Below are 258815 nucleotides of genomic sequence, written 5' to 3' on the forward strand. Positions count from 1 at the left end.
CGACCTCCCTGGGCAGCCTCTGCCAGTGACCAATGACCCTTTCTGTGAAAATTTTTTTCCTAATATTCAGCCTAAACCTCCCCTGGCGGAGCTTGAGGCCATTCCCTCTTGTCCTGTCCCCTGTCACTTGGGAGAAGAGGCCAGCTCCCTCCTCTCTACAACCTCCTTTCAGGTAGTTGTAGAGAGCAATGAGGTCTCCCCTCAGCCTCCTCTTCCCCAGGCTAAACACCCCCAGCTCTCTCAGCCGCTCCTCATAAGACCTGTTCTCCAGCCCCTTCACCAGCTTGGTTGCTCTTCTCTGGACTCGCTCCAGAGCCTCAACATCCTTCTTGTGGTGAGGGGCCCAGAACTGAACACAGGATTCGAGGAGCGGTCTCACCAGTGCTGAGTACAGAGGGAGAATAACCTCCCTGGACCTGCTGGTCACACCGTTTCTGATACAAGCCAAGATGCCATTGGCCTTCTTGGCCCCCTGGGCACACTGCTGGCTCATGTTCAGTCAGCTGTCAACCAACACCCTATTATTTAGCTTAAATAAAAAGAATATTCCCCTTCTTGTATAACTCCTTCCGGAATCACGTGTGCTGGGAGAGCCACGGACCGAAGCCGAGCTCGGGGCGGCCAGGGGAGCGAGAAGCGTCGCGCCCGGTGCCGGGGGGGGTTGGGAACCGCGAGGGGCTCGGCGACAAGGGCCACGCTGGCGCTGAGCGCTCGCACAGAGCACGCAGCGCCCTCCCCGGGGGCGGAGGGGCGGCCAGGGGGCGCCCGAGCGCGGGGCTCCCGCCGCCAGGCGGGACCGCGGCTGCCGCCACCCGCCGCCCAGCGTCTCCGGCGAGACGCGCTCTCCGGACCGGATCGCGCTCAGCCCTCGGAGCGGGGTCTCTGCTCTGCGCGCCGCGCAGCACGCGCAGCACGGAGCTGGAGCCGCCCGCAGCAGCGGATCCACTTCCCGGCTTTCCGTCTCGCCCCGGCGCCCGCGGGGCTGAGGGGCGCCTGTCTGGTGCAAAAATCGGAATATTTTGGTTTAAGCTGAAGTAAAGTCTCATCTAAGTCGTTGTGTTCTTTCAAAATCAGACAGAACAGCCCTCTGACAATACGGTTTCCTTCAAAGTCTTATGACAAGTGGCTGAGAGAGCTGGGGTTGTTTAGCCTGGAGAAGAGGAGGCTGAGGGGAGACCTGATTGCTCTCTACAACTACCTGAAAAGAGGTGGTGGAGAGGAGGGAGCTGGCCTCTTCTCCCAAGTGACGGGGGACAGGACAAGGGGGAATGGCCTCAAGCTGCACCAAGGGAGATTCAGGCTTGACATCAGGAAAAAAATTTTCAAGGAAGGGGTCATTGGGCACTGGCAGAGGCTGCCCAGGGAGGTGGTTGAGTCGCCTTCCCTGGAGATGTTTAAAAGACGGGTGGACGAGGTGCTGAGGGGCTGGTTTAGTGATTGATGGGAATGGTTGGACTCAATGATCCTGGGGGTCCTTTCCAAAGTGATGATTCTATGATTCTATGAAAGTGTGACACTGTTCGGTAACACCTCGTGTGCGGCATAATCTGTGCTGGACAAATGTCTCTTCTTCTGTGATCTCCTCAGTTTGCAGCCTTTCCCCATCTCAAAGGCAAGGTCAGGCAGAGCTGGAGCCGGCTCCAAACCAGCAAGAGTTTTGACTGTTGTGAAGGTGCATAATAACATTAAAATAAGATCTCGGAAAGTAACAGAATATGCATAAGATTTCTGGGAATATTTATTCATGTTCCTGTAAATGGGAAATCTGTTCTGTCCCAGCTCTTGTCTGGCTGCACACAATTGATGGAGATCGCTCCCTTGTGTTGCCCAGTCATGCTGTGATAAAGCCAAACACAGTAAGTGCCAATTTGATTATTAAGCAGGTATTCCTTTAATAAACAGCGCTGGGATACACAAGGGGTAACCCACCTAATGCGTCCAGCTGTTGAGAGTGGTTATATGACTTTTATATTGATTAAACATACATATTCACATAGATCCTGGGGAATACTGGTTAGACTTACATATATATACATAGATTCCCAGAAACATATTACATGTCCATTGTTTTTCCAGGAACTTTTATCATAATTTGTCACCCACTGTTGCATGCACATCACAGTTTCTTTGTGTCTTCAGAAGCTTCTGATGGTCTCTATCTCATCTCCTTCATTGTGTCCTCTTGGTGAGCTCAGGTCTGTCCTTTGTTCCTGCTGCAGGACTGTTCTTTCAATACTTGATTTGTTCCTTGTTTCATTCCCTTAACTTAATGATTTATGCCTTTCTTCACCAGGCCTGATAAAGGGTACTTGCTTTCTAAAACTCAAAACTGAGCCTTAGAGAGTTTTATTTGCCAGCATTTTCGGCATATTTGCCCCGCACACGTCTGACAACCCACCTGCTCCCCACCCCACCGGGGCCCCCAGTGCAGGCTCCATCCAGTGGAAAAACCTGCCAGGCAGCCAAGAAAGGGACTGTCGCAGCCTGGGGAATTTGCAGCAGACTGTTTGGAGGCCAGGGGTGTGGGGCTGAGCCTCTGAGGTTGCCTGGGCCAGGAAGCATTTGGATTACTAGTCTTGCATGGAGAAAGGAGCCGGTCTCGATAACCCTTAAGGACAGGTTTTTGGACTTGGCTAGAATCTCCCTTGAAACGCCTGACAAACCACACCTGCTTTCTGTGTTCCTTCTGCACTGTGTTTGCAAATACACTGCTGCGCTTGGTGTGCCTTGGTAGCATTTGAAGTACAAAAAAGGCATCTGAACCCTTTGTTTGGGAAGCAGCCATCTCCCCTGAAATACATTCGCTGTTCTTTTCTCCCTTGGCTGATAGAATCTCGTTGCTAAAGTATCCATCACTGGAGCACAGATCCACAGTCTCCTGACTTTCTTTGGGAAACCATTTCAGCTTTTATACCTTATCTAGTAGAAGCCACTTCTTTATCCTTCCTCAGCTTAAATTATCATTTCATTACATTGTAGTCTCTAGATCAATTTCTTGTGGCCACCTACAGCATAGTAACAAATGGTGTGCTTTTCATCTGTGCCCATTACTTGAGTGGAGATCTGCAGTTGCAAGAGATGCAATTTCTAGTCTTCGTGTTCTTTTGTTCTTTCTGTCATGCTGGGCTGTAACAGCAGTGTAAGCTGGCCTGCGGTGTTTCAGCCTAAGGGCTAACTCAGTCAGCTCGTCATCAGGACTGAACAGCAAAAGAACAGCCTTGTCCTCTCTTCGTATTAGGTCAGATCTCTCCATGTGCCTTTCATCTCCTCATAAGCATTTCATCTGCTTTTAGTTCCAGTCTTTCATCTTAGCCTCTCTCATCGGGTTATATTGTTCTCCAGATGACCCTGATAAATGGAGGATGCTACCTGTCCATCATCGACAGTGGTTTTAGGGTTTTTTTACTTTTTTTTCTGTCCCTCAGGTCATAAGCATATGTCACTTTCACCCTTGACAGCTTCTGGCGAGGTGGGAACAGTGTTGCAGAAAAAATACTCTCTTCCTTAGTTATCTGACCCATTTAGAGTCTCTGTAGATCCATTTAGAGAGACTATCGATAAAAATGCTTGTGGACACACAGGTTTTGACTATAGAAGTATTCTCTCAGGTCTTATCAGGAGTGGAGCTGCTCTGATAACTCCAAGTCAGTCACAGGAGAAAATATAGCTCAGGCAGAACCTTAAGGTCTAGGAGGAGACGGGAACTGTATTTTGTTCTTCAAAAGTCCAAAGGAGTCAGCATATGTCAATATGGACAAATTGTAGTTTTAGAAGTACTAAATATGAACAGCCACTGGACCAGAGGTGTTTGTGTTTCAGCTTGATATGGTTAGGACATGGGGTAAAAGAGATGTGTCAGTTGCACACATCCTTATTTCCTTCCAAGGCGATATGGATATGCCAGTAAATATAGCTAGCAGCAGGTGCTCTTTCTCCCTGACACAAAAGGTAATGAAGCAATTATTTATATTGATTACTACAGTGCAATGAGCTGTGGTGGTTTGGGTAAACTGGTTGTGCTGCACTCTTCTGATACTCTGTATTGTCAAAGGATAAGGATGGGTCTCATATTTTACTGTGGAATTAAGACAATATTGAAATGCAAGGGATAGTTTATTCTCCCAGTACTAGCCCTTCTAAAGGGTTGGGTTTGTGTTATAATGATAAAACACACACCTATGTTGCATCGGAGGAAGAAAAAGACAAAAAGCAATCCAACATTTCTGTTCCTTCACTTCTGTTCCTCCGGTGGATAATGTGGCTTGAGGTATTTCTGCATCTGAGAAAGCCAGACCTGATTACCTATAACACTGCTGCAGGAACTATAAATTCGTGTTGCAGCCAGATTTTTCACCCATGCTTACTTGAGAAGTGCGACTTGATGAGCAAGCAGTTTCCTGCATGTCTCTCTTCAGTATCGATGAATTTGTGTTGCTTCAGTCGGTTTTTACCATGTTGTTATGTTGATTTTGTCACACTTGAAGAGCATTGCGTTTCTATAAGAAAAAAATGCAATTTTCTAAATTATACAACAGCTTTTTTTTCTCTCCTCTTTTATCCCAAGTATCTCCATCAGTGTGTTATTTGTAATACCATACTGGCATAACCAGTGTTTGTGTGAGGTGTTAGAAATGAATCAAACATTAAGCAGATTATTTTAGTCATTTGCATATTTCAGCTGTCTGGGTTAATGCAGCAGGTCTGTGTGCTTGCACTTTTAAGAAACAGCATCGTATCAGCTCTGTCACAGATCCTTTTATAGGGTAGGCATGAAAAAAATCTGTTCACACAAGCATGAGAATGAGGTTAAGGGAGTTGTTGAATGTCACTGCAAGCCGAGGCAAGTCATGCACAGGACATCAGTCATCTGACAGCTACCCACCAGATAGACTACTGTTCTCAAATTACTGGGGTTTACATTTTTAAGTAAACTTGAATTGCCACTCATCTTTCACCTCTCTGCAAAGCTTAGAATTGAGGATTCCTCACCTGTAGGAACAATTACAGCCCTTTAAACTGATACAGGATGTTCAGTGAAATACTTTGCTTTTATTGCTTTTATCCATTGTTTCCTAGGCAGCAATGAACTTTGATAATGGGTCTGGACAGATTATTGAAAGAGAAATACAGTTGTTTTAGCATAACTACTAAGTGTACAAGCATACTGTAAAGAGTTGCTTAGTGTAATTCAACACTATAAATGGGACATGTTTGTTTAGTCCTCCATTTGCCTGAAGTTTTTAATGGAATATAAAACTGGAAGACTAACAAGGTATTCTTCCAGATCTTGGAGCAACTTCTTTCTTATCACTGGAATAGGGGTTTGAACTGAGTGTCTTGACTAACCTCCAGTTTGTGTAATTAGGTTTCATAGAATCATAGAATGGTCTGGGTCAGAAGGGACCTTAAAGATCATTCAGTTTCAACACCTCGGCATGGTCTTACAAGAGCGGAGGAGAGGGGGAGAATCACCTCCTCAACCTGCTGCCCACACTTCTTTTGATGCAGCCCAGGATACAGTTGGCCTTCTGGGCTGCAAGCACACGTTGCCAGCTCATGTCAAGCCTCTCATCAATCAGCAACCCCAAGTCCTTCTCCACAGGGCTGCTCTCAAACACATCATCCCCCATCCTGTGTTGAAACCACAGATTGCTCTGACCCAGGTGCAAGACCTTGCACTTGGCCTTGTTGAACGTCATGAGGTTTACACAGACCCACTTCTCCAGCTTGTTCAGGTCCCTCTGGATGACATCCCGTCCTTCCAGCATGACAACTGCACCAGTCAGCTTGGTGTCATCTACAAACTTGCTGAGGGTTCACTCAATCTCACTGTCTATATCATCAATGCCAATATTAAACAGCACTGGTCCCAGTATGGAGCCCTGAGGGCCACCACTTGTCACAGATCTTCATCTGGACATCGAGCCATAGACCACTACTCTCTGAATGTGACCATCCAACCAATACCTTATCCACTGAGTAGGCCACCCATCAATTCCATAGTGGTAGAAAATAAGCTCAAAACATGCAGCAGCAAGGTAGAAATGAAAGTTTGTAGTTAAGCTTTGTGTAGCAGTGATGGAACAAAGATTTTGAGGAAGTTGTAGATAAAATGGAGTTCAGACAGGGAAGCTTGGTATCTACACTTTATGCCTGGGGATACCTGAACACAAATACCAAAAGGAAGAAAAGAAAAAGTTTCAGCTAATGCAAATTTTGACTTTAAAAGTTAATTCACAGTCATTCTTCTTCACACAGCTGTGCATCTGCATGCATCTTCTCCCTCTGTGCCCTCTGCAAGACAAAACCACCTAGTAGTTGTGAATGTTGGGTGTAATACTGCACTGTGTTGAGAGAGAGGCTTAGTTCAGGAGCACATGTGGAAAATCAGATTTAAGATCATCTTACTCTCAAAAAAATTCTTCAGGATTCATAGCAGGGATGCAAGAATGGAAATTGAAAATATCTTTTTAAGGAATCCCCTAAACTGACACCCAAAGATTAGAACTGCCCACAAACCTAAACCTAAAACACAGGAAGCGACAAAGCAACGAATGAGCAACGAAGCTGGTGAGGGGGCTGGAGAACAAGCCTTATGAGGAGTGGCTGAGAGAGCTGGGGTTGTTTAGCCTGAAGAAGAGGAGGCTGAGGGGAGACCTCATTGCTCTCTACAACTACCTGAAAGGAGGTTGTGGAGAGGAGGGAGCTGGCCTCTTCTCCCAAGTGACAGGGGACAGGACAAGAGGGAATGGCCTGAAGCTCTGCCAGGGGAGGTTCAGGCTTGACATCAGGAAAAAAATTTTCCCGGAAAGGGTCATTGGGCACAGACAGAGGCTGCCTAGGGAGGTGGTTGGGTCTCCATCCCTGGAGGTGTCTAAGGGACGGGTGGACGAGGTGCTGAGGGGCATGGTTTAGTGTTTGATAGGAATGGTTGGACTCGATGATCCAGTGGGTCTTTTCCAACCTGGTGATTCTATGATTCTATGAATACCAAGATCTTATTTTTTTCTTGAAAATAAGAGTTTTATTTGTATTAATGATTCTGTCTTATAGGAATGACATAAGAGCACTACCTGTTATTAAAAGTGACTGCACTTCCTATGGTAAATCCATGTCCAATTGCAAAAACTTTTACAAAATACTAACCATTCAGGCTAAAACTTTCTGGCCATGTGTCTGGTGTTCATATTTCATTTGATTGCATTTTAATTTAATTGGAAGATTGCAGTCAAAAACATTCCTCTATTCCTGAGCATGAGGTCAAGGAAAAAGAAGATACTATTTCCCTCCATTAAGAAATTCTGATGTATTTTACCTTAGGAAGCTTCAGAATACATTTTGGAAAGAAGTGGCCTTTATGCTGGGGGTGTGCTTTTTGCTGTTCCCATGAAGCTCTGCACACATTTGGCTGTTTAGGGTCCTTTTAAAAGACATAGGATGTTCATGCACTCAGCAGGCATCCTAATATTTTTATCATCGTGAACATTATAATCCCATCTAGCTCTCACTCTGAACCAAGACCCCACTGTGCTATGCTCTGTACAGACACAACTCCAAGGCAATCCTTGCCTTAGGAATGTGCTGATCAGGATGCATGGAGCCAGACAGCAGGCTGGTAAGGGGGTTAAGAAGTAAAGAGTGAATGAACTGCTGCTGATCAGTGAGATAAATAGTGGTCTCAGCACACCATTAGGTTAACCACTGTCACATTTCTTGCATCCACATCAGGCATACTAGAATCAAGGACTCAGAACAGTGTTTAGTTGTAGCTCTGACATTTGTGGGCTCGACTACAATGAAACAACAGGACTAAAACCAAAATGCCTGTCTCAGTTGTTATACCCCATCAATACCCAAGCAGTATAAAGAGGTGACCTAACTGAAATGGAGAAACGGCAGGAACTAGATACAGGGGTAGAATGTCGCATGAGGTATGAGTATCCCAGGGATACAGCTAGGACAGCAAAAGGAAGTACAAAAAACAGAAACGGGGACTGTGATTTAATATGGAAGTGCAGTAGACTGGCTGGGTGAGAAAACTGAGTGGAGAATTGAGGAAGAAGTGGAGTCTGGGGATCGTTGAGCTGTTGAGCCTAGGGCTTGAAGAAGGATAATACATGCTATGAAATTAAAAGGGTATTAAGTTATCTGTCTTGGATCTTGGAGGAGACTGGAAGTACTTGGGAGGAAAACGGTAGAAATTTGCATGAGCTGGGGAAGACAGCACGGGCAAGAAATAGAGGTAAGGATTTGGAGAGTCAGCATAGAAAGGCTGAAGCAGAAACACCATTTTCAAAGTGAAACAGGCATAGGAGCTTAAGACTGACCTACTCAATTTCTATTTCAGGTCTGGAATAAAATTCATGACTTCTGAATCTCTGCAGTCCTCAGATATAAGCAAATAGTAGTGAAATCCACTCATAAGGACATCCTACTTAGCATAGTGGATATAAACATGCTATTTCTCTGCTAGCACAAGTCACAAAAGTCTGTAATTTGGTCTTGTCTAGGACCGAAGTGTCAAGCTGACATCATGTGATTGTGTTGCTAGGGAAGAATAAAAAACAAGTCAAATTCTGTTAAAAATTACTGGTTGAAATCCTCATTCCAACCATGTTTAGTGCTGCAAAATCAAGTATTCATTCAAAAGATACCAGATTGAAGGTTGCCTGCACAACTCCAGTTTATTCTGTACTTCCAGTGAGCATTAGGGTCATTCACAGGATCTTTGCCATATGCAGTGTACAGTGTTGTAGGAATGAATCAAGATTATACAATAATGGAAGCATCCGCAGAACCCTTGTGTTTCTTGCTAGAGATAGAAGTTGGTCACCATTGTTGTCCTGAGTATTGCTCTTATTTTTTAAGTTTACATCTCTGAGAAGTCTCTAGATTTGTTATTTGGTTGGGCCTTGGCTAGTTGCTTTTGCTGGTTTTAATTGCAAACAAACCTGATTCATGGTCATGGTGTTTGGTTGGCTTTTAACTTACTGGCAACACAAAGAAATGTGGGCTCTTTGATGGTTCTTTATGGCATCTGAACAGTGTATTGTTTCCTATTCTTTGGGGACATGTTGATCCTGGCTGCTCACAACTTGTTTGATGTTTTCTTTGCTTCACTCATCTTCTTAAGAATGCAACAAGGTTTCTTCATTTTTCTTATGCATACAAAATAAACCAAAGCTTTTGATGCTGTAGCATATAGGAAATGCTTTTTGTCTTGTTTGTTAGTGTTGAGGATTAAAATATAGACAATAGGATATATTTCTACAATGAGTAATTACTTATATGTGTTACTTTGTTTTCTTAATTTTGTGTTGCAATTTATAGATTAAAAACTGTGTTAAAACTTTGCACATAGTCCTTTAATTCTCATTTAGCTTTCCTTAACAGCTAGAGTGCAAACATTTTCCTTTATTAACTCAGTTTAGGGAATTCTATTTACCTGTCTCTGGAAAAGGGAGCGTTTACTGGTACTCTAATATTCTCCAGATCTTTGAGAGTAAGAGAGATTGCTCTCCACTTTGGGTTCTTGACCACAGCAATGAGAACCTCAGGAAATACTATATATTTTGAAAATAAAATGTTTTGTTCTCCTCTTCTGGTAAGTTAAACAGAAAACCAAACAAAACCAGATGAATTAATTTTGCTTAGAACATTTCACAATACTTTCCAGCTGAGATTAAATATGGAAAATACTCAAGGCTTAATGTGGAAAGCTTAAACACACAAATACTTCAAAAATCCCATGTATAAACAGTTGTTTAACTAGAACTATTCAGGACTCTCAGTTATGATGCACTAGCAAGTGTCTGCTATAAGACAAGTAATCATAACTAATGAATAATGGAGTCTTGCAAGAAATACATTTTAAAGGTTAGGGTTTGAATTTTTCTTCCAGAGGTCCCACGCTCTAAAGCTCCCATTAGTGTTTTCTAAGCTGGGTTTATTGACAACAAGATAGAGTTATTGGAGGGCCTTAGGCGACCAGTAGTCTCCTCTTTAATTGTCTAACCTGCATTTGGTATTGCCTGGTGGTCTCTCTTAGTTGCCTGAGAAGGGGGAAGCTGAGCTGCTGCACAGGCACACAATTCATTCACATGATGGCCACATTCAGCCCTGAGCACCTCTGAAAAACAGCTTGAAGAAGGTCAGAGAAGAATCAACAACTCCCTCTCTGTAGATTTCCTTATTAAGAGTTTACATTAGCAAGGTATTGCGCATCACCATAATTTGAAATGGCAGCATGATCATGCATGCAAGTTTTTTAGAGTCTTAAGTATTTTGGTGACTCAGAAGTCAACAAAAAGGAAAGGACAAAGAGAACAAGAAAATGAAACTATCATCAGTCTCTTTTCTTGCAGAGTGTAAACACCAACGAATAGTCAAGGACATGTCTCATGAGATAGCACCAGGAGAGAAGCAAGTATCATGAAGAAAATGGGAAGAGAGAATGAGCTGGAAAAGTTACACAAGGTGTAAGAGGAAAGCAGAAAGCATTGTAGAAGGAAGAAAGGGTAGAGCATTGTAGATTGAAGAAAGATAAAAAGTGATGAAGGGAGGTTGGCAGAGGAAAGGAATAAAACAGGACAGAAATTAAGAGTAAACCAAAGAAACACAAAAAAAGGTAGGAATTAGTTAACAAGTAGATTTGCATCCTTCCTTCCAGAGGTCAAAATATCTCCATGGACCTCAGTGTAAGTTCTGTTTTTTTACTTCCAGATTTGTCTTCTAAATGATACAAAGTTTTGTTTGATATAGTGTAGCTTAAGGTTCATATGCAGCACAAAAAATTATGTGCCTTGGTACAGCAGTGCAAACTATGGTTTATGAATGTCCATGTTCACAGCTCTTTGAGCTATGAAATGACCAAGTAATTGTGATTCATCTGGTCTCTAGAAGTTATAGGGCTTTGCCTCAAAGCAGAGATAAACTTATTAATGTGATATTTTGGGGGGATTATTTAAATGACATTCATTGATTGGACAGTAGCATTCTTCTGATTTATAGTTCTTAGAAACGCAATTTTCTGATTTCTGTAGTTTATCCAGGGGTGGTGGTGGTGGCTGTTTTAATGAATGTGCTCTGTAATCCTTTTCATAAACTCTGGACCAAGGAACTTTCAGAATTAATTTTCCATTAGAGTGGAAGAGCATCTCCCTTCAATTAAGCAACAACTACTTCATTTCCACTAAGATGAGAAAAGTTTCCACTCCCTTATAATGCTAGAGAGTGGTTTCTATCACCACATATTTGTGTGTATTGGCAAACAAAACAAGCAAATATCAAACCTGTATAGGAAAAATATATTTTGCTGACAGTTATCTAAGAAAGTGTCTCTATTACAAAGTTCTTGCTGATTTCAGGCAATATTATCGTGTACAGTTTTTCTGAAGTGGAATTGATCAGAGCCTCCTGCTTCCACTGTCATTTTTAAGCTACTAAAAGTAATTCACAGTTCCCCTAGTTTGAGCAATAGCTTGGGCAACTATATAAAATATCCTACTGGTTCTGGATCACACATGGCCCCGTATATGAATTGCGTGTCTCTTGGCTAAAAATAACAAATACATGTGCTTAAATATCATGGATTTCACATGTGTGTTTTTTAACAGTGCCTCTTATCACAGCAATTCATTTGTTAAAACAAGTTATTTCTTGTTTTTCTCTCATTGTTTGTGAGGGCTTTTTTTCCTTTATTTCTGAGATTACACAAAGTGTTCAGTGTTTGACAGCATAAAAGTCAGCAGAGGTGTGCAAAACCTGTTTCCTAGAATGAGAGGCAAAACGCTGAAAATTGATGAGATGCTGCAGAAGAGTTTGAAATAGCACTAATTTATGTCTTGCTGATGGGCATATATCATAGTTCCAGTATTTTCTTCATGTAATTTGAGCAGGACACATATTTTGAAGCAAACTCTACATGCATATATAAAACAAAAAGGCAGAAGCACTTTGAAGCCTTACCATTAAATGCTTAATGCAGTCAGGGCTATGAAACCAGTGAAATACAACAAAAAGTGTTTATCTTCCTTTACACTTACATTAGGAGTGCTAAAACAAAGAGCGGGGGACAGGAAGGGGAGAGCATTCTTCTTTTCGATATTTCTAATAACTCACGTGTGAACAATAGTGAACCAAAAGCCTCTGTGTGGAATGGAAATCCTCTCCCACACTCTTCCAGGGGACCTTCCCTCCCCCCATCTACCATAGCTCATATTTCAGAGCTGAGCAGTTCTCCAGCAGGCTGTAAGCTGCCAGGAGAAATGAATTATTTGCTCAAAAGAAAAGCAGAGGTGCGACCCTTAACTTCCCCCCATGCCTCACTCCCTGCAGGACTAGACATATTTCTACATAAGCAATAAACTTGCTGTTCCTTGTACATGCAGCAGATCTTATAAAAAAAGCCACCACGTGTGCCCACCTACACGAGGGCTTTGTCATGATCAGGAGGCAGCATCTCCTCCCAGAAAGCTAAGTAGGTCATGGCAGCTGACCTGTCCTTGTGTTCTTACGTGATAGAATCCTAGAGCCAAATCCAGATTGCTGTCCTCATGTGATTTAGGCAATCTGCTCACATCTGGTAGGCAAAGAAACATGGATCAATAAAAGCAAAGTTTATAAAAGGACATCCAGTTTACGCTGTTGCCCTTGGGCACTGGCCATGTAACAGCAGGTCTTGCCTCTGCTAAGAAATATTTGTTAAAAAGATAGTTATGTGTTTGTACCAGCAGAGTGTACATGCATCAGTAGTTGAGTCTCTTTTGCCTGTCCTCTGAACAAAAACAAATTGGCAGCAGTGCCCCTTGCACTGTTGTTGCATCCATTCTTAGAATTTTTGGCCCTGAGTCTCCATTAGTCATGGAGACTGGGAGGCCTGAATTTTCTTTAGCTTTATCAGTCGAACTTTAAGAAATTAGGAAGAATGGGGTAAAAATCTTAAATTAAAAATGTTCTGATTTTATAGAAGTTTTATAAAAGCGAAGAGTATTTTTGCTTTTCTTCTCCTCCATCTTTTTTTTGGCAATAAATGTTCACTCACTGCTAATCATCTACCATAATTACAACATCTGTGTCAATGTGTGCACACTGTGTTTGGAATATATTTTGGTTCCCAGATGGGTTTTACTCTTAACTGTAGGAGGACTTTTCCATAGAATTGGATGTGATGAGGCAAAGGAAATTACATAGGAAAATGGCTGGACATAGTGAGATGATGGCAATCTAATAAACTAAACATTAAACATTCATAAATAGATGAAGCTATTAAGCCAAATGGCATTAGCCCCTGTACAGGAATTTATATTCAAATAACAATTCAAATATGTTTTCCCCTTCAAATATTCGTATCTTCCCAATAAACATTCTGTATATCATGTCATCATGGAAAGCGTGTCAGGGAGAGAATTCTCCCTACCAAAGCCAGGCATTTTAGAGTGACACAGCAGGAAAAAAAACAAAGGTCAAGGGTGGTCTGTATATATCAAATATCATAAAATAAGCTGGGGTGTGAATTTAAGAGCACAAAAGCTATTCTTACCCCTTCTTAACTAACATGAAGAGCATTCATTCTATGTTTTCTATGTTACATTGGCAGGTAGACAAGCTCTCAGAAATATGTTTGTTTTAACAGTACTTCAAAGTTAATGTGAGTTGAGGGAGGCAATGAATTTACAGGTACAATGGCTGCTCTGAAATAGCTGCACATGAATATTCCTTATTCAGACAAAAATATCCACACATGGACTTAATCAGGAAAAGCTTCACATCTAATATTTACTCAGAGTCTAAGTGACAAAATTTGACAAAGGGTCATGATTTATTTCTTCCACTTAGAAACTGTAAAGCTGAATCTAGGCAAGGCCTTTGCTTAAGAAATTGGACCAGGGTGTCCCTTAGTTCAGTTATAGCATTAGGCTCTTAAGAGGTCTGAGAGGAAGTCTAAAACTCATCTAAGGACATCTTTTTTCCACTACCTCTAGACCCAGCTTAAAGCCAAACCCATTCATTTTGTGAATGAAAGAGATCTGAAGGGACAGTTACCCATGGGGGAATGATCTTCTACATATCAAATAGCCAGAGATCCTGGAGCACAGTTCACACGTCCACAAGGCCTGGGTCCTGAAGAACTGAGTCACAAGTGTTACTTGATATACTTTACAATATTGTGTCGGTGCCACCTCCCAGCCTCAGCAGATCAAAACAGTTCTAGAGAGAACAAAACTCTGGCCTTGTAGGTACAGGTTTGCCCTTGCTTTTCTCTCTTTTGCTTTTTATCATTAGGAGGAGCGACTCTCCCCAGCATATGGGGAGGAACAATTCCATGCACAGGTCGTTTTTGGGGAAGGAATACAGAGGAGCCTTCTAAATCTCATGTGCCTCATCTTTTTTTCTGTGTGGGGGAGAAGAAATTGTCGGTTCACAGTTGCCAGGAGGAGATGGCTACTGTGCTGGAACTTCAAAGGGTGTTGTGTCTGTGCCAGCTAAACTTGTTAAACAAGTATAGCAGCTCTCTCACATTACCATGCTCCAGAGCTGCTCTGGAGCCCTCCTACCTTTGTTTAGCAGGAAATCCTCTGTGCAGTGCTGCTTGTGGCCTGCCCCTGCAAATGTGTGTGGCAGCAGTCGTTAAATTTTGTTTCTGGTTTCAGGTTTCAATGGCATGGGATGGGGGGAGTGGTTGCTTATCAATAGAAATGCCTCTAACCACTCCTTGTGGCTTAAGCGTTCGCCTTCTCATATTTTAAATGAAACCACGTTACTATTACACCTGCCAATGAAAGAATGGGCTGAATGCATAGAACTTCATTCCCAGGTACCAGCAGTCAGTTTAGCTGAATGTGGACCTTGTGCTTACAAGCTTTTCAAGGAAGCTCCACCCTCATCAAGGCAGTTCTGCCTAGATGCCTTCTGAGACCGGCTGCTGCCCTCCCCCACAGGAGGTGACTGGTGTTGCAGAGTGAATCTCCCTACACCACCTTTTCCAGCCAGGATGACTAATACTGTCTGCGTGACAGTGCCATGGAAACAGTTGTTAGGAAAACAATAGTGTTGCTGGTGACCAGCACCATAGGCAGAGATGGTGTGTTGGGCCAGGCGGGGAGCTCTTCAGGATCTCAAAACCTCGTCTGAGGCAGCTTCTCCCTATGTTCCCACAAACAGCCAGCCCTTCAGCACATGACCCAAAACATTCCTTCCAAATACAGTTTTCTAAGCGTCACATCCCGACCCTCAAGATGTTTATTCCTCCTGCTGCATCTCCTGAGTGAATCAGTGCAATGGTATGTGGAGCTGCACTGTTAATTAGGTCATTGAAGAGGTGAGAACTCCTCTTCCCCAAACTATTTTCCCCCTTGTAAAGTTACACCTCAAAGTGGTAATTTCTGTGATCCGTTGTCACCATAAAGGGTTTATCAGCACAGTGAAAGGGGCAGCAGAGAGCTAGGAGTAGAATCATGTAGACTACATCACCCCCAAAGCCAGCCTGTGGTGTGAAGGTATGGCTGGTGTTGTCCTCCCCCTCTGGCTAATAAAAATAGAATAAGGTATTTCTTCCTTCAGGTGTTTTTGAAAGAGGACCTTCTGCCTCAAATAGATCTCTGACAGTGAAAGTCTTTGTCCTCAGGAGAGATGAAGTGTGGGTGGAAGCATATGAACTTTTTACATGCACTTCTTCCTTCCCTTTGTGGTTCTTCCTCGAGACCACAAGACCTCTACTAAAGCAAAAGGCAGTTTAGTTACCATGCTTTCGCTATAATAGACCTTCTTGTAGAGATTGTCAACAGAAGGATTGATTAGCTCCCTATGAGACAGAGGGATACAAACGCTACTTCCTCAGAAACCAAGTTGGCTCATTTTATACTGGCTGCTGAGAGCCACCAAGCAAATGATTCCGTTTCAGTCACTCCTAGTTTGAGAACAGTTGGGAAAATCTGGATAATGGATTCTGTTATATTGGTCGTTGTATTTTCTTTATTTAACACCTGTGAAATGCTTATCCTCTTGCACAAGAAAGTCCCTTCACTGCCTCTTTCACCTCTTACTGTTCATCTTCCATGTTCTATTTGTTTTTCTTAGCCAGCTGAGTTGACTTTCTTCCCTGTGCTGTTCTTCACCTTCTTTCCTCCCTTCCTCTACATCTTAATTAGCACATATTGCCCTCTGGGGTTTTGGGTTTTTTTTCTGTCCCTGTCAAAAATGATAGCAAAAAAAAATCTGAACAGAAATCCCTCAAATTTTGATAACATTGAAAGAAGTACATAATTTCATTTGCCAACCCATAGTCCCCAGAGATAAAATTATATTACCTGTAAAATACAAAAACACTTTGAAAGAAACAAAACAGAAAGCATCAGGAAGAGCTGGGGTCTAGCAAGATGCTCCTCTGGGCATTCTACAGCAAGGAAAACATTGCTTTGGTAGATGAGAATGGTTTAATTTAGTGTGTTGTCTCCTACACTAATCACAGTTATTTGCTTCACAGGAAGGTGCAAGATGCAGACTCACTCAGAAAAAGTCTCTTTTAGCACTTCCATCCTCCCAACAGGGCTTGTCTTTTGACATTACTTTAACTATTGGCCGCTTAACTCGAGGAACCTGATGTTTGTAAAGATTAATATGCGCAGTCTTCAAAGAACTGATTCAGGCTCTAGAAGTTTATTCTTTAACCTAGGGACTTCATCTTCTTTGCTAAAAAGAGATTGTGCATGTGTATATTTGTCATGTTTTGCTCCAGCCTGGCCAGTTTTGGCAGCTAAAATTGAGCAGTTGGGCTCACAAATCCCTTTTCCCCACACCCAGGGAAAGGGAAATAAGAGAAAAAGACTTGTGGGTTGAAAGCTAAACTAAAACAGCTTTAATGAAAAAATAATAACAACAATAATAATAAATGATAGTAAGATATATACAAGTATATGAAAACGCCACCCTCCCCCAGTGATTGTACATCACCACAGATACTGCAGAGCAGGCAAGGTGCATGGCAGGAGGAGGCTGGGCACAGAAACTGGATTCAGGAATGCATGGATCCAGGATCACGGGGGAACAGAGAGATGAGGTCCTCACCAGATGTCTGCTATCACCAAAGACAGCCAGACCCTCATGATCCCTCAAGTTTATACTGAATATGATGTATATGGGATGGAATACTCTGTTGGTCAGTTTGGGGTCACCTGTCCTGTCTGTCCCTACTGCTGATATGACTTACAGCATCCACCAGCTCAAGGACGGCCTTGGTTTCCCTAGGAATAAGTATAAGCATTGGCCTTTCTCCATCCCAGTGCCCCGTATTACCACCTCTGGAGATGAACACCGTCTGAAAAACATGCAGTTAGCTTTCAGAAATGAAGTGATTTAGACAAGACTTAGATGAAATTAGAAAACTGATTCTACTTTAGCCCAAACCACAACAGTATTTGCAGAATCACAGGATCACTGGCTTGGAAAAGACCTCCAGGATCATTGAGTCCAACTATTCCTATCAACCACTAAACCATGTCCCTGAGCAAAATTTATAAAATTCTTCTCTGTGAAATTGTAGTGGAGACAGACACATGGACAATACCTACTTCACTACACTTAGACAACATCAACATTATGCTCTAATACAGTCTTTCCACTCAGGCAAGTTGTAGCATAATAAAAACTACAAGGCTCTGACTTTCCTGGAATTTCGTAGCAAGATGATTACTAAAAAATAAAACAATAAAAAACATAATAAAACCCCCACCAACTTGTAATTCTGCCTGTAAAAAACACAGGCTGCTACTTGCTTTTCTCTGGAATCTGTTCAGGGTTTTTTTTCCCTTCCTTTTTCTCCTATTTAAATACCATTCTTGAACGATGACTCATAGCAGGAAACAGAGCGGCCTTGTGTCCTTGCACAAGAGCCAGAAGGCCTATGTAGGTCAACAGAGCACATACAGAATGTCCTGTAAACTTGAATGCAAGGCACTCCACTAAGTGCTCACACTCCTGAGCTTTTATCAGCGCTAAAAGTACTGGTGAAACACTGTGTCCTGAAAAAAAAAAATATGGAAATCTAGTAGCAAAGAATGGCATCTGTTAGGAAAGCTCTCCCACCCTCGTTTTTTAAAAATAAGCTACTTTGTTTCTGATTACTGCTTGCTAGGTTGTCCAGAAACTAGAGAACACCATGAAATTTAGGTGATGTGCAAATTCTGATTAAAAATAAACAAATGTTAAAACTGCATGGTGACCCACATAACTGTTTCCACTGTCCAGCTCCTTCTGTGGCCTTATATGCCTTTGCTGTATGGCAGATATTTATGTCTTATTCATAGAGGGTTACAACCTGTACGTGTTGAGTGGTTTTGTATAGACACTAGCTGGAAGCACCTTCCAACCGTATAAGCCAAGATTCACATGAAAAGACTGTGAAGCCTAACCATGAGAACAAAATAACATTTAAAATTTGCTCAGATCCATGGTGCCCCAACAATATACTCTAGTTTGCCATTTCACTTCCAAAAAGCCCCAACATCCTCTTCATGCTACAAGCCGTGCATGCAAAATTTAAATAGACCTCTGAGGACTTTAGAGATAGACTTAATTGGGCTGATGTAAAGCTGGTTATTAGTTAAAAAAAACACAGGAAAAATGAGATCTATGCAGCCAGTCTCCAAGTAATTTTTTTCCAAGTACTACTCCTACATATGATTCTACTATGTCGATTATTGCAGCATTTCACAATCCAATTTTCCGGTTTCTCTAATTGTCTTTCCATCAGTACAACAGTAGGAAAATACAAATCAGGGAAGCTGTGATTCTGACTGTGCATAAAATGGTAAGTTCACAAGTCCAAAATGTATAAATTTTCCTGGCAGTAATCCCAGTTGAGCTGGGAATAAATATAATACCACTTAATTATGGCAATGTTATGCTTTGCCCTCCCTGCTCTTTAAGCTCTCCTGGGGCCATTTAGGAAAAAAATCTACCCTTTCTACTATGTACTCAGCCCTGCAGTAGCAGCAAACTTAGCTGTCCTGGAAATGTGAACGCTGGTTGTAAGAAATAATTTCTAATCAGAAGGATGTTTTTAAACAATCCTTGTAATTCTAGGAATGAAAATCTCATTTGCTCTTGCCGACAAAACTGCAAAATATCGCTGGATAAATGTTCGACCCTGAATTTTTCCACATTAAGACAAGATGGAAAGCCATCCTGTAACACTGGAGGAGCCGCATCACCATGATGAGGAGTGTGTGTGCGCACACATCGCACATGAAGAACGTGAGGTTGAACAGGAGAGAGATGGAGCTATTTTCCAACAGAAAACAATGGCTTTATAGCTGTTGTGTTTCAGTGTACAGAAGTAAAGGAAGTAAAGTTGGAAACATTGGGGAGAGGTGAAAACTGACTTAACTTCACTCTTTTGTATGTCAGTCACAGACAAAGATCCAGATGAAAATAGTGATGAAGGTTCTTATTTGACATATTCAGTATATTTTCCTCAAAGCAGCATTGAAAATGTGTCTTTGTTAGAAAAGGCCACTTATCAAATGCACACAATGTCCCTGTGAAACATAAGTCACATCCAAAGGTCAGGAGACCTCTATTTAGGCCACAGATTTTACCTCTCTCATCTGAGGGGGTAGGACTGTTTGCTTTGAACTGTCGAGAAGTCACACAGAGAGGGGTTTGAAGAGGGTTAAATGAACTATGCAGAGGCTGAAATGAGCTCCATACTGCAAAGAAAAGGTTTCAGCTGGGGACCTTGGAGAAAATTATCCATCTTAGCTCTTTTGGCTTCACCCAGTTAGGCTTCTTCTTGTTCATCAGCCCTGTCAAGGAGAGGCATCAGATCACTGAATTCCTTTCAGCTGTGTCTTTCTTTTAGCCCAGCCTCATCCTCTGCAGGTTGTGCTTGATGGGAAACAGATTTCATTGCATTTTATGACAGAAAGGGCTTCCATCTGTTTTTTTATACTGTAAATTCTGAATTCTATGTAATTACTTTAGTGCAGGCTTTAAAATGGATCCATAGAGCTTTGCAATATTTAACTGCTAAGTACCATTTCTCCCATGCTGTTATTTAGCTGCTGAATTTGCATTAACATGGTATCTTAGCCAAGGATTATCTTGAAATGGTAGCACAATGTTTACTTGTCATGCTCTAGTGCTATGTGAACACGAGCTGTTTGGATTTGGCATTGCCAGCCGAGGACCTGAGCAGGCTATGGAATTGTGTAGGCTTTGGTTTTGAAAATTTCTTCCTCATCCTAATAGGTAATCTCTGTTGGCGAGTCTGCTGGTGTCATACACCAAGCGAGACAGTGTCAGACGCAGAACTGCTTTTAAACATTTAGTTTATTAACGATAATGTTAAAATTCTAAGTCAAGAATGTAAGCTTCAGTCTAGGCCAATATTAGCATCCTATGAGGGTTTGTGAGGGACTATACGACCTGCTCAGAGTTCAGTGACAAAGTCTTTGTAGATGTGTCCACAACTTTGCTGCAGAGGAAGTTTTTGCAAATGCTCCAGTGCTCAGAGGGATTGGATCCATGATGTTATGTCTACATCGGTCGGGGTCTCAGATCAGCTGAGAGGGAGCTCCGCTCCTCTCATCCTCTTATAGTCCCTTCCGAAGTGATAACATCTGGGGTATCAGTCAGCCCAGCTCTTTATCTTCTTTACCTTTGGCCAATGTGCTGCTGATAAGGGACTCAGCGGGTTGCTTTGGCGCCCGTTCCCGTGCAACCTCCACCAGAGCGTAGGGATGGGAAAACCTCCAGGGTCATACATCAAACCATTTCCAACTCACAAAACTCATGGTTTCCACATCCATAAGTCAGCCAAGTACAACATATATTAGTTTCTATTCACAAATCTTATTAATGCTTCTCTTTTCAGGATCTTCTTCTGAAGATTTTCAGGATCTTCTGATTCTTTGCTCTGTGGCTGTGGTGTAACTCTGCATTCCTGCCTTTATAGGCCCCAAGGGGTGACCAGGGGCCAGTTTGATCATCCTGATAGGCAAACTGAGTGGCAGAGACATAATGGCTCATTCTCCCCGACTCATCCTCCCTGCACATGTGGGCTTTGATGTGTCAGCTGAGGTGGAGTGGCCACCAGACCTCATCTCGTCTCGGTCCTCTCCACCCCATGACTCAGCAAAGCAGCGACTCTTCTTCACCAGCTTCAAGGCAGGGAGGGATTTATCAGCTGGCTGTCTTCAGATACTGGTAACAGTTCAGGAACAAATATGTCTCCTAGCCTTGAGATGCACAAAATTCTCCCTTTCAGGTCTCTGCTGACAGAACAGAAAAAACAGTTTTGGGGAAACAAATGGCAGGAGGTTTAAACCATGGATGTTCAAGAAGGGATATAATTTTATTTTCTTCATAGTTTTCCATAATTATGAGAGGCTCATCGTAACAATGTTTCGAACAGAAAAATGAATAAAATAAATGCTTCAATCTATAAATCTGCCAGCCAGTGTTCCAGATCCTGGGGTTATATTTAATACTTAAGATTGCAAAATAGTCTCATTTTAAACTTATCCATAGTAAGTTTATTAACTTATTAAACTTATCCATAATAAGTTTAAATAGCACTTAGTTGTCAAAGGTAGACTTTCAAAATAACTAATGCTATCCAAAGTACCAAAGTAAATGGGCACATCAGCAAGTTTTCAGGATGCTGAATACCGAGCAACTTCGGAACTGTAGCCAGTTGTGACCAGAAGCAATTATCAGGTATTTCTTACCCTTTGCAAAACAACTTCAGAACTGTAGTTTCTCGTGGTTAGATGATCGCCTCCAACTAACAACTAGTGTAGTTATGAGCATTGCCAGTTTTTAGGTGACTGAATTGAAACCAAGAATAGAAAGGCCTAAAGTCTTCCCTGTTGTCATAAACTGGGAGTTTGCAGCCTGCAGTATTAATAGTTGTTTTTCTTCAGTATACGAATACAGAGACACAACATATATGGGAACTTAGATTTCTGGATACTGTCTGCTTCCCAGGGGTGAAAGTGTTGGGCTTTTGTCTGGAAAGTAAAGTTGTTACTCGACTACAAAAAGATCACCCGCTGGGCAACAGTACATTTACAAACCTACTGGGCAGGTGGAGGGGCTTAGGATCACGTGGAAATTTCTGAGCAGCATCTATTCTGTGTGACAGGTTTTTACTGTGCTTTGCCCAGAGACAGAGATACCAGCCTGTGTGTAGGAGATAAAGGTGGAGAGACATTCTGGATCTGTTGAATAGCCTGTAGGCTGGGTCTGCGTGGCAAGGCCTTGGCGGGGGGAGGGAGTGCATGTGTGGATTCTGTGAGAAGATGCCAGATGCTTCCCCCATGTCTGATAGAGCCAGTGCCAGCTGGCTCCAGGACAGACCCGCCGCTGGCCAAGGCCAATCAGTGACAGTGGTAGCGCTTCTGTGATAATGTATTTAAGAAGGGAAAACAAAACCAAATATAGCCAGAGAGAGGAGTGAGAATATGTGAGAGAAACAACTCTGCAGACATCCAGGTCAGTGAAGAGGGAGGGGGAGAAGGTCCTCCCAGTGCCAGAGCAGATTCTCCTGCCAGCTCATGGTAAAGACCGTGGTGAGGCGGGCTGTCCCTCTGCAGCACATGGATGTTAATGGTGGAGCAGATATCCACCTGCAGCCTGTGGAGGACCCCACGCCGGAGAGGGTGGGTGCACCCAAAGGAGGCTGTCACCCTGTGGACAGCCTGTGCTGGAGTAGTCTTCTGGCAGGCCTTGTGATCCTGTGGAAAGGACACACACTGGAGCAGTTTGGGAAGGACTCAGGTTGAAGAGGTTCATGAAGGACTGTCTCCCATGTGAGGGACACCATGCCAGAGCAGGGGGAGAGTGTGAGGAGTCGTTCCCCCTGAGGAGGAAGGAATGGCAGAAACAAGGTGTGATGAACTAATTTCAACTCCCATTCTCCATCCTCCTGCACCACTCACAGGGATGAGGTGGAGAAGTGGGGAGAGAATTTGGGCTTAGGAAGAAGAGAGGGATTTGGGTGAAGGTGCTTTAAGATTTGTTTTTATTTTTCATTATCCCACGCTTGCTTTTGATGGCAATGAATTAAATTAATCTTCCCCAAGTCAAGTCTTTTCTGCTTGATTACTGAGTGATCTCCCTGTCCTTATCTCAACCCATGAGACATTTGTCATATTTTCATTCTGCTGTCTGGTTGAGGAGTGGGAGTGATAAGGCAGCTTTGGTGGGCACCTGAAATCCAGTCAAAGTTAACTGACCACACCTGTGAGGCTGGATAAGCACAATTTCTGCCTGTTCAGCTATGAGGTTACTGTTCTTAGTCAGACATTTAAGTCTGAGCAATGAGAAAAGACTGTACTTATACCAAGGAAGCTGAAGAAACAATTTTAAATTACTGTATAAATTGATGTTAATGGGGGAAACTGTACATCAGTGAGCTCCTAATAAAATTGCTGAAAAGAATTTTACATAATAAGAATATTATATATTTGACCCAATAATGATCATTTCAAGTGAACAGGGAACAATGTCAAAATTTCCTTTCACTTTACAACAAGTGAAAAGTTTGCTAAACTCTTCGCTGTGCAGTAGCATGTCCAGATATAGGCACTACAACCCAGGTGAATATACCTGTCAGCTAGAGACAATCGAAAAGTGAGTAATAAAAATCATAAGAAATCTAGAAAACCCAGGGCTGGAAAGACTCGACTTGTTCAGTCTAGTGAAGAATGAGGGGAAACGCGCTTATGATTCAAATACTGAAGAAGTTTCTGCAAAATGGAGCAGAATAATTGCTTTATTTCATGTCCACTGGAACAGGATGAGAAGTAACGAAGTGGAAAAAGAAGAAAGTATCTTCATATTAAGAATGTTTAACAGATTTATAAAAATTTCTAAATGTTAGGATAGACCTGTACTGAATGAATTGGAAGGCTGTGAAATATCTTTTGTCTTCATTTGCCAGCTTTCTAGCCATTCTGCTGAGATATAGATAGGAGCTCAGCAAGTTTGTCCTTCATTCCTCTCTCTTCCTTGGAGCCTTATCGGGTACTAGGCAGATGACAGCTTCTATTTCTTAGGAGTGCAGTACGCAGGTGGAAATAAAGAAGAAAAGAAACCCACAAATCTTTATTGTCCAAATACTAAGCCGTGCACCAGCAAGGATGTAATTTGCTTTTCTTTATCCTTTTTTTTTTGATGATTCCTATTCTGAGTTTGAAGCACACTTGAAAAGGACACTTTTTTTTTTCACTTAGGAGCTCATTTCTATGGGACCTTCAAGCCTATACAGAGTTGGTATTCTCTTGGAGAGCATCTGAGGAATCTGCAGCCATGACTGTAATTCCATGCTCAGAAGTGCAGGCTGTCTGAGTGGAAGGTGTTTTTTTAGATGCATTTCAGATGGTAAAATGGTTTCACTCATAAGTCATTGGTCTTTTTGGAAATACACATCGTGCTGTTCACAAGGTCGAAGGCTGAATTAGCAAGAACACATTGTGGGCAACCTAGAAAAGGAAGCATTTGTCTTGTGAAGCATTTGCCAAAGTTTCACATGTGCACACACACAGCAGAGATACATAGACGTAAGCGGAATATAAATAATTTCAGTGAGTGCCTTATAATGCATTCAAGGAGATCTACTTCTTTCCAGAGAAGCCATGGCTGCCCCATCCCTGGAGGTGTTCAAGGCCAGGCTGGATAAAGCTATGAGCAACCTGATCCGGTGGGAGGTGTTGGAACTGGGTGATCTTTAAGGTCTCTTCCAACCCAAACCATTCAATGATTCTAGGATTCTAATCTGAATGTCCACTTTCAGGCGACACATTGACAGGAACCACCTCACTGGGGGGAGAAATTATTTGAATACTTTGTGCAGCCAAGTTTGAACTGTATAGTACCTCTACTGCCCTTTGCTGTAAACATTCCATTTGTTCCATGTAATCATATGATCATGTCAACAGCATTAATAGAAGTCCTGATGCAGCCCTTTCCCTTATTGCAGTCTGGCCAGTGACCTTTTCCTTTGCAGCAGACCTAGTCCACATCCCATAATTACATTTCCTCTAGCGTTAGCACTGCCAATGGCTTGCAGGTCTTGGTAATTCAGAAGCTGGTTAACTAGGATTGGATGTGTTCCTCAACAGAACAGGGATCTACCCAAGGGATCCTGATACGGCTGTCCTGAAGCACAGAAGGACAGAAGGAAACTGTGGCCACCATGAGGAGGTCAGTATGTACCCTTTTCTGCATATACTTGTAAACAAGTCACAACTGCAAACGCTTGTACATGACGCACTTGTGTTCAGAACAGGAAGGTGACATCAGGTCAAGATGATTTGAGGACAGGAAAAAGCCGTGCACAAGTAAAGGGAGAAGCTGATCCAGGCACAGAGGAATGTCGGATGGACAGCAGTAGGCAGCGGAATGGCTTCTCTGAAACATATGGTTGGACTCGGTGATCCGGTGGGTCTCTTCCAACCTGGTTATTCTATAATTCTATATGTGGATTCAGTGTAACTGTTTCCTGCAGGGCTCTCGTGTGCAGCACTGAAACAGGTGAGACAACTCAGTGCCAGCTTTTCATATATATTTGTCTGTGCTGCTGTGGGAACCAAGAAACCACCAGGAAGGTTAAAGAGGACTTATCTACGTTGGTCTGTAGATTTAATGATGTCTTCCCTTCTCCTCGTGATATATTTTGGCAATGTGTATATGTAAACTGTGAGTCACATTGACTCAGTAGTTTTCCTTTGGTTTCATTTATAAAGAATAAGTGGGTTCTAAGCTGAAGAACACACCCCTGAAGCTGCTATACTTTCATTTTGGCTCACTGGCCTGTTTTTAAATTTCTTGCAAGTCTTTCCTTGGTTAGCCTTGTTAATTTAAGAGGAGTCCATTGATGTTAGATCCTGGGCACCTTCACTGACATTGCCTTCCAGAACTGGATTGGTTTGAGGTTTGGGTGGTTTTTTTTCCTTTTCTGTACATTCAGTGTTTTCAATGTTTTTTGGTTTTTTTTTTAATCATCAAAAAATAATTCTTGCAAAGCACTTCTTTGGGAGAAGATAGAGAAATTGCGTTTGCAATATCAAGAGGAAGCTGCTGGATTGTGCCTAAGAAGTATTTCTGGAAAAAGTGACATGGATTCAGGTACACATACAGATAGTGTCACTGTGTTTCTAGGTTCTTAAACAGATCTCACCTCCTAAGCACTTATACTTTTTGTTGTGTCTTTAAGATCAGAAGGCAAATATAATATCCAGGGACCAACTCATGGTATACCCCAGCATTCACATGGTGCAACATGTCTTTGCATCCCAGTTTCCCTCTTCTTTGCCTATTGTTGCTGGGTATCTGTAAAAGTGAGCTGTTCGTATTTAAGGATCTTATGTTGTGTTTCAAGTTTATCAGTTCTCACCAGCTAGTGTGCCTATGCAGGACACCACCAAGGAAGACCAGTTTGCTTCAGTAAAAAGACTGCATTTCTCCCCTGAGTCTTCCATTTTAAGAAGTTTGAAAAAAGGACCTTGAAATACTTTGAAAGAGGGAATGATTATGTGAATGTACTACACCATTCCACCTCAGACATGGTTCCATTTCAGAATGAGAGCTTCCTGCAATGGAAGTTATGCACTGTAGTCATTGGTCTGTGAATAAAATGGGTTGCTGCACATTCGTTGTAACATTCCTCAGTTGTCTACGTTGGTTCATATCAATAGCATTACATATTTCTGCCATCATAAAACACCAGCCATGCAATAGCAGTGACTACATGTAATGTGAGACACTTACTGAAGGTCCGCTTAAGAACAAACAAGTCTGTTCATGGATAAATATATATATATACAATGGTATAATGGTCATAAACGTTGCTAAGCCTTGCTTGGTTCAAGTAATTCAAAGACACATGTTTTAAGAACTGTATTAACAGGACTTTCTTGCATGCAGGTGAGGTGAGCACAATAGTACATAGGCTTAGAATTTAATTGCCTGATGACTAAGCTTGCTAATTTACAAAGTGAATCTTCTTGGGAAGTCACTAATGAAAGCCTCATTCCAAGTGTTTAATACTATGTTGCCACACTGCTGTGCAGACATGCAGCTATGGGAGGGACTTGCATATATAACCTTCCACTCACAGATGCAGTAATAAAATGCAGGAAAGTGTATAGTGTGCAAGGCTGCATTAGCTTTCTTGCCTTTAAACTGAGGAAGTTAGAGAAACGAGCCGTTAAAACTGAACTATCATGACTAGTGGGATTTCATAAAAGATATGATGTTACAAAAGTATCCTGAATGGTAAGTACATATCTTGAACTACTACTGCTTGTCCTTGTGGGAGACTTCGACTTACCAGCTGTGTCCTGGAAGTATAATACAGCAGAGAGGAAACAGTCTAGGAGGTTGCTGGAGTGTGTGGAAGACAACTTCCTAACACAATTGGTGAGCAACCCAGCTAGCGAAGGTGTCTTGCTGGAACTACTATTCGTGAACAGAGAAGAACTTGTGAGAAGTGTGAGAGTTGGAGGACACTTGGGTCATAGTGATCACAAGAGGACAGAATTCTCAGTTCTAGGAGAAGCAAAGTGGGGGGAATCAGTAGAACAGCCACCTGGGACTTCTGGAGGGTAGCCTTTGGTCTGTTCAGAAGGCTGGTCAATAAAGTTCCATGGGAGACGGCCCTTAGGGGCCAAGGAGCTCATGAGGGCTGGATGCTCTTTAAGAAAGAATTCCTGAACACACAAGAGCAGGCCATCCCCATGTGCTCTGAGTGGAAACTGGGAAAAAGAGGAAAATATATGAACTTTGAAAGAAGGGGCAGGCATTTCAGTAGGACTACAAAGATGAAGTGAAATCATGTAGAGATAAAATGAGAAGGGCTAAAGACCAATTAGAACTTAGATTGGCCCATTCTGTGAAAGATATTAAAAAAATCTGTCTACAAGTATATCAACAACAAAAGGAGGGCCAAGGAGAATCTCCATCCTTTATTGGATGCAGGGGGAACAATAGTGACAAAGGAGGTACTTAATGCCTTTTCTGCTTCAGTAAGGTAAGATGTTCTCTGGGTACTCAGCCTCATGAGCCATTAGACAGGGAGGAAGATCAGAACAAAGCTCCCTTGATACAAGAGGAAATGGTTAGATAACTGTTAGGCAAATTAGACATTCTTAAGTCTCTGGGGTGGATTGGATCCACCCAAGGGTCTTAAGGGGGCTGGAAGAGGTGCTTTCCAAACCTCTTTCCATAATCAACCAGCAGTCCTGGCTGACTGGGGAAGTTCCATTGGACTGGAGGCTGGAAGATATTACCCCCATTTACAAGAAGGACCACAAAGAGGATCCAGGAAACCAAAGGCCTATCAGTCTGACTTCGGTGCTGGGGAAGGTCATGGAGCAGGTCATCTTGAGTGCTATCTCACAGCACACACAGGACAACTGGGTGATCAGGCCCACTCAGCATGGGTTTATGAAAGGCAGGTCTTGCCAAACTAACCCAGCCTCCTTCTATGACAACGTGACCCGCTTGATGGATGAGGGAAAGGATGTGCATGTAGTGTACGTGGACTTCAGTAAACCCTTTGACACTGTTTCTCACAGTATTCTGGCCTGGACAGGCGTACCCTCTGCTAGGTGAAAAACTGGCTAGATGTCCGGGCCCAAAGAGTGGAAGCAAATGGAGTTAACTCCAGCTAGAAGCCAGTCACAAGTGGTGTTACCCAGGCCTCAGAGCTGGGTCCAGTTGTGTTCAATATCTTTATCAATGACGTAGATGAAGGGATCGAATGCACCCTGAGCAAGTTTGCAGATGACACTTAACTGGGAGGAAGTGTTGAAGTAGTAGGGAAGCTCTAGAGAGGTATCTGAACAAGCTGGATCTATGGGATGAGGCCAATGGGATGAGGCTTAACAAGGCCAAGTGCCAAGTCTGGCACTTGGGACGCAGAGACCCCTGTGCAGCACTACAGGCTTGGGGACGAGTGGCTGGAAAGCTGCCTCCAGAGAAGGACCTGGGGGTGTTGGTTGACACCTGAGTGAACATGACCCAGCAGTGTGCCCAGGTGGACAAAAAAGCCAGCAGCATCTTGGCTTGTATCAGAAACAGTGCGACCATAAGTACCAGGGAAGTGATTCTGCCCTTGTACTCAGCACTGGTGAGGCCAAACCATGAGTACTGTGTTCAGTTTTGGGCCTCTCACTACAAGAAAGACATTGAGGTCATGGAGCGAGTCCAGAGAAGAGTGATGAAGCTGGTGAAGGGGCTGGAGAACAAATCTTACAAGGAGTGCCTGAGGGAACTGGGGTTGTTTAGCCTAGAGAAGAGGAGGCTGAGGGGAGACCTTATTGCTCTCTACAAGTGTCTGAAAGGAGGTTGTAGTGAGGTGGGTGTTGGTCTCTTCTCCCAAGTGACAGGAGATAGGACAAGAGCAAATGGTGTCAAGCGGCATCAAGGGAAGTTTAGATTAGACAACAGGAAGAATTTCTTCACAGAAAGGGCTATCCAGCACTGCAACAGGCTGCCCAGGGAGATGGTTGAGTCACCACCCCTCAAGGTATTTAAAAGGTGGGTAGATGAGGTGCTGAGGGATATGATTTAGTAGTAAGCAGGTACAGTTGGAGCTGATGATCTCAAGGGTTTTCTCCAACCTGATATGATTCTATGATACCAAGCCACATATTTTTACTTTAATTACCAAATATGCAGAAGTAGAATTGCAGGGACATCGGCAAATAAGTTCTTTTCATCTAGGTTCTATTTTCAGCTGTAGTTTAGCCTTGCTGTAGGACAAAAATAATTATTTCGCATGTCATCATTCAGTGACATAATTTCCATGCACTCATCTGTACCTGGCACTGGTGAGACCGCTCCTTGAATCCTGTGTTCAGTTCTGGGCCCCTCACCACAAGAAGGATGTTGAGGCTCTGGAGCGAGTCCAGAGAAGAGCAACAAAGCTGGTGAGGGGGCTGGAGAACAAGTCTGAGGAGGAGCTGCTGAGAGAGCTGGGGTTGTTTAGCCTGGAGAAGAGGAGGCTCTCTATAACTACCAGAAAGGAGGTTGTAGAGAGGAGGGAGCTGGCCTCTTCTCCCAAGTGACGGGGGACAGGATGAGAGGGAATGGCCTCAAGCTCCGCCACGGGAGATTTAGGCTGGACATTAGGAAAAAATTTTTCACAGAAAGGGTCATTGGGCACTGGCAGAGGCTGCCCAGGGAGGTGGTTGATTCATCTTCCCTGGAGGTGTTTAAGACACGGGTGGACGAGGTGCTAAGGGGCATGGTTTAGTGTTTGATAGGAATGGTTGGACTCGATCTGGTGGGTCTCTTCCAACCTGGTTATTCTATGATTCTATGATTCTATGATCTTCCTCCCCACCATCAGGCAATGCTTGTATAAGCTAAGGATAAGCATTTTCCTGTGAGGAGAGTTTGGTGTTGGCAGACATAATCACAGAAGTCATTTCAGTGGGCTCACTGATGTTGTCATTGCACAGTACTCTTTGTTCTTCCCTCTCCTGACCCCGTATAACAGACTGTTTCCTGCCTGGCTCTCACTTCTGTCTTCCGTCAACATTTCACCTCCTGCATACTTCAGTCACATCCTGGAACAAAAAAAAACAAACAAAAACAACAGAAATCATGTAAGTGAAAAGATCACCACTACTATTTTCCTCTACCTTTGTATTTTTTCCTCCTTCACATCTGTCTCAGTCTTTAAGTTATAAGCATTCCTTACGCTGTATAGTGAAAGTGTTTGTGTAACTGTAAATCTTGAATATTTTCAACAACATCTTGGGATGGCTAATGTGAAATGTGCCAATAATAATGTGGAACATTTAATATCTCAGTCTTTCTAAGAGCTTCAAACTGTCACATCATCTCAGCTTTCCTTATAGAAAACTAGTATTACAAACCTCAACTTGTACATTTTACCTATTTTCAAATTATAAAAGCATAGTACCAAGTCTGACACCATTTCATCAAACTCAAATAATAATAAAATGATTCAAATTTATTTTAATTGGGCATTTCAACACATGCACATTATAAGCAACTGCCAGTAACTTGAGATTAAAATAAAGTCATTATGTCAACTTTTAAAATTATGTGCAATAGAGAGTTAGAATATTTTGTGGTTTAAGCATATGGGTTATCCACATCATCGCACAGTGATTAATTATGGTGTAGTTTCAGTCCAGTTGATACTTGGGTACACTAAGGTCACGCCTTTTAATGAATAACCGATGCCAATACTAGTATGAAGTATTCCCGCTACTCTCACTCTATGCAATGCATGCTTGTATTCTGTGTGTGAATTCTAAATACGCATATAGATAGACACACTACCACATCTATCTATATGTATGTACATATGCATGTAAATTTATCTCAGATGTACATTGTGTTCACATGAACCATTGTGTTCACAGGAAACCATTGTGTTCGTGCTATAATTATTCTCAGCCAAGCTCTTTGTGGTTACTTGAATTAGTGGTAATTGTAGGATAAAAAAAATACTGGTGTAACTATGCTATAATTTCACTGTAATTACAGCCATTGTATTATGAATTTTGACCAAATATCGAGCCTGTACTCTTTGAAAACATTTTATGCAACCATTGCATAAAAAAGCTTGAAACTTATTTCACTTCCTGGAAGTTTCCACTTTCTCTCCCATGCTACGGCCTTTCTTGTTTTTAATAACTAAAAAAGAAGAATCTGCAGGCAACTGGAAACCTCAGAGATATGAAATATGCTTGGCAGAAAAAATATGGAAAATCAGCCTCTTCCTTCAGTTGCAGAGTTGAGAATTATTAAGCCCTAACTGTATTTTTTTCAGGAGAGATTTACAGTATACCCGACATCTTGTTGTAACGCATGTTTATAAGATTTTATAAGATGTTATAATAGGAAGTTTCTCCCCCTAGATATTACTTTTCATCATTATAATTCTAGTATTTATTATTTCCATCTGTTGTTTTACTGAAGATGCAGGAAGTCACGGTCCTATCTTGAAAACGAAACTGAAAGAGAAAATTAGGAACATCTCTTCACTGGAGGTTGGCCCCAAAACTGAGCCAAACACCTTTGCACTTCCAAAAAATACAATGAAATCATTAATTAGAATAAACAGGGAGGACTGGCAACCCCGGATGTCCATACAGACTGGGGGGAGGTGAGAGGCTAGAGAGGAGCCCTGCAGAGAGGGATCTGGGGGATCTGGTCAACAGCAAGTTGAACATGAGCCAGCAGAGTGTCCTGGCAGCCAAGAGGACACAACCATGTCCTGGGGTGCATCAAGCACAGCACTGCCAGATGATTGAGGGAGGTGATTGTTTTGCTCTACTCCACATTTGTGTGGCCCCACCATGAGTACTGTGGGCAGTTCTGGGTGCCACAGTATACAAAGGACATACAGCTATTGATGAGTGCCCAGAGGAAGGAAACAAAGTCAGTGAAGGGTCCCTGCACAGGACAACCTTCACATTCACACCCCGTGTCTGAAGGTGTTGTCCAAATGCTTCTTGAATATTGTCAGGTTTGGCGCCATGACTGCTTCCCTGTGGAGCTGTTCCAGTGCTCCACCACGCTCTGGGTGAAGAAACTTTTCCTAATATCCAACATAAACCTTCCTTGGTGCATCTTCCCTTGGTTCCTCTCATTGGTCTCCAGAGAGAAGAGATCGGCGCCTGTTCCTCCTCCTCCCGCTGTGTGGAATCTGTAGGCTGAGATGAGATCTCCCCTCAGTCTCCTCTTCCTCTGGCTGAAAAATCCAAACTCTCTCAGCCTTTCTTCACAGGACACATGTTCCACCCCTCCAGCCATATCTGTGGACCTCCTCTGGACCCACTCCAACAGGTCTATGTCTTCCTTGTACTGAAGACTCCAGAACTGAACACAGATCTCTAGGTGGGAGTCTCACCAAAGGAGAGTAGAGGGGCAGAATCACCTCCTTTGACCTGCTGGTCATGCTTCTTTTGATGCAGCCCAGGATAAGGCTGGCTGCCCAGGGAGGTGGTTGAGTCACCTTCCCTGGAGGTGTTTAAGGCACAGGTGGACGAGGTGCTAAGGAGAATGGTTTAGTGTTTGATAGGAATGGTTGAACTCGATGATCCGGTGGGTCTCTTCCAACCTGGTTATTCTATGATTCTATGATTCTATGATTCTGCACTGCAAGGGCACATTACCCACATTGCACACGTCTTATGAAGTTACAGACCTGGTTTCTATTACATGATGTAGAAATTGCATATGTTTGATAGTTTGGGTCTGAGTGAAGCTGCAGCAGTTATAAAAAGGTGTCATACTGGAGCAATTTCTTCCATATATCAGACAGAGCATGGGCTACACCAGGCAGTTCTACAACTACCTGAAAGGAGGTTGTGGAGAGGAGGGTGCTGGCCTCTTCTCCCAAGTGACAGGGGACAGGACAGGAGGGAATGGCCTCAAGCTCTGCCAGGGGAGGTTCAGGCTGAACATTAGGAAAAAAATTTTCACAGAAAGGGTCATTGGGCACTGGCAGAGGCTGCCCAGGGAGGTGGTTGATTCACCTTCCCTGGAGGTGTTTAAGGCACGAATGGACGAGGTGCTGAGGGGCATGGTTTAGTGATTGATAGGAATGGTTGGACTCGATGATCCAGTGGGTCTGTTCCAACCTGGTGATTCTATGATTCTATGATTCTAATACAAAGACTATATTCCCAACAGGCTTCCTGACTGCTGTAATTTAGTACATACACAGTGTATGTCCTTCAGTTTTCAAACATTCCCTTGACATGTGTTTTGAAAGGTCAAATGGAAAGTCAGCACAAAATCTCTGAGCCCTGAGTATTTTTCATAGCTTTTAAAGCTGCTGTTACTTACTCCTTACTAAACAAAACATTCTCAATTTTTCATTTTTATGTTCTAACCAATAATTTCAGACATCTGTGAACTCAAATTTCTGTAATGCTATACCTGTTTGAGATGGAAGTATTGCATCTGAAAACTAATTCATATGAGAAACTATAATATAGCGATACAGATAAACAGGCTAATATTCTACCGTTGGTGTAATTTTTCTTCCAGTTTTGTACGTCTCCTCATATTTTTCTATTTTGCTTTCTAATTGTTAATTTATATTAACAATTGGGTGGACTACAGGGAGGAAGTGAGATTGTGCAGAATAAAAATCAGGAGGGCTAAGTCCCAACTAGAAATCAGATTGGACAAGTCAACAGAAGATAACAAAATATCTTTCTATAAAAGGAGCAACAAAAGGAGGAATAGGGAGAATATTCAGTCCCTATTGGATGCAGATGGAACAACTGTGACAGGGGATGAGGACAAGACTGAGGGATTTAATGCCTTCTTTGCCTCAGTCTTTAATAGTAAGGAAAGTTGTTCCCTCTGTGTGCACACCCAGGAGTGAGAAAAGCAGAACAAAGCTCCCGTGATTCAAGAGGAGGTGGTGAGAGACTTGATTGCCCAGCTAGAGACCGACAAGTCTATGGGGCCAGATGGGATTCACCCAAGGGTATTGAAGGAGCTGGCGGATGTGCTGGTCAAACTCCTTTCCATCATCTTCCAACAGTCCTGGAAGACTGGGGAAGTCCCACTGGACTGGAGGCTGGCTGATGTTGTGCCCATCTACAAGAAGGGTCACAGGGAGGATCCAGGGAACTACAGGCCTGTCAGTCTAACCTCAGTGCCAGGGAAAGTCATGGAGCAGGTGATCTTGAGTGCTATCATGAAGCACATGCAAGAGAACCGGGTGATCAGGCCCATTCAACACAAGTTCACGAAAGGCAGGTCTTGCCAAACCAACCTGATCGCCTTCTATGACAAAGTGACTCACCTATTGGACGAGGAAAAGGCTGTGGATGTGGTCTTCCTGGACTTCAGTAAACCCAGAACGCTGTGAGAAACTGTCAGCCTCTGACCTGGACAGGCGCACACTTTCCTGGGTGGAAAACTGGTTGGCCCAGAGAGTGGTGGGAAATGGTGTGAAATCCAGCTGGAGGCCAGTGACAAGTGGGGTTCCCCAGGGCTCAGTGCTGGGTCCAGCCCTGTTCAATGTCTTTATCAATGACCTGGATGAAGGCATCGAGTGCACCCTTAGCACATTTGCAGATGACATTAAGCAGGGTGGAAGAGTGGATCTGCTGGAGGGTAGGGAGGCTCTGCAAAGGGATCTGAACAGGCTGGACTGCAGGAATGAGGTTTAACAAGAACAAATGCCGGGTCCTCCACTTGGGGCACAACAATCGTATGCAGTGCTACAGACTAGAAGTCTGTCTAGAAAGCTGCCTGGAGGAGAGGGACCTGGGGGTGTTGGTTGACAGTGACTGAACATGAGCCAGCAGTGTGCCCAGGTAGCCAAGAAGGCCAATGGCATCTTGGCTTGAATCAGAAACGGCGTGACCAGCAGGTCCAGGGAGGTTCTTCTCCCTCTGTACACAGCACTGGTGAGACCGCTCCTCGAATCCTGTGTTCAGTTCTGGGCCCCTCACCACAAGAAGGATGTTGAGGCTCTGGAGCGAGTCCAGAGAAGAGCAACAAAGCTGGTGAAGGGACTGGAGAACAAGTTTGAGGAGGATCGGCTGAGGGAACTGGGATTGTTTAGCCTTGAGAAGAGGAGGCTGAGGGGAGACCTCATTGCTCTCTACAACTGCCTGAAAGGAGGTTCTAGAGAGGTGGGCATTGGCCTCTTCTCCCAAGTGACAGGAGACAGGACAAGAGGGAATGGCCTGAGGCTCCGCCAGGGGAGGTTCAGAGTGGATATCAGGAAAAAAATTTTTATAGAAAAGATCATTGGGCACTGGAACAGGCTGCCCAGGGAGGTGGTTGAGTCACCTTCCCTGGAGGTGTTTAAAGGACGGGTGGGTAAGGTGCTGAGGGGCATGGTTTAGTGATTAATAGGAATGATTTGACTCGATGATCCTGTGGGTCTTTTCCAGCCTTGTGACTCTGTGATATTCAGTGAAGATTTATAGGTCCATCATAACCACCACTTTTCTTTCCTGAGATATCACTCAGTGTAGAAGACATCATTAGGTATCTGTATTACACCTTCTCATTCTTTTCTGTTATCTACGTTATGAAAATTCCCTTAACTATTATATTAAGCAGTCTTTATAGTATAAAAGCATATTAACTGTGGTAAGACATATTGTACACATTGTACACTGCCATGTAATAAGGTAGTAGAATTTTACCGGAGGCTTTAGTAGTGTTCATGCTTAAGTAAAACAAACTAATGGACACTGGCTCATTGCAAGCACCAGTAGGACAGCTGTGCCCCAGAAATAAGGACTTTGCTTCTTGGAAGCGTAGACCCATCCATAAAGGATAAAACATACCCCTGAGCAGCCAAGATAATGCCAGCATCCTAGCCCCTTTAACATGTCTTTGAAACTCTCCCAGCATTGTCTGGCATCATAGATAATTAACCATAGCAAGACTGAGGTCTGCATAAATAGACAAGCAGCCAGAATGCTGCAGAAGTAAAGTTGCTTTATGAAGTTTTCCTGACTGGTAATTGGAAGTGTTATGCCAGTAGTTAGTTGAATTGTGTTGGAGCTGAACACTTGAAAGGTACAAGAACCTTGTGTAAAACTGCATTTGGGGTGCCCCAATTTGGCTCACGTGTGTGAATAAATATTTACCCTTGTAATTCTATACTTTGCATCATAGACCACCTCTTCAGCCTGCATGAGCAAGTTAGGAATTTTCGTAACATATAGCATAAAACAACAGAAGAAAATTACCGTCATACAGACATCTGATTGTCTCCATTAGCTTCCTCTGGTCCTCTCTCACTTGTGACCTCTCTTCTCCCAAGTGAAAGGTGATAGGACAAGAGCGAGTGGCCTCGAGCTGTGTCAGGGAAGTTTAGATTGGACATCAGGAAGAATTTCTTCACAGAAAGGGTTCTCAAGCACTGGCACGGGCTGCCCAGGGAGGTGGTTGAATCACCACCCTTAGAGGTGTTTAAAAGGTGAGTAGATGAAGTGCTTGGGGACATGATTTAGTAATGGACAGATATGGTTGGAGGTGATGATCTCAAAGGTCTTTTCCAACCTAATGATTCTATAATTCTGATTTGCTCTTGCTGGGATGCAAGATCTGAGCAAGTCTCAATAAATACCTTCTATTTTAAGGAACTGTGAGTTACCAGTTGGCATTACTTATGCTACTGAAAAAGAAAAGTACTGCCCCAGTGGCATGATTTTAGAAAGCAGCTGTGCTGCATATGAGTGATGCAGTCAATGAGCTCTTTCTGATCTTGGTCTCCACCTACAAAACCAAAATTGGGACAGGGACGTTCTGTGCTGTCCTTCCACATCCCCACGCGCTCTTCAGCTTGCCCTGGCGGTTCCATCCCATAGGAATTATGAGGGAAGGACGCAACAGATTTACAGGATGAGCAGTGTATGTGGGCAACTTTCCGTAGCGGCGGCCACGGTAACATTCCGACGCCATCCAGCACGCCCAGCACCTTCCTACAGACACCCGTTCCGCCTCTTTTGCCTCAGCCCATCCTCCCATGCTCCATTTGGCTGGTTGGAGGCCCATTTTCAGTCAGTTTTCATGGCAGCTTCCTGCTTCTCCCCCTCCCCCATGGCGACTGCCTTCCCCTCCCCCCGCAACAGCTGCTCAGAACTCTCCAGAGGCTCCTTGTACCCAGAGAGCTCGGTTGCTACGCAACGCTGCTTACATCATGCATGTTGCCATGGTGATGGCTCTCTGCGTGCCCTATCCCTGTCCCCAGGCCACCATGGCAGTCCCTTAGCCCCTTTCCAGGAGACCCTAGGGCCCAACGTGGGTACTTGGGATGCTCAGCACCTTCTGGCCTGGCCGCCAGCCATGGGTGACCCCAAACAAATCTCCCCTCTGCCTTTGGGCCAGAGGCACTGTTAAAGGAAATGAGAAAATATGATAAATATATCCATGTAGGACTTAGGTATTATTGATAGTTGATTTTGATAAATAGAGTCATGCATTAAGAATATAAGAACAGATGTTAAAAATGAATATTTATGACTACTACAAGAATCCTGCTCAGTTGTCCCATGTACAGCCCTAGTCCAGCTGAATCAACAGTCAGGTGGCCAAGAAGGCTAATGGCAGCTTGCTTATACCAGAAACAGCACGGCCAGCAGGTCCAGGGAGGTTATTCTCCCTCTGTACTCGGCACTGGTGAGACCGCTTCTCGAATCCTGTGTTCAGTTCTGGGCCCCTCACCACAAGAAGGATGTTGAGGCTCTGGAGCGAGTCCAGAGAAGAGCAACAAAGCTGGTGAGGGGGCTGGAGAACAGGCCTTATGAGGAGCGGCTGAGAGAGCTGGGGTTGTTTAGCCTGGAGAAGAGGAGGCTGAGGGGAGACCTCATTGCTCTCTACAACTACCTGAAAGGAGGTTGTGGAGAGGAGGGAGCTGGCCTCTTCTCCCAAGTGACAGGGGACAGGACAAGAGGGAATGGCCTGAAGCTCCACCAGGGGAGGTTCAGTCTTGACATCAGGAAAAAATTTTTCACAGAAAGGGTCATTGGGCACTGGAACAGGCTGCCCAGGGAGGTGGTTGAGCCACCATCCCTGGAGGTGTTTAAAAGATGTGTAGACAAGGTGCTCAGGGACATAGTTTAGGGGCAGATAGAAATGGTTGGACTCAACGATCTAAGAGGTCTTCTCCAATCTAGTGATTCTACGATTCTATGAAATGTCAGACTTAGAACATAGGTATTAGATTTGATGATAACTGATGATTAAAAGGTCAACCTATTTTTGAGTATAGGCATAGACTAGATACTGGTATCAGTTAATGGAACATCTTGAGGTTTTTCTTTGAAGTTTAAAGGTGAATAGATGTGTCTCAAGGAAGAAGATAAGTGACTTTAATCACCAGAGGATGAACATGAAATGTTAAAGCATCACTTCTGAGGGACAACTGAAACGAGACAGTGGAGATGAATTATCAAGGTGGACTTTTGTGGACTTTTGAGTTAATGGAGAATCAAGAACTAGGAGCACATGGAAAACCACAAAGAACTTTTGAAAGAAAATACCTATGGCATAATGCTATATAAGTATCTGATAATTTTGTGTGGGCTTTTGCTCACAAAAGTGATGGCCCAACTCTGAGTTTTAAATAAAGCAAGCCTGGAGTTCCCCACTGTCTGGTGAAAATCCTTTAACAGGCACCAAGCACAAGAGGCACTCCCAGCTCTGCCATACAGACTTTCAGGACCACTGGCTCCTCCACGGCTCTGAAAAAAAATCCAGTAAAAAGATGTTGTTCAATAGAAGCAGAGAACAGGGACAGGCTGCAGAACAACACTTCATGAGCTTCACTGCAGTCACAGTGAAAGGTCCAAAGGGGAAGCCATATGAGGAGTGGCTGAAGTCACTTGGTCTGTTCAGCCTGGAGAAGAGGAGACTGAGGGAAGACCTCATCGTGTCCTACAGCTTCTTCATAAGGGAAGGAGGAGGAGCAGGTGCTGAGTTCCTCTCTCTGGTGACCAATGATAGGACCTGAGGGAATGGCAGGAAGATGCACCATGGGAGGTTTAGGTTGGATATTAGGAAAAGTTTCTTCACCCAGAGGGTGGTGGAGCACTGGAACAGGCTCCTAAGGGAAGTAGCCATGGCGCCAAACCTGATAATATTCAAGAAGCATTTGGACAACGCCCTCGGACACATGGTGTGAATATTGGAGTTGTCCTGAGCAGGGACAGGAGTTGGGCTCAATAATTCTTGTGGGTCCCTTCCAAATTAAGGAATTCTATGATTCTATGAAGGTGCCTGAGGGAGCTGAAGAGACTGCATGGCCAGAGGAAAGTCAACACAAAGGAATAAACCTGAGGGGGGAATAAAAGCATAAACATTCTGATTCCTGTTCTAGAGAGCCACTCTTGCCACTCTGCTGTTGAACAAGCAAGTAACTAATAAATAAAACCATGGTGGTAATTCTTAGCAAGAAGCAAAATTATATAGTGGAAAATGAAAACCCCTCTCTTCAAATGGGACATTACTTTTGAGTAACTGGAAGAAAGCAGTTTTAAAGTCGAAGTAACAAGGCCACTAAAAATAGGAAAAACTGAAAAACGGAAGAAAATTACTCATCCGAACAAAACTTGAAACAAGCAAATCTTTTGCCCCTTTGTAAAAGGTAGATGACTTTCTGGGACAGAGAAAATTAACTCCTTTTGTGGAGTGCTGCATAATTATGCCAGTCTTTACCATTATGATGGATGTATACAAAACTTTTTTTTGTTTTCTGCTGTTCCCCTAGTGCTGTAGTGTACAGGTTTGCCAATTGGTAGCTATGTGGTTCCTCAATGATTTCATTGCTGGGTGACCAAAAATGTGAGTGAACCTGCTCTTTTCTCAACTGATTAGAGAAGCCCTGAACAGTTTCACATCTCAGGGTGAAGTGGGCTCTTCAGTACAAGAAGGACATTGAGGTGCTTGAGCATGTCCAGAGAAGAGCAACAAAGCTGGTGAGTGGTGTGTCTGATGAGGAGCAGCTGAGGGAACTGGGGTTGTTTAGCCTGAAGAAGAGGAGACTGAGGGGAGACTGAGGGGAGACCTTATCACTCTCTACAACTACCTGAAAGGAGTTATGCCAACCAGACCCATCCTACAGGGAATTCTGCTGCCTTCCTGGGGCACGGGTAAGAGTCATTACTAAGAAACTCCCTGGTCTGGTACAGCCCTCTGATTATTACCTACTTTTGGCAGTGATGAGGTGGCAGAGAGAAGTCCAAAAGCCATCAAAATGGACTTCAGGGCACCAGGGTGATTGGTCAAAGATCAGGAGCAGTGGTAGTGTTTTCCTCAATGCCATCACTAGCAGGGAAGAACGCTTAAAGGAACAGGAAAACTCACATGATTCACATGTGGCTCAGAGGCTGGTTTCACTGGTAGGATTTTGGGGTTTTTTGATCATGAGGAGGTTTACGTGGCACTGAGCATGCTGGCAATGGATGGAGTTCAGCTGTCTCAAAGAGGGAAAAGCATTCTTGCTCATGAGTTAGGAGGATCATTGAGACGGCTTTAAACTAGGTTTAAAGGGGGAAGAGGATAGAACAAGACTCACTAGAGACAAGCCTAGAGGTATCATGACAATGTTGGGCTTGAAACCGATAGCCCAGCTCAAGTGCCTCTACACCAATGCACACAGTGTGGGCAACAAACAGGAGGAGCTGGAAGCCATTGTGCAGCAGGATGACTACGACTTAGCTGCCATCACAGAGATATGGTGGGATGACTCTCATGACCGGAGTGCTGCACTGGATGGCTATAAGCCCTTCAGAAGGCATAGGCAGGGAAGGAGGGGTGTTGGTGTGGCTCTGTATGTTAGGGAGGGTTTCAGTTGTACAGAGCTCAATGATTGTGATGATAAGGTTGAGTGCTAATGGATAAGGATGACAGGGAAGGCCAACAAGACAGAAATCCCACTCAGAGTCTGTTTGAGGCCACTTGACCACGGTGAAAAGGTTGACGAAGCATTCTGCAAGAAGCTGGCAAAAATTTCTCAATCGCTACCCTTCTTGTGGGGAACTTCAAATTACCAGACATCTGCTGGAAATGCAACACAGCAGAGAGGAAAAGGTCTAGGAGGCTCCTGGAGTGTGTGGAAGACAACTTTTTGACACAGCTGGTGAGTAAGCCTACCAGTGGTTCCATGATTTCTGTCCTGTTTTTTCATTTCCAGGGTGTGACTTTGTCTCTCTGCTTTATATGGCAGAAAAAATGGAAGAGATTGTTTGCAGGAAACACAAAGAGAGCAAGAGGCCGTGAAGGACCACAGGAGGCAGGAGGTGCAGTGTTGATGGAAGACGGAAGTGAGAGCCAGGCAGGAAACAGTCTGTTATACGGGGTCAGGAGAGGGAAGAATAAAGAGTACTGTGCAATGACAACATCAGTGAGCCCACTTAAAATCACTGACTTCTGTGATTATGTCTGCCAACACCAAACTCTCCTTACAGGAAAATGCTTATCCTTTGCTTACACCAGCATTGCCTGATGTTAGGGAGGAAGATGAATGCATGGAAACTATGTCACTTAATAATATAATTCACACTGAATAGGTGTGAAATAATGATTTTTGTCCTACAGCAAGGCTAAACTACAGCTGAAAATAGAACCCAGATGAAAAGAACTTATTTGCCAATGTCCCTGCAATTCTACTTCTGCATATTTGGTAATTAAAGTGGAAATATGTGGCTTGGTATCATAGAATCATACCAGGTTGGAGAAGACCCTTGAGATCATCAGCTCCAACTGTACCTGCCTACTACTAAATCATATCCCTCAGCACCTCATCTACCGACCTTTTAAATACCTCCAGGGATGATGACTCAACAGCAATCACAGTAAAAGAATATACAAAACAGGTGAAACAACGCAAATCTCTCAGTATATGGAGAACCAATACCTGGCATGCTCCCAATCTGGAATCCCAAGCTGTGCTCCTGAGCTGCACATCTGAGCCACAACCCCAAGCCATGACTACTAAGCCGCAAAGCAAATCCTGAATTGAGCTGCGAACTGAGCCACAAACCAAGCCACAAACAGAGTTGTGAAGAAAACCATGAACCCTGCTCCCCCGCCAACTACCCCCTCTTATTTACTGAGCAAGACCTCATGGTACTGAATATTCCTTTGGCCAGTTTGGGTCAGCTGCCCCGGATGTGTCCCCTCCCAGCTTCTTGTGATGATTAACTCTAACCCAGATAAATACAGGACAGCAGGTTTTAATGGATATGTTCTTTCTAAATCTACCAAGTACGTAAGTAATTTCTGACAATTATTTCTGCAGTTAATCAAATACTGTGCAGAAGGTGTATTATTTAAGTGTCGTAAAATCTTTGCTTATCTGTCGTTCATTATACAAAAAGGATTTTTGTATTTTGGTAGCTTATGGTGATACAGACAGATACAGCAAAAAAGAGATGCATTCCTCTTATTTCAAGAAAATCAATGCTAGCATCATGAGGGCAGAATATTTAACAGTAGTTAGTATGTTAAGTTCTAGAGATCTCTATACTTTTTTTAGAGACACAGACCAGGATAAACCGAAGTCACACAACGAGCAACTATAAACTTGAAACATCTGAATTTTCAGTCAAATATATTTTTAGTATTTTTGACATTTCATTATATTATTAGTATAATACAACTTTATAGAAAACATTTTTTCTCTCTGAGTAAATCCTAGGGTGTTATTGGTATTTGAAACTTGAGTTAATATGAAAATGCAAAATAAAAAATGAATTTGCTCAAAGATGTTATAAACATTTAGAACATGCTGTGGAGTGACAGTGTAACTTCTTCCATGTATCTATAGATTTTCTGCATGATTTATTTTTCTTCCTTCTGCTCCAGGAGGGGTATTTCTGCCACAGAAAGAACTTTCTTAGAAAGCTGCCCCTACCTGTCATCCTACTGAAGAAGCTGAGAATGATGCAATACTGTTTTGTTTTGAAATGTTTTAAGTTGCTTGCTTCCTTTTGAAACAAATGAGGTACATTTGAAAAGATAGTTTAATTAATAATTTATAATTTTACTTATACAGTGAGCTACATCAAGAAAACATTAAAATATCAACTTGTAAGACTATAGCAGAATAACACAAACAAAACAAGAACCAAAAGCAGATTGTGATAAAAGGAAATAACGTTTCAGCATTTTTACCACAGAGCAAACAATAAAGGAAAATATAGGATTTATTACACAATAGGAACTTTGGGCTCATTTTGATTTGAGATAGGAGAGGGAGGAAAGGTGGCATTTTATTTTTTGGTTTTATTTCTCTCTACCCAAATGTATTTTAATAGGCAATAAATTAAAATAACATTCCCTAAGTCAAGCCTGTTTTGCCAGAGGCAGTAACCGTCTTTATCACAAATATCCTAAGCTTGCCCATCCTATTTTTCCCATTTGTCCTGTTGAAGAGGAGAAGTGAGAGAGCATCTGGGTGGACTTCTGACTGATAGATGAGGTTAAGCCACCATAATCCTTTCTGGTGTCCAACATGGGGCTCCAGAAATTTGAGATAATGACAGTAATTGGGAGAAGTAATGGGTAAAACTCAGACTGGACATGACTTCAAACAGGACCAGTGAATATCATGTATTTTGGTTAATTACCTATCGCAGTATTGGAAGAACTGTTTGGTATTTTCTAACCTACATTTATACAAGAGGTATCGATCTTGTTTTACCACATATTAAAAAGAACCTATAGGAGCAAGTCATGAGAAAGTACTCAGAAAGTGGCAAAACCCACCAGATGACAACTTAAATTAGCAAAAAGCTTTAAAGGCAAGACAATGATTTCTAGCAAAAATAACAGGCAATTTAACACTAACAACCCCCCAGACTTCAAAGGGTTCCTTTCTTCTTGTTTGTTTGGGTTTTTAAATAAGAACAATTGGGTTTTTAAAATTTGGCATGAATATAGTGAGTTTTAAGTTGCCGTTGATTTTCATTTAAAGTCACTGTGGAGAAAATTCGACTCAAGCAGTATATACAACAGTAATAAAAAACCCAATAATTAATAAACAGATCCTTAACAAGCACATTTTTCATTGCACCCTTTTCTGACAGCCAGATTTTTATTTACAAAGCCTCCAGCAAATTAGTATAAGGCCAGCCATCCTGTGGTTAAGACAAAAAAAAGAGACCTTTCAAATACAACAGAGAAGATAATGAGATATTCTTGAGTGCCAATTATTTTGTAATTAACAGTTCTTGGAAAAGTTCACTGAGGCTAAGCCGAAGTATTTACCTTTTTAAGTTGTTACTGAACCACTCTATGTCCAACTCTTCACTGGCAATTTCTTGCAGATACACATCATTAAAAAAATTATTACCACTTGGATTTGTTAACCCATGAGTCTTCCACTTTCTAGAATGATCTAAAGCAGATATTACATTGGGAAAAAGCCCAAGTTTAGAGCTGAGAAAAAGAAATTGAGAAAATAAATTGATTCACCCTGAGGGTAATCCTTTTTAAACAGCATAGAGAGTTTTCTTTTGAAAAAACAGTATTTCCATTTCTAAACATTCAAAAAGGTCAAGTATTTTCACTCATTTAAACTAAACCAGTAACACAACTACACAAAAAAAATCAGCCCACACATTTCTTCCTATGACAAGGTCACTTATTCGCGTTGACCAAGGGAAGCCAGTAGATGCAATCTTTCTGGATTTCAGTAAAGCCTTCAATACAGTCTCTCACAGTATTCTTCTGAACAAAATGTCCAGCATACATCTGGATAAACACATAATGCAATGGGTGAGCAATTGGCTGATGGGTCAGGCTCAAAGGGTAAATGGGGTTACATGAGACTGGTGACCAGTTCTGCAGCAATTCATCTTAGGATCCATCTTCAATGTCTTCATAAATGACTGGGATGCAGGACTTGGAGGTTTACTAAGTTTACAGTTGACAGGAAACTGGGGGAGCTTTTGATACTCTTGAGAGCAAAGAGGCCCTACAGAGGGATTTGGAACAATTGTAGAGCTGGGCAACCACCAAACATACGAAGTTTAACAAGGGCAAGTGCTAGATTTTTCACCTGGAACACAGCAACCCTAGATGTCCCTCCAGACTGGGGATTGAGGCTGCAGAGGAGCCATGCAGAAAGGGATCTGGGGGTTCTGGTCAACAGCAAGGTGAACATGAGCCAGCAGAGTGCCCTGGCAGCCAAGAGGGCCAACTGTGTCCTGGGGTGCATCAGGCACTCCATTGCTAGCCAGTCAAGAGAGGAGATTGTCCTACTCTACTCTGGACTGGTGCAGCCCCACCTCAAGTACTGCGGGTGGTTTTGGCGCCACAGTATTAAAAGGATATGAAGTTACTGGAGAGTGTCCAGAGGAGGAACACAAAGTTGGTGAAGGGTCTAGAGGGGAAGCTGTATGAGGAGCAGCTAAAGTCACTTGTTCTGTTCATCCTGGAGAAGAGGAGGCTGAGAGAAAACCTCATCGTGTCCTACAGCTTCTTCATAAGGGAAGGAGGAAGAGCAGGTGCTGAGCTCTTCTTTCTGGCAATCAATGATAGGACCTGAGGGAATGGCAGGAAGATTGCACTGTGGGAGGTTTAGGTTGGATATTAGGAAAAGTTTCTTCACCTGGAGGGGTGGTGAAGCACTGTAACAGGCTCCTAAGGGAAGCAGTCACAGCACCAAACCTGATAATATTCAAGAAGCATTTGGACAATGCCTCGGACACATGGTGTGAATGTGGGAGTTTCATTAAAAACTTGATGAAAACCAGATTGTTCCAGGGTCACCACATGAATACTTCTACTGATTGAAAATAAACTGCTAGAAAACATATAGCTTTAAGGTTCTCCAGTAAACTAGGTGCTGTTTTTACAACTGGGTTTCACAATTCTCGTATCAGGGAATAAGCGGGACTGTGGAAATAATGCTCTTCTTTCCAACAAACAGATTCCTCATCAGTGCTTAGAACTGATGTAGTTTATAGACCCTTTGGAAAAGGATCTTTCTTTAATAGATTCCAGTTTTCCTTCAAGTCACAATTTGGTAAAATCATTTTTTCTTTCAAACTCTGATAGACTCTTTAGCTAGATGTTAAGCACAAGAATCCACAGTGCTTGTATTTGACAATACCAGTAGCTCAGTGTAGAAGAAACAAATGCAACAAACTGTAAAGACATGTTTTTATCCCTAATCCTTCATCATTGAACTCTGCACTTACCACTGAACTGTATCAATCCTTATGGTACAAAATACAGTTTTCTTATTAAAACTAGAAGTTAAGTTAGTTTGTTATGGCAGAGGTGGAAGATAGCAAAGGGAGAGGACAACTCACAGGAAAAACCTACTTGTAGGTGTTTAACCTAAATGTATCTGCTCAGGAAATAAATGAGTTAGTTAATACAGCAAAGTTACCATAGAGTAAGTTTTATCAGAAAACAGCTGAGAAGCAGAATATTTTCTTCATAATTAGTAGATTTGATTTTAAAAAAAACTACTAGTAAGTCAAAGAAGAATAGAGTAGATTTTGGAATTTTCCCCAAATCCTCTATGACCAGTAAAAGTAAGAGATAATATTAGCATATTTTATGAAAGTCACATTACAGGAAGGTACTTAATCTATAGGGAAAAGTAACCTAAGTGAAAATGCCTTCAATAGCTTCGTAATAAAATTTCCTCAAGTATTTTTGTTACATTTAACATGTTTGTATTCTCGCTATGTTGTTAAGTTTATGTTTTTAGAATGCTTAGGAAATGTCTTAACATATTTTCACAGATTTCTTCCTGCTGGCTGTGCCTTTAGTTTCTGTATTTAAAAAAAAATAATAGAAAAATGACCTTTCATGAAAGAGGTATTTAAATAATGTTCTCTGTTTTCCTTCACCAGAAAGGCGTCATGCAATTCCTTTTTCAGGAATTTTAAACCTCCCTAGTGAAATTCCTAAAGTGCCAAATGAGTTATTAAATCACAAATTATGTTATCAGATAGGGATATTTTCTTACCAGAAATATTTCTGTTAGTGAAATTACTTATTCTGTAATAGAAATTGCTTTTGCCTCAGACAGAAACTGTTTGTAATCAGAGAAGTCATAATCATTCCACCCCATTAGGCTATTATTATGCAAAAAATACTTATCGATTTAGCCAATTACGAAGAAAAATTAACATAAATTTTACTGGTTCAGAAGTGTCATCCATTTACTAAGGTGACCTCTTGTAAATACATTTTCCAACAATGTAGCAGTCCTGAAAACAAAACTAACTAATTTTGTTTGCTTCTTAATGTTTTATCTTTCTATAACTGTTTTGGAGCAAAAAAAATCTATTATATTCCACTTTTGTCATTGTTGTAAAGCTTTGCAAAAAAATTCCACACCCGAAGTTAAATTCTATGCAAATTCTATGTAAAACTTCAAATGTATTTGTTTCCTACCACCTTTCAAGTAACCATTTAATTTATTATTATATTTTAAAAGATATAACAAACCAAACAAAAAACCCTACAAAACCTCCTGCCTTTCTAAACAGCACTTGAGATATTTATAAGCAATATTTAAGAATCCATCGGTCTACCGGGCATTGCAGAAACTTTCCCAAATTATATAAGTGTGAGATTTCAGTGGCAACTTTCATGTTTCTGCATTTCTCTACGAAACTGTCTCTCTGAACTTCTTTCAGAGATTTCTCAGTTTCTATCATTGTCAACCACGCGTAAACTCTGGACAGATAGATTCTTCAGTATTCGAAAGAACAGCAGTGTGTTTGTAAATAGACTTAGAAACACTTCAGGGATTGACAGCGATGTAGATCATCTGGTGATGATCACAATCAACACCATCCCGCCTCTTTAAGTAGTAGTGGATGGGTCCTCTCAGCTGCTGATTAGAGTGTTCTATCACCAAGTGGAGGCAGATGTTAGGCCTGACAAACAGGGTTTTTTCAAGGCGCTCAGATTTTCAGTACAATCCTTTCCTCAGAGATCCAAGAAAGATTTTTGTAATCATTCATTTCTTGGTGCATTTCTATATTTTCTATTTGTTTCTGAGGAAAAAAATCTAGCTAATAGCAGTGAAACCATGCCTACATGCAGACTTGACAAACTGTATGGTTTTTAAGGTGACAAAAACCTTCTTCATTCTCCCTCTAGGTGCACAAAATGCACTGCAGTGCACAAAATACAATGTTGTTGTAGCAGCTTCCATAGTAAATTAAGTTTGGAATAAAAAAGTGATGGCTGTACTAACACCTAGTCTACCGAAAACAAGTATCTTTTAGCCACAAAGCTTCCAATCCTGATTAATTCTCAAAGGATATACATACATGGACTCTGCAAAAGTGCTGACCAGCAGTGAAATTTGAAGTTAAACAACAGGCATGGCTAGGAACTGCTCAGTTCTAGACAGTTCTAGCCTTTTCCTTCTGAAATGCCTTGTCCTCTGTATGCAAAAGCACTGAAGACTCAACTGAAATTAAGTTTCCTTTTTTTTCCCAAGACAAAACATGCCAATATTGCACTGCAGCTCAATAAAACTAGCTGTGAAAGTTTAAGAAGTTACTGTTGCAGGTGTTTACCAGACTTTCTCTCCGAATTTGTCATGCCTGTAGCAAAGACAACAAAGCAAGATGTATGTGCACACTCCAGCAGTTCGAGTTCCTGGGCTGGCACGCTTGCTTACGGATCTGTTGCAGATGTGTTTGTATAAATTTTTGGGCAATTTCCCTCTTCCATCTTGGCTGTGCAATGCAAGCACGGAACAGGGAGATCAGGCAAACTGCCGGGAATGGCAGCATCTTAAAACACTGCCCCTTGATCCCCCAAGCTCTCTAACAATGGCTGTAGGTATTGTTTTACAACGCACAGGAACAGAGTGCCCTGTTCCGTGTGTGACAGACAAAAACTTCATTCATATTTAGCTTATGGCTGAAGAAGATAAATCAGGATGCCATTTTTCACATCTTGAATGGGAAGAATGTGAGCTTTATTGACCCTAACAGGAAGGGACTCTCCGTTACAGGGTTAATTAGGTGACTGTAACTTGAATCTCAGCGCTGGATTAGTGCAGGCATTTCTGCCAAAAACTCTACAAGTGCCCTTCTGTGCTTTTGTTCCCAGGAGCAGCTCCATAAAGGGACAGGCTGAGAGAGTTGGGGTTGTTCAGCTTGGAGAAGAGAAGGCTCTGAGGAGACTTTAAAGCGACCTTCCAGTACCTGAAGGAACTAAAAGAAAGCTGGAGAGGGACTGTTTACAAGGGCTTGCAGTGGTAGGACTGGGGGAAATGGGTACAAACTGGAGAGGGGCAGATTTAGACTAGACATAAGCGGGAATTTCTTCACACTGAGAGTGGTGAGGCACTGGCACAGGTTGCCCACGGAAGCTGTGGCTGCCCCATCCCTGGAGGTGTTCAAGGCCAGGCTGGATGGGGCCTTGGGCAGCCTGGGCTGGTGGGAGGTGTCCCTGCCCATGGCAGGGGGGTTGGAACTGGATGATCTTTAAGGTCCCTTCCAACCCAAACCATTCTATGATTCTACGATACGGCCGCCAGTCTCTGCTAGACCTGACCGGTGCCTTGCAGGACAGACCCGTTGTTGGCAAAAGACCAGCTGTTGGCAATGGCCACCCCTGCCTTTGGCTACAGTACAAAGCGCACCAATTTCAGGCTCAGACTGAAGCGGTTCCCGTGTTTTTCTGATCCTGCCACCCATACCCCGCTGGCAGAAATGGAGTGTCGGTGGGAGCACCTGGGACGAGCCCCACACCTCCGATCCTCTTCGAGCACAGCACTCTTTGGTTGCTCTATGCTCTCGAAACCCAAGGGTGCTTATTAACCCACCCCAACCTCTGCGTTTCGGCCCGATGGGCGCCTGTCACGCAGAGAACCCGCAGGCCAGCGCCCGGGCTCCTCTCCACGGTGGCCCAGCGGGCTTCGGGCAGCCGCTCGCGGGCGTCGGCGAGGCCCCCGTGGCGGGCGGCAGAGCGAGGCCGGCCCGGCGGGAGCCGCCGCGCCCCGCCCCCGCCTTGGCGCCCCCTAGCGGCCGCAGCGCCGCCTCCGGGCCGCGAGGGCCCCGCCCACCGGGGGACGGGGGGGCGGAGCCACGCGCTCATGCAAATGGCCCTCGCGGGGGGCGGCCCCGCGATTGGCCGGCTGCGAGGCGGCCCCCGCCGAGGCCCCCGCGCCCGCGGAGGGGGCGTGGCCAGCGGGGCGAGGGGAGGGGACACGGGGCTGATTTGCATAACGGCCCGGCGCGCGCGCGGGGAAGGGGAGGCGCCGCCGCCGCCGCCGCTGCCCGGAGCGGGTTCCGATTTTAGTTTGAATCTACGGCGGCCGCGGAGGCGGGCGGCGAGGGCTCGGGAGCCGGCGGGAGCCGCCGCGGGACGCTCGCGCTCACAGGTACCGCACCGCCCCTTTCGGGGCGCCAACGGCCGGGCGGCGGCGGCGGCAGCAGCAGCAGCAGCAGCAGCAGCAGCTCCGCGCGGGGCACGGCGGGCAGCGCGCATGCTTCGGGGCTGCAGCTGGGGGTTTTTTTTATTATTAGTTTGGGGTTTTTTCCCCTTTTTTTTGCACACGGCGCCGCCGCCGCGCGCGCGCGCGCTTTCCGCGGGGGAGGGGGGAGGGAGGCGAGGGGGCGGCGCCGCCCGGCGCGCGCGCTGCATGGGAGCACGTGACCCGGCTCCAGTGCAGGCGGCGGCCGCGCATGCGCGGTGGCGTTTTGGGTGTTTTTTTTGGGGGGGGGGGGGAGGTTGTCATTTTTTTTTTTCCGGGAGCGCGGGTGGAGCGGGGGGCGCCTTCTTCCACCCCGCCACGTGCAGAAGGAGACCGGGACCGGGGGAGGCCGCTCGCCTGGACTCCGCCTCGAGCACCGGAGAGGTGAGGTGTGGAGGCGAGGCTGGTGTTAGGGTGGGACGGCGCCTCGAAGGAGGCTCTGCGCTCGCTGTCCGCCGCGGTGCCCTCGAAGGCCCAGAGGGCCGTGGAATGGGTTGGGTTGGAAGGGGCCACAAAGAGCGTCCAGTTCCAGCCTTGGGTGTGGAGTGTGGCGGTGTGTGGGCTGTGGGCGCGACAAGGAGCAAGCCATCCTTTGTGGTACCGTGCTTTGTAGCCATGGTGAACTTCAGATTAAGGTTTCTCAAGTATGTGGACACGCTAATTTATTAGGAATCATAGAATGGGTTGCGTTGGAAGGGACTTTTAAGGATCACCCAGTTCCACTCCTCTCCCTGCCATGGATGTTGAGTGTCACAGTGCATGGGCTGTGAGCGCAATGAGGAGAAAGTCATCCTTCGTGGTACCGCTCTACATAGCGCTAGTGAACTTCAGGTTAAAGTTTCTCAAGTGTGTGGGTGCGCTAATGTACTAGAAATCATAGAATGGCTTGGGTTGGAAGGGACCTTAAAGATTATCCAGTTCTAGCCCCCTCCTGCCATGGATGTTGAGTGTTGCGATGTGTGGGCTGCAAGCGCAACGTGGAGAAAGCCGTCCTTTGTGGTCCCGTGCTTTGTAGCGATGGTGAACTTCAGGTTAAGGTTTCTTAAGAGTGTGGGCACGCTAATGTACTAGAAATTCTAGAATGGTTTGGGTTGGAAGGGACCTTAAAGGTCATCCAATTCCAACCCCCCTGCCTTGGGCAGGGACACCTCCCAGTAGACCAGGCTGCCCAAGGCCCCATCCAGCCTGCCCTTCGACACCCACAGCTTTCCTGAGCAACCTGAAATGAAGGTTTTTCAGGCCATTTTGCATTATTTATGTGATGTCATCAGCAAGCGAGGCCAGAGTGGCGACTCCAGGTTGTCATAGAGGCCCACATAAAAAAAAAAAGTCGCAAAAGTTTAACAGTGTAAGTAGTATATGTATGTAAAGGAGGCACACTTGAACTTCTAATTTTCCATGAACTTTAGCATTTATAATACTGAAACTGTATTATGGTTAGGTGTTTCATGTTTTAATTCTGATGTGATGTTGGGGGCTGTTAAAGGCATAGCATTGTCCACAAGCGGTTTTCTTTTATCAGGGGTATATCCTTTGTATTAAAAGGATATATTAGATGTAAAAAAAAACAACAGACGATAAGTTATATTATTTTATTAGATCTGCTAATCTTTCAGATATCCAGTGGAAATGCCTACATTAGATTATTTTTGTTGCATAATAGTAACCTTAAAATAAATCATGGTATTGTAATATCAGTGTGACCGTTAACACAGATAGACTTGTTGGATGGAAAAATTGGATGGAATTGTTGATGGAAAAAATATTCTCTTAAAAGGAAGGGCTGAACAGCTCCATTGTTCTAGGCAACACTTAGTGAGCTTAATACTGCAGCCTTTATGCAGTCACAGAAAAAAAAGTAACGTTTGTGCATCCAGACACTTTAACATGCTTATTGGCGGAAGTAAGAGTACGCTAATAAATAAGTTTGTCAATATCCCAGATTATACCAGCAAATATAGTAGTATTATGAATAAGTTTAATGGAATTTGCACCTGCAAGATTAGGGTATTGTAGGAGCATGTCTGTCTTTTGCATGTTAAAATATGTTTTCAGCCATTATCTATTATATCAGTATGATCTAGTTACAATTACTGCAGTTATTAATATTTGCTTTTTATTTAGTTTTTTAAAAACAAATGTGTGAAGAATGTGCTTATCTTCTTCTTAAATCTGAAATTAATAAATATGAACTCTGTACACAAACAGCAGTTATAAGTGTAAGGAATAAGTAAGTTTTTCTGATTAGGCCTGTGTAGTCCTACAGGAAGGTATGAAGGAGAATGTTATCTTGAATATTAATAATTCATTGGAGTGGAAAAAATGAAACGTAAAACCCACTGCTATTTGATACATAGTCATGGGTAGATTTCTCAGTTTTCAGGTTTTTGAAATGGGGCTAATGGTAGTTGTCGGGCCCATTGTAAAATAAATTCACTAATGATTGGATGAGGACTCGGAATCATGGCAACTACACCCACTGATTCTTCAAGTCTAGCAGTTATCTTTTTACTTTGTATGCTTCAGGAGAACAAATCAAGTTCCTAGGTGCAAGTAATCCAGAAAGAAATTATGCTAATAATTTTGTATAGTAATGCATTTTTTCAATAAATGCCAAAAAAATAAAATACAGAAAAACCTGTTTTGACACTGTTTATAAATAACTGCTCATTGTGTGTTCTTTTTCAAAGAATCCCAAGAGATCTTTGTCTTCTCATTGTTAGTTTAGTAGACTTACTAGGTTGCTTGGAGTAAGAGGCTTTTTATCAGCTGCAACCTTGCTGACAAGCGCAGCAGTGCTGAACTGATACTTCCTGCGATAATGTGGAACAGTGTTGTATTTTGCTGTATGAAGTAATTTGACAAGACTGCCTTGAATGTTGCATAGCCTTGAAGCGATCATAGCAGGACTGATTCACAGAAGCGTGCAGTAGTTGCATACATCAATTGGAACAGTCATTTTGATGCTGTTATTGAGGGACCTCTTAATTCTCATTTCCTAGCCATTACAAAGTCTCATAATATGTTAATCCCAATAGATATGGACACTAGCCATACTCGTGTTGGCTGACACCTCCGGCTTTAGTTTACATTCTACCCATTTCTCATATATAGAAGATTGACATTAACTGTAGCATGTTAGTTTTCTTACAAAGACTTCTTTAGTAATGCTTCCGTTTGGGGCATAAAGACAGGAAACATGGTATAACATAGATGTATGCTTGTCTCCTGGCATTAGAGGTGATCTTGCCAGCCAAGAGACTGAAAAACCCGTGGAAAAAAAGGTTCAGTTTTAAGTACTGACTTCGCAGAATCTGTTGCAAACAGGAACAGTTTACATGTTAACAAAAAAATTAAATCCTGTTTTAGTAACGGACTCCTAATTAGTAACTAAATCAACATTTCATTGTGTTTGTGACTTTTTGGGAGAAGGCATTTTTTCTTTTACAAACACATAATATTTCCACAGTGAAAAGTCATTGACTAAGTAAGATACTATTTTCCTTCTAAAACAAGAGAAAAAAAAAAAGCAGACAAAACTTCTCCCTGTGTAGATGTTTATAATAATCATTGATTTGGCTTATATGGGTTTATTGTAAGAAATAATATTCATGCCTAAAATCAAGGCTATTCATGGAATGTAGATAGTAAGGCCAAAAGATACTTTACCAGTATGTTGCTTTTGCTTAGCGAGATGAATACATTTTTTCCGTTTGCTTTCCACCTGGTGCTCTATATTGTGAGCTACTTTTATATTTATATTATTAATCTAACTTGAAATTACTGCAGTAACACAGTTGTGCATCACATTTCATAAGGGATATTAGATGAGGATAAGTTGCAAGTTATAAAACTTATGATACATCAATGTGGGGGTTGGGGTTTTTTTTCCCCTCATGGAATATTTTTATATCATATTTCTCTTAAATGCAGTGAAATCTAAGATTATTACCCAAAAGGAGGTTGTAGAGAGGAGGGTGCTGGCCTCTTCTCCCAAGTGAGAGGGGACAGGACAAGGGGGAATGGCCTGAAGCTGTGCCGGGGAGGTTCAGACTAGATATCAGAAAGAAATTTTTCACAGAAGGGGTCATTGGGCACTGGCAGAGGCTGCCCAGGGAGGTGGTTGAGTCACCATCCCTGGATGTATTTAAAAGACAAGTAGACGAGGTGCTCAGGGACATGGTTTAGTGGCGGATAGGAATGGTTGGACTCAATGATCCAAGAGGCCTTTTCCAACCTAGTGATTCTACTTAAGTCATTGAGTTTCTACATACTGAGCTTCAAGACTGAATTTTGGAGAATACAGTGTTGTAGAAGTGTTCTGGATTAGAACCTCCCTAGGTTTTTGTTGAACTTCTAGGACTGGAGGTCAGAATTCACCTTTTGATTTAGATCAAAATCTGGAAATCAAAGTGTATCTATATTTGTCATATAAATTAAATACTATGTCTTAATTTTGTGATGTTATAAATTACTATAAATCCCTGTAAATGGAAGGTGTTCAATATATGACATTCAGAGTAAGCATCATAGAGCTATAACTGACTCAGAAGACATTTTTGAATTTGTTGTAAACTTTTGATTTAGTAGTAGGTCTTGGTTAAGAAAAGCTTCAGTGCAGTGGGTGATTTTAAATTAATTGTAACTAAGTTGTTCTCCAGCCTTCATGCATTTGTTTTTGAGATACTTGTCTTTTGGGCATTTGAACTTCAAGCATCTTTTAATTTATTCCTCTGAATCTTTACAGTATTATGGAAGATGATAACAATCAGCTGTTTTCATGTATGTGGCATCTGCTTTTTCTTGTGTTACTAATCTTGCTTTTCCTTTTGCCCTTGTATTAGCTGGTGTTTGGTCTATTTCAACAATTTTCAGTTTAAAATACTAACCGTGGTGCTGATGAGCACATCAGGCAACTACTGCTGGCATGATTAATCAGTCCTGAAACAATCAACTGTATTAACTGCATTTCTGCTGCCAACGGAAGTTTCGACATTTTCTTAGAAGTAGAAGATGGGGAGAACGTGTTCTACTTTTCGAGGTGGTGTACCATGCTGGGTTAATTTTGCATCACAAAGACTATTTTTTGTAGCAGGTTAAGAATAATTCAACATTAATTTCCTTTAAGATTGCCTCATGTGCACTTGCCGTTATTTTGTTTTAAAATAGCCATATTTGGATTTTGTAGAAGAGGTGTACGTGATGAAGTGAGGCAGATACAGAGGAGCTCCCACCTGATCCACTGTTTCTTGGATCTCAGTGGGCAACGGGCACTAGTGAACAGATATTAAAGAGGAACCTGTATGTTAAATTCTGCTTGCCTTAAAATGGTGTATTTGTTTGATAAGCCCTCTGCACACCTTCCCCGTCCCCTCAGGTTCCTAAACCAGTTCTTTAGGAAGAAACTACTTAGTGTTACAACAAAATTTTAGCAGAATTGCTGAAGGGATTCTAGAAATGTCTCTTCTTTGAAAAAAGCTTGTGTAATATACTGCATTATTTAGGAAGAATTGAGATACTGGAGTTCTGTGGGCACTGAAGTTCTGGAGTGTTCATGGGTTTTTTACTAGCTTTTCTTTATTTATAAAGTGGACTTTGTTCCCCCTCCCCCCCCCAAGTAAAACTGTTTTATTACAAAATATTTCAAAACAGGCGCTGCTGTAAACAGGTATAGATCAGTTTCTTGCGCTTTTTCTTTATTTTAAGGACTGAAATGAGGGTGCTTTTAAAAGCATTCCCTAATGTTTGTCAATTCTGTGCGTGATCTGGTTCTGCATCTGTGGCTCTTAATATGTGACCTGGATTCCGAACTGCCTGGAGTTGGGAGGGATTTGGAGCATGTGATACAAATCCCGCATCCCTTGGTTTATTTTAGTGTTCTCTCTACCAGCTGTGCTCTGAGCAGCCGCAGTGTTGCAGCCGTGCATTAACCACCTCCTGCCTGTCAAACATTTACTCTGCCCCCCCCTCTGCCTGTGCAGTTCTGTTGCAGTGCGGCAAAGAGGGAGGCGCTTTCCTGTACAAATGTTTCACCCACTGTTGAGTGGCCGCTCTGGAGTGCGCACTGCAGCCATCTTAATGGCCTTTTCCGTGCAGCTGAGGCAGTGCAGTTTCAAAATGGCTGCCGGAGGGCTCCTGGCTGCAGCAGGGGAGCATGGCTGCATGCAGATCAGCAGGGCTGCTGGCGTCACGTGCACCGGCACGGCTCTGCTCAGGCAAAACTGACTCATCCTGAGCTGTCTCATAGCCTAAAAGATTTTCCTTTTTTTTTTTTCTTTTTTTTTTTTTCTGGCAGTGGTAGGGTGCGTTTTGTTTGGTGTTTTTTGTTTTCCCTCCCCTCTCGCTGAATTAGTTCATAGACCTCTATCCTTTCTCAGTTTCAGGGCAGATTGGGTGGGACATGAGAAGTCAAAGATCATACCCGTATGTCTTGCTAATTAAATTATTTAATTTTTGGCTTACTTCCTTACCAGGCCAGAAGAGCTGTTGCTTTATGTTGCCCTTTCGCAAAAGTTTGCCTCATACTTAAACTAAAATATAAAATAACCAAAATGAAACTTTATTAAATTTTTGTAACCACGTGGTTAGATTTGTATTTGCTTATCGTATTTTCAACATATAACTTTTTCCAAGGGTAGGCAAGAACTACAAGACCTGCGTGAATGCATTGGAATAGTAATGAATAAGTGCTATGAAAATGTAATGAATAAATAATAAAAATAAATTTAATGAATAAATAAATGTAAGCTATTTTGCAGTTAGCAGTTATTTGCTACTCAAGAATAACACTGCCGTAAACTCTGCAGAACTGCTGTAAATTCTGAGGAACTACTAACCTTGAAAGTTTCAAGGTAAATTATTTCTTTTGTGTAACTTAATTGAAAAATGTGTTTCAAAGTGCTGTTGGTTTCACATGGACTAGTCTTTTCCCGTGTGTATTACTGGTTGGTAGCATAGCTATCCATCATCCTCAACACTCATTAAAGGGCAGTTGATAGGTATCAGTCTCCAGGGACGTGAAAACAGGAGAAAAGCAGCACTCTGCTTTTTTCAGTTGGGGAGATTCTGGATTCACTCATTTACTTATTTTATATCTGTGGCAAATACCTAGTTAGGGTCTTTATGGCATCTGAAGCTGGATACGAGTTAATTTACAGTAACTGAATAGGGAGTTACTTGAAGTTGTCCAGAAATCCATCCGGAGCAGCAGATGAGCATTACTTATCAGTATGTAGCTTACGTATTTTCCTGTCTGAAGTTGAACTTAGTGCTAAGGATATACAAGTCAGTACTAAATGTCTAAAAGTTTAGTCCTTCCTTTATTTTTTTGCACATAATTTGGTGCTTTTAGCACAGTCTGTAACAAAACACTCGATGATTAGATTAGTTTTTAATTGTCTGTTTCAGTAAATGATGTTGTATAGTTAACAACAATACACTGTTTATAAAGAAACAAAGTACTCTGGGTAGACAGTGGGCATCAGTTTCTTGGGAGGTGTGGTTTCTCCGTGGTTACTGTTTGCATTTGGAATGAAGAAATAATTGAAAAAAAAATCTGTAAAATACAGGATTTTAAGCCTAGGTTGGTTGCTGACTTCAGCTAACTGTAAATTTGTAAGTAACTGGGCATAGGATCTTCCTGCTTTAGGATAAAAGATCAGCAAGAGGAATAATGCGAATGTGTGGTCATGGGTGATAATAAAACTACCTACTGCTTTCCATCAGTTGTTTTATTGCTAGTGGAATTTTGTTTAGTGGATATAATTTAACGCAGGTTTTAGTTTATAGTGGCTTTTCTTGATTGAATTGGATAAAATCGTTACAATTCTGAGAACATTTGTGCACTACTGTTGTCGGGTTTTCACACAATTCTACTGAAATGTATTTATCTTGATAAAATGTGAAGTTTTGGCATACATTTGCCTCATCTAATGAATGCAGATTAATAATGCAGTGAGATTTCCTTCTTCCCATCCCCCAAAGAGTAATCTTTCTGGTTTTCTGCAAGATATGCTGAGTCGGGTCCTGGTTTTATAAAGGATTCCTGAAGTTTGTGTGGTTTTTAGTAAGTTATTGTTGTTGATTAAATCCAGATGTTAATAGCTCCTATTGTTCAAAGCAAGCAGGAACAATTCATTCTTTACAATAAGTTCACCAAAATCCTACTGTGTAATCATTGAAGGAGGTGAAATTTTATGTCTAAAATGTACTTTACCATGCACATCTTGTGGTGGTTTCATTGTTGGTTTGGGGTTTTTGATTTTTAAAGGCGCATATAAAAATGTTTCATTAAAAAGTGAGTATATAGAAATTGTCAAGTGCTATTGGTTCTCTTGGTTTGGGGTTGTTAACCTCTTTAATGGAATGATGAAAAGCACTGTATTTTTTGTTATGCACTGTAAGGAGTGTTCTTAACATGTATTACACTTGAGTAAAATACTGTACATTCACACCACGTCTTTCATGCAGCCCTTTTTGCGCCTTTTTTGTTGATCGTGTTTTCTCCTGTAAGCTGAGTAAGCTTACTGGCATTTTACAGAAAAGGCACAGAGAGATTGCCAGAGTACAGAGGAAAGCTCTTTCCTTGATGTCTTCCTTCCCTTTGGTTATGGTTTACTTTGTTCTTTAACAGGCTGTTGTGAAAACAGTATCTGTGGAAGTGTGGTACAAAAAGACTGGCTCAGCTGGGAGCTGTATTATTTTCTTGTAATGAGCTGGGGTGTATGGTGTGGTTTAGGTGTTTTTTGGGTAGGTGTATTTTTGGTTGGTTTTCTTTGTTTCCTAAGGTGGGTGTTGGAATGCATAAAGTGTGGTTGGTTTTGAAAGCTATGTTGCATATGTAACGCACCCCTGTTTCCCAGAATCCAAGTACACTGTAGTAATGCTTGCTGTACAGTCATATACTGATAGCTGACAGCATGATCTCTTCCCTGTTCCGTCCCATGGCATTAAGAGTTTGTTCTTTAGTAGTCAAAAAGAAAATTAAAAACACAGATTTACTTGTATGGGAGCAAGGCACTTTGGTGGATGCTAAGAAAAAATAAAATATGCTCTTATTATATATATTAATTAGATGTTCATTATCTGAATTAGTAATAGTTGTGTATAATGAATTAATGACTTCAACTGTATTGATTGCTATACATTTTTAATGCACAGTGCATTGACAGACTCTGCTCCCTGTTCATGTGTCTGCATTTTCTCCACTGCTGAGACCTGCTGCATGCTAGAACAAATAGTTTTGTACTGCTCGCAGGTAAACATGAAGGATAGGCTTTCAGAAGGAAATAAATTGCTAACAGGGTAGCAGTCGCAAATACTCATTGGCTTTCAAAGTGAAATACTCAACAATACTTTACCCTGAAGGAGTGTTTAAGATTCACATTTTTTTAAACTCATTTTTTTCCCAAATGGTGTATTTTGTTATAAGAAAATGGTTCTACTTTATTTTCATTTGTACTCCAACTATTTGGATAGCTTTTCGTTACAAAATCATATTTTTTGAACCACTCTAACACAGTTTGATTATTTCATATGGTCCTCGAATTGTCTCAGTTTGCACAGCTGCATCTTCTATTTTGGTAGATATTTGGGAGCAGACAATTTCAGGCTGGGTTTGAAACAAACCGGAATGGACGGCCGAATGAACAGTGCTGTTCAGTGCATGCAAACCCCTTGCAAACAGCTGACTTGTTATGTTCCTTTGCTACTAGAAATAAATAGTTATCAAGCACTTAGAACTGGTTTGAATCTTAAGTATTTATTTATTAATAGACATAATGTGATTAAATTGGACCTTTATTTTTAGCTGTAAGCTTTACTATGTTTTCTTAAGAATGTAGTGTCAAAGAAATTGTGACTAAGCAAATGTTACTTTTTTTCTTTATCATCCTGATGTGCAGGTTAAGATCTGTCAGATTTTCAGTATATGTTTAGTAAATAACAAAATTTTTCATGTAAATTTGAGCAAAAGGTGTTTTGATAGAGTCAAAATGAGTATCTCCCTTTTCTAAAAGAAAGGAGGTACAACACTAGACTCAGATACTGCCTAGAAGTTACCCATTTTAGACACCTGCTCACCCCTTTTTCTGCGGTAGAAAGGCAGATACAACTAGCATCACCCCTTGTCGCCTCCCCACCGCCCCCCCTTTTGCTTCTCTACTTGCTCCTTTTGTTGACAGAGGCTTTGGCTGTAAAATATCTTGAAATGAAGCACACTGGCTAAGATATTGGGTTGACAGACAGTTCTCTGCTTCAGAAATTAGTATAATTTTCTGTGCCTTTCAAGGACCAACATGAGGGAACTTGGGTGCTACCAAACTTCTGGCTGACTACTATGCGGATAGTGTGTTCTGTTTCATGCTTCGGGGAGAAGTAGTTGGGGAGGAGGGAGAGTGAACTGGGTATGTGTTGCCTACAGGTCTTCCATTTTCTTTTGTTCTGCGGTGGGGAGTGTTTTTCCACTTTCTTATTTTTCAAAGTAAGCTACTAGTGACAGATTTTTCTTTCAGACAGAATTGGGGTTTTTTTCTTTCAGACAAAACTTGTCTATGAAATGCTTTCATATCTCATTTTGGGTCCGATTTAGGCAAGTCATTCTGTACCTTTCTAACTGGAGGTGAGTCAACTGACATTCAAAACTTGAGGATGTTGTCTTTGACCTGTACCAACTGAAGCCATAGACTGAACTGTAATTATTACTCATACAGTCGGGCTTATAGCTTTTGGCTGTAACATCTTCTCTCTGATGGAAGAACAGGAAAACAGGGTGCTTGTTGGAAAAAAACCCACTAAAAACCAGACAAAAAACCAAAAATAATTATTTGTAGCAAGCAAAATTGATGATGAGGACTGTTTCGATCAGCATTATTTTTATTTCAAACAAAACTAGTGATGATAGAAACTAAACAACCAAAAGAAACCCCTCACCCCCCCCAACCCGAAACCGGAACCGCCCCCCCATCCCGCGGGGAGCGGCAGGGGGCGCCGCGGCCGCCCTGGGCTGCGCTCCCCCCGCGCCCCTCCCCGCGGTCCCCGCGCTCGTCCCGCCCCGCGGCGCCCGCGCGGCTCGGGCAGCGCTCGCTCCTCCTCCCCGGCACCGGCCCGAGGGTGGGGCGGCGGCGGAGCCTCCCCCGAAGGTTCTGGAAGCCGGGTGGCGCCTCCCCGGCGGCGAGCCGAGCGCTCGCCCGCGGGGCTGCCGGCAAGCGCCGGCCTGGACTCGCAGTGGAGCCCGGAATGGCAAAGCCGCGCGGGAAGGCTCCGGCGTTGCAGCAGCCTGGCGAGAGACGCGCCGTGCCGCCGCAGCGCGGGGGGGCGGGGCTGGGGGGTTGGCTGGGCTGCCTGAAAGCAGCATTGGTGCGCTTTGTGTTTAAATTCCCAGGCTGAATCATCGCATCTGGTGATTCATTCTGCAGCACTTCAATGCACTGACGCGTGCAAATCTGTTTCTGAAACTGAAATGAATCAAAAGGTCCGTGTGATGTAGAAGACGAGCAATTCCAGACCACTTGTGTTGTTCATGTCTGACATTTTAATGTGACAGTAATTCTGGAAAAATAAATATTTTTCTCTTATTTTAGGTTTTTGGGTACAAGGGTTGAGGATGAATTGTAGTTATTTTCATTACTAAATATTTCCAGTTCCAAAAATGGTGTCTTCTTGACATTACAGATGAGCAAATTGTGTTATGCTCGAATAACCTAGAGCCAGCCATGCAGCAAATTACACCGACAGTGGAAAAGGGAACATAAAAGTAATTTAACTATGTAGCCTTGAGAGTGTTGGCATTCTAAAGCGGAACAACGCAGGGAACTAGAAGAGGCCTGGTGCAAAAAGTTGGCGCTCCTGGTCCAGGGACACTCTGCCTTTGCCCTGCTGGAATAGACAAGCACCCCTGTCTCTTACCACTTCCCTTTTCTACTAAATGGTGCCAGGCTGCAGCTACAGCAGTGCTGCTGGATGTGTGGCTAACCAGATTTTACTGTATTTAACTTATTTTGTCTGGAGTCTCACAAATTCATGGTTATAGTTGGTATAATAAATAGTATGTTTATTTGCATGGAGCTGTTTCATGCTGCAAGAGTTTCTTATAAAGCAGTAAATGACAGGAGAAGGGTATGGGCGAATGATTTGTCTTTTACGTATGCACGTTTAATAAAAAACCTGGCTTCTTTTTTTCCCCCCCAAAAAAGTACAGTGACTTTTAGAATAAGCATTTGTAAAATGTAATTTATTTATTAAGGTAATTGAACTTTGAGTGGAAGGAAGAAGGGAAGAATTCAGAAATAGATTGTTTGAAGTGAGAGTGAGGCTGAAATCCAAGCTTCTGTGTTTACCTGTCACTGTACCTCTTAGGTAACTGACAAGATAAAGTGCACAGCTCTGGATTGGGGATTCTTTTTCTTCATCTGCCTAATGAAGAAAAATTAAATGTGTAAAACAGCAAATAAAACAGCTAGACATTGCCTGTCAGAATTAGATTAAGAATGGTTCTCTCCTACATGGAGCTTATTTTTAGTTGTTATTGGTAGGGGTAGGCTGCAAAATACTGGAAATATCTGTTTAAGGAAAGCTGGTTATTGAACATCCTATTATTTTGATATTATTTCAGTTCCTACAGAGCACTCACCAGCACTGCTGTGAACAGTGCAGAGTCCTGCTAGGAACAGGCTTCAAGGTGGAATTTCTTTTGCAGCAACTAAAGTTTGTCAGTTTTCCTTTATATAAACAGCAGTTGCAGCACTTCCCTTTTGACTGGCCTATTAGTAAGGAAATAAGTAGAGGATATATTCTAGAACCCGGTGGGGGTGGGGAGGCTTTGCCCAGCAGCATCCTGCTGCAAGTCAGTCTGGAAAGGAGGCGGCCTCTATGGGAAGGTTTCCTGGCTCCGCATCGGCGGCAGCTAACACGTGTCCTGGACTTCTGCACAGGGATTGCAGGAGCACGCAGGTTTCTGGACCGAAAGAACCACACCGACACAAGTGAAAAGATGCACAAAGGAACCTAGGTGTAATTAGATTGTTGTGAAGTGAAAACGCAAGGGAAATTTCAGTTTCCTTCTGCTTTTTTTTTTTTTTTTAGCCTGTCTTGCACTGTGCTGTTACGAGTATATGCTTGCTGGCAGCACTGTGTGGTATGTGGGAGGTACTTCACTGCACATAGTTGCTGCAGTGCTCATAGTTGGCAGCACGGAAGGCGGTAGGAAGAGTGCGACTGCAGGCAGTTGCAGTTGCAGCGTGAGGCTGTGGCACGCTCAGAGCTGCAGGGGCACTCCTGACGCGTTCTGCCACTTGTGTTCCAGCAGGCTTTAACAAGCAGACCTAGGCTGCTGCCTGAGAGGTACAACAGCATAGCTCAGGCTGGCTAAAAAAATAGTACTCATGCTGCTGTGTAAACAAAACAAGGTCTTAGTATCAAGATGGCTGACTTGGAAGTCTGATTGCAGCTCAACATACTTATGCAAATGAGCTGCGTGTCAGTGACTTATTCAGAGGAGGAGACTCATTTTGCATGTGCTACCTTCTCGCCAGGTAAGAGAAGAAACTCATTTTCTGCATTATTGTTTTAGAGGCCTTCGAAGAGACTTTTTCCCCCATCCTCCACTTTGGCATAATGCCAGGAATTAAATCTAAGTATAAGAGGTGTTTTCTGGGAAGCCCAGGTGTCATTTGTTCTTGCTGTAATTATTTTTGGGTTGCTGTTGTTACAGGGAATGTCAGCTAGCAATTACTGTAAAATGTTTACTGAAGTAAAACTGAAGACTTAAAAAAATATTAGAAATTTGACTATGTAGGTTTTGCTTCTAATGTTACTGATCTTATTTGGTTCAAACCTCTGCTGTTTCCCTGCTGTTATTTTTTGTCTCTTTAGTGACACCAGTCGATGCACATGGAGGCTTAGCAGTACTATAAGCTTACCCCTGAAAAGGGTGCAGAATTAAGAAGGGTGAATCCACCAGTGATGGGTTTTTTGCTTCATGGTAATAAGAAGAAACTTCATTATCCAGGTTGTAGTTTGAATTCTCTTCACGTGAGATGGCAGAGCTGTTAAAAGCATTGGACACTGAACTGTTGTCCATGTATCTTTTAGCATAAATGCGCATTTGCAAGTGCATTTATGTAAATTTTTTAAAGGTGTGTTCTTAAATAAGGAAACATCAGAATATATTTATCTAGTCCCGTGTCCTCTCAGAAGACAATAAGTTTGCCTTAGAGCAGCAAATTTTAAAAAAATTACAGTACTGCTAATTACATTATATACTGTATTGTTGTTATGCATGTAGTGCATAAAATGATTGCATAGGGCAGATGTGCTAGTTTTGCACAAATGAATTTGCATTGTTTCAGTTTTACAGGTCAAAGAAGTTGTGAGAGGTAGGGAGACTGGAAAGGGGAAGTGGTAAAGGAAGATAACTGGGTCTGGGAAATCTTTGAGCTGGAGAAAAGAGACCATTTGAGTCGAATGAACAGGCCAAGGAAAACATGGTCACTTAAAGGTAGACAGCAGCTCAAGATACGGATGTGAAACTGGAAGGGCCTGATTCAGTTGAAGGAAAAATTAGATTAGTCAAAGACAATAAAAAACTAAAAGGCCGAAGTAGATTATTTGATCTTAAAATAGCAGTGATGAGGACCAAAAGTATTGGAGCCATTCTGAAATGATCAATGAATTAACAGACTAGAGTGAATAGAGAAGATGTAAATATGCTAAGAACAAGAACTCTAGCTGGTGGATATTGAGGATAGGGAATTTAGTGATAATGGAGAAAGGTGTACTGCTTTGATATGGCAGAGTAAGATGCTGTATGCCAACAGCTTGAGCCAAATGAGGCTTTTTGTACATATCGGCGGTTTCAAAGAAAACGAGACCTTCTTTTTTTTTAGTGATGGCGTAAAATTTCATATGGGGGACACAGCTGCGCTTGTTGTTTGCAATTCTGATTATATGCATGTCCAGACTAAAAAAAGTACAAAAATGGTGTTTGGCGGGAGCACGTGTGTGTGATAAAGTATATAAATAGGTATAGTGTAGGTTTCCCCAAATGAAGTATGTTATAAACAGCAATTAATGACTGTAAAGGTTGTCCATAAAGGGCAAATTCTGTTAAAATCAGTCTTGCTTCCATTGCAGTGCAAAGGAAGCAGTTCAGGGCCCCTCCCTCCTTTTCTCTAAAGTGCAAGTGTGAGGATGGCAGAGGAGAAATGGCACTGGCTGGGGCATGAAAAATGTAGAAAACTGATTTAAAAAACCAAAATGTTTCCTGGAGAGAACCTTGACTGGTAAAACAAAGGATAGCAGAGGTGAGATATTCACCTAAATTACTGTTAGAATTATTTTTCATTTTTTAACAATGATAACATGATTCATAGTGAAAGAGAAATTGCATAAGATTGCAGTAAATACTTCGGATTTTTTTTTAAATTGAAGTGAGATTACGTGATCGTATCTCGTGGGTAACTTGTGTACTTAAAATCAAGACGTTACGGGGAAAATACTGAGGAGTCCTTGATATCATTTCTTAACAAAGGCTGTAAGTGAGTCTTTGTAATCTGCCCGTAGGAGTTATAAAAGAACTGATTGAGAGTATTTGTTTTCTGAAAGTAACTTTTTCTCCCAATAACTCTTGAAATGCAATGGAAATCCCAGAAATTTTGAAGACTCTGACTTCTAAAAGGCCAAGCAAGATTACCTAAAGTGTCATACCAGTCCTGGGGAAAAATAATGCAGGGACAGCTGAGGGATTTGGTAAATGTGAAAGAATATTATCAGAATTAATGCTGAGATGGTTTAATGGAAATAAAAAATTTTTTTTGAAAAAATTCCTAATGTAATTTGTTTTAGAAGGTGGTTCCTTAGTGTAAATACCAAATACATGTAATGCAATTATGCTGTGATACAGTCTTTTTCGTAAGTAACAAACCATTCCCATTATCCCAACTCTGTCTACAGTTTACAGTCCTGATGTCCATAGGATTTTTTTACAATGTTGAAAAATTAGGAAGGGTCATGGGAAAAGGCACAAAAATCACTGTAAGAGACATTAGATTCTACACATTTTGGCCAACAAGAAACAAGTTTGTTCTGGTAGCATAGAATTCTGGAGTCCTGAAACTGATGAATTCTTTGAAGGTGTCTTCAGCTGCTGTTTGGCTGGAGAGAACCTTCTCTTGCAGGAAGTTGTCAAGGTACTTGAAAATGTGGTAGTGGGAGGGAGCATGAGTAAGCTGGGTGAGGTAGAGTTTCATAGCCCAATTTGTGCAGCTTCTGCAGAGTCAGCCACGAAGAATGCAGTCAGGTGTCGTCATGGAGAAGAATTGGTCCTTTTTGATTGAGCAGTGTTGGACGTAAAAGTTGCAGTTCTTGATGTGTATTGTTGACTTCCTGGCAATATTTCTCTGCTGTGATGGTTTTGCCAGAACTCAAGGAGCTGTAGTGGTTGATTACAGTTGCGCCAAACAGTGACCATAACCTTCTTTTCATGCAGCTTTGGTTTGGGGAAGTGCTTCGGTGCTTCTCCGCAGTCCAGACACTGTGCAGGACACCATCGGTTGTCATATGGACTCAGTTTTCATCATACGTCACAATATGATCAAGAAGTTAATCAGTTTAATTGCGCAAAAGAAGTACAGAGCAGACTTCGTTATTGCGGGGCTTTTTTTGGTTTTTTTGTCAGCTCATGTGGCGCTCCTTTGAGCTTTTCGATTTTCCCATTTGGTGCAAGTGTCTAGCAACTGTTGACTAGCCAACATTTAGTTTTTCTGCAACCTCTTGAGTTGTTTTTGTGGGTCCACTCAATACTGAGCCTCAACTGGTTGTTGCCTGTCACAGAAGGACATCCACAACCCTCCTCATCTTCAAGGTTCTCATTTCAGTTATGAAATTTTTGTAACAGTTGTCAAGCTGTACATTTATTGATGATCCCCTGGCCAAATGCTTGGTTGATGTCACTAACAGTTCCCGCTGCTTTATGTCCCTTTTCAAATTCATCCAATGAAAGAACTCAAATTTGCTTTTCTTCCATATTTAATTTAGAGAGCAATATAAAAAAAGAATGACAGTGGAAAAAAACCCATTCTCATAAATAAGTAGAGTAAATTTCATGTTTTAAGGTGGTATACTACTTGTACACAGTTAAATAAAAGCTTAATCAAAAACAAGCATCACAGCTTACAGTGACAAAGCTGGTAATTATTTTTGCACCAACTTAATATTTCTTCTTGTCAGTATGCTGTGCATGTCTGAAACCAGTCTGGCTTCGTCTTCTCTGTGAATGCTGATGAGATTGATGAGAGAAATGAGTTCTCACTTAGCTATTCTTCTTGCTACACAAATTCAGCTCACTGGTCTCACCTCATCTGTGGTTTTCTAAAGTCCTTAACCATACTGGTGGTCCTCCACTGGACCTGCTTATCAGTATCTCTTTGATGTTCAGGGTCCCAAACGTGGATGTATCGTACTTCAGATGTAGCTTCACAGGTGCCAAGCAGAGTGGAATAATCATTGCCTCTGATCCACAGGTTTTGCTTTTGCTTATGCAGCCCAGTCTTGAGTTTTGAAAGGAAGAATTAGTATAAAGCAGTAATTCCATGTTCCTTTAGAAAGCAAATTGACTACTAAAAGAGATTCTCCAGTAAAGGGGTGCAGGGGGCGGGGAGGCAGGTGGAGTAATATTTAAAAATGGTGTGTTTTGTTTTGTTGGGTTTTTTCTTTTAATTATACTGTGTGTGAGTAAAGGAAGCACTGAATTATTTTTTCTGTCTCTTTCCAGAAAGACATCTAGTCCTGATTTGAAGGCAGGCTTGAAAGAGAGGCCAACCTATGGCACTTAGATGGTAGATGGATTACATGGCAGAATGCTGACATGAAGTCTTCCATGTAATCCAAATTTCTGATTATTGAATGCAGTTCCCTAGTAGAGACCGTTACAACCTTTTATTGGTATTTTGGCTTGGAGCTGGATACATGTTTAGCCAAAACATGCCCAGCCTTATACTTACGTGGTGACACCCTGACACCTCACAAAAGTTGTCTAGCCCTTCTGCCCAAGCATAACTTCTGAACCATCTCATTTTGTGGCTCTTAGCCAGATAAGGCATTTAGATTATGAGGTCAAAAAACTAAGCCAGCCTTCTGCTAGCCAAGTGCCTTTCTGGTTTCAGCAAATGGATGGCTAACAGCATTTAATGGTCTGATAAACCTGGAAATGGTTTGTTTTGTTGTCATGTCATACAGTATCTTCCTTAATTCAAACCACGTGGTGTTTTTCACCAGATGTATTGCAGGTGTTCTGGATGTTTTTGTTGTCACCCCCGCACTCTCCCTTCAGAAAGGACAGTGAGCAAGGCATAATTGCCATGCTGCAAAGTTTCTGTTGAATGAAAATTAAACCAAACTAAGCAGATATTTTCTAAGCTTTATAGCTTGCTCAAATAATTGCTTCTTGATGTGCAATACGTTTTAAATTCCAAAGAATAGAGATGGTCCTGAAATAAAGCTTTTTCAAATTGAGTTACAGCTGGATTTCAGAGTCTTCATATTTAAAGTTCACAAGTATATTGTCACATGCTGTCAGAACATGGCAATGCTATGTGTTTTACAAAATATGGGAAGCAGCAGCAGCTTGTTTTCTGCTACCTATTGAGCAGGTGTTTTATTTCATGAATCACCTTTGTTACTGTGTATCAAAGTGCTTATGTTGGAGATCAGTCACCAGGTCAAAAGTGTTACAAAGTTGGAAATACAGTTGCATAGTTGGCAGTACAGTGTTCCAGGTGAGTGGTTTCTCAAGGTCATTCAAGAGGTGAAGTGATTTGATTTCTTCAATTTTTATAAAAAATACTGTAAATTGCTGCTTAGGAAAGGCAGGGGACCTTGACATCTCAGAGATTTTAATGCAAAATCTTTTTCTTAGCTCTTCTGAGCTATCTTTGCAGACATTAGATGAAATAAAGCTGTAGTGTGGTGTTTTTCATGCACATAAGAGATTCTATGAACTTTGCACATGAGATTCTATGTTTGTGATTGGCTGTTTCCCTGCAAAACTGGGCCAGACTTATTTTGAGTCAAAATCTGGAAATGATAGTGATTTGCTTAAGAGCTCTTCACCTCAGCTCTTTTTAGAGGTTAAATAAGTTTGTCTTTATGTACAGTACGAGATTTTCATTACTCTGTAACTGTTACCAAGCGAGTACAGCCCGTGTAGTCTGTGCCCTTTGGTGCAGCACAAAGATTATTTTGAATTGGACTTGGCTTTTGATGTGTTAAACACACAAAGAAAATTACATTTTAAGGGCTTAAGTCCTTTAGAAGCCTACCACAAATTATAATATTAGGTTTCTGAGGTGGCTTAGGTAGTCCCCAAAGAGAGAGAGTGGCTACGTGGTCCTAGTTGCTGACTGGGGGTTAAAACCACAACAGGTAGTCTCTGCCCTAATAGTTTAACAGTTTGAGTGCAATTTTTTAGATGAAGACTTTTTCTCTGTGTGTCTGTTAGTTTGAGGAATGGGGAGGTAAAGTTATGGCAGGCATTTGTGTAGTTCATATTGTGTTTTGAAGAATACAGACTTATTCTAAGTTTTCTTTCTTCTTATCAAAGTAATTTCTCTTATTCAGAAGGTTTCTCTTAATTTTTTTGTGGGTTTTTTCTTTTTTTTTTTTGAGCGTTAGTTTCGAGTGCTGATGCATCTGTACATATATTTGATATGAGAAGAGTCTTAATTTTTATTTGTGCTTCTCAACTGGTTTTCATTAGTTAAAAAAAAAACCAAACAAACAGGAATATTGCATCTGTCCAAGAACTGTTTAGTTAAATATTGGATTGTGCCAAAGCTTACAGAGATTAATCAGTTCAGGATGGTCAGAGCTTCTCTGCTCCCTGAAAGCTGAGTCCATTCTCTGGAGTATGTCTGTCACTAAGTGTTTCTTTCAGGGGTAGCCCTTGAAAATGAGTTTAGATACCAAATGTCTGAAGAAATGCTGTGATGGGCAGAAGAGATGATTCTTTTCGGAACCTGCTCACACTACATTCTGGAAGTAGTTCACTGGTGTGGTGAGGTGATTGTGGACATTTTCAAACATAAATTTACAACCATTTAGAAGAATTTCATCACTAGTTAAAATTCCTTGAGATACAGATTTTCACTATCTGGGTTTTTTGTTTGCTTTGTTTTCAATTTCCCAGCAGTCTAAAAGGCAGACAGAGATCACAGCTAGAGCTGGGATGCCTTAGTTTGGGACAGCTGCTGTATTCACTGTTTAGATGCACAGATTTTTACTTGCTTGACAATTTTCTGTGGTCTACAGTGATACTTCAAGACAAATCTTTTGCTAGTTTGGGTTTATCATTTAATATTTCATTATGTTGAACAGCTCAAATGTCTTTGTGGCAATAAAGTTTACCCAATGAGCCAAAATTGTTTAGCTTGGTTTTTAAACTTATTTGCTGTTGAGCATGGGGTAAGGGAGGCTTCACAGCTGTGAATACAAGGAAAAAGAAGTGGAGTTCAGATTTTTGAGTATGTAGGCGTACGAGATGAAAAATGCATCTAGACAGCATGGCTTAAAGAACTTCACAGTCAGGCAGACACACCACACAGCCTCCATCATCTGGTGGTAAAATGCATAAGGCATTGATAGTTGTGGCTTGAGTAGGTTGAAAATGAGCTGGAAATAAGCTAAGCTGCAATTTAAACATTTTGCATCAACGTTACATAAGCAGCCTTTGCAAGTTCCTGGTCCTTAGCTCCTTATTCCTAGCCTTTGCCATCCTGTTTATGTTGGCACAACAAGGAAGTGGATCAGAAAACTGATCTGAGAGGCTACTGGGGGAAGCCAGTTCATGGTTTCATTGTGCTGTATTTTACAAACTATCCTGTCTGCATAATAGAAGTGGCATACGGTGGAAATGAGAGGCTGAGGAATATGGATGTAGGATTTGTCACTGCAAAAATGCTCATTGATCCTTTTACTTAGGTCTCAACAGTCTGTAAATATGTGATTGTAGAACAGCATTTTTAATGAGTTTGGGGAAGGCCCATATCTTAGAAGGAGGGAGAAAAATGAGTGATTCTTTGTATCCAATGGCATCACGCAATTTTTGTGTGTTGAAGTTTTGCTTTTGGTTTGAAGGAGGTGGGAGTCTAATTTCTCTTACTGAATTTGGAATGTATTATTATGTTAGTTTTACAGAAAACTACGTCTGTGTAGAACAATGAGAAAGGTATATAAATGTGTTGAAGTCAGTGTGCAATGTAAGGTGGTTCTTTATCACTGTCATTTATTCTGAATAAACAGCCTTCTATTTGAAGTCCAACTGTTGTTGAAATATTTCCTGCTCCAGGTCTGTCTTGCTTTTAATTTCCTCAGCTTACTCAAATACAACGCAGAATATGGAGAAAGCTGCAAACAGAGAAGAAAACTAGATGTTTTTCTTTTCTTAAATTTGAGTGTGTAGACGATCTTTCTGGGGTTTGGGTTTTGTTACTTTTTCTTGAAGAAGTCTCAAGTTGTCTAAAGGGTTGAGACTGGAGCAGGATTTTTTTTTAACTTTTTCGAGGAAGATCTTCCAAGAAGTGTTGACAAGACTCTATATTGTAAAACCACTTCTGCTTTAAGAAAGAAGTGACTTTTCTTTGCTTGGATAAAAGTGGAAAGAGAAATGGCAGAATTTAAACTGATGGAAACAGTTACTCAGCTCTTCTGAAGCTACTGTGGTGGTAAGGCACTGACATCAGACTTCCAAGACACAGTAAGAGGCTCAAGCTCATTGCTTACTTTTCCTATCAACCTTCATCATCTTTGTATGGTCTCGAAGTGAATCAGAGCTGTGTCATGCCAGCAGCGTCCACCTAGTTGCATCTCTGTTGAGAAAAAGCTCTGCTGGCTAGTTTTGGATCTCATGGTTTAGAACCTGGTATTCTGGTCATAGGCTGAACAGACTCCAACTGCATCAAAGGATCCCCACTGAAGAAAGGAGAGGTGTCTAGAGGCCCCTTCTGAATTCAGTATTTCAGACATGCGTAAACCTTCAAGTTAAAGAGACTGATTGAAAGAATAAACCCAAGGTTCTGCTATCAGAGGATTCCTACCTGACATTCTGCTCTGCATGATAAAAAGAATCGAGGACTAAATTTGCATCTAACTGTGACAAAAAAAAATACGCAGCCCCAGCAAAAAGGATACACACTGCATTGTCCCTCCTCTAACTACTCTGAGATGGAAGCCATCGAAGTCTGATTGACAAACTCAACGTGGAAAACGGCAAAGGAAACACTCTTCTGTCAGAGTCACGTGAGGGTTTTGCTAAAACATGCTAAGCTGATTCCGTTTCTCTCATTTTTGAGAGACTATCCTAATGCCATCCATCAGAAAGCATAACTACCTCCATTTCTGATGTAGTTCCAGAGAAAGATTTGGCTGGAGAGAGGTTGTCTTCAGTATCAAACTATCCAGTTTTAAAAAAAAATCAACGAAACAACTTTGATAAGGAAATCTCTACAGAAGAGAAAAAGCATACCACTTATCCAGTCTAGGGTGGAATCCTTATACAGTATCATTCTTTTTAGAATTAAAAAAAATCTTCGCATTCTGGATGAATGCTTCTTTTAGGCAAAATTGAAAGACTGCTGGTATTATAATTACGCTGTTCATTCAAAATAAGATTCTTTATTCCTTCATAAGATGCATATGCTGACACGGAAAGAAAACCGATTGCCAAACTACCCCCTAAACAGAATAAAAAAATTGGGGGTTTGTTTGTTTGTTTGCTTTTCAAGGATTACTTATGACTTGCACTATTGTAGCCACATTTACTGTTATAACCACTTTATTTGTTGGACCAATACTAGCAGAGATTGGTTATCCAGCATCTGCTAAGAGATGGGGAAAAATTTAACCTTTAATCTAGGCTCAACACCAGAAAATAATTCATAGATTCTCTGTTTATAGTCAACTCAGTTTGACAGTAGTTCATTACCATTATGGTATCTGCAAGGTCTTGCTATATGAGAAGTACTAGGAGCATTTTAGGAGGTTGGCAGTATTGCTGGTTAACATCTTAATGTCTTCCTTTCGATGGCTTCTTTTTAAAGTCCTGTTTAGGATCAAAATGTCACAGCTATGAAGTGTAGTGTGTTCCATTTTTTGATACATTGGTGTTGGTTGTGTCTTTAACACTATTCCTGGCATATTCAGGTTTGATCACTCACTGGAGACTTCACAGAAAATTTTTGTCTTATTTCAAGGGAGAAAACAGGACTTAGAGTAAACATTTGTCCTCTCAAAAACAAATAGGTTTTTAAAGTGTCCCTTCGAGGTACGATAGTTGATTGTTCAGTTTTCACTGAAGCTGTGCAAGATTTTAAAGAAGCCAGTAATGGCTTGCAAACAGAACGGATTGGAAGGATTCTTGGGAGGTTATCCAGTTCATTAGCTTCTGCTACCTTTTCCTCAGTGTTCTATTATTTGGGGAAATTCTTCCCCAAGAAGTTCCCATGGTGACAAATGAATGTGACCTGGTTAATATTTACCTTCTGAGTACATAAGTCATCACAAATGAAGATTTGGAGAGAGATGGCCACACATACAGAACCATCAGTCTGGAGTTAGTCCCCAGAATGATCGGCAAATAGCTCTTGTATGTTATGTGGCAGCACATGAAGAAAGTATGTATATTGATGTCTTTCATCATTCAAAGAGAAATTTAGCCTTTGATTTTTGGGATAAGGTGAAACTGCAGTTCTTTCTTTACAGAAAGCAAGCAAACAATCATTATGGCTTGTTTGTTCACCTGGGAAAAGTCAGCTGTGGAGGGGCTACATTCAGAATGTTCCATTTGGTGTTAAAGGGTTCTGAGTAGAAGCTTTCTGGAGGTGGACCTATTACAGCTAAACTTACATCGCCACAATTTAGGACAGCTTTCCTTTGAGACTTCTATACCATTTGTCAGTATTCCTCAGTAATAAGTCTTGTCTGCTTCTGGCATCTAACTCTGGGTGTCATTTTAGAAGCTTCCTAGACAAGAAAAATTAAGTTTATTGCAGGTGATCACTGAGTGACTCTATGGGGATCCATTTTTCTCCATATGACTTTGTGGAGTTTGGAAAGGCAAGCAGTCTAAAATAGCTGTATAAATTCTTCACGTACTTCTGTGTTTGCTATGATGGTGCTCCTGGATTTTTGCTTCATCAACGGCTTTTCTCCCTCCCACAATGGTAGAATTAAAGATGCTTTTTGTAGAGCTATTAAAGAGCTCTTCAGACAGCAGTTTGGAGAAGTGTTTTACAGACGAAGTTTTAACTGAAAGTGCTGGCAGTATTACTGTAGCCTGGCTGTTATTTTTTAGGTCCAGACTAAAAAATTCCTTATGGACTGTTCTGGCAAAATTGCTGCCAAATAATATATTGGTTAGGCTAAGCTTGCAGCTTCTTTTTTTGGTATTGTACAGTACTGTGAACAGTAGTTTGATTTTTATTACTTCTATCCAAATTATCAGTGTTTCATGAATTTATCATGTTATATTGTTTTCTTTATTTTTCATGGTTTGCAGTAGCAAGCAAAGCAGTGACCTCACTACTAGAAGAAATGTGTTCTGCTTTTGTTTACTTCCATCCTTTCCGCTTAGGAATGCAACACTGGCATTGGAGATGGCTCTAGACCCACTTTTTCTGAGTGGGAGGAGGCGTATGTCCTAGGAGGCTGATACCTCTAGATATGCTTCTCTGGTTCATTAGATCAGTATCTGTGATCTTACCAGTCAGCACGAACAAAACATTGCTGGCTGACTTCTGTCCACAAGTTCACTGCCAGCTACAGTTGGTGGTGTTGAGTGAATGCAAACTGGGACTTAGAGCCATCTTGGAAAAGAACTCCACAGGAAAAAACACTGAAACCTATCAACCTAGTTGTGAAGTTTGAAGCTAGGAATACCTTTTAGAGTGTTTCTTGTGCATCTTCCACAATTGTAAGCCTCATTGGGTTCATTAGTGAAGAGGCTTTTAACTCAAAATATAAAAAACATTTCTAGAAGTCAAAGTCAATCTCACGTGAGGCCTGTAGCTTCTTATTATAAATTGCAGATGTCTTCATTTATCAGGTGGAACATCTCTGCAGTCTTCAGTTTTATTTTGCATTTGTGTTCTTTAAGAAACCTAGACTGAGAAAAACTGCACCCTACTGTGTTTGAAAGGACTGCTAAGGGGACATCTTGCCTATTTTTTTTTCTGCTTTCTTCTTCAAGGACCCTTCTAAGATACTGAGGAAACATGAAAATGGATTCTTTCCTTCTTCATGAAGAAGAGGTGCCTTAAAGCTACATATTTTCATTTCTTATGTTTAGAAGTCCACATTCCTTTCTAATATTAACAATAAACTGTAATTCCTAGAAAATATTGCAGATTCCTAATACTAGCGTTTTGCTACAGGTACGGCTGTAAACATTTGGCCATCTCACAACACAAAAGATAAATGCAAGCAATGTAACAGCTAGAGCACCTTGTTCGTATAGACTGGAGACTGAAAGGGTAATCCAAGTGACATCACTCTTGTAAGTAACCAGCTTTTATTCATATTTTTGACAGTATTTATGGTTTATTGATCACAGAAATCCGGTCTTCAAAGGGACTTGTGTAAATATGAATTGTCAAGAAAAATGACTAATTGTAAGGGATCTTTTTAGTAGGAATAATGCCAGAAGTTATGACCTGTGGGACTTATTCATGCAGCTGGATGAAGCAAAATGCCAGACTTCAGAATTCTTCCACAGTAGTACCTCCATGCAAAAATTTTTAGAGTAGAGTTTTATGTGCCCCAGAGGCAGTGTTAGAGTATGTCAGCTGCAGGCATCCCATCAAACCCACTGTTGTGAAATGGGTGAAAAAACAATGCATGCAATATGTTAGTCTGCTGCAAAAATAATGGCAGTTTTCACCCATCAGCTTCAAAACAGTATCTCTCAGCTTAGAATAAAGTGTCTTAATCAAAATAAGAACTATTAGAATGGATGCATTTTTGCCAACAAGAAACAAGTCTGTCTATTGTCGTAGCATAGAATTCTGGAGTCCTGAAACTGATGAATTCTTTGAAGGTGTCTTCAGCTGCTGCTTGGCTGGGGAGAACCTTCTCTTGCAGGAAGTTGTCAAGGTGCTTGAAAATGTCATGAAGGGTGGGAGCGAGAACTGGTAATTAAGCTGGGTGAGGTAGAGCTTCATAGTCCAGTTTGTGCAGCTTCTGCAGAGTCATCCGTGACGAATGCAGTCAGGCGTCATCATGGAGAAGAATTGGTTTTGCCAGAACTCAAGGAGCTGTAGTGGTTGATTACAGTTGCGCCAAACAGTGACCATAACCTTCTTTTGATGCAGCTTTGGTTTGGGGAAGTGCTTTGGTGCTTCTCCTCAGTCCAGCCACTGCACAGAGTGCCATTGGTTGTCATATAAACTCAATTTTTGTCATGCTTCACTCTGAAATCAAGAAATGGATTGATTTTCTTGCTCAAAAGGCATCCACTTGTTGAGCTGTTTTTGATTTTCCAGTTTGTTGCAAATGTCGAGCAACTGTTGAATGGCCAACATTCAGTTCTTCTGCAACGTCTTGAGCTGTTTTGCGTGGATCTGCTCAATACTGGCCCTCAACTGATTGTCATCTATTGTTGAAGGTCTGGTGCTGCAGCCAGAGGTTTGGATAGTTAGGCCATGGGACTTGCTTTGAGAAATGTGACCTACTGGAGGCTGATGATGTCAGAGAAGGGAAAGGACATCTTAAGTCATAGGCTTGCCGTGGTGGTGAAGAGGGCTTTAAACTAAAGTTACTGGGGAAGGAGAATCTCAATCTATCCCTCTCTTACCTGTTTGATGCCAGTGCCAGCAGTAGATGCCCAGAGTCTGAGAAGGATCACAGGGAAGAAGAGCACTTGAGGAGCAGCACAAAGGAATTCCAGCTACTCCAGCCAGTGAGTCAGCTCCGCTGAGGGCCCAACCCTAATGCTTCTATGCAAATGCATGTAGCGTGGGGAATGAACAGAGGAGTTAGAGTCAAAGTGCATTCAACTGCCAGGCTATGACCTCATTGGCATCACGGAGGCGTGGTTGGATGGATCCTTTGACTGGAGTGTATCCCTCCATCCCGACAGGCTCATTAGGAAGGACAGGCAAGGAAGAAAAGAAGGGGGTGTTGCCCTTTATATCAGTGACCAGCTGGAGTTCATGGAGTTCCACTTGGAGATAGATGAGGAGCCAACCAAGAGCTTATAGGTCAGGATTAAAGGGAAAGCAGGGACAGGTGACATTATATTGTGGGAATGATAGAGGCCACTGGATCAAGTAGGGCGAGCGGATGAGATCTTTTGTTGGCATATAGGCACAGCCTCACATTTGCAAGCACTGGTCCTCATGGCGGACTTCAACCACTGCGATATCTATTGGAGGGACAATACAACAGGGTCCAAGCCTGGAGTGCCTTGATGATAACTTCCTTCTCCAAGTGACAGAAGAGCCCATGAGGAGAGTTGCTATGCTGGACCTTGCTCTTGCCAACAAAGAGGGGATGGTGGGAGATGCGAAGCTCAAGGGAAGCCTTGGCTGCAGTGTACCATGAAATGGTGGAGTTCAAGATCCTTAGAGCATCAAGGAGGGCATGCAGCAAGCTCATTACCCTAGACTTCAGGAGAGCAGACTTTGGCCTTTTCAGGGGTCTGCTTGGTAGAGTACCATGGAATAAAGTCCTGGAGGGAAGAGAGATCCAGGAAAGCTTGTTAATATTCAAGGATCAGCTCCTCCAAGCTCAGGAGTGATACATCCCGGCAAAGAGCAAGCCAAGCAGAAACACCAGGAGGCCTGCACAGATGAGAAAGTAGCTTCTGGACAAACTTAAATGCAAAGAAGTCAGCAGAGCGTGGAAGCAAGGACAGGTAGCTTGAGAGGAATACAGAGAAATTGTCTGAGCAGCCAGGAATCAGTGAGGAACCTAGCTAAAGCCCTGATCTGGCCAAGGATGTCAAGGACAACAAGAAAAGCTCCTGTAGGTATGTTAGTGATAAAAGGAAGACTAGGGAGAATGTGGGCTGCCTCTGGAAGGAAATGGGACGCTTGGTTATCCAGGATATGGAGAAGGTACTCAAGTTTTTTGCCTTACTCTTCACTGGCAAGGAGTCATGCCTCACCACCCAAGTCACAGAAGGCAAAGGCAGGGATTGAGAGATGGAAGAACTGCTCACTGTAGGAGGTGGTCAGGTGCAAGACCATCTAAGGAAGCTGAAGGTGTACAAGTCCATGGGACCTGATGAGATGCATCCATGGATCCTGAGGGAACTGGTGGATTAAGTTGCTAAGTCACCATCCGTCATATTTGAGAAGTCGTGGCAGTTTGAAGTTCCCACTGTCTAGAAAAGGGGAAACATATCTCATGCTTTTAAAAAAAGGAAAAAAGGAAGACCAGGGAACTACAAGGCTGGTCAGTCTCACCTGATCGTAGAGCAGATGCTCCTGGAAGCTCTGCTGAGGCACATGATAAAAACGGAGATAATTGGTGTCTGCCAGCATGGCTTTGCTAAGGGCGAATCAGACCTGGCAAATTTGTCCTTCTGCAATGGGGCTATGGCATTAGTGGGTAAGGGAAGAGTAACCGACTTCATCTACCTGGACTTGTGCAAAGTACTTGACGTTGTCCCACACAATATTCTTGTCTCTAAATTGGAGAGACATGGATTTGATGGGTGAACCACTCAGTGGATAAGAAATTGTCTGGATGGTTGCACTCAGAGTTGTGGTCAGCAGCTCAACCATTAGGTCTGGATTTTGAAGCAAGGTAGTATTCTTGGGCTGGTATTTTCCAGGGGTTATTCAGAAAAGTCTAAAAGATCTCTTTCTCTGAAGACTACATTTCACATATGCTTTTCAATGCAGAAGATCCCAAAACAAAATAAAGGTCCTAGCAGACTTAAAACTGAGTCTTGGCGTTTCTGTATACCATGACTTCTCCATTCATTCTTAGTGCCTGTCTCGTTGATGTGATCTGGCAGCATATTCCCTCAGAAGGTTTTGCTTGTAAGTCCTGAACAGGGCTTAATTATATAAGAATTAAAAATGGAAACTGTCCTACAAGCTTTATGAGATTTTCTCTTTGGATAGAAGTAAAAGGAATCTCAAGTTATTGTACCTGCCTGAGGTTGAGGAAGTGCTCTTAGGGAGTAGCTTCTGTGCAGCAGCAGTCAGCTCATCAGCTGGCACACGTATAACTTTTGACAAGCCAGAGGAGATGCTTTATTTTCTCTCCTAGGAAAATTCCAAAGCCAATATTGAAAAGAGTAATTTATGCAGAACTGGAAAAATCCCTTATTTTCATAGTTTTTTTGTTATTTTTAATGTGACAAGATGTAGAAAAGACTTCCTGGGTTTGTGTATGTATGTTTTTCTGCCTGCTTATTGTTTTTTCTTACTCTAGCCACTTTTTTTAAGGTAGCCTGCAATGGTATCAGCACAAATAAAGCTTTTTTTGTTTTGCCTTTTTGTTCCAAAGGGTACCAGAGAATAGAAATGTAAGTGGTTGTATTGGGTCCTTTGGAGTCGCTGTGCTTGTCTTGGTACTGCTTCTCATTAGAACTACTTAGTGCCAGCCTGTCCGGAGAGGATGCTGTCCAGTAGAGACGACTAAATCTCTGCATTGGTGGCATTTGCCAGCAAAGGTTACTTCAGTTGTATTTCAGATGTGCTAAACACAAATTTAGTTGGAAGGAAGCAAGACTCAGTCTAGTTATCTGGATGTATCATGGAAAAAATAGAGATCCATTTTTCAGGTTGTGTCCTGCTGCTCCTGGACAGATTGCCTAAGGTTCCTAGTTATTCTGCCTGACAATTGGTAGCAGTAACAAACCACTCTTCGGTTTGCTTTTATTGGCAACTCCTTCAGAGAGATCAGGCTAAGAAACCGGTACGCTTAATGTGCAAATACAGAAAGCTCAACAGTGTCATCGGGAGTACCTTTCCAAACATGCCACCAGTGCTAGAAATATTCTGAATTGTAGGATAGCCTAGGAAATGGGCTTGAAAAAAGCTTAAGTGCTGAGGGCATAGGAGTTTAACACTCCCTTAGGTAAAATATTCTGAAAACATTCTGTTTGTCTTGGGCTTCCTATATATGCAGCTACAAGATGTTTGTAAATCAGAAACAGCACCAGATTGTTGCCATGTGTAGCCTTTGCTATGTGTCCTTTTTGCATTAACTGAATAGAAAAAAGAGTTTCATTGTATTTCTCAAAGCACCTTAGAGTACTAGGCAGATTCAAAATACACCTTTAAGTGAGTGTGGTAATAGGCTACAAATGTAATTGTGGGGAAAAAAAAAAAAGGAACTAGTTTGCTACTGTTTTTCTGTTATTTTTAGTCAAGACAAAGCATGAATGAATTAGAAGGTAAGTGAGACCCAAGAGTCCTAAATAGTAGTGTTAGGTTGTTCGTTTGGGTTTTTTTTCCTCACGTTCATGCAGTTCTGGTTTGGTTTTACTTCTAGGGTTTTTGTCTAATCTTGAATAAGCCAGTTTTTTATTCTTTCTCTACGGCTCAGTTCTCCATCAGTGAAGTGTGTGCAACTTATATGCAATTCAGTAGAGGGCTAAGTCAGTTCTGTCTTAGCAAAGGAGTCACGAAGTACCAAGCATAATAAAACTGAATTTGACTGGTTCCTCACTCTGATCACAATTGATTTTTTTCATAATGCAGTTAGAACTAAGATTCCTATCTCCTGTTTGTGTCTTCCCCTCTACTATGTTTGTGCTTCCCCTGCATGAACTGGGTGTCTGTCTTTCTCTGGTAGTCTTAAGTCTAGGGAATGCTTGATGTTCTCATTCAAGTATGTGTGAGGACAGAAAGGATAAACAAGGTAAATTAGCTATGTGCAAAACTGTTGTTGGAGGGGGATTTTTATGGTCTTTTTTTATATATTCGGATTTATTTTCATCTGTTTAACAGCATTTTTTAATTGCTGTTGAATCCATGCATAACTTATTGCCTGTACATGGTTTTAGATTGGGTACTTCAATGTTTGAAACTCTTCCACGGCAACTGAAGGAGTGAATGCAATCAGTTGAGATTGGAACAGTCATATCTAGAATATTTATTGCAAATTATTTCAGTATTGTAAATGTGACAATTTCTGCATGCCTTGTTCAAGATCAATACTTGGTATCTGAATTGAAGGCAGGGGTGATTATAGGTAGCTGGCAAAAGGAGAGAGTTGTCTAATCCAAACGAGTTTGCCAGTAGTGGCAATGGTCAGATTGCTCATTAGATACTAGTTCTCCTGAGATGGGAACGCTGCATAAAATTCGAATTACTGTATTTATAGGTGACTTTGGGGAACTCCGTAAAGCTACATTATAGCTTGTTTATGTTAGCTTTTTTTGTTGTTCTCTGTATTTTTAAATTATTTGAAAGCTATGAATTCTACAAGTGATTTTAATCCCTGGATACTAAATGCTGATAAGACACACAGGAAGGTATAATTATTTGTTTTTACTGTGAAGTCATACTATATTATGTAATTAAAAACAACAGGTGATTACTTTTAAGCTGTCTTTAATACTTCGTAAAGAGGTTTAGGTGAGCAAAATCTACAGTTGTTTGGTGTATCCTAAGCAAAACAAGTGTTTGGGGAGGAGGAGTGTTATTTTGCTTATTCTTTTCCTAATATGTTTTCTCAAGTTGAAATTTCAAAATTATTATTTTATTATTTTGTCTCCAGGAAATAATAAGGCCAAGGAAATCGGTTTTCTTTCTTTGTAGAAAAATGTTCAGGAGGGGTCAGGAAGGAAGACGTTTTAATGCTGTCAACCTCTACTAAAGATTATCCCAAATCTCAAAAGAAAATTTCTAATGTGCGACTCCTTAGGGGGTTACTTCTCTCTGTTGGTCCTTGTCACAAATGACTATTCTCTTTGATTGTCAAATGCAGACACAGGAATTTTGCAAATCTTGTTTATGTTGGATGTAATTAGTTTTAGGCCTAGCCATTTCAAGCTTCAGTAGCTGTATTCCCTTAAGGACCCTCTGGCACATTAGGCATGGATGTTTCTCGGCAGCCTGACCTTTTTAGTTGATGCAATACTCAACTTCGTGATGATGATATTTTCTGCTTGTTTGGAATAATAAAACATTAAGTATAGCCTTCTAAACTAGCTGTGGGTTATAAATATACTCTTCATTAATTACTTTTCCTGATTTGTTTAAAATTGATATCAAGTCACTAAATTCAGAGAATCATAGAATGATTTGGGTTGTAAGGGACTTTAAAGATCACTTAGCCCCAACTCCCCTGCCATGGGCAGAGACACCTCCCACCAGACCAGGCTGCCCCAGGCCCCATCCAACCTGGCCTTGAACACTTCAGAGATGGGGCAGCCACAGCTTCCCCTGGGCAACCTATGCCAGTGCCTCACCGCCCTCATAGTGAAGAAATTCTTTATGTCTAGTCTAAATCTGCCCCTCCAGTTTATACCCATTGCCGCTGGTTCTATCACTACAAGCCTTTGTGAACAGTCCCTCCCCAGCTTTCTTGTAGGCTCCCTTCAGGTACTGGAAGATCGCTGTAAGGTCTCCTTGGAGCCTTCTCTTCTCCAGGCTGAACAATCCCAACTCTCTCAGCCTGCTGTCATATGGGAAATGCTCCAGACCTCTGATCATATTTGTAGCCCTCCTCTGGACTGGTTCCAGCAGTTCTATATCCTTCTTGTGATGGGGATTCCAGAACTGGACACAATACTCCAGATGAGGTCTCAGAAGAGAGGAATAGAGGGGCAGAATCACCTCCCTCTTCCTGCTGGCCATGCTTCTTTTGATGCAGCCCAGGATACGGTTGGCATCTGGGCTGTGGGCACACATTGCTGGCTCATGTTGAGCTTCTCATCAACCAGCATCCCCAAGTCCTCTGCAGGGCTGCTCTCAATCATGTCATCCTCCAGCCTTTATTGAAACTGCAGTTAAATTAATAGGTAATCCAAATAGATGAGCAAGTACAGAATTTTCACAGAATATTTTTACAGTTCAGGTGCATATAGCTCTGGCTTCATGTGACCAGGAATGCTTTAGGATGTTATGGGATAAAGTTTGTCATCTAATTTAAAGCACAAATTAAAAGTTTAGTGATAACAGACTCTATTACCATTGGGTCAGTTGGCAGAAAGCTTAATGTGCATGTTTATTTGTATGAGCTACCACAAATTATCATTTTCTTTTTTTTAAATTGAGACTGAAATGTATGCACATATTGCAGGATGTTCACTGAAATCTTTTTAAAGGGATGAGATAGTATGGATTTACGTATCTTCTTTACTAATATTAATTTTATTGAATTTCTAATACCGAGTACTATCAATATTTTTTTAATCTCTAATTGAGTGCTTAAGTCTGGAAATATTTAAGTAAAAATTCTCATTAGGAGCTTGTTACTGTCCACAGAACAGAGGCAAATTTTATCTCCCTTTCTTCTTAATACTCTGTCTAAAAGCAGTGTGTGTTTCAGGGTCCTTCCACCAATGTGTTATCTAGTACAGTCTAAAATCAGGAATTAAATTAGATCTTTAAATCTCTATCTTTAAGCTTTCTAGAAATAACTACATATTATTACAAATGTAGTTAATATTATTGCACTGTTGCTTTTACATCTCAGGAGTCATTATGAGCATTTAAAAATAATTAAGAAGACGTACGCTTGAAGATATCAAATATATTGCATTGTGAGAACAGTCTCCTTGTCCTGTCCCTAAAAAGCCTGAATAACCAGATGAAGATGAGTTGGTGGGACACCTGTAGTGCTTTGTCAGCCTCTGGAAGGTCTGCCTGTCTGTTATGGCAGGTCCTTGAGTCATACACCTACACAGAAAAACCCATGACTGTTCTGCATGTTCTGGTGCAGCAGCCCCTGTGTTCCTGTGATTGTTGTCAGCCAGCTCAAGGAGCTGAGTTCAACAAAGCACTGCTCCTATTACATACATATCTGGAGGTTAAGCTCCCTGATCTAGCTCAGTGCTGTAGTTGTACAGGTAATGTAAGTTGATACCGAAAGGCTGGTATGCAACACGCTGCTGTTGAAGTGGTTCTCTGTTCCCCCTTCTGCCTGCTGGCTTAAGTGCTGTCTGTGACTGTGTGGTGAGTAGCATCAGACAACTACTCCGGATTGAAGCTTTTCTCACTCGTTGAGCTGAACTAAAAGGTTAGCTTTAATGTGGCTGAGGTCCTTGATCTGAGTTCACATGCCACCTCACTGGTGCTTCCATCATAATTGGCTTTATTTCATCCTTCATAAACAAACATGACTGCATACTGCATAATGTAATGCCAATGCAAAATTGAGTGGGTGCAATTTTGTTACTGATGTTCATTCAATAACATGGATAGGAAAGATAAATGTTTCTATAATGTTATAGTTGGTCTGGAAACAACTCAGGCAAATGGAGTATAGCAAGATTGTAAGGCTACTGACTGCTGCAGATGTAATAAGCAATGGATATGTTGAAGGTTCAAGAAGAATACAGCAAGAATCAATACCATTTCAGGTACTTTTTGCCATCAAACCTCCATTCAAACTAGTTCTATTGATCTTGATGTTTATTTCCATTATTGGCACTATATAAAGAAACAGGCTTGTGTTTGTGCCCTTTCTGCTTCCCATTCCTTGGTCAGCTTAGCAAAGAAATAGTATAAGTCTGGCAGTCAGTGTCTGCAGAGCTTGTTGTAAGCGTGCTTGAGTTGAAGAATCATCTATGCTATGGTTGCTTACGTGTTTGATTATGAAACATTTAAAGTGCAGTTTGGATAATACCTCGGGTAATTTTTTTACAAGTCCTTACAAATTGGAGACCTGTGACAAATCTGCCTAGCAGAAAGTACCGAAAAATAATTGTCTGCCCATTGACCAAAGAGAATTTAACCTGCTGCTGTACACTTTTACTAGGGTAAATAAATATTACACTATTGTATGCTTGGTGTAATAAGAAATTGACTGCCATAGAAATTAATTATTAGAGAGTGACTACTTATAATTGTGAAAACATGAATTACTTTCATTATCAAGGATTCTTAGCGTAGTAATATAGTGGGTTACCAACACTGAAAACACACTTTTCTTTTTTTTGCACCTCATAATGAAGAGAATAATAAGTTGATACATTTTTTTCAGTCCCCATCCTTCCCCAGCATTAGTTTCTTTTGGAAAACATTTAGGCATGGTTGATAACAGTCCTGTGGGCAGGGGGGCACAGTTGCTAACAAAGTTGATTAGAAGTTGCTAATTAACATCTATGGAATGAGCTAGCATCCTTGAAGGATGCTTTTGACAAATAGTTCTAACAGTACATACCAGTAATAAAGTTTCGATAAATTGTGGCTTTTACACGAAACTTAATTTTTAATTTTTTTTTCTTCTGCTGTTATTTTGAAGATTTCTTACATTCAAATGTTCGTCTTCCTTCACTTTAAACCTTCCTCTTGTGATTTCTGGTTAATAGTTGTGATTCTGTTTTGTAGAGTCATTCAGAAGCTATAAGCCCTTGCCAGTGGTCACCTTGTGACCATCTGCTTTGGCCACCTTTGTAACTTCTATCCTTTTTTAATTGTGATGGCCTTGTAGAAAGTACGGATATACTTTTATGTTAGATGGTGCTTTTCAGGCTGCCAAAGATATGGATTAGGCAACCATACATGCCCCATGCGCACTGGGTGCTGTTCTCATCCTTCTCGCTGTGTTGGTTTTCACCTGCCTTTAAAACGTTAATGAAACAGAAACCTGGGGACAGGTGTGGCAGATAGGAAAGTGCGGAAATCTCTTTCCTTGCTTCTGGTGTGGTTAGAAGAGTTAATGCTGTCAGTTCAGTAGTTCTAAAGGTCAGACTTGTGTACATAATAGCCATTCTACAGATTGGAAGTGGCACAGTGCTGTATGGGTAGATCATTGCAGCTGTTATTCGTAATAGGACGTGTATTTACGTAGTGGTTTAAAAATTGTGTGTTTACTTATCCTGTTCTGTATTGCATTTTTGTTCTGAAGATGCTTTGTCTGTTTAGTTTCTTACCTTGGTTCAGCCTGCTGACCTTCCCAGATCCCTCTTTCTTTAGCATGAGCGCACAGGTTGTCCGGTGTGTATGGTGAGGTGTGACCTGCCGAGGGGCGCCAAGAGGATAGGAGACCACCGTTAATGAGGATTCAATGACATCTCTTGTGGTGGGGTGGAAAATTGAGTCATCGTGTCGCCAAACTGACGTGCAACATTAAACAGTGTAAGACAAGATGGTTTCTGTTCATTCTTGCTCAGAAATGAAGGAGACGGAAAAGAAAAAGTGCACATAAGAGTTTTAGTTTGATTTTGAAAGAGTACAACTGCGGTGCTTCTGGAATGACTTTTTCTATTTTAAAAAAAGCCAAACCACACCAAAACTGGAGGGCACGTATGCACCACGCGTATGCTTCACACCTCTGCTCGTAGCGCAAAGTCTGAGGTCCAGTGTCCCCCTGTCCCTTGTGTTTGCCGTTCCTCGCACCTCCCCCACACGCTTCAGTGCTGGGCAGACTTGCACGGGCATGTGGCGGTGACTCTGCCCTGCGGTTGCAGATTGTGTGAGAAGAAGCTTCTCCCACAGCCAATCGCGAGCAGGGATGCAGATTGTCTGCAGTCCAGTACAGTAGCTGCAGGGGCTCCCCTGCACCCACAGAGAGGGAATCCAACAGTTCTGGTGGAAAACAGGGAAGCAGTAGTCTTGCCTCCAAAATATAAAGATGATGATAAGTCCCTAGCAGGCTTTAATGGGAAATGATGAAACAGCTGGTTCCTTCCCATGCTGAAGAGCTGCCTCCTCCAACCCGAGGAGATGCGCATGGTGAGAGTTCAGTGGGGAATTTGTGTGGAAGGACTGGGCTAAGCAAGCAAGGCAGCAGGTGCGCAGCCCCTCCTGAGAAAGGATGGCTTCCCTAGAGGGAATACTGATAACACTTTATAAACAGCAGGTTCCCCCAGCCAACTCATCGGCTGCTGTTCTAGTTCCATTTTAGAGGTTGCTTTTTCATTACTCAGAAAATGTCATCTTTCCAAAAAACTTCTAGAAGGTGCTGGGACGCATGATAAATGCTTCCTAATATTTTAATTCAGCGTCAACTGTTTTGTTGCAAGTTCTCTTTTGACTTCTGTTTCTTCTGGCATTTGAGAAGTGTACCCCAGGGACTGCTGCTGGTGTCAGACAGGTCACCTCTGAAGTCTCATATCACCAAGTTGCAAGTGTTCGAAAGCCAAGGTTACATCACCACAGTTAGGTGCATACGTAATGTGTGAACTTATTTAGAAAATACTTCACAGAATGTTAAGGGTAAATATAGCAAATTTTTCCTTAAGATAGTGTTATTCTGCATTTTATCTAACAGAAGACTTGTAAAGAGATCTGGCTTAAAAGGATCCAGTTCTGCATATATTAGTGGTTCCTTGTTACAGCTGTAGCCTGTTTTAATTTTCACTTGAAATTTCTCCAAGGACTTTTTTCCACAGAGTTTCTTGTATTTTTTGGTCTGCATGTACATGAATAATTAATTTGGGTTGTTCAGATTTTGAGTTTGGAACATCAGACGTTTTATAAGCATTTTAATTTGTAGATGTGTTCTGGCAGTTAGGGTCCACTTCTATGGAATTATTAGCTCCTCCTCATGTTTAAGTGTAATAATTGTTAATCCTGTGGCAAAGATGGAACTGCAGTATAAGCTGAGTATAGTAAATATTCAATATTCAACAAATGTGTCTTAAAATGCACAAATTCAACTCATATAAAACTCATCTAAAACTTCAGTAATCCATTTCTTGCAGACAAAAACATACTCGGTGCATTAGCTTGTGCTATTACTTATGTTTCAAACAGCACTACCTGTTTAGTGTTTGGAGATCTCACACCTATTTTGAAAGCTTACATTTTGAGTTACAGATATAAGTTGAAATCTCTAGCGGTGTAGGAAGTAAGAAAACAGCATCTATCGTTGTTGCTCTGGCTGAGTTCCAGTCAAGCGATTTTACCTTTAATGACCTAAATGGCTGTTAACATTTAGGTTATAGAAAAAGACAAAACTGTTCTTGGAGAAAGATATGAAGCTTCATTTGCTAAAGAGTGGGTGTTTCTAAGGTGCTTGAGTTGCCTGTAGAAGGCTAACCAGAGTATGTATTTTAATCAAAAGTTGTATAGGAAAGATTCTGGTTTGTTTACCATTCTTATATCTTCAGAAGTATCTTTTGTTATGTTTAATATTTATGAAGGCATAAACTGATGAACCTTGTAAGGACAATTCTGCAAAACCACCAGCAGATGAAAGATCTTAGTTGTGTCAATGGACCGGACATTCCTTTTTTCCCATGTGGAATGCCTATTTTCCCATGAGGCATCACAGCCTATTGGGAAAACAATTCTAAAATTACTGATGTAGTATGAGAAATGAGTTCATGAGCCAGAGTCGATGGCATTGTCATCCTGTGGAGGTAGACAAGATGCAGGACAACTGCTTAATTCACTGTGGCGCCGAAGTGGCAAGAACATAGTTCGTTTGCACATGAAGTTGTCGATTGAGTACAGTACATGACCTATTTGAAGCTATCCTGTGGATTTACTGTAGTTTACTGACGACGTAACCACACACCTGGGTGTTTTTCTTGGGCATAGAGACACGTGCGGACTTCAGTGTTGTACTGAACTGGTTCTTCAAGGGGCAGTTTGCAAGGATGGGGAGAGGCACTCCTGCTTTCAAGGCAAAAGTCATTGCACTTGTGATAAAACACTGATTTGGATGCTTCTGTAGGGGCACCAGAAAAGCAGGGGCGCTGTGGGGTGTTTGGAGAATGGAAAAGCTGGTGGCTGCCATACTGGAATCCAAGTTGAATGCGAGCAGCGTTTCTGATTCAACATTTCGTATCACAGAAAGCCAGCTGCGTGCTGCACTTTTGGGCGAGTGCTTCTGTGCAGCTCCATTTCTCAAGCTGGAATTCTGTAACTTTTCCTTGTGTCATTTAGCAGCCCTTTGAAAAACCTTGTTGTTTTAAGGCAAACCCCCTCATTGGTGCTCTTGCTGACCGCCTGGTGGGACTCTGTTGCCGGGTAGACTTTCGGGAGTTGTTATCTGGTTGGCTGCCAGCTAAACATCTCTATTTTTTTTTAATTTTTTTTTATCACAGTTAACCTTGTGCTGTACGTGCAGTAGGTGAAATAGGATGGGATTGCGGTGTAATTTTTATTTAGAAAATGGCTCGTTCTTTCACATTGTTTGGCTGGCACTAACATAATTTGAGCCTAGAAGGGAGGAAAACTCAATTTATCTGTGGTGTGCTCAAAGAAATGCTACCTTCACTTATCACATGTCCTCTGTTTTGTTTGTTACCTTTTAAAATAAAGGCATGGTTGTGTGTGGCGCTCAGTGGGCTGGTGGTACACATCTTGCATCCCATCAGATAAGTAGAGCTGGATCAGTGGTAGGAGAACAAGCTCTTGGCACATTATTTCAGCGCAAGTTCTGTAAGAACAGATTGCAAACGGTTATTGTTTTCTTTGAAAATAGTTTTAAAATGTCTGACAATTTATATTAATGTGGCCGTAGAGGATTTCGACTGAAAACTGCTTTTTATGAGCTGGTACATACAAGGTAGATCCTATTCACCGCTTTCATTCTCTGGGACCCTCTGTCTAGAACAAAATACTTCTGACCACTTGCTCTCTCACTTGCCTTGATTTAGCTGCATTTTAAGTAGACTTGCATATTTGAGCACTGAACTTCATGATCCAGGGTTTTGCTTCTTCCATGTAGTTCTTGTGCCTTGGCAAATGTTTATGGTTGTGGTGCTTCTTGGCTGGCACCATGTGTACTCCAGGAACCCTGTGCCAGTGCTGTTCTAGACTGATGATATTATGTAAACCTTATTGTGTAATGCTGTTTAGCTTCCAGCTTCTCCCCCTCTCTGCTTCCAATTCCTGTTTCCATGACCTTCTCTTTGTCTGCCGCCTGTTACCAGGCAGGATTCAGGCAGCTGCTTGCGGATTGGTTGATGTTTCAAGCAGCTCTTGGGCTTCTCCTATGAGCACACAGTTACAGGCTGATCCGTAGCAGCTATGCCAGTACCTTCCTGTGTTTCTTTACAGCTGCAAGCTCTATACAGAGGAATGAAGAAGAACAAATAAGGAAATGGAGGGGAAAACTCTTTAATGGGCTAAGAGAGGAGCCCTTCATGTATTCCTAGCTGCACTGGCACACTTTGGTTTTGCCATTTAGCACACATTTCATCATGAGAAACAATCTCCCAAGTATTATTGGAGGGAGGTCCGTAATGGTATGCTTGTCTTTCATGCTGAAGCATATATGACGTTCAAGCTTAAAATGAAAAAAGGAATTCTACTAAATGACATCTAAACAAATATACACAATGTTTGTGCATTTTATTGTTTAAAAATGGATTATTGTGTTTAAAAAAAAATCAAACAAAAAAAAAAAGACAACCCAAAACCTACCATGTTATTTAGAGCATTTAAGCCTTACATACTTAGCTGTGCAGGCAAGAGTAATTTTGTGCTACCGTGTGCAAATGCCACTCTTTGAAATAAAAGGTGCCCCTCCATTGGCTTGATGCATGGGCCACTCATTTCAGTCTTGTGACTTGGTCGTGTGATGAGTAAAAACTGAAAATACTCAAGCATCAGATGAGAGGAGCGCATAGAAAACGTAGCTAAAAATTGTGTTAGTTGTTAAGCATAAAGGGAGACTACAAAAAAAAATTCATTTAGAACACCAGTAGTTACAAGCATTTTATTTGCGCAAGACTGAATTCATGTAATCTGCTCTGGAGCTGCTCTCTGAAAGGCAACCTCCTTACCCCTTTGAGAGGCTGGAAGGCAGTATTTATTAGCTGAGTGCTGATTGGCTTGCACTGGTATGACCAAACCTGTCTGAACTGGTTACCCGTTTATTTGTTTCTTCTTTTCCTCTGCTCTCACATGAGATCTGTTACTTGGCTGCAGTGTGCTCCCTTGTGGGTATGGCTGGAAACGTTTTAAGGCTGGTCTGCAGTGATACATGATATTTAGCTGTTCACCAGCGTTTAGTGTTCATCGTTTAATCTCATCTATGCTTAGAATTTTGTCACTTACGGTAGCTTTTATTGGATGTTCTTTGGTTACAAAAGATTGTGGGATTGAGCTGGAAATATGCATGAGCTACTCGGATCACCATCTAACAACGGAATTTTGAGAAGCCTTTTTTTCATACAGGTTCACTGTAGAATTATATTGGAGATTTGTTTTTAAACTAGGTTTTGGATAATATCCTATGACATAAATTAAGGGTGATTTTTAAATATATTAGAAATTCAGGCTTATTCATTCAGTGTTGTTTTAAAGAAATAAGAATGTATCAATATAAAGGTATTTTGATGTTTCATTTTTTTAAGACTGCTGTTCTTGGCAAATTTAAAAAGGACCTGCCTTTCATTTTACTCTGCATTTACTGTATTTTATGTTAAAAATATGAATGAAAGACTGCTTAGATGATTAAGGAAGGCAGAGCAGAAAACATTAATTTGTTTTAAGTTATGTTTTATGATTAGTCAAGTGATGCACTTATGAATTTGATTTTGAGTTGTCTGTTAACATTTTATTAATCTGTTAATGTATTTTTTGGTCATGGAAAAAGCGTGTTTCTGAATTTTGTAATATAAAACCTTCTAAATTCTGGGTAATGCTTGCAGAAGAAACCACTGTAGTCTGGGAAATCAAACTGCTTATCTGTATTGGTTTTGATACAAAGGCCCTTTATCCTTGTGCTGCATTAACAGAAGATTCTCACTAGCTCTCACCTACTAGGAGCTCTTGGAATTGTTCCAGGTTAGACAAGCCTGGAATTTTCTGGTTTTTTCCAAATTGGCTGTACAAAATTCACATCTTCTAGAGAGAGTGCCTGCTGGTTGTAAGGGATTGTATGCATGGAACGTGGGTATGATGATCAATACTCTGTTTCATGACAGTCTGATATATGTTTTTATAGTGATGTGCAAAAATATGCTTTACATTCTAAGTTCTTGGGAAGAAGGAAGGGATGCGCTTTCAAAAACTGCACGTGCACTTCTGAAATACTGGAGATTTTTATATGCTTCTAACTTCAGGAGGAGAGTGACTGGGTTAAAAGTGTTCGGAAGGCCATTAACAGCTGATCTGGAGTTCATATTTCATTTGACTGGAAATAGTTATGCAATGAGAACATTCTCTAATAACAAGTAAACTGATGCTTCAGAGTAGTGTTTCTGTAGGTGTTATGATTTGCTCCCACTAGTGGCAATGCAGTAATAGGCAATCCTGGTCAGAAAATTTAGTTCAGACTGGCAAAAATTCACGTCTTCATGGTATTATTGAGAGTCTGTAAATAGAGCTAATACAACCTTATGTTCATCTGACTTGTTCTTCTGTTTTTCAGATATGAATTGAAATGTTATTTCAGCACCATCAGTTCCTCAAATATGAGGTTTCTAGATTATCATGCAGAAAAGAACTGAAATAGAGTGGAAGAGAATATCAATTTTATGCTATTAGGAGGTGCAAAATGGGGGGGGAAATCATATTTTTTTGTCATTTTACTTTCTGATTTGCTCATATTTTTGTTAGGTCACGTGAATTAAGTGTAAAAGAGGCCTTATAAATCTAAAGTATGGTATATCATGATTTTAAGAGTTAGAATTTGTCTTGTTAGTGTAAGTTTGTATTGTACAAGAAAATAAATACTTATATCTTAGCACAGAAAATTCTAGTTGGGCAATGTGTAAATATTAAAATTCCTTCCTAAAGAAACTATTCCAAATAAACTAGGAAGGGTCTAACGGAGGACCACCAAAATGATAGGAGCCAAAACCACTTGACTTATGACGAGAATACTGAGAGAGCTTGACAAGTTTAATCTGCTGAAAGAAGGCTCAAGGACAGTCTTACAGCTGCCTGAAGTAAAACTTACAGGCAAGGTTAGTTACAAAGAAGGTGGCATCAAACTGTTACTTAGAGGCTGTGTATTTAGAATCTGTTTTCTGAATTTTATTACTTGGTTATGCAAAAACATCACTGATCTGAGCTAGTGTTGTCAATAGGCCTGCTTCTTTATCAATAAAAAATTACACCCCCCCTGAAAAGACAAAATGCTGTTTATTAATTAATTTTTCAGCTTTGTAAATCAAAGTGGATTGGGGTAGGATGCAAGATGAACTGTACTAAATATTTAGAATGCATCCTTTGTGAAATAATTTGCTGTATCAATGGCATAAACCATTTACTCCTCTGGTGCTTGGCAGGAGGGGACAACGTTGTATAGCGGTAATTGCCTGATTTATTTTCTTTGGGTTTTTTTCCTGTTTGTTATAATAGCTTTTTAACTACTGCTACTCAAGTGAATTTTCATATGTTTCAAGAAACATAAGATAAAGCTGTGTACTTGATAGGAGTAACTTACGATGATATAGAACCTTTCGTAGAGCTAAATTGGTTAGCAGCAACTGATTTAAGGTTTTAGTTGCTGAGTTTTATTTACGATATTTAAAAGTTCCTGAACTGCTTTCTGCTTCTGAACAATTTTATCATACCTAATCCTTAAAAACTGTATCCTAAAATGAGACCACATGGAGAAAAAATACAGTTTAAAAATCCCTGTGGATTTTTTTTTTGTTTATTTAATGGAAACAGATGAAAGAAGATTTTATTGTATTTCAACAAAATTATTTTAACTTCCTAGGTAATTGTGGATTTAAGTAGATTTATTGATTTGATAAAGCAGATTTTTCAAACATTATTTTTCTTAATTTTTTTATACATTCATGTTCTTATTTTTTGTAATACTTGTATGGTGGGATGGAATGAATAAATTATATGGAGGGCGTGTATTGAAGTTCTCTCAAGAGTTACTTTTTATAAATGTCTTGTCATTTACCCTAGTTAATTCTGTTTGAAACTTGTGAAGTTACATTGTTTTAGAAAGATAAAATAAATGTAAGCTGGTAGACCAAGAATATTTGTTACTTTTTTAGAAGGGGAGAGGCTGTTGGCTCTTATGTTATCACAGTATCTGTTTCTAGCTCGAAAACCTCATTATGTGGCTTTGCTGTAGTAATACTATAGAGGCAAGAAATCTAAAATATGTAGTCAGAACATTAGTACATAACATTCTGGTGTGATCTCAGTGGTTTTCCATACACACATTTGTGCAGCACACATAGAAACTTGTATTCACTTTTTTCTGAGAACAAACAAAATCTAAGTGTGTTGTCAGCTGTTTCTTTGTGGATACAGGTAAACTGGTCTGCTTTAAAATGTGCTAAATCTTGCAGTCCTTAGGAATGCTATAATATGATGAGGAGGATAAATTGTTGTCTTCACAATTCTTTTGGAACCTTTCTTTTAAGGGTCAAGATGGATAGCACCGAAGAACCTCAGAAAAAAGTCTTTAAAGCACGAAAAACAATGAGAGTAAGTGATCGACAACAGCTTGAAGCTGTCTATAAGGTTAAAGAGGAGCTGTTGAAGACAACGGAAGTTAAACTGTTAAATGGAAAGCATGATAATGGAGATTCTGATTTAAATTCCCCTTTAAACAGTACAGACTGTACCGAGGACAAGAGGGAGGTTAATGGCCTAGGGGACTCCTGTGTTAATTCTGAAGAAGGAAAACCAGCTTCTGATGAAGTTAGTGAAGCCAGAAGCCCTGAAAGTAGGGCAGGGAACATAGTCAGTAACATAGAACCCAAACATCTAATACTGCCTCCAGAGAATATTACTCCTGAGCAAGATAAAGACACTGATAGTGCTTTAGCTTCTGAGGCTGAAAGTGGACTGCCTGGTAGCAATAAAGATACCTTCCATGAAGAAAATAATACAAAAGATCATTTGGACCAAAGAGAGAGTGACATCCCATCAGAAAGTCAAAGTAAATCAGTCTGTGATGTTAGTGACTCTTCTGAAAAGAGAGGAGACACAAATGACTTGACTATTAATTCCAGCTCATTAGATGAGGAAAAGAAAACCAGAGAAGTAACTGTTGAAGATGCTGTTGGAGAAGAAGCCATCTCTAGCAGTATGGAAACTGTCGAAGAACCAAAGGACAAACGGGACAGCTCTGCAGGTCTTTCAGAAACCGTTTTTCAGAAGACTATAAATGAGCCAAGTGAAAGTATCTTGGGCAATAGTGACTCTATGGAAACAGATGAAATTATTCCAATTTTGGAAAAACTAGCCCCTGCTAAAGATGAACTGAGCTGTTTTTCCACAACTTCTCTGCTTCCGGTGGACATCGCAGTCCCAGACTTAGAAGAGAAAACAGACAACTGTTTGGCTTCACCATGCAAGCAGGAGAGCAGTGAAAGTCTGCCAAAAGAGGCTTTCTTAGTACTATCTGATGAAGAGGATCCCTGTGATGAGAAGGAAGAGCAGGCTGAAGTGATACTACCAAACAAGTCAAGTCTTCCAGGTAAGAATTTTCTGAATTGATATTCTTAATTCAGATGTGGAACTTTGTTAATTTGTTAGAATGACATACTTGTAACATGTTTCTAAATCAAAAAGGCAGTCTTACCCACCAATTCTGTGTTACATAGTCTTAAATTTTCAAGAACGGAATTATTTGAAGCCCAGAAAATAAATGAGAGTAACACCAAAAAAACTATCACTTTTGAGATCTGGTTTGGTGAAAACATGCTGGTAATCCAGGCGTGCCTCTAGTCCCATTTGTTTCAGATTTCTTTTTTTCACTGAAAGACAGTATTGGAAAGGTTTAAAGAAAAACACAAGTCATGTATGGTTTTCATGCCATACAGCTTTTATTTAACTCATAGTGATTTTAATCTACCTTCTATCTGATGACTGTGCCAGCTGGTTAACATTGAAAGCTTTAAGCGTAAGAAGATGGTACTTCAGTCTCTTGTTGTAGTTAGTAGAAGATTCTTTTTCCGTGAAATTGAATGTATGTCCTCTATAGCCATTCAGGTTTGTAAGCATATTTATTGTTTTGACATAGGGCAGTCATTGCCATACTCTAGCACTTCTGAAAATGAAACGGATGAATAGTTTACAGATAAGTTGATGCTGCTCTCTTATCTGTGACTAAGAAAGCCGTTGTTTCAAATTATCTTGGGGTTTTTTTTATTTTATTTTTTAATTTTTCTTCTCCCCCCTGCATAGCTTCTTATGAAACAATGACCATGTTAACCCAAATGTGTTTAGACATGCTTGACTGGGTAGGAATTCCATAGATTAAGCAAAATTGAGATGTTTTTCAGTGTCTAGGAAGTTAGTAACCACAGTTTCTCTACTCTTGTTTTGCTAATGATGAAACTGTGTCATTCGCTAATAATGCCATCACGGCATTCTGAGTCCTCAGTCTCTAAACAACTAGAGGGGGTGGCAGGGAGAAAGAACATTCTGTCAGAATTGTAGGATGTTGAGTCCCTTTTGTCCAGCAATATTTTCTTCATATTTTCAGTTTTGGTGACAGGACAAATTTTTTTTACGATTGTCTTATTTGTTGGCTGTAACAGTTTAACTTTCAACATTGTGTGGCTGTAACTGGGACTGTTAATGAAATGAAAACTGGCCACTGTGAAGTATGTTCTGTCTTTTAGCCAGCATTCACCTGTTATTTTGTGCGTTTAAAGCTTCATAAAGGTTGACCATCAAGTTGCAGGAAAGGGGATTTATTTTTTTGCCGAATAGTACATTCTGTATGAAATACCTCAAGCAAATGCTTTGGCTACCCATTTTGTACCAAATTTAACATGGTATTAGGAACAAAAAAATTTGCAGTCCTTTCATCATTTTCATTATTTCAATAACAAAGATAGTGGCAGAGACATTGCAGGGGCAGGAAACAGTTATAAGAGAAAACAGATAGAGTTATCTTAGAAGATTAACTTTTGGAAAGACTCTGAGAATTAAATCTGTGATGATGACATGGAGGTCGTTCAAGGGTGCTATATTCGAGTCACAGGTGTAAACTGCTCAATTAAAAAGCACAGATGGAAAACCAGCATGGCCAAACAACAACATGAAGAATGGTACTGGAAGACTTTTTTCAAGTGGGCAGATTCTATTAATCTTTTCTCAAGTAGAATTAGTAAATGCAATGCCTGTGTTGGTACTTAAGGTTTTTGTAGTGGAAGATCTGATGTTAGAAAACCTTGGAGCTCTTTGAATAAGTAATCAAGCACAAGACAAGGAAGACATGACTGATGTATTTGAAGTCTTTTGGATATCTAGACACAAATTACTTATTACCAAGAACTTTCGGAAACTGAACTGTCTTTCTATGATATGGAACATACTTGTGAAGGAAATAACCATTGGAAGAATGGAAAGTAAATCTACAGTGACCTGTTCCTGAGTGTGTACTGTGCAACAGAATTAATAATTTACCTAAAATGAAGGATGACCAGCAAGGTGACAATTTGATAATGATGCTATGAAGAGCTGCAGAACAGTCTTACAGTGCTGAATGACTAGGGTATAAAAATGACAGATAATACTCATTATGGTTAACTACAAAGTGGTACAGATGAGTACCAAAATGTTCATAACTTGATAGGAAGACAGAACTGACTCTCCACTCATGAACTATTTTCCATCATTACAGTAGGTAGTTCTGTGAAATCATTGATACAGTAGCAGGTGAAGAAAGCAAATAAAGAATGCTGGGAATAAGTTTGAGGAATTAAGGAGAACTTCACTGTGGGACATAAAGCTCTTAAATGTTTTGTATAATTCTGTTTCCTTCCTCCTCCCCATATCAAAGATGTCGCAGAAGTGGAAAATGAACATGAAAAAGCATCCGGGAAGATGATGGAATTGCAGAGTAATTTTAATTCAACCCTCTGATCTTTATTCTGACCTGTACTTGAAGCAGGTCCAGTTAAATCAGATAGCTCGTAGACCTTGGCAGTTTACTTTTGTGCATCTCCAAGGATGGGGGCAGCGTAACCAACCTTAACAGTGAAAAACTCTCTTCTTAATTGGAATCTTCTGTCTTCCAGCTTGTGCCCATTTGCCTCCTGACCTGTTGCTGTTCATCTTAAAGAGTATTGGCCTAAAGTACTGGCTTAAAGAGTATTCTTCACTCTGCCCTCCCATTATGTAATAGAAGGCAGTGATACAATCAACTCTTTACTTGTTCAACAAAACAACTGGACAGAGCTCAACAAAACCAGTTCTGTCATCTGTTCCTCAAATAGCATGTAGTTCATCCCCTTGACCTTTCTGATAGCTCTCTGCTGGATGTGCTGTGGTTTTGTTGGTGCCTTTCTAGTACCGGGGATCCCAAAACTGGACACAGTGCTCCCAGTGGTCATTTCTCAACCACTGCTAAAATCTCCTCCTTCTCTTATCCTGCTGGACACATGTTTTGTCAATACAGCCTGAAATGCCATTGAATGTACTTCACACTGCTAATTAACATTCAAGTTGTTTTCCACCAGAAATCAAAACTCTGTTCTACAAAGTTACGTTCTAGCCAGACAACTGCTAGCCTGTCCTATTGCATACAGTTACTCTATCCCACATGTTCAGCTTCGCATTTGCACTTGCTGCACTTCGTTAGTCCATTTTTCCAGCCTGCCAGTGCACCGCTGAATAGCAGCAGTCATGCTTCTTTTGATGCAGCCCATGACATGGTTGGCTTTCTGGGCTTCAAGTGCACATTGCCAGCTCATGTTGAATTTTTCATCAGCCAGCATTCCCAAGTCCTTCTCCTCAGTCTTAATCCATTCTCCACCCTGTCTGTATTTTTGCTTGGAATTCCCCTGACCCTCAGGTACAGGACGTTGAACTTGGCTTTGTTGAACTTTGAGGTTCACACAGGCCCACCTCTCAAGCCTGCCAGGGTCCCTCTGGATGGCATCCCTTCCCTCAAGCGTGTCAACTGTGCCGGACTCCTTGTTGTCATTGGCAACCCTGCTGAGGATGCCCTCAATCCCTTTGTCGGTGTTGCTGACAAAGATGTTGAACAGCACCAGTCCCAATACCAACCCCTGTGGAATGCAGCTCATTACTGATCTCCACTTGGACGCTGAACCGTTGACCACAACTCTTCGAGTTGGGACCATGCAGCCAATTCCTTATCCACCAGGTGGTCCATCCATCAAATCCACGTCTCCCCAGTTTAGAGACAAGGATGTTGTGTGAGACAATGTGAAGTGCTTTGCACAAGTCCAGGTAAATGAGGTCAGTTTTCTTTTACCCACCAGTGCTTGTAACCCTGTTGTAGAAGGCCATCAAATTTGTCAGGCCTTAGTGGAGCCATATTGGCTGTTGCTGATCATCTCCTTATTTTCCATGTGCTCAGCAGAGTTGCCAGGAGGAAGCTTCTTGTAGGGTTTCTAATTCTGAAGTCTCACGGTTACTGTAGGTGAAACTGCTCTTCTCTTGACCTCCATATCCCAGGCCAATTCTTCCTTGTTTGTGAATAACACAATAGAGCATCTCTCCTAGTTGACTCATCAATTGCTTCTGTCAAGAAATTGTCTTCAGCACACTCCAGAAACCACTTGGCTATGCCCAGTTCTCATAACCTCCCCCCAGTTAAAGTACACCCGTAAGTCAGTCCTAAGGCCTGCCATCGCGTGAGGTAGCTGTAAGGACTTTCTCTCCTTCATCTGTAGTGAGCACCTATGATGACATCACTTGTGTTGCTTTGCCCTCTTCTCTTTTCTTAGAAGCACCCAACTGTCTCATCACCTGTCCCATGGCAAAGCTCTGGGCACTCCTCTGCATAAAGCGCGACCCCTCTTCACCCCTTCCAGCCTGTCCTGAAGAGTCTGTGTTCATCTGTTGCAGTGCTGTAGTAATTTCAGCTACCCCACCATCTCTCTCTAGTCCAAATGAAGCCATAATTGTGCAGTTGTGCAGACAATAGTAATCCCTTGTTTCTTTTTGTATATACTTCTATTTACAGGTACTTGGGATGATGAACCCTGAGTCACAATGCTTTCATAAAGGACAAGCGAACACCTTCCCCGTCATGCTCTTCCTCAGATGTTTTCTCATTGCCTCTCATTTCTCAGTTGGAGATTATGACAGATGTTCCCTACCATGCCTAGTTTCATTTCTTCCTCATTAGGTTAACAAACCTGCTTGGAAAACTCGTGTTCAGCTTTGTCATGGATTCAGTCCCTGCTTAGTAATTCTTGATCATCAGAGATTACCAGAGCCAAAGGTGTGAAAACCTTACCTGTAACACCTGTTATTCAGCCAGGTGTTGATCTTCTGAATGCATGTGCTCTTACTAGAGCTTTTTTTGTCCTGGTTCACTGGGACTATTGGTAATGACACCAGCTTGGGCCCTGGTGCTCTTCCCCTTTTCTGTTGCTCATGGTATGCTTAGAATAGCTTTGAGGAGTATTGTTGGTGCCCATGTGGATAAGCAGCAAGAGGTAATAGTCTGAGGACCAGATGAACCTGGGTAGCCTCTGTGCAACATTGGGCATTCGGGCCTTCAACAAGCTCTGCTGTCTTGAGGCATAGATGCAGGTTGCTAGGTGGGGAGTGCAGGTAGAGAGGGAGCCTTCATTCTGTTGCTGAAAGTCACAGACTTCTTACTGCCTCTGTTTTGAAAATCTGTTTGTTACTATTTTGAATATAGCTTCTAGCTGTCCCTATTTCCTCACACTGAGGGGTGTGGGGCTTTGTCGGCACAGGGTTGTACTTTATCCCCCTTTTTTGTCTGTTCTTCACAGTCAGCTCATCCTCTACAGCTTATTCACGTTCTGACTCAGATCAGAGAGAGAGATTTTAGGTGCGGATAAACTGTATTTTAATAGAGTTGGCTCTTTCAGCCTGAAAAAAGAGGTAGAAGAGAGAAGTGACAAAGATTTGTACATAGTACGTGGTATGAGGAATAGATATTTGCTGTCTCTTCCTCTACAAGAATCTCATATATCAAATGGAGCAAAGGAAAAAAGTGAGAGGTAGGATCAAGGCATGGAAGAAGAGATGGGTCCTCCATGTGGAGAACTATGGAGCTTCTTGCTAGCAACAGTGTGACTGCTAAAAGTTTACCTACATCTTGTGTGAAAGATGAATTCTTTTGAGGGCTATCAAGCATAGAAACCTTAAGTCTCCGGAGGTCCTCCACCAGAAATTTTTCAGAAGGCTGGGGAAGTTTTCTGGGACTGTGTAACTATGTGGGTTTTAATCCTCCTTTATTCTCTTCCCCTGCTTGATCATCTGCTGTTGACATAAAAGTGTTGGAAACAAGATCCTGGATTCAGTGAACGGTTGGTTTTACCTAGTGCAGCTGTTGCTGTGTTTCTCATATCTAATCTGTATGCTCTCAAGTCTGACAAGCTAAGAATGTCTACCAATGCAAATCTGAAGTCTTTCTATCTCAGAATTGATAGTGCTTCCGAGTGTGTCCTGGACCTTGATTCTAGGCTTGTTGACGACAATGGTATTTCAGGGCCTCCAAGGATAGTTTGAAAGAGAACTTAGTTGTTACTGGTCTTTAAGGGAGTCTGAAGTCAAGTAGCAGCCCCAACTACAACCTTTTAAGAGTGAAGAGCACAGTCAACATTTGAAAGAATACAGGTTGTCTTCTTGAAAGCAGTGTTTGAAGAGAACTTCAGAGCATGTAAATGGCAGATAAACAATTGAACATGAATTTTTTTTCCTGTGTTGTGACAGAACTGACTGACAAAATTCTTGAGTTCATAAACAGGAGAATAAATTGTGTTTAAATGGCACCAATGAAACCACTTTTCTGCAGTAGTATTTGTAGTTCTGTTTTTTACTTCAAAAAGGAATAATGGAAGGCTTTCAGAGCATAGCTGAAAAAATATTTTAGCGTTTGGGAAACAAACGTTATACTGGAAAGCTTAAAAGAAGATAAACTTTGTGCAGTAGAAGATTAAGGAAGTCCATAATATCTGCAAACGGGAGCTGAGTATTTGGTGGAAAGAGGTTTCTTCAGTGTAACAAATAAAGACACAACTGCAACATTTTTGGTCCACTGGATTTTGCAAAGCAGAAATCGGGCACACTTCTGTCCAACAGACTTTGGATGACCAATTACTGGATGTTGGATTCATCTGTTACAAGCTTTAAGTCCTTATGGAATATTTTTTCAACTAAATGTGAGAAGGGGATGTGGTGCCTTGTGCACGAATCACTTCACTTTTTTTTTTTAATATGTATTTTGTCATAGATGGGAGGGTTGTGACCAAATAGAGTAGTTCAGATTGGGAGGGACCTCAAGAGATCTCTAGACAAGTCTTCTGCTCAGAGCAGGGTTAGCTGTGAGATTAAACGAGGTAGCTCAGAACTTTATCCAGTTAGGGCTTGAAAAATAGCACTGGTGAAGACTGAAAGACCTCTTCCAATGAATCGCTTCATACTGGAAACTTTTCTCTTACTATCTTTTGGAATCTGCTTGTTTCACATGTTGTCTCTTATCCTTCGCCATGCACCTTTACAATGAGTTTGTGTCCATCTTCTCAAAAGCCACCTTACAGGTATTGGAAAGCTGGTTTTAAGTCACCATTAAGCCTTGTCTTCTCCGTGCTGAACAAGTCCTGCTCCCTCTCTTACAACCTGTGTTACAGGTCATTTTCTCCAGCCCCTCAGCAGTCTCTTGCTCCTTACCGAGGGGTGGCATAATAAGTGCCAAGTAAAGGGCAAACCCATGTGCGATATACTGGCGTTGTTCCTGTAAATGCAGTTGTGGATGCTGTGGACCGGCTGTGCTGCCGGAGCTCACTGTTGACTCATGTTTTGCTTGCTGTCTACACAAGTACTCAAAGCAGGGCTGCTCCCCAGCCGTGCAGGCATTAGCCTGTGTCGTTGCAAGGGTTCTCCCTTCCCAGGTGCAGAACTTCTGTATTCGTCCTTGTTAAATATCACTATATGATCATCCCATAAATATCATAAAATGATCATCCCATTTCTCCAGCTTGTCTGGGTCATGACAGTTCTGTTGAAAGTATAAGACTCTGTGATTTCTTCCTAAACAAAAATAGTTAAATCCTGTCATACTTAACAGAAATACAGAATTTTCCCATTATCATAACAACTTTTGGGTAGAGTTTGATCCAGGATTCACTACTTAGAAAGGCTGTGCTGTGCTTTTGTGCGCAGCCAGCAGCTGGACATACATCAGTTCTACTCAGTCTATAGGGAGAATGTTGCAGTTACAGGATTATGCAATAGTGAGAGGTATGACTGCAGTCCAGACTAACTTGCAAAACCTGTTCAGGTGCTCTTAGGCTTACTCTTAGTTTTTATTTCCATTTAAATGTTTAGTATTAAAAGGTATTTTCAGCTGTTCAGTGACAGGCAGATGCTTAGTGAAAAAAAATAAAATAAAATAAACATTTTTCTGCTCAGATCCACAGCAAACAGAAGGACTTACTAGGACTTACTCCTTCCTTTTTGAGATTTTATTAGACAACTGGTTTTAAATCATTCACATGTTCTTACCAATAGAAGTAAAATTCAGAGTTAAGAGAGCATCAAACAAGTCTGCAGCAAGAACTTTCTCTAAAAAAAAGCTAATAAACTGCTGTTTGGAAATTGGAGAGGTGCAGATCAAGATGTGCGTATTTGTACAGTGCTGCCTTGTTCTGTTACGTTCTGGATAGATCGTAATGTAATGTTAAAAGTAATGGTTTTATGTTGTAGGTAGCAGGCATAGGAGTTGGCAAATACAGCCTGTATGAAACCCATAACGAGTTCATGGAACATGCAATAAAATTTTTCAGCAAGTGTTAGCATTCTTCATTTTAACCTGTGTGCATTTGGGGGTGTTATTTTAGATTTTTTTTCTTTAAGAATTCCCTAAGCTGTATGCTTTTAAATGACTAGATTGAAACTGTGCTACTTTGAATTAGGAAGAAACTTGAAAGGAAGATTCATATTTATTAAGAAAAGAAGAACCTAGGCTTCTTCTACTATAAAGATAATATGTGGATTTGGGTGAATTTGCCAAGTGCAAATAGAGAAACATGTTAGTATTTTGTTACTGAAATTTTTATACATTTTCCTAGGTGAAAAATAAACTAAAATAATTTACTGATAATTTTGACTGCATTAAAGATAGATTGTTTCATTTCAGAGGTAACTTTGAAGTATTCTCTTGGTTTTAAAGCTAAGGAAATTCAGAAGTGAATCTTACTGTGTTGCATGGTAGTTCAAATTTTTTGCTCTGAAGTTATACTCTTCATTCTTTCCATCTCTCCACTCCCTCTGTCACACTTATTTCTCTTGCCTTCCTCAACATGATTTTTTGAAATATTGTAAGTTTGCAAGCCAAAATAGGACGCTTATGTGAAACTTTGTAGGTCAGCATAAGAAAGACATGAAGCTTTTTCTTTTGTTTATAGAAGAGGTGGAGAAGAGAAGAGAGAATGAAGAGGAGAAAGAAGAGGTCCTTAAAGAAGAACGACACACAGAGATAAGTATGTAATGTTAAAGCTATTGCGCTTCCCTGGTGGCACATGTTAGAAACACAGAATTGTTGATGTTGGAAGGGACCTTTAGAGATTGTCTAGTCCAAGCCCCCTGCTCAAAACCAAAACAACTAGAGCAGTTTGCTCAGAACCAGTCCAAACAGGTTTTGAGTATCTCCACAGATGGAGGCACTACAGCCTTTCCAGCGTTCCAGTTCCAGTGTTTGACCACCCTCATGGTAAAAAAGTTTTGATGTGTTTTAATGGAATTTCTTGTATTTCAATTCACGTCCATTTTTCTCATCCTTTCACGAGTACTCACCAAGAGTCTTGTTCTATCTTTTTGACTCTCCACCTATTCGGTAATTTATACACTTAATAAGATCTCCCCTGATTGCCTTTACCAGCTGTCATTTCCTCATATGCTCCAATCCATAAATATCTTGTGGCCCTACACTGAACTTCCTCCAGCGTACTCTTTCTTGTATTTAGAAAATCAGAACTGGACATAAGACAAGGTTCAGTCTCACAGCACCAGTTAGAGGGGAGTAACTGGTTTGTATCAGAAACAGCATGACCAGCAGATCTAGGGAGAGTTTTCTCCTTCTGTACTTGGCACTGGTGAGACCACATCTCAAATACTGTTCTCAGTTCTGGGCCGCTCACCACAAGAAGGATATTGAGGCTCTGGAGTGAGTCCAGAGAAGAGCAACGAAGCTGGTGAAGGGGCTGGAGAACAAGTTTTATGAGGAGCAGCTGATGGAACTGGGGTTGTTTAGCCTGGAGTAGAGGAGGCTGAGGGGAAATCTTATTGCTCTCTACAACTACCTGAAGGGAGGTTGTAGAGAGGAAGGATCTGGCCTCTTCTCCCAAGTGAGAGGGGACAGGACAAGAGGGAATGGCCTCAAGCTGCACCAGGGGAGGTTCAGGCTGGACGTCAGAAAAAATAATTTCACAGAAAGGGTCATTGGGCACTGGAAGAAGTGTTTAAAAGACGGGTAGATAAGGTGCTGAGGGGCATGGTTTAGTGGTTGATAGGAATGGTTGAACTAGATGACCCTGAGGGGTCTTTTCCAGCCTAGTGGTTCTGTAATTATCTCCATTGACCTGCTGACTATACTCTTCCTTGGGCAGCCAAGGATATTGTTGGCCGCCTTTGCCAAAAGGACACATTGCTGGCTCATTCTCCATTTGATGTGCATGAAGACCACCGGGGCCTTTTCTGCAAACCTGCTTTCCAGCCAGACAGTTTCCAGTGTGTAGAATTTGGATCGATTCCTACCCAGTGTAGGATTTTCCTTTTATTGAATTTCATGAAGTTCCTGTTTGCCTGTTTCTCCAGCTTGTCGAGGTGACTGAATGGTAGCATAGCAGCCACCGCACCTTTCAATTTGGTATCTGAGGTTGCCCTCTACCCTGTTATCCAGGCCATTAATGAAGATGTTAGTGTTGGTACCAGTATCATCCATTGGTTTACTTTAATAGTGGTGAGCTCCAACCAGACTTTATGCCAGCAATTACAGCTCTTGGAGCCTGGCAGTTGAGCTAGTCCGTTTATCTAAGCCATACATCATGAGTTGTCTGAAGATATTTTGGGTGTGAAAAGCATTACTAAAGACAAGAGAAATAGCATCCACTTCCCCCCCTTCATCCACCAAGCCAATTGTCTCATCATAGAAGGCTTCTCAGGCTGATGAAGCCTCCTTCCTTTTGGTAAATCCATTCTGACTATTCCCCAACACCTTCTTAATATGTTTATGGAGATGATTTCTAGAACTACTTCCTCCATCCCATTCCCAGGGACTGAGGTTAGACTGACCATCCTGTAATTCCCTGGGTACTTCTTGCCTTTCTTGAAGATTAGAAGAAAGCAAATGTCACTCCTATCTTCAGGAACCTTCTGCTTTTGCCACAATGTTTCAGAAGTTGAGAGTGGCCTTGCAGTCACTTAACCCATCTCCCTTGGCACTCATGAGGGTGTCCCTCTGACTTGCATGGACTTGGATGTCCGATTTGTTTAAATGTTACCTCAGTGCTTCTCCACTGAGAGCAAGTCTGCCTTTGCTCCAGACCGTCCCATCCCATTGGTCTTAGGGAGCTGGTATTGCTGAAGACAAGCTTTCTTGTTAAAGTCTGAGGCAAAGAAGACATCAAGTGCCTGGGCATTTTCTGTGTCCTTTGGCCCTTACTCTCCTGCCTCGTTCAGCGGGGGGGACGTACCTTCCCTACTTTTGCTGCTGGTATACTGAAAGAAGCCCTTCTTGTTGCCTTTCGTGCCCCTCACAAGGTTCAGCTTAAGGTGAGCATTAGCTTTCCTATCCCCATTCCCACACACATTGTGCCTATATCTTTCTCACACGTCACCTGTCCCTAGCTGATGGCCACCTCCACTCCCTGCAGGCAGGGACAGCTCCATGTTTAACCAGTTCAGACACTTCAGCGCGCACAGCTCCCAGCCCCATATCTGCTGTGAAGGCACTGAGGCAAATCTGTCATTGTCCTGTACCTGTGCAAGCAGAATGGGAGCTGCTGTCCTGGTGCTTCCATCCTTTGTCATCATGGGAGTCTGTTTCCCATCTGGAAAAGCTCAGGCTCTGGCTGTATCTCCTTTCATACAACTGGGGGTTGCAGTTCTAATTAGCTCTTGCCATAGAGACCAAAGGGGCTGTTCTGCTTTGATGTCATAAAATATTTTGTTTCTCCAAAGGCATCCTTACTTGTTTACGATGTAAAAGCTTAAACTGGGGACAAATGAAACTTTGTAATAATCAGCGGCATTCTGCCGATACATATTTTTTCAAAGGTTCCTCACAAACAAGTTATATCTAATTGTTCCAGGTCAAGTGTCAAGAAGAAAACGTTCTAAATCTGAGGATATGGACAGTGTTCATTCTAAACGTCGTCGGTACATGGGAGAAGATTATGAAGCTGAGCTCCAAGTGAAAATAACAACCAGAAAGGATACTGACCAAAAACTGCAAAAGGTAGAATGGAGGTGCAGAGCGCAGATGGCAAATGTGCACCTGTCATTTGTCTGACTGTCTTTGAATCCTTTCCTACATGCTCCCTAATCCCCCAAATGTTTTCTCTTCTTTGTGGTTGAAAATTCAACATAGTTCAAATAGCAAAGGTGGCTTGGTTCATATAAAGTCCTATATACCCTTTCTTTTAAGAAGAGAGCAAACACATTTTGAAAATTATGCTGCAATAAGATCATTTCTTTAAACCTTGGCTCACAATTTTCTTATCCAAGAAGTTAAAAGAAAGGTCAATTTTATTGTGTGCCTAGCTTTAAAGAAAGTCTTCAAACACACATGCAATCAGCATAGTGTTTTGTAGATTTTTATAGAGCTGTTAATTGCCTGATTGCACCACTAGCATGTAAAGAAACCTGTGGTCTTGAATTAAAAATTATTATGCCTTTCTTCTATTAGTTAACTAGTGCATGTTGTAATTTTATTAATGTAGGGTGCAGAAAGCTGAACCATGTATGTTGCTTGTTTACTTTTGTTTCCTGAGAGTTTTTGCACTGCAGTAGGTGTAGGAGGAAAAAAAAAAATAAGTCTAACAAGTAAACTTTGGGGAAATCAGTCTCTTCGTTTTCTGGTTTTGTTTTCTTCTTCAAGAAAAGCAACACAGGGCGTTTCTGCTAAGGGAAAATCTTAGAAATCAAGTTTTGTTAAATGTCTTTAGTTTCCATTCTTTGAATACCAGTGTACCTCTCAAGAATGGAAAAGTAAGAGGAAAAATGAATTTGTGTAAATGTAGCACTTCATGAAAATATCTTCTGTTCTTAAGGTTCTTCTTATATTTAATAAGGTTTTATACGTTTATCATGCTACGGTGAAGTGAACGGAACGAGTACAGGTTTATTTGATTGACAGGGCAGAACCATTGTCATTGTTCTGTTTGTAGCAGTGTACTTGTTAAGAGTTGAGAATATTTTTCTAGATGGTCTGCCAAATTCTAGGACTGCATCGTTATTTTGTATTTTCTTAATAATAACTTTGCAGATTATCCAGAGACTGTTAGAAGAGAAACTTAATGCTTTACAGTGTGCTGTATTTGACAAGACTCTGGCGGACTTGAAAACCCGAATAGAGAAAGTAGAATGTAACAAGAGGCATAAAACTGTGCTTACTGAACTACAGGTGAGTGTTTGTGTGTTGAACTGCATACTAAAGTCAAATTAAAAATAAATTCTTCAATATTAAGTAGTACATCTCTCGTAGTTGTCACTAGGGAAGCCATTTTGACTTCACACAGGGAAAGGGTCTAGGTGTAAGGAGCAAACACTGATGTTATTTTTGAGTTATAAAATTCTATTTCCCTACACAGAAGAAGAAAGCAACCATTTAATCATCAAAAACAACCAAAGCAAATCTTCCTTCTGGCAAACTGATTCATTAGCTGTTAGTGAACCACTTTTCTGCTGTTCTGTTGCAATTTGACATTCTTCAAATAAATGAAGCATGAAAATACCTAATGCCTCTATGAAGCCAGAAATTTACTTAAAAATGGAAAAGTGCAGAAAGGAGAGGACAGTAGCGCTGGCCTTTGTAAAATGTTCAGAGAAAGAAACATCCCATGATACTTATCCTTGTTATTTCCCCAGAAACTACGTAATTATGTTCTAGCTAGGAAACCAGTAGTGTTGAATGCAGTATGTTTTCTTCTATTCTTTATAGAAACAATGTACATAGTGGTGAGGTGAGGACCATCACAAGAATTGGAAGAATTTTGAAGTGACAAGGCAATTTAAAGCTTAGATCATAACAAATTCAAACATAAGACCATTTTACTTTTAAAATAAAAAGTATCGTGTTTGCTAGACAACTTTGTACTACATAACTCCAGTATATTTTTCAATAGGATTGGTACATAAGGCATTAAAATAGTCCAAGGCTTTCAGTTGCCTTCATTCATATAGAATATTGTATGAACCTCTGCAAGATGGATTCTGTTTGTGCAATTGTGAGTAGAAAGGAATTCAACGTGTCTCATAAGATACCTTGATTGTGATACCTGTGTGTGTCTTTCTGCCACTCTGAAGTAATATAGTTGTACTGTATTTCAAGGAAGAATTAACTTCCCATGGTGTGAAAATAGCCTTTGACTTCATGTCTTAATTGTATTTCTTTTAGTTTGTATAATTTCTTTGATGATTCTTGGGGAAGATATTTATGGATTGGTTTGTTTGTTTTCGTCTTCTCATTTAGGCTAAAATTGCTAGATTGACAAAGCGGTTTGGAGCAGCGAAGGAAGACTTGAAGAAAAGACAGGAAGTAAGAGCTGAACTTGTTTTATTTCTTTTTCTGAGTTAGCCTAAACCTCATGTTGAAAAATAGGGAAACTTTATATGCGGAAAGATGTGACCTGGTTGTTCAATGGTGTTAACAAAGTAGGTTTGTCTTGTTTAGTTCAAGGCAGTGATATGAAAGAATAGTAAATCTAATGTACTTCCATATGAAGAATACAGAGTAAATAAGGGTGAATCTCAGTACCTTGATTTTGGGGGAGGAGAGGGGAGAGTAGAAGAATGGATATAAAAAATAATACTGATCTGCATCTAGAATGAATATTTTGGATTAATGCTGTGAAGAAATGGAATATATAAAGTCTGTTAATGTTCAAGAAGAAATTTTGATTCTCATGCTATAAAAGCCTGACAGCAAGAGACATATAAAAGAGAGGATGGAGGAGGGGGAGGCAGGTAGGACCTTGGAAGTTTTGGGGCATTGTAAAATATGTCAAGTTCTTCTGTAATGTTGGCTTCAGAAGATTTAGATCTCACAATGAAATGAAAGAATGTGAAATACAATGAAAACGTAAGTTTGTAAGGTTTGGGGTTTTTTTTTAGGATACACCGACTGCACCTCTGTCTCCAGCGAAAGCAGCAAGTGACACTGCAAATGCAAACAGTGTAACATATCGGTAAGCAAGCCACATCACTGTGGTGTGTTAAAATTTACAGTGGGACATTTGAGATACTTAATGTAATGTATAATCCTATATTTTGTTCTTTTAATTAAAGCATTCTTCCTTTTCCTTCATTGCTACTCAATAGTAAAATTTGATTTTTTTTTTAAGAGAAGTCATAAATGGACGATATTGATCCATTCTTAGGTAAACTGAGATGGCTGTTGCTCAGTGGTTAAAAAAATAGTGGATAAAAATGAAAGTTTCATTTCAAGGAAGGGAAAATTCTCATGGTAGAAGGCAAACTTGGTGCAAACACTTGAAAATTCACTTGAAATTCTGCATTTCTTTCATAGGGGAATATCTAAATTTTATATTTGTATGGAAGCAGGAGATAAATAGTTTTAGAAAATCTCAGCGAACATAATAGCTGTAAAAGTGAGGGTTTTTTTATCATTGTATTGTGCATAATTATACCTTGTGTGTCTTACTGAGAAGTTCTAACAGCAACTTCATTCCATAGAAATGCTGGCACAGTGAGGCAGATGCTGGAGCTGAAGCGAAATGTGGGAGAGAACACACCAGCAACTTTTCAAGCCCCTGTAAATTCAAGTAAGAAACAACCTGTGGAGTATCAACACAATTCTTAAGAGTTTTTTTGCTTTCTATTAAATAAGTAACTAACTGAACAGAGCAAAACTGTGCTTTATGACTACTTTTTCTGATGTGAAAAATCATTATTTTTAGCTCCCTACGACATTCCCAGTTTATATTTTTATGTAGTGTGCTTACCAGGAAAGGGAAGAAATATGTTGATTTGGCCTACCAGCACATGTGGTTTGGTAGATGCTTCAGTAGACAACTTGCAGGGTATGGCAGCAAAACTTGCAGTCCCTCAGCCGCCGAGAAGTGAAGCATGTGGCTCAGGCCATGTCATACTGCTCTCTTCCCCTCTAACAGTTGAGTTAGTTGAGTGGGGAACTAAAGGAAGTCATAAGCCTCATTTCTTCAAGGAATCAAGTTAAAAATGGAATTCCTAGATTAGAATTTTATCGGGAATGTAGAGTCAAAGCCACCATTACTTACATTAATTGCAGTCACACCATCCCTGGTTTTAAAAATAGATTGCCTGATATTGAATGCTGACTCTTTTCAACACAATCATCTCATAGCAGGCATGTACTGGCTTTCAGTAGTGTATTATGCTCCTGGTCTTTAGATTTAATCCTGGAATTTTGTTAAATAAAAGCAAGTATCTGCTCTGACACATTAATCCTTGGTTTCCATAGAATCTTCTGGATACAAGGCAAGTTAGCCATCACTGACGTGTTTTTGTTTCTTGTGCTTTTCTGAAGGAGCAGTTGGTCTACCATGTCTATAACAAATTTTTAAAATTTCATGTGTTTTGAACATTTAAATCTTGGAGCTTTTTTCATGCCTGTTTGTCTCATATTTCCTTGTATATCTTTTTTTTGCCATTATTATATAGCTTTCAAACAAATACAGAATTGACTGTATCTCTAACTAGGCCATTGAATATTAGTGTGTGCAACGGAAAAAGAGTATCTGTGGCCTTTCTTTGTAAACTGTTCATCATATAACACATTTTTCATAGAATCATAGAATGTTTTGCGTTGGAAGAGACCTTTAAAGATCATCTAGTCCAACTCTTCTGCCATAGGTCAGGACAGCTCTCAGTAAATCAGGTTGCCCAAAGCCTCATCTAGCCTGACTTTGAACAGTTAAAATGACAGGGCATTTATAATTTCTCCAGGCATCCTGTTACAGTGTCTCACCACCCTCATTGTAAATTGTTTGATTGTTGTGTTGGAGTGAAAATTCCCACTTGGCTCAGGTACTTAATTTCTTTTTTGTTGTTGTTGATGTAGCACCAGCTTCCAGTCTTGCTGCTCCTCCAACAGCTGTCAGTGGCCATCCAAAGCCGCAGACTCCAGTGACCTCCACCACCTCTTTGACAACTGTTCTTCCCGTACCTAACACAGCTACAGTTGTAGGTGCCAACCAAGTGCCCAGTGGTAGCACCCAGTCAGTGTCCGTCTCATTGCAGTCTTTGCCTGTAATCTTGCATGTACCTGTTGCGGTGTCATCCCAGCATCAGCTACTGCAGGGCCACACTGGGACTTTGCTCACTAACCAACAATCAGGCAGCGTTGAATTTATATCCGTACAAGGCCCATCTTCAGTTGGTAGCCTTACCAAAACTGCAGTGTCATTGGCATCAACTAAACCAAATAACAGCCCGTCTGTGCCCAGTCCTGGTATTCAAAGGAACCCTCCAGCCAGTGCTGGGTCAGTAGGCACAACGTTGGCAGTACAGGCTGTTTCCACTGCACATCCTGTTGCCCAGACCACAAGGACTTCTTTGCCCACAGTGGGTACTTCAGGACTTTATAGTGCTGCCAGCAATCGAGCCCCTCTGCCGATGAAGATTCCTCTCTCTGCATTTAGTAGTACATCTTCTGTTGAACCACCCACTGTTACAGCGCCCAGAGTTGGTAAGTTCTGCTTGAGTGTTGACACTGAGAAAAGAAAATAGTTGTCAAAGGGAAACAGAAGACTGCTTTTGTGGAGGTTTGTTTACTAGTATATTTCACTGAGATGTTCCTTCTGGGTTGTCTCTGTCAAAATTGTCAAGATCAAAATCACCTGTGTCGTAGATGTGCTTCAGCCGCTGTTGAAAATCATCTCTCCTTGGAAGGAGTCAGCCATGTGGCTCTGTAATGTTTGTTTTGTTTAGAACTTGGTTTATATCATTCCTAGCATGAAATTCTGCCATTAACAGCTTGGTATTTATTTTTAATACAGCCTCTCAAAATAATCTGTCTGCCTTTCTAAGCAGAGACATGCTGAAAGGAAAGAATAGTCGTTAACTTAATTTTCAGAACGCTTAGAAGTAAATAAAATGGGGGGAAGCGCAACTGATTACTAACGTAGTTCCAAAGAAGTACATTTATTGTATTTAAAATAGTCTTTGAACACAATGAAAGGTCAATTATGGTATCTAGATAAACTATTTTAAAATGCTATCTCTCTGTCTTTGGCCGTGCCATGATGGTTCTCTAAACTTCTGATTTTACCTGCCTTGAAAATTGTTTTCTAACAGGTATTTATTCTAACAAGATTTCTAAATGAGTTAAAATTATAACTGGTTTCTTATTGGCACAATACGATGTTAAAATGAATTCAAACAGAGCTTGACATCAGAACTCGTTCTGTTTCATTTTCCCATCTCCTCAGTTACCTATATTAAAATACACCTTCCATAGAGTTTGACAGTTAAATGCTTTGTATTGATTTTTACCTCTAAACCTAATATAATGATTTAGTACAACATAAAAAGGATTGTGACAGATCAGGCACAGTAACCAGAGGAAGGGCGTATGTGTCAAAAAATGCCTCTTTTTTTGCAGTTCATATAGCCTTAGCATATACCCTAGTAGTTTTCTTCACAGAATTAAAATGCTGGTTTGGGCCAGTAGTGTTGCTTATAAGCAGTAGTTAAAATTAAAAGGAATGAGAAGGGAGAATTTGGATTTAAATGTTTACATCAAATATTCAAGCAACTTCTGCTCAAGCTGGAAGCATAGATATGTTTGCTGAGCTAGTAAAGATACTCAGTCTCTGTGCACAGATCAGTTATGTATTTTGCAGTTACGTATAAGATAGGGTTAATGTATTTTGCAGTCTGTTTAACCATCCATTGTTCAGTCAATTTTTTGTACAGAAATGTTGAATAATTGTGATTTTTCTCAGTTCAATATCTTGTCGGTTTACATACAGAGGCAGGAGAAATGAGTGTTACGCTTTGTCCTAGTGTAACTTCACAAAATATTTTGAATACACTGTCAGACTTTCAAGGAAAGAAACATGTACTGCTTCTAGGCTGGGAAGTGCCATTTTGCTTTTCTGTATCTTCTGTCCCATCTGAAAAATGGTAGTAATCCAGCTTGAATACATATAATTGGAAATCAGGGCTGAAAAATGTTAGATGTGCCACGTACTGAATGTTTAGTATTAAACAATTTTTAATATTGCCTCCAAATTTGCGTAGTGGATAGCAGTATTTAGTACTGATCAGATGTTGCAAATGAACAATTTTTTGACCCTTCAGAAAACCAGACAAGCAGGCCACCAGTTGATACTTCTGCAAACAAGCGACCTGCTGAGGGAACAACACAGGTAAGTTGTTGATTATATTTCTGCATAAAATTCTAAAGTTACAATCCACAGGACAAAAGTTCTTTCCTTTTTTTGCTCATAATGAAACAGTTGTTTGTTTTGTGCCATCCTTTCTGTCCATTTGTATTTTTCTTCTTCTGATCGAGAGCATTACTTGGAGCATGAGCCTTTTGATAATCTTTTTAGATGCTTTCTGATAGGTTTCAAGTAAGTAAATGATACAACAGAGCTAGCATACGAAAGGAAATCCTGCCCCGTTTTTGTCTGAAGAGCTTCAACTTTAAGCTACAAATATTTAGTGAAGTATTGCAGCACTTTCATTTCCATGCTAATCCAGAAGGTAATAAGAATTGGGATTCTGATAATTCATTCCCATATGTCTTAAAGGAGATTTAAAAAAGAAAGGAAAAGAAACTTCAGGATTAACTACTTGGTGAACTTGGTGATAAAGGAGAACTTGCAGTACTTCTGGATTCCTCATTAAGATTTGTTGAATTGGTCTTGAAATTTAAACGTTGACATTCAGCTATTGAAAATTTTTTGTAATTAATTTTTTTTTCTGCATACTGATATTTCACAAAGCACCTCATATTTACACTGCTGATGACTGGAAATCTTTTTATTAAGGGGAATAAAATTAATTTCTTCTAGCCAAAATTTCCACATTTAATAGTGTTTCAAGGTACAGTTAGATCTGAATGGTATTTCAAAGCAAGAGGAAAATACACTGGACAATATTCTGGTTTTCCACTGTCACAGAAATAGTCTGGCAAAGATAACCAGTATTGCAGAGTATAAACTGTGCCCCACTCTACCTTTTTATTAACTCATTTGATAAAGAATGGGTGTTTGAAATTTCATTTTTCAAGATACCTGTGGATTATAGCTATTAAAACATTGTCAGTACTTGATATGTGGTATTGGTACCAGATATGGATGATGTACAATTTGAATATTTAATGTTAAATATAAGATGTATTTTTTGGAGGTTTTTTTTTTTTGGTGGAGCCTGAAACCCGGAAAAGATTTTGGAAAAATATATTGTGTGTGTTAGTGGTATTTAACAATGGAAGGTGAGCAAGGGGGGAAATAAACAGCATGTGGTGCTTTCCGGTTTTCAGTCTTACGTTATAATGTATGTTTCTAGGTTTGCTTTCAGTCAAATCAGTTAAAGCATGTGTAATGCCATGGTTAATAAAGAAGGACGTGATGCATTTTAAATTGGCTAGTGAGGTATGGATTTGACATGCCATATTTCAAAAATCCAGTTAATGCCACCTGCTTTTTGTTATGTAAAATCCAAAGTATTATGTATTACTCCGCACTTCACAGCTCTGAGAGCAAAAAGTAGTTCGCTGTGTGCCGTATACCTGTGGCATATTTGATGGTACAACTTTGATCAATTGTTTCAAAAAGCAGTTGAAACAGGAAGAGACTTCATCAGAAAATAAAGAAGCAGTAGAAGCAGAACAGACGAATTTTAACTTCCCCGAGGATGTCCTCTTTGGCTTGGAGGAGGAGGAAGAGGATGCTAAGAGCATCAAAAACACCCACAAGCAGACTGGCTGGGCAGCTAACCTATTAAAACAATGGCTGACCAAAAATGGCAAGGATCCTAGCTTTGAATTGGTCCCAGTAAGTGAACTCAATGATATCTTAAGGGAGTTTTATTACACAATAAGGAATCATGATGGAAATACCTACAGTGTGGCAAGCTACAAGTCAATACGTGCTGGCTTAAACCGGCATCTCAAAATGCCACCTTATAATCGTCAGATTTGCTTAATGAAGGACAAAGAGTTTTCTAGTGCAAACACGGTATTTGTGAGTGTGCTGAAGATGCTGCGCATGCAGGGGAAAGATGAGACTCACCACCATCCTCCTATAGCTGCTGAGGACTTGCGTAAGATTAAACGTTCTGGTGTGCTGGGTTTGCACAGTCCACTAGCACTCGTCAACAAAGTGTGGTTTGATTTGCAATTGCATTTTGCCAAACGAGGGAGGGAAATTTTAAGAGATCTGGCTCCAGATGCTTTTGTTGTTGAGAAGGACAAGAACGGGCGTCGATATGCTATGTTTAGGTATCCTGGCAAAGGAAAAAATGGAGAAGATCCTCATAAAATGGGTAAAATGTATGATATGCCAGGGGACCCAAACTGTCCTGTTTTTTCCTTGGAGCTTTATTTGTCTAAGTTGCCTCCGGAGCCCCCTGCCTTTTACCTACATCCTTTAAAGCTCACATCAGAGCAAATGCAAGAACAGCCTGTCTGGTACAAAAGAGAACCGATGGGTGTGAACTACTTGGGTACCATGATGCCCAGGATCAGTGTGGCAGCCAGGCTTTCTCAACGATATACCAATCATTCTCTCCGAACTACCACCATCCAGCTACTCTGTGAAGCAGGACTGGGGCCTAGAGAAATCATGGCAGTGACAGGCCATCGATCTGAGTCTGCTATTAGACACTACTGGGGAGCGGCGGAAGTTCGCTACAGGGCTTGGTCAGATATAATGGAGAATAACGTCCCCAATTACCTATTTAGCAAGATCCCAAATGAAGTGATAAAAGAATCACTGTGTGGTGCCTCCACCTCTTCTATAAACCACGTTCTAGAACAAAGCAAAATTTTATTCCCTAAGAAATCAGTGGTGCCACCTGGCACTAATTCTGTGACTTCAGTCCCTGAGGGACACCAAGCTCTGAATTCCAAAAGCCCTGTCCTGTTGAACCACAGTTCTTCCAAGGTGTTTCTCCCCAAGAAACTGGCCAGTGGGAACCTAACTGTTGGTTCCCTTCAAGGCTGTGGTAACAAGCCTGTTTTTATAAAGAGTGTGATAAAACAAGAACCAATGACTTGATGCTTCTGTACTGCAACTGAGCTCAAATTAATTGCTAAAATGGAAAAGTTATCAGATTTGTTTTTTCATTTCATCTACTGAGGAAATTTCTTACAGTCTAGTCCAGGAAGAAGTATCCTGTTCACGCTCCTTAAGTGAGCTATGGAACGGAAACTTTAACAGAGCAGGGCTTGGAGTTTGTATGACTTTCTGTGGCAGCTGGGACTCTTAAGTGGCTGAGCAAAGCTATTTTTAAAAAATGAAAGGGAGATATTGATTCCCATTTAGCTGAAGAACTACGCTTCCTTCATTAACTTCATGGCTTTTCTATTTTGTAAAGAGTGTGTTTATTATACCATTTTGTGCCTGCGGGCACTAATGTAGCATCTTACAAATCAAATACTTGATTACTGAAGAGCATGGAGAAAGTAGAAGGTAAATGAAATAGACACAGATAAACTACAAGTATATACATATGCATGAAAACACCTGGAATTGCTTGACCAATGTCACCCTCTCTGTTCAAATCGTTATCAAACCTACCAGAGGATTGTCCCTTCTTTTTTAAAACATCCTTCTAAATGTACCTTTTCTGTGAGCTATGGATTTGTATTGCAGGTCTTTCCTTTTCCTGTTTAATATTTTTGGTTAAGATTTCAGTCATTCTGCTCTCCGAGGGCAATATTTGATACAAATTACATTAAAATTGGGATCTCTTCAGTTGTGCATGAAATGGGGGAAAAGTTCTTAGAAGAGTTGAGAATGAGTTTGTTGCTTAAATGACAAGTAATTAGAGCTGAAGTGTTGTCTTTGTATGTGCTTTTCTTGTGGTGAGAGGGCTTTATTTTTTTACTTCCTCTCACCTACCCCCTTCCATGACCTTTCACATTGTCTTTGCAGCATATTATTTGTCAGTATAGTGTAATTCATAGGATGAACATCTTGTTCTTCTCTACCAAACCCTATCCAAATACTGGTTTTGATTTTAACTTCTTTAGATTAGTTCACTCTAGTAAACGGATGTTATCATTTCATTTTCCATAGGAGATTTTTTACAGGTTAGGAGCTCTTAGGACAGTGGTTATGAATTTTGTCAGAGAAATTAAATTGTAGTTTCAAAGGCTTTTTAATGAAGGAAAATTACGAACTAGTAGGGCTATTCATAGTTCATTTTTAATGAATTGCATTTGAATCTCATTCACGGTTTATATCTGCTAATCTATGCCATGACTTCTGTCAGAGATTCTGACAAATCAAGAGATCTTCCTGCAAATAAAAATAGAAGACTGGTCATCAGATCACAAATTATGGTAGGTCCACTTGGGGAGAAGAAATAGTGTAGCATTTAAAACCATTTTCCGTTATATTGACTGAATGAAATAACATTGGCTTCATCCTTTTGAAATGCATGTGTATACGTGTACATGCACACCCATGCACGCACACAGTTTATCACACTAAGTACTTCACTATGCTGCTCAGCAGTGGACAGACAGAAAAATCCCAGTTGAAATAACAAATTGACCATAATAAACTTTAATTCTGTGGAGAACTTCCTTGCTGGGAAAGGCTTTCAAATATTGAATGAGATTTATCACTTCAGCATCTGAAGAAAGGGCTTCATGCCTGAACTTTGGAGTCTTTACCTTTGTGTTTACCTTTGTGGCCTTGCTTAGGTTATTCATACTTACTGCAGCAGTTTTCCAAAGTGTGAGAGTCATACAATGTTCTGTTTTCTAATGGATCATGTTAAACATAAAAGGTTTTGAAAGTGCTCTGTTTATCTTCCAGACTATTTACAGTCCCTTTTATTTGCTGTTAAAATGATGCAGCTAGTTAATCAGATATAATTAACACTAAAATTACCTCTGCACAATCCTACGCTTTTCTTAGTTGCAGCATTAACTTACAACACCAGTGACTAGAGGAGGGAAATCATGGATCCAGGATTATGATTTTTTAAAGCCTAGAGTAAATCAAATGGAAGTGGTAGAGAAAATTATCCTTTCCAATGTCTAGAAAGAAGAAAAATGGTGGGGGAAAGGGCAAACAGTTCTCAAAATAGAGAACTGCGCAGTTCTAGGACATTTTAGATAATATGCATACAGTACACTTCCAGATTTTAGGGATTCGTAATACTGCCATATTGGCAAACTTAATTTCTTGTTTGAAAAGGTTTGCTCTAAACTCACTGAGATGGGTAGGTATTATTCTGCCTCACCCTCCCTCTCCCTTGTCCTCCCTCCGCCCCCCAAAGAAATATTCCTGTCTTTGTCTTGGGTAGTTGCTCATTCCAGCATACTGGTGTTGAGCATTTGTCTTGCAGAAATGGGGAAAGTATGTTGCCAGGAGATGATTCTCTTTTGTTCCCTTTTGCTGCGTACTGTGGTCATACTGGCCACGTGCCCTGCTCTGATCCAAACTGTATCTAGGTAACTTACTGTAACAGCATACTGCTGATTATTTCATTCCTTAAATCACTAGCTAGATTTGTGTTAAATTGAAAAAGGAACTTTTAGCCCATCTGGCCATGACTGATTCTTTTTAATTATCATTTGGCTTCTAACTTGACTTCCATTCTGCTGGCTCATCTGTAAGGATCTAATTCTATTGGCACTAATTATGCAATGTCCTCGTGGTACCTTCAGTTTGAACCTGATACTTCAAAGCTATTGATAGCAGTATTACTAGCTTTTTATTTTTGTGTGGGACAAAGTCTTCGTGAAAATGAGAAAAAGCATTCCTCATTTGGGCTGAAAGTATTATTGCTTCACAAGAGCTGGAATGAGTGTTCAGTAAGCTTTCCACTAATACTTGAATTAATTCTCATTAAGAGAACGTATTTCTCGCCTTCCAGAACTGAAAAAGCTTTGTCCTGTTCCCCTTCCCACATGAAGTGTTAAATGAATCTTCCTTTTACATGTTTCTTTGAAGTAAAGCTGAAGTAGGCAAACAGGGTCATTTGTAAAGTGAATTTTGGCTGTGCACACAGTGATAAGATGTGTAAGGGGGCTTTTCCTTTTTTTTTTTTTTTTTTTTTCCTTTAACTCCAAGTTAAAATTTCCAGTCAGTCCTGTTTGTGGCAATACAGGTTATGCTGTGTGAACATCATGGATTCTGTGAAAATGGATATGAATCGGACTGCTCAGTGGCAGTATCAGCAGAAAACCTCTTTTTCTTATACTGCTATTATAGATGAATCATGTTGGTGAACCAACAGGCTAAGTACAGTTTGTTTGCCTAACCTTAAATTTTGACTTTTGCTCTAAACCTAATACAAAATTGTTAAACATCATTAAAAGTTACTTTTAGGAATGTAAATGTAACAAATACACACTCAAAGAAATGTATTATCTGTTTCTTTTAGATTTTCACATTAGGTTTTTCCTGAAATAAGAATGTTATATTTCGGTTGCAAACAAAAAAAAATTTACTTAGCCTTAACAAGTCAATTAAACTAATTTTTTAAATAATGGCTGCCATGTCATTGTTTAAATTCCATTCTGCTTGATGGAGATGACTCTGAAAACAGTGGGGAATGACTGGAACCTTATATAATACATCTATGTATTTAGTTTTGCATTTCATTTTCGTAATGAAGCTTCAGTACTGGTGCCATGAATCTAGAACTTGTACTTTCTGTGCTGTTTCTTGATAAGTTTGGAAATCCCTGCTGTTACTTTAATTACTATTACCCTAATTATTGTTTATTTTTATAAAGTTGGCACAGTATCTTGAAACATGTTGGGTTGGGGTTTTTTTTAAATTCTAATATTGCAATTTAAATAATTCTTCCTCACTATTAGATACTGTGGTCTGCAGTGAGGGAAATCTAGAAGGTAAATGTTTTTGTCCTCTCATGCGTTTTCTCTGTGCCCCTTGAAGAACACTGTTTTGCACAATGTCAAAAACCTGAAGGCATCGGAAGGATAGTTTGAAATTGAACGTGTTCTTGGCTTTGTTGTTTTCAGTCTGATCCATCTTTTTAGTTATCTTGAACCACACAGCTTCTCAATGGTTGTCAGTATAGTCAGAGTTTTCAGTAAGCAGCTCAGATGTATGGTTTTGTTGTATGGCTGCTTCTCCTTTTTTTTCAGCCTTCCTTCTGCTGCTTGCTCAAAAAGAAATGGCCACAGGAGTGTGGGTGGGAACATCTTACTATGTTGGTGTTAGTTTCTTAACTTCAACATTTTCCTGCATACACAGAAATTTAAGGGTTGTTATTCAGTCCCAGACATTTTACTAATGGCCATTCAGTGCCTCAGGTCCTAGAATTGCATTTCTGAAGACGTGACAAGCACTTTTTCTGTAGTAGGGTAAATATTACTGTTACAGAGGCAAAGGCATTTTTTAATTGTATAACAAATCTTTAGAATGGTTTTTAAGTATTTTATTATGAATCCCAGTTATAAATACAGGATTTATATATTATATAAAATATATTAATATAACTATGATATACTGAGGGAATCTATGAAAGCAGCTTTTATTATGTTGTGACATAAAAATAAACAAATATGAATGGGGTTGGATGTGTTAAAAATGGCTGGCATAAAGTCAATCTGTTGAACAATGATAATGTTAGATTTACTAAAAACCCAGGTCTGGTCAATAGACTTTTCTTCCCTGTTCCCCACTCCAGGTGCACCTTATCCTCTTATGAAATAAATCTTCTTTCCGTTTAAATTGTATCTGTGCATTTCACCTTTTCAGTTAACATTAGGTTTTTTAGAAAAAATCCACCAGTGTCCTATCCATTTCCCATGGTTTCTGACATGCCTTGATTTGTTTGGTTGAAGTAAAGTTTAACTGGAGCTGTTTTGCTGACTATTGGAAATTCATCTGGTGAAATGTTAATAAAGTACATTTATGACTCCTATCCCTTTACATTGCAATGTTTTACAAACCTCGTGAATGTTTGTGGGGGAAACAATGTGAACAAAGTGGATATGTCAGCTTACAACTTATAAGCAGCTATTAATTCTATATTGTTGAAGCATTATTGATGAATGTTTTCTTGCATTTCATGGTTTCATCACTGAAAATAAACATGCATAATTATATATGCAAAATGGGATACTTGGTTTTTGTCTCTAACCTTGGTTTTATGTTTGTGCTGTTTAAAATGCAACTAGCTCTGTTATCTGCAAAGTGGAACCTTTACCTGAGGCCAGTTAGAACTTTAAATTATAAAGATATTAGCAGGAGGACAGATTAAAAGTCATGGATTCACTTGGATTTTGTTCCTTAGAACAGCCAACCAGTTCATCTGTATGACATCCTACTAGGAATTCTGCAGATTATTTTTTAATTCATTTTTTAGAGTGATTTGTCTTTCCTTGAGACCACACCGGTGTTACCTAAACCGTACCCAGTTACTGAGAACAGCTTTCAATCAGTAAATATGCTGGTGGTTTATAGGCTCCAATTTTTTATTTTGGGCCAAAAAGTTGAGAGCAATATTAAATCAATCTAACTGACAATATCATTACACCAGACATGGGAAATAGCTCTTAGATGATACATTAAACTAATCTGAAAATTACTGTAAATAATATTTACTGATGAATAAGATGATCTTCCATTAGCCAAGATGGCAATCCTATATAACTGTTGGGAAATTGTCAGTTAGCTTTGAGGAAACAAGGCAGATGTTATACGTTAAGAGAGTAAGAACCATGCGCGTGCATCTGTTTGTGTTCATTTACACACTTTTAAACTGCTTGGTTAAGGAAAAATAAAATCACAGCAGTAAGGAAGTACTTTTAAGCATTGTGTCAAGTGTTTCTTTATGACTTTTAGTTGGAATTATGATTGCTAGTGCCTAAAAACAGCATTTCTGGCAAACAATCCTTCGGATAGCCTTCTTGATTTATGATTCTTTTTAATAGGAGTACCAGAGCCAAGGTCTCTTCTTTGCACCAAAGAAATGAGAGGTTATATAATACACAGGGAGTTACTAAGGCCGATTTATCATTTTCTTCCATGCTTGCATTGTTCTTGTTCTGTAGGTAATGTTGCATAGATTAAGGATAAGGAGAACACAGCAGTCTTGTAAATGCAATGTGTAAAATGTCTGTCGGCAGTTTTTGATTATTTTACAAGTGTGCAACCACACCCTAGCAAAACATGTATTGCAGCCCTGTGAAATTTTGTTTGTGCAAACTGTGGTCTCTGTAAACTGCTGAGTTGACTGCATTGCCGTTTTCATTTTTATCTTGGTAAGAATTGACAAATACTTTTGGTACTTGGTCAAATAAATTTTCATGATAGCTTTACAAGGCTGGAATAATTAGTACAATTTTGTGGAAGTTACTGCATTGGAAAAGAATAACTGTTAAAGAATGATGAGTCTGACGTGGAAGCAGTTGGTGACTGAAATATACTTAAAAATGTATTAAAAAAATAATTTCCACAGCTGGTTAGTCTGTACTTGAAATCTGTAATTTTCTATGTGGATGACTAAAAAAATGATATGGACTTATAATGATACATAGAAACACAGTATCACCACCCTCCCCCCAGCTCCCCCACATCATTCCCAGAACATATTTTTAACATAATTTACAATGGATTTTGCTATTATATAATGCCTCGGTGCGTCGTGTATAATTGTGTTGTTGTGATGCTTCATTGATTCTGTTTTACAACCCCCAGAATGTTTTCTGTTTTGTTACTGTAGAAATAATTAATTGTCTGCACTGTGTCAGTGGTCCACGCATAATTTTCTTAATTTTGATCTTTACTACCGTGGAATTAATTTTTATTTTGCATTGTATTTTTGTTGTGGTTGAATTTATTTCCCTTCATTTTTCACTTTTACATACTGAGATGTTTCTTTATGAAAAGCAGGTGGCATTACAATGAATAGCTTTGTTACCACTATGTGATGAACTGAACCGTGGCATTATATAATACCAAAACCTTTTCTTTTAATTTTTTATATATATATTACAAATAGAGAAGTGTACATTCTGAACTGTCTGCAAAATACCAACGTTTCGTTTTTTCACGTGGTACAATACACGTGTGCATTAGTGTGTGTATATGTGTGGTGATGTAAAATGTTGTAACTGGTAACATTTTCTGTTTGATTTGAACTTTAAAGATATCTTTTTAAGTTTTCTTCAGTGGTTTGGCAGTGACATATATAGGCTGTGATGTTCTAACTGCTTCCTTCTGTGTTAATTTTCACAATTGTGGTTTTGGGGGAAGATACCTCCTTTTCTCAACATCATGTCTACCATATGTGCTTTGACCTTTAAATTCAGTCCCCTTTATTGTATTGGTTTTCTGCAAGGAACTGAAGTGTCTTTTTTTCTTCCCCAGCCCCCCCGTTTTTTTTCCTTTCTTTTTCTTTTCAAAATTATGAACTACTAATCAACTTAATTTACAACAGTGCTGATCTGAAAATGTTGCTGGATAGCAGAGCTAAAGTGATATTCTTTCTCTCACTGCAGCCTTTTTTGCAGCAGTGTGAACTGGTCTCAGCTTGTGGAAAAATGGAGCATTAGCACATAAGGTAGCGCACCGAAGGTAGTAGCTGGTCTCAGTGTCCCTACTGTTCAAAGGCAGATGAGGAAACTGCTCCAGAATCAATTCTACACCAGAGACAGCCCTTCATTTTATTGCAAGGCTGATTCCTTTCCGATTTCCTGTTGTTAATTTGCCATTGGCCAATGTGAAGGTTAATTATTAGATATTGCCATCAATGACATACATATATGATGTAATGACAGTTTTGCAAGAGAAGCAAGAAAATTCTTGATTATAAAGCATTTACATTGTTTTTATTGCAAATTTTGATTGTGCCTTCAGATTCAGGTGACCCTGTTCACTGTATTTATGCATTTTTAACAAGTTCCGGGATTTTTATTACCTCTAAGGATTCTTTTTCTTATAGACTTAATTTTTAAATTTCTGTGATATAAGTATGCCACTGGTTCTAGAAAGTCACTGTATAGTTCTTTTCTTCCTCAAGGAAAACTGCGTTATTGATGTTTTTTCCTAGCACTTCTCCCATAACTACATCTCCTTTTTTTTTTTTTAATTAGCTCCTTTGTTTTCTCAGTACTTTGTTTACTTGTTAAAGAGACTTTTGTGGTCGGTGTTGGAAGAAAAATGTTAATGTTGTCATAGTACATGCAGTGGGAAACCCATGAAATTCTGAGGATAGGTGACTTTCACCGATCCTTTGTAGAAAACCTTTAACTGGAGTGTAATTGCAGTAATATGAACGGGTACTATATGTAAGAAATTAAGACAAAGTATTTCTAGTAGTTCTCATGGTATAAAAAAATCTGAAAATGTTAGAAGAGTCAGTACAATAGATTGTGTTTTACACCTAGCCCATGGAAATACAAATTTCTAATTTAAGTGAGAAAAAAAGCACAAAGCTGAGTAGTTGCATTTGTTTTATACGTACTTTTCATTATTGTATCTTCCATATGCATATAAAGCCATTTACGCTTACCTGATTAAGTAGTGATTAGAGGAGGTTACGATTTAGCCTCTGCTTCAGGACTTGCTGTATTTACTCAGATATTTGAAAGGGATAAGGATTTACTCTTTCGCCCCTCTTCTAGGGTCTTTCATTTCCTAGTTTCACAAGTTTTGTGCTTGCCATTAAAATACTTGCCCGTCACACTTGCCAAGTTGACGCTTGCTTGGGGCATAGGTAGCCCAGGGAAAGTTACATACTGGCTAATGCAGTAGGTGTGGATGTAACTTTGCAAACTGCAGAAGCTGGGGCAGGGGGTTTGCAGTGTGACAAGGTTCTCTTTAAGTAGAACACTTTTCAAAGCAGATCAAGATAGTAAATGTGAATTGCCTTTCTCCTTGGCTGATGGTTTCAGGAAAAACACACAAGAAGAGCAGAGTAGCATTACAATACATCCACACTGTCCATCTGTATTTGGAGCGGTGTGTGCTTGACTGCTGCTTGACTTGTTATTCTTTTTTTCCTACTGCTTTTTTACCTCTTCCTGCATCCTTTTTTCACCTTTGTTTGTACTCTTAATCAAAACCTTGCAGTTCCCTTGCCCCACTTCACGTAGTGTTTTGCTTTTCAACTTGAAGTTGTGTACATCTTGGGCTGGATCTGCGTTAGATTTAAGTATTAATTGTACTTTTACAGGATACGTGATTTCTATGCGTGACTGAAAGACCAGTGCCAGACTTCCCTATGCCTTCATCAGGGCTGCAAGCCTTCTTAAGCTGGTTTCTGATTTTGCTCAGAGCAGCTTGTCTGAATCTCCTGATACGTGACACAGCAACCTCCTCCTCCAAGTCCCATTCCCTTCTATTTACAGAAGCAATAGCAGTTTTTATTCCTTAGCTTTCCTCAAATACAGCTCTGTTGTAAACTGGAGTTTTCAGAAGTTCTTGTAGCAACAAAAATTTTCTTGAGAGGATTTCTGAGTAAAATAATTGTGATGTTCAAAAGGGGTGTGTTTCTTTTCTTGATGGATGATCTCAAATGGTTCCATTTGTAGATCTTAACCATGTTGTAAATGACAACGCTCCTATGCCGTATAATTCCCTAGGTAGGAAATGCAGCGTGCAGCATTCTCAGTGTTTGAGATTTTCCTGTATTGCTAGATTTAATTCAAGGGACATGCCTGGCAGGTGAACTTGTCAAATCTAGTTGGGGATGCTGGAGAGTGAGGACTTCAAGGTGTGCTGTGTGTGGAGTACAGCAGCATGTTGGAGTAGCTGGTATATGTGCCATGGAACCAAGAGTGGGGCATGTACCATAGAGCACTACTCAAAACGCTGCCTTCAAGATTTGCAGCTTCTAGTGTTGGCTGTATGTGCGTGTGTCAGACCTTGTCACAGGATTGGATTTATCATTTAATAGTTTAAATTATTTTACTTTATAAATTTATTTTAATATTTAATAGTAGAAATTATTCTACTAAAAAACTGCATACAGGGACACGTGCTGACCTGGAAATTCAAAGAGCGTTCTTGATTGACACAGTTAAGTAGGGCTTCAGGACAGTTAGCTCCCATACAGGGTATTTTTCTGGAGTTTTAGATGTTGTTGCTGAGGAAGCATTAAAAGCAAATTACTTTAGACTAATGTATTTTATAGAATCATAGGATGGTTAGGATTGGAAGGGACCATGAAGGTTATCTGGTCCAACCCCCCTGCAGTGAGCAAGGAGAATAGTTCTTTACAAGTCTCCCCCTCTGTTTTTTAATCTGCTTTCTCTTGGCAGAGAGTGCCATAGTTCAAAATGCAGATCGTTTACTGGGAAGATCGAGTTGGAATGAAATTCGTCTTGACTTTATGCTAACCACGTGATCATTGATTATTTGAATGTGCCTTTTATCATAAGATTGGAGTGGGTAAATTGGCTCATCATACAAAGGAAACTGAAGCTGGAAAGACTTTGAAATAGAAATCACTCAACAGAAGAGTTCCATGGTTAACAACTCTAAAAGTTGTTTATGTTTAGCAAAGGTAGAGTCTCTTCAGGGGTCTCTTCTGTTGCCCATGAATATAAGTAGTTAGATGTTCTTTCTTATTCAGGTTGTGTATCATGTAGATTATTAGCACAGTTTCATCTGGGGCAGCATCAGAACTTAAGGCAAGAAGAAATTGGGTTGTAATAATGCATAACTAAGAGATCAGCCATGTCAGACACTCCAAATTCAGTGACCCGTGATCTGGACATGGCTTTTGTTTGCATTTAGTAACCATACGATACCTCCTTTCCTTCTCCTCAAAGCTGTGCCTGTGTGAGATTTGTTTTTTGGATCTCCTCAAAGGCTTAGTTTTACCCAAACAAAAGGTCACAGAGTGGATAATCCCAGTGCTTAGGCTTTTTGCATTTGTCCCCATCAGACTGCACTGGAAAAAAAATCTCTAATATTCCTAGGATTTATCATGTTGGCATCTATATAGGCAGTGTGAGACTGATAACTCGTACGGGATTTTTCTCTGTTAATTGTTCAGAGTTTTTGATAATTATGTTGCTTTCCTAATCCTTTGTATCCTAAGGAACCTAGTTTACTCTAAATCCATAAATAAGTAGCAATTCAGTCCAATAAAAAATGATCATTTCTTCTACAAAACGAAAAAAAAAGCCTGGGTTTTACAGCAAGTTTAGGGAACTAGAAATGGGCATCATTCAAGACTTTTTTTTTTAGAAGTGTATTTTAAAACACAGACATATATGGGACTTCCCTCCATATTTTTTCCATCACCTAGAGGAAAATATTGGTAGTTACTCAGTCTGAATAGCCAAGGGACAGCAATTGTTCCAGAAGATAAATCTTGTTTGATGATCCTCTAGGTTTTTTTATAACATCTAGCTTTCACAATAATTTAAAAGATCCCTTTATCCTCTCTAAAGTGATTGTTACAGATTAGTTTTATATGTAGAATGATAGAATGCTAAAATTTGTTGTAAAGGCTAAAAATACAGTAACAAAATTACTTTTGAAAGCTGGATACAACTGGAGTTTTCTGACGGCTTTTGATGACATGTTTTATATGCATTACAGATTTCAGTGTAGCTTTCAATTTTTCTTATTGTGAAGTCAATTTCTTTATAGTCATATAGCCAAGCTGTCTCAAGATAAGTAATGTATTGTCCTGGTGGGTTGTTCTGTCAAAGGTTATTCTGCCACAGAGGAAAGAACAGGTTACAGCCAGATTAAAATATTAAGAGTCATACTTGAAAGATACTCTATAACACCAAATTGTTGTTTATTTACCTGTGAAATAACAATATGCTACTGATGATCAGGTTTTTTTCAGTTTGTAATTTTTGTTCCTTACAAAGCTAAAAACACTGTACTACACTACAGTCATTTGGTCGTTGCCTGTATTTCAGGTGCTGGGAAATAGGTCTAAAATATCTTCTTCCTGCTCATTTCATCTGTTCCCTTCTAATAAGTACATCAGTTCTGAGACCTCTCCTTTTCAATGTTCAATTTGAATCCCTTTTCCACCTGGGTTCCCTGGATTTGCTTTTGCAAAATGAAGGAGTTTTGTCTTTCAGAGCGCGAAGGTCACAGGAAGCGATTCAGGAGGTGTCATTGATCTTACGCTGGATGAAGAGGATAATAGCTCTTCGCAAGGTACGTGACAACCACTTTGCTAGCTGCAGGGATAATTAAGATACAAGTATTATTTTGTCCCTTGAATGATGGAAATGAATAAACTTCTGTTTGTGCTTAACATATTTCATTCCTTGGTGTTTCAGTTAAACAGGACTGTTCTTAAAGAATTCTGACAGGCATTAAATAAAAGGAATTCTACATACTGTAAAACAGTGTTCAAGATTCTTACCTTATGTTTGAATTCTTTATTATATTTTGGAAAGTTTTAGGTGTATTTCATTTTTCTGTTTGCTGCTTAATTAATGACCTTTTACTTCTACAGTTGGTATTCAGGCATTAGATTATTACAACTTCTGATCTTTTGTTTAACTGAAAAGCTTCACGTGCAAGAGTTTATATGCCAGATGTAGATCTGTTCCTTGCTGTGGGACTGTATGCCGAGGTTAGAATAAATACAGTTGTACTCTTGTATCCTTTGGCAGTGTTGATGCACTTCATTTTTTAAAATAATACTTTTTATAAGCCTTACTTAACTGTGGGCAGGTCTAATCATAATTAGCATTGGATTATCAAAGTATTCTAGTATTTCAGAGAAGTTATAAGAGTTTGTATTAAGGCTATGTATTGCACTGTCATCTTAGCTGTAAAATTGATACTTACACTTTTAGAGATAAAATAATTCTGTGTGGTCTCAGAATTCATGCCTCTGCACTGCATTCTGAATACCAGCCACCAAGAAGTTTGATTCTTCTAGACAACCTCATTGGCTGTCTCTCTAGCTATCGTGTTCAAGTTCTGCATGTACATTCTTAATATTTTTACTTGCTCTTTATGACGCAAATGTAGAAAGTCAAACTGGGATGTGGTAGCAGCCCTTTCAGTGAGAGGAAAAAATGTAAGAGGTAAAAATGTAAGATTACCACCAAAAAGAGTTCATGTGGTACACAAGTATTAAAGAAGCATTAGGCAATTCAGATAGCTGACAGTCCAGCTCTTTTATTATTAGAGGGTATGTGATGGACACTGAACTGAGTATGAGCCACCAGTGTGCTCCTGTTTGTTAGTGTTCCCCAGACATTGACTCGCCCTTCCTTGATTTCAGAGCAGTTGAGGTAGCTGAGGTAGTTGAGGACCCTCTGTAGAGGGTCCAGAAGGTCCAGTAGATGCAGTAGACAGTGTTGAGATGGTGGGGGTCTAGAGTATGTGACCTGTGAGAAGAGATCAACAGACTATGGCGTGTTTGGCAAAGAGCAAGCTCAAAGACAAGTAATAGCAGCCTACGACAACTTGGAGGATGGTTACAAAGGTGATGGAGTGTAACTTCTCAGTCGTATCAGGTGATACATCAAGGGGCAGTGACCATGAACTACAAGTTCAGGAGGTTCGGGTTGAGGAGAAAAGAAAAGAAGTCACAGTAGGAAGGTAGCGCAGCACAGAGGGATGGTAGAAGCTCTTGACTGTTCTCGAGATTCAGCTAGGCTAAAACACAACTCACTTAATGCTGATTGGTGGTCCAGCTTCAACAGTCCAGAGGTTGGACTACACAGCCAGTGAGGTCCTTTCCAGACAGGATTTTGATGGTTCTGTGAACTGCTTAGCTGAGTATCGGAATAGTACAGGAATCAAGTTGTTACCTCTTCTATGTCTTCTGAAGGTTCATTTTCAAGAAGAGGTGGTTGTGCTTGGACTATGGTGTCAGCTAAGGTTAGCCTACCCAGTCCTATTTATTGTCATGTAAAGTACTCCAACAGATCTAAGTGGATTGATGGTATGTTTTAAAGTAGCATGTCCCAGTGTTATAGTGTATTGCAGCTAATCTGTCTGTCAACAGTAACATTTCTCAGAGAAGTTTTTTCCTTCCTGATTGCATAAAGTCTTCACCTCACAGCTACCATAGATGATCAATGCCATGGTTGCATGTGCACCTCTAAGAACGTTTCTTTAAGTAGAAGTGCTAGGAGCCACAGCAAAGTCCTAGCTGTGTTACAGTACAGTAACCTAATTCTTTCTTGGTTTCTTTTTCTGGGGCTTGATCCAGTACGTTACAGTTTTCTGTTGTGGGAAATTCTGAGATTCTTTCCTTTTAGTTGTCAGGTTTTAGAAAATCCTCCTTTCCTTAGGAGGAAGGTTAGCGGGGTACTTTCAGGCAGGGTTAGCTCCCCTGTGTCTCTTCACTGCAAAGCAGAAGCGAGGCTCATGCTGATAGTCCGCAGCCTTGCGGATTAGGCATCGAGTGCACCCTGAGCAAGTTTGCGGACGACACTAAGCTGGGTGGAAGTGTCGATCTGCTGGAGGGTCGGGAGGCTCTGCAAAGGGATCTGAACAGGCTGGACCGCTGGGCAGAGTCCAATGGCATGAGGTTTAACAAGGCCAAATGCCGGGTCCTGCACTTGGGGCACAACAACCCTGTGCAGTGCTACAGACTAGGAGAAGTCTGTCTAGAAAGCTGCCTGGAGGAGAGGGACCTGGGGGTGTTGGTTGACAGCCGACTGAATATGAGCCAGCAGTGTGCCCAGGTGGCCAAGAAGGCCAATGGCATCTTGGCTTGTATCAGAAACAGTGTGACCAGCAGGTCCAGGGAGGTTATCCTCCCTCTGTACTCGGCACTGGTGAGACCGCTCCTCGAATCCTGTGTTCAGTTCTGGGCCCCTTACCATAAGAAGGATGTTGAGGCTCTGGAGCGAGTCCAGAGAAGAGCAACAAAGCTGGTGAGGGGGCTGGAGAACAGGCCTTATGAGGAGGGGCTGAGAGAGCTGGGGTTGTTTAGCCTGGAGAAGAGGAGGCTGAGGGGAGACCTCATTGCTCTCTACGACTACCTGAAAGGAGGTTGTGGAGAGGAGGGAGCTGGCCTCTTCTCCCAAGTGACAGGGGACAGGACAAGAGGGAATGGCCTCAAGCTCCGCCAGGGGAGATTTAGGCTAGACGTTAGGAAAAAATTCTTCACAGAAAGGGTCATTGGGCACTGGAACAGGCTGCCCAGGGAGGTGGTTGAGTCACCTTCCCTGGAGGTGTTTAAGGCACGGGTGGATGAGGTGCTGAGGGATATGGTTTAGTGTTTGATGGGAACGGTTGGACTCGATGATCCGGTGGGTCTCTTCCAACCTGGTTATTCTGTGATTCTGTGATTCTGTGAGTTTGTGTGAGGAGTCGCTGTAGAAGTGTATGGACTAAAATCCTAGTAAGAGCTTGAGTTTTGCGATGCAGTGAAAACAGCTCTCGAATTTTGATCAAGTTTCTTGGGAAATAATTCCTGTGTTTTGATAATAACATTCAGGTTAAAAAGAGGAGGAGTACACTTCTGACAGCTTTTTCACAATCACAGAATCACAGAATAACCAGGTTGGAAGAGACCCACCGGATCATCGAGTCCAACCATTCCCATCAAACACTAAACCATATCCCTCAGCACCTCATCCACCCGTGCCTTAAACACCTCCAGGGAAGGTGACTCAACCACCTCCCTGGGCAGCCTGTTCCAGTGCCCAATGACCCTTTCTGTAAAGAATTTTTTCCTAACGTCTAGCCTAAACCTCCTCTGGCGGAGCTTGAGGCCATTCCCGCTTGTCCTGTCCCCTGTCACTTGGGAGAAGAGGCCAGCACCCTCCTCTCTACAACGTCCTTTCAGGTAGTTGTAGAGAGCAATGAGGTCTCCCCTCAGCCTCCTCTTCTCCAGGCTAAACAACCCCAGCTCTCTCAGCCGCTCCTCATAAGGCCTGTTCTCCAGCCCTTTCACCAGCTTTGTTGCTCTTCTCTGGACTCTCTCCAGAGCCTCAACATCCTTCTTGTGGTGAGGGGCCCAGAACTGAACACAGTATTCAAGGAGCGGTCTCACCAGTGCCGAGTACAGAGGGAGGATAACCTCCCTGGACCTGCTGGTCACACCGTTTCTGATACAAGCCAAGATGCCATTGGCCTTCTTGGCCACCTGGGCACACTGCTGGCTCATATTCAGTCGGTTGTCAACCAACACACCCAGGTCCCTCTCCTCCAGGCAGCTTTCTAGACAATATGCATGTATATAGATTTGGCCAAATATTTTTTCCACTGCACTTTGTTTCACTGCAGATGTGGAGCAAATTTTATTTTGTTCTGGAATTATTGGTACACAGTCTCAGGAGAGAAGGTACCTCCTGCATTATGGTATTTACTGCAGTATGGCACAATATCAGTTCAGTGCTAATTCAAATAGAAGAGCAACGCTTATAGAGTTGTTGGGAACACTCAGATCCTGATTATTTTGTTTAAAGCAGTCACCCACAAACTAAGTAAACCTAATTCTATTATTTATAAAAGGTATTTAAATAGATGTTAATATAGAGAGAGTCTTATGTGCTTCCATTTCCATCTCTCCTGGTACAACTAGGAAACAAAGTTGCACTGTTTTGATAATGTGCAGTTATGAGACCTGTCCTTCTTGGTTGAAATTACTAAAGATTAAAGTTGACAGTATATTTTAACATTGCAGTAGATCTTTTTTAAACCTGTTCATCTAGTTGCCTCTCCATCCCTTCTCCCAATCAAGTTTCCATGTGGATCAGTAATTAATATCTGTAATACTGTATACCAAACTATGTATTTATATTGAGCTTTAGGTTAAGAACTGTGGAGTTTTTAGTGAGGTTATTAAACTGAAATCAGAATTTCTGTATTGGGTCACGGAAGAGCAGACCTGTATAGATAGATCATCATCAAGCCCATTTTTCAATCGTGATAGACAAAACCCTGTGCATTATTTTTAAGGGCTAATCACGTTGGGGGCGTGTGGCATGTGTTTAGTTGTTGTTTGGGCTGGGGAGTTAGGGTTTGGGTTTGGTGTTTTTTGCGTCATAGTAACTAGGACCTCTAATCATGTGCTTGAGCCACTGAGTTTGGGCACAGTACTCCTGCGAAGGAGTAGCTCTCTTTAAACAGCTGGTAGTGTGGCTTTTTGAAGCTCCGTTCTATAAACACAGAAACACAAGCGTCTTAAGTTCTAATGCCTTTTTTTACATACAGCAGTTTGCTTTTAAATAGTGCTTTGTGTAGGGGAAAAAAAGTGTTTCCATCACACTGTAGGAACACTCATCTGATACAGTCTAGATTTGCATTTCCTCTCTTACTTTGTCAGACAAGCAACACACAGATGTTCCATAGTTCATATGCAGGTTTTCCTGATCATCTTCACTGCTCTACACACGATTTCCCAGATTAATAGCAGAAGTTCTTGCCAGTTCCTAAAAGTCTGATGTTGCACTATCATCGTCATCTTTTTTCTAGTTCTCAAGTCTTAGCCTTGTTCCTCTGTGGTATTTTGGTCCACCTCCATACTAGTGTCATCTTCCAGTTTAGTACACTGGCAACTAAATTTAGTGTATGCTCTCTGATGTGTGCAAAAATTATTAACTAAAGTATTGCATAACACTTGAAAAACTGTGTTGTTATTTCTGTTCAGAACAATTGTTGCCCTTTTATGTAAGAGTAATGTAGATACTCTACTGTCTGCAAGTATCTTGCAATGCTTGTATAGTCCCCTTGCTGTACTTTTTATTAAATATTTGTGTAACACACTGCATCAAAGTACTTAATAAAAATACTAAAACAACTAATAGCTTTATCGGATACCTGTCCCTGGTCTAAACTGGATTTGTAATCTAAGAAAGATGCAGGAGTGTACTCTCACACAGCCCTGTGCTCATTTTTGGTTTTTTTGCATTTATCTTCTTGTAGGAAAAAATATTAAAAAATAAAAATATTAAAATATTAAATACATACAGTATGAATTTTTAATTTCGTAAGCTGTTTTGTCTGATAACAAATCCGTAGTTTTCTGGAACATTTTTTCTCTAATTCTAGAACATGCGTATGGCATTTCTGCTGTCCCATAATCCCACTTCTGAACCAGTGTGCTGATTAAAACCTCTTACTACAACTGCAGTGTTGTAGGCCCATTTTCTGGCATGGAAATTAGGCCCTCTTCTATTCCATTTTGTGTACTAGAGTTTTGTTTATACCTCCAGTAGTAATGTCTTCCATTTTATGTTCATTTCCATAAATCAGATTGTCCTGTCTCTTCCAGTTCCACATTTTTAATGAATATGATGTTGTGTTCACCTTAGTCCTGTGTTTACTCTGCACCCAGACTTCCCAATTTCCATGCTGACTTTTAGCTTACATAGCTAAACTAGTCTTTGCTTTTTGTTTCCATTTGTGTAGTGAGGTCTAGTTGGGTATCTTTCATCATTTCTGTGGCTGCTGCAATTCTGACCTGTTCTGGAGCAACTGGATTCTCTGCAGGGCTTTTGATTTGTCAAGGACAAGTGAACTCGTTTCTGTGTGGGATTAAAAACAAAAGCAAAATAAAAAAAAAACCTCGCATTTTTTCAGGCTACAATTTTTAATTGAACTGCATTTTTACAGCAGTAGTGTGTCTGGGTTTTTACTGGTTGGATCATAAGCACATCTTCTGTAGGTCGTGACTGAGAATGCACTCAAATGGCTTAAATTATCCAACAGCAGCTGAAATGTGCATCGGTCTGTAAATATTCAAAGTCAGCAGGTGTGTGCATCTCTGTAGGAGTCTCTTCAGAGCCAAATAATTTGTTGAATACTGAGAAATCTGTCTTACTCATGGAAAATAAAAAAGCTTCAGCAATTCACAGGACCTGTTAGTTCATGAAAGAGCAGGAAACGTCCTCCCCTTTCATTTTTGGACTGAGCATCCCTTTCTGAGCATCCCCTGAGCTGCTCCTTCTATAGACTTTGAAAAAAGAAGGTAAAGAAAAATTTATTTTCAGCAAATGGCTTCAGTAAAGTAGTTCGGCTATTCTGTCTACAGGACAGTATGGTCTGCAATTTATATTGTTTTTTACTTTGAGGTCTTGAATTGTATCATCTAGCAGTTTGTGAAAGGTACTGCTCCTTCAGGCTCTTAGTAGCTGATGTTAGAGACAGCTCAGTGAGACCACCACAATAGTCTCTAGCTGCTAAAAACCACAGCATTGTGAACTGTGTGGCCTTCAACCCTTTTTTTAATGCTTTGAAATCTAGTTAGTATACTTAATTGATAGTTTCTAAATACGTTCTTCTATACATTGTTGATACATTTTCTCAAGAGTTAAATAACACATTAACAGGTTTTTTGGTTTTATATTGTGTACTTTTTTACTAAATTAGTGGCTGCTGCATGTACAATTTAACCAATTTTTTGGTATAGAATGCCTGTAAAACCTACTGTTTTGTCTTGTTTTTGATTTTTGGTGGTGCTTTTTCTGCCCCTCACTAGTCTAGCTGAAGTATCTAGGCAAGAGCTTTTCAATTCTTCTTTATGCAACCTATGCACTGGCTGGATTACATACAGACTAGCACTCAAATGCATGTTTGCGTTGTCACAAATAAATTAAAGCAGGAAAACATATTGCTGTAGTAAACTACAGATACAAACACTGTGACTTCTAACAAATCGTGTTGAGGAGGGTGTCTGAGAAAACTTAAATTCTCTTTTTTAAGTTTTCTATAAATAATAAAGCAGTTCCCTTTTCTTAGAAAATAGCATGAAAATCCAACAAACTGGGCTGACTAATAAACAAAGGAAAGAGTCAGCAAATAACAAAAGGGTGTAAGCATCAAAGCTAGACAAGATTTATTTAGGGAGCTCTATCACTTCTTGAGTACAGCAGTATTTAGGCCTTTTTAAGGTTTTAGGCTATTCTTTTTTTAATAGAAACTTTTAAAGGCTTTGGCACCGTGTTCTGTTTAGTTCAGGTTTCCAAATTATTTTGAAATAGGCAAACTCCATGACGATAAAATGAAACATTATGTAATATGGGGGGCAAAAAGATTGTTATGTGAACATGAAGGGAATTGAATGTATTCTCTACAATTTTGTTTGCAGAATGAAAAGGTGAAAGAAGTCATGGTAGGAAGTATTCTTTGCTAATCTGTGAATGACCAGGGAGAAAAAGAGATTTTAAAACTCTGTGATGTTCTAATTTCTGTTTGCTGTTGTCTAAAACTTTATTTTCTTTTAAAGCAGATGCCAAGAAGCAGAACCAGACACCTGTGACAGGATTGAGCGTATCCACCCAACCCTTGTCTCGATCCTTGCAGCCTATGCAGCCAAACCCTGTGCAGCCAGCGGGTGTGCCAACAAGTGGACCTTCCCAAACCACCATACATGTATTACCTACAGGTAGCTTCATTTCACAACATTATAGGAATGCAGTGAATGCTTTTTTTTATCTTAAACTCGACTTGTGTATGCTCTATGTTGTGCTAATCTTTTCACCTGAATGATTAGAATGTTTGAGTCACTTTTTAGTCTTCACTCCAATCGGTTTCCCATAACTCTTTTTTAAAAACTGAGTAAGTGAAAGAGAAGGATAGTCCAGTTGGTTTAGATAGAGTTCAGGATCAAATTAATTCCATAAAGAGGAAGAAATCCTGCTACAAACAGTCATTGAAATTATTAAATTTACTATTGCTTGTAGAAGCAAAAGAGGAACCTGTAGCAGTTGCATTATTGAAGTCGGTGGGGAAAAAACATAAAACTATTAGCAACATCACTCTTAGCTCTGTCCACCTGCACTTGGCAGTTGATCCTTTTGGCAGTGTGAATGGCAAGGCTGACATTAATGTTCCATTCCTAGTTACTTTTTCTGCAATGTGTTTTGGGGTGTTTGCTCTTTTTCTTTCTAACTGAAAGAATAAATGTAAATCCTCTTTTTTTTCTTGATTTTACTCTCTTCTATAGATGGTTGTTGAAGATTAGCTGACATTAAAATTTTCTTTATGACTGATGTGTTCTACATACTCTTTGGTGTTGGGTTTTATGTGAAAACTGTTATTTTTTTAGGCCGTTTTCTCTATTCTTGCATTGTCTAAAGCGGATAAAATTTCAGAGACAGTTTTTATTTTTCATGGCTCAGATGAATCAGTTTTCCAGAGGAGTTATGTACCGTGGAATAGGCATATCACCTTAATGTGGAATTCCATTCTAGATTATGGTTCCTGTCTTTTTTCCAGCTCCGACAACAGTGAATGTAACTCATCGGCCAGTGACTCAAACTGCTGCAAAACTTCCTATACCAAGAGCCCCTGCTAACCATCAGGTGGTCTACACAACTCTTCCTGCACCACCAGCTCAGAGTCCTGTAAGAGGAGCTGTCATGCCAAGCCCAGGTTTAAGGCCAGTCAACCCACAAACTGGAGGTAAGAGATGCTTTCTAACATGCACATTTTAGAACAACACAGCTCAATATGTTCTATCTGATGGATATGGTGGGGTGTTTTGTTTTGCCTTTGTTGCTTCCTTTTTTACAGTACTGGTCCTAACTATAGAGGTTAGCGGTTTTTTCCAGTTTACAGACTTGAGAAAATCTCAGGTAATCAAGAAATCATTCCCTCTGCAGCTATGTGAAAGAGAAAAAAAACAGATGCAAGTCATCGCAGGTCCTAACTCTGCCAGTTAAGCATCTCTGGATGACATACCAAATACTTTACATCCAAAACGAAATTTTCCATGATTCTGTTAGAGGTAATGCTGTTGCTCTGGCTTGTAAAGTCTGCGTATTATGCAGTACCACTATGTGACAAGCTAGGTTAGACATAAGAAAATGATGGTTCCTCCATAGCATTGTACCTCAGGACAAGAAAGCCACGTGGTTAGCCTGAGTAGATATAAGACCAGTATAGTTAGAATACCAATTCAAGGCTTCCTATTTTCATATTGGGTAGGGAGGTTTCACGTATTTGTAACAAAAAACCAGTCATGTTTCTTGATCCCTTTTAGTTGTCATGACTTTTGATCTTTTAGCCCATTCTACATTTTTCACTATCTTTGTTACACAACTTTTTTAAATGCTACTGTTGATGTGTATTGGTTGGATGCTTCAGAAGTAATCTGAATCCTGAAGCGATGTAATTTTTATCTTCTTACTTAAGCTTCCTGTATCTCCCACACTTTGATTCTGTGCACTTTACAGGCATAAGTAGAAGTTCTCTTTGACTTCTACAGCTTTGGGGATGGGAGGTGATTTTGTTGTGCAGTACGTCATCAACCTGCTGGCAGTTTGAGGAGAGTGTGTCACTGAAATTTGATGTCATCCAACCAAACCAAGGAGTTGGTCTTCCAATATTCTGTTAAACTGATTTTAAGTATTGAATACTCAAAAGTATGCACTGTGCTTCTTACAGGTATGACAGTGCGAATGCCTCAAACAGCTGCATATGTTGTGAACAATGGACTAACTCTTGCATCTGGAGCACCTCAGCTTACAGTACATCATCGACCACCACAAGTGCATGCTGTGAGTAGTCATTTTGAAATTACTCAATGCAATTTACAGGCTTGTCACTGCATTGACATCGTTCATATTGCTTCATAGTGTGAACTACAGAATACTGAAATGCCTTGTAGACACTTCTCGGGCAGTTTGCATGTATAGCACCACCCTATCACCTAGAATGGCTTCTGCCAAGAGTGGTAAAAGCTATGCAATCTGTTAGCTTATCCCAGAATTCTCCAGATCACCGGTAGCACGTACTGAAAAATGGTGCTTAATTGTCCGCATATGACTCATGCAGTCAGTGGTACAGAAGAACTGCCACTATAAAGTTTATTCATGGTTTGGCTATGAATTGGATGACAAAGTTCTCAGTACAGCTGTTTGCAAAACTGTGGTAGGAGAACAGGGCACAGACAAGATTATCAAAGTTGCCAGTTCCCAAATTTCAGAGGTTTTTTAATCACTCTTCGGGTCATTCTTCTGCGTCACCTCAAACCCTTTCTCATAATTATTTGAGAATTTGCTTATTTGATTGGTTTTGTTGTTGAGACTGAACCAAATTCATACCCAGCTGTTGGGCAGCTTGTGGTATCCTGAAATGATAAATATGTTACCAACAAAGTGGTTCACCATTCTTTCAACCTAGACACCATTCAACTTCATGCATTCTCCAATGATAAATAATGAGAATACATAAAGCCAGTGTCACACAGAACACTGGAGATGACAAGAACTGCCCCATCTTTCAATCTGAAAGGACTCTGGCTTAAAGAACAAAATTTTGTACCCATTGTAAACACATCCCTAAATGCATCTTAACTAACATAAATGAGAGACCTCTGACAGTTTCAGTGGTATTAGAAAGAAAAATCAATGTGGAAAGCCACATTTGTTCCCATATTTCAGAATTCTCTGGAAACTGAAGCTGAGCATTTGTGATCTATTAAAGGTAATAAAATCCATGTGGCACCGTTACCCATTGTTCCTTTTGTGAATGAAAACCTGCCTGATGAGGTGTCAGCCTAGTCCACTGCTTGGAGTGTTTTGGGTAACATGGGAGCAACAGCTCAAATGTGGATTAGCTCAAAGTCAAGAGCTAGTCCACTGAGCTAGTTGAGACTGCCTGCTCAGTCTTGATAATGGGCACAATGTTCAGTCCATCACAGAATCACTAGGTTGGAAAAGACCCACTAGATCATTGAGTCCAACCATTCCTATTAAACACTAAACCCCTCAGCACCTCATCCACCCATCTTTAAACATCTCCAGGGAAGGTGACTCAACCACCTCCCTGGGCAGCTTGTTCCAGTGCCCAATGACCCTTTCTGTGAAAAATTTTTTCCTAATGTCAAGCCTGAACCTCCCCTGTCACTTGGGAGAAGAGGCCAGCTCCCTCCTCTCCACAACCTCCTTTCAAGAAGTTGTAGAGAGCGATAAGGTCTCCCCTCAGCCTCCTCTTCTCCAGGCTAAACAACCCCAGCTCTCTCAGCCGCTCCTCATATCACCTCTTGATTGGAAGCAAATAGGATATAGGGAAATAACTGTGGCAATGATCATCTGTGTACCGCTACGGATTTACATGTGAATAAAAAGAACTTACATCATCCTTGGTCCCACCCCTCCTTAACCTTTGCTTTTGATCTCTTGACACTGCACAGAGGACTTGGAGTTGTGATGACTGGGTGATTGCAGGGTCGTTTACTTCCGTTTGCTTGGGGAATGATGAATTAAAGCCTCCTTCCACTGCTGTAGACTCTGACCTTTCCTGTATTGCTCTTCCATTGCTTAGGAGCTGCCACGCCCTATACATCCTGCCCCACTCCCAGAGGCACCGCAGCCACCACGTCTGCCCCCTGAAGCTGCCAACACTTCTCCACCTCAAAAGCCACAGCTGAAGCTGGCACGGGTACAGAGCCAGAATGGTATTGTGCTGTCGTGGAGCGTCATGGAGGTGGACCGGAGCTGTGCCACTGTGGACAGTTACCATCTCTATGCCTATCACGAGGACCCCAGTGCCACAATGCCCTCCCAGTGGAAGAAGATCGGGGAAGTAAAGGCCCTCCCACTACCTATGGCATGCACTCTTACACAGTTTGTGTCTGGCAGCAAATACTATTTTGCGGTCCGGGCGAAGGACATCTATGGACGTTTTGGACCCTTCTGTGATCCCCAGTCCACAGATGTGATTTCTTCCCAGAGCAGTTAAAGTAGAGATTTGGAGCTTCTCTACCTGTCCTACTACCAGGAATTACCCCAGTTTTGGGGGGTTGATCCCATGCATGAAATACACTTTTAAATCCAATCTGCAGGATCATTTTAGACAGTTGTGTGATACACTACATACATTCAGAACCAAAAGAAAATAAAGTCTCACCTGCAGCAAGAGCGCCTGTTTTTTCTGGATAGCTCAAGTCATGGGCCATTTGAAAATTTCATTTTCCTTTCCATGACAGCTGTTCTACCTAGATACCTATCTACCTGTTATACAAGGGCACCCTGGATGCCTGGGATTCTGCTTCAGAGTGGGAGCAAGATAATAAGTTACAGTTTGTCTGAAGCAACATGTACACACCTGTAATACCTATCAAGGCACTAACGTGAGGGCGGGAACAGATTTGCCTTTTATCCCCTCCACGCTGTGAACAGGCTGTGATAGGAAGGGCAATTCAAGGTTTCACTTCTGTATTGAAAGACTGAGTGGTCTGGTCCTGTTTTATAAACTGTAATCAGCCCTCTAAGGGAAGGGTGGGAACTTGAGTCTGGCCAGGGTACCAGTGTGTGTATAAATTTGGAGTTGGTGGAAAAGAAATAAGTCACCCCACTACCTCCTACTGGTCCAGAATAAGTATACTCCTCTACCTTCACCATTCTCCCGCACTCACACTGGGAGTGTTCCCAGGTCAGAAATTAAACTGGATTGTAGAGGCTGCATTCACAACTCTCTAGCTCAGAAAACTTCTCTGTCCCTCTCCATCCATCCATCCCTATTCTTTAAATTTATTTTGTGCCTTAAAGAATAAATGTAGCCAGATAACTTGTGGTGTTCTTTTATTTGCTTAAAGTTATTTTTCCCTTTACTTTTCTAGCCTTTCATTGCTGCTTCTCATTTTCCAGGCTTGCAGTAATTATTATTTCTGTGAAGACCAGGGAGTGTAACATTTGTCGAAGTTGGATTTGTTTTAGCTGCAGTATCATTCAACACTTTCCTCACTGTAATTCTCGAGTAGTTGGGTTTGTCCTGTCAAGAATATTGGAATATACAGACAGTATTTTCCACCAGACCCTTTCCCTGTTCTTTTGGGAAAGCTGTATGCTGCAATTCAGCCAAAGAAGAAATCTCTGTGGTGTGACACCATGAAAGCTTCTAGCTGTTTGCACTCAGTTTGGATGTGAAGTTAGTACAAGATACTAGTTTGGCTTCCCAGTCCTATTCTCTGTCTCAGTCGCCTGCCTCTGCGGAAAGGAAACACACACAAAGCTGTTTAGAAACAACTTTAGACACTGGCCTAAATTGTGAGCAATCGCAAATGTTGATAAATACTTTCATGATGCTTCTGAGATGAGAAAGGAAATTGGTCATCTGCCCTATTGTTGTTGACATGTTAAACTTGGAGTTTTTTGCAGAACCAAATCGTAATGTCCTTGGAGAAGAAAATATATGTAAGGTTTTTATTTTGATACTTGTCAGAACAAGGACAGCAGTCTAGTTCCTGCCCAGCAGAACCAAACAAATTTTAGGAGGGAATAATTTTTTTTTTTCTAATCCATGTACCAAAGCTGTAGAAGATTCCATTTGTTAATGCCAGTGCTCTGCTTCTTAAAACCAACATTTGTATAGGTAAAGCAAGGTTGAAAAAGGCCAGGAAAGTTTAAATCCCAAAACATAGCTAGTGAAATATGCTATTAAATTACGGGTTCTTTAGCTGTTCCCTTTGAGAACTTTCATCAGTAAAAGGAACTATATTGCAGACTTTCATCTATGCCATTACACTGAACTCCTTCATGTAGCTGGGATTGTCACTACTGTCAGGTGGGTAATTGATATTTTCTGTGTGGAAATTTGCATTTGAAGCATAGCAGTTCTGTTGATTTGGGGGAGCAAAAATTCTGTTGACATGCAAGTATCATGAGAGAAGGTTCACAGAATCTCCTGTATGAATAAGGTGTAACGTTTCTTTTGGATAACAGTTGTCCTTGTACTGCTGGTGCCAATAATCAACAATGCCTTGGATTTTTCTATGTTTAATTAAATGTTTTATCTGCCTATTTCAAGGAATAATTTTTTTAGTTACACATTTAGTCTACCTATGGAAAATTGGGTCCTTATAAAGCCAGTTCTGTAGCAGGGGTTAAAGCAGTTCACTCCAGTTGATGGCTGTTAAGTCCTCCTTGGGCAATTTTTTTTTATTGTGTCTTTGAGGTAGCACCGAAGGGCCATTGGTCGTATCAGTGCAATGAGGTTTTATAGTTTGAAAATGGAAATAAATGTTAGAAAACAACCTAGAACTTAATGTTGCTCATTTAATTGTGATTCCAGCCCAAACTATACATAAGCTTTTCTATGTTTTGTCACAATTGTTCTAAGCTTTGTCTTGCTTTGGATAAGCAGGGGGCGAGTCGTATGTTAGAACTTTTTTTTTCTTTTTTCCAGTGGAGGTATTATTACAGATGTTCCAGTGTTATGTTTGGAGGTTTTCTGGGCTGTATCTTTAGAGAAAGAAGACTCATCTTTAATAACTAAAGAAAGGTGTAGTTCTCAACTGAACTGACTGTAAAAACTGGCTTAGGCTTAATAGATCCCTTTCTGCTGCGTATGGCAGAGTGCAGTTGATGTTTCATGAATGGATTAAATAAGCCAGCTACCATTTGTTGGCTCAAGCCATCGCAGCTGTGGGGGAAAGCCAATGTCTTTGTTTCATCCCAGCAGAGCTGTCAAAGACCCAGTTTCAAGATCTTAAGCAAGTAGTGGTGGCAAAGTATGTGATAAAACACAGCTCGATTTTCAAATGCCTGGCTTGGTTTGGAGACCTGGAAAGTAGCTGGTCTTTAAATCACAGATGAGGAGAGAACTATGCCATATCTGTGAAATCATTTTCATGGTGGAGCAGATCTCTGCAGTGAGTATTCACCTCTTCTGCTAACTAACAGGAGTGTTACTTGATTACCTACAGCAGTTTTCCCTGTGTTGTGGGGTGGCTGGTTGTTCTATTATCCTTTACCTCCCGGGAACAATAAAACTACTGAGAAACTAAATTTCAAGTTTGTTTCAACAAACATGCAGAACTTATTGATTTCATTTAATAGACTTTATTTGAAAATATTACCGAAGTATCTGGGAACATTCAGTACAGGTGTGTTAATGTTGTACTTCTAGACTGGGCTCTTCATGAAAGTATTTATTGCTGGAGGCTTACACTTTAAATTATGCCAAAAATCTCTATATTGCTTACAAGTGAAAGGGTTGGTTTCAGTTTCTCCTTTGCGCTTCATGCAAACATTTTCCCATCTTATTCAGTAGCCTGGTAGAAAGTGGTTCCTGTGTTAGTGTTTTGCTGTTGCCGTTGGATACATAACTTTTCAGCACTACCACCTTGGGTCTGGTCCCCCATCTTTTAGCAAACACAGTACTGATTCTACAGCTGTGGTTTCCATCCTCATTTACTTTCTGGTTCATTTTAGGTTTGGTTTTCTCTGTGATACAAGGGCATCTGGATGTCCAGGTTGAAATTAGGTTGAGTTAGTTCGGTTTCTGGTTGGAGAGGACTCCTGCTGTGGAGCGGTGATGGCAAAATGTCTTTTGGCTTCGTTCAGCATAGTTACAGCCTCACCAGCCTCCTTTATTTCAGTATATGTCTAAAAAAAAAGCCTTATTGGACTGAAATAACTAAACCCTAGGAAGGGGTCAGACTTTAGGTATCGCATCAGTACTGCATCTGCAGTGGCAGCTTCGGAAAACTCAGTGAGGGTGCAGAGGCAGGTTCCACTCCGCCTGTATTTTCTGACCAGCTTCCCTAGGAGTAGCAGTTGGTCTTAGATGTTTGCTTCTTCAAATTACTTGTGCTGCCATTGGCCATGTTAGATCACTTATCACAAGCACTGAGACACTCACCTGATCCCGAGGTTCTTAGCACAAGGCTGGAAATGCCCACGTTGTCTTCCCTGTAAAAAGGGGTCTCACCCTGCTTCCTTTGAAAACAATGGCAAAACCCCTCGTGCCTTCAGTGGGAGCATGATTGGGCCCAATAGTAGGATCTGAGCTCTGTTTTGCACTGTAACAAAAATAGTCACTTCAGCCCTTCCTTTACCCTGTTTGTCTTAAATGTCCAATAAATCAGAATCTGTATTACAGGTAGGCACAGGTCAAAGGTCAAATCTGTTCCTGCTCTCCAAACAGCCATTCCCCAGTATTGGAGTATTGCATACACTGTACAAAAGCTGTGATTCTGTCTCCTTGTAAACTCTTGAGTATTTTCATTTAGTCGAAAATATCTATCCAGACTTTCTAAATAGAATCTTGATATATTAAATATATATTTTTTTAAATTTGTTGGTTTGGGTAGGGGTGGGCATCGTATGAAAACACTGGAGGGAGAGGAGTTCAAATGGTGCTGAGCCAACCCTGCCACCAAACTCGATATTCCCTTCCAGACACCTTCAGAGAGGAGAAAGAAAAAGAAAGGATTGCTAAGAGAAGGCAAATCTTCCTTTTCACCACTTCCTAAGCACCTGTTAAAAAACATTTTTATTTCTCATTGTCATTACACAAGCTGAGCATTCTTGTTTTTCCTCTTCCTTTATGAATACACACATAGATATATATATATAATTTGAGGCGCTGTCTTAATTTAATGGAGTATAGCTGTAAATAAGATAACTGGGCAGTAGCTGTTTGGGGAGTCCTGTTCAGCTTTAGTAATTTATTGGCTATTGGGAGTCAAATGTGCAAAATCATTTGTTAGAAAACTCAGCATCTGATTTTTTTGTTTTGCAGCTGGAGTTGTAAATACAAAAAAAAATTGCAGAACTGATTTAATGTCCAATTTAAACTGGGCAGTTGCAAGTTCTCCCCATTTTTTTATGTACTGTAGATTAGCGTGTGTGTCTCTGTTAACTGTAGTGGGGATTTGTCTGACACGCCTGAAATTTATACTTTGAAATAAACTACTGGGTTTTTAACATTTTGAGTCATCTGTGCTTAGTTCCAGACGTCTCAGGAGAAAACTCTCTCCACGAGAGCCCAGTGTGCGCTCTTCCCCTTCAGAAGTGTTGCCGCCTTGCTCCAGTAATGTTCAGCAGCAAAGGTTTGGCGTCATATCATTCCCAGAAAGTCAAGTGTGTGATGCTGCCCTCCCAGCCTTCTCACAGAAACAAAACCCGAAAACTTCTAGAAGGTCACTTTCCAGGCACTTTGGCAGAGGAAGGAGCAGCTGCGTATCCTGGACAGGACCTGAAGGGGCTGCAGGAAAGCTGGGGAGGGACTGTTACAAAGGCTTGTAGTGATAGAACTAGAGGCAATGGGTATAAACTGGAGAAGAGAAGAAATAAACTGCCTCTTAGACCCAATTCTGCTGCCAAATTGTAGAGCAATGAAACAAAGTTCTTAAAACTTGGAGTCACTGATACGTTGACCCTGAGCTAGTGCTGAGCCCATACTTCTAGGGCATTTAATTAATTTGTGAGGGTGGTAATTAGTTTTCTGGCACATGCTAGAACTTTCTTCCAGTCACTGACCAAAAGATGACAAATGCATCACCCTTGAACATCCAGAGAGTTTCTCAAGCTGCCTGTTTGTAAGAGGATATGTCCTGCATGTAGTTTAGACCATTGGCCTAATCATAAAATACAGTGTGACCACTGCTGAAACACTGAAATTGCAGTTTATACCAACACAAAAGAAATGAATAGGTGAATGTCCAGAGCACTTGGTGTGTTTCACTGCAGGAGAGCTTGGCCGTGCACTTGGGGGTGTGTCTGGAAAGACACAGTACAACCTCAGAGCAGAATGTGCACAAGGCAAAGGTAGGAAATCGCAGAACGATCAGTGCTGGAAGGGATCCACAAGGATCATCAAATCCAACTCCTGTCCCTACACGGGACACCCCAACATTGACAGTGCGTGTCTGAGGGTGTTGTCCAAATGTTTCTTGAATATTGTCAGTGTTGGACCATGACTGCTTCCCCGGGGAGCTGTTCCAGTGCTCCACCACCCTCTGGGTGAAGAACCTTTCCCTAATGTCCAACCTAACCCTGTCCTGGCATCTTCATGCCTTTCCCCTGGGTCTATACAACCTGCAACCCTACTGTGTTGCCTGGGAGTGACAGTCAGGTAGCAAACAGCCAATCTCAGGCCACCCTGTGCTTCCAGTATCAAACAAGCAGCTGATTCTTGGTTCACTGCTTGCTCGCAGCTCAGATCCCTGTATTGTCCTTCATTTTCCAGCCCCCGTCCTTTCTTCCAACCTGGTTATTCTGTGATTCTGTGATTCTGTGATTCAAGTGGGCTTCTTAATGCCCCTTACAGCCTGTTCATAGAATCATAATCATAGAATCATTAGGCTGGAAGAGACCCATTGGATCATTGAGTCCAACCATTCCTATCAATCACTAAACCGTGCCCCTCAGCGCCTCGTCCACCCGTGCCTTAAACACCTCCAGGGAAGGTGAATCAACCACCTCCTTGGGCAGCCTCTGCCAGTGCCCAGTGACCCTTTCCATGAAAAATTTTTTCCTAATGTCCAGCCTAAATCTCCCCTGGTGGAGCTCGAGGCCATTCCTTCTTGTCCTGTCCCCCGTCACTTGGGAGAAGAGGCCAGCTCCCTCCTCTCCACAACCTCCTTTCAGGTAGTTGTAGAGAGCAATAAGGTCTCCCCTCAGCCTCCTCTTCTCCAGGCTAAACAACCCCAGCTCTCTCAGCCCCTCCTCATAAGGCCTGTTCTCCAGCCCCCTCACCAACTTTGTTGCTCTTCTCTGGACTCGCTCCAGAGCCTCAACATCCTTCTTGTGGTGAGGGGCCCAGAACTGAACACAGGATTCGAGGAGCGGCCTCACCAGTGCTGCGTACAGAGGGAGAATAACCTCCCTGGACCTGGTCTGTGGCAGTGGCTCTGTAGCTGCCAGTCTCCAGTACAGGAGTTAAAAACGTGACTCTTGAGGCAGTGATCAGCTGCAAACATCTGAGGGCTACACAAAAAAAGAAGTGCTTAGTTAGTTTGTAGTTGTTCCTTCTCCGAAAAGCATCAAATTGCTGCTTCATGGGCTCCACTCAACACAACTCCTGCCCTGAAAGGCTGTTACCACAGATGGAACCGAAGTCGTTGATTAAATTAACCCAATGGACATTTTAGAGGGATGGCCCATAGACTAAGGGCATGATAGCTCTGTGTGTGTGTGTGTATTTCAAAGACAGAAAAAGCGCTAGCGATTAACTGGCAAGTGTTGGATCTGGAGTTCAGGTAAGTAGTATAGAATAAGGGGTGGATACTTTAACTACAAAGTTAATTTTCTTGTGCTTCTCCTACTGGCCACCCAAGGAGAGGGCAGGGAGTGCAAGGGAAGCTGGCAGAGGACACAGCCAGGACAGCCAAGGGGGTATTTGATACCCTGTGAGGGTGTGCAAATAGATATGAACTGGGGGAGTTGACTGGGAGGCATGGGGGTGGAAATCACTGCGTGGAAAGGGGCTGGGCATCAGTTTCCAAGGGGTGAGCAATCACCCCGTGCCTTACTTGCTTTGTCTATTCTTTTATTATTACTTCTCTTCCTTTTGCTGTTCTATTAAACTGTCTTTATCCCATCCCACCCCACTAGTTTTACCTTTTTTCTTTGATTCTCCTCCCCCTCCCACTGAGGCACAGGGTCACGTCGTGCTGGGGCACGACTGGGGCTAAGCCGGGACACAAGGCAGGCAGCTTCCCTGCACTTAGAGCTGCCAGGGCCCAACAGAGGCCAGGCTGTGTGGCTGTCCCCTTGCTGTTCATGGGCAGGGGACATCGCAAATCCCTGGTGTCCCCTTGCCCTTCACTCAGCACAGCTGGAACAGGGTAGGGAGGAGCAGCTGGGATTGCAAAACATTCCAGAGACATGGTCTGTGCACACAGAGCGTGGGGCAAGGAAGAGCCACACAGGGGAATGGGCCAACACAGGTGCTGAGATCTCTGGGGTCCCAGCTGAGGGCAAGCAAGTTACCTTCAGTGACAGAGAACAAAGGGAGCAGGTGCTGCATTTACAAACTCTGTGGCCTCCTCCTCCTCCAGGCCTCTGGCAGAAGGCACATGTGCAGCAACCACCCTCTCTTGTGGCTCTTTAGATACACCAACTGAACATCACATTCATGTCCCTCTAGCACAGGCACAGCTGCAATTGGCATATACACCAATGGATGGACTTAAGTGTGGCCAGTTGTGTCTGGGCACCCCAGAGGAGTAAATTTAGTGCTTTATCCTACAAAGAACTGCAGTGCAGAGCGAAAAAGCAGCTCTATGGTGTTTACTTAACCATCATTTTAAACTCCCTCCTCTCCTTGCACACGGCACACATGCTCTGTCCACTCTCTCACACTTATCCCCTTCTGCTCAAGCAAATAAACCACTTCTGTCTTTGCATAGATTTTCATCCCTAGTAAAAGCTTTGCTGCAATTTGTGGTCCCCCTCTCCCCTTGAGGGGACTCAGTCCTCCCATGATAGCAAACATTTAGGGTAGAACCTCATCCATGCCACAGTAACTCACTCCACTCTGCAACTCCACGGGTCTGTTCAAAACCTCATTTCTAACTGTTCACCTTTGTAAGGCAGGGCAGATGCTTTGCAGTTCAGCTTGGGCTGCTGTTCCGTTTTACTTAATTACATTCATAAGACCCAGCACAAAACAGCCCAGTAACTACTTCTGTGTAAACACAGGTAACAAAGAGAAATACGTAAGCCTCAGACCTCTCAGCCACCTTGCTAGCACTTTCCACCTCTGTAGCTCAGCAAGATCTCACTCAGATCTCTTACACAGACACAGCTCTCTCCCTGCAGCTACACTGAAGTGTGTGAGGTGGAAATTTCCAAACGCACCAGGCTGCTTTCGGAAACCACCAGGCACATCCTTTTATTGCTTCTTGCAGCCTGACTGCTGCCTACTGCTTTGGTGAGGCAAAAGGAATCTTGCAAATGCCACTGAAAGCCACGGCCTCTGGACAACAGGCACACTGATCTGCTATGGAGATCACACAGCCTTGACTCTCTCTGCTTATAATGCTCCTGGACAAGAAACAACCTGCAGCACATCTCACAGGCACCACCATTAAAGAATATTAATCATTTTAGTCTGAAATATAATCAATCCAACCTTTTAGAGTTAGTTGCTTATTATTAGGGCCGTAAAAATGAACTACAGATGAAGCCTGTCAAAAAGAGCAGAACAGCAGTGACTTGCTTAGCCTTCACAGCTGAATCTGTGAAGCCTTAGGCAACAAGGTGTGAGCTTTTCACTCAGATATGATCAGCTTGTGCTGAACTTTCACTGAGTTACACAAAAGAATCCCCCAGAGCTGCTTGAGGCCACAAGGTAAGGAAGCTATGCCTGCTGCAGACCTTAAAGAGAAGAGGCAGCCTGCCAAGAGACAAGAACCCAATAAAGAACAAAAATACTCCAGCCTCTAAAACACCATTGGACCAACAATCCCATGGGCAGTGTGTAAAGAGCACATGGTGGGTAGGAACTTAGACTGTATGGGTATAATTGCCCAGGGGTCATTTGGGGTCCCTCTGGAGACACCCAGCTTGAGCTGCAACCTGATGCTGCACCATCTAGCACTTAAGCTGACATAATTTGTATCAGAGACTCTGCCTCAGGAAACCTAGGGCCGAGGAAACAGGAGAAATCTGACAAAGAGAGAGATGAGAAATGAGTAAGCAGATAAGAGAGTCAAAAGGAGCACTCGTCTGTTCACCGGAGCTGCATGCTGCACGTGGACCATGGTCCTGGCAGGTGAAGTCAGCTCAGAGGAGCAGAACATGCATCTGCCTGCAGCGAGGTGGCCAATGTCAGTGCCTAGGCAGGCAGGATCAGGGAAAGCAGATAAGGCACAGGGACGTGGACACCCAGGTCGATTTATTACACATAGGAATGAAAATTTCCACTAAAAAAAAAAAAAAAATCCATTTGGGAATATTGACGTTGGGTTTACAGGATCGGCCTCATGGTGATGAAACGGAAGTTGTACGATTCTGGCAGGCCCTGGTGTCGCGTGTGGTTAAATCGCTTCCAGGTGAAAACAGGGAGACCGCCCTGTACCGGGGGGCCGTTGATCGCAGTGGCTGTGAACGCTGACGCCAGACGGAAATCCGACACCTGTAATAAAGGACAGGAGTTCAGGGCAAAAGGGTTTCATGGTGTTCGACATGCATGCATCCCACAGAGCGGCAACAGCTCTGGGAGAGTTGCTAACTGTAACGTAAAGAAGGTGAGCAAGGGGAAACGCATGCTGACCAGGCAACATTTCTACCCTGCACAGAGGCATCTTCAGCCACAAAAAAAGCCGGCACAGCAGGGCAGTAGCAAAGCACAAACCCACACTGCCCTTTAGCCTTTGTGCTATCTAGGGTGAGGGCAGTGGCACACTGGCCCTCAGAACAATCCTCCTTGGGTCCGGGTATCTCCAGAAGAGCTGGAGCTGCAGCAGGCAGCCTAGAGGGTCTGACCTAAGCTCTGCTGTGTCTCCCCTCGGGCACTGTCAGGATAATTTAAGAAAGGACAGTCAGCATAGAGTTGTTGCTGCCCAGACCCTGCCCTGTTCCTTCATCATCTCCCAAGAGGCCCCCAGCCTGTCCATCTTCCAAAACTCAGAGACCCTAACACTGCCTTGAGCGCTCACAACAGATTGGCATTAGCTTCACTTTCGCTTCTGCTCTGGGTTATTTCTCTCAATGCCTCTCTCAGGTCTCCTGTCCTCCCCCAGCCCACTCCACTTGCTTAATTAAATGCGCTGGCAAAGGCATCACAGCCAGCATGCAGTGACCTGCACCCTTACCAGACACATCTATGCAGCAATTTTCTGAATTCATCTCATCCTAACCAGCTCTGGAAGTTCTTGCTGGCTACTGCCTCAAGCTTGGGCTTGTGCAAGCTGACTGGACAGACAGCACTGGCAAGGCCAAAACAGCCTCCACAGGGCCCATCCTAGCAAGCCAACCTCACAAACCAGAAATGCATCAGGTAAAGCACCTTACGACCTCCCAGCACACCAGTACTGGACAGCTGCTTACTTACATATTGCCCCTCACAGTGAAAATGCTTTACAAGCTGCCTAGAAAAACTACTGCTTTCTCCCGGGCAGTGAGTCTAAGGAATTCCCCACATACCCCCAGAAAGCAGTTATCTTAACTTCGCTCAAAGCAAGTCTACAGCGAGGTGGAGCCCTGGAGCAGGGCGACTCACTAGCAATCCAGGCTCTTGTAAAAGTAAAGCTAAAATGAGGCTGAAAACATGATTCCTGTGGGTTCTTGTGAGGCACCCACATAGTCCCCATGAACAGGAGACTGAGACTGTGCAACAGTCACCTTTGGAGCAACATGAAGGCTCATTTCATCCTTCTGTTAGGCTCCTCTGGCTGCAAGGCTTTGAGGTTTAAGCCTTAAACACCCTGAGTTCCTGTGGGCATCATTCTTTTGCACACCTGCCCCTGTATCCTCTGCCACTGTGCCAGGACTGCTGTCAGGGACAGAAGATCGGATTCTGCACACAATTATCACCTCAGGACCTGGCCAAGCGCTTTGAAAGCATGAAGAGAGGGAACAGGCAGGCCTGGCCACGCCTGCCCGAGTGGAGGGAAACATGCTACAGCACAAAGAGGCTGCAGCAAACATTTAGTAGATACTGAAACTGGGGTAATTTACCTTGGAGTCATAACAGCCTGCAGGCACTGGAAAAGAAGGATTCAGGTCTTCCCGGCAGCAAATGGTGTTGCAAGGATTGTGTTCGGCATAAGGATCACGCTGGTAGTCTGGGAGAAATGTGGTGGGGAGGGAAAGAAGGAAGAAAAGAAAAGAAAAACAATTAGTCTCCTCTCAAAAATCCTCTACTATTAATGCAAAGTGCCCAAGCCACTAAAAGCTGGGTAAGCTCACTGGCAGAAACACAAGTCTATCACATCGCTCTCAAGCTTCTCACAGGGTACCAGCTGCACGTCAGCGCTTGTGACAGGACATTAAGCAGACAAGATACTAATCCAAGTCTATACAGCTGTTTCTGCATCCCAGGGGCACCACTGGCAACCTCTAACCATAAACATCTGCAGCTCCCCATGACATAAGTTTGCAGGAACTTTATTAGGAGAGAAAAAGCAGAAGAGAAAGGGAAGCAGAGGGAAGGGGAAAGCGCAGCAATGAAAGCCTTTGTTTCCCTGTTCTGGACTAAAACAAAAGTGCAAGGTACAAAGCCTTCAAATATCCACTGTAGTAGCTACAAGCTAGGAGGGGAAGGCAGACAAGCCTCAATGTCTATGAGCATGCTGCTACTCACAGCCCAAACAGTAGCGATACCCCACCCTGGGAGAGGCCTCCCAAACCCCAGTCTGGTAATTAGCATGCTCCCTATAATTGGGAACAAAAATACACCTTCTAAAGCTATCTGTACTTAGGCATGAGCTCAGCCATAACTTAATTAAGCTGGTTTTAATCCAGTTAAAGAAAACTCTGTCAGAGAAAAGCAGAGTAGAGCATTGCCTATCAAAGATCAGTTGCCTGAACAGGGAAAAAAGATAGGAAGTTTTACACTAAGTTGTCTGGTCTGATCTGACCTAGCTGTCGCTTAGGACTAAAAGCTTTCAAGTTTGACAGTCTGTAGATATATTAGACAACAGCAGTCCTCGGAGTCTTCTGGAGTGTCAGAAGCTCTCAGGAAAGGCTGAACAGCAAGCCCAAGGGCCCTTGTTCTAGAAGTCTTGTTTCCACTGGAGTAGTTTTAGCCTGGTTTCCTACCTCAACAGTATTTTTTCCTTTGTGTGCACTCTGCATCTAGGTTAATATAACTCTGATACACATGTGAGGCTGCAGCTTCCCACTATGATCCAAGAAATAAAAGTAATGCTGCTTTATTAAGATCAGTTCCACAGTACATTAACATGTGTCTTACTGTTGTATCTCATGATGTACTTCATGCTTTCCAAGTTGGTCACCTTGCCCTGGTCTCGACGGAAGATTTTTGCTCTTGGAGCAAGCTCGTAAGAGAAATCCATGCCATACTTCTCAACATATGCCGCATACCCACTGAGATTGTAAATCTTTTCATGGAAAGGAATATTGTATGAAGGCCAGTAACCTGCCAGAGACAAAACCCAATTTGTTAATCCCTTAGAAAAGCTGAACACTCTTGCTTACATAAAAAAAACCAGAAAAATAAACCATTTTTCAGCCTCCATTGCCTTAACAGCAAGTTGAGGAATAACATGTCAAACTGGTATGAACAGAAGAAAAGAAGGCATAGTCACTGCCACGACAAGGATTGACTCCCAGTGAGCCACTGGAGACTGTACCCAGGCAACCTGCCCCCAGACCTCCACCCTGAGGACTTATCCTGCAAGACAGCTGAGATCAGACTTGCAGGAGCCTGAGGCAAACACGCAGAGCGGCCACAGCCCTCCTGCAGAGGTTTCCCTGCTCAACCTCAGAGGAGCATAAGATCATTTACATCCACCAAACTTCCCAGCAAGAGGCTTGAAGTCACTCACTGTGAGCAAGAGGCTCACAGTCACTCACAGTGCTGAGTAATACAATGCACTGAGATGCCAGGGACAGACGGGCACACACACATGGACCACAGAGCTAACAGGGGTGAACAGGAGGCAGGTCAGCAAAGAACAAACACACGCTTTGTGTGGTGGTTGCTGGAAAGCTGCAGCTGCCTGTAGTGATAAGGAAAGACAGTGGGAATACCGGCATGTTTGCCAGTATCTGCCTTCGAGGGTTAAGAAGTGATTGATCAGCAGAGCAGAGCCCTGCCCCAACTTCTTTTCCCAGGGCGAGCGTGAATCCTGCAGTTTTGTTAACTCTAAAGAGCAGGGTTAACACCCAGAGCTCCTGAGAAAGTTTCAACTAGGAGACATACAATTGCCTGAAACAAGATCAGACTAGGAAGCAGAAAAGCTTGTAGAGAATCAGGAGGCCATCTAGGTAAGCATTTGGGTACAGCAACTCCTAGAAGAAATAAAAATAGACACCTATAACAATGTTTATTTTATAAAATTTTTTGTTTTCCAAGACAGACACCAAGGAGTGTTTAGGCAGAGAGTATATATCACAAGCTAGTCCCGAGAATAACACACTTACAGCTTCTATCCAAAGCATTAGCCTTCCTGTTGTCAGTATGGAATGTTGCTTCTCAAATCACACACACCAGGATTTGGCTTAGATATTTACTATCCAGACACTGGTAAACACAGCATTCCACATATTTAACATCAGCCCAGCATAGCACGAGAAGTTTGGCTGTAAGATGCTCCAGGAAAATCAACTAGGACTTACTGGGAGTGATACACACAGATGCAAATCAAACTTCGCAAAGAATAGGCAGGCAGCTAGCATGAGCCTTACCAGCTTGGGATCTGCCCAGCAGGCACCAGAGACAGCAATACCCCATCTGCCGGCATTTGCTTACGTGACCCAGAGCCTACCTGAAGGAAACAGGCTGCATACATGTTATGCTGTAATATAAGCATTGTCCAAAAATAAGCACCCTTGCCAGCTTCTAATGACACAGGACAGAGGTTACAGATACATCATCTTCCAGACCAGTAGAGTTTAGTTATGATTCAAAGAGGTGCCATTATCTCGTGCATTAAAAATGTATGTACTTGGCACCAGTGAGGCTGCACCTTGAATACTGTGTTCAGTTTTGGGCCCCTCGCTACAAGAGGGTGCTGAAAGGTATCCAGAGAAGAACAATGAAGCTAGTGCAAGGTCTGGAGCACCAGTCCTATATGGAGAAGCTGAGGGAACTAGGGCTGTTTAGCCTGGAGAAGAGGAGGCAGAAGGGAGAGCTTATTGTCCTCTACAACTACCTGAAAGGAGGTTATAGAGAGGTGGGTGGTTGTCTCTTCGCCCATGTAAGAAATGATAGGATGAGAGGAAATGGCCTTGAGTTGCACCAGTGGAGGTTTAGATCAGATACTAGGAAAAATTTCTTTACTGAAAGAGTGGTGAAGCATTGGAACAGGCTGCCCAGGGAAGTTGTGGAGTCATCATCCCTGGAGATATTTAAAAGACGTGTAGATAAGGCACTTTGGGAAACGGGTTGGTAGGCACCATGATGTTGGCCTGACAGTTAAGACATTATAATCTTTGAGGTTTTTTTCCAATCTTAGTGATTCTAGGATTACCTCACATGAACACAGTGCATACAGATGACCTCCTCGCCTATCTGGAAAACCTTTTTGTTTTAGCAATTGAAACAGAGGAAACTATCTGAAGTTCTCCTCCAGCAAGAGCTCTTCTGTGTCTCAGGCTCTGCCAGACTGCAGACCTCAGACAGGCAGTGCAGCACCCAGCCTAAGTTAAGCTTTACCCAAGCGCTGCTAGAAGCCTGTAGGGCTGGCAGGGTGCACAGTGACAAAAACAAGTCAGAAATTATGTAAGGTGGAAAGAAGGGTGAGGAGGACAACACAAAGGCAGCAGAAATTCTTTGAAATCAAATGCCTTCTTCCTTTGCTTCTTAGAGGAAGAGAGAGTAATAAGAAGATATAGTGGAAGAGATCAAGATTCCAGGTTTGAGCCAATGTGATGCTGAGATGGATGTGTTACTCTTCATTTCATCTTTCCATTTTCAAATATTCAAACGTCATTCCATTTTTCCTCAGATACAGGGCTTCCTACAGCAATGTCTGCCTTTGTTCACCTGAGAACTCAATTCTCATTCGCTGTTGTTTCTAGGTTTATGCTTGAAAGAGACTTAAAAAGCCAATGTTGGTACAAACTCACTCTGACCAGGCCAGAGTGTCAAAAATTCATTATCTTTGGATACCAGCTACAATACAATTATGGAGCGTGCCAGGGTCTAGCCACTCTATAAATACTTAAAGCCAGCACTGCTCTTAAGAAAGGGAAACATCCCTCATCTGGACTGCTCTGAGCACTAGGGAACAGGGCAGAGGTCTCAAAGCTGATGAAGGGGCTGGAGAACAAGTCTTACGTGGAGCAGCTGAAGGAAGTGGGGTTGTTTAGCCTGGAGAAGAAGAGGCTGAGGGGAGACCTTATCACTGCCTACAACTACCTGAAAGGAACTCGCAGAGAGGCAGTTGCTGGTCTCTTCTCCCATGTGACAGGTGACAAGACAAGGGTCAATGGCCTCAAGCTGCACCAGGGGAGGTTCAGATTAGACATTAGGAAAAAAATTTTCACCAAAAATTTTCACCAAAAGGGTCATTGGGCACTGGCATAGGCTGCCCAGGTAAGTGGTTGGGTCACCATCCCTAGAGGTATTGAAAAGACAGGTAGATTAGGTACTTAATGGTTTAGTGGCAGATAAGAATGGTTGGACTTGATCTCAGAGGTCTTTTCCAACCTGGTGATTCTATGATTCTCTAGTGTCCTGTGTGGCGCAGAGGAGTCAATCTGCTCCTTACATGAGCAGTGCTGGCTTACAGCAGCTGAAGTCTCTAATTCAGTACTTTTGCACTGCCCGGCCCACCTGAGTGCGGAGGGCTGAACTTCTAGTATTTAAACTGTCAGAGTCTGACTGCAGCGTTATGCAACCAATATACACAAGATGCATTTCGATACCTGGGAAAAGCCATACTGTAAAATAACATGTAACCTCTAATACATGCTGCCACCTTCCAGAACAGAGCAGCCACAGCTCTCCTAGGGGGGAATAAGTGGCCACTGTCTACCCAAACCCAGGCACTGGGCTCAGTTGTACAGAGAACCCCACAGAACAGAGCTCAAAAGGAACTCTGAAAACCCTCTGAGCCTGGCTTCACTGCACAAGTGCAGCACTACCATGACATGGCTGCATTGCTTCAAGTGCCAGAGTTGGAGGAGGTCTCCATTGGCTTTTGTATTTTGTCTGCTCCACAATACAGAGGAGCCTGGCACATTTCACCATTTGAAGAACACATAAACATTGGAAGAAAAGGACCAGGAGCCTACTTTCATATCTTCAACAGATAGAAGAGCCAGAAAAGCATAAGGGAGAGATGGGATTTTTTTCAACTTATTGATAAGAAACATCTCATAAAGCCACACTGACGTTGTGGCAGTGCCGAAAGTAAATCGGAACTGTCCAAGATGACAGACACAAGGAAAAGTTCCAAGTGGAAACAATTCCAGCTGCCAACATAAATGCATTTCCAGTCATTTTGATGATGACAAGCAATTCATCAATACACCTCCTGAGCAAGTGATTAGAGGAGTGTGCACAAAGCACCGGACATACACTTAAATTTGTGGAATGAGCTCAAGCTTCTGACTGCTGACATGAAGCATCTAGAGAACACTTGTGGGTGAAACCTGACAATGAGTGTTTTGCTCCACTTATATTTTTGTTTGCTTGTTTACCACCAATTTGTTGCTAGTCTTGCTGGTGGATTAAAGAATCTTTTAAACAGCAAATATTTATCAGATAAGAGCTCCAGAAAAGTTCAGGAGCAAAATCTACCAGAAGACTTCTCTGATATTTAAAAGCTCATCTCCTTGTAGGGCGACCCACTCACAAACCACTTCAAGTAGCCCACAGCATCAGTTATTTAGTACTGCTTCAAATAGACCTCACCTTTTTCCTCAAGTGTCTTTAAGACAGGGTAAAATGATACCAGGAAAAAAAAAGGCAAGGAAGAAAGAAAGAAGGTAAAGTCTATTTTTTCCTCCCCTACTTCTCAGAAACATAGATGCTCATCACATTTCAGCCACACCATACATGAGAAATTAATACAACACTATGGAGGCAGCAACAGACAGATGATCACACAAAGCTTTCTAACTTGATGCTTGGCACTAGCGTTCAATGAACCCTTCCCAGGTACAAAGAATGGTTCTCCATCAGCTGGCAGAAAGAGATGGCTTTCCTAAACCAGAAATGGCTATAGGAGCTATTACCTTTACGGAGAACATTTGTTTGATCCGAATACTCCACGAGGGTTGGGATCTGCTCAACTACATACAATGCTCCCTCATCAAGGCTCTTCTGCAGCCTGACCTTCTTCAGGTCCAGGACCATGTACTGATTGTTGTAGGTCCCTAGGTATGAAAGCACAGGGACAGTTATGTGTCCTGCCTGGGAAAGGGAAAGGGTACAAGCAGGAGAGGGAACACATCATTTTTTCAAGACTCATATGAAATTATACTTACCGGAGTTGCATTTTGAGAAAGTTTCTGCCCAGGTTTTGCCATCATTTGCCATCATGTTGGCAATGCGGACCCTCTGCCAAGCTAACAGGGATTCAGGCACCACTTGCTTCATGAGGGTTTCATTGAACACACTGTTGGTAGTCTGCAACATTACCAAGCCGCTGCCTAGTATGTAAAAGTCATCCAGGGACACCAAAAAGCCTTAAAGAGCAATAACACAAAAATCTGTTATCTTTGTGAACTTTTGACGGACTCCTAGGACAAAACAGAGACACAAGCCAAGACGGATACAGGTGAATCAACATGGGTGTGTTTGAAATCAAACTATACAAGCGTTAAAGATGATGTGGTGATTCCTGCAAATGTTTTAAGCCCATCTGTCAGCACAGTTTCTCATTGGTCATGCTTTCAACACACAACCTAACTATTTGTCTAGAGCATTTGCGCCATGTTTGTATCCCAAGCTTGGAAGTTTCTCCTTCATATGTCAACCTGTTTTATTCTTATGCTGAGGATTACATACTGTAAATGCCTAGTGAGTGTTGGTCTCTAACAAAGAAATGCCTTTTTAAAAAAATACAACCAAGAAAACAAAAATAGAAGCAAAAACTCCACAAAGATATTTTAATCACACAGTTTCAGTTTTAGATTTTTATTCTGTAAGGACAACAGATATTCCTTTAAATCAATCCCTTCTGGATTAATCAAGCCAAGCAGAAGAGTTTTCCTTCTAGTTTAATCTTTCCCAGTCTAACTATACTTAAAAGCATCTGCAAGAAATATGCACCTCTTAACTCACAAACCACATCCTGTTTATGAGAGAAAGTTTTACCTACTTCTGTTTCTGAGATGTTGTCATCGTTTTTTCTATGCCTATCAGCCACGCAAACTCAACACAATGATGGATCTCTGGGCAGGATTCCCTTCCTGGTTACATGCCAACAGAAATACCAGGTCCAACTGCAAATCATGCTCCAGGAGGTGGTATACAGAGCTGCAAAGGTCAGCTATAATACCATGGAGAGCATGGCAATTATTTACAAAGCAGAAGTAACTTGACTCTGAGATTCTACAGTGAATACAGGACTGCCAGGTTGGGGAAAAAAGATCGCCAACTGAGCTCCTGATGGGAAAGTCATCCAGAACCTAGGCTCTTGCTAATGAGTTTTTAAATGGTATTGTTCTTTGAAGAGTATAAAATGCTGAAATGCTGCACAACAGCATAATAGTTGAATTCCACTATGAAATCTTCTACAGCAAGTTTTATTAATGCACTCTGCAAACATACGAAGGTCAAGAACTTATGACAGTCAAAAAGACGACTTGGCTCTGCCTCCTGTTCCTGGGCTTTCATCAAAAGGCAGAGCTCCTTCAAGCAAAAGTAATGTTTAAGGGCCCCATCAAAGAAAGACTTCTTTAAAGTCTCAAGTTCTCAAATTAGAACAGATACAAGAAAATACACCTCGTGGTCACCTGCTCTCTAAATATACGTCAAAACACGCAGAGCATCCTAGCAGCTTATGGTTCCTGGTATGTTATTCTTGGAGGCAGAATGTCAATAAATTATGTACATCAACAGCAGAATTCACTCTCAAACAAGTAAGGGCAAGAAGAGAAGCACTCTAGTGCTGGCTCCACCAGTCTATTTATACAAAATCAAGGGATACTCCAGTGATGCTGTTGTGTAGCAAATCAAATGCTTACCCAGAGCAAAGAAATGACATTTTTAAACAATTGTGAACATCAAATCCCACATAGGTACCAAGGCCAAATGCCCTATTTCAAAATAAATCCAATAGGTTTTCCTTCTTTTTCAATCAACAGCTGAGAAAACAGAAAAACTCAACTCAGAGCACGTGTCAACACAAGGAATGATGCTGAATTAGCTGAAGTTTGAGCTCTGTAATTCAAATAAATTGCAAAGCCCAGCTAAACTGAAAACAAGAGGATTTCCTTCTGAGCCTTAGTATTCACCAAGTTTTATCCTGAAATGTTTTATAACACAACATGCCCTCCACGATACACCATTACTAGCCCAGTTATTCAATGGCAACACATACAAGTTTGACTGAAGGCACAGGCACCTCTGAAAAAAAGGAAGTTAAAACACATACAAGAGGTTTACCCAGGACAAAGTCATCCTTAAAACTAAAATCTAGGTAGTGCCTAGAGATATCAGTAGACATTTGACATCTCTGGTGTCATTCTTCTCTGTTCAAGTATTTATGAGAATCTGTTGTAAATGAAAATGCCTTCTACGTCAACTGTTATTTCACTGTGTGGTTCACCCATTTTTCTGTAAACCCATCTCCCATTTTTATCAGCAACTCTCAATCAAATTCCACCATCGCACCCTTCCCCCCACCCCGCCATGAACCTGACTCCTCCTACACAGAAACAAGCAAGAGTACTTCTGATTACATCTTTTGGGTCTGAACCATTCAGGTTCAGTTTCCAACCACCACTGGAAAATTGAGTTTTCCAGAGTCTGGAGTTTCTTGAGGAATGAAAATATTAAACAGTCAATCCAATTAAAATATTATTTGAAGTGTAAGCCACAGTGTTCTCCAGAGAGGCAGCACATCAAAGAGATGTAGGGAGGCAACGTGTTCCTCAAGAGGCAGGCTGCTGCTTCCTGAAACAGAAGGCATCAGGTTTTTTGGTGTTTTAAGAGGTTGTCATACTCATTCAAATACAGAAAGGATCAGTATTACAGGCTGGAAGTTAGAGACATATGGTCTAGCTACCACCTCACAAGGATGAGTGTAGCCTCTGGTTGAGATACCCAATGCTCTGGGCTATAAACACCCCTGACAATGGGAAAGGAAATGTCTTCTCAGGATTAGTTTTCTTAATCTCACCAGCAGCTGCTTCTTATGCCAAGACTGAACTCCTGCCAGCTGCCTGCCTTCTTCTACTTGCAGACCTCTCATAGGCACTAAGAAATAGAAAGCTCTGGCTTCTCATCTCCAAAGTGTACCAGACACTTATCTGCTTCCCTCCAGGCTTTAGACAAATGTTGGAGGGAGCAGGAAAAGTTTGGTAATACATCATGAGCCAGCTGGTCCCCTGAATACAAGGGCTACCACCCTTTCCATTTTTTGTTCCTCCTAGCTCTTGCCCAGGCTGTGGGAAGGTTAATGCTGCATTTTCTGAGCCTGCAGTAACAACAGATAACTTCAAAGCAAGGGACACATTACTCCTCTCTCCTGACTCAGCAACACACATGCAGACATTCATCAACACAACTTGTACCATCTTGTTCCCCCATCACCGCCTGTCTCAACCAAGCAAGATCCTGACAGCAGACCTGAGAAGCAAATACAGCAATTAGGTTCTTCTCAAATGTTTTGCTGGAACAATTAAAATCAGAATAACATACATAACAAGACTGTGGTTCAGCTCAGATAAGGTGGGTAGATTCCCTTCCTTAAATGGGACTCTAAACTGTTCAAGAAGAGGTCCAACCAAATGGATGGAAACCTTGGGAGCTGAAACCTCCCTGCTGTCCAAGAAAACTGCAAATTTCATCAGCTGGGTTCATTTCTTTGAATGTCTCAACAGGACAGGGTAGAGCAGGGACTGCAGTGCGTGTCTTGGGGTGGGCAACTTTCTCTCAGATCTTTACCCAGATATGTCCTGCAAAACAGCACCGACCCAGTCTTCATCATCGCATGTCTTACCCCCTAAATGAGCATAGCTTCACTCAGCATCTGTGAGCAACTGTGACATGTTTGTACAATTTAAGTTCTCTCTGCTTTCCACAGAAGAGAGAGCTAAAAGTGTGAGCAGAGCTCAAGTGATGAGTAGGATTAGCGTGGAAATGAGCAGCAAGTGGCTAAATCATTCTGCAAAAGCAGAGATTGTTAGTACCTTTAATTTCTACTTGGGTGCCTCTGCAGTGCTACTGTTGCTGCTTTATCTTTTTCAGAGCAAAGAGAAGACATGCTGCAACAGTAATGCTTGAGCATGCTGGCAGGAATGTGTGGAACTGCTGGGAAAGCAGGGATAGACTGCAGTTCCTGCCTGTCCTGCCTGCTCAGTCACAGCAGAAGCAAGGAAGCACGAGGCCATCTAGCTGCATCATAAAGAACTCGCTGACATGCATCATCGCTAGCAAATGGTCTTAGATTCTTTTAGTCACAACATATGTTATTTTTTGCAGCGTGGCACCCTGTCTTTTGAAATCCAGTCAAACAATCTGGACAAATTTACTCTCACCCCAGGTGAAATCAAGGCGTTGGCACATTCCTGCTGGAGAGGCAAACAGCTCCTTGAGGCTTTTCTGACACGGCTTTTGGACAGCAGAAGAGTTTTACTTCATATCCAATCTACTGGGTGACAGAAATATTTTAATTACTCAGTTAAGTGTCACTGAAGGCCTGGAAGGACGCCTGTCTCTTAATGCTCTCTGTCACCTCCAAAAGTGAATATTTCTATGTACATAAGGAACATGTTGCTCTCCGGGGGAGCTTACTAGCTTGGTCTTCTTACTGGTTTTAGTGTCTCTCAGGATGGAGAATAAGAGTGGGAACTTCCATGGAGGGAGAAGTTAGTCACTAAGTTGAGCCTGAAGATTCTGTGGTCAGATGCTCTGAAAATATAAGGCTTCATCTCATCACAACACAGAGCAGAGGAATTTGAAAGTTCCCTGCTTCCTACATGCAGGATCATTACCAGGCCAGTGCTTTAGAGTTTTCTCATTCTCTGGAAAACTGCAAGTTTGTTAACTACGCCCACAACTAGCATAATTTGCTGTACTCAATAGATCATACTTGTCTAGCACTGTAGCCATGGGAACTATGTTTTGCAACAGTTTTGTTGATAGAAGTACACCTCACCACATCACCACGTCAGAGTACACCTGGAACAAACAACCTTTAAAATAAGCCTCCTCTGCAGACCTCAGGTTCCAGGAAGCACACTGAGATTTTATATGCTAGTGAACAGACCCCAACCATTTCACAACAGCTAATTTCCAGTTATCCTTCCATACCTTTATCAGTCCATGAGCTTTATCAGTCTAATCAAAACAGAAAACTCGTATTTTGCTTTATACAAAGAATCCACAAAAGGAACAACCCAGACGCATCAGCATTGACAGCCACTAAAAATAAAATAAAATAAAAAATGCCCTGCATGGCCAATCCGGATCCCCAGTTTTGAATCAGCAGCACAATGCTACATGCAACAGTCATGAAACAGTACTATCCTTCAGTAGAACACGGCTCTATCTCCAACAGTATTTCAGCTGACAGATGCGAGCTCCAGGATAACATTCTGTACATTCAGGTGATGAACAGAGCTCAGACAGAAATCTTGGCTTTCTACCAGGTTACACAGGCTTGGCAAAATTCCTTGCAAACAAGCTAGTGAAATTCCTCCAAGGGAATCTGAAATAACTTAAGCTTTTGAAAGGCTGTATATTCAACAGGCTTTCACCAGAATACCTCTACTCCTTCCTCAAAGCAAAAAATCTCAGTTGTCGGAAAATGTTGCACTCTTGAGGGTCACCAAGTAGAGTCAGAACCTCACAGAAAAAGATTTGCTTTCAACATGAAATGAATGCAACTGCTTTTCAAACAGTTTCCCAGTCACAGTCTCAGGAGTCCCTGCCATGAAGGAACCTGGCCTTTGTAGTGAGGCAAGCACAGAAATTCAAACGAAGTACATTTTTAAATCATCAGTCAACAAAACTCAATCAGAATGACTAATCTCCTACAGCAAACACTTTACTTGAAAAAGTTTACCAAGATTCTTGAGTGCTTTGGTATCTTTTAATTTTAAAGCTCCACCTTTAAAAACTTATGCAATGCTAACTCACTCTTATTAGAGTCTTAAATTTACCTCAGTTTTTCATGTCCACATTTCCAGCTGCTCCTCTAGCAATAGTACATATTTTACCACTATACCATTAACTGCTGGCAATTTCTAACATGCTTCCAGGAAACTTTAGAACATTATATGCTGTCTAATGGTCCCAAGGGAGATTTTAAATATTCCAGCTAGATTTATTACTAACACGTGGAAAAAGCATAAAAAAAGTACTCCCAGTTTATAGAGAAGTGGGAAGGAGTGGCGGGGACGACAAACAACTGAGTGTTTGCTAACTCAGCACCAAGGAAATTGATACAACTTCAAATGGCTGACGTTTGATGCTCTCTCCCATTACAGCACCAGTGGTAAACACAAGTGCTGAAAAACGTCATTAGCAAACATGCAAACACTATAGGCAAGGTGAGAAGTTCAACAGTTGAGATGACTGAAGACTATGTGAGCAGAATTCAAAGCAGCATGTTTGCGTCAGAGGTAGAATATTTAACGAGTATTATTCAGAGCACTGAAGGTGATTAATCAAAAACAAAAGATGACAACAACATCGTGTTAAAGCCAGAAAACTGAAGATGACATTTTGCCCTCTCAGTGGCTGAAAGTTTTAAGGTAGATTGAAGGTACTTGTTGAGGTATCATCCTTTCTATGGACACCGGCAAGACCATAAGATACTCCATGCCATCCCAGATATGTACGCTGTTTTGGTTTTCTTGACTTTACCTGGGTAACTGCTGAATGAGACACGGCTGGTGCTAGTGTCTGGATCAACTATATTGAAGTTCCAATGCTTATATATTCTCAGCGTGGCTGCATACGTAAACCAGCTGGAGTGGGCAAAATATATATTCTCATATCCAGGTAGAACCTAGAAAACAGAAGAAGAAAGATCAATAATTTCAGACTCTACTTTACTCTATGTTTTGTACATGATAAAACAAGTTTTCTCGGAGTTTAAGTAGTTTGATTAATTGCACTGTTTTAGAAGGAGCAGATTCATGTGCTTTTAACTATGTACTTAATAAATTTCTGAAACCTCCGGAAATAATTCCTGCCCATGTGATGTTTTCAAATAATTAGTTATTTTTCAAAATGAGAGCTTAGGGGTTTTTTTTGGGAAACTCGCAGCACATGGTGTGCTTTGTTTCCCCAGTTTACTTGTACTTGCACATTCAGATCAGCTCCCTGCAAACATAGAATCATAGAATAGTTTAGGTTGGAAGGGACCTTAAAGATCATCTAGTTCCAACTCCCAGGCCATAGGCAGGGACACCTCCCACTAGATCAGGTTATTGAAGGCCCCATCCCACCTGGCCTTAAACACCTCCAGGGATGGGGCATCCACAACTTCCCTGGGCAACCTGTTCCAGTGTCTCACAACTCTCGAGAAGAAATTCTTCCTAAAGTCTAGTCTAAAACTGCTCCTCTCCAGCTTATATCCATTCCTCCTTGACCTATCACCACAAGCTTTTATGAATAGTCCCTCTCCAGTTTTCTTGAAGGCTCCTTTCAGGTACTGGAAGGTCACTATAAGATCTCCTTGAAGCCTTCTCTTCTCCAGACTGAACAACCCCAACTCTCTCAGCCTGTCCTCATAGGGAAGGTGCTCCAGCCCCCTAGCCACCTTTGTAGCCCTCCTCCGGATCTGTTCCAACAGCTTTATATCCTTCTTATGTAGAGGATTCCAGAACTGGACACAATACTCCAGGTGAGGTCTCACAAGAGAGGAATAGAGGGGTAGAATCACCTCCCTCAACCTGCTGGCCACGTTTCTCTTTATGCATTCCAGGATACAGTTTGGCCTTCTGGGCTGCGAGTGCACATTGCCAGCTCACGTCGAGCTTCTCATTGACCAGCACCCCAAAGTCCTTCTCTGCGGGGCTGCTCTCAATCACATCATCCCCCATCCTGTATTGAAATCAGGGATTGCCTCAACCCTGAAAATACTCAATATTAACTTAAAACTTGCCATTTCTGTGAAAATGCCTGTGGGTGACTTCAAAATTAATTTACTTGCACTTGCTTCCATACTTTTAAAAAAGTTATTTTTATAGATAGAACAAACCTATTTTCAAAGTATTTCTCTGGTTCTAACATTTGTTGTCAGCTCAGAAACCTCTTCCTGTAGGCAAATGCTTGAATGAATGCTTCTCAACTTAAGTTGAACACTTGCTCTGGGATACATAAGTCTCCGCATATCAACTAGATCATTGATAATTTTAACTGAAGAATTTATGTACCACCATGATTTATCAGACACTTATCCCAAAAGTGTTTTTTCTGTTGTTATTCTCGTTGGAAAGCTGTTCCAGAGCATCACTGTTAACACTTAGAAAACATTGCCCACTTGCAACTATTTGTTCTTCTGCTAGCACTGTCCTTTAGCTTAAGTAATAATCTTCCCTCCCTCCCTGCTTATTCACCCAATGCATTTGTAGACGTACACAATACCCCCTTCCAGACTTCACTTGGCTAGATGAAACAAGTTACTCTCTTTCAGTCTCCCCTCCTTGATAGTTCCCCATTCCCTAGTAACTTCAATAGCTTTTCACTGTCAGTCTCTGATTTTGGTTTGGTTTTTACCCTGACTTTGAACGCAAGTGAGAAAAATGGGACCAAGAATCCTGTGAAGGCACAAACAGCAACTGCATAAAAACATCCAAATTGACAGGACTCTTTACGCACGTGCAACAAACAGTGAAGACTCCAGAAACACAGACTCACAACACTGCAAATCAACACAGTCGCTGGAGATGAAGTTTTTGGTGCTCACCTTGATAAGAGCAGAGCAGTGACCCATATCCCATTGATATTTCCCATGGCCTCCTGCTTCCACGTTGCATTGTCCACTCCGTGCAGAATACTCAAATAATGCAGGAATGAGGTCCAACAGGTCTCCAACTGCATTCAGAAATTGGACATCAAACATGCTCAGTGGCTGAGGAAAGGGAGAAAAGAGACCACAAAGAGCACTTTCAGGCAGAGAAGCATCAAGATAGTTGTAGCTGTTAGAATTTGCTCTTAAGGGAAGCTCTTATATGGTCTATGAAATATCTTCTCACAAGGCCCAGATGCTCAAACTCAGTGTGGCATTAGGTACCCCAGTATCTTTAGGGGTCTGGCCCTTGCAGAGGCATTACCAATGCTGAAGTTAGAGGCGGAAAAAAAAGGAGATGCTAGCAGTAACTTATGGAACTTTTGTGCGCATTTGTAAACAGCATACCAATCAGTCTTCTGTTACTGTTATGCTGGGGTAATAGCAAGAATTATTTTTTTTTGTTTATCTAGATGCTTTTGAAGAGCCTTACATTAACAAACACTCTTGGGAGTTTTTGGATTTTTACAAAGAGTGCAATTTAAGACATCCTCAGTATTGAGAAGGAGGAAACAAATAAGGGAAGCGAGATACGTTAATAATACTATTCAAGTACGGAACTAGTGAAAGAAAGGAAGGCAGTCAAAAGGCACTCCATCATGTGCTTTCTAAAACCCCTTATAGTTGGGGCTAGTCAGGATTAACCACAAACAGCTTGTTGCGCAACATGCTCTTCAGAACCTTCTCTTTATTTGCCTCTTCAAAAATAAGAGCTTAGCAGTGTCCTAACGCTAACTCTCAAATGTAATTTTCTAAGTTTTCCCTGTTCTTGTTTCCTCCATGCCTTTAGTTAAGGCAAGGCTTAAGGAAAAGAAGTCAGAACACGTATCACTGTAGGGCTATGAACAGTAATTTTAGCATGGGACATAGCCATGCATGATACATCACTGTTGCTAAAACACACAGCTGAGCTCTCTACAAACTCAAATAAAGGGGAGATGAGGGCATGCAAAAAATAAACAGCACCAAATCCATTTGTTTTTTATTCAGAGGACTGAATTCTGAGTTATCCATCTGCTGTTTTGGCAGACTGAATAACCAACAAGAAAACCAAAACCAATGTAAATCTAGTCTATATATCCCAGGGGAAGGAATTAAACCTTCCCGCAATGCTTAACTAGACAAGCAAGAGAAATAACCCATTCTCACAAATAAAATCATGCATCACAGAAGGTCCTAACAGCAGCTACAGTTTGAGGAAAAAAACTCCAAAGCAAACCTTCATATACGTTACATTGCTTTAGCTCATCATGATTTTACTGTAAGAGGGAGGGAACAGCAAAGGCCACTTCTGATAAACATCCAGAGATGTATTTTTGGATAGCTTTAAGCAACTCAGTGGTATGAATCATTTATAAACAAGTCCTAACAACTGCTGTCTCACTGTAATCCATATAGAGAAACATAGCACTGTTTCAGCACAATTTTTCTCACTTCCAGCTGCACTTAGAGGTCTGCAAGCCCACCAAATAATGAAGAGAAGCAGTTTTCCAATGTCCAATTTACACAGGCATTACTGTACAGTGTCACCATTGAGAATGTTGGACAGCCCCAAGGCATTTTAATTGTACTTACCATCCATTTGCTACCACTCTGTATTCTCATTCATAAAACCTGCCTTCATTGCAGCATCCAGAAGTAGCTATACTGATACTGCTGCAGCATCACTTGGAACTGCCTGTATATTTTCTTTTTTTTTTTTTAAATTTCACATTTCTGTGCTATCTTCGAGTCATTTCAAGTAAAAAATTAAGTAACTACAAGGTAGTCCGTTCGAACAAAGGTGCCACGCTACATTGACAGACAGAGGTGGTCTAGGTACAACAAGAGAAAAAGTCCTTTCACTAGAATGCAAGACGCTCTCTCTAGGGTACCATTCTGAATGACAAACAAAAAAAAGAAAAATCAAACTGAGTTTGAGCTACATTAGCTGTAAAGGGAAATAAACTTAAAAGGGTAACAGATAGGAAAGAACCAGCCTTAAAGGCTTGTCTGTTTTAACGTCCCACGTAGACAAGTTAATCTACAACAATCGTTTTCCAGAAACTTCCCTATGCCTAAGCATTCTATACAAAATAAGGACGTACAATTAGAGAGTTGTCCTAGAATCACTGTACTACTTAAAACTCTGACACCTCCTTATTCAAGAGTAATTTCCCTGTGTAGACAAGCCCAAGATTAATCACAGGGTTGGAAGACCATTAGGCAGATAAAAAGGCTTAATGTTCTTTGAGTGCCCCTCCTTCCGAAATTGACTTGACAAAAGGGTTGGGTTTGTTTACTGGATATAAAATGTTGCTAAACCAGATGAAATAATGTCACACTTAAACAGGAAAATGTATTCAGAATTTGACATTGTCCTCAATGGTACCTGCAAGTAACAAATTCAAAATACAGAAGTTTACAATACACGTTGCCTCACGTGGGTCTTAATGGCAGCGCCTACCTAAGTGTTGAAGCTTGCCCAGCGCTCAATATTGAAATCCACAGACTATAACCACAGCTTCTTTTCTCCATGTTTTGAGAATCTCCTCTTTCTCTTCCCTAGGTGTCTGATCTTCTGGGAGTTAGAAGAAAAAAACTAAAACTTCCCAGCCTTTCTTTTGAAGCATTTAGCCTTCTTTTAAGCTTAGGACATTGGGGGGAAATTGCCCTCTGCACATAAAGAAGAATTAGAGTGATTAATAATGCTTAGAAGAATGCATATTTTTCCCAATAGCAGTTAGAACGTAAGGCAACAAAATGCAGCCTGTCACTGCAGTTTTGGGGGTTGTTTTCTTGGTGATTTTTTGGGGGATGAGCAGGGGAAGAGAAGCTAAAAAGAAAATAAAAAGCCACACAACCCTCGCCTCGCCCCCCCCCCCCAAGATATTCTTTTATATATCTACTGTTCATTACCACCATGAATGCAAATTAGTGCACCACTATAGGTCGAAAGATAAACTTGTTCTCAATGATAATAATCCTATGACAATACACACACAGAAAGGATTCTTTCTTTTTAAATTAAACAGAAGCAGTACCTACCAAAGGAAAGAAGGAAGAAGTGGCTCTCAAAGCAGTAAGGAAAACATCCCATAGGAACAAGACATGCTTCTAAAACCATGCAGGAGCTTTCAGTAACAAGTTTCTTTAATTGTTTTCTTTTAAGGTGAGAAAAGAGTAATGGAAATAGTAAATACTTATTACTGTAGTTGTTGCCCAAAGAAAGACTAAAGTGACATTGGATGAACTGAAGCAAAGCATAATACTTAGAAATACGGAAAAAAAATCACCTATTAGGTGAATTTATTTGTCAAGCATTCCATTTATTAACAATTAAAGGGATTAAATAAATTGTTTTAGCATTCATACAAGTACTGCGAGAGCAAAGTTGAAAACAGCCTCTTTGGAGGGCAAATGTTCTTTAATTACAAGGAATAACGAAGATACTGTTGGTCCTCTCTGGGGTGTTCTCTGTTTTGTTTGGGTTTGTTTTTTTAAGTGCCAACATTTTAGAGAGGCTGGGTTAATTCTCAGATAAGTGGATGTGTCAAATCTAGAATACTAGTCAGTAACATTGCTTCTACACCTGTTTTTATTGTTGGGGTAAGCTCAGACAAACAATCTTCAAGATTCTTATTTCCTGAAGCGGATCCTAACAGCAGTAAATACTTACACAAATAGCACCGTTGTAGCCTAATCTCCCCAAAGTATTTGAAAAGAAGCACACCCAACAAAGCGAACTGCACGTACTTCCGCAGCACAGTCAGGTATCATTTTGTTGCCAAGAAAAAAATCAAACGCGGAGGTGCAAAAGCATCTGTCCAAACTGTACTCAAAGGTAAGAGACTGATGTTAACTTACTAGATCTGGCAAACAGAGGGAACAGCAGCACCATCTCAAGTGAGAAATGCGTAAGGAATGTTTTTGCTTTGAATAAAAATACATGGACCTCAACATAGGTAATAATGCTCAAAGCTATAATTGTGCATGGCACTGGAAGGCGTCAAAATAAATGCCATCAACTGGTCCTGGCATGTTTGGGTAAAGAAATAAATATATCCCCCAGACATAGTTCAAGAATACAGGACACTGGTATTTCAGACTGAACCACATGTCTGAACTTCCACTAAATGCACCAGCTTCGTATATGCATGCTGATGAGGTCTCTGAAGAGAGAACAAAAATGACTCAGTCACTTCAGACATCAGTGCTTTTTAGTATCAAATGCATAGCTAAATAAGTACCAGGGAGTACACACTACATGTAGCACACGCCTATTCTAAAGAAATAGCTCAGACACAAACCAGCCCTTTCACCTCTATATGAATCTAAAGGATTGTAAAGCAGCTGAAAAAAAAAAATTCATGACCTTTGCAGGGCTCTGGGTGTTATGAAAGGGAATTAATGAGTTATTTGCCTAGAAAGTCAAAAGTTTCTTGGTACCTTCCCTGTAACTCAGGCCCATCAGGGCAGATCTTTCCATTGCAGTGAACAATCCTTTTCCCCATTCATGAAAGCCCCAGAAAAAGTTCTATGCAAGACAAATGCATGTTTTTCTAAAACCCAACTGTTTATTATTTATCACTCTCTTGATATGGCTAAACCAAGACAAAAAGGTGCCAACTACAGTTGCTAGAGCCCTCCCTCTCACATTCAGAAACCTAACTGGCACTAGACTTGAGGACAACACTGAAATTACAATAGCTGTACTGGAGTTAAAGAAGCTCTGCTACTGCACACAAGCTCATGATCCAGAACACAATTCTAATTGAATTTTAAAAAACAAACAAACAAAAAAACCAAAAACCAACAGACAGCAAGCCAACCCCCAAAATGCTGCAGCAGTGACTATATATTTGGTAACGGGAGCCTAAAAAGGAGAAGACATTTATCAGCATAAAATGTACTCCAAAACAGAGAGGCTTTTAAGATTTCATGCTTGGAAATAAAAAATGAAAGCTTTAATACACTCCCTATGTGTTGATTCATACTGTCGCAGCTACTTTTTACACCTAGAGGGTCATTTGCTCAATAACAATTGTAAAGTGATGACAGCAAACACTTTAGAAGTGTCTGTCCTTCCAATACTCGCATGTAGATCATAGAATAACCAGGTTGGAAGAGACCCACTGGATCATCGAGTCCAACCATTCCTATCAAACACTAAACCATGCCCCTCAGCACCTCATCCACCCGTGCCTTAAACACCCCCAGGGTTGAGGACTCAACCACCTCCTGGGCAGCCTCTGCCAGTGCCCGATGACCCCTTCTGTGAAGAATTTTTTCCTAATATCCAGCCTAAATCTCCCCTGGCGGAGCTTGAGGCCATTCCCTCTTGTCCTGTCCCCTGGCACTTGGGAGAAGAGGCCAGCACCCTCCTCTACACAACCTCCTTTCAGGTAGTTGTAGAGAGCAATGAGGTCTCCCCTCAGCCTCCTCTTCTCCAGGCTAAACAACCCCAGCTCTCTCAGCCACTCCTCATAAGGCCTGTTCTCCAGCCCCCTCACCAGCTTTGTTGCTCTTCTCTGGACTCGTTCCAGAGCCTCAACATCCTTCTTGTGGTGAGGGGCCCAGAACTGAACACAGGATTCGAGGAGCAGTCTCACCAGTGCCGAGATATAAAGGCATCCCCGATCCAATCGGCACCTAAGTGCCCAGGGTTCCACGTCCAGTGTAACAGACCGGTGGTGACATGACTTAGAGTGCTCAGTCACATTATCTACATTGAACAGCCCCTGAAAGTTTTGCAGAACGGCATGCAGAATGAGTAACTGTCACTAATTATCCTTCACTTTTTATTTTTAAATATCAGATTCCTTTATCCCATCTTCGTCTTCTGAGATCCCATCCCCAGCTACTGAAAAAGAGATGCAGTAATCTTACTGTTTGTTTGTGTAGTTTAGCCCACTCGAGGGCTCCCATGTATAGACCATCCAATTGTGCAATAATATAGCCAGCATGCCTCCAAAAGGGGTCATCCTTATTATTTCTGATTTGTTGTCTTGTCCATTGATCTTGTTTCCTGCAGAGGAACAAACAGGTTGGGGTTTTCTTGGTTTTGTTTTAGAATATAATTGATAATGCAGGGGAGGGACAAATGTATTATGACCCAGATGATCCACCCTTCCTAGTGTTTTGAGGCAAATCATGCTTTGGAAGTCCTGCAGGCATGAACTTTATATCCTCTGGGTGTAAATGTCCAGATCCATGCAACATACTCTACAGTAGTGTGCGCCTCTACCAGAATTTAGTATCGAAGAAAGAGTTGGATTCCACTTCTCTGGCAGACTCTGCTACATCCAGGAAAAGACAGCATTTCGCAGGGAGCCATCAGAGTTAGGGTTATGCTCCCCACAGAGAGCTGTCCTAGACTGGCTACATCAGATCTAGCATCCCCTTATGGCCAGTAGCAGGGAAGCAAGCATTTGATGGGTCAGATAAATGGGCATATAAGAGGTAATGGTTTAAGGAAAAACTACACTGACCTTTAAGGAGTCTGTCTCTCCCCTACATACAAGTGTAATGAAGTCATACTGCTGTTGGTGCTCAAACACTGCCTCAGAACCATTGCTATCCTCCTCTGAGGACGAGGTGGGCGGCCAAACACAACCATTCCATGTGCCAAATCCAGTTAAGAGGTTGCTAGCCAAATAACCCAGGTTGTGGAGTATGAGGCAACACAAGCTGAAAACATCCTAGAGCAAGAGCAGCCAGCATAATGATCTCCCAGAGTTCCATCTCTTCTGCGTGCAAAGAGCCACAGAAGAACCATAGTTCAGGACCAGATTCTGACCTATTCCACCCTCCTGCATCTATCCATCCATCGCTATGTTTGAGGATAAGGTCAGAGCATTCAGGGCAGAAGACTTTCAGGACAACACAGCAGCCCATATTGCAGGATTCCTACCAGGTAAAGCAGCGGTGCAGAAGCCCAGGATATAGACAACAGAAATATGGTACAAAGCCACCTAATATCTCCCTCATCCTCCAACAAGGCATCGTGGGGGATACAGCTGCTATGTTGAGTCATTCCAGAAAAAAAACCAACTCGTACACATTGATGTGGTAGCGAGCCTATTTCTCACAAGGAGAACAGCAAGGCTGAAGAATGACAACAAGGGAGTGCTAAGATTTTTTTTCTCCTCTTTTTAGATAAGCTAAAACCAATCAATTTCATATATATGTGCACCAATAACAGAGTTAGTCAGATATCTAACCCATTGTGGATAGCACAAGACAAGGGAAAGATGGAAAAAGTAGTTCCCAGAAATTACAGTTCCTAGATTCACGGAAGTATCTGTAATGGAAGCAAACAAAGCTCTAAGGAGATGTAAATAACTGGTAATCACAGTTGAATTTCCCAGTACCTGGCCTGGTTCTTCTCCCACTTGCTTCCCAGTAGTGCAGCTGCATTATTTGGGCAGAATTAATTTTGACTTATACAGCTGAAGGGAATCAGAACTTTCATGATTACAATAGAATTTAAATCAGTGATAGAATAAAAAAAAAAATGCTAATCTAACAGGGAAAGGAAAGTGCTAAAAAGATTAAGGCACCAAGAGGTAACACTGTCCCATGTAATATGCAAAAATACCAACTTTTTAGAACAGGATTTTTGCTAAAATGACATTCAGAATTTGTTGGCACTATCCACACCACTTTGTAATAATGGTTTTAAACATTTCTTTGAAAGAATCAGAATTAAGGAAGGACATATGCCCTTCTTCACATGTGTTTGAAACTGTTTTTCGTATTAACGGCATTTGATCAGATGGAAAGGAAGCAACTATTTTCTTTAGCCCATAAGGAAAAGAATGAAAAACCCTTGGAAATTCTGTCAACCCCAGGTCTTGAATAATTTCTTTTCTAATAACTAAATACATACGCCATAAAATTCTGCACTCCACTTCGAACGGTTGGATTCTTAATTAACTGCGGATACATGTTTGCAGCATGGTCATACATGTGCCTGAAAGAACAAAAGTAGCAGAAGTTATTCTCTGGCATCTTCCCCTCCATTTGCTTACCAATCCACTAATCAACAGACATTGATAAACAAGCACCACAGCCCACAAAGTAAGTTTTTCCTAATCACAGAAACTATTTCTCATCTTAGATGCATGACAAACAAATGCAAAAGGATAGTTGAAATTTAACTTAAAATAAAGAACCTGGCTAATGCCTGCCTAAACTGCAGGAAGAATGGAAGAAGCATCAAGAATGAGACTGAGCTACTTCAAGGCAAAACTTCATATTCCGGGAATGTTTGTAGGCCAGCAGCATCTTGGAAACATTACCACATTAATTTAAATAACAAAAATAGTTTACTGGACAGCTATTTACTAGGGAACCAACAAAACAGAGGTAAAGGAAATATTATTTGCTGATTCAATCCTGAGAAAGAGAATTTCAGCCTGAAATCTAGCAAGTTTTACATACCATCAACCATGTTCCTTCCTCACTGATTACGCTAAATCTCTATTTTAAAGTATAACTTGATGCTACACGTTCCCACAGAAACTCCCACCATGCCAGCCCTAAACAGATCCAGCTTTATGGAGACCAAAATTACTGTGATTTTTTTTGTTGAATTTACTTAGCTGTTTCATCCCATTAATTAACAGAAACAAAAGTTGTAGGGTTTTTTTTGTTTGGGTGATTGGCTGATTTTTTGTTTTGTTGAAGTAGAGCACTTCATATTTCAAGATGAAATCAACTGCCAAATACTGCTCAGGAGCCCAAAAGTTAAAATCACCCTTCTATTTTAGGTCAAACGTAATTGCTTGATTCAAGCAAATTCAGAAGTTCTGTATTTTCTTTCTGTAATTTTTTATCCTGTCAACACTTCATCATTTGGGTGAAATGTAACCAATATTTTTTTCAGTCAATGATTTAAAAAAAAAAAGGAGGGGTGGTGGAGAGGAATATTTAGTTCTAGAAGGAAATAAGCAGAAAATTATTTTGCTGAGGTCTGGAGTTGGTAGAACTACATCAGTCATCAGTAAAATTAGCTCCTACCTACCAAGTGCTGAGAGAAAGAAAACAGAACTAAGAAACAGATACCAGCCTCGAGGAAAGTACATGCCAGCAGTACAGAATTTCATGTATTAAAACTCACGAGGGCAACTTTCTCTGAGAAGGATGCAGACAGGACCTCCTTCCAGTTTCCCCCAGGGCATAATTTGAGAACAGCCAGAGATGACTGAATGGTTTGCTGATAATTAGAGAATCATTCACTGTCCTTCTCTCTTCTCTCTCTGTCCACCCACCTTTCCCTGTTGTTTAAGTACTTGATTACAGGACCCTGCTGCCTTATCTCAGCTCTGATACCATTCTGACTACCAAATCTAATTGTCGACATACACTCAGGCAAAAACTAACACAGAAAAAAAAAAGGGGGGAATATATATTTTTCTGGAAGTTCCTAGTCCGAATTAGGTTATGCAGACAGATAAGCAACAAAGGTGGTGGAAGAAGGCAGCACTGTGCTGTGCTAGTAAATGAACTGATGAATGAAAAGGCCTGACCAGTGCCTGGGAAGACAAAAGCTGAGGGTTTGGGTCTGTGGAGGAAGATGCTGGGGCAAGAGATGGGAGCATTCACCATTATAACTCTCATGAAACTGCAGTTACAGTATCAATTTCAGTTCTAGAGTTTTCTGTCTCCCATTTAACACAGAATTACAAGGTTGGAAAAGACCTCCAGGATCATTGAGTCCAACCATTCCTATATGCCACTAAATCATGCCCCTGAGCACTTCATCCAACCTGTCCTTTAAACACCCCCAGGGTTGGTGACTCAACCACCTCCCGGGGCAGACTCTGCCAGTGCCCAATGACCCTTTCCGTGAAAATTTTTTTCCTGATATCCAGTCTGAACCTTCCCTGGCGGAGCTTGAGGCCATTCCCCCTTGTCCTGTCCCCTGCCACTTGGGAGAAGAGGCTGACACCCTCGTCTCTACGAGTTCTTTTCAGGTAGCTGCAGAGAGCAGTAACATCTCCCCTCAGCCATCTCTTCTCCAGGCTAAACAACCCCAGCTTTCTCAGATGCTCCTCTTAAGACTTGTTCTCCAGCCCCTTCACCAGCTTCATTGCTCTTCTCTGGACTCACTCCAGAGTCTCAACATCCTTCTTGTAACAAGGGGCCCAGAATCAAACACAATATTCGAGGTGTGGTCTCACCAGGGCTGAGTACAAGGGCAGAATAACCTCCCTGGACCTGCTGGCCACACCATTTCTGATACAAGCCAGGATGCCATTGGCCTTCTTGGCCACCTGGGCCACTGCTGGCTCATGTTCAGTCGCTGTCAACCAACACCCCCAGGTCCTTCTCCTCCAGGCAGCTTTCCAGCCACTTTTCCCCTAGTCTGTAGCACTGCACGGGGTTGTTGTACCCCAAGTGCAGGACCCGGCATTTGGCCTTGTTAAACCTCACACCACTGGTTTCAGCCCAGCGGTCCAGCCTGTTCAGATCCCTTTGAAGAGGAAGACTAGGTGCCATAATCATAACCTGCTTCTTGAAGAGGACAAGAAAATTTAGAGATAGATCAATACTGCAGCCAGAGAATCTGGCAAATAAAAATCCAAAGTAATTTTAAGATGGGACTTATAGTGTAACATACTCCATACTACAGGTTAGAGCTCTGATGGCCCTAGAGTAAAGGAGCAAATAGCACAAGACAGTCCATCTGGCAGATGTTCTTTTATGGGTCAGAACCAGATGAGGAGGGTGAAAATAGCCAGGACAGAACTCTAACCACTCTCTAGGCTACAACAGATGATCAGGCTTCCAGGTTCAACTATCAGCACCACTCTCCATTTTACACTCAAAGGCTACACAACACAAGGCAGATTTTAAACTAGCAGGATCTTTAACCTGTGATGACTGATGTAGAAACTGGGTTAGTTCAGAATCAGGGGCCTGAAAACAGCTTCTTTAATGACCCTCCTTCTTGTATTTGCTAGCAAAGGACATACAACTCTTGCAACTGATTTTTCTTTTTTTAAAATGCCCAAAATTATTGATTATTTTCCCCATAGGTGCCCTGCTAAGTTTTTTGTTTGGTTGGAGTTTTTTGTCTTGTTTTGTTGGCTGGTTGTTTTTTTGCTGGGTTTTTTCCCCCTTTAACAAAGCTTCTATATGCTTGACTTGCACATTTTGTAAGGGTATTATCCTCTGGGGTAAATGGCATCATTACAGTAAGGCAAGGCTTTGCAACTATATCTAAGGCCAAACAGAAGGCAATTACAAAGCTGGGACAAGAATTCAAAGTCTAAAAACAAAGAGCAGAGTTCTGCTTCTTCAAATTAGAGGGGAAGATGACAGGACTCAAGTCAGCTGAGGTTATGTCAGGAAAAAAAAAACCAAACCAAAACAATTAATGTTGCTTCAAATTTAAATACTGCTCTTAAGCACCTGGCATGCCCCAGCTGGAACTGATTAAAAGTATGTGCTTAATGTCACTGATTTGGATGTACTCTGCCATTTCCAAAGTGAAGTGAGGCCTCATTAACACTTCTGTTTATAATGGGGGAAGAGATTTCATACCAAATAAAAGCATAGCAAACACCTTTAGCTGGATGACAGGACTGGACCTTATAGAGAGGTGAGAGACTGGTCACAAACACAGATGTCTGATCTCCAGACGCTACAAACACTAGAATTATTCCACCCCTAACTATGTGCTTTCAAAATAAGCAGCTGCTATCTGAATCAGGTGCTGACACTAGGATGAATCGTGCTCCAGAAAAGGTCTGTGTTTCTACCCTCACTGGTAAACAGGTCTGACTGATTTAGTTATTACTTTTTCTACCACAGACCTATACAGCAGAGCTGAGATTCATTTTTCCCCAATAATGTGTGATAGGACAGTTCCAACAGGTTTCTCTCTCTTTTTTTTTTTAAATCTTGTTGTCTTACATTCTGCTTAGGTTCCTACTAAGGACAAAGTATACACTTTCAGGATAGATATTTTGTCACTCTCTTGCTTACATCATGAGGCCTAGCTGTGTCTAGAAAAACTCTCCTTCATGCCCTAAGTGTAATGCAAGAACCAAGCTAGCTGAGAATTCCCTGAGATCTCCAAGTTGCAGGCACTGTCAAGCTGGAGCTCCTGCTCACCAAATAGCTTCTGCAGGAATATGTCCTTCAGCTTGGGATCAGGCTTGCAACTCCCAATAACGCATCACACCAGACTCTTCCTTGTAGGGCTTCACGGTTTCTGCAAAGAGCCACCTTGGGTCCTTTCTACTTCATGGAGACATAGTCACAAACAGACACAAGACAGCTGGACACCCTGGGGTTGTTTGAGCTACAAGTAGCAACATGCTAGAGGGCACTTCAATTACCAAGCATACCCAATGTATTCACATTGTGGGGGCTGTGCCTTAGCCACCTGAGGTGGTGCTTGTACCAGCAAGTGACACAAGCGTCTTCACTCCGGTAGTTAAGTAGCTGCTGATGCAAATAAAGCCTTCACCACAGCCAAACACATGATTACCAAAGTCTTTAAAAAGGAAGCTTGAGCTGCGTACACCTACAAAGGGCATTGATGTCTGCAAAAGCAGAATGAGAGTTTTCAGAGGCACTTTCTCAGAAAAGAAGTCACAATGGTGCTACAGAGTTTCCCTGAAGACAGGCTGAATGAGCCAGGTGATCTGATGGGAATGGAGTTACTGACTGGGAAGGACTGTTCCCCATTTTACTTCAGAAGACTTGTGTAACTGTCCCAAAGAAAGAACATCTGCCTGCATGTTAAGTGGGATTCTGGGAATCTCTAGGCAAGATAAAGAAGGAGAAATGGAGCTCTGAGAGCAATCTTGACATCTGCAACCTTAGCAAGTTCTCACTACTCCTGTGGTTCAGGAAATTGCAAACACACTGTAAGAGGATTCATTAGTCGCAGTTTGCAGAACAAAACACCACCAAGGTCAAACAGCTAAAACCTGAAGTAATAGGTTCCCTCGGTGTCAAGGGAGTACATTACTAGTTCATCTCTGTTCCTTAGCTGAACATTTTCAATAGGTATTCTTAGCTTCAGAGAGAAGCCCTCTTTATAGGAAATAGCTTCAAAAGATCTGGCAAAAAAAGCCGATATTCATAACCCCCAGAGAGAAATATGCTTCCACTGCAGGTACATATATACAATGGGGCAAAGACATAGCCAAAACCCAAATTCAGATGGTTTGTACAGTATTTGATAGCAATTTTAATGATGGTAAGCATTTTCAGGTTCTGCACTGACAGAGGATTTCACAATGGATTTCAAAGTTTCTTCAGAAAAGAAAGGCTTTGGCTACTTCCGTTTTTGCATCTTAACCCACCCTCACATTTAAACTTGTTTAAAACAGTTGAGTTTCCCACTTCATGTAAAAGCCAGCCTCAAATCCTGCTTTTCCACATTGATGCAAGCCCTCAACTTCACTTCCACAGACTTCAAGATCTCTATTCATGACTATTTCTGCTATGTCCACTTCTCTCCAAAGGGCCACTCCATGCAGGAGCTTGTAGCCCTACAGTAACAACAGCTAGGGCTAGAAACCAGGCTCATTAAGCACCTGATCTAGAGAAGGCAAAAGCCTTGAGCAGAATAACTCATAATTACCTTGACATCTACGGATTTCCACTTAACATCCATGGAAAAAGACAAAGGGAAAAAAAAATCCCTCTCCTAAACCTAAGCATAGACTAAGATATCAGATAAAGCCCTGCAGACAATTTCACATTCAAACCATGTTTAAAGGAATGAGCATATACTTAAGTTTGTTTAAAAGACAGCAAGGAAGACTTACAAATCTACTGTGGAGGCAGAAGGAAACAGGGTGTAGGTTGTTGCTCCTACTTGCCATCTAACCGGGCTTAGCATGGATTGAGCTCTCTGTGTAGTATGACAAAGCTTAAGCTTAACCACTTAGAGAGTACATCACGGCAAATGCTTAACAAAAAAAAATCTGTTGAGCAATACTGAATTTTAACAATATTCTAAATGTAACACTAGCATCCCCCAGATTCTTACATACTTTACGTAAACTGACTGACTAGCACGTAACAGTAACCTCTCATGCCAAATTATCCAGCAACACACATTCAGATCTCTCATGTACTTCATTTCCTCTCCTACCTGGAATACAGGTTGTGCACTCAGAGCACTAGGATACCTTTACTCCTTTCCATAGAAATGTTGTATTATTGACAAATATTACTGTATTGAATTTCCTTTCTACTCTCCAGAGACCAGGCTGCCTCTCCAGCAAAGCCTACTAGAGAGTTACATTAATATATGATCAGAGAACATAAATCTTATTTTAAAATGTCTTGCTAATTAAACTAATACCATCTTGTCCAGCAGCCATATTTGACAACTGTTGGACAGACAACCTTCCCCTGCTAGCCTGTTCAATGCAGCATATGGGTATTTATTTTACTGTTCCAGAAGCAAAGCTGGTGAAGCCAAATTCATGTAACTGCACGTCCCAACACATCTGCCCTGCCATGCATCATAAATGGGATTTTTCTCTTTTCTTATGACTGAGTTGACAGATGAAAAGATCAAACTTCTTCAACAAGCCACATGTCATATTCTTAGTTATACTATCAGTTATATCCTACCAGTTAGCATACCACCTAGAATGTCTTCCAAGTTAGTCAAGGAAGGAATAGGGTTTGGTGTTGGGGCTGTTAATAGTTTTGGTTGGTTGTTGATGTATTTTTGGGGGTGAGGTTTAAAAAAAACCCAGACTGCTCTGGATTCACACAAGTAAGAAATTATGTTAGTTTTCATAGATCTGCATCACTGGAGAGATTCAGCCTTTCATCTTCTCTTCAAAGGGCTTTCAGGAGTACACTGACCCTTCTAGACACACACCAGTCTGCCTTCAGGCCTATCAGTATATCAGCATTTTGTAAAATTTGTCCAAGAGAGAGACTAAACTCCCCAAGCTGTGAAGTTTCAGTATCTAGACCCCAGTAGTTTCTTGACAGTGTTTGGTGAAAAAAGTCCTTATGGAAGCCCTGCAGCCCTTGCTAGCAGGGCCTCTTTCTGCCTGACCTGCTCTCACTTGTCTCCTCTGTTGTTGGTCAGTCATAGAATCATTGGAAAAGACCTCTAAGATCATCAAGTTGTACCATCAACACAACATGAACATGCCTACTAATCCATGCCCCAAAGTGCCACATCTGTGATTTTATTTTTTTTTTAACACCTCCAGAGATGGTATCTCCACCACTTCTGTGCAGGCTGTGCCAACGCTTCACCACTCTTTCAGTAGAGGAATTTTTCCCAATATCCAATCTAAACTCCTGTGGCACAACTTGAGCCCATTTCCTCTTATCCTATCACTTGTTATGTGGGACAAGGTTTACTTGGGCTACCTAGGAGAGGTCATGTAACTACAGGCTGGTGAGATAGCTATTCTTTTTGTTATGCCTTTTGTAATTATTTACAATGTAGGGTTTACGCACTTCCTTATACATACACTGTTCTGTGATTATACTACATAATCAGTAATACAGATACAGTACTTATCTATCTCAACTAGGAGTTAGGAGAGCCTGCAGGATGAGGAGAGGGCACATCTTGATCCTACAAGGAAGATGTTATACCTCATATCTGCTACTACTTAAAAGAACAGCACACAACTGCAAAATGTATGATTAGCTTAAATGGATAGGAATTCAGGAAAAGGAAAAAAAAAAAACCCAAACCCAAACCAAAAATCCCTCACAAATATACAGAAATCCACTGGAAGTGTCATAAGTTGAGTTGCTTCCTGAGGTACTTACGGAGCTGTTAGGTAGCCTTCCAGGAAGCCAGCTACATACATTATTTCTTCATTACTTAAGGTCTGAGTGCCATAGCCTGCTCTGATTTCCAGAACTCCCCAACCTGTTGTCTGTACAGTGTTGTTGTAGAAGCCATAGGCATCTCCACTCCTGTCCAGTATGTTCTTGACCCGAAGTGTTTTTTCAGCTCTGTTCCAGAAGATAGACGCATAGCGGATTTCTGTGGTGGATAAGGAAGGGTGCAAGGGAAACAAACGTGAGCAGATATTTCCCATCCAATATCAAAACGTCAAGACAATATTGAAGCAATTTAGAAAAGTTCATTTGGTAACCTCCCATCAAATTTCATTCTTCTATGGAGAGCAACACTAACGGTAATATACTGAAAAGTGGCATGAGAACTAACTGGATCTTATAGCTAAATATTCTTACATTACTCTTCTGGAAATTAACTACAACTCTGAGTATAGAGTTCCAACACTGCTAAGTCTTGACATGAAATTCAGAGAAGTATTTCTCTACCTGGCCCAGAAGAAAATATATGCAAATCTGATCGAAAGTAACTTTAGAAGACATCGTGCCTTAGCAACTGCAAACGAGTATAACCTACTGTTGACTTTGTTTTCCACCCAAAGATTCAAAAGGCTACAGAAGTTTTCTAATAGCCCTTTGCCACACTCTCTCCAGTAGCTCCATATCTCTCCAGTACCAGGGAGCCTAGAACTGGACTGAGCACCAGGCACGTGCTCACCAATGCTAAGCAGAGGGGAAGGATCACCTCCCTTGACACCTGCTGTCAACACCCCTCCTGATGCAGCTCAGGAGACAGTTATGCTTTTTTTTTGCCATGAGGCACATTGATTGCTCATGTTCAGCTTGGCATCCACCAGGACTCCATGCCCTTTTCTGCAAAGTTGCTTTCAAAACGGCCAGCCTCCAGCAAGCATTGGCACACACAGATATTCCTCCCTGGGTGTAGGGCTTGGCATTCCCTTTTGTTGAACTGCATGAGGTTCCTGCCTGTTGGGCCATTTCTCCAGCCTGTTGAGGTATCTTTAAATGGTAGCACAACTCTCTGATGCATAAGCCACTCCTTCCAGTTTTGTATCATCGGCAAACTTGCTAAGAGTACGCCCTGTCCCATCACCCAGATCATTAAGGAAGATCCCAAACAGTATCAGCCACTGGCATACACCACTGGTTACTGGCCTCCAGCTCGACTTTGTACCACTAAGCACTATGTCAGTCTTCACCATGTACTACAGACTTCTCACATGAACAAGAAAAATGCTTACTAAAACCAAAATTTTAATAGGGAATAAACTGCCCCTCCCCCATTCTATGAATAGAAGTTTTTACGGAAATCTCTATTTAGAGATGAAGTCATTTCACAGGGACTTGGAACACAGTGTTTAAAAACATGTTTTTCATCTGCCAGGTATTGCGACTATTTAAAGGACTGAGACATGACAGACTTTGGATCACTCTTCAGGCAGCTATAATCTTACTTTTCTGTTCTCTCCTTAAACTGTCTTCTAGTAACACATAAGGTAATCACTAGTTTAGCTTAAAGATAAACAGGGGAATCACTCAGACTGATTACCTATAAAGAGAAGAGCAGGCTGATAAGGATCATCACCAAAGAGAGCTAAAGGCCATCTTACAAAACTAAAGCTCACGCAAGAAAAGAAGTCAGGGAAACGGAGGCCCCATGAAGAAGTGGTGCAAGGGGTCAGCACAGAACATGACTTAGGTGCCCACCAGTAACAGGGAAGGCTAATTCTAACCAAGAAGCCCACCACAGGGCAGAGGAGGGAGAGACTGTGCCCAGACAAAGACAGCTGAGGAATAGATAAAAAGAGCAAGAACAAAGCAGGGGGAAAGATTATCATCTTTCCAACTCTTCAGCAGGCTGTGGAGAGGTGGCTAACCAGGGCAGCTGGGCATTGTTATTAGTACCCACAGACTAACCAGGTAAGGCCAAAAAACTTTCTTCTGCCTCAAGCAAAACAGCAGTTCCTTTCTTTTCTAAAAGGCAGCTGATGCTGGTGCCAGACAGACTGATCTGACACAGGTATTCTAACAGAGCAGGCTCTGTTTCTTTGTTTCATGCTCTGCCAGAGCATGAACATAGAGCTATTTTCAAAAGTCAGAACAAACTTGAAAATTACCCTTGGAGTTTGCCCTGCCCCAGCTTCGATATACAACAAATTTACACTGAAGAAAAACAGGATTGGAAGACGATGGGAGAGAAGGGAAAACATTAAATTACAGGATAATGTGCAACAAACTTGAGGAGGCCTTTAGAGGAACAACATCAAGGTAGCTGTCACAGATGTGGCTTGACAATGATGCTGGAAAAGACTATTTCACATTTCTGACTTTTTTTTTTTCATCACCCTGTTTCACCTTGTTAATTTTTACATCAGTTCCTGCAAATCTAATTGCCCTGGTCTAAAATGTCAAATGCCTGCATATGAAATCACTATGTTTATTTCCAGGAACATATATATAATTACGCAATAATTGTTATAATTTAGAAGATAAGTCTTTATCTTGCTACAGACGGGAGTTAAACCTACAAGCTTATCAATCTGTGCACACTTAAAACGTATTTACGCTACATGGTAATCAACGATTTCGTTACACCCAGTCTGTTACAATTTTAATCTGTGTTCATCTGAACCAGCAGCACTACCTTTGCCAAGAAAACCATCCAGAACTGAAGTATAACATGGAACATAGATATACAATAAGCATATTCCCAAATAATCTCCATATGTATCCCACAAGAGGAATCTACCCCTTGAAAAATGTTGGTGTTTTTACACTTACTTTTGGATGGTGAGGCAGGGGCCCTAGCATCTCTTATCCCAGCAGTTGCATTGGTAATTTCTTACATATTAATCAAATGCAACATCTTTGTGAGCCTATAAATCATCCTTTTACCAAAGTTAGATGTCCCAGGGTGTAGCTAAGAACACTGAAAACATTTTGGACTATTGCCTGATCTCAGGACTCTAAGGAACAGAGAAAAGAGTGTGATAATCTGTGGCAATTCCATAACAGTACTGCTTAGAATAACCTAAACAACAAGCCAAAGCACGCACTATTGCTATGAATGACTCGAAATCCCTGGGGACAGGGTTGGTCAGTGGAGTTACCATTCCCCTCTGTGTAACCAGCCAGCCAGGAGATGCATAGCACCAGCAATATGCAGTTCCACCACAACCACCAGTGAGTGCACTGTATGATGGGAGACAGAAGTGGAAAAGTGCAATGACAAAACAAGCTGGGAAATAAACACGCAGTTCCTTCTTTCTGCAACCAGTAGGGACTGGGAGGAACCTTTCCTTAAATTGCCTGCTTTTAAAGGTACATCAACGCTTCTGCCAAAGATCCAGAAAAAAAGGCCTATAGTTCACAGAGTTCTGGAATTTCTTCAACAAGTGACAAGTATCTGCTTCTTGCCAAGATTGTACCCTAAATAAAGGAAAAATGAAGATATTTCAGCAGTAGCAAGGAGGTGGTGGTAGTCCCCTTGGTTTTCAGGCTGAAAGGACACATTTGACCTCTGCCTTTTTGGCTTAATATAGGAATTGCCAAGGTTATGTTAAAAAAGGGGGGCTTGTCTTTTATTTGATGGCAGCAAGAGAGTGGAAATACATACCTGCTCATGAGAAAGCAATTAAAGGAAATACTAAGTGAGAGGAGCAGTACAGCAAGATGGCCCAAGACCACCTAACAAATGCCAGCAATATTTATTAAATAAGTTACACCTGCAAAATAACACCTGACTTGCCTTAAGAAGGCCAGTAATGTTTGTTTGGCAATATGCAACAGCTGCTTTTCATTATGCTTTCCTAGCCATAAGTTGTTTTTAAAACACATAGCTATCTAGATAGTTTCTCTAATTAGAAAGTCCAATAGCCTAATAGAAACCTCCTTCCCTTTCAGAGGAAAGAGCTACAAGGTTTGGAGGTAAGAATTGATATTCATATTTCTCCTTAGTCTGAGAAACAAGTGAACTCACGTGCAATGAAGCACTGGTTAGTTTATATGTAAAAAGGCAAACTACATTAACCGTAAGCATGTCCTAATAATATCGGAAGTGTCAATGGCTTCCTTTAATACTAATTTTTATCTATATTTTACATGCTGATTTTCATCTATGGCTTTTCAAGAGAGAAGCCTTTTTTGGTAGAAGTGTTCAGGAGTACTTCACAGATTCTACCTACATACTTTCCACTAAATAAAGAAGCTATCACTACTTTTCCACTGAAAACTACTTTTGCTGAAATTAGAAACACAAAAAACACAGCACAAAGTTGTGCATCTCCCATTTTCAGTATACCCTCTCCTACAGCTAATGGTCAGTCATAAATATTAAATTAGCGTGGTATAGTATTTAAATATTTCAGGCCAATCATAATAAGGAACATGTGATGTTTCTGTTCAATTTTGTAATTCGATAAGGCTTGTCCTGTTTTCCCATTAAAAAAAAAACCCAAACAAATCAGCACCATCATTTTAACTGTTTAAAAAAGGCTGTATACCTCTAAAGTACAACTGAGATTTCAGAGTGCAGTTATGACTGGAACCCATTACAAAATGAATGTTAAGTACTTCAGGACTTCTTTAGAGATTAGCTTAAACCACCCAAGAACTTAACTCAAAACCCAGCAATTTTCAATTAAAGGAGTGAATGCTTTCTTGTTCTGCTTGAATACCAGCTGTATGCTTCATACTGGCCCTGAATTGTCTTATTTCCTCATACATTTCAGGTGTAAGTAATTTTCCAGTTTGCCTCTAACAGGCCTGCCATTATTTGAAGCCTAATACTCCGATTTGTACTTATATGACAGAAGCAATATTCAAATGTAAACTATAAATTAAGAGTTTGAGGCTTGTGCAGCTTTCATGTTCACAAAGATACTTACTAGTAAAGCTTAGCTGATGCAGAAAACTTGCCAAAACAGTAACAGGTTCCCAGTAGAGGAAACTGAAACAATAATTTCACAAATAGCTCCACTAATCTAATGGTACCCACACTGAAGTAATTTTTACCAGAGAACATTCTCTAGACTGAGTTTCCATACAGTTTGATGTAGAATCTTCAAGGCCTTCAAACTCCTAAGAACAATGAACCAATTTAAAAACAAAAAAAAATCTAGACAATTCACAGTACCAAAGGCCAAGTTCACTCAATTAAATGGCCTAAAGGCATTTCTATTTACTACTTAGTAGTTTTCTACCAGTACTTCAATTACAATGAGAGGAATTGCTTCGGTATTACCTGAAACTACTTTATACCCTAAACTTCCTCTCATCCCCTCTGCATGATTCACAACTTCTTCAGTCCTCCTAATACAGTACTAAGTTTTTGCCAGTTTAGGTAAGGTCTGAAAAGTAGGTCTCCAAGATAAGGCAGGATCATCAGCAAAATGAGATACTCGTAACATTTTGGACATTAAACCAACTGTTACCTTAATTTCTCCTTGTTTAATGGCAATTAATAAATTAACTAGCAATTTCCGAGAAGATAAGCACTGAGTCAGACCTTAGGCTCTTCAGAATTCATTGAAAGCTTCAGAAGAGGTAGACAGTCTCCTGCTGAGATTTGCTCCCCAATGGCCTTTGTATGACTATCAGTACCGATGGCATCCAGAATTCTCTAATGGGCATTCTGCTCTAAAAAGCTGTTATCTGTCACTTTTAACGATCCTCCAGAGGCAGCTTCACTTTCACATATTCCTGTACTTGCTCAGCACCTCCTAAATGCCCTCTTTTAGTGACTCTTTCCCCAGTCTTCCCAGTTGCAGGTAAAACCATCTCATACTCTGACATTAAATAATAATAATCCTATGTTCATAACTGACTAGCACGTCTTTCCTAGCACATTGTTGGCTACTACAGTGCGTGTCCACAGGTGCCATGCTTCAAACAGACTGAGCAGAAACTCAATTCCTAAGTAGGAAACAGAGATTCTGTGGAAAACTGTGAAGCCCACCAAAACATGCCGTTATGGCATTTGCTGAATCTGTTTTCATCCAAATCTGACTCTAAAGTGGCAAGGAGAATAAAGCTCTAAAATCAGGAGACAGAAAAGCTGTAGCAGTCAATGGAGAAACATCAAGAGCATTACAAAAGTTTCAATAATTGAACCATCCTAATAGGAAGCCTTACAACTTTGACTGAGAAAGTATTATATTATGCGAATATGTGAGGAAAAGCAACAATGAGCACAAAATTAGCATGAAGTCGCGTTTGTATCACAGAAAACAGCTTGAGGTTTTCAAAGTTAACCAGATATTGCTACTTACTCCAATGGCAACATAAGTTTATCTAGTCGGAAAACATGGGATGACACACAGGTATGAATTCTGAAACAGAGGTAATGACCTATACCCACAAGCGAACACTAAAACTCTGTTAAATACACATGTCAGAGCACAGAATGTCCTGAGTTGGAAGGGACCCACAAGGATCACTGTGCCCAACTCCTGTCCCTGCAGAGAATAACCCAAACATTCACATTATGTGTCTCAGAGTGGTGACCAAATGCTTCTTGAATATTGTCAGGTTTGGTGCTGTGACTGCTTCCCTGGGAAGTTCCAGTGCTCCACCACCCTCTGGGTAAGTAATCTTTACCTAATACTCAACCTAAGCCTCCCCAGTACACCTTCCTAGGAGACTTTCAGCCAGACTAGGAGAAGGGCCTGGGGGTGCTGGTTGACAGCCGACTGAACATGAGCCAGCAGTGTGCCCAGGTGGCCAAGAAGGCCAATGGCATCTTGGCTTGTATCAGAAACAGCGTGACCAGCAGGTCCAGGGAGGTTCTTCTCCCTCTGTACTCGGCACTGGTGAGACTGCTCCTCGAATCCTGTGTTCAGTTCTGGGCCTCTCACCACAAGAAGGATGTTGAGGCTCTGGAGAGAGTCCAGAGAAGAGCAACAAAGCTGGTGAGGGGGCTGGAGAACAGGCCTTATGAGGAACTGCTGAGAGAGCTGGGGTTGTTTAGCCTGGAGAAGAGGAGGCTGAGGGGAGACCTCATTGCTCTCTACAACTACCTGAAAGGAGGTTGTGGAGAGGAGGGTGCTGGCCTCTTCTCCCAAGTGACAGGGGACAGGACAAGAGGGAATGGCCTCAAGCTCCACCAGGGGAGGTTTAGGCTGGACATTAGGGAAAAAAATTTCACAGAAAGGGTCATTGGGCACTGGCAGAGGCTGCCCAGGGAGGTGGTTGAGTCCCCTTCCCTGGAGGTGTTTAAGGCATGGATGGACGAGGTGCTAAGGGGCATGGTTTAGTGTTTGATAGGAATGGTTGGACTCGATGATCCAATGGGTCTTTTCCAACTTAGTGATTGTATGATTCCTGCCGTTCCCTTGGGTCCTATCTTTGGTTGCTAGAGAGCTCAGCGCCTGCTCCTCCTCCCCTTGTAAGGAACCTGGAGACCGCAACGAGGTCTCCTCCAGGCTGAACAGACCAAGCGGTTTCAGCCGCTCTTCATACAGCTTCCCCTCCAGACCCTTCGCGACTTTGCGTCCCTCCTCTGGACGCTCTCCAGTAGCTCGATATCCTTTTTTATCCCGCGGCGCGCGGTCGGGGTCGCATCAGCGTGGAGTAGAGGGGGACAATCACCCCCCTGGGCCGTCTGGGAACGCGCCCCGTGCTGGATGCGGGGCGGGAGCCGCGGCACCGCCACAACGCGCCCATCCCGTGGGAAACCAGCACAGCCGGGCGCCCCAGGCAGCATCCCATCTACTGAAAGGCTCCCTTTGGTTCCTCTCACCCACTCCGGGCACGGCAGAGGCGTTCGGATAGGATGCCCGGAGCCAGCACCAAACCCCCTCGGGGGCAGGAGCGGCTCCCCCGGGGCCGGGACAACCCCTCCCGGCCACCCGGCAGGCCCCTCCGTCTCCCTCTCTCCCTTCCCAGGACGAGGGCCCCCCCGGCACCTCGTCGTCGTCCTCATCCTCCTTCTTTTTCTCCTCCTCCTCCTTCTTCTTCTTTTTCTCCTCCTCCCCCCCCGGCTCACCTGCGCGCCCCGCCGCGGCGCAGAGCAGGACGAGCCCCCAGCAGCAGGCGGCGAGCCGGGCCATGCCGCTCGCTCCGCCGGCACCGGGAGGCGGCGGGACCTTAAGGAAAAAGTTCTCCGGCTCGGGGCAGGTCTGCCTGCTGCCCACGCCTCCTCCTTTGGGCGCCCGCCCCAGCTCCCCGGGGTGGGGGTGGCTCTGGAGGATGGGGGGTGGAGGAGACCTTTGAGAGAATAGAGTGCGAGCCTACGCGCCCGCTGCTAAACCCTGAGCACCTCGTCTCCCTGGCTTTTAAACACCTCCAGGGATGGCGGCTCCACCACCACCTCCCTGGGCAGCCCGTGCCTGAGAACCCTTTTGGTGAATGCTTCCTAATATCCAATTAAATCATAGAATCATAGAATCACTAGGTTGGAAAAGACCCACCAGATCATCGAGTCCAACCATTCCTATCAAATACTAAACAATGCACCTCAGTGCCTCGTCTACCCGTCCCCCTGGGCAGCCTGTTCCAGTGCCCAATGACCCTTTCCATGAAAATTTTTTTCTTAATATCCAGTCTGAACCTCCCCTGGTGGAGCTTGAGGCCATTCCCTCTTGTCCTGTCCCCTGTCACTTGGGAGAAGAGGCCAGCATCCTCCTCTACACAACCTCCTTTCAGGTAGTTGTAGAGAGCAATGAGGTCTCCCCTCAGCCTCCTCTTCTCCAGGCTAAACAACCCCAGCTCTCTCAGCAGTTCCTCATAAGGCCTGTTCTCCAGCCCCCTCACCAGCTTGGTTACTCTTCTCTGGACTCTCTCCAGAGCCTCAACATCCTTCTTGTGGTGAGGGGCCCAGAACTGAACACAGGATTCGAGGAGCGGTCTCACCAGTGCTGAGTACAGAGGGAGAATAACCTCCCTGGACCTGCTGGTCACACCATTTCTGATACAAGCCAAGAAGCCATCATAGAATGGTTTGGGTTGGAGGGGACCTTGACGATCACCCAGTTCCAACCCTCCTGCCCTCCCACCAGACCAGGCTGCCCAAGGTCCCATCCAACCTGGCCCTGAACACCTCCAGGGATGGGGCACCCACTATTGCTTCATAATATCCAATCTGAGCCTCCCCTGGTGCAACTTGAAGCCATTTTCTATTGTCCCCTGGCCAAAGGGTTGTGGCAGAAGCTGCGCCTGCCCTGCCAGCCCAGCTTGCACGCTGCCTTCTGCACCCACTAGCTTCACAGCCCAGTGTGCAAGGAATTAGGTCAAGCTATGAAGTGAGCCCAGGGCCTCGGCGTGTCTTCTTTTTTGGCCACAGTGTTTGTTTGGAGCCCCTAAGGCCTGGCTGGGACGCGGGGTTCACTCCAGGCCAAGGTCTCCCTCCCCACTACCTGGGCCAACCTTGCAACAAGGCAAGCAAGGAGGGAGCCCCAGGCTCCCAGCCCACCCCACCAGGCTGGCCGAGGGCAGTGAACAGAAAAAGGGAGAACGCTTATCGTCAAACTATGTGCTTTACATCTGAGGAAGAGCAGCCACTGTGCATGCTCCACCAGAAAAGCTGAGAAGTGGTCCTTCTGTTACCTGAAATCAATAAAAGAACTCCTGAAACAAAATGCTTTGTTTAGAGAAGAGACATTGCTTTTATTCCTAAAATAAAATGTGCCGTTATTCCTGTTATGCAGTGCTACAGGCTTGTGGAAGAGTGGCTGGAAAGCTGCCTGGCAGAAAAGGACCTGAAGGTGTTGGTGGACAGCCGAACATGAGCCAGCAGTGTGCTCAGATGGCCAAGGCGGACAACAGTATCCTGGCTTGTATCAGAAACAGCAGGACAAGGGCGGTCCAGTGAAGTGGTTGAGTCCCCATCCCTGGAGGTATTTAAAAGACAGGCAGATGAGGTGCTCAGAGATATGGTTTGGTAGTAGACAGGTGCGGTTGGACTGGATGATCTCAAAGGTCTTTTCCAACCAAACGATTCTATGATTCTGTGCTAGGTGGAAAGATCTTCCACAAAAACTAGCACACCTAATGAAAATCATAAAGCATTTTCTACACAAACCGAACAGTTAAGATGTAATCTAGTTAATACCATTATTACACCTACCTAATACTTATTCATTAAATTAACACAATTCTAAAAACCTGCTTATTCCACTCCTTCACGTCATTAGTTAGGACAAATACGTCCTTCAGATTAACCTTAAACCATCACAAATTCATCCTGTCTGACACTCCTTTCCTTGACAAGACACAGGTTCTCAGCCTTGAGTTGATGAACTACTGAGTTTATTACTTTCTCACCACTCACTGTCTACCTCCCTTAACAAGAGTCTGGAGATGTCAAGGTGCCCTGATTGCATGTCAGGATATAACAGAAGCTAGAAGATAAACAAGGCACAGAATATGTTTGTTATTCTTTTAGCGTAGAAATTCAAAACTATTAATTTAGTCTAGAAAATCGAAAGTTTTCTTTTAGCCCCCTTGGACAGCAATTTTCTCAGGGCTTACAGGTAGGGACAACTTCCTGTGGGGTCTTACCGTGCCCCTGTGATCCAGATCATTTTGGTATGTTGCCTTTTCTTCTTCCCCAGTGTTGTGTATGCTACCACTGTCCTAAAACAGCTTTTATTAGGACTTTCTGTTTCAGTAATTGTTTAAGATAGTTCAAATTTGATACCAGTGCCTGGAATAGCCTCATATAACAAGGTCACATGCCAAGCAGTTCAGGCCAAATAGCAAGGCTTGGCCTCAAGCCCAGAGCAAGAGCACTATAACCCTACTGCTGGCTTCTTCCATACCCATTGCTGTTTTGTTCTGAGCTACTTTTTGCTAGAAGATGAAGACAAAACTAGGTGCTGATAGTTGGGTTCTTTTGCCTCCTCAGTGGAAACTAACTCTCTATGTGTAATCATGAATAAATGCTGTGTTTGCTTTGGAAGAATATTTTTCAAAGGCTTTTCCAAATGAGAAACTTGCCTCTGTCATGTGCTGTTCTCAGTTTGACTGTGTTTGTGAAGTAAAATAGAAAATTACATTTTCCATGTAATTCCTTGTATAGAAATACTACAGGAAAAAATAAATATTTAAAATAAATATTTAAAACAAGATTCGCTGTGTACAAGTCATGGGCGTGGCCAGGGGTTGGAGGTACATGTAAAGTGGGATAGAGAGTACAAATATACAGTGCTGAAACGGGAGGGGACGTATGACAAAAATGAGATGGCTACGAGGGGGTAGTCTAAACATGACCAAAGCTACAAAGCTCTTGATGTACATTTGGAAAAAAATCACTCCCACATGCTCCCAGCCCAGAGATTCAAAGAATTTTATTTTGATGTGAGTTAAGTTCAAATGAATGGTGATGGTGCAGCCAAAATCCTTTCCACTTGGAGAACAAAATTGTGTCTCACACTAAGTTTTTAATATAGCGTTTCACTGCTTAAAAAACACAGGAGAGATGAATAACTAGATCTTCAGTGATAGATTTACTGATGGTAGAGGGCTCTTTCATCTAACATTTGTTAACAAGATGCAATGGTAAGACACTGAATCTAAGACAGGTTCAAACCAGAAACCAGGAGCAAATTTTTTTAAAACGTAGGCAAATTTGATTTTATTGTGGTGTGTGAGTGACAGATGTGTGCAGGGACAGAACCAAGTAGAAAGCAAACCTACCAGAAGATGGGTCCATCAGCTTATTGCTAAGGTAACTATTTATCTTCAATGAGTTACGTGAAATTTATGATCTGAGAAATGCAGGAAAGAGAAGGGCTACTGAAAACTAAACACTGTTTAACTAAACAATCAGTTTCAGGAGATGTCTGCTGTATTTTCTATCTAGAGGTGTCAAGGATGGAATCCATGAAACTCCTCTTTAAAAATGGATTTAGATCACTTCAAAAATCAGAGCAACTCTGCTTGAGGTAGTAGTAGCAGTAGTGGCTTCTTCAGGCTTGAGGAGACTAGCACTCGTCACTGAATTACAGCTACACTCGCTGAGCTTATCGGATACAGCAATCAGAATAGACCCATGGTGCCAAGAAGCACAGCAGTCACACCCAAGAACGCAGACATAGAGACAAAGCTTGTTGATTTGCAGCATGGGGCAGGAAATAGCAGACTTCATATGTTTTTACTGTACTGGTAGTCTTTTTAAAACATACCAGTTTTAGAATACCAGACATTTTTTTTTCTGTCCTTATCCCAATGAACACTTCCATTAGGACACTGACTGAAGAAGTAATGACATGGTATTAGTGCCAGTCCACGTTTACAATTGGTTACATATAACATGAAAGATGTGACTGTTAATTACATGCTGTTTTCTATTTCTGTCTGTATCATGTTCCTTGGTGTAGAAATTTGCATTCAGTAGGCAAGAGTATCAGCCCTACAGCACATCCTGATTTACTTTTTCTAGGTATCTTTGCACTTCAGATCTTTCTATTTACACTTAGGTTGTTCTTTGTATGTGTGCTTGCAAAACTAGTTTAGGGTGATAAAGAAAAAACACAGGCAAGTGGCTTGCTCTTTTTTAACATTTTTAAGTTGTTTAACTTGGATGAAAATGGAGTTCAAAACCAAAAGAATGATTTTGCACCAAGTTTTATGGTTTGAATACTGAATGATATTTGACAAAGGTGAAAGAAGTAGTTCTGCTTTGAAAGCCACCAATGCACCAGAGAGGCCTTTGCAAAAATTTCACTTGCTAGTCTTTATTCCTCCATGTGAATGCTGATTTTCTTTTACATGCACTTTGGTTGCTTTTAAAAGCTGTTTATAAATGTCATGGTGTCAGTTAATGAGTGAGTCATTTCAGTAAAACTTGAGTTCTGCCTAGTTGTGTAACTTCATCCAAAAGTTGAATTGAAAGTTTCCGAGGTTTGAGAAATTCAGATAAGTTTATTTCCTTCATTTCTGTTGCACTTCTGGTTTGGGGACCGAAGCAGAAGTGGAGAAAAGATATGAAAGCATCTGTTTTTGCAAGATTTCCATTTTTGTTTTGCAGGCCCGAGAGAGTCAGTTAATCTTTAGAAACCATACAACTTCTGAAGTAATCTCCCAAGGTAAATAACAGAAGTGTTGTCTCTTGAACAAAGTCAACATGATTAAACAAAACATGTGAGACAGAATGGAATACAACAGAAGCACCAAAAAGGCAATATATCCAGGATTTACATATGATATTTTTAATATTATTTTCAAATATATTACAGGAAATCTTTCTTCAAGTAAAAATTACAAATTAAATACAACATTTAAAAATCATTAAAAATTAAGGCTTTGCTGTGAGTATTTTCAGATGTGGATTATTGAACAGGCTATCACATTTAAAAAACTAACCAAACCAAAAAACCCTCTATTTTCCAGACTCAAGTACAGACATTTTCATTTACCTCAAATCAGGCTACATGTGTCCTACTGAAGTCATCTGACAATTTTGACATTACAGTGAAGAGAGGTTTGATTTACTGACAGCAGGTCAGATGGTAGAAAGGATACTTGCAAAGGCATTTTCTTTCTCCTCTCGCTGAGAGTATAAGCCTCCAGCCTTCACATGTAGTACTCCAGAGAGCTGCTGCATCTTTTTAAGTCATACTAGAAATCCAGTTTTAAAGATATGTGACAGATTTCTCTGTGCTGGCCAGCTGCAGATATTCCAGGGTACCTGATCGGTAGCTAGCTACCCGTGAAAGCTCCCTGGTCTTGAACCCTTCATTTTCTCTTTTCTGAAGAATATTTGTTATCATCTCTGCTAAGTCATCTTGTAATCGCTGCAGATTCTCCCTGAAAGTGACACAATGGAAAAGAAAAATGAGTAATTCACATGTTTTTATTGATCCCTGGATGCCCAGTGTTTCTTAAATATTTCTATCCTGTGTTGATGCACATGACATTCACACACTGCTGATTGAAGGTGTGGGCAGAACCAAACTCAAGTTCTGGATTTTGGAACAGAATTCAGGATTTACATGTGCCTTTACCAGATAGTACGGCTCATTGTCTCTGCACAGGTTTGTAGGTGTGTGATCATCGACCTTAGAAAAAAGGATCATTTGTATGAAAAAGAAGACGTGAGTTAGATTAACTCCAAATCAAAATAGGTTCTAACTCTCAACACCATCACTGGTGCCAGCACTTTCACTATTCAGCTTCAGGTGACTTTCAGTAACAGAGTTGCCACATTTTCATAAATTTCTGCAGTGTGTCCAGCTTTTGCTGGATTACCCCACATATGACAATTTTAAGGGGCAATTTTTATCAGTCACAGCCTATATGAGGAAGCAAAAGCTTCCACGGTAACCAAGCTCAAGAGGCACTTTGAGTAGTTGAATTCCAGAAGAACTACCAATTCAATAATTCTGATAGTCTCAACTGATCATATTAATTCAAAAAAAGAAGTTCTGAGTTTACATAGAATAATTTCCTGCTCAGCCCAGAGACAAACACTTGTACTTCATGTAATTGCTTCAAGTTGTACTGAAACACTGTCATTTCAAAGCAGATGGCAGCAAATTCCCACTTAGTAAAGTATGATTCAACACAGGAGATTAGAGGAGAAAGTGAAGAACTTCCACATTTAGGGAGTTTGCAGGAAATAATGCAGAATTTTTATGCAAAATACACATTAAATAAATACAGACAATTATCCTGACTTCAATTTGCATTGTTTCTCAAAAATAACACAACTGTATCTTAATGATAGCTCAGCCTGGGACATCAACCTCATATTTAGTTTTTTGATAATTTATCTCTTATGTACTAGAAAGTAAGCTTTTGTTCAATTTTTAAGGACTTCATGCCTGTGCAATACTACAGTAACTTTGTCCATCTCTTCTAGCAGAATACTGCTCGAAATTCTCAAATTTCATTCCTCCTGCAAATTTCCCTACAAGAGCTCCCAGGCATAACATGGTATTACAGAGAGCTGCACATCCAGTTGCAGTTATCCTCCCACTATGCTGTCACACACATGTTTAGGATTAAAGTTTTAGGAATACTAACGTTTTTCATTTTTCTGTCCATCTCTTGCACTTACCACATCAGCGACTTGTCTCATAAGTCTCATTTCCCTTCCAAAGAAATGAACCTGCTAAGTACTTATATATACAAATAATGTTCAGCATAGTCCCGTGTAATGAATATTTACACGTGTTTATATGCACATACGCTGTTAAGTCTCTAACTACTGAAGGCAAATTGAGAGGTATAAAAAAAACATAACAAGTGCCAAGAAGAAACAGTGAAGGCTAAAGCCAAAGACTGGGAATTTGTCTTCCTTTTTCACATATTAAGACCATCTTACACAGAAGGAGGTGTTGGGAGATTGTATTTCTTGTCCTCAGTACCCGTCAACCAGTAGGTAATTTCTGTTCCTCTGCCCTTAATGTGTATGACAAAGAAGAGAAAGCACAGTTTAGGGATTAGAATGCAATTTCCTCAATTAATTTACTTAAATAATGCTGTGTTACACATTGCTGTATTTGCCTTTGCTTGTTTTCAGTTTTTAAGCATGTTTTCATGTTTTCATGCTTAAAGCAAAGGATAAAAAATCAGATGTGAGAAGAGTAATGGGGGAAATGCAGCTGCACACCCGCTCCCTTGTTCCAGACCTGAAACACATGCCATGGAAGAGGTAAGCTGTGCTGCTTGCCAACAGGTCTCAAGTACAGACCTCTGCCAAGTGTAATGGACTGAAATAAAAGGGTTGGTAGATATCAGAACATGAGCAAATTAACAATAGATTCGGCTTCCCTTCCATCAGAATGATTCACTCCACAATTTTCTATTACAAATTGTATGCTTCATTTATTCTCCACATCTTTATGTTACTTTCATTTCTGACTTGGGGAGCTTTCATTGCCTGTATTGTCTTTATAGAAGTATCTTCAGCCACTAGAGGCTGTGATACCAATTGATCTGTAACTCTTGTTCCCCAGCTTAAGTTGGGGATACTTTCAGTTATATAATACTTTTATACTACCCCTCTTCTCTGTGTTCATGCATGCGCATAGTAAAGGTTACCTTCAAGTATGTTTCTCCTCTCACTTCATACTGGAATTGGCAGTCTGTTCTTTTCAGGATGTTAATAGTGGAACCACTTACATGAATCCTTAAAGCTAAAAAATAAAGACACACCAAAAGCTTAATCTGGAATTGTACCACAGAGTGTATGTGAAAACTAGTGCTATAGCAGAAGCTTCTCCAATTATTATCAAAATAAATTATACAAGAATGAATTACACCACTGTACAAAAAGACTGACTTCACTAGATAGTATTGTATCCGGAGAGGAATAGCTGGTAGAGCCGTTGATCTGAAAAACAGATGACTGTAGTATCTACTATTGTTAGATGCCAGAAAGGAAAAGAATAATTGGGAGTGTCCTATATGGAGAACAGTCACGTGAAGACAATGGGCAAAGGAAGACAAACTGGCTCTTGGCACGGTTCCCTAATGGTGAAGATGAAGACCTAATTACTTCAACTTAAAATACGCAGCTTATTTACACAACAGAGTTGTAACACAATTCTGGATCAAACTAAAATCTGCTATTCGTAGAGTAAAATTAAATCCCAGGCACTTAAGTATCATATCTTCCAGAGGAACTCAGCCAGTGAACGAGCCTCTGTAATACCCATTGCCAGCACTGGTGCATGAACAAGCAACAATTCTTTGTTGCCCAGCAGGACAGTGAAACAATTGGTAATCAAAACAAACAGGACGTCTTAATCTTTGAAACTTCTGCGAGCAGATAATAAGTTGTTCTCAGATGAAAACAGACACTCAGCCAATAGCCTTTGGTCCTGTTACACTGACAGCTAAAATTAAATCCTTACGCAAGCCCGTGGATTCCATCCGCGAAGCTGTGTTCACTGTATCTCCAAATAAACAGTAACGAGGCATTTTTATTCCAACCACACCGGCCGCACATGGACCTAGAAATAGGATGCAGAGAATGAAAAAAAAAGTAGATCCAAACACTATTTGTTTGGAAGGTGTCTCACTGTTGCAGAGCGGTGCAGTATTTGCTGAAGCTCTCCGTTCCTCACCTGTGTACCTCACTTCCCAAAGTAACTGGTGGTGTCCCTTTCCACGCCAAACCAAGCCTAGCTCTGTTCACCTTGCATAATCCAGTAAAAGCATAATAGGGACATGGCTGCACAGTGTTAACTGTGTTTAAACACGATTTTTGTGCAGAAAAAAATACACTTATTGTCAGTTTTTTAAGCAAGAGGAAAAGAAAATAAACTTCATTATGAAGGGTTTCCTAGTGCCTCAGTCACTTCCCCTGATATGTTCATCCCCTGGCAGCTGGTGTTCAGGTGGTTGTTGAAACAAACAAAAATGAGAAGATAAAATTTCCCAGAGTACTTGGGAGCTATCTGCCATTGTCCTTTAAGAAAAAATAATTTTATAGATTAATTAAAACCTTAATTCCCACATAGGCTTGTCAGAACTTTTGCCTCCAAAAGAGTAAAATGGTCCTCTATTTTGTGGCTAGACAAGCATATCTGGCCATGGCCAATCTCCACTTTGTTCAGAAAGGAGCAATCCGTGAAGGCTTATTTGGTACAACTTAGTCATTCCAGGAACCATGGCAGCTGCTTTTCCTAGCTACTGACATAAGCTATGAATGAATGGGAATGGGCTATTTCACTACAAGGGAGCAAACAAGTGACTTATTTACTTCTTTTGCTCTTCCTGCAAGTACATTGTCAGAATCAACCTGATTCTTCATAAGAAGAGCAGTTATGTATGAAGTACTACCATGTCTTCTATGAATGTCTATTCTGTTCAAAAACAAGGCAACAACATTGTCGTTGTTGATCAGCACTGCTGTGTACCAGAGTGAATTCCAATGCGAATCCAAACAGGCAGACCCGGTAGGTGTCTCAGTTCAAAAGATCCCATGAAGCTGAGGATGTCCAGAGCCATCATGGAGATGTCTACAGCATGCCGGTTGCCATTCCTATTTGGTAAACCACTTACCACCATGTAAGCATCACCAATGGTCTCCACCTGTGGAAAAATAAATTAGAACTCACTACTCGCAGGAATAACAAACTACATATTGAGTTAAAAGCAGAAAGGTTTTATCAGATCCTTTTGTTCCTGATTTAGCATTTCTTTCCTGGACAGCAGAATTGATTAGTATAAGGTAGCTGATATCATTTTGGTATATGTTTATGCCCATACCCAGCATTCCAGTTAATGAATCTGTGACCACCTAGTAAAGAATATTTGCTATAAGCAGGCACATTGAAAGTACATTGAAATGAGGTAATCTTGATTTGGTTTTCTCTCTTTTGTCTTTGCTTGGAAGACAGACTCCCAAACCCATCACATCATCCATTTTGATTTGTGTGTTCTGTGGTTGTTAACTGAGTAAAAGTGCAGAACTCATCACCTTGTAAACATCATGGTGGTCCAGAATGTGGTCAAAGTTCTTGTAGATATCATTCAGCATATCTACCACCTCCATAGGGGTGCTGTATTTGCAAAGTGTGGTGAAGCCAACAATGTCACTGAAGTAAATAGTGACTTCTTCAAATAGCTCTGGCTCTACCAGGCCAGTCTCCTTCAAAGACTTTACTACTGGCCTGTGGAAATAGAGAAGGTGAGAAGGCAGATGAGTAGTCTGCGTTTAATATTAAAGGTATTTTTTCATGCAACCCAGCCACATCATTGCTTACTGTGTAGGAAACATCAAATAGTTTGCTGAAAACTGCCACTGTAATCACGCATTAGGTGCCCTTAATGCCTTTCAGCCAGGGACCTCAAAGCACTTACTAATGTTAATTAGTGCACTACAGCCTTACAAAATCCAAGTGTGTTAATAGCTATGAGGAAACTGAAGCACAGGAAACTGAGCTTCTTGGCTAAGGTCAGAAATATTGAGTTAAATGCGAAAGAAATTCTGAAACTTCTGACATGTAGACCTACATACTTCCAGTCACCAAGGACTTCTCCTGATTGCCATGAAGAGTCATGGTAGTCAGAAGACCATGGTGACTGGAAGAAGGGTAACATTGTGCCCATTTTTAAAAAGGGTAGAAAAGATGAGCCTGGGAACTACCAGGCTTTCAGCCTCACCTCCGTGCCTGGGAAGATCATGGAACAGATCCTTCTAGAAGCTACGATAGAGCACATGGAGGACATGGACGTGATTAATGGCAGTCAGCACGGCTTCAGCAGGGGCAAATCTTGTATGACCAACTTAGTGGCTTTCTATGATGGGGTAACCACAGCAGTGGACATAGGAAAACCAATGGATGTTATCTATCTGGACTTCTGTAAAGCCTTTGGCACTGTCACCCACAACATCAGAGATGGAGATGGGTGAGATGGATTTGATGGGTGGGCTGTTCGGTGAATAAGAACTAGTTGGATGGTGGTATTCAGAGAGTAGTGGTCAATGACTCAAAGTCCAGATGGAGATCTGTGACAAGTGGTGTCCCTCAGGGGTCTATACTGGGACCAGTGCTGCTTAGTATCTTCATCAATGATATAGACAGCGAGATCTAGTGCACCCTCAGCAAGTTTGTAGATGACACCAAGCTGACTGGTGCAGTTGTCATGTCGGAAGGACGGGATGTCATGCAGAGGGATCTGGACAGGCTGGAGAAGTGGGTCTGTGAGAACCTCATGAGGTTCAACAAGGCCAAGTGCAAGGTCCTACACCTGGGCTGGGGCAATCTACGATTTCAATACAGGCTAGGGGGTGATGTGATTGAGAGCAGCCCGGCAGAGAAGGACTTGGGGGTGCTGATTGACAAGAAGCTCAACATGAGCTAGCAATGTGTGCTTGCAGCCCAGAAGGCCAAACTGTATCCTGGGCTGCATCAAAAGAAGTGTGGCCAGCAGGTCAAGGGAGGGGATTCTGTCCCTCTATTCCTCTCTTGTGAGACCTCATCTGGAGTATTGTGTCCAGTTCTGGAATCCTCAACATAAGAAGGATATAGAGCTGTTGGAACGGGTCCAGAGGAGGGCTACAAAGATCATCAGGGGGCTGGAGCGCCTCCCATACAAGGACAGGCTAAGAGAATTGGGGTTGCTCAGTCTGGAGAAGAGAAGGCTCCAAGGGGACCTTATAGCGACCTTCCAGTACCTGAAAGGGCTACAAGAAAGCTGGGGAGGGACTGTTTACAAAGGCTTGTAGTGATAGGACTAGGGACAATGGGTATAAACTGGAGAGGGGCAAATTTAGACTAGACATAAGGAAGAATTTCTTCACTATGAGAGTCATGAGGTGCTGGAACAGGTTGCCCAGGGAAGTTGTGGATGCCCCATCCCTGGAGGTGTTCAAGGCCAGGTTGGAGGAGCTTTGAGCAGTCTTATCTAGTGGGAGGTGTCCCTGCCCATGGCTGGAGGGGTGGAACTAGATTGTCTTTAAGATCCCTTCTGACCCAAACTATTCTTTGATACTATGATTCTATGATCCTACCCACACAATAAGTAAGAACAGACATATTTTTCTGTTTCTCCAGCATAGAAGTAATTTCATCCTGGTAATTGTATCACCTCATCGGGAGTTATCCAGATCCAAATGAGATATCATAGTCTGATAATTTTATGGAACAAAAATTCAATACCATGACAGTCAATATCTATTCAGAAGGACCTTCATTTTCTTGCATTTCTAAATCCAGGAAATATCTGTTCCTAGTGGAGATACTAGAAGAGAATAACTGAAAGAGACCCAGAATATTATAGGTGTTGCATAAAGCTGTGTTCCATCTACAGTGAGACAATAACAGAGAAGCAGGAACAACAAAGAGTGGAAGGAAACATGAGTTTCTTTTTGCATGATCTGCACAGCCAGATCATTTCAAATTTTCCCCAAACCCGGATTGAACACACACTTTTTTTTTTGTTTTTTAAGATGAGTCATAAAATCAATACCCTGACTACTTAAATACCCTTAAAACTAGTAATGATATGCCAGGATAGTTTTATTAATACAAATGTATACAATACCAAAATTACTAGTATTACCAATATTATAGTATCAATAATACTTTTCCTATACTATACTCTGAAGCATCTATGTTGCTCAGTCTGGCCCACCCCACCTCAGCCCCTATGTGCCACTGCTAAAAACCAGCCTGAACTGCACTCCTTCTCTCCAGCTGGAGCCACTCCTTCTACCTAGCAAGGTGCTGCAGCAGAACAGAACCCCATGATGCGGGATCAGTGTAGATCTAAGTGTTTCCAGGAAGGCAGTGAGAAAGAGGTTTGTTTTGGAAAGAGAGTTCTTGTGCATGAAGAGAGGTTGAGGAAGACAACAAACAGGTCCTAGTACCATCTTGGCAAGGAACTCCACCATAGGGTGGGGATGTCAGGGGCTCATCATCTTCTTTCCTCCATAGGAGGATCAGATTAGACAGGAAAGAAACAGAAGATTAATATTAATCCCAATCCCCAATCTCCAAGAATCAGGTGACATACGTAAATAAAATGGCAGTGAAAATCCTCCTGGGCAGTTACCTTGGAAGTAACATGAAATTAAGCCTGTCTGCTCTGTCTCGCTCTGCTTTGTACAGTTCTGTCCTTTCCTCCACCAGGTGCTCCAGGTTCCGGGAATACAGCTGTAGACGCCGGATCAGGGTATCCATGTAGCTTTCATTGCTCTGGCCATGGTAGTTACTGAGAACGACAGAAATACACAAGAAGCCAACAAGAAAGGTTGATGGAAGTACTTTGGTGAGAGAGGCAAAAAACTTCTTCAGTGTTTGACTTCCATGTAGTTAGTATTCAAAGTGCCTCAAGTGCATCATTCTTTTTCTTGTTTGGAGGGCTTATGTATATAAATTAAAAGTCTGTGACCCATGCTTGTCGCTTAGAGCTGGTAATTCTTAAAGCACCCTTAAATCACCTAGCCCTGCTAATATCGTCACCTCATGATTACCTTGAGTAATCCATGAACATTCATTTGTAAAATCCAACTGACAAGCTTGAATCCTGAGAGGGAATTAAAGATAGTTGGTACAAAATTGCATATAATGTTTAGATGGGGACTTCAGGCAGAAGGATTAAGACAACTTGGGCCTGCCTGTGTAGAAATCAGAACAATTCAATGGAACAATTAGCAGCTCCTGAGCTATTTTTTCTCACAAGATCCTGCACATTCCAGCCTACTCCTAGAAGCAGAAGTATGGTAACATGAGTCACTCATAACCACTGTTTGTCTGGGTAGCTTGCACTCACCAACACAGTCTGAAGGTAGATGGGGCAAGACTGGCCAGAAGAGTCAGATTAGTATTGTACTCAACTGGCCTTTAAAAACATTTAAACAAATCTTTATGCCAGGGGTGCACCGTCTTAGATCCCCCATGAGAACATCATTTTGCATGTGGCAAGAGGCAACCTCCTTGCTTTTGTAGGACAGAGCCTTAAGAACTGCACCAGGACATAGAATCATAGAATCATAGAATAACCAGGTTGGAAGAGACCCAACAGATCATCGAGTCCAACCATTCCTATCAAACACTAAACCGTGCCCCTCAGCACCTCGTCCACCCGTCCCTTAAACACCTCCAGGGAAGGGGACTCAACCACCTCCCTGGGCAGCCTCTGTCAGTGTCCAATGACCCTTTCTGTGAAAAATTTTTCCTAATGTCCAGCCTAAATCTCCCCTGGCGGAGCTTGAGGCCATTCCCTCTCGTCCTGTCCCCTGTCACTTGGGAGAAGAGGCCAGCACCCTCCTCTCGCTACAACCTCCTTTCAGGTAGTTGTAGAGAGCAATGAGGTCTTCCCTCAGCCTGCTCTTCTCCAGGCTAAACAACCCCAGCTCTCTCAGCCGTTCCTCATAAGGCCTGTTCTCCAGCCCCTTCACCAGCTTCATTGCTCTTCTTTCTATTCAGCTGCAGCAAGATTATGCAATTGATACATTCAGTTATGCACAGTGCAGTTGTCTTTCTTCCCATGTGAAGTGTAAAATTATGTCAGTACTGTTGGGTTTTGTTGATGAGGAGAACTTTAAAAACTAGGGAGTGATTTGCCAAGTAAAGTGATTAAAAGCTCACTGTCTGTACGTTGAAATCATTAACTCAGACCAAACCCTGCAGGAACAATGTAGCATTGGCCATATGAAAGGCCTATGTAACCTCAAAGGGTTTATGCAGCTATGGCCCTTATTATCCCACAACTTTATACCAACAAAACTCTGTAATTAATACTTCTGGTGAGTTACAGCCCAACACATATAGTCAACTTAATTTGGGACCATCTGAACTCATTCATGGAACAACCCAGCTCATCCAAACTTTCTAATCATCATACAAACATTTCTGTGCATTTGTTTCCCGAAACTTTGACGTGAGTCACTGTCCAACTCTTGACTAGAGACAGGGGGTCAATTACTTGAATAATTTAAATCTCTAATTATCCAGCTCACTACTTTCACAATGTACTAATCTGAGGTACAGTGATCATCTTACCCTCACTCAGCTAATATATGCATAGATGCTCGTGTACACACATGTACATATGCATATGCACGTGCTCACCTACTTTTCTCCCAAAGAATAAAAGAGGCTCTAAGTGAAGGTTCACAGTTTTTCCACTGACTGAATCATAATTGCACCAGCTCACATATCCAAAAATATGAGCTTTCTTAGGAGGGGTTTGGAGCATCTTAAAAAAAAATTGACCCCCTGCTGCTCACCTGAATATCTTAGCCAGAGTATTCTCGATTTTCTTAAAGTCAGGCCTTCTCTCTGGATCTTCCTCCCAGCAGCTCTTCACTAGCGTATACACCTTCAAACAAAAGTTTAAGGAAAGTCTTCTGGAATAATGGATATAGAAGGACAATGGTGCTAAACAGCACTAGATTATTAGGGAGTTTCCGGTTACTCTTGACTGGCAACATATTAAAATGTGTGACTAACCATTTTAAATCTATGGTTAGGACACTCATTGCAGGCATCTTAAACTTAACTCTGTGGTGACTAGTGACATGTTCTTCATTTGAATTTGCAATACATAAATTACATAAATGAAAGGCAAGCAAATGGATCTTGTGCCAGATACAGTTATTGACATGGAAGTAAATGCTGTGGTAATTATATTTCCAATACCCTGTGTTTGGGATTTTTCTGAAACTAGTGATTCAGCCATAAAAGAATGGGATTCATTGCTGAATATGCAGGTGTCTACAATACAGATATTTTCACCTCAGCAAGAAGCCTTAGGGACTATATAGTCAGTGGAGAGAGGTATATTTAGGGTGTGATTCATCCTATCTTAAAGATATCTAAAACAGGTCAGAAGAATGGCATCATATAAGTGTCCATTTCTTTCCAATGAAATATTTTTTATTATTTGTATTCCATTTCACTGGTAACAACTATAAAATACTGTTTTTTTCCCATGAGCTTAGGGCATTTGGCATAAAATGTGTATAGTTTTCATCCTCCTATGATCATGAGGTCTAGTTTGGCCAGAACTTCCATCCTTCACCCAGAAAATGGCTTAGTTAACTATTAGCTTACTTCCATCTCTCTTTCTCCCACTGTTTCCAAGGACAAGTCTGGTCGGAAAGGCTTCGGTCCTTTGCCACTCTCCACTCTGTAGAGTTTCTCTAACAGAGGAAAAAGATGCAAAATTTTAAACAAAAAAGCATAAGAAGGACATTCCTTGTGTTATTATGAGTTACTGTACAAACAGAAGTCTTGAAGACAGTTCTCTCATTTTGATATGAATTTCAACTTTGGAGCTTTTCTAACTATATGGCACAAGATCAAAGCAGGCTGGCTTGAAGGCCCCTGCAAGCAAAATGAATAGGAATGTACATGACTATTTATTGGTCACAGTAGATACGGTTATGGCATCTTTCCAAATGAGTATTAGGCATTAGTAGTGTGCCTGTCATCAGGAAGTATAACCATAGAAAAAAACAATGTGAAAAGCCCATTGATCAAAAAAGTGGAGGCATACAGCTCTCATCAGAGCTGTTCAAACCATCCTGCAGATGCTCGACTTCCTTAAAACTAGTCCATTAATGTCTGCATTTTAAAAACACCGCATTTGTTATCTCATTCATACTCTTACTCATGACATCCATTCTATGAAAGTTATTTGGATTCTGAACGTATCAGAATGCAGGCTTCATTTGCACAAGTCAATTTAAGCAGAGTATGTGAGAGCTAAAGCAAAAACATCTCTCTTTGTCCTCCAGACCTCAAGAGTTCCAGAGGGAGGGAGTTAAAAAAAGAGAAGCAATTTTTTTACCTCAGGGGAAGAAAAAGAGAGACTGAAAAGGATCTGTGAACAAGCATGAAACACATTTATTAATAATGTCCAATTGTATTTGGGAGAAAATTTTACTGAAGGAAGCATATAATGAGGTGAGGGAGGTTTGTACTCATGATGGTATGTGCAAGTCTAGAGCATCTGGAGATGCCTAAGTATGCATGATCATCCTAAGAAGATGCAGTAGCTTTCAGCTTTGTGGTACAGAAATTACAGACTAGAGAAGGAGCAGAAGAGTTGAGCCTCCAAATGCTGTGAAGTCAAGAGGCTGCTAAGAAGTCTTCTGTGGTCTAAGAGACAGAAGATTCTGTATAAGTTTCATGTATGCAAGAGGAATGTGTTGCATTTCCATGCTGCACACACACTTGAGAGAGGAAGCAACAGCAACTATTAAAACCACTGCAATTAGCCAGTGGCAGAGAGTAGAGGAACAAGGAGACAGCTTGAATTGAGCTTTGGTACGTGACAAGTTGTCACAGTCTTGAGCACCTAATGAGCTGTTTCTGCAGAAGAGTGGAGCAACCAGCCAGCCTAACAGTTGTCAGACAGAGAAGTCAGTGAAGAGGACTACGACCTAGTTATTTCTACACATTAGAAATCCAGTTCTGTGTGCCCATTGCATTTGTGGGACTTCTTTTCTTTCATTAGTAGCAATGTCATTGCATGTTAAGTCGATTGATACATATTTGCAGGTCGAGAAAATTGGCTTACTGAGTACCTGGAAGTTGAGTTTCATTTTCCATAGCTGGTGGATGGAGGCTATGTACAGGGCTTTTTAAACAACTCTTTTAAAATCTGAACACAGTCCTTGATGCTACCAATGAAGTCCTGGAGAAGCAGTTACATCAGTTGTTCCGAAATATCAACATCATGTCTTCCAGCTTGCAGTGATTTACTTCTGATAGCCTAGCCATTGGAAGACTTTCTGCATGATGCTTAAAAACCAGATTATTTAATGTGCACCGTGGATGTTACTTTGCCCACTACCACTGACTCTGACTGGATATTCTTTTTCCTCTTTTTGCCTCAAATATTTGTAAATTAATGCCACCCAAGTTTGAGCTACTGTCTTCCAAAGTTAGATGATGCTACAAACAAAATTCAAAGGTGTTTGAATGAATATGGTTCAACCTCTTACTGCCTTATCTTCTCTAATGAATGAATCCAGGCATTTAAATGAAGAGCCACTCCAGCACTATAGAATAGCACTCGTTCCTTTCTGTTACGTGAAATTTGATGAACTGCTGAAAACCAAGTTGAACACATTTACTCAAATTTTATAATCAAAAACCGAGAATAATACCATTAGATTAGCAATATATGTATATCTTAGACACCTATTCATGCTTTTAAAGGAAAAACTTAGGGGAGAAAACAATATCCTCGCAGAATGGAAAATTAATTTTTCAACTGAAGTTTAAAAAGCAGATTTTTTTCTAAGTTACACTGAATCCAGATTTCCCAAACAGGCTTCAGTAAGTTTATTGCTGTCTTACTAAACATGATGACATGTGTTACCATCTCCAATAACAGCACCTAGAGGTGCTAAAAATTCTTTCAGTTGGATGGATTAACCTGATGCTATTTGAAAGGGACAGTCTTTCTAAAATGACAAAATGCAGTGTTAAGAAGCAGGTCAAAGTTAAAACAAGGAACCAGAATGTGACTGTGACAGCCAGGTTCAAACTCAGGGCAGTGAGGATGCCACCACATCTCAGAAGAGCCCAGAAACTGTATCTAAGGCTAACTTAACAACCATTAACATAACACAGAAAGACTAACTGCTGAACCAACCATTCAAAGAATGTATTTTGCTATGGATTTGCTTTGCAAATCAAAATGAAAGTTGCTTTTTCCTCTCTCCACCTATTTTAGTGATATTTGTAAAATCGTCATATTTGTGAAATTTGCGCCTGCCTCTTCCCAAGAAAAAGGAATAGAAAGACTTTTGTTTTCTCTACCTTATCATAACTCTGGAGTCCTGAAGAGTTTACTTGAAGGGAAACAAGCATTTCTAATCTGTTTTAGGTCTACATTTATATTAAAGAGTTGGTGATGTGAAATGCTGTGCTTCCCCAAATACAAACACAGAACTGCAATAATGTAGGATGATGAACATGCCCCAGAAATTATTTTCAAATGTGATTCAGGAAAAGAGCTATTATGCTGTCCAGATGCTTCTCTAGATGTGAGAAAATGATTCACAAATGTGAGGCGGATCTATTAGAATGACTCAGAGGTAAAGGCAAAGTCTAAACTTGTTGTTGGTAACTGTCACTAGGAAAATCCCAAACCCACACATGCTTTTATGTCAGTTCTGAGGTATAATAATGCCTGGATTCTGGGAACTGGGATCAACTGGGCTGTTAGTCACTCAAAAACAATGTCACAAAATGCACAAGACGGGGTTTAATGGATGCACTACAGAAGATGCTTTTTCTGACAGAAGTTTAATGACTAAATTTAATTTTGAAGGGCTTGAATAAGGTCTGAATTGCCAGGTTTTAAATCCCAATTGTTCTTGTGTCACGCTGCTGAGTTGTTGTTGTTCTGTGTTGACATTGCTGATTTACAGTGCCTAATATGAGTGAATTATTATGTCAGGCACAACTCAAAAAAACCTTTGTGGCCTTAAATGTCACAGTGAGTATGGACAGCATCGTACAAGGTTAACTTCCATCATGCTGTGGCCAGGGTGAGGAGGGAGAAGAAAGGGCAAGAAGACTCAATCCAAACTTCATTTACAGAAAGAATAAGGACACTTGCACCCACAGTGAGACCCTTCAAATGGGCTCTTCATTCCTCACACAGTGAAAGAAGCAGCACTCCAAGCAGCTGTCAGAGACAGTGCCTTTCACAAAATTCAGGAAATGGACCAGTTACAGACATGTCATCTCAGAAAGCTGCAACAGAGGAGAAATTTGTGGATTTACCTTTGTTGTCCCAGCGGTGTCTGGTGTAGAAGGTCTCCCTGCGTAGGATGATTTCCTGGGCAATGATCCCGTAGCTGTATACGTCACCCTTCTGAGATACATCAGCGTGACGGAGATGCTCAGGAGCTGTCCACAGGTCTGAAGACCCAGATAACATTGGGGGACAAGGTAAAGGGAGAGGGGAGGTAAGTAATTGAAAATGGTGATCCTTCTAAGAGCATCCATTGACTATAGGAATATTTCCTTTTTCTCTTTCCGTATCAAACTCAGAACCCATTGGTAATGTTTATTTCCTACTTTAGCATTATTTCTTGAGAAACTAATACCAATACAGGTTAGATAAACTGTGATTTGGTAGTTTTCAGTTGTCTGGGATTTGCTGACCCTACTATTTTCCTCTGTAGATATAGATCCTCACATCTCCAGAAAAGTTGTGATTATTGGCAATGAACTTGCTTTTCTTAGCTACCTTTCAAGGGCTTCTTAGAAATAGCCTATGCATCTGTATAAGACTAAGAAATGCCGGTGCAATAACAAAAAAAGTCTGAGCCATAAATTATTGAGCTAGATGCATGCAGTTTTTTACACAAGATGTCAGATGAAAAGACTGTAATATTTCCCAGTGGCCTTGATTTCATGAATCTATTGAAATAATTCTCAATATGCTTTTGAGCCTGACGCAATATTACCTGCTCATAACCACTTTCTTTCTACAGATATAATTAATCTGTATTTCTAGTGCAATAGGTACCATTGTACATCAAAATCAGAATGACATGCTGGTGATGTATCATAACAGTCATCAGAGCACAGTGACCCTGGAGACTATGTTATGATATCAGGCTGCAGCATCCAGTCACAATGGATCTGTAGATCTCTTGTGAAACAGTAAGTTTATTTCAAGGAAAGAAATCTAGTAGCCAAAAAAATCTGAGGGTGCTTGTCAAAGAATTTTTCTAATAAGCAAAGAAAGAAGACAAATACATTACAATGCATAAATAATATAAATTTAAATACGAAATTTGTAAAATGAAGACTAAATAGGATCAGAAGAATGACACGGATCTGATAGAGTGAGTCCAAATTAGGGCCACAAAGATGATCAGAGGGCTAGAGCATCTCCCATATGAGGACAGACTGAGACAGTTGGGGTTCTTCAGCCTAGAGAAGGCTCCAGGGAGACCTTATAGCAGCCTTCCAGTCCTTAGAGGGGGCCTACAGGAAAGCTGGGGAGGGGCTCTTTATCAGGGAGTGCAGTGACAGGATGAGGGGTCATGGTTTTAAGATGAAAGAGGGGAGATTCAGATTAGGTATTATTTATTATTATTTATATTATTATTATTTATGTTTTGTACTGTGTAAAAGATGTAGTTATAGGCTACTGGACTATAAATATAAGAAAATTCCATTTGATTGGAAACCACAAAGGAAAGTCCAATTAGGTACTGATTTTACCTTTCCTTGGAGGCAGAATTGAATTACAGCCAAAATCAGTGATCTTTACTACCATGCGATTATCTACTACACAGTTTGTGGATTTGAGTCGACCATGGACTTCAGTTTTGCTGGAGTGCAGGTAAGACATCCCCTGTGGTTGATAATAAGGAGGAAGAAAGCAGGACTACACGTGAGACACTCAACTGTTAACAGTCTGAATGAGAATGTAAAGTATTAGTGTAATACCTCTCCAAATAATTAAATGGCCTTTATCAGCAATGGATATACATAAATCATAATCCCCTGTCATGGAGGGAAACAAGTATTATTCTACAGAGGAGACTTTCCAAGATGACGGGGTCAATCAGCATTAAGAAACAAGGAGATCATCAGAAGGATCATGTCATGGAAGACCATCCTTCCTCTTAGTCAACAGAAGTCTGACATAGCATCTTGGGTTTTGATAAAGTTAGAACACAAATAAGCAATTAGAAAAAATTATTTCTTCCCACAGAAGTTTTGATTTCACTTGCAATAAATGATTTTTTGTTAAATTTAGTACAGATTTGTTGGTATGTCACATAAAAAAAAAAGGTGCTTCCAACTACATATTTGTCCAATGGATGCCATAGGGGTGAGAGGAATTGCTCTTTATATCTGTACTGTCTTTCATGACTACCATGTCCCAGAGACTTCACTCAGAAACATTGCAGCAGATCTTCTTCTGCAAAGCAGAGGACTAAAAAGTTGTTAATTCAGAAGAGTGTTAGAGAGTGCACTAAGATTTATGTAAAACAGGAGATCAGATTAGACAATCATAAAGGTATTTTCTGAACTGACCGATTATGGTTTTCTCTGTACTACTTGATACACAGCAGCTATTCACGAGATAAACTCAGAGCGGGGCACCATTGGGGCTGGCTGATGTAGTTTCAGCTATAGTTCCAGACTCTTGACTCACAACACACACAGGCATGCAGAGGTGTTTAGCTTGCCCCTTTTTACTCATCATTTCTGAATTTACCTCATTTGATCTAAGACACTCAAATACCATGCAATACATGAGAAGGGGCCAGCACTGAGGCATAGCAGGAAAAGAACATCAGTTATAGAGTGGGTGTAAACTGAAGAAGGGTGTAGGTAAGCTAATTTGCACCCTCTTGCAATTATTTGTTCTGTTTCATCTCTCTTTTCTGAACTACTTAAGCTCATGTTTACTTATAGCCTACTGCTAGTTGTTTTTCTTCCTATAGCGTTCTTTTCTGTAGCTCAGTATAGGAAACAGTCTATATTCTGTGGAAGCCAGAACAGGTATGTCATATCTGATTAATTTCTTCTCTGAATGGTCTTCCACTTAGATTTGTACATGTGTGGCTCATCCTCTTGTCTGATGACTGGTAGATTTTAATCAGGGTTAAACAGCTCACGTGGTCATGAATGCCCTGGGTAACATGCTGAGTTTTCACTCCTTTGGTATCTGTATTTTGGAGTGGACCAGCAAATGCTACAAGAGGTCACTGAGACATGAGCTGAGTTTTGGGCACAGTAGATGTATGTCTGGGAAACAAGCAGTCTGCAAGAGATGCAATCCCTAGAGAATGTTGTTGGACTGGTTATCCTGGACCTATCTAGACCATATGAAAATTTAGAGACTGTGCGCGTGCCACATCCTAGGAGCACATTTCTTGATTAAACAGCTTTTATCATGCAGCCCTGATGAATCTATGAAGGATGTTTTGCCTGCTTTTTGTTCTATTTCCTCCAGCTGCAACTCCTTCCAGCACCTGCTTTCATCAGCCAGGAAATATACTCATTGCTACAGCAGAATTCCTAAGTAGTTTCAGGATCAATTGGCAGGCAAAGGTAATTTTGATTTCCTTATACTAGGGCTTTCTTATTAACAATTTCTGGAGGCAGAAGTCTTATAGATGTGCCTGATAAAATTTTCCTCTTTCATTCCAACTATCCTATGCACCTACCTGAAAACACACAACCTATTAAGGACCCACGATGTGATTTTCAAAATTTCTGATGACTTTCAGTGCAGTACTCATAAATCCTTAAGGTGTTCTTGTAGCCTCTGCTCTGAAGCTCTGAAGCTTTAGCTCTGACTGAGAACCCTTTTCCTGACACTACGCAAGAATATTACAAGCCCTTGCACAATATCCTGCAGCAGCCCTTTATTTAATAAACAGTGTTGGAATGACAGTGCATGCACTAATAACTGCAAGGCTTGATTACTGCAATTTCTTCTTAGCAGGGCTTTCATCAGAGCTCTTCGGTCACATGCAACCAAATCCATGTAGCTACAGATGGTGCCATCAGAACTAGAGCCAGCAAAGGTAGAAAAGAAAAAAACAAACAAACAAAAAAGGGTGGGGAAAAGTAAAAAGGAGCAGATTTAGGGCTTCCTCTTTTGCCTAGCCCACCTCCTCTAGTGGAGTAGGGGATGCTCTAGGAATAGCCACTGCTTGGCTAGCTGTACTAGGGAATAGAAGTTATACAACATCCCGTGTTCAGAAACATTGATGCAGCAGTTTCTGTGCCAGATGAAGAGTAGGCAAAGTACATGGGCTGTTTGGGCAATGGTAAAAGTGAGGTGAAGGAAAATGATGGTGTTGAAAGGGAGCAGTATATCAAAAGGAAGGCAAAGGAGCTGCATGGGCTGGTTATAGGGGTTTTAACAGCCTGGAGGGCTGAGTCTGGTCTTGAAAAGGGCAGCAGCTACAATAACAGGAACTGGGGCTGAAAGGCTATGAAATGACTTATGTAAGGTAAGAAGCCATTCAAGCAAAAATAGATAGGCTGCCTGGAGGTAGGGAAGCTGTGGTTTGAGAAAAGCAATACAAGGAGTTCATGGAAGTGTCTAGGTGCCAGAGGATCTACCACAGCATCAGGTCAAGGAATAGCAGAGACTGGCAGATCATCCAGTAAGTTTCCTGATATTCCCAGGTACATAGAAGTTTTCAGGAAGATTTTGTGAACCATCACTACTAACATGGCTAATCCTCAGGAGTCATTCCAGAGAATGGATGCGGTGCACACCCATCCTCAGACTTCATGTCCTGTCCCCATTATCAAGAGTGCAGTGAACAACTGATTGTGAAGTTCCAGTCCCACTGCGGTCACTGGGCATTTAGTTGCTCCTTTCAGAGGGGCTGGGATTTCTCTCTCCTTCTAGTAAACAGAGCCAGTACTAAACTCTGTTTTCTTAGGCAACATTGGAAAGTGAACTGCAAAGGGTTAAAAAATACTGTGTTTTTTGATATGCTCTAAGGAGGAAAGGAAACACCACCGCTACTATTCAAAATGAAACTTAATGTTGAACATTAACTGAACTTGAAAGTCATTAACAAGGCCAACAAACTGTGACAATTTGGATTAAGGGGGCTTTAATAAAGAGCAAGATTTTCAATATCTCTTTAGAACAGACACAGTGAAGTTATTCATTGTGGAGACCAAATCTGAATTGATGCATGTAGGGAAATGGGAGGACTATCCAACTACAAACCAGCGATGGGAAGAGGAGAGCAGCTGAGCACCAGCAAATAGGCAGATGTAATTCTCTACATTACCTGCAGAGGTATAACTAATTATTATACCTGTGAATTATAAAGGTTGCTTAACTACCAGCGAAACAGATACAAATATCTAATGTAGAATAGAATTTCCTTTACTATCCTTATTGAGCCTTTCTACCATAAGGACGTAAAATGTAAAGATCTGTTGAAAGCTACTGAAAGCCAGTCTTAGTTTCTGTTTAGGATTAATTTCTTCCCTCTCAAACTGCCTGAAATGGAGAGCTCTAGTTTTTAGTTTCTCACTCTAGTGAGTAAGAAAATCGGGACGCAAAATGAACAGTTTATTTAGAAAAAGTATTTTCTGTCTCTGGATACAAACTGGAATGATTCCATCATTTTGAAAAAAGAGTTTCCCTTTACATGCTGTACCTGAGGCCAGAGAGCAGGCTGTTTTGCAGGTCTTGTGACTGCTAATCAGAGCCACAGGTCAACAGATTACAATCTGATCTTTGAGTTGCATTTCTTTGGGGCATAATTTATTTGCTTATTTAGAAATAGCCCAAAGCCAGCTTTGGCTCCCATTTCCTTCTTCAGTTTGAGAGCCACAGGCTCATCCTGCCTCAGATGCTGTCCTCAGAGAAGGAAAGAGCATACACCTTCTAGCAAGGAAAGGAGAAAACTCCAAGGGCTGCCCTAATCCAGAGGATCCATTTTGCATGACAGGACAGGTTGATTAACATTGCACTGTCAGCAGCCCACTTACCTTGGCAATATCATACATGACAGAGATTTTAAATTCCCAGTCCATGAATGTGCCATCCGGGTAGGAGATTTTATCATTTAAAACATCCTGTGAAGAGAAGAAAAGAGTGGTTCTAAACTGTGTTGGGGAAAAAGGTGAATATGAGGTATAAGTATCTAAATTACACAGCCTGTCAATCAGTGACTGAAAGAGGTAGCCCTTCATTTTTTTTTATAGGGAGTACATGCATTAGAGCAGGACTTGACTCAAAAAACAGGGAATATGAAATATGTTTTAGGTTTACACAGTGCTATAAAACTGAAGACTCCAAAAAAAGAGGGGTTTGTTCAATTAAAGGTAAGTAGTGAAGTTGCTTTAAGGCTGAGCCTTTAGTAAAGAAAAATAGCTGAGACAGAAATGGGTAAGGTGTGCAAGAGGAATGGGAATGGATTTCTGTGGTTTATGCTCACAATCCATTTCCTACCAATTTACTCATGGCCTTAGAATTTCAAAGTAGACTGTTCCTTTACCAGAAAGAGCCAGTCATTTACAGTTCTTGCATCCACTGTGATTTCCGTTACTAAAAGTAAACCTTCATGAGTACACCAGTTTTGAAGAAAAGAACTAGAGACAAGGCTGTTATTTTGCTGCCTCGCTATGAGTTTGTTCCAGAGATCGCTGGTACTGATGAGAGCCTTGGCATGAACTCAGAAGCAGAAACAATGTGTGCCTGCGGAAAATCTGATGCTACCATTACTTCATGATTAGTGCTGAAATTATATTGGTGGCAATAAACTCTAAGTCTTTCCAGAACTCCTGCCAGTCATCAATTTACCATTTCTTTTTACAAACAGAAATGAAAGGCTGTTGTTTTGTACCACAGAGGATTTGCCACATTTCAGCCTCAAACTGTTTGTCCCTTATTAAAGGGGTCTAGAGGAAAGATGGGGAGGGGCTCTTTATCAGGGACTGCAGGAACAGGACAAGGGGTCATGGTTTTAAACTGAAAGAGGGGAGATACAGGTTAGATATTTTTTAACTGTGAGGGAAGTGAGGCACAGGGACAGGTTGCCCAGAGAAGCTGTAGAAGCCCCGTTGCTGGAGGGGTTCAAGGCCAGCTTGGATGGGGCTTTGAGCAACCTGTTCTAGTGGAAAATGTCCCTGCCCACGGCAGGGGGGTTGGAACTGGATGATCTTTGAGATCCATTCCAACCCAAACCATTCTATTATTCTATGATTAAAATGGAATCATCCTTTTCTCTACCCTTTCACACTCTGGGAGTGTCCCAAAGTGGGGTCCACAAGGGCATCAGCACAGACAACACCTACAGCTTGGAAAATAAAGAAGTAGTTTTATCCTGCATGCTCCTAATAGGGGACACAATACAAATATTGGCTCTTGCTGTTGCCTGGACAGAGCTCTATCTGTACTTTTCCTTGCTTGCACCTCTCCCATCCTCTGGCTGTTGAGAACTGTCAAACTGATAGCAGCCTTTGCAGCACCTGGGGAAGCCTGGAGAGAGCCAAGCAATGGAGAGGGAACTTGGGGTCAGAAACCTGCCACCGCTTACTCAGCCCATGGCTGCTTCATGAGAGCCAGAGACATAGAGATGGGGATATTTTTTCTCTTACTTTTAAATTGGATAATTTGGGGGTTGAAGGAGACCTGCAAAATTCTTTACCCGCAGGGAACCTCTTTCGCAGTACTCGATCACCCCAAAGATCATGGCGTCTAGCTTCACAGTGCCATAGAACTTGGTCAGGTTGTAATAATCAATCTGCAGGAGCTAGAGCAGAAACATTTCATCTATTTTTAGAAACAATTATTGTTAATACAGAAAAACAGGTCAAGGACACTTGTGTGATGTGGCTTTTTATCTCAGGCCCTGATAAGATTTATGATTTTCCTTTAAACCAGTGTGTACTAAGGCAGTGAGTAAAGTACTTAAGACATTTGTCATTCCAGAGCCTTCTGGATTAGGGAGATAAGCGTGGCTGCAGTTGGATACTTCAAGTTAACTCCAGAGCCCACTATAGTCTCCATGACTGCTTCTCTTCTCAAACCTCCCAGTTGACCAGAATATCTGTTATGAGTGACAGAACACTGTGAATCAATCAGTAAATGAGCAAGTAATAAAAATTTAATGCTGCTGCATGGTATTACGTACTTTGTCCATTTATGTAGACAACTCTAGTTTACCTTGAGGTATATTTAGAGCTTATTGAATTCATAGTATAGCTGTGTTGTATAAAAAGGAAAACTATTAATTCAGAAAAGATGCAGTACTGCAGCCAAATTAATCTCTCATGTTGGAAGTCTGTACGCACAAGTCAGCAGAGTTACTTATATTTAAAGATCTGCACTTGGCATTCAATAATAAGATGTAACTACAGCATTTCACTAGTAATGAATTAGCATGATATGAGCAAAAAGAGTGCATTGCCTTTTAGCATCAGCTATAAAAATGTATTTAGCAAGGCCATATGACAGAGCATGAATTTATTCATTCATCCTCAGTTTCACTGCCATACAATTCAGACTCTGAGATGGTGATGAGATCACACATACAAAGAGAAAGTTCATCAAGCATTATCCTTCGAGGAACTCATTACCCATTCACCTCACAATCTTGCACCAGCATATGGTTGTTGGAGTTGACAGTAGAAAGCCATGACTTCACTCATAAGCTCCATCCCACCCTGCAGTGTCCAATTGCTATGTGCAACAATTACCTTGTTCAGTTCTATTTTTTGCTTCTCTGAGAAATTACCATCATTGTTTTTGAGATCCTTTAGGATCACCACCTGAAGAAAAAATAACAGTGGGGAAAAACACAGAGGTATAGTACAATGGCAAGCCATCCTTCCTTTCCAAGAAATCTCCATACAAAAAAATACTTCAGAAACACCTGCCTACTGCTTCTCTGTTGGAGTTTCGATTATTGAGGTAATAAGCAACAGAGTTATATTTCCTTCAAAAGATGTAACAGGTAGATAGGATCTATTTAGAACTGTCAATGATGCAAATTTTAACTCAACATGAATATATCTCAGCCAGACAGATAGCTCTGCTGAATATACAAGAATTGCCATGTAAATGGCCTGTCCTCCATTAATCCATCAATCTTCTCAGTACTAAAATGTATTAGATTTCTGGCCCCTCTGCTTCAGCTTCTGCACTTCTGGACTAGGCCAGGGGTTCATGAAGTTCAATATTTTGCCCCTCATGAGTAAGCAAAATGCAAAGCACCTGATAGGGAATAAGGACTTATTCCTTCCATAAGATCAAGCCATTCTGCAGGGTTGGAAGAGGTGGAATTTTCTCTGAGGAGAAACAACCTCCTCCCAGAAGAAGACCTCCCAAACAGAGGAAGGGAGTGTGGGCAGTTCAGTCAGGTTACCTTCTTGTCATATTTGCCTTGGCGCAGTCTCTGAGTGGTGTCACGTCTCTTATCTTCATCAATCTGAGAACAAACAAGAACAATTAACTTACAATTATCACCTACTCCCCACTTAGCAGGTCCAGAGAGATAAGTTATATCAGTATGTGCCACATGAAGAAGCATAAGACTTTCTAAGGAGTGCCACTGCATAGCATACACAGTGTGGGATATCCATATCCAAGGCTGCTGGGGACTCCACCTGCTGCTTTCATGGTCTTGGACAGTACAGAGTCATCACAAAACACAGGAAAGTAATTTTTAACAGTAGTGGCGTGGAAGAGACTGAAAATCAATACCCAGCCCATTCCCCCATCACAAAATTATCTTTACTGTTGGGAAACAGATCTGTTCTATTAGGGAGTGATAGATAGGAAACGTCTAGTTCTACCAGAGTTATAGCCTACATTGTAGCTGGAACATGATGACACTCCAGCATCAATGGCCTTTAAAAGACAGAATCCAAGACCCAGCTTCAGGCATCATGCTTCTCTTACCTTCAAACTAACATGACTTGTCTCACTGGTCTCCAGAGGCAAGATTTCCTCAGGCGGTATGTGGGACCATTTCTTCCACCGACGCTCATTATCTCTCCTGTACTTCCTGCAAAACCAGCAAACGCATTCAGAATATCCTCCCAGTGAACCGAAACCCACAACATGAGATTAGGACAGGGAAGCTTCCAGTGTCAGGATGACACATGGTTGGAATGTAAGGTGGAGAAGGTTTGAGCACAAGCTCTGTGGCTTTCATAGAGTTTTCCAGTCTAAGGCTGCTCTAATTCCTCTAGCTTTGGGAAAGCCTAAATGCTCATTCAATTCCATAGACACAGCAGAAGAACAGAACAGATTTAGCTAGGCAGTTGCCAGAGTCTCAAGGGAGTTTAGAACAATTTAACGCAGAAAGGGCTGTCTGCTCCTTCTCCTCCCTGTTATTGACTGTATTCTGAAGGGAGGTCCCACAAACAAATGCAAGCCAAAAGAACTCCTGGCATCAATGCTGGATGGTAAGAACTGGTGTGAATACAATGGCAGGAAAGGAGGTAACAACAGTGTTGAGATTAAATGTTTGTTTGTGCATGTCCCTTGCATTCTACACAATTCATAAAAGTGAGAGAAGAGCCCTCAGAACAGGGAGAAGGAAACTACTGTCTCCCTTGCAGAACGTCAGAGCAGACACTATAATCTCTTAAAAGAAAAGCTGCAAGGAGACTAGCACTCTTCAAACTACCCGCTTACCTGTGCAAATCCTTCCTCTATTAAAAAAAAAACCCAAGACTAACAGGAGAGATTGCAGGGGAATCCCAACACCCTGCTGACTGCAAATATGGAAGAGTGCAGAACCTTTTACAAGTCCAAATTGTCTCCAGAAAATTTTTTATCTATTTTCATAGCTGTTACAAACTTTTCCTGTCTGTTTCCATGTTAGTGCTTAGATGTGACAATGATCAGCTCTTCTGTTTCTTGAGTAGAACTGGATGTATAAGAGTTGTATACCTTCATCTTTGTTTTTTCTCCTTTGAAAAGCTTTAGTTAGAGAGGCAGTTTGGTCCACTCAAAATAAGAGTGCCTGGGGAGTATCTGTGTCTAAACACGTTTTCTTAAGACCTGACTTTCTCACTTTTTCTGAAGTTCTCTGGTAGATAGCAAAGAAGGATATTGAGCTACTGAGTACAGATGCACAGGTTAGACAATTATTTTAAAATATTAAAGAAAACCATATACTTTGGAAATGAGGTGGCATTTCTTCCAGTAAAAGGAGACATCATTGATTCTCCTTCTCCTTTCTCCATCATGAAAAAGGTAAATTGTCTAACATTTATGAAATTCTAGTGGTTAGAAATGTTGATATACAAGGAATTGGACTGAGTCATAGGAAACCGAAAGATAGGATGGATCTATGCAATGAAAACACCAAAACCTCATGGTGTTTTAACTTAAGACAAACACTTCCTTCTAGATTGAATTTTTATGCCACCATTAGGTTAAAGAAACATAAGCAAACCCCAAGTAAGCTGAAGATGGGCAGTGGAAAAAGTCTGTAGATTGGTCTGAGACATATGTTTCTGTGTATGTATAGGAATCAGAGCTTTTTAGCAGATCCAAAATCCCTGAGTATTGCTGCATCTTGAGGGTGGTGAACCACTGGCACAGGTTGCCCAGGGAAGCTGTGGACGCCCCCTCCCTGTAAGTGTCCAAGGCCAGGTTGGATGGGGCCTTGGGCAGCCTGGTCGGGTGGGAAGTGTCCCTGCCCAGGGCAGGGGGGTTGGAACTGAATGATCTTTAAGGTCCCTTCCAACCCAAACCATTCTATGATTCTATGATCTTCTCCCTTGATTATTAACCTGACATACAATGCTATGGATGCAACCACATTTTCATATACTAGACATTTCACACGCTGAGGACAACTACCCAGGTATGTAAGGCAAGCAAATAAATGGCTTCAAAGAGAGATCAAAGGCATTACCCTAGGAGGAAAACTGTTCGAGGGCCAGAGGAATTGGTACCTTAAAATCAGCAAAGAGATGACCAGAACCAGAATCACAATTCCTGTGAGTGTAAAGACAGCAATGGTCAAGATGTGTGGGCCTGCAGAAAAGAAAAACTGAAAAATAAACAACTCGACACAGTACACTGCAAAACAATATTATATTTAAGAAACTACTCTCACCCACATATGTGCAAGTCACACAAGCTGAGCAGGGATATTCTTTGGTCACATCCAAATTGAGAGGCTTTACTAAAGTCCAGCACTGCCTAGAGATAACACATGCCTGCCTCTTTCACTATGGGATGAAGCATGACCCAGAGCAATGCAGTCTTACATCCTCATCTGAGGCATGGGACCTCTGCAGGGACACCCAAGTGGGTAGCAGAGTTTCCAGGTGTTCTCCTCTTTAAAAACAAACTAGGACAGTCCAAGAATAAAGCTGACTTATCTCAGTACCCACATTTTAAAAGATGAAGCAGCCAAATTTCTCCTTTCAATAACTTCTTTAGAGTGGAATGGTGGAGGCAAAACTTGAGTAAAACTCCCTGTAGGATGGGGATGTAGATGGGGTAAACAGTTGATCATTTGAAATCAGTCACTGACAGGCAGGAAATGTTCTTTTTCCTCAGCATACCTGGAGCTTAATGGAAAATAGGTTCTTCATTGACTCCTTTGGATAAGAATTTCTTTGAACTGGGGAACAAAGGTTTGATCCCTACAGTTTTTATCATTAAACACAAGTGATGAATTTATGATTCAGGCTTTATAACATGTGCCTTTTGCTTTTTAGTCCTCCTGGGTACCTGCCCAGTGAGAATGAGGTGCCTCTGTGACAGTGAACTACCCATACCTTTGTCACTCAGAATCTTTACTGATACGATTTGCTTCAGGACGGGATACATCTAAAGACCAGATACAGAGAACAGCCACTTGTGGACTTGAAAGGCGTTTCTTGCAATAACTTGTTATCCAAGAGCAGGTAAAGATAAAAACCATGTCACAGCTTTTAACTTATGCAAGCTTTTCAACATTTTGTACATGGGCTCTCCCTGCTAGCCTAGTTGTTCAGAGTGATTCTGTAGTTGTTATAGATAGAGCTTTGGAGACTGTGAACTCATTTCTGCACACATCTGTATACACTGTGTTGAGACCACAGGTGGTACTGAATGGACTCTCCAATGTGAAATTTGCATGGTGTAGAGGGAAATTAATCTGTTGGAGTGCAAAGATGCCAGATTAGTGCCCTTGGAAGTTGACAGGTGCCAAATGATTTGAAAATCAGGCTGTTCAGGCACCTGAGACTCAAAATCACAGAGCACACAAGGGTCCCAGTCCTGAGCAGGCAGGCAGAACTGACAAGAGCAGGAACTGATTTTTTTTAAGGTAGTCATTTTGGTTGTCTTAATGTGGAAAAGTGAACTGAAGCCTGTCTTGGGCCAGTTCTTGCAGCTCCAGGGTACTGGGAACGAAAGTTGTGGCCACTAATTTCCTTTGAAAAGCGAGAGGCCATCAGCACAGAGCTTAGCTTCATCTGGTGGCCCCACATGTAGAGTATACCTGCTCTACTGAGCAACTGTCTCAGGCAAAGAAGGCAGAGGAGAATCTAGCATCCCATGTTGATGTGTTGGTTACAGATGGTAGAAGATCTGAGCTTCTTGGCCTTACTGAGGCTAATGCACTTTTGTGCATGCCAAGAAACAGAAATAGAGGCACATGGGAAAATGGTAAAATATAAAAATTAAGGAATAAACAAAAAGCAACAAGAAAGATACTAGCTGCCTCCAGAATCAAACATCAGCTGGGCAGGGATTTTGAACCTACAAATATAAAGGTCTGTATCTGACATAAAATTTGGTTTAGGAACTCTGGATTTTGGACCCAGCTTTCTGGCTTTGATATTTTTTTTGTTCCGTGTATCATGTCTCTCCACCTTTTTCCTGTGTGATTATCCCAGCATCAGCCTCAATGCATCCTATCAACTTAGTATTAATTTGATGTTCTCTATTGAAAACTCTCAGTACTACTGTTTACCAAGGAAGGGCATTAAGCTACCACTATAAATTGATATATAAATGAAGATGTGCAAAGCATTTCCTATTAATTCTGTAAAACTTAAGCTTTGTGAATAGTGGCTTGTAGCTTAATAATCAGCAGGCTGAAATTGGAAGCACTGTGCATGCAAGGACTCTGGGGCCATAATTTCCCATTCCCGAGGCTCTGCTACCACCTCCTGGTTCTTAGTATAACAAGACACAAAGGCAGAGTGCAACAGAAATCGACTACTTTCATGTTCTCTGGAACTAGAAACGTTTGTATCTCGAAGTTTGACCTTGTCCATTATTAGAGTGAAAGTTCAAAGTTTCTGAATAATGGCTAAATGTGGAAGAAGGGATAACAGAAGGAAGGAGGGTAGCAGAACTAGGTCAGCTGTCATCTATTACAGCTTAGGAAAAAGCAGGGCTTTGGTTGCTGTGTTTGTTCCAGTTGGAAAGTTTTGACTGGCTTTAGCTGGACTTAAACTTACTTCAACTTTGGCAATGAAAATCTGCCCTTTGAGAGAATATATTTTTTTTAGAATCACACTGAAGTTAGATTTATTTTTTCAAAATATTAAAACAAAATAACCAAGTGCTTGTTGGAGGTGGTTTTACTCTGATTTACTATAGGTTGGCCACAAAGTCAGGACTTCATTAAGCTCAGAGCTTTAAGCTGTTAGTTTGTGATGCTGGATTTTTGCAATTTTTTGGGTTTTTGCAAGTTTTATTTTGCCCTTGTACAGCAGTTTCAAATGAGGATGTACTCAGGGGAATGTTTTAAAGAAAGAGTTCCTCTGACAACACTGCATGTTGTGGGAACCAAGGGATGAATGAGAACAGGACTGGAGCAACACTGAAAAGGCTGGGGCCAAGCAGCAAGCTCTGATTTGACAGGACAAGAGGGAATGGCCTCAAGCTCTGCCAGGGGAGGTTCAGGTTGGACATTAGGAAAAAATCTTTCACGGAAAGGGTCTTTGGGCACTGGCACAGGCTGCCCAGGGAGGTGATTGAGTCATCTTCCCTGGAGGTGTTTAAAGGACAAGTGGACGAGGCACTGAGGGGCATGGTTTGGAATGGTTGGACTCAATGATGCAGTGGGTCTTTTCCAACCTAGTGATTCTATGATTTGAAGCCATCTGATTTACTTTACTGAGGAATAAAAGTGTTTGAATCCATGTACCACACTGCTGTGAATTTATAGTTATCAGAAGATGTTTGTTCCTCTGCTTATTGCTCTGCACTGTGCTATTCCCCAGTGGAGGTAAGCAGTACAACAAACTGATAGAGGCCTTTAGAAGAGACATTTAACAGCAGCAGCTCCGGACACTCACTGATGGGAATGCCTCAGGTGAAAACTAACCCACTGTGCACTAATTCTTGCAACCACTGCCACTGCAATAATTTTTATCCTACCTACTCTGAAGAATATACCTTTCCATTGCCAATCACCATGTGGCAGCGGTCTACATGGTGAAACAATTCCAGTCTGCTCAGACTAACAAAGCTGTACTCTGCCATGCTGAATTACAATGAGATTCAACTGTTTTATACAGGAATCACTAAAAACTCAAAAGGAAGTGGTGATTTCTGGGATTTCAGACATAAAATTTGAGTGGAGATAGACCAGTAACCTATTTTCCCATTGTTTTTATTTCAGGGAGTCAGCTTAAAAGACCCCCTCCAGAGAAGCACCCTGAACTTGCACAGTGCTGAGTCCTTCTCTCAGCTCACTGTAACAAGTATAAAGGGGCAAGCAGAAGCCACCTTGTTACATCAGCATTACAGAAAAGCAGAGTCACATAGCTCAGCATAATCTTAATTCTACTGCCTTTCCTGAACAGTTTTTCAAACAATTTACACCACCATCTTCTAGTGAAGATTTTATGCTCAGAGCTGACCTCTTCCAAAACACACCATGCCTCACAATCACTGGCACAGTATGGAGTCTGTGAAAGACTCAGTAGTGCTTAAATAGAAGCCTAAGTTTACAACTGGGCTGGGTGCAGGAGAAGGAAAGATATTGTTCTGCCCCAAATTCTGGTGTAACTGGCTGGGGGCAGAGTGAAGGCAGTGTGCTGGATTGGATAGCAGGTGGATCTTAGGGCTGTGTGACTCGTCTTCGAAGAAGAGATAGGTTTAATGGGTGTCTCACCAGTGCCTGGAATATCACTGGGCAGCTTGTGGTTCTTCCAGACAAAATCTGGACTGGTCATCTCCCTGTGAGTCTCGTTCTTCTGAGTGTTGAAATACAGAAGGGTTCTGAACTACGGGTGTAGGAGGGAAGAAATTCAGTCAGCAGCTGCAATCTCATTCTTTGACCCCTTGCTTCAAACTACCCTTAATAAATACATTGCCCCAACTCAAAGTAATTCTTGCTCTTTCTGCTCTAGTGGTGCATTCCTCACCTTAGCCATATGTTAGCTGCCATATTTTCTCTCATTCCTCCCCTCTCTCTGAAAAGAAATGTATCAGTCCCACAAAACACCAGCTGTACTTCACTTAATCACCAGATGACATCAATCCTGTCAGCCTCCAGCACGCCTCTCATGACCCCCTCCTGGCATGCACAGTATGCCTTGGCACGCCACCACTTCTGCTGTAGTTATTTTCATCATTCTTACGCAATAGTACAGGGCATTTTATTTCTCCTTTCATATAAAAAGTCAATCAGTTGCTCACTGGTCTTACGTACGTGATTTGCAGTTGGTGGTGTGTACAGCAGGGTCAAGTTGGTATCAATGTCTCCAAATTCATCTAGAGACACAGGACCCAGGACACCTGTGGACACAAGAAATTAGTCAGAGGGCTTGCGTTCTCAGAAACGTAAATATATGGCAGGAAGGATGGGATAAATAGAAGGATTTCTGATGCTCAGGGTATTTTTCTTCTCCATGTACGTGCTAGAATACACATCAGTTCAGCGTAGTGTTCCTGCTCCCTTAATAGCATGCTACATTTTCTCTACAAAATCCAATAAAAGGTGTTGAACTGACTGCACCGAAGAGGAAAATCTCCCTCTGGCTATAGAAAAACATACTTGTCAAGTTTCTTCAGCCTACCAAGAAAGTCAGAATAACATCCTTTGAAGAGGCTATTTCAGAAGTGGGAAGGGAAATTGCCTTTTTCCACCTGCAGTTTGAATCTATTAGCAAGAATGGAAATATAGGGATATTTTCGTTCCCTTTGTTCTCTTGAGAGCTACCTGCTTGGCTCTAATGATGTTATTTTAACCAGGTTCTTTTTCCCTTTAACATCTTGCCTCTGCACGTCAGCAGATATGCAGATTGAGAAATTGCCTATGTAGCACATTCCAAGGATTTTAAGGTGGAACTTCCTAAGTCCTTCAGCATGGCTTGACTTTGCCCTCATGAAGTCAGTCATTTTAACAAGAGCACAAACATAGCCAATCCCCACTACTCCTGAAAGTCTCACCTTCATTTTTTCCCTTCCTTTTTCTTGATCGGTTTCAGTCTACCTTCTCAATATAAAAATAATTATTGTATGAACTCCCTACTCTACCAATCTCCAGCACAAGAAAGGACGAAGTTGGAGCGAGCCCAGAGGAGGCCACAAAGATGATCAGAGGAATGGAGATGTTCAAGGCCAGGCTGGATGAGGCTTTGAGCAACATGATCCAGTGGAAGGTGTCCCTGGCCGTGGCAGAAGGGTTGGAACTGGATGATCTTAAAGCTCTTTTCTGACACAAATCATTATATGATTATGTGACTCTTGAGTTGGTTCAACATCTTTCACTTCTAGGATATTTTTTTTAAAGCTAAACCTATAACTAACATAGAGTATTACAGTGAAAAATTTATTTCAGATAAGTAAAAACATTTTTGCAACTTATGCTTTCAAATTTAGAGTGAAACTTAAGAGTCTACTGATATTCAAGAGTTTACTGATATTCAAAACAGATGCTATCTCTGGAGGAATTAGATAACAATATTTTGCTAGGTTTGGGATACCATGGTTGAAGGAAAGAAAAGCCCAAAATATGTTAGGCCATACTAGGAAAATCTGGAAAACTTCTACACTTGTGTGCTGAAAGTAGGTGGGACATAAACACAAAGATTTGAATCCTAATTTTAGTACAGATTTCTGATGTGAAGTTGCAGGTGACACTTTGCTCCCAGAGAGGTAATGTCACTTCTTTGTGTAAGTCTTGCCTCTGTATTTTCCTAATGATTGGATTCTGTGATTTTAAGCGCATGGCCTACAAAAGCCCATTGGTGCTAGCCAACCTGAGAGAGGAGCAAGAAGATGTCTAAGAAGAGCCGACCTGTTGCCAGCTGCCTCATGCTTGCACTGCAAGCACCCAGGCCTACGATGGCTTTGTAAATTAGACAAAAATTGAAACTACTGCACTAAAGTTTAGCTAAGTGGACTTCAGAGTCATTTTGAACATCAGTTGTATTTCTTACCTACTGGCTTCAAGTCAAGACCAGACTTTGGGGGAAAGCTTAGAAATGCCGCTGTCACAAATTAACAACCTGAATGCCAGGTTGCCTCTTGAGGAAGCATGGACTCTGAAATCCACCTCTATGCTTCACTCTTCCTGCTCCTTTCTCATTCTCCAAATAGTCTCCCTACAGAGAGTTCAGCTCTTTGTCAAAAGAATGTCACCAGCTTTGATTCCTCATCCCCGTTCTCCAACTCTGCTGGCTGGGAAGCTCCGCCTCTCCTTCTTCCCCTACCCCTTTTTGGGCAGCAATACTATTAAAATGTGCTTTATACTTCAAAGCAACAGGAAAGATGCTACAGCACAGAAAGGAGTCTGGTCCTCAGTCTGTTGTTAATTGCAATGTTTCAAATTATCATTATTTTGACTTTATATCTCTTCTGTGTTGCATGCACAGGTCATTCTGAGCACTGCTATGTAATGCATCTGCTAATACTGAAGATAATATCTTTGGAAAAATAACAGAAAAAGAAGAAAAAGAGTGGTAATAAAACTCAGTGGCATGCTTGGACTTGTTTAGTGTAGAAGTGACTTATCCTAAGAGTATTTAAAAACAAATTTCCACACACACCAATTTAGTGAACCCTGCAATGGATTATGCACTTTTTTACCTTCAAAAGTGGTATTTCGGAATTCATTGATGAAACTGAGAGGTGATACTGGCCTCTGCGAGGAGACAAATTTCTTCAGAATATGTCCAAACAGCAAGACTGCATTAAAATAGCCAACAACAAAGTCATCGTTCATCTAGAACAGGAGAAAGAGAAAAAGAAAAACGATAGTTCATGTTTCTGCCTAAAGCTACAATATCTTTCGTGGCCTCCATTTGGCAAAAGTTCCAGCATTGAAGACCAGAATCCGAGTTGATGGGCAATGCCGTATCACAATTCTCACTTGGAAAAATAAAGATAAATGAATATATTTTTGGTGTACGAAGACAGCGGGGTAGTGAACACTTATAAGAGGCCAATGTGAAGTTCTGGCATGGTGATCCTTGTGCAAAGGATTCAAGAAATCTTACACTGTAGGTTCTGGGCAGGTCTGTTCAACAGGACCCATGGCTGCTGGCTGTAGATTAGACTTTCTGTGCGATGTGATTCCAGCAAGTCTGGGCTTCCAGATGGCCACAGCTTAGGGGCAAGGAGCTGTGCCAGAATCTCCAGCAGCCTGCCATAGATTTGGCACCCAAAAAACATGGAGCCCAGGCTGGGGGAAACCAGGACACTGCAAATCCAGCCAGAAGCTTTGGGCTGCCTGCGGGGAAGCTGGAACTCAAGGCCATAGGTCCTGGGAGGAACACTACTTATAGAGTCTGGTTCCTAGGCAGACTGCAGAGTACCAGTTTCACTCAGCAGATACAGGGTTTGCATAGTTTCTGCTTTTCAGGAAATGAAACAAATACATGCTGCCTACAGAAAATAAAGCTCCTGGTTTTGAAGTTTAACTGGAAAGCCCCTGGACAGAAACAGCAATGTTTTCTACTGCTGGAACATACCTGCACCAAAAAATCAGTCAACAATTATTATTTCTGAACTTTCCATGCTCACATCTTGATTACATTTATTGATCGTCCTTCAGTGATGCATTGCAGCTACACACAAGATTATCAGTCACTCAGAAGTGGAATCAGAAAGCCATGTACCTGTAAGTCTCCCTCGCACTCCATGAACTTGCAGACCAAATTAAAAGCTTGAGTTTAACTTCACAAAGCAGGAATACGGCAACCTGCACATTTGCCTTATAATATTATATTTTTACATCATTACAGCATGACAAAATGTCATGCCACCATAATGTAAGAAAATATCAGCATAGACACAAGACGGGGGATGATTACAGCTGTATTTTTAGTTTTAATTTCCAAGTGCATGAACATGAATGAACTGAATTCAATAATCAAATATAAAATAGTGTGGTTACCAGAGTGGCATCCTCAGTCCTTGCAATATTCAACCTGTAATCGTCTGGTAGCAGAGTCAGGACAAGTACATTCTGCATGTAACTGGCTGAATTGTTGTTCCTGAAGTACGTGTTACTGCAAAGCAAAGCACAAGAACCCCATGAACAATCAGCAGTGGGCAGTGGTGACCATGACAGAATCATCCTCCTCTCACCAGCAGCACTGTTATTTAACAGGTTAAAAGAGTAGTTCTAAAACCAAAATTACATCATGAACAAAACTCTCTCTGTTGTTCATCCCCTGATTCCAGCTTCTTAACCACAATAAAAGGTAATAACAAAGAGATCTGACAATTTGAAACTCAAAGGCTAGAGTGAGTTATTGTTATTATTGTAACTGTTTCACTTCTGTCCTGTTTATTTCCTTTTCTGTCAAGCAGGAGTTTAAAACTAAGATTCTTCCTGGAAAATGCAGTACTGCAGCTTGCAGCTTCTCCATGTTCTTGTGTGTGTTTCTGACTTCTGCAGTTTTTTGCATGTTCTCTACTTTTGATATATCCTGCTAGAATTTATCAAAGCAGTATTTGCACTAAATGCATTTAATGGGGGAGAGGAGGGCATGAAACAATCAGAGGGGTGCAGAGAGCAGTTTACTTATTTATTTGTTTATTTCAGTGAGATAAGAAAATCAGAGGAAACTATGTGAACTTGAAAACGATGCTAAAACAAGCAGAAAAGGTTGTAGCATTCAAGTATCTTTGGTTTCATCACTCTGACAGACCATCTGGAAGTGCTTTGCTGACTGACAACCCCTGGATTCACATGTTACAGAGGAATTCTGTAACAGATATTAGTGTCAAGTGGCAGCATCTGTCATTGCTACAGCTAGATTGATAAAAAAATGGTATGAGCCTTCTCTCATTCTTCATGTTTGATCACTCTTTTATTTTTCAGTCATTACAATACTAAGAATTTTTGGAGACCACAGGCTCTGTTTCATGGCTATCAGATGGCCATCCTGACACCAGAACCCTGACCCTGCCTTTACCTGAAGCTTCTGACTTTCACATTATACGTTTCACCCTGAAGAATTTCAAAGTTGTTTTCATCCAGGCTTGGACTGAACTAGCCAGGTGAAAAGAAAAGTACATTAGACTCCACCGGACTGAGTAATCTGCAGCATCCCTGAAGGAGGCTTCAACACTATGTTTGTGTCCTGGCTGCCAGAGGGCTCAGAGCTGAACAAAATTTAAATCCATCAGCTTGTCTGAGGGACTTGACTCTTGGAGAAGCACGGGTCCTTGCCTACTGTCTTTTCCTACAGTTTGAGTTTGGATCTAACACACATGTCTTTGTTTTGTTTCTATTTTAACAAAACCATTTGAGATATTCAGCAAAATCGGGGGGAGGGGGTATAACAAATGTAAGGAAGTCAGCATATAAAATGAGCTGAGGCAGCTGGGTATCAGGAGGATGCACATCACAGCAAAGAAGCCCCTAATCACCCTCACTCATTGTGAGGCAACGATTGTACGTGCAACACCAGTAAGTAAAAGCAATCACGTATGTAGTTCCCACCGTGCATTTGCAAAGAACAGCAGTTACGGACAGTTGCTTCAGGAAAAGCAACTTCCACTACTGTATCCAGGCATTAGGAATCCCTTCAGGAAATTGCTTCAGGAAAAGCAACTGGGGATTTCTAGTGCCTGGATACAGTAGTGGAAAGTCCAAAGCTTTTAGGGGCAGTTGTGAAAAATATGGATGGTGAACTTGAAAATGTACAGGACAGAGAAGATCCTGTTAGAACTTGAACCGCAGGCTCCATCTTGGACTCAGAGGTTAAATGACTGAAGTCATAAATCCAAAGAGTCTCCTTCTTATCCTGTCAAGGTCACCTTAAACATGAGGGCTGGAAAGTCCCACAGGCCCTGGAAGTTCATGGAATTTTTTTCTTCATCAACAATGAAATAAGTAACATTGAAACATGGCACATACATTTGCCTTGTGATCATCCATGCCAGCATAGTCCTGGGCATGTGTTTGGTCTAGGGCAACTAGCTCTCTTCCAGACTGTGACTTGCTATGGTGTTCAGAACCATACCCAAAATGCAGTTTGGGCATCTACGCTTAGCCATATGTGTGTGAGCTCTGCTGTATCACTTAGGTTTAGGGCCAGAGATCAGCTCTCAGTCCTCGTATACAGACAAAGCTTTTGAGGCTACCATTTATAAGACCAATTCTTACCAGTCTTCGCGTATAAAGATTTTGTTATTAATAATATAAAAATGAAATTGGACAACACAAAACTTAGGTTGTATACTAAGAAGCGTGTCTGAAAAGTTAGATTAATTTTGTTATAAAAAAGTTGAAGAGACCGTTATAGAGTGGAAGAGTTATAAAGCAGAAGAGATGGTTGTACCACTCTGAAATCACTAAAAAAATAGAATAAATGGAATTTAGAAAACTATACTGTGAACCACATTCACATAATTGTCTGGTTGGACAGAGTATTTTACAAATGTACAATATCTCATATGATCAGCTCATGACCATTCTGACTTTGGACTCTGGTCCTCTCATGTCTTCCAGCACTAAGGAATCCACAGGACAACATTAACCCTACCTACTCTGTCATTGTCTTAGAAAAATATTAGGTGAACTAAAGGGGATGTTGTAGAGGATGTGCCTTGAATTAACACTAAACAGCTTAGATAAATGGGCAAGATGTGAGGAAAGACAGCAATGGAAAACACCTTGTGAGAAAGCATTTCTTCAACAATACAGTTCTACTCAGGCTATTTCCATTATCTCTATCCTTCAGCGAACTGCAGAGAAAAGCGGAAAAGCAAAGGTGATACTTTACTTGAAGAGATCTATCAGGATGATAACAATGTCCTTATCCACTTCCCCCGTCCCTAGGTCTGAGCTGACATCATCTGGAGAGCCACACATGATGATCACTGCAGATTGGGCAAAAATGGAGACATTGGTGAAAGGTACAGACAAGAGGACATCTGCCTAGTCCTTGCGCTTTACTAGCAAGCAGCAAAGCAAGGTTGCACTGAGGCACATTACTTGCACTATGCAGGGACCCCAACTCAAAGCTACAGCCTCTCTGCAGTAAGACCAGGAAATCTGAGGGGAAGTGGTAAAAGGTGCCTCAACACGTGCATCATTTTCTGTCTGATTGTGCCATACCAGCAACATTACCACACTCAAACAAGCATTAGCAGTCCTGATGCAATACAGCCTATTGAATATGAATATTTCTAAGTTCAATGGCATTCAAATAATAATTTCATTGGCTTATGAATTCTTTTGCCCTCACTTGGCCCACTGATGCCAGGTGCCTAATCTTAGAAGGAGATGAGCTATCTACTCATCCTTTTTTCTAGTTTAAATGGATCGCTTCCAGAAGAAGTGCTCCTTGATGGCACAAATGAGGCCAATATATGTACCAGCTGAAAAAGAGAGATAAGCATTCATGTAGTACCAAAGGCCCTTTTTAGGAGGAACTGTGATTTATCGATTCCTGAATTTATCACCAAAAGGAGCTCATGCCTAGATGAGATAATTCACCCTGAAACCTCTCTGGAACCAGAATGTTCCTCCATATTTTATGGAGATGGAGAGAGGAATCTAGGAATTTTGTGCTATTTTATGTTTGTATGCAGGTGAAATGGTACATCTGCATTTCTCCACCATTTCTGTGGAAAGACTGTCCCTAAAATGTAGCTAAGGGGCAGGTCTGATTTCCTGGGAAAAGCAACTTACCTGCAGGCAAGAGTGCACCCTCAGCCCCCACCTTACCATTGCTTTTCCGGTTTGGATCTTTCACAATATTTTTAAGCTGCTCCGGAGTCCTTAAAATCTCCTTGAACTTCAGTTCTTCAGAAAAGTGTGTGACTCCAGCATCTAGTGCATTCATGTACCTGACACAAGGGAGCACAGATACCGTCAGAAAATTTCTAACTCCTCACATTCTCCTAAATAAGCCAAAATGTGAGATGGGCTGCTTACAGCACACAAGAGTGTTTGTATGGCAGTATGGAATGGGGGTTTTTTTATGCAGCAATAAAAGAAAGAAAATCAATATAGGGCATGAAAGACTTATAAGTGTTTTGAAAGTCACTCAGAGGTATTTGAGCCTGGTTGTACAAAGGATGTGTTTGGAAAATGCAATGATGTAATAAGACATTAACAATTAAGAAAATAAATCAGGGATATGGGGAAATTACAGTAAGTGAGACTAACTGGGAGGCAGAGCAAGTAAGCTCTGCTGTTTTAAGGCATCAGTAGTAACCTTAGAAGACACATGTGAAGGTTCAAGGGTGTAAATGGGAGCTGCAGAAAGAACGGAGAGGAGAGGAGAGGAGAGGAGAGGAGAGGAGAGGAGAGGAGAGGAGAGGAGAGGAGAGGAGAGGAGAGGAGAGGAGAGGAGAGGAGAGGAGAGGAGAGGAGAGGAGAGGAGAGGAGAGGAGAGGAGAGGAGAGGAGAGGAGAGGAGAGGAGAGGAGAGGAGAGGAGAGGAGAGGAGAGGAGAGGAGAGGAGAGGAGAAACAGTAAGGAAATAAAACCAAAACAACTATATTGAATCAGTTAAAACGTGAGGGGGAAAAAAATGAGGACAGCAAAATAACCCAACTAAGTGAGTAAAATCCAGCTATAAGATTAAGCAAAACCAGCCAACTCCTAAATCCTATTCTTGCCTTAACATGTTGTGTTTAAGAAAAGACATTTTGTCTGAAACAAGTTAAGGCAAAGGAAAAACCAAAAGAAATATCTTTGTTTTGAAACTACTTAACTTTTGATCTAGAAACATTGAGATGACAGTCCTTTTAACTACTAAATATCTTTTGCTTCCCATTTTATTTTCAGGGACAGAATAATTGGCTATTAATTTACAGAAACATATGTATATTTGAGAGATAACCTGGTTTTGCTATTACTGTGGGTATTTGCCTATTTTTAGACACATATGGAAAAACAATTAGCCCATGAGGCAGAAATTGTGCTTTAGCAAAAATGAATTTTTAAAATTAGACAGTTCAAAAACCTTTAAGCTGACAGCAGAATGAGATGCATTTTTACAACTATGTTAGGATTAAAAATGGGCACAGATAAAAGCTTAATTTATTTTTTTTGTTAATTCAACATAAACAAAAGGTCCTTGAACAATTCTGAAGTCACAAACAATGGTGAATTGGAGATCGAGTTTAGGCCCCTTGATTCAGAACAAAAAAATAGAAGTTCTGTCTACAAAATACTCTATAAGTACCTGCTTATATCACTCTGAAGCCAACACAGTCATAAATTTTGCTTAAAATTCAGCAAGTTCCTCTGGTTATTAATTGGAAAGATGTATTTGTTTCCATAATACTTGACTTTCTTTGAGTTATATTTGTAAAATTATGAGAAGAAATTAGGTTATTTTTATTTAATTAATCAGCATTTAATGTCCCAAAACTGGAAAAAGAAATTCAAAGGAGCATGGAAACACTCACATGGGCTGAAGATTAAGTAGGAGTCAATAATAGAAGAGTAATGAAATACATCAGTATATTAGAGAGGCTATGTGACTGAATATAGCCTTTGATTTTAGACAAGAAGAAAACACAGCATTCTTGAGAATCAGGCTGATATTTCAAGTCACAAAGCGAAAACTGTCGCCTTGCTTCAAACTGACAAGAGTGCAGCTTGAGTTCTGCAGTCACTGCGGGTATTTTGTTTAAAGAAAGATACAGCATGAACTTTGGAAATGCTTTGGAGTAACAGTAGTGCTCAAAGATTGAAGCCATTAATGTGGAGAAACATCGCAAGATCTTGGCAAGACCCCTGACCTGAAAAGGCATCTATGGAGAGCCCAGCAGAGGAGACTTTCGTAGTCACACTATTTACATCAAGGTTACAATAAGCAGGTATTTCCAGCAGAGATAACATGTGGGCCATGCTGTCTACAGGAAAAGTCAAGGCTTGAGAACACTTATGTGCAGACTGAGAGAAACATCAAGATATGCAGTGCAGCTAAAGGGTATACTTCATCTCTTCCTTCTCTTTTTCCTTGGTTGCCGTAAGGCGCCTCTCAAGGCACCTCCACACCTGTCTGAGGATGGAGGTAGTTTATCAACGAGTGGGTCAGAGGTGTGTCTGAATCTCACCAGAGGCATGCCTCCAAGCTATTGTTCCTCTTGTAAATGTAGGTAGTTTCCCAGGTTGTGGTTTTGAATGGCAGCCGAGATTCTTTCCAAAAATAATAGAAGAAATCATTCACTTTCCTGGCTGGGGTCAGAAGGCGAGTTAGGTTTACTTTGTAGTCACAGGACAGTCCAAAACTCCCTACAGAGATCAGAGGCAGGCTCAGTATTGTGTCAACTCTGAAGGGAGAGACAAAAAGACAAGTCTGAACAGATTGCTGTCACACCAAAGCAGCGACCAGATGACTTCCATCCTCAGCTTCCTCTCCCCTTGTGCCCTGCCTTAGTTTAAAGGCAATTTGAACCTGAAACAGAAAGCTCCTCAGAAACCAGGCAGATTTCAAGTCAGCATTAGCACTGAAAAGCCCTGTTGAACTGATTGAGGCAACTCATCTCAGTGGCCCCAGGTCTCTGTGCCCTTTTGGGTATCACACACCATTTCAGCCCAAGGGCTGTGACTCCTCAAGGAACCACACGTTTCTGCTCCCCAGTTGCCATTAAAATAGGATGGAATCGACCTCTTTATTGGGACAGGGCTGGAAGGTGACAGCTTTTTGCCATCAGAAAAGGTTTACTCATACAAATCAAAGGAGGTCTTTTAGTTTCACTATGGCATATTTTAGGAACTGTGCAACTGCAGCAGTTAGGGAGAAAAACCAAGGCAACCTTCTGCTGGCAGGGAATTTGTAAAAGATATTTTTTTAATCTACAGACACAATATGTTTTTAAAGTATTTTAAAAGTATAAAAGTATTTTCCTAGATGCAGCAATCTTATTAGATTTGGCTTAAAATATTTTAGTTCTTGTATGGTAAGTGTCGGGGGGTTTTTTATGATAGAGAATTTTACCTGAAAAAACATGGTCATTAGAATTGTTTGCATTATTGTGACAAAATTTTATTTCCCAGGCAAAGACCACTTACCAAATTAGAGGGTTTATACTTAGTTGCAATAGGAACAGATAGAAATGATATAATGAGTAATGTCAGGGAGAGTGTTTCACTAATGAAAAATACTTTTTTATGTCTGGCTTAGAATAGAATAGAACAGAATAGACCATTTCAGTTGGAAGGGATCTCCAACGATCATCCACTCCAACTGCCTGACTTGTTCAGGGCTGACCAAAACCTAAAGCATGGTATTAAGACCTTTGTCTAAATGCCTCTTGAACACTGATAGGCTTGGAGCATCAACCACCTCTCTAGGAAGCCTGTTCCAGTGCTTGATCACCCTCTCAGTTAGGAAATGCTTCCTAATGTCCAGTTTAAACCTCCCCTGGAGTGGCTTTGAACCATTCCTATGTGTTCTATCACTCGATACCAGGGGGAAAGGATCAGCACCTCCCTCTCCACTTCCCTTCCTCAGAAAGATATAGAGAGCATTTTTTTCTCCAAACTAGATAAGCCCAAGGTCCCTAGCTGTTAGGTATAGGACATTCTTTCCAGCCCTTTCACCAGCTCTGTTGCCCTTCATTGGATGCATTCGAGTACCTTAACACTCTTCTGAAACTGTGGGGCCCATAACTGCACAGAGTACTCTAGGTGAGGCTGCACTAACACTGAATATAGCGGGATGGTCACCTCTTCTGACTGGTTGATGATGCTGTCTTTGATGCCCGGTTTGCCCTCTGGGCTACCAGAGCACACTGCTGACTCATACCAAGTCTGATGTGAACCATCACCCCAAGATCTTTTTCTGCAGAGCTGCTCTTCAGCCTCTCCTCTCCCAGTTTCTACTCATGCCAACTGTTACTCTGTTCTAGGTGCAAAATCCAGCATTTGGACTTCATAAATTTCATCCCACTAATCATTGCCCAATGATTTCTTCAATTAGAGATAGTGAAGAAGTTGGAGGTAGACAGTTGGGCTAATCCCAAATTAAGCTTGTTACTTCCACCATTCTCTTGCAATATCCCTGCAGCTGCTGTGCTTGTTGAGCTCTTGCAGTTAACACTTGGTGTTGCTTAATGTCCGTTAGACAAGCCACAGAGCAGCAACTGACCGCAGGCAGCAGCCAGGTTCCCACAAGCCCTGCACACTCCTGTCCAGCTGCCCATGGAGCACCCAGCCCACAGCACCTTCCCCATCACTTAAAGTGCTCTAAAGAAAGGCACTTGTTCTGATTTGCAAAGCTATAGCACCACTGGCAAAAAGCCAGCTGCCTGTTTGTTGGTGTTCTTCATTGCTTTGCATAAACTTCCGCTATTCATAATTTTTACTGATTCCACCATGTCAGAGTCCAAGGAAAAGATTTAGCACCGTTCTAGGCACCTCCATATCCAGCAGACAGAAAAGCAAACATGGACTTGGGAGGCATAATGAATAAAATGGGGTATATTGCATAATATTTTATCATGGTGCTATACATATGTAAGACTTACTCTTTTAATTCTTTTCTAAATCAGTCACATGTATTCACCAGTATTCACTCCTGGTCATGCCACTAAAAGAAAAGTATAGAACTAAAAGCACATAAGGCTTGAGGTGAAAGTGTATTAATCTTCTCAATATCTTTCAGTGAAATCAAAAGGCTACTGAAATTTAAAAAGGGCAATGATTCACATAAGTAACAATATGGATTTGTACATCACGACTGATGGGAATTTTTAACTTATTTATGATAGAAGTCTGCACATTCAACTCACACTTTTCCTAATATCTGTGAATGAACATATTAATGTGCAATATAATACAGAAAAGAATTCTACAGGCTCCTGTATAATACAATACTAGAGAGAGTAATCCTTGAGGAATGTTTCCTCAGGCAGAAGAATTAGGACGAAACTGGCTGATCCATATCTAAACACTTTTTACTGAAAATGGTTGGGGATTTTGGACCTTCCCTTGACACACATAACTCAGGCCACTCTCAATGACTGGACCCTTGTTGCTGCAATACTGCGATGTCTATATGCCTCAAGTCAACATCTCTTTCCTGCTGCAGTTGCTGAAGAGCTAGGTCTTTTGAGCCCTTAATCAATCAATCAATCAACTTGCTGTCAGCAATTAGAGAAGTTTCCCTGCTAGTAGTGAGGTTTCATCAACCAGCTTTGGAAGGGGATTTTATTCCCCCTACCAAAAATATGTGTAAGAGTCTTACTGTCTCAGCTGCAGACCTTACAGTGTCTGACATATCCTAAACCTCAACGTCTCTGCTGGCTTGTACATAAGACAACTTTGTCCAGCAGTTGACATCTCTATCAACACAAAGTTAGAAGGAGAGGTGCTACTTACGAGACCATTTGGTAGGTAGCATAAGTGCAAGCAGGTCCTATGACGACGCAGCCGAGTGCATCCTTTTTCTGCAAAGGATCAGAAAGAGTCAGTAGTGGGGGCAGTGCAGAGGATTGGTAGAGAGAGGAGGGTGCAAGAATGAAGAAAACGTTAGCATTTGATAAGGAATCACAGAATTTACCCAACAAAAGCAACAACAGAATAGAAATGGAGCTACAGAAAGGTTAAAAGAACCAACGTAGAGTGAAGAAGAGAAGAATTACAGAAAGCTAAAAAAAGGCTGAGGACAGTATCGTGACTGTATGACTTTCGTTAGGAGACAACAGCAAAATAGGATTAAAAAGTTGCAGTTGTTATAATTGCAGGTGTGAAATTATACACCCCACCAGTGCTTGCAGTTGCAGAAGACAGAGGGATTTGAATTACAAGATATTGTGTATCAGAACAATGAAGTAATGTGTATATGAAGTTTGTATGAAAAAAATCCTTCCACTACCACCAAATGGGGCCTGATCAGCAGATTTGTGTGTCATGAGGAATGATTACTTAACAAGTAGTACGGTATGTGCTCATACATTTGTAGATTTGAGAATTCATATTGGATTGATAAAGCCTCAATCGGAAGTGACAGTTATTAGACGTGAGAAAAACACACTGAAATACAGCTTCTTCTAAGATATCAATTCTAACTGAAGCTTGTCCCACTATTAAGGTATTCATGTAGTTCCTCCCATGTGACTTCTGTGATTTCTAGTGAGAAGTGAGCACTTCATCTTTGCCCTCTGGGCATAGTTCCATACGCGTTTCTTTGGTATCAGTGCTAGTCTAATAACCTCTCTGCCCACATGTCCCCATTCTCACACAGTGCTCTCCTTTGTGCATTTGTGTAAACTGGTAGTGAACCAGGTCAGGGTCTAATCCAGTTGGAAATTGACCTATTTTTGCCCTGCTTGGGCTGTGTGAGTGTTTAGGTTTGAGGGGGTATTTTTGTTGCGTTTTTTTTGTTTGTTTTCATCAATAGATTGCTTTGACTATGTGGCCACATGAAGAGCTATGCAGGTATGAAAAAGAGGACAACTTAAGCAAGGGAAAAACAGCCTCAAGTGGGAGGCTGCTTAAGCCAGCACTGCCACCAAATGTCTAATGACAGCCTCTGGGAAGAATTCACAGAATCTTTCTTCAGTATTTGCCTGCTTGTCTTCACAAAACTCCGCTTCTCTGTCAAATTTGTTTGGAAGAGAACATGACAAAAAGTTTAAAAGGAAAGACAGAGAGGCACATATACATTCAAGCACAGAAAGAAAAAAAGTTTCGTCTTCTTAGGAAATCAACCTAAAGAAGCTTACTACTCACATAAATTTCCCTGATGAGCTCTACGCCTTCACATGTGCTGGTACGACAGCCTTGTGAGACATAGAATGATGAGGTATAGCTGTGGAACGTGGCACTGACTGTAACATTTTCTCCTGTAATGCAAATGTAAAAGTGAAGAGCATCATGAATGCTGTATTCCTCCTCTTCTGACACAGGTCTGATCAGTCTTACGCTTGGATGTCTCCCACCAAAAAGCTGCTAGAAAGTGCACCTACCACCTGACCTCTACTACTTAGAATAAGACCGAAATTTTGCTCCAGCATGGACTGCTGACTTCTGCTGAGTATTAATGCTTTTATTACAAAGCACTTTTAGTGTTGGCCATTTTTTAAGGCTCCGTAGAAAGTAAGTGAGAGACTATTTGCAAATAAAATTGGACAAAACCGCTTCAGCTGGAGGGCAGAAAGGGAATAAGCATAATTTTTTTGGAACCTCTTTTCCCCATGATATTCTACAGAGAGTAGCTTGGTGACATTGAAACAAGGTGTTAAGCTATCAAAATAAATAGAAGTATCTCTTGCAGTGACACTAAATGAGGGGCTGCAAATTCTTCAAACTGCAAGTCATAGTGTGATCAACAGATGAGGTCGAGAGGAAAATTAATTTCAGAAAGTTGAGGCTAATCCCCAGTCTGGATAGGAAGCAAAGGCATCCCAGTTACAGCACTAGATGCATCACTGGTCTTGTCTGATCCAGCTCAGCAATTCCCATGTTCCCAATCCCAACTGAACCTCTCCAGATAAGTGTGCAGAAAGAGTCTACCCAGACACCATGAAAGCAAACATGGTTCTGACCATCTGTAGAGGACTCATGATTTTAAAGAGAGAGGTCTTTATTTCTTTAAGACCTACATGAGGTGAATGGTCAGGCAAAGAGCCTGTCTGAGAAGCAATTTGCCAAAGAACAGATGAGTAGAAAGTTGTGGCACAAAGTCTGACAACAAACCACAGCAGGAAAGGGATAGCAAACACCAATTGCCTTACCTGTCTCCTGGAATTCATTTTGCACCCTTTTCAAGGCTTGCTTCACAGCTAATTCCAAATTATCAGTAGATGATGGGAGGTCCGAGTAATTCATAAGCATCACATTGATCACATAATTGTTGTCGCTACACTCATTTGAATTAACTTGTTGCTGGAGTGAGAAAAAGAAAGGCCAAACGGCCAGACACAACATCCATTGCTCCATTGTTGCTCAGTTTAGACCCATTGTGTGCACTCTCTCTTTTCTTAATCTCTTCCAACCCTCTTTTTTTTCAGATACTCTCTATTGGTTTTGCTCCTGGACAGGAATAAAAAGATCTCCCCACTGTAGATTCCAAGACAAGCCCTATAATCCTTCTCTCAGGCACTTCCCTGTCCCATTCCTTGCCTTCACCTCCGCCCGTTCCTCCAGTGTACTAGGTGGCACTTCTCTTTGTGAAAAACTAACAACAGCAAAATTCAGGAAAGAAGAGAGGCTAAAGGTTGCTGTGAATGTTTGCTCATGGAAAGGCTGAGGCTATAAAACTGAAGCATTACCTGAAACCTTGCCTGATAAGAGCACTAACTTTTCATCATAGGGATGAGTTGAGAGAATAAAGAGGAAAGGACAAATGGCCTGTAAAGATGACTCTTTAAAATGGAAATAAAATACAAGGTCCATTAAAGCCTAGAGAAAAACAGATGGTTACTTCATGTTTGCATTGCTCTACACTTCTGGTTATTTTGCCACACCATCTCTGCTCTCTGGGCTCATAATTCAAAGGTATATTTTCTTCTGTGACAAGTTACCATTTTCATTCCTTTAGTTTTTACCATCAAAGCAGTTTTTGTGTTTGCAAAAATGTCTGACTTGCAGTTCTGCAGACCAAAGCCTTCGTTTCTACTTACAGAGCAGACTCGGCACAAAGCTTGTGCCCAGCATTGCACTGTGGAGATATTTTAATCCCCTCATTGCACACCAAAACACCCCAGGTCTGCTCCAGACACATTGCTCCCAGGCAGTACAAGTCTCATTGCCCATTCTCACATTGTCTGATGTCTGCTTAAATGGAGGGTGAACTATTCCTACTTCATGCGACGGAACCTCTTGCATCAGGTAAAGATTACCAAAGCTGAAAACCACATTGCAGACCTGTGGGACCAAAGCCGTATTGTAAATGGCATCACCAAAAGGCACATACTAAAGGACACCACAGTATTGCTCCCAGCTAGGGCTCTTGGGCTTTCCTGCATATTTTTCCTGAGCCTTATGGGTAAGTCTGGTCATAAAAGAGAAGACAAAAAGGAATCAACCAGCAAATTTAAAAGAAGTATGGTTAGTCTGAATTACAGGTATTTGTGCACATCAACAGCAGCTCCTGGTTTTCTACTGAAACCTAGACTGAGGCTATCAGATAATGAGTCATTTTACTTTTATTACCTTCATTAAATAATTTCAAGACAAACAAGGAAAATAATCAGCAACAGTGTAAGTAACAGTGCTTTTGATATGCATTAGAAATGCAGTTTTCTAGTTCTTTCAAAGCCTGAGATTAAAAGGTGTTGAACACACTTAAGATGTATTTGCCCAGAATTTTCACATGATCCTGTTTTACTACCAAATGACTATTACTTGAATCTTTCTCACACCCAACAATAGAGGAGACCATGAGACAGAATTTAAGAACAGACCTTGAACAACTCAGTGTATCTAATCTAGCATTTGTAATTAGTAATATAATAGTTCTAAATTAAGTCTGTCATGTAAGCATCTGGACAAGTATGGCTGACTAGAGCCATAGACTGAGGATGGAACACAGTTTTTCATGCTGGGATCATCTGCTCATCACTGCCTCATTTTACAGGTCCTTGAAACTTATCACAGAATCACTAGGTTGGAAAAGACCCACAGGATCATCGAGTCCAACCATTCCTATCAATGGAATCTTGGATGGGATCTTGGGCAGCCTAATCTAGTGAGATCATAGAATCATAGAATCACTAGGTTGAAAGGGCCTCCAGGATCATCGAGTCCAACCATTCCCATCAATCACTAAACCACGTCCCTCAGTACCTCATCCACCCATCTTTTACATACCTCCAGGGACAGTGACTCAACCACATCCCTGGGCAGCCTCTGTCAGTGCCCAATGACCCTTTCTGTGAGAAATTTTTTTCTAATATCCAGCCGGAACCTTCCCTGGCAGAGCTTGAGGCCATTCCCTCTTGTCCTGTCCCGTGTCACTTGGGAGAAGAAGCCAGCACCCTCCTCGCTACAACCTCCTTTCTGGTAGTTGTAGAGAGCAATAAGGTCTCCCCTCAGCCTCTTCTTCTCCAGGCTAAACAACCCCAGCTCTCTCAGCCACTCCTCGTAAGACTTATTCTCCAGCCCCTTCACCACTGTCATTGCTCTTCTCTGGACTCGCTCCAGAGCCTCAACATCCTTCTTGTGGTGAGGGGCCCAGAACTGAACACAGTATTTGAGGAGTGGTCTCACCAGTGCCGAGTACAGAGGGAGAATAACCTCCCTGGACCTGCTGGTCACGCCGTTTCTGATACAAGCCAAGATGCCATTGGCCTTCTTGGCCACCTGGGCACACTGCTGGCTCATGTTCAGTCGGCTGTCAACCAACACCCCCAGGTCCTTCTCCTCCAGGCATGTACCTGACCATGGCAGGGGGGTTGGAACTAGATGATCTTTAAAGTCCCTTCCAATCCAAGCTATTCTATGATTCTACAATTCTGTGATTCTATATGGGAATGCACCCAGCATGGGCAATAAGCAGGAGGAATTGGAATTTATTGTAGGGCAAGGAGACCATGATGTAGTTGCTGTCACAGAAACATGGTGGGATGACAGGACAAGAGGGAACGGCCTCAAGCTCTGCCAGGGGAGGTTCACGCTTGACATCAGGAAGAGGTATTTCACAGAAAGGGTCATTGGGCACTGGCAGAGGCTGCCCAGGGATGTGGTTGAGTCACCTTCCCTAGAGGTGTTTAAAAGATGGGTGGATGTGGTGCTGAGGGGCATGGTTTAGTGATTGATGGGAATGGTTGGACTCGATGATCCTGGAGGCCCTTTCAACCTAGTGATTCTATGATTCTATGATCTCACTAGATTAGGCTGCCCAAGATCCCATCCTACCTGACCTTGAACACCTCCAGGGATGGGGCATCCACGACTTCCTTTCGCAACCTATTTCAGTGTCTCACCACTCTCATGGTGAAGAATTTCTTCCTAATGTCTAGTCTAAATCTGCTTCTCTCCAGTTTATATCCGTTCCTCCTCGTCCTATCACCACAAATTTTTATGAACAGTTCCTCTCCAACTTTCCTGTAGGCCCCTTTTCAGGTACTGGAAGGTTGTTATAAGATCTCCTCGGAGCCTTGATAAAAATCAATAAGAGATTTGTCATTAACTTCAGTGTCAGTGTGAACAGTCTCTCAGTGTAAAGTCCCATGTTGGGAACATGCCTTGAGCATCGTGTGACATGGAGTCAGAGGGAATGCTGCAGGAGGCTGCAGCTGGAGTGAAGCAAGTGCTCCCTCGAACTGGTTCTAGTTGAGCACCACACTCTATCTTGTACTGCAGAGCTTTATACATCAGACAGAATTGCCTGGTAGACTGATCAGTAATATCTGCTTCATGATGTAAAAGAGAAAAAGAAAACTCTGGCAATGTGCTGTAAACCTAAAAGTTACTGATACTATAGAAGATCATGAGGGTGGAGAGCAGAAAAAGTGGATGAGTGAGTCATATGTGTAAACCACAAAATTTGATGGGCTGCCACAAGCAAAAGTGAAAAAATTGTATGTTCGTGCTTGTTGCTGCCTGTGCCTGAGGGATCTTTAGTCTCAGGGAAAAAAAGAAGTGAGGTACCAATGCTGATCCAGTCATATTGCCCTGGCTGCAGAACGAAGTTCAGGTCCTAAGGGTCCCAGACAACTTCATCTAATTTTTTTTTGTAATGCCCAATCCATCAATCTATAAAACCAAGACCTTTCAGTGACACAAACCAGACAGATAATAAAAAAAGTCTTCCATATCTCCTCAGGGCACTGCCCTTACTATCTAAGTAACTCTTCTCCAACTGTGAGCCAGCTTTCACTCTTCAAAGATTATTCAAGGAGGGATATAGTTCAGAAACCTAGAAGTCAAATTACGTGTTAGAGGAAAAAAAAAACTTTTTGACTCCTACAGGCAACTGCAGCTTTAATTAGAAATACTGTTTTATAATAGAACTACAAGTGATGGAAGCATCCTGAAGGCATTGCAAATGACTCTACCTTCCTCTGAAAGAATGTGATAACATGGAGAAGCAGAGCAAGAGACTCAAACACCAGAAATATCCTCCCTAAGGTAACCTCTCCTGGAATCTCCGGGATAAGCCACAAGATTTATTCCCAAAATGTCTTCTAGAATTACATATTCTCCCTTAAAGGAGTTGAGGTTTAATCACCTTCTAAGGAATAAAGTACTAAGAAACTGCATCTGACATCCCCAGTGCATTTTTTCTAGCTGTGTCTTCTAGGCATCAGCTACTGTTATCATCTTGACACAAAGTAAAAAAGATCCCAGCATTAAGTATCTTCACTATGCACAAGTGTCTACTCAAAAAGTCAGTTCTTGGACATACATCAGGTTGAGTACATCACCTTAGCAATCCTAGCATAATGAACAGCTGATGGAGGTCTCTCTTTAAATCATGAATACCAACCCTGTAGCTTATCATTTATTGTGCCTTCAGAAACAGAGATGATCAGGATTCAGATAGACAGGCCCTTTATTTGTTTGTCTGAAGACAAAATTCAGTCCCTTGCCAACAACAATAATCCCTTTGCATACATTGCAAAGCTACAAAACAACGTAATAGGTCTCTGTCACCATTCTTCTAACCTGTGCTAGATTAGAAATACCAACTCAAATTAACTCACCGGAGAGCTGCATCATTGATTTTACAGAATCACAGAATCACTGAACCATTAAAGTTGGAAATGATCTTTAAGATCAACTCCAACCATAAACGTAACACTGCCAAGTTCATCACTGAACCATGTCCCTAAGTGCTACATCTACATGTCTTTTAAATATCTCCAGGGATGGCAACAGCAGCACTTCCCTTGGCAGTCTGTTCCAATGCTTTACAACCCTTTCAGTGAAGTAATATTTTCTAATATGCAGTCTAAACCTCCCCTGGTGCAACTTGAGGCCATTTCCCCTAGTCCTATCACTTACTACTTGGGAGAAGAGACCAACACTCGCCTCGCAACCTCCTTTCGGGTAGTTGTAAAGAGCAATAAGGTCTCGTCTAAGCCTGCTTTACAGCACTGCTTGTTTGTAATACCCTCTGTTTTATTGGATAATAAACAACCAGTGATTACTGGGTGTATTTGAAACAAATAATCAGCACTGACTTCCTGATCTAAAACTACTCTGAGAGGTTCTCTCAGTCTTCTGCAATACTCAAAATCACTCAGACAGAGAAAAAGAAACCAGAAGACTAAAAAAAAAAACCCAAACAGTTGTTCCTGTAAGCCTCTCAGCCTATGTAAGACTATGTTTTACAGAACATTTTCCAGTTCTTTTTTAATGGTCCATGTGACAGGACTTTGCTCATTTCAATGGCTTCTTTTTTTTTGTACAGTCTTAGAATCCTGGAAAATGGGAATGGTTTGCCAACCCAACCTGAGCATAACAGCATCCATGTGGCTATCCACATTGTAAAAATGCAACTGTACTCAGAATGAGGCTTGTGTAATCGCCAGTACCTTTACCACATTCATTTTCAGGATCATTTCACCAACATGTAGCCTAATATCTCTTTTACTTAATTACAAATTACTACTTCCACTTGAGACCACTCAGAGAGGGAAAAATAGAGAGAGGATATGGAAGAAAAATTTCAGAAAGCTCAGAAGAGCCAAAGCGTTTCATGAAAGTATGAGTTGCCCCCAGTCAGTCAAACTACTACTGTGGAAGTTGGCACCAATAATCCTGGTAAGTCGGGAGAAAATGCAGATATATTGTCAGCCCAAGTTCAGCTTCTTTGGTACCAAAAACAACCAATGTAACCTTTTCCAAGCAACTAGTTCATAAAGAAACATGCATTGTGATATAATTTTCTTATTTTGGATAATTAAATATTTTTACAATGTCCTTTAAAATGGATTTTTTTTCTACATATGTGCTACAATTATTTTCTCAGTGTAATTTAGTTATGACTGGTATGATCAACTTATGACTCCCAACTGTACATTATTTTTTATTTTCTCCAGAGATGGGAAATTTGATAGTACACAAGAATCTGAGGTTCCATTAAAATACAAGAGATGGTGCAAGTCACTGGTGTTGCACAATTGGGAAATGTGAAGAAAGGAAACTTAAAAAAAAAAATTGAAAAGATATGTAAATAAAAAGAATGGCAGATGCATTTATGTACTTAATTCTCATTTAAAAAAGCAAACTTCCTTGGTTTCAGTGGACATGGCTATGGTTTTTAATAAATGAAGTTGTCAATATTGTTTCCATAAAGTACAGAATTTTTAATACGAAATTTGCATGAGACATTATATGTTGTAGTAGTTGATCACACATACCCAACAGGATAAATGTAGAAAAACTTCAAACAATGTTGTTTTAAACACTATGCCTGATTCCAAATTAGTTTGATTTTCTGGGGCTTTAACAGCTTTTACCCTGTCTTGAAGAAGAATTAGAAGATCTCATTGAAGAAAAAGAAAATAGAAATATTTCAGTTTTCTTTGTTTTCCAGTTTTGCTAGAGGTTGGAATTACAGATGTGTTTACAGACAGAAAATATTACAATACTGTAATATTACAATATTGTAATACTGTATTACAATACTGTAATATTTGTGTTTGTCTAATGCCAGTAGCTTACAGGTCTAGACTGTACAGTATAAAGGTGCTTTCTTTAACTTTCAATATTACACAGAAGACCAAGTACATGTAAACAATTTTTTCTGTCTTTTAAATTAATTTCACAATATTTCTACTGTCCAGGTTTAGAAGACAGTAATGTAAATGATGACAAACAGCTGCATAGCGTAAACATATAGCAGCTCTATACAAGTATATAATACACATGAACAAAAGCTGCATAGCAGCTATGCTGACTTTTCAGAATTGACCTTTTTTTCTCATTTACTACACAAGAACATAAAGACAGACCTTACAAACATTACCATTTGGGACTGAAACTCTCTAGTGATAACCACAAGCCTGTAAAACAGCATACAAATATGTGGGTCATGAGTTGCATGAGCCTGATGAACAGCATGATCCTGATCCACTACAGATCATGATAAAGCAGGTCCTTGTTACGTTGCCATTCCTACAGGTTATCAAGAGTTGATTTTAAGTCTGTTCTTGGGGACCATAGCCACTGCCACATATTGGAGTGGGATTACACTGCCAAGCACTGACTGTTCTCATCAGAAGCTAACGATCTGGTAAGAGGAAATCTACAGAAAAACTGTAATTGGCATTGCATCATATTACCAGCAGCTGGGGTGGTGCCCTGCCTTTCCATTGATCTTTGTTGCCACATACCAGACAATGAAGCTAAATATGTGATGCATCATAAATATCCAGGTCAATTAAGAAAGTCTTCCTCCTTTTAACCCTTTCCCAACACATACACACTTTGAAGTGAATATTTTTCATCAACCTAACTTGTATACTGATGAAATAAATAGTAAGAAGTCTTTCCTCTTAACTGCTGATTTTAAAACTCTTTCTCTAAAGGACTTCATTTCCAGAGTGACAGGACATATTTTTCTTTTCAGTGTAATAATTGGCTTTTGTTCTAGACTCAGCAGGATATAGCTTTGTAAAGTGATGAATATAAGTTATCTATAATATGCAAACATCTGTTTCATTTTTCTTACGAAGGTAAATGTTCAAGTTTATAAGAATTTATGTCTTGGACACATACTTCATTTTTCTTAAACTGTTTTTATTAAATATCCTACACACCTATGCTACGTGATAGGATGGAGTTATGAGATCTTCAGACTAGTGCACGCTTGATCCTGTAAATGCATATGGCAGTGGAATACATAAGCACGCATCCTGGACCAGTACAACTGCATTCTCTGAGACATAGCACTTGCAGCGATGTGGCTTTCTGGCTTGATTAAGTTTGTGTGGATTCAACTAATCACGCACTGCATTTTCAGTTCTTTCACTGACTTGTGCTGAATCAGTGGCTTATGTTGCCTCTGCTCCCTTGGCTCTACATACGTAAACTTCCTTACCTAAACTTACCTGAACTTTATGATGAAATCCAATATAAGGGCAGCTTTTAAGTTACTTTTATTGACTTGACTGAATCATGATGACAGGTTTGGTGCTAGAACTATCAGGAAAATTCTGAAGATGCAGTTCCCATGAATTCCTACAATCACAGACATAAACACCAGTGAGAACTAGAGAAAGAGTTTCCCCTACTAAAATAAAAATAAGCATTATTCACTTTGGAGGTTTTTAATAGACATGACTGTGGTTTGCTTTCTTGAGCTGGGCAATAGAAACTTGACAAGAGCATTAAACTCACACATGATGTTACCTCTGCAGGCTGGTCTTTGCTGTCAACTGACATAGTTCACCTCTCATCATGGGTGGCCTGTCCAGGGTGGATTAAGGCTTAGATGTTGCTGACTCCATATAAAAGAAGGAAATATTTTTCAAATTCCTTGCTTTTAAAAGAATCATTTCCCATTTTCTCATCTCATGGAATTGCCTTTGTAGCTTTAGCAGGGGAGCATTTTATTGCTCTCACTTTTGTGTACCATTTATCTTCAGATGTTGTCAGATGCATTTTCAAAGCTACAAGAGGCAGAACATGGTGAAGCATCACGACCGAACAAACATGATCTTACCCAGACATTAATGGAAATCGAAATATGTGATTGTTGCTGGTGCAAGGGTCAATTCCTAAATTCTTGGTTTGGTTCTGTGATTATTTTCTTTTTCTATTTCTTGTTTTATATTTCTCTCCCTTTTTTTTCCCACTATCTCTCCCTTTTTTCCTTCCTTCATTCCTCCCCTCCTTTTTTAACTTCTTCCCCTTCATTTCCTCCTCTTAGACCTCACTTTCCACTGTCTGATTTTTTATTTAAACATTCATTACACTCTCTGATGCTTATCTTGGTCACCAGTCACAGGTGCATGACTTCCCTTTTGCTGCTCTCACTGCAAGTCAATTCCCTCTCTCCTAGCAATTCTGCATGGGTATAAACATAATCATTAATCACTTTACGGCTCACAGCCTCCAAGATAATGCCACTGGCTAATAGAACAGTGAAGGTAAGAACTGCAGCAGTTTTCCAGCATTATTAATAGAGTAGCTGAACATCTCGACTTATTTTTAATTTACAAAGTATCATCTTGGCATTTCCTATGAGGAAAAGATTATAAAATCTCTACCTACTTTGGTCTGCATCTTAATAATAATTTCTACACCACACATGCTAAAAATACCTTGGTCAATTTGACACTGGTGAGAATACAGCATTAAATTACATGTGTCCTCCTACACAACTGACTTCAGTGAACATTAGATATGAATGGCAATGAAGCTGGTGAAGGGTCTAGAGCACAAGTCTTATGAGGAGTAGGTGAGGAAACTGGGATTGTTTAGTCTGAAGAAAAGGAGGCTAAGGGGAGACCTTATTGCTGCCTACAACTACCTAAAAGGAGGTTGTAGCAAGGTGGTGGAGTCTCTTTCTTTGGGGTGTTCAAAAACGTGTAGATGTGGTACTTTGTGACATGGTTCAGTAAGCATGGTGGTGTTGGGCTGACAGCTGGACCTGATGATCTCAGAGGTCTTTTCCAGCCTTAATTATTCTATGATTTTATAAGTGAAGACTCTTACTGTTCTGAGTGGGTTTTAGACCATTCCTGTACACAGAGTCCACACTGATTGCCATAATACCCAATCCTAATATTCTGCCCCCTGCTTATATTGCTCACACACTACATACAGGTAACACCTTTACAAATTAGGAGATAACTTAATTTTTACGCTGTGTTCAATTTATGGCCCACCTGTTGAGTTCTGCAATTTGTAATTAGCAGCCCTTCTGATGGTGAAGTCTATGGTTTTGATTGATTACATTAACAACCAAATTCACCACTCCCACTGCTATAGACCTCACCTATGAGGGAATGACCTAGGAGGCAAAGTCGTAACTTTGCTTGCTGAGAACATGCCAGAAGAACCCCATTTGAGTCATGCTGAAGCAGCTAAGAATGTTCTTTGCTATTAAATGTAGCCTTCAGTTCTGCTTTATGTATAACCTGTCTGTCTCAGATTTTGTAATTGGAAGCCAGACCATTATGTCCAGTTAGAACAGAATCATAGAATTACAGAATGCTTTGGGTTCAAAGGGACCTTCACAGGTCACCTAGTCCACCCGCCCTGCAGGGGCAGGGACGTCTTTAACTAAATCAGGTTGCTCAGAGCCCCATCCAACCTGACCTTAAATGTTTCTAGAGATGGATCCTCCACTACCTCTCTGGGCAACCTGTGCCAGTGTTTCGCTACCCTCCTTGTAAAAAATTTCTTCCTTAAATCTATCCTTCCTTAGTTTAAAACCATTGCTCCTTGTCCTGTCACAACAGGCCTTGCTAAAATATCCCTTCCCAACTGTCGTGTAGCCCCCTTTAAGTAATGGAGGGCTGCTAGAAGGTCTCCCCCGAGCCTTGCCTTCTCCAGGCTGAACAATCCCAACTCTCTCAGCTTGTCCTTGTAGGAGAGGTGGTCCAGCCCTCTGATCATCTTCATGGCCTTCCTCTGGACCCACTCCAACAGCTTCATGTCTTTCTTGTGCTGAGGGTCCAGAGCTGGATGCAGTACTCCAGGTGATGTCTCACCAGAGCCAAGTAGAGTGGCAGAATCACCTCCCTCCACCTGCTGGCCACACTTCTTTTGATGCAGCCCAGGATACAGTTTGCGTTCCGGGCTGCAAGCCACACAACTCACAGGTGAGTTGAAGCACAGTTGAAGCTAACTCTCGTGAAACACATTATATTTTGGAAGCAACAAAATCATACAATTTTGACAACACCAAAAAAAATCACTTAAAACCAAATCTCTGAAAAAGCAAATAACTTCAGAATTATTTATGGAAAATTAATTTTCTTCTGACAGAAATAAAATCTTGCTTAATAGAGCAGAGCTATACAAAAAGATCAAATCACTGGCACATATTCTTTATCACTTCGACTGACTAACTCAAAATTAATTTCTTGCAGAGAAATCTTCTGTGGGAGAGTGGACTATTTGCCTTATAGAATCAAAGAGCGGGACAGGACCCACAAGGATCATAAAGTCCAACTCCTGTCCCTGCACAGAACAACCCCAACATTCACACCATGTGTCTGAGGGGATTGTCCAAACGTTTCTTGAATATTGTCGGGCTTGGCGCTGTGACTACTTCCCTTGGAAGCTTGTTCCAGTGTGTCACCATCCTCTGGGTGAAGAATCTTTTGCTAATATCCAGCCTAAACCTTCCCTGGTACATCTTCCTGCCATTCCCTCAGGTCCTATCATTGGTCGTCAGAGAGAAGAAATCAGTGCCTGCTTCTCCTCCCCGCTTTGTGAGGAAGCTGTGGACTGCGATGAGGTCTCCCCTGAGTCTCCTCTTCTCCAGGCTGAACAGACCAAGAGACACCACCATCACGGTGATGATGTGCTCCTGTGGTCCCTAGCTGCACAAGTAACCTCTTGGGGACAGCTGCAAGCAGGGTGTATTTTCCCTGCATCAAGCAATCTATTGTGAAGTGATTGGGAGAAGATGAACGTGGAATACAGACTCTAAAGAATCAGCATGCAGTTCTTTACTACTAAACTGTTACAGATGATTACAGCGTGACAGGATATATTTACTTATACAAAAAAAAGGCTGTTCTTTTTCTGATGGAGTGCAAAACATTTTCTTCTCAAGGAAGGAAATACACAGGAATACAAATACCTCCTTAGTCCTGCCATGGCTAGTTAAGTTGTCAGCAGTGATGTAATGTATTGGTTCACTGTGCTGCAATTGCTAATGGTTCAGTTCAGGCAGTACAAAAATAATAGTTTGGGGGATTCCACCACTTGGTTTTCCTCTGTAACCAGGTGAGAACTGTTTTATTCTCAGCAAACTGCAATGTCAGAGAAGTTACGGGTAATAAGCCATGCTTGAAAATTACCTGGAGTTTGCCAGAGAAATCAGCTATGGGATACAGTTAAAATGTACACAAGCCACATACCTAACACTATATATCATACTCTCCATCTTTATATTTACAGAAATACAGATGGAATGGCTGGGTTTACCAGAAAAATATAAACATCAGTGGGTTTATCTCTCCATGGGGCTGTCACAGAAGAGTGGTCAGCCCACCAGGATCCATGGAGGCAGCTCTCCAGTCAGTGGAAGCAGTTCTCTGGATCTCCTTACCAACTGAGGCAGGTTGTTGGCTGTGAGACTCAGTAGAGCCCACCAGGGAACAGCATTCTGGGATTGCCCGAGAATTACTACGGGACATTTAGGTGAAGGACTAAAGAAGGAGAAAGGAAAAGATGGAGGCAGAGGGTTAGGAATCAGCATGGGACACAAAACAAGGGGATAGAAGAGGCTGGTGATGTGCAAATTGATTGCTTGTCAGTGCATTTCTCCGGCTATGTCCTGCGTCTGATCCGCGCAGTATCTCTTGTCTTCATAAACTCAATTTCTAATTATTTTCCTGAGTGAGGGAGCTCTCTGATCTGTACGTATGTGTGTGAATGGAGATTTGGGGTGCTCTGCTGGCTGAATATGAGCCAGCAGTGTGCTCAGTTGGCCAAGAAGGCCAATGGCATCCTTGTATCAGAAATGATGTGCCCAGCAGGAGCAGGGAAGCGATCGCTCTTTTGTACTCGGTGCTGATGGGACCACACCTCAAATACCATGTTCAGTTTGGGGCCTCTAAGTACAAGATGGACGTAGAGGTGCTGGAGCGTGTCCAGAGGAGGGAGACAAAGCTGGTGAACATTCCAGAGCACAGGGGATACCAGCAGCAGCTGAGGGAGCTGGGGTTGTTTAGCCTGGAGGAGAGGAAGCTGAGAGGAGCCCTTATCGCTCTCTACAACTGCCTGAAAGGAGGTTGTAGGAGGTAAATGCTGGTCTCCTCTCCCAGGCAGGAAGTGATAGGACTAGAGGGAATGGCCTCAAGTTGTGCTAGGGGAGATTTAGATTGGACATTAGGAAAAATTTCTTCACCGAAAGGGTCCTCAGACACTGCCCCAGGCTGCCTGGGGAGGTGGTGGAGCCACCATCGCTGGAGGGGTTCAAAACCCGTGCAGGT

The 258815-nt window shown here is 41.3% G+C and overlaps 3 protein-coding genes across 11 annotated transcripts; 1 reads left to right on the forward strand and 2 right to left on the reverse strand.

Annotated features, from left to right (window-relative positions):
- The first annotated feature begins 50791 nt into the window (after window positions 1–50791).
- On the forward strand, window positions 50792–147852 carry ATF7IP (activating transcription factor 7 interacting protein). 8 transcript variants are annotated; one of them, XM_069854634.1, is made up of 14 exons: window positions 95364–96424; window positions 105315–105389; window positions 108219–108364; window positions 109394–109531; window positions 110600–110665; window positions 111241–111314; window positions 111823–111911; window positions 113189–113815; window positions 115432–115499; window positions 130352–130430; window positions 138421–138579; window positions 139413–139598; window positions 140583–140695; window positions 142464–147852. In XM_069854634.1, exons 1-14 carry the CDS (start codon window positions 95371–95373, stop codon window positions 142878–142880), a joined length of 3291 nt encoding a protein of 1096 aa, XP_069710735.1. In that variant the 5' UTR covers window positions 95364–95370; the 3' UTR covers window positions 142881–147852. The 8 variants fall into 8 exon arrangements, with proteins under 8 accessions (XP_069710695.1, XP_069710703.1, XP_069710735.1 ...); XM_069854644.1 differs by having other exon boundaries at window positions 138424–138579; XM_069854653.1 differs by having other exon boundaries at window positions 105318–105389; window positions 138424–138579.
- Window positions 147853–152751: 4899 nt separating this feature from the next.
- PLBD1 (phospholipase B domain containing 1) lies at window positions 152752–193633 on the reverse strand. The gene is made up of 11 exons (XM_069854318.1): window positions 193505–193633; window positions 185467–185686; window positions 177572–177655; window positions 175570–175708; window positions 169600–169764; window positions 167550–167694; window positions 160997–161197; window positions 160745–160885; window positions 155790–155975; window positions 154553–154659; window positions 152752–153008 (listed from the first exon to the last, which is right to left on the reverse strand). Exons 1-11 carry the CDS (start codon window positions 193566–193568, stop codon window positions 152841–152843), a joined length of 1620 nt encoding a protein of 539 aa, XP_069710419.1. The 5' UTR covers window positions 193569–193633; the 3' UTR covers window positions 152752–152840.
- Window positions 193634–197426: 3793 nt separating this feature from the next.
- Window positions 197427–245929, reverse strand: GUCY2C (guanylate cyclase 2C). 2 transcript variants are annotated; one of them, XM_069854677.1, is made up of 27 exons: window positions 245481–245929; window positions 244477–244589; window positions 243124–243191; window positions 239856–240071; window positions 237509–237630; window positions 236562–236658; window positions 233720–233834; window positions 232411–232546; window positions 230030–230115; window positions 229490–229601; window positions 225318–225399; window positions 223306–223411; window positions 222770–222832; window positions 222102–222173; window positions 221051–221155; window positions 219390–219476; window positions 215124–215256; window positions 213669–213806; window positions 209976–210064; window positions 209150–209241; window positions 206971–207129; window positions 203891–204083; window positions 203328–203502; window positions 202320–202418; window positions 201505–201599; window positions 200786–200862; window positions 197427–199266 (listed from the first exon to the last, which is right to left on the reverse strand). In XM_069854677.1, the coding sequence occupies exons 1-27, from the start codon at window positions 245683–245685 to the stop codon at window positions 199092–199094; spliced, it is 3210 nt and encodes a 1069-aa protein (XP_069710778.1). In that variant the 5' UTR covers window positions 245686–245929; the 3' UTR covers window positions 197427–199091. The 2 variants fall into 2 exon arrangements, with proteins under 2 accessions (XP_069710778.1, XP_069710787.1); XM_069854686.1 differs by lacking the exon at window positions 245481–245929 and having other exon boundaries at window positions 239856–240033.
- Between the last annotated feature and the right edge of the window lie 12886 nt (window positions 245930–258815).

Source organism: Phaenicophaeus curvirostris, chromosome 1 (assembly GCF_032191515.1).
Source record: "Phaenicophaeus curvirostris isolate KB17595 chromosome 1, BPBGC_Pcur_1.0, whole genome shotgun sequence".
Taxonomy (NCBI): domain Eukaryota; kingdom Metazoa; phylum Chordata; class Aves; order Cuculiformes; family Cuculidae; genus Phaenicophaeus; species Phaenicophaeus curvirostris.

Coding starts and splice junctions, on each gene's coding strand:
- PLBD1 (XM_069854318.1), bottom strand. CDS start 193,568: ATGGCCCGGCTCGCCGCCTGCTGCTGGGGGCTCGTCCTGCTCTGCGCC. Junction 169,765..175,569: donor CTAAACTACACAAACAAACA/GTAAGATTACTG, acceptor CCCTTTCCTCAG/CCACTGAGCATGTTTGATGT. Junction 153,009..154,552: donor CAGGCTGTTATGACTCCAAG/GTAAATTACCCC, acceptor CCTTTATTACAG/GTGTCGGATTTCCGTCTGGC.
- GUCY2C (XM_069854677.1), bottom strand. CDS start 245,685: ATGGAGCAATGGATGTTGTGTCTGGCCGTTTGGCCTTTCTTTTTCTCA. Junction 219,477..221,050: donor GCGAAAGAGGTTCCCTGCGG/GTAAAGAATTTT, acceptor TTCTCTTCACAG/GATGTTTTAAATGATAAAAT. Junction 215,257..219,389: donor TCATGTATGATATTGCCAAG/GTAAGTGGGCTG, acceptor TATCAACCACAG/GGGATGTCTTACCTGCACTC.
- ATF7IP (XM_069854594.1), top strand. CDS start 95,371: ATGGATAGCACCGAAGAACCTCAGAAAAAAGTCTTTAAAGCACGAAAA. Junction 110,666..111,240: donor ACTTGAAGAAAAGACAGGAA/GTAAGAGCTGAA, acceptor GTTTTTTTTTAG/GATACACCGACTGCACCTCT. Junction 113,816..115,431: donor TGTTACAGCGCCCAGAGTTG/GTAAGTTCTGCT, acceptor TTGACCCTTCAG/AAAACCAGACAAGCAGGCCA.